At 45.3% G+C, this 230,952-nt stretch overlaps 1 protein-coding gene and 1 long non-coding RNA gene across 2 annotated transcripts; one reads left to right on the plus strand and one right to left on the minus strand.

Moving 5' to 3' along the window:
- The first annotated feature begins 359 nt into the window (after positions 1-359).
- Positions 360-195,171, plus strand: LOC137299254 (syntaxin-1A-like). The gene is made up of 11 exons (XM_067967917.1): positions 360-514; positions 18,052-18,129; positions 39,764-39,863; positions 98,539-98,613; positions 101,128-101,201; positions 132,888-132,996; positions 179,208-179,281; positions 181,941-182,078; positions 185,631-185,741; positions 185,819-185,929; positions 194,773-195,171. The coding sequence occupies exons 1-11, from the start codon at positions 485-487 to the stop codon at positions 194,848-194,850; spliced, it is 978 nt and encodes a 325-aa protein (XP_067824018.1). The 5' UTR covers positions 360-484; the 3' UTR covers positions 194,851-195,171.
- Positions 139,772-140,605, minus strand: LOC137299255 (uncharacterized). The gene is made up of 2 exons (XR_010957856.1): positions 140,256-140,605; positions 139,772-139,973 (listed from the first exon to the last, which is right to left on the minus strand). It is a non-coding gene; the product is annotated as an uncharacterized lncRNA (long non-coding RNA).
- Positions 195,172-230,952: the final 35,781 nt, after the last annotated feature.

Genomic DNA, 230,952 nt, shown 5'->3' on the forward strand with positions numbered 1-230,952 from the left:
TGTGTTGTTAATTTCACTGTTAATTTCATCGTGTGTTGTGTTAATTTCATTGTTAATTTCACCGTGTGTTGTTAATTTAATTGTGTTGTGTTAATTTTACTGTTAATTCCACCGTGTGTTGTTAACTTCACTGTTAATGTCACCATGTGTGTTGTTAATTTCACTATTAATTTCTGCGTGCAGTTGCTAGGTGCGATGTTTCGCTTTGTAAGTTGCAGACTCCCGTGGCAGTTTTTGATGTCAGTGGTGTTGTCATTTTTTTTTCCCCTGTGTGCAAAGTGAGCCGAGCTGGGCTCCGCCCCGACATGCGCTCTGCCGGCAACTGGCAGTCCTTGGAGCCGCCTCCCTCGCCCGGTGAGTGGGGGAGAGAAGCCGCAGAGCTCGGCATCGCCATCCTCCTCCTCTTGCTGTAGAGTGTGTGGACAGTGCGCGCAGAGCCGCTCCGAGTCGAGGCGTCAGCCGAACCCCCAGGACATCGGAGAAGATGAAGGATCGCACCCAGGAGTTGCGGGCTGTGAGTATTCAGAAACTGCGGGGGGGTTGCTGGATGTGTGTGTGTGTGTGTGTGCACCGTGTCCCCCGGCCGGAGGTACAGTAGCCCGGTCGGGGTAACGGGCCGGGGAGGTGTCGTGACTGCAGTTGGCTCTTGAGATTTATCAGCTGCTGCTATCGGGTTATTTCGCCTCTAAATGTTGGTTGCAAACGTGCCCAGCGGTGCGGAGCCTGGCGTCAGTGCGGAGCCTGTGCTCAGCCCCAGAGACAGTGACAGGACGGCTCCTAACTTCAGCCGCATCCCTGCGGAACACAGGCTGAGACCGAACTGCCCCTGGGGGGGGGGGGGGCAGTGAGCCGGGCCATCCCGGCTACACCTGAGATCAGTGTGTGCCCTGGAGCCGAGTGTAGAACCGGTATCCGCAGCTTCACTCACCCCGAGGGGTCCCTGAGCGCTGGGGTGGGGAGCGGTCCGGTCCCTGGGAATGATCACAGGGCTGCAGGTAAAGGATGTACAGGTTTGATTGATCTTTCTAGTTCCTGAACCGAGTCACCGGATGAATACTGAACAGCCTTTCTTTCTCTCTTTCTCTCTCTCTCTCACACACCCTCCTCTTGCTCCTCGCAGCCGGAACCTGCTCGGCGGTGCTGCATTTTAATCAGATTTTCTTCGAGCTCAGCAATCCGTCCAAACCCACACCCAGGCAGTGAAAGCAGCCGTTCCACCTCTATTGGTGACAGCGAGCTGGCCCCGCTTTTATTCCTGGGTTTGGAGCAGTTAATTCAAGACAGTATTCTCATTCCAGAGAACAGAATCCCATCTCCCCGACACACACACTCACACTCACTCACACTCCCATCTCCTTTCACCTCGTAGTTTTATCTTTGCTGTCAATCAGCTTTTGTGACCTGATAATTCTCATTTGTTGTAATTATTTGGGACAACCAGTCACACGAACAGAGCTTGTGGTGACTATCGTGTCATTATTTTGATGCATCGCTCTTTTTGCTTCTGATTCTCTCTTTTCTTGTTTTGTTTTCACTCCCCCTCCCCCCCCCCTCCTTTATCACTGTTTGTACCCCACGCTCCTGTTCATTTCTGCAATACCTTTTCCCTGTCTTGATCGTGCTGCTATTCATGAGCGTGGATGGGGAGAGGGCTGGGGAGAGGGCGGATGTTGTGGATGGGGAGGTATTTAAAGAAGCCCAGATAGTGGGCTGGTGGAAGAGGTGGAAACTGCCAGTGGAGATCTGAAAGAAGAATTAGCTTCACTCACTTGGAACAGAAGGAGCATCTGATCAGCCCTCTGACCTGGAACAATCTCTAACTGTGTGGCGTGTATGGTTTAAAATAAAACCAGGAGTAAATCAAGTACCCACATGGTGCTACCGAGGGAAGGGGCTTGGCAAGATTGGATGAAGTTGATGTCAATCAGGAGCAACCAGTGCAGTACCAGAAGAGGTTATGGGATTTTGTAGAGAGGCCCCTTGTTCTACGCTCTGATGGATCAGTGGGTGTCAGGAGGAGATGGTCTCCAGCCGTGGCATGTGGGGAGAAGCACAGGAGACACATGTGCCATTAACACCAGCACCAGTTCTGGGTCACCACAGTGTCCTACACAGGTGGCTGCAGAAACCTGTGCAGAAAGCAATGTGCTACAGCACAGGGCATTCCTGGTACTGTTTGAGGTGCATGAGAGTTAGTCACGGATGCAGTTGGCCTCTGTATCACCGGCTGTGTTGGTTGGGTCAGCAGTCGCCCACCACTGCTGCCTCGGTAAGGGGAGCAGTTCAGAGTAGGACACGTGAACAAGTAAAACACACGCGGGTAAACACAACACGAAAGGTTGGAGGCTCGTACCCCGCAAGCCCTACCACCCGATGGATTCTCACTAAATAAAATTCTGTCACTTGGAATATATCGTCTAGTCTGTCATTCTTTTATTTTGCAAAAAAGGAACTGACATTTTTTTTCCGAAGTAGATCAAATCAGATATAGTTCTTAGGCAAATCTAAACCGGTAAAGGAATCAGCAGGTCCCAGATTGTAAATCTGTCCAATGGAAAGGTAGACTGCCGGATTCGAAGTCCTGGGCGATGAGTCGTCCTGCACCTGTCTCCCTGGCAGCAGTGATTCATCAACTGCTGATGGCTCCTGTGCACTATTGACCTCCTGTTCTTCTATACCCATGACTACTGTGCAGCATACTGTTCAATTTGGCCCACTTGTGTAAGGACATATTTTATGGCTATCATTAACAAATACAAACATGTAGACTGTTGTTTTTGCACACCAAATGCTCACTCAGTAGTGAGGGCCTTGTTTATTCATGTGCATTGTTGCATCTGATATTTGCTGGGGCATAGGATTCTGTGGTGGTGTCATCAGCCATGGTTGATAATATCTTTGAGGAATCAGCCATCCAGCCTTCCCTCTCTTTGAAAGAGCGGTGTGATGTTTGATAGTTTCATTCTGATGCAATTGTGTGTAATCCCCAGGAAACGTGCAACAATGTGTATCATTTTCTGGTCACGATCGCGCACCATTTGTATGTTGTTGAAATACTATCCCTTCCTATTTAGGGGTGCCATATAGATGTTGCTGGGAACATGACTGGTTACTTGTGTACAATCAATGTGCCTTGGGGAAGCCAGCAGTGTGGTAAAGCTGTAGCTACCTCTGCTGAAGTGATTATGGGTGGGTGTGTGAAGAAACAGTGCTTCAGTTACTGACTGAATGCAGATGAGAATGGAATAGTGACTAATTCCTGTGATTCAGGGTCATCAAAGCTCCTTGTAGTATAATAGTTGGAGCCAGTGATGACCTTCACTGCTGCTGGTAAAGCAGTGTTTTTGGTCGACTGTCCTGGCAAGTCATGGACCAAATGTAACACCTCATTCACAGTCTCCCCTGCTGAGCCTGAACCTCCTTTTGCATTGCTCCTCTGTGAGAATCAGGTAAATGTATCTGTTGTGATAGATCCGATCCAAGGGGCAGCATGTTCTGTGAGTGCTGCACCTCTTGTAGGAACATATGAACAGGAGTAGGTCATTCCATCCCTCGAGCCTGATCCGCCTTTCAATTAGATCATGGCTGATCTGCACCTCAACTTCATTTAGCCGCCTTTGCTCCATATCCCTTGATACCCTTACCTAACAAAAATGTATCTATCTTGGACTTGAAAGCTCCAATTGTGCCTTCTGCTCTCCTGAGCAGCTCTTTCCTTGAACTGATGCTGTACCTGAACAGTGGGTCGGGAAATAGTGCAGTGCTGTCAATTCTGTCAATGCAGTGCTGAAGCTTACAAACGTTGTCCATCCTTTGAATAGTGGGTGTGAATATTGAACTGCAGTTATCCCCCCGTGCAATTTTGTATAACTGATGACATACCAAGCTCGGTATGTTTTCCCTTCAAGAGTGACCCTAGACAGTGAGACAGTCAATGTTGGCGGGGTATTCAACTCTGGGACATCAGCGGCAAGCCCAATTCTGTCCTTTCCCAAAGTCTGCATGTGCACTTTGCACTTGAGGTCCCTCGATAATAATTCACAGGATTCCTGGTTGATTTTCACCCCTCTGCCCACCCAAGGTTACTAAAGCCAATTGTAATCTCCTAATGCCCTGCAGATCAGCTGCCTCATCACTGATCGGGGATGGAACCCAACACCTTCCTGGGCTGTAAACCTATAACTGACTATTGCGTGGTCAGTATGAAAACTAAAGGCTGCGTCATAGTCTTTGAAGATGACCCTGTATAACTGATTATATCTGCCACTGCAAATTCAGAAACTTTTAAAACTGACCACAACCTCACTATCCATCCTTCAGGTGTATAACCCGCCTCAACTTATAAACTTGTTCAGGTATATAACCCACCTCCACTTATAAACCCCTTCAGGTATATAATCCACTACAATTTATAAACCCCTTCGGGTATATAACCCACCTCAACTTATAAACCCCTTCAGGTATATAATCCACTACAATTTATAAACCCCTTCGGGTATATAACCCACCTCAACTTATAAACCCCTTCAGTAACAAGCACCCCATAGTATATAACCTCTGCTGATATAAACCCACCGTGCTATATTCCACCTCCCCCCCCCCCCCACCCCCCCACCACCCCCACACCTTGTGTATACCTCTGCACCATCCCCTCACCCACCTCCCAGGTATGTACACCCCTGGTATATAAACCACCAATCTATGTTCTTGTCCCCAGTCTGGTATGTAATCCTGCCTGGTGTAAACCCCTCTGTTATATAACCCTACCTGATATATATTCCTTCTAGTTTATGCCTCTCCCTTACTGGTATACAACCTCACTAATTTATATTCCTTGGCCATTACCCCTTTTCCAAGTGTATGCCCCCAACCTGGTTATAAAGTATTCCACTCTCGGTCTATAACCCACCTAGTATATTGCCACCACCTAGTGTATACTTCCTTGGTATATATCTCCTACCTCTGGTGTTAACCTCAAGTTGCGATGTCAGCAGATTTTATTGCCAGAGGAGATGGTGTGGGCATATTTAGTGCTGGCAGACTCTATTTGTAGTCCATATCTATCCTGTTAGTCAGGCTGCCTGCTTTTGGCAGAGTTTTTAAGTAGGATATTAGATATAACCAATCGGTAAACTACCCGCACTGGGCACAGTAGGATCCAGGGGCAGCTGCAGATCTCCTTACCTCGTCCACTGCTACCAGAACCCTAAACTGCAAATGCAGTGCAGTTACTGTCCAGCACCAAACATGATGCAGTTAACACAAACAGGATGCAATACAGAATGGTTCCAGTATCATCTGACCTTTCAAGCTGCAGTAGTCTAGTGGTATAGTACTGGAGCAGCAAACCATAGGCTGTAAGTTCAAACCCCACCCTGTCAAGTTGTAAAACTAAATGGTAATTTGTGTGCTAGCACCAGAAAATAACCATGAAAGCAACTGGTTCACTAATGTCCTTCTGGGAAGGGAACCTGCCACCCCTACCTGCTCTAGCCTACATGTGACTCCAGTCCCACACTACAGGCTTGACTCTTAATGCCATCAGGGCAACTAAGGAAGGGCCACAATTACTGGCTTGCAAGTATCATCCTTTAAATAGTCAGAGGGTCAGATCGTATAACACCAGTGGCGGCAATATTAAAATGGTTATCGTGTAACACCAGTGACAAACGCACTTAAATGTATTACATCAGGACCTTGTTCTCTTCATACAGTAGGGAAAAATGTCAACAATCATTTAAAAACCATTGGCAGAAAATAACAAACATGAAGTAATTGGTTCTACAGTCAGATGATAATGCTGCAGGTTGGGATGCTGCCAGCCTGTGTGAAGCTGCAGGTTTTGCAGTTATTATTGGGTAGTTTATGTAATGTATTTTATTGTTTAGCTTTCTAAATGTGTTTTCATCATAAGAGTTGTGTTTCAGAGTGAGCAGAGTGATGGTGATAGTAAAACTGGGCGTGTAGCTGAAATGATCCTGTGTAAATCTGGAGTCACTTTGAGAGTACAGCTATTGAATAAAATGAAGCCAAAGCAGTAACTGACATGCTTTGGGCTGTTCTGACATGCGATGCTAGGACAATGATCTGAACCTGTGTAGCGTCTTACCAATTCGGCAGAAAAGGGAATGAGATTCGGGAGCAGCCTTTTTGTGGCACACACTGCGGAGAGAGCACGCTCTCCCCTTTTATCTAGGGGTTCTTGTTAACAAAATGCTGTCTAATGGCGTGGCACTGTGAATCTGTAGCACAGCAATACTCCCACTGTGAATGGGGAGGGAGATGGCATTTTATCATGGGTTATAGAATGTGCCCCAGACAAAGGAATTTAATGTGCCCACTCCCTGCCAGCTTCACTTACTATGGATAATGACCTGTTCAGTTACAGCAGATAAGTACTCAAACACCCAGTGATTCTCTGGGATTTAACTCTGCATCTGCTGGGTTTTTATTTAACAGATAACTCCACTTAGATTCTCAATTAGTTATGGGCTGGAGTAAGAAACAGACTGGAGGGAGGATGTCAGTTGATGTCAAGGTTTGATAAATGACAGAACGATAGGAGTCATTAGGCCAGCTCTTTGAACAGTGCAGTGAAGGATACCCAGCCTTTTCTTCATTCCTTTAATGGCTGCAGAGGTGATTTGCTGCACATTCCTGCTGCTTGGTGTCTGAATGAAATGCTATACATTCAGTGATTTCCAAATGAATAGCATTTGGTCATGTGCAATATTTCACTGTACCATTATCCAAAGGTCCACTGGTGGAGCTTAAACCCACCAGACTCAGCTCACGTATTCTGGGGTAAGCAGTGGCATGTTTTTTTTAAAAAAACAGTTTTACAATGTCAAACACTAATCCAATTGAAGAAGTAAATTAATGATTCTAAGCCCACTTGCCTCCTCAAGGCTACTAATTGCCCCAGCTATTCAATATTCTCCGTGCAGTGTTAGATTCTTTGAAATTGCCTCCAAGCTGCTGCTGCAGTTCTTAAACAGTTAATGGAGACATTCCAGTAACAATTCCTGCCTCCACACAGAGGCTGCAACTGGACATCATTCACCTTCTAGGATTACAAAAATCTGTAGCTTGATGTTAACCCTTCAAGGATTGAATTTGATTTTGGAAATCCACTGCTGTTAATTCCATCATATTACATCCAGGAGCAAATGTATAGATGAATGTTCATTGTTTGAAGAAGTGAATTATCCTGAGAAGGTAGGGAGAGGCATTAAAGGCTTCTGTTCTGTCAGGATATGGTCCAAAGCATTTAATTGAAATATGAGGTCACACAAGGTTGGCATCCATGATTACCCATATGATGAGTTTACAATCCCATCCATGCCACCATGTGGAGGCCCCAAAAGGCAGCTGGGCACAGCTCCAAAGGGAGGCATGGAAAACTGCTCCAGCATTGCACTTGGACACCTCCTACCAGTTGTTAGAGTAACATTGGCACAGGATGAAGAACGTAGTCCCTGCCCGTCCTACTAGACAATAGTGCAAAGCATAGCAGCATTCTTTTGTGCTGAGACTGTTGATCAGACAGGCTCAATTCAAATGGAGGACCACTCTAAAGCCACTAGGATTCTCCTCCCTTACATAAATGGTGTGTGCATGGCATTGTCAAGATTTTGTGGGAAATGAGAAAATCTTTCTTTTTGGCACGTTAATGATGTGCAGCTTCCTGCACCAACCACAGGATCCCACTCCTAGTGATGGTAAACTTGGAACCTATTCCACCACTGCCACTATGGTGAGACTCACTGTCCCCTGCAGATGCAATGTACTGAGAACAATGGCGTGATTTTGAAAAATAAGATTTTCAGCCCATCAGCTCTTGTCGCTCCTGCAGTTGAGGAAGATAATGAGACAAATTTCAATGCAGCCAAATTGACTGTTCCTGCTCAGTATGTCACCCATTGTACTATGCTTGGTTCCTTCTATTACTCTTCCCCCGACCTCCCTCCTTCCACCCGCCCCCCCCCCCCCCGCCGTTCAATATTTGACACAGTCGAGTTTGCTTTGCTTATTACAACTCTACCTGATCTTTTCTCTTCCCTTCCTGACTCTTTCACTCATTGCCCGTTGTCAACTTGCTTATTTTCTTGTCTCCAATCCGTTTCCCCTGGTGCCCATTGTTGGCTGCCTGGAGGCTGAGGGATTTCTTAGCATGTCCCACCCACCCACCTCCTGGGGCGGGCCACACTACGTGCAGTGTTGGCAGTGTGAGGCCACCGCTGTGATAATAAGACATTGAAATGGAAATTGCTTTTTAGTTTATTAGAACAGCAATTGACATATGTATAGGCTGAGGGTAATCTGACTGAGCTGCTATTCAGGGAGCCTGACGTTAATACATCATCCTGCCAGTACATTTTAGCAAATTAGCTGCAGCATTTTGGAACGACCTCATGCGATGCAGCATCTTATTGTTGCTGTGATCAGTCAGTTCAATTAGAGACTTATTCATTGTGTACATCGTCTGTACCCTGCACTAGATCTCTTTATTGCCCCTATCATAACCCAGTTCTGGGTAAATCCTGGATTAGGGTTTATCCGGATTTAACTCGATAAGCCTCTTGCTTTCTATTAGCTGTAATCACAAGTGTGATTTGACTCAGCTCCACAGGGATGAGAAAAGCAGACACCCTCCTGAACAAACACCCCCAACATAGGTGCAGCATTGGTTAAATACTTAGAAAAGCTCTCTACTATCCCTTCAATCAATCTCAGATCAGGTACTTAATTGGCTGTAAAGCACTTTGGGACATCCTGAGGTCATGAAAGGTGCTATATAAATGTAAATCTTTTTTACACTACTCAAACGTGCCTTAACTCCAACTTCAGAAAGTCCCCTCTAGTGTACCAGTGTGATTGTCCAGTATCCCACATTAGCCCCATCCTTGTGCCATTCTGAATGAGATTGCCAAATTAATCCCAAGTGCTGCCAAATATTAAGCAGTTTTGTCCTCTGAACTGGTCACTAGAAACGTGGGACTGCCCACACAATCTTCCCTTCCCCCATTATCTTGTCTTCCCATATGTATAGCAGTTAGATAACTCTTTTGTTCTCCGTCATGGTTCAGAACTCTTAGGCATACAATGGAAGGGCTTCCTCAAGCTGATATGTGAAATCCAGGACCATGTTGTTGAGGGGTCCTGGATTGTAAGCTTGGGTTTATGAACCGTTTCACATTCGAAAGTGGGGATAATGTTGAGAGTCTCCCACGTTACACATAGTTGATTATATCGATTGTTCCATCTGGACTCAACCTTACAATGTTGCTTGGCTTTACAACAATAATTTGCCTTTATATAGCACCTTTAACGTAGACAAATGTCCCAAGTCACTTCACAGAGGTGTAAGGAAAAATGGACGCTTGGCCAAAGAGGGAAAGTTTAGGAGAAGTGACCCAAATCTTAGTCAAAAAGATGGCTTTTAGGGCAGGTAGGCAGAGCGAGAGATAGAGGGGCTTAGGGAGGGAATTCCAGAGAATAGGGCCTAGACAGATGAATGGTAGGGCAATAGCAGGAGGAATTACAAGAGGCTGGAGTTGTAGTAATGGGGTGTGTGGGGGGAGAGTGTTGTAGGGCTGGAGGAGGTTGCAGAGATAGGGCAGGGTGAGGCCATGGAAGGAATTAAGCACAAAGATTGGAATTTTAAGTTTCAGGTGTTGGGGCACTGGGAGTCAATGTAGGTCAGTGGGAATGAGTATGATGGGAGAGTGGGATTTAGTGTGGGATTGGATACGGGCAGCAGAACTTTAGATGAGCTGAAGTTTATGGAGGGTGGGAGGCCGGTCAGGAGAGTTTTGGAGTAATTGAGTCTGGAAGTGACAAAGGCATAGTTGAGGGTTTCAGTGGCAGACCGGTTTTGGAGGGGCATAGGCAGGCGATGTTACAGTGGTGGAATTAGGCAGTCTTTGAGATGGAGAGGATTATGAAGTCGGAAATTGAGTTTGGGGTTGAACAAAACACTGAGGTGGTGAACAGTGTTGTTCAACCTTTAACATTGAGGGTTGTGAGGCCACACAGCTGCAAGTTTACAGCAGGGAGCCAGACACAGACAGTGGTAACATAAGCATGAGCTGCAGATTATCATTACTCACAAGGTATCAAATGTTTGGTTTATTATCAAAACATAAAACCCACAATGTTCCAAAGCTCCACCTGAGAAGTTATTTCCATCTTTGATTATTGTTGCAGGAGGAAGGACCTGAGAACTCCACACAGCTCCTTGAGAGGGGCAAAGTTACTTCCTGGGATTGTTGAGTCTGGGAAAACAAAACAAAAAGCAACTCCTGAATTTGTGAACATCAGTGCCCCTCACCTACTGGTCTTGAGTCTCTTGTGCTTGCTCTCGTGTTCTCCTTCTTCCCCCCCCCCCCCACCCCCCACCATCTCTTCTTCTTTCCCCCCCCCCCCCACCCCATCCCCTGCAAACTGTGGATTATCACTGCTTTTCTCATTCTCTGTGACTGTCCCCTCTCCCCCCAGTCCCTCTCTGCCTCTCTTTCTCTACTGTCTCCAGACTGGTCACCTCTGTTGTTCACTGATGTGTCATGGTTTATTTCTTTCCCTGTTGTGGAGCCTTCAGCCCTGGTCATAACCCCCTTATTACTGGCCCTCTATTGATTTTCTTACAAATTGGTTTCCACTGGTTAAACTTCATGGAATATTTTTCAAGTGACCAGTTAATTTAGTTCCATTCAGAACGCACTGTACCTGGCAAGTGGTGATTGGGTGTTAGAACCAGGTCTAGTTGTTATTGACCCTATAATCGTTTGATTCTGCACACACCTTCATTATGTGAAGGCTGCTTCTTGTGCGTCTATTATTTTCTGCATTGTTATTCAGACCTGCACATGGCACTTTCCATCAATGCAGCCATGTTTCTGTGAGCAAAGTTACATTCATTATACATATCTCCTAAATGTATTAGGCACAGTAATTGGAGCAAATTCTTGCTGCTTGTTTAATTGTACAGAATAAGTAGAAGTCCTGTAATGGTATCATGAGGGGGAATGCTTGCTATAGAGTTGAATAATTGAGATGTAAGAGAACAATTTGCATTCAATCCAGATACTCCAGACGCCTTGCTCTGCTGTTCAGTTCAATGGGATTCCCCTTGCATGGTTCCATTTCTACCTATTTGAACACAGTGCACCTCCTAACAATGACTTCTTCTCCCCCACACCATTGTTTCCGGGATCCCCTAGGATCCATCCTTGGCCTTCTCCTCTTCCTTATCTGCTTGCTGTCCATTGGCAACTTCACAGACTTGAGGGTCAGTGTCCACATGAATGCTGATAATACCGAGCTGTACTTCTCTCAACCCTCGACTGCTTCTGTGCTGTCAAACTGCCTGTCTGACATCCAGTCTTGGATGAGTCACAACTTTTTCCAGCTCATTGTCTTCACTCCCCACCATGAACTTCACTCCCTTTCCATGGATTCCATCCCCTTCCACAGCCAGTGGCTCAGGCTAAAGCAGACTGTCTGTAATCTTGTCATCCTGCTCAACTCTGAGCTGAGCTTTAAACCCCTCCATAGCATATCCATCACCAAGACCAATTACTTCCATTTGCCTGCCTCTGCTTCTGTCTCTGCACATCTGCTGCTTTTGTCACATCCAAACTCAACTAACCTAATGCTGGCCTCCCATCCTCCATAAACTCCCAACAAGAGAACTGAAAAATAGGTTATATCTTTCTCCCTCTTCCCTTTGATATTGAGGTGAAAGAAAGGAAGATCAAAAGACATCCTCCACAATTGAACAAAACTATTAGACTAGGGCTCGAAGACTCACACACTGCCTGACAGTTTTCCTTAGTCAATTTCTGTACCTGTGGAACAAAGCAGCACTGCCAACATGGAAGGGAGTCTACCACATCTCTCCAGAACAAAGGGGCACAATCTTAAAATTAGAGCTAGGCCATGCAGGAGTGAAATCAGGAAGCACTTTTTCACACAAAGGGTAGTGGAAATCTCTTCCCAAAAGGCTGTGGATGCTGGGTCAGTTGAAATTTTCAGGGCTGAGATTGATCGATTTTTTTTTAGGTAAGGGTATCCAGGGATATGGATCAAAGGCGGGTAAATTAAGTTGAGGTACAGATCAGCGATGATCTAATTGAATGGCGGAATGGGCTAGAGGGGCTGAATGGCCTGGTCCTGTTCCTATGTTCCTCTTTCTCCCTCCTCTCCCCCAATGAATAGCCCAGGAAATAACATCTGTCATCTGCAAAACATGTTAAACAAGCCACAAAAACAGCTTATAAAGAACCCTTTTGAAGTGACATTTACAAACCAGCCAGGAACATGGATTTCAACCATATTGTAGAGGACTTATTTAACATCAGCCCCCCCCATCGCATCACACTTGATTGTCAAACTATAATTTTGCACATTGACCTGCAGGGAATTACTGGGAATCCATTAAAAAGAAACAAGGCATTGATTGACCCAGTTAAATTTCACTTTAAAATATATAATGCAGAGATTTTTTTATCATGCAAAACAAGTTAGATCTCTGTGAATAAATGAATATTCTGCAGTTTTAAAAAAATTCCCTCTGGCGATCAGGGAGTATTTCTACAGAACATTCCCACAGACACTGAAATGGGTGGGGTGGAGCCTTCACAGGATGGATTTCTGGAAGCAGCAGGTTGCTGGGACAATTCTCTTTGCTCTATTCCTTCTTTCCTAATCATGAAACTTGGCCAAGCACAGATAAAACTGATCAGATGCTGGAGGCGGCCTTAAGTGTCAGGCAGGGATTCCAAGAAACCAAAGTAATTGAAACAAGTGGCATCACAATAAATGCTTCATCGACTAAAGTTGGTCAGCAAAAATGTGCAAATGATGGAAAAATACTTCCTTGTAATTAAGTAAACATTTTTTTATGAGAAGCTGTGGGGAAAAGTCACGGTTACATTGGCCCTTGGTGAGAGGCCTGTCAATTCAGATGCGAGAGTGGTAGATGGAAATGATTCCGTGCGTATTAACTATGAAGGTACCTTGTAGACTCAATGCCATGCAGCAGAAATTGGGTGTGTGAGGTTCATTAATGTGACCTGGATTAAAGCAGGAGGAGTCTCGGCTCCCACACTGCAGTAGGGACAGGCTGCAATGAATCTAGTCCATTGCACTTACATTAAGCTTGTAGCATTGGGTCAGTTTCAGTGGCTGAAATGTGCACTCAGGTGACTGTTACTCAGCTCAGCCCCTTCAGGATAGGGACCAGGACAATCCAACGGGCCAACTTGAGCTTGGTGAGTGGATCCACTCCAGCCAGCGCACACAGGGCTTGCTGAGTCCACTGATTGGACGGGGGGTGTATTGTTCACTGATTGGAGGGGAGAGTTGCTGTTGAGAGAAAATCTGCAGTTAAAAATATAAAACATTGGTCAAACAAATCAGGACAATTAAGCAGATGAGCTATACCCAGGGTGAGGTGGATTTCAGCAGTAAGTAGCTGAGCTATACAGACTAGAGAGGTCCCAGTCTGCTGAGCTAGTTTATCTTAGTGAGGATGACTGTAGGTCATATAATTGTCCTGGGTATGCCTGGATTAGTGAGGGGAAAATTGCTTTGGACCCCACTCCTGATCATTATTCAGTTACTCTTGGAAGTAAGAATGTGCATGTGCATGTTTACAGATGTTGGGTAACAGCAGCAGCACGTTTGGCTGTAATACCCTCCCCTCATGCGGTTGACTTGCCTGTCCACACTCAACTGACAACACCAACAGTATTGACTTGATCAGTTTGCGGGTTGGTTGATATGTATCTACAAGTTTTTTTTTCTAAAGGTTAGATTATTTGGCTAATGAGAACAAAGTATTCAGCTGATGATGGTGCCTGAGACTCTCAATGCCTGTCGTTTCAAGCTCAGTAATGGTGCCTGAGACTCTCAATCCCTGGTGTTTGAATGCTCAGTAATATTTAATAGGATGTCAGCAAAGTTTAGCATTAGAGCCAACATAGATTTGAAACCATAGGCCATCCTTCACCAGTCTCTGGGAATTTTATGAGGAGGTAGCTAAACATTTTGCAGAGAACAAAGTGGTTGTTATATTCTTTATCTTGCAGGAATTACCCTATTGCTTTAACTCCTAATCTGGAAATGTTTGTTCTCAAAATGAACCTTAGTTCAGCAAATAATTAAGTGCATTGAACTGTCGGAGGGACAGAGCCCCAGACAGTGGCATGGAGTCAAGAATGTCCAGTGTCCAAAGCCCACAGTGTGTGTATCTTCAGCACTGGCGGTGTGTATGTGGACATTTTGTTCAGGAATATTGATGTGAAGCAGCATCCACATCTAGTGCTGGAAAAGTGTGTTCCACTCTGACATGAAGTACATGATCCACATGAAGCCTTGCACTGCAGAGTCCAGGAGCAAGAGACTGATTTTCTCTGTTGTCTGCCAGACAGAGATATTTTTAACACTGAATGGATAAGGAACAGAGTAGAACACTGACAAGTGACAAGTTGGAACAGTTTTTGAGGTGGTTGATTTCAGTTTGTAACAGTGGTTGAATTTAATTGGAAACCGTGTGTGTATTGCTGATTTCATAGAATCATAGAATCATAGAAGTTTACAACATGAAAACAGGCCCTTTGGCCCAACATGTCCATGTCGCCCAGTTTATACCACTAAGCTAGTCCCAATTGCCTGCACTTGGCCCATATCCCTCTATACCCATCTTGCCCATTTCAGTCAGTAACTTAGTGTATTGATGGTTCATTTCGGTCAATAACTCTATTGGTGGTTGATTTCAGTTGGTAACTGTGTGTGTGTTGGTGATTGATTTCAGTGGGTTTGTAATGTGCCCAATTCTGAGGTATGTTTGCTGCATCAAGTTTAACAGTGACAGTTTGAGGGAGGTAGAGGCCAACAGCAGCCATGATGTGATCTGTGAACACTGATATTAACGTGCCTGCGACGTTCTCTATCAGCCTTTCAATATCTGTACTCCGACTAATCCTGTGCCTCCAAAAGCAAGCTTCTCACACTAGCCGACTTGATCCTACTCCAACCTGCCCTAAATCAGAGTGACTGATAACAATTTGATGGATGACGCAATTAACCTCTGTCCTCTAATCGAGTGTGCCATTTCTGCTCCTATTGGCTGCTTACTGCAGACAGTGTGATGCAGAGAGACCAAGGGCTGCAGTCAGTTTGCAGCAATATATTCATCACCCTGACTGGATGGTTCCCAGATTTATTGGTTGGGAAAGTAGTGTTATCTTTACCTTCCTAAGATTTCTGTCATAAACTAATTTCATTATTTCCGATAACCTTTGCAACGGTTCCAACATAATTACACAACCCTCATTACAACTCTGCTGAGTCCTGTCTGCAATCTGCGTGTAGTTAAGGCACAGGCAGTCTGGGGACGAGACATAGAGGCACAGCGGGATTCTGGGATAGGGATGGAGACTGTTTCCTACAAACAATCCACCTAAATATCTTCACAAAGCAGACGTTTTAAGTGCTGAAAATAAAACACTGGGTCTAATGCTAAATGTGATTTTGGATATTGTAAAATTAACATTTTTACATGTAACTTGCTACTGGTTGGTTGACAGATTTAATGCATAAACTTTGTAAAATATGATGTTACCATGGTCTGTAATCTGGACTATAGACAGAGTTGTGAGAGGCTGTCTAATGCTCCAGGGCAGAGCAAAGAGGTAGTGTACAGTGCCCCAAGGCGGAGCAGGGAGCTATTGTACAGTGCCCCAGGGCAAAGAAGAAAGCTGGTGTACAATGCCCCACAGCGGAGAGGAAAGGAGAATTGGTGCACAATGCCCCAGGGTGGAGCGGAGAGATGGTGCATAGTACTCCAGGTTCTAATAGCAGCACTGACCAATTAAGAAGCCATTGCCATTGCAATAACTGATAATGGGTACAATTTCCCTTTTGTTTATCTCCAGAAAAATTTCAGTAACATCATGACGTGAAGTTGTTGATGAGAACAGATCCTCACAAGGATGCCTGAGGGCTTCAGAACTGAGCATTGTTAGCCACCGATTCATGGCGTGATCCTTGGTTCATGCCATCACCATGAAAATAGTTGTCTTCTACTGATGTCGGGCTCAGTAACTCCTGCCCGCCAGCATCCTGCATTAGTGACTGTCTCTATTGATAATCAAGGTCCTTCACACAGGTTCCATAACTCCTCCCAGCTAGTGCTCTATGTTACTGATTGCATCTCTAGTACATTAGTGATTGGGGCCCCGAATTTTCTTGGGGCCTCCAATGCACCTATGCTGTTTCTCCAGCAGGCAAAGTATGGCAGGGGTGGGGCCCAGTAATGCTGGGTGTCTGCCTTGAAGAACAGGCCGTGGGGCTTTCCTGTGGGGCAGGGATGGGTGTGTGGAAGTTCCTTCTATCCCCTGAAAGCACTTCTCACTGCTCCCATTTTTAGAGTCTCAAACGAACTAGATGCTAGAAAGATACCGCCATCTAGTTCAATGAAGCGGAATAAGTGGGGCCCACGGGGTGTTCCAGACTGGGATCATGATCTGGAACATTCCAGAAGCTAGAATCCTGCCACCTTGAAATCAACAACAGCAGCAACCTTGAAATCAACCTTCGTATAAAGAGAGCCGATTTGAAAATTTGCAGCACTATCAACCTGCTTCCACTCACTTTGCACAATATCTTCAAGAGTGCATTTTGCTTCCCCCTTCCAAAAGCAGGTACCCAAGATACACTGATACTGACATGGATGCCCACCTGACTTATGTAAATGATCTGACCTTGGACACTCCAATGGAATCAGGTGGGATGTGATTTCTGCTCCACCGTAGGTACAGAAGCGGAGCGGGATTACAGATATTCAGTGCCCATATGTTCACTGCATTAGTGACTGTATCTCCACTGATAATCCAGGCCCTCCATCCTGTCTGAGTCAGTAAGTCCAATTCAGCATCCTGGGTTTGACTGTTGGTTGAGCAGCAGTGCTGGCAAGTGTGTACATCTCCAGATCTATGCACTAAACTTCATTGCTGTGACGATTTCCAGAGACCTCAAGCATTCTATCAATATCTAGCTCTCATGCCTATTAATGTGGCATTGATTAACAATGCAGTCCTCAAAATTGAATCATTGCACCAAGAGCTAGAGAACTAACCAAGTGCATTAGCGTCTGAAGCTAATAGGGAGGACCCTGCACTCATCTTTGTAACCCCACTGCTGTATTTTATTAGTAATAGCGAGTAAAGTAGTCAATCTGACTGTATTCTTTCCCAGTAATTAACCTTTGATTATTATGACTGTGCATTTTGTTATGATCCTATGGAATTCTTTAAGATTTAATGACATGAAGCAGAATCGCGGTCTCATGTCAGACATTGCCAGTGCTGGTGTCAAAGCTGCGACTAAAACCATAGTAATACATTTACAGGAGCTCCTCAGTATGTCTATATTAATAAATGGAGAACTGGGAGGGATTATAGCTGCAATCTCACTTCTGGCTTCAACAGGGAAAATTCAACCAGTGTTTAAATTCCTTAATGAGACCTCACTCTTGTAATCTGTCCAGACATTTTTTATTCTCCGTTTATGGAAATGCATGCTTCAAAGACTGGAATGTGTGCCAGCTCAGACACCGTGGAAAGATAATCCTTCCAAGCTAGCACCCTGTGTTACTGACTGTATCCCTACTGATGTAAATCCATCTCCCTGACACTGTCGGACTTAGCCAGTCAACTCCTAATAGAAAACCCTAGAAAGACGGAATTAAACAATTAATAATTAATTCACAGCAATTAATAATACTATGTAAAGATCAAGATGGTGATGCTCAGATCTTTAGGACTTGTGTGGATGGTGCTGTCCCGTTCAGTGAGTATACTTCTGATCTGGGCTATGGATGGTGCTGTCCTGTTCAGTGAGTATACTTCTGATCTGGGCTATGGATGGTGCTGTCCTGTTCAGTGAGTATACTTCTGATCTGGGCTATGGATGGTGCTGCTCTTGTTCAGTCGGTATACTCCTGACGTGGGCTGTGTGTAACCGTTATTCTTTATTCTTTCACAGGCAAAGGACAGCGATGATGATGATGAAGTCAGTGTTAACGTGGACAGGGATCACTTCATGGATGAATTCTTCGAGCAGGTGAGATTGTTGTGATGGGAAGCAGAGGGAAGGACAGTTGGAAACGACCGTAGTAACAGCGGGATTTCATCAGGGCTCAAGGTACATCCGAAGCAGACTGTAAACGAAGCAAGGAAAAATGGCCATGGACTGTGAACCCATTACATTCAGTGTTAAGTGTCAGTACAGTCAGATCATCAGATTGGAGCTGCCCTTTGGAGAAGTCCTATATAAACGTTCAGATCTATTGGACTCAAAAGAATGCAGTGAGTTGCAGATGGGTCAAACCAGCACCTTTGTACAGCAACAATACCACTTTCGTAGAGTCCCTCAGCTAATGCAGACCAGGACCTAGCTGACTTTCTTCTTTCTGAGGAGAAGCTTGATGAGCTTGAGGTGCAAGCACAGAATTTAGGAGGTGGCCATGTCCAAGGGAGTACCTGTATAGGCCAATAGAACATTGACGTTTACAGCACAGGAGAAGGCCATTGTGTCTGATTGCTCTATGCTAGAGCAATCCAAAACTAATCCCACAGCTCTGTCTCTCCATTGTCCTGTATCTTCCTCTGCTTCAAATGTCTATGCAGTTTTCCCTTAAAAGGTGCTGTGGTCTCTGCCTCAACTACTCTTTGTGGCAAAGCATTCCATGCTCCAACAAGCCTCTTGAGTAAAGAACTTTCTCCTAATCCCTTGTTGCTCTCTCCCTATTCATTCCATCAAAGCTATTCATAATTTTAAAAACCTCTATTAAATTTCCTCTTAACATTCTCTGCCCTAGTGGAAAGAGTTCCAATACCTCACATCTCGCCTCATAGTTTCCTATCCCTGACATCATCTACACTGCACGCAGTTTATGCTTTTAATGCCCTTTTGTAGAATGGGGACTTCTTCAAAAAGAAAACTCTTACATTTTTCAAACACAACTTTCTTTTAGTTTGTGTTGGCTGACCTAGATGAACCCATATATTTCTAAATGCTCAGTAAATTTATCTCGTATTCTCGAAGAATTTAACCACAACTGACGTTACATTAACTGGTCTATAGTTACCTGCTTTATTTTTCTTTCTCTCTCTCTCTCCTTGAACAAAGGTGTCACACTAGCTACTCTCCAGTTCAATGGCACAATTTGCTTATTTAACAAGGAATTAAAAAATGTGGCCAGAGCGCCTCTGATTTCTTTCAACAGTCTAGGCTGCATGTCATGATGGCTCAGAATCTTGCACAGATTGAAATATTTCCCATAGGCGCTTCAGCCATTTTTTTTTGCTTTGAGGAAGACTAAACTCCATAGAATCTTCGAATGTTCCAGCACAGAAACAATCCATTTGACCCATTGAGTCTGAGCAGATGTTTTTCTTACATGAGTCACCTAGTCTAATCCTACTCTCCTGCTCACTCCCATATCTTTTTAAGAATCCTCTTTTCAAGTGACTATCTAATTCCATTTCTTTTAAATTATGGACTTTGCTTTAGCAATGGTTTATGGCAGAGAATTCCACAATCTAACCGCCCTCTGTATAGAGAAATTTTTTCCACCTAATTTTTCAAAGTTAGCTCAATATCACAATTATGTTTAGCTTTGCGTACAGATATGTGAAGGCGATACATGAGTGCTGCATGTAGGTGAAATTTAAGGGATGCAGATAATTAAGGATAAGTGTCAGAGTGGGTGGGCAAAAAAATTCTTACAGCCTTAGGAAAGGCTCGGAGGCACTTCAACTCATTGGCAGGCTTTGATTCAAGGCTGAAGGGGCTGAGGACTAAGAAGAGACAGGCAAGAATGAAAGGAGAGGAAACCCAAGGTGAAAGCATGAGTCTTCAGGCAAATGATGAAGCAGCCAACGCCCGACCACCTGTTTATTGAATGTTGACGTGGTGGTGCTGTTGCATGAGGAGGTTGTGAGGAGGGTTAGTCAGGCATTCACATCTTAGTGGTGCCATTGTGTCTACTGGCTTAGCTTCCCTTGGGAATAGGACCCTCCACATGCACTATTTATTTGCCAAAGTGATGTTTACCTTGGTCTGAAGATGCAGAAGTGCCAGTAATAGCAGCTAGGCACAGAGTACTTTTCATGCTTGGCATTCCTTCACTGTTGCTCCTCCCTCTTCTCTCAAAAACCTCAATTAAGGTGATTTCCATTGGGAAGCCCATTGGTGGCAGTAATAGTAAGGGAGGCAAAATAGTGCACCAACTGGCATAAAGAGCCTTATTGACAGTAAGAAAGAAATATGAATAAAAACTGTTAAGAAATAATTTTAAAGCTGCAGGACCAACTTATTTACTGGGTCCATTAAAATAGCTGACACTCAGCTAATTCCTAGCAACCATTTCTCATGGGAATCATTTGGAACAGATGTCCTGTCCACCAGAACATCCCACCTCCAAATTAATAATTTAAATTAAGCTCCTACCTTTCTGTGTTCAATACCAGCATTCCCCAATCACTGTAGCTGTGTATAATGCAAAGTGAATGGAGATCTGGCATGATGGAACTCTACACAATTTTTTAGTCGAGTCCACCCGATTTACTCCAATTAATTGGGTGTACCTGATCAGAAAATCAAGCCTGGGGCAATTGTTTTTCTCTGACTTCCTGTCTTACCGCATTCTGATAATGTTTTGGTTGGTCTGAGCTGATCTGAGATTGTCTGTCCCAATTGAAGTGAACTCCAAGGCAAAACTGTCATGATTTATACCCCACAGTCAAAGTGTTCTAAAGGAATTCAATTTTCCTGATCCTTTCATTAAGATTGAAATGGTTTCTTTTTTCATTTACATCTCTTTTTAATGAGGAGTTGTTAGTGCCGAAAAGCCAAGCCAAATGCAGATACATGCCTACCATTGAGATCATCTCCAAACTCATTAAAAGGTGACCATTTGTCTTCAAGAGGTTTTCACAAGAAATATTTTCTTGAAAGGAAAGTAGTTCTGTTGTGAATAGTTGTGGTGAAGAGAACCAACCTGTCAGCTTTTTGATCACTCCTGTCCCCTCTAAATCCTTGAAAATGACAACATCTGTTATTAAAAAGATGTTGTCGGGAACTGACTTCAATTTACATTTATTAATGAGAAAATGCAATGTTTACTCCAGTGTAAATGGTTGTAAAGCGCAGCAAGGCTGGCCCATTTGGCCTTATTCCTTGGCCAATTAAGTCTATTGCTTTGTTCACTGGCTAGATTCCACAAGGCATTTTTCATTCTCTTTTTAATGTCAGATTCCAATTCCACTAATATCAAAATAGAATTATCCCTAATCTATTTGATTCACTCATCAAAATTGCATTGCCTCTATGGTGCTGAATTTGTTAAGGATTCACAGTGCCTCCATAATGAAATGGGTGCAGCCAATCTGAATTCCAGCACACCGTATATCTCGGTCATGGAATGTTCAATATTCTCCAGCCCATGTGTGACAGATCAGACATTGGTCTTGTTTCATTTCATAGAAGACTCTATTTTTATTATTTGTTGGAGCTTGTGATCATGGCTATTTTAATTTGTTACTTGTTGGGAACAGTTCATCTAAGCATGTCTGGTATCTTAATGTCATTTCCAAAGGGGATGAATCACCTTTGCCTAGGTAGAGGAGTATTATTGCCAAATCCACATAGATGACAGAACCACTTAAAGTTGTTGATTTAAAGTTGCAAGAAGGAGGCAGAGTTAATCGGTTGTGATTGTTTGCCCCATCATTAAGTCCTACAAGGAACACCATCACAGCTTGATGTTGTCCTGAAGGGAATAAATAACTGCAAACTGATTTGTGAGAAAACAGCCTGATGCTTTGAGCATTAGTGTGATTGTATTTAATATGAAAGATATCTTCTGGATATTCCATTGTCTCAGAATGGGCTTCAATGTACAAAGGAGTTAGTATAACTGTTACCATCTATGTAGTATGTAGAGTGACTCTCCACTTACCAGGCAGTTGAATGAGTTGGGGATGTGGAAAACCCACTGTAAATGTCGGATTTCACATAGCAGCTTGCCACACACCTGTTTCCAAGTTACAGGGACTATTAAAGTGGTGATGTGGAGATGCCGGTGATGGACTGGGGTTGACAATTGTAAACAATTTTACAACACCAAGTTATAGTCCAGCAATTTTATTTTAAATTCACAAGCTTTCGGAGGCTTCCTCCTTCCTCAAGATTTCCACAACATTCACCTGAGGAAAGAGGAAGCCTCCGAAAGCTTGTGAATTTAAAATAAAATTGCTGGACTATAACTTGGTGTTGTAAAATTGTTTACAATTATTAAAGTGGTGCCTGCAGTGTTGGTGGTTGTGGCAAGGAGAGTTCCAGTGATTGGAACTGCGAGGTAGAGTGGCTGTAGTATGTAGTGCAGGTGAAGGTCATGGAGATTTTAGATGGCCTTGGCTCATCTGTAGAATGATAAATATTAAAAAGAATCAGAATGTTACATTACAGAAATAGACCATTTAGCCCATTATGTTTGTATTAGTGTTTTGCTCCACATCACTCACCTTGGCTGATCCCACTCTCCTCACTTTTCAAGTATCAAATTTCCTTTTAAAGAATTAATTGATGCTGCTTCAACAACAGTTTGCGGGAAACAATTCCACATTCTAACCGCCCTCTGTGTAAAGAATTTTTTTCTAACCTCCCCTTTTAATTTATTTTCTGATTATTTTAAATTTGTGCCCCTTCGTTACAGCCTCATTAACCAGTGGAAACAATTTACCTTAATCGTAACACTTAATAATCTTGAAAACCTCTATCAGATTACCTCTTAAACTTCTCCAGTGAAAAAAGCCCCAACTTCTCAAGTCTCTCTTCATAAATGTAACCCCTCATCCCTGGTAATATCCCAGTGAATCTATGCTGCATCTTTCCGTTACTTTTTAAAAAATCCTTCTTATAATGGGGTGCCCAAAAATCTGCACACTAGAATCATAGAATGATACAGCACGGAAGGAAGCCATTCGGCCCATCGTGCCTGTGCCGGCTCTTTCGTAGAACTATCCAATTAGTCTCATTTCCCTGCTCTTTCCCCATAGCCCTGTAAATTTTTCCCCTTCAAGTATTTATCCAATTGTCTTTTGAAAGTTACAATTGACTCTGCTTCCACCACCCTTTCAGGCAGCACATTCCAGATCACAACAACTTGCTGCGTAATTTTTTTTTCTCATGTCGCCTCTGGTTCTTTTTCCAATCACCTTAAATCTGTGTCCTCTGATTACCCACCCTTCTGCCATTGGAAACATTTTCTCCTTAATTACTCTATCAAAACCGTTCATGATTTTGAACACCTATAATCAAATCTCCTCTTTACCTTCTCTGCTCTAAGGAGAACAACCCCAGCTTCTCCAGTCTCTCCACATAACTGAAGTCCCTCATCCCTGGTACTATTCTAATAAATCTCTTCTGCACCCTCTCTTAAGGCCTTAACATCCTTCCTAAAGTGTGGTGCCCAGAATTGAACACAATACTCCAACTGCAGCCTAACTATAGTCTTGTACAAGTTCAACATTACCTGCTTGTTTTTGTACATGTGCCTCTAGATACAAAACCAAGGATTCTGTTAGCCTTTTTTTTAATGGCCTTATCTTCTTGTGCTGCCACCTTTAATAACCTGTGTATCTGAACACCATCGTCCTTTTGTTCCACACCATTTAAAATTTTATCAGTTAAAGTATATTTCCTTTCCTTCTAATCTCCCACATGTATTACTTCACATTTTTCTACATGTGTTCTGTGCTGTATTAACTTTGTTAAAAGTTCAGGTGGTATAATTTTGGCCATCCTCTCATGAATGGATGACAACTCATACTCTGCCTGGATTCTCCTCAGGTTGTATTCCTAGCTTTGTGTTTTAATTCAGTCCTTTCTCTTGGAGGTTTTTCTAACATTCTTAAATCATTTGTGGACCTGCACCCAACTGTTGTTTTGCTAAGGTTGCATTCAGTTGCCTCAACGAGTGAGAATTTGTTAGGTTGATCGATGTCCCAAAGACGGAAGCCCTCTTGAGCATTTCCTTTTGCATAGATGTTCCATATCTTTCACTGTAAACCTGGGCTTCCTCCTGCTTTAAGCTGTACTCACCATTTTCCATCAGCTTTATGGTGAGTTTTACTACACAAAGCCATACAGGAGGTCAAAGACCTAGTTTCTGGCCAATTCTGGCACTTAATTATGATTGTTAAGATCTTGTGGGTTGGATGATGTAACTAGCTGCTGGCAGTAAGCCAAGATATATCAGAAAGCAGCAATTAAGCTCGGCATTAACTGAACAGGCTTAGCAACCTGATCATTTTAATCATCATCCATTCTGGAATCTTGGAGTTAATGCATTTTAATGACCTCTGACCCTTTTCTGTAAGCCCACCATGAATTTGCTTTCAAGGAGCAGACTCACTTTAAGTATAACACTGCGCCTTTTATGCTTAGTCTGCTTTGATATCACAGCTACAGTGGAAATCGCATTCAGTTGGGATCACGTTGATATGGCTGCAATGAATGTTATCTTCCAGCAATTCCCATTCAGTGCTTTCAGAGATGTACATGCTTTGGATTGGACCGGATCAGCTCAGGAAAGAAGTTGACTGAACTTATAGGGCTCTATTTTAGCACCCGCTATCGGTTGCGTTTCCCGCGGGGGGGGGCTCCGAAAATCGGAGAATCCCGGCGCGGTACCGGAGCCCGCCCCGAACCCGCACACTTCCGGGTTCCCCGCTGACGCGCCAGCGTGTGCGCGCAGCCCCCGCTGGTGGGAATCCCGCAGGCAATTAAAGCCAGCGGGATGCCACTTGACAGTATTTATTTAGGTATTTCAGGTCATTAACTGACCTGATTAAGGGACTATGTGGGATTTTGGAACAAAATGGGACTGTTTCCCACACTGGGGGAAACACTCCCAGGTCGAATGGACGTGTTGCAGCTGTCAGCCTGTGGCAGCTGCAAAGGTCCATTTGACAGGTGTAGTGGGGGAGACCCTCACCCATTGCAGGAGGCCACTCCGTCACTTGGGACAAAGTTTGGCCTCCACCACCCGCCTCCTGACAGTCAAAGTCACCAACCTGCACACTTACCCCGGGGTCTGGAGACATGTACCTACCTTGCGGACCCCCTCAGATGTATATCTTGCGGATGGGGGCCGCCGTAGCTGCAGTCATGACCTCCTCGGAGGGCGAACAGCATCACCAGCCTTGCCATCCACGCCGTCCACCTCTGACACGTGGAGCTCCACAACAGAGTGCTGTGACACATCCACCTGTACAGCAGGAGGGAGGGCTACCGCAGAGAGAGATGCGTCGCAGAGGGCACTACCCTCACCACAGGGTCCATAGACCGAGGCTGAGCCACCTGGACCTCTCTGAGCAGCAGTGCACACGGAGGCTCAGAGTCACTCGACATGTAATCATGGACATCTGCAGCCTCTTTCATGCCGAGCTGCTCCTGGCTGGCCCGAGCACCATCTTCTTACCTGTCGCTGTCAAAGTCACCACTGCCCTCCACAACTTCTCCTCCGCATCCTTCCAGGGTGCAACCGGGGACATCGCCGATGTCTCTCAGTCGTCTGCGCAGAAGAGCCCTGCAAATACACCTACACCCACTCTGCAGTGACACAATGGGTGGCATCAGTGGTGGGTCCTCATAGTGATCCTCAGGAGCGGGCATTATTGCACAAACCAGACAGGATTGGCGAAGACATGGCAGTAGTGGTGCCAATATAATGTGTTATGTGAGTTGTTCTGAAATTCAATATAAGTAACACCCATGACAAACCCTCAAACACCCTTGTGCATCCCCTTCATGCTCACGACACGTTTGCAATATGCTGCCTACTGCACATATGTGATGCATGCCCTGTGGCTGCAGCACAGGTAGTGGCAGGTTGAGTGAGTGAGGCTGGCTGTGAAAGAGATGCATGAGAGGGTGAGTATGAGATAGAGCCATGAGATTGTATGAGGATTGGGTTGAGTGGTAGTGGCGGGATGAGTACTGGCGAGGTGAGCAAGTGCAGGTAAGATGAGGATGAGGTTTGAGTGGGTATGAGGGGTGATGTGACAGAGTAGTGTTGCCAGTGCCGAAGGAGATGTGGGGTGGGGGCAGTGCTGTGGCAGACGGAGTGTCGGGGAAAGACTACGTGTACTCACTTTGGCTGACCTACTGAGGTCATTGGAGCGCCTCCTGCACTGTATGCAGGTGGGCGATATGTTGGTGGCACTGGTGAACTCCTCTGCCACCTCGAGCCAGGCCTTCCTGGTGGCAGAGGCAGGCCGCTTCCTCCCGCCCACCGGGTGGAAGATCTCTGTCCTCCCCCTCCTCCTCACCCCATGTATTGATACCTGGAGTGAGGCATCATTAAACTGGGAGCAGCCTTCCCCCTGGGCTGCTCCATGCTGTAATTTTTGCTATTTGTTGCAGCATCTGTCAGTGGAGGACTGCCCCTTTAAATAGAGCGCCTCCAGCTGACAGATCTTACTGCGCATGCGCAGCCCGCCCGACGCGCAGATCAGCAGCGGGGAACCCGGAGGAGCAGGTAAGTGGATCCAATTAGTGGTTTGTCTGCTACGATCGCACAGGAAACTCACTAATTTCACCGGGCGCGTTACCCACGCGCCCGATAGCCCCCCCACCAAGAACCTGCAGCCCTGCTAACATCGGGCCCATAATGTCTGACTTGAATAGCTTCAAAAATGGCCCTGTCCCGCTAAAGTTCTGAGATTACATTTCAGCATGAAAGACTAAAATACTGCAAAACTATGCACAAAAGCACTTTGCTCTAATTAGAATGAAGTTTAATGAAGCTTGTCAGAAATATGAATGATATTGCAGCAAGGGCCTGTCTTGCAAAGGCATTGCTTAAAGATGAGAACTCCCTGTCCTTGGTAACATCATCTGCACTTGACAAAATATGATTCTGACATCTCAGTACAACATTTTTTTTTAAATGATACAGCACAGAAGCAAGCCTTTCAACCCATCGTGCCTGTGCTGGCTCTTTGAAAGAGCTAGCCAATTAGTCCCACACCCCTGCTCTTTCCCCATAGCCCTGTAAATTTTTCCCCTTCAGGTATTTATCCAATTCCCTTTTGAAAGTTTCTATTGAATCTGCTTTCACCACCCTTTCAGGCAGTGCATTCCAAATCATAATAATCTGCTGCGTAATTTTTTTAAATCATGTTGGCCCCTGGTTCTTTTGCCAATTACCTTAAATCTGTGTCCTCTGGTTACTAACCCTTCTGCCACTGGAAACTGTTTCCTATTTACTCTATCAAAACCCTTCATGATTTTGAACACCTCTATCAAATCTCCTCTTAACCTTCACTGCTCGAAGGAGAACAACCCCAGCTTCTCGACTCTCTCCATGTAACTGAAGTCCCTCTTCCCTGGCATCATTCTAGTGAATCTCTTCTGCATCCTCTCTGAGGCCTTGACATCCTTCCTAAAGTGTGGTGGCCAGAATTGAATGCAATACTTCAGCTGAGGCCTAACCAGTGTTTTATAAAGGTTTAGTATAACTTCCTTGCTTTTGTACTCTATGCCTTTATTAATAAAGCCAAAGATCCCATATGCTTTTTTAGCAGCCTTCTCAACTTGTTGTGCCACCTTCAAAGATTTGTGTACGTACACCCCCAGGTCTCTCTGGTCCTGCACCCCCTTTAAAATTGTATAATTTAGCTTATACTGCCTGTCCTCATTCTTCCTACCAAACATCACAATCTCCATCAAATTTCATCTGCCATGTGTCTGCCCATTTCACCAGTCTGTCTATGTCCTCCTCAAGTCCATTACCATCCTTCTCATTGTTTACTACATTTCCGATTTTCATGTCAGCTGCAAACTTTGAAATTATATCCTGAATACCCAAGTCCAGATCATTAATCTACATCAAAAAGAGCAGTGATCCTAATACTGACCTCTGGGGAACACCACTGTATGCCTCCCTCCAGTCTGGAAAAACAACCGGTCACCACTACCCTCTGTTTTCTGTCCCTTAGCCAATTTTGTATCCACACTGACACTGCCCCTTCAATCCCATGGGCTTCAATTTTGATAATATGTCTATTATGTGGTACTTTATCAAACGCCTTTTCAAAGTCCATATACATAACATCGACCCACTACTCTCATCAACCCTCTCCATTATTTCATCAAAGAACTCAATCAAGTTCGTCAAACATGATTTGCCTTCAACAAATCTGTGCTGGCTTTCATTTATTAAGCCGTACTTTTCCAAGTGCCAATTAATTTTGTCCCGGCTTATTGTCCCTAAATGTTTCCCCACCACTGACGTTAGACTGACTGGCTTTTAGTTGCTGGTTTTATCGCTCTCCCCTTTTTTAAACGGGGGTGTAACATTTGCAACCTTCCAGTCCTCTGGCACCACTACCATATCGAGTGAGGATTGGAAGATTGTGGCCAGAGCCTCCATAATTTCCACTGTTACTTCTGTCAGCAACCTAGGATGCATCCCATCCGGATTGGATGACTTTCCTACTTTGAGCACTGCCAACCTTTTAAGTACCTCCTCTTTATCTATTTTTATCCTATCCAATATCTCCACTAACACCTCCTTTACTGTGACATTGACAGCATCCTTTTCTTTAGTGAAGACAGACGCAAAATAATAATTTAGTACCTCTGCCTCAACAAGAAGATCTCCTTTTTGGTCCCTAATCGCCCTCATCCTTCCTCTGACTACCCTTACACTATTTATATGTTTAAGAACCTGAATTATGAACCTGACATTTATCATACACCTCCTTTTCCTGTTTCATTTTAATCTCAATATCTTTAGGACTCGATTTTTCTGGGAAATTGTGGCTGCATTGGGGGCAGGGGGGCTCTGAAAATCAGGGAAATCCCATTCTGGTTCGGAGCCCGGCTCCAACCCGTCGACTTCCAAGTTCCCCATGGATGCACCTGTGTGCGCGCAGGCGTCCTGAATCCGGAAGTCCCGCCGGCAATTAAAGCCGGTGGGATGATAGTTGAAGAGCCAAATGTACCTCATTGAGGTACTTAAGGCACTTTACTGGTGACATATTAGGTAGTTAGAACGATTTTTAACATACCTGGGCGGCTTTCCCACAGCTTCTGATTCAGGGCTGGATCAGGCAAAAAGAAACACATAAATTAATTAAAAAACAATTGCACGAAGTTAAAACACAAAATAAACCTACCTTTCCACCCTGCTCCAATGTCTGATATCTCCCTCCCCGATCTTCCTTTCTTTACCCCCCTGATGTCCCTCTGATGTGCCCGTCCCTCGGATCTCCTCCTCTTTCCCCCCCCCCCCCCCCCCTCGGATCTTCTCCTCCTCTCCCCCCCCCCCCCCCCCCCTCGGATCTTCTCCTCCTCTCCCCCCCCCCCCCCCCCCCCTCGGATCTTCTCCTCCTCTCCCCCCCCCCCCCCCCCCCCTCGGATCTTCTCCTCCTCTCCCCCCCCCCCCCCCCCCCCCTCGGATCTTCTCCTCCTCTCCCCCCCCCCCCTCGGATCTTCTCCTCCTCTCCCCCCCCCCCCCCCCTCGGATCTTCTCCTCCTCTCCCCCCCCCCCCCCCCCCCCCCCCTCGGATCTTCTCCTCCTCTCCCCCCCCCCCCCCCCCCCCCCCCCCTCGGATCTTCTCCTCCTCTCCCCCCCCCCCCCCCCTCGGATCTTCTCCTCCTCTCCCCCCCCCCCCCCCCCCCTCGGATCTTCTCCTCCTCTCCCCCCCCCCCCCTCGGATCTTTTCCTCCTCTCCCCCCCCCCCCCCCTCGGATCTTCTCCTCCTCTCCCCCCCCCCCCCCCCCTCGGATCTTCTCCTCCTCTCCCCCCCCCCCCCCCTCAGATCTTCTCCTCCTCTCCCCCCCCCCCCCCCTCGGATCTTCTCCTCCTCTTCCCCCCCCCCCCCCCCTCGGATCTTCTCCTCCTCTCCCCCCCCCCCCCCCTCGGATCTTCTCCTCCTCTCCCCCCCCCCCCCTCGGATCTTCTCCTCCTCTCCCCCCCCCCCCCCCCCCCCCCCCTCGGATCTTCTCCTCCTCTTCCCCCCCCCCCCCCTCGGATCTTCTTCTCCTCTCCCCTCCCCCTTCGGATCTTCTTCTCCTCTCTTCCCCCCCCCCCCCCCCCACCTCGGATCTTCTCCTCTTCTCCTCTCCCCCCTCCCCCCCCCCCCCCCCCCGGATCTTCTCCTCTCCCCCCTCCCCCCCCCCCCCTCGGATCTTCTCCTCTCCCCCCACCCCCCCCCCCTCGGATCTTCCACTTTCCCTCTCTCTCTTTCTCATTCCCCCCCCCCCCCGTGTTGCAGCTACTGACGGCAGCCAGCCTATCAATCAGGCTAGCTGCCGGACACAAATTCTGGAGAGGATGTTAATCACCATCAATTACGATGCGATCATGTCAGAAACAGTAAGGTTTGTTTATTCGGGTTTGCTCATGCACCTTCAACCACCGCCCCCCCCCCCCACCTGCTGCCAACCCGCCACCATTTCAAAATTGAGCCATTAGTCATCCAGGGAGCTCTAGTTTTGGATGCCCTTCCTTTCGTCCTCGTGGGAATGTGTCTAGTCTGTACCTGAACTATCTGCTCTTTCATATCTCCCATTGCATAATTTCTGTTTTGACTGCCAATCTTTGATTCCAATTTGACTTGCTGAAATTAGCCCTCCTCTAGTTAAGTATTTTCACATTTGAGTGTTCTTTGTCCTTTTCCATAACTAATCTAAATCTGATGATATTATGATCACTGTTCCCTAAATACTCCCCCAATGAAACATGCTCGACTTGCCCCACTTCATTCCCCAGATCAAGGCCCAGCACTGCATCCTTCCTTGTTGGACTGAAAACATACTGATCAAGAAAGTTCTCTTGTACACGTTTCCGGAATTTCTCCCCCTCTTTGCCCTTTACACTGTTACTATCCCAGTTTATATTAAGATTATTGAAGTCCCCCCTTATTACTTCTATAGTTCTTGCATCTTTCTGCAATTTGCCTGCAAATTTGCTCCTCTATGTCCTTCCTACTATTTGGTGGCCTATAGTATACACCCAATAGTATAATAGCTCCTCTATGTATAAAATTTGTGGTCGAGTCCAGCATAGCCTGCAGGACACAAACAAAAACCAAATGTAACACTAGTACAAATGTAAAACTCTGCACGTATCCTAACTCACACCAAGCCCCATTCATTCATCGTTCCCGTGCTCACTATCCGAAAATTGGCTCCCGGTCCAGCAATGCCTCGATTTTAAAATTTTAATTGTTGTGTTCAAATCCCTCCATGGCCTCGCCCTCCCTATCTCTGTAACCTCCTCTAGCTCTACAACCCACCAAGATCTCTGCACTCCTCCTCTCTACCTCTCCTCCTTTTAAGACTCTTCTTAAAACCTACCTCTTTGACCAAGCTGGCAAAAGGTGGGAAGTGGCATTCCACAAAGATCGGTGCTGGCACCACAATTATTCACAATTTAAATTATCGATTTGGACTCCGGAATCGGAAGTACAATTTCAAAATTTGAGGACCACATCAAACTGGGGGGGTATAGTTAATACTGCTAAAGAATGCAGCAAATTACAAGAGGACATTAATAAACTTGCAGATGGAGTGTGCAATTGACAAACGAATTTCAATATAGATAAGTGTGAGGTGGTGCATTTTGGTAGGAAGAATAAGGAGGCCAGATACTGCTTGGGTAATAAGAGTCTAAATGGAATAGAGGAGTAAAGGGATCAAGGGGTACAGATACACAAATCGCTAAGAGTATCAATGCAGGTTAATAAGGCCATAAAAAAAGCAAATCAGCCACTGGGGTTCATTGCTAGAAGGATTGAATTGAAAAGCAGAGAAGTTATGTTAAACTTGTATAGAACCTTGGTAGACCACACTTGGAGTATTGTGCACAGTTCTGGACTCCATATTTTGGAAAGGATATAGAGGCACTGGAGAAGGTGCAGAAAAGATTCACAAGGATGATACCAGAACTGAGAGGATATATTTATCAGGAAAGACTAAACAGGCTGGGGCTCTTTTCTCTAGAAAAGAGGAGGCTGAGGGGTTACCTGATAGAGATCTTTAGGTAATAAAAGGGTTTGATAGAGTAGACGTAGAGAAAATGTTTCCACTTGTAGGGGAGTCCAAAAGTAGAGATCATAAATATAAGATAGTCACTAATAAATCGAATACGGAATTCAGGAGAAACTTCTTTACCCAATGAGTGGTAAGAATGTGGAACTCGTTATCACAAGGAGTGGTTGAAGCAACTAGCATAGATGCATTTCAGGGGAAGCTGGATAAACACATGAGGGAGAAAGGAATGGAAGGAGATGCTGTTAGGGTTAGATGAAGAGAGGTGGGAGGAAGCTCGTGTGGAACATAAACAGTTGGGTCAAATGGCCTGTTTCTGTGCTATAGATTCAGTGTAACGCGATGTAACTCTTACAAGCTTTTGGTCACCTATCCTAATACCTCCTTATATGGCTCCGTGTCAAATTTTGTTTGATAACGCTCCTTGGAACGTTTTACTATGTTAAAGGGGCTATATAAATGCAAGTTGTTGTTGTGGTGCTCATTGTCAGCTAATGTTAAACGTAATCTTACTGTGGTCACTCGTCCCTCTTACTTCTACTTACTTGATTTGTAAGAACCAGGTATGAGTTACCCCAAGTATGATCTGTAGCACATTTGGTGTCAAAGCACTGGATCTGATTTTGTTGCCTCAATGATATTGGGTGGATTGAAGTGACCTGTAACTTTATTATTATCTGTACATAATATACTTACCTCATCATATATGTTATCATCATCCTGCACACTGTGGCTGCAGTGTGTACTCTCTGCAGGATGCACTGCAGCAACTCGTCAAGGTGGCCTCAGCAGCTCCTCCCAAAACCCCGACCTCTGCCACCTAGAAGGACAATGGCAGCTGGTGCATGGGAATACCATCACCTCCAAGTTCCCCTGCAAGTCACACACCACCCTGACCAGATATATATCGCCGTTCCTTCATGGTCACTGGATCAAAATCCTAAAACTCCCTACCTAACATCATTGTAGGAGTACCTTCACGACACGGACTGCAGTGGTTCAAGAAGAAGGCCCACCACCACCTTCTGAGGGAAACTAGGGATCGGCAATAAATGCTGGCCTTGCCAGCGACAGCCACATTCCAAGAAGGAATTTTTTTAAAATTCTGACTATGCCTAGGTGTTGTGTATAAGACCCCCCTATAATTAGCCCTGTCCTCCTGCTTGTTAAATTGAGCAGGACTATTTCTTTTTTTGGCCTTCCTCCAGGACAGCAAATCCATTTCCATGATTTGCAAATTCTCCTGAACATATAAAGCTGCTTCCCTCTCCCATTTTTTCTATTCTTGAACTCTCTATCTCCCTGAATAATGAATTGATTTCTATCTTCTGAAGTGAGCTATAAAAATAGTTAATTTTTAATTTCCTGCTATTACAAACACCTTGACCTCCAGAATCTTGTTCTGAATGCTTCTAGGATTCAGGTAAAGGCACTCATTTGTAGCTTATATTTTTCTTAGATTGTTTTTTTTATGTTTGTTTACTTTCTGCATTCTGTTTTCTCTCCCACCTCTTGATCAGCCTTCAAACTGCTCATCAATAATTAAAGTCTGATCCCCTCTCACCCATCTCTAATTTAAAGGAATCTCAGTTCCTTCCTTTATATTAATAGCTCCTGTTTATGATCTGGCTGTTTAGGTGTGGTCCATCTTACCTGATTTATTTTTTAGAAAACAAGTCCTAGTTATTTATAAAATTGCACCAAGTGGCCATTGATTTACCCACAATTCTGTCTGGCAGCTCTCTGCCTTTACTGAAGAGCAGCAATATCCCAGAAAATGCTGATTTGTAGCATTTCATTTGTCTTCACTTTCCAAGAATCTGTCTAAACCTACTTTTAAGCTCCTCTGCTTCCCTTTGATATAAATTCACATTGCTCACCATTGGCTCCTCTCTTGGAGCCCATTCTCTCCTCAATATCTGCAACCTTAGCCCCCAACAGACAAAACTTCACTTGTTGACTTTTTACTTTTACAACAACAGGAACCGTCCACCATTCGCAACATTGAATCTCTAAATATTAGAATCTCCTCACCACAGCTTTTTTCCTTGGACTAAACTTCTCTCACTGGTCCAGGGCTGTTGTGTTTGAACACACCATTAATAAAACCAGTAGCTGGAGCTTTAAGTAGATCTCTGCTTCCTTTCCCTTTCCTCTTTATCCTTGTCGCTGTTTACCAAGATATAATGAGGCACATCAGAGTAGAGCCAAAATATTAAAGGGATGCTGATGTGTTTTTACATTTCACATTGCAAATGGTACAAAGTTTATTAAACACTTGTTTGGTGTGCTTAATTAATCGCTTCAGCTCTTCAGGGAGGACATTCCATTGGGAACAGGCACACTATCTGGGCTTCCAAACTATCAGACAGAGGTTCTGGAGATTCTGAACTATCTCTGTCTTCTGGGGGCCATGCGATATACGAATGTTCCCTCCACCTCTACCAATTCAGAGTGCAGGACATACTCAAGGGTGAGACTGGAAGTTAAAATTTCGTCTTTGCGACTGGTAACAATCTGATGTGTCTGGGAAGATGAATGCAGGAAACTTACTGAAATCATTAGGCTGTTCTCCAACACTTGAGTCCTTCGGTGTTTCAGAAATTTTAGATGAGCATGTGTACATTTGGACAGGTTTCCTGACAGTAGATGACTCCATTTTGCTTTCATGTCCTGCATTCCTTCGTGTGGTGTCTGTGTGTGATGTGTATGTGGTGGGTGTGCGTATGTGCACGCGTGTTCCTTCATGTTTTATACTTGCGGTCTCCATAGGTGACCAGCAACATTTCTGGAAGAACACCAGCACTAACCCACTTTGGATTAGTGTTTTTTAAAAATAAACTATTGTATTATGTAGATATATATGGACATATAGATGGCAGATCATCATTAGTAAATTTTGGGAATTGGCACATGTCCTTTAGTAAAACCAGTGAAGATACAGTTCATGTGCTTTGTGTGTAAACCACCCCAATGACATGTCTGTGGAACAGTGGTAACAGAATATTGATTGTAAGAGAGGTTGTGACTGTGTAGAGCAGAGACGGTTAATGTTTACACACATTGATCCATGACCGAATCAAAGACACAAATCTATGATCTTGCAAAACTCAGCCTGTTAGGAATCTGATGGAACTCGCTCTGAACTGCACACAGGTTTAAAGGGTTCGATACCTGTGCACTAGTTATTATGTTATGTCCATACATGTCAACCTATAAGAGTAGCAAAAGGTGACACAACCCCCAAAAAACTGACACTCAAAAATATCCTTGAATATAAGCCCAATGCTGTAAAGGTGAGGAGTTGCAGTGACACTGCAGTGGGACATGGCCAGTTAATAACTTAAGTTGTGAGCATACTTAACATTTAATCACTTTTATTGTAGGAGAACAATCCTAAAGTAGACAAAAGCACATTTTGCAGCAATGACTGAAGAGGGATGTGAGTATTGAAGGTCACAAAGGGATCTCACGCATGTATGTGTAAACAAACTGAAAACGGCCAAATTACAGAACATAAATGAACACTGACTTTCGCACAAACAAGACAACCATCTGCACCACACGCCATAGCAGTACGCTGCAATAAAATCCTAAATATGGGGTTGTTAATGTAATTTAGTTATATTAAGTAAAGCCCAGGACCATCTCTACCCGACTGTATTTCCAAACCCTGGTAACTCGACCTTTGCAGTCCATAGATTCACACCACAAAACATTCTCCCAGCCTTGAAGAAAATGAACTTCACATAAGGCAACATAGCCTAGAAAGTTTTTTTGTGGAAAATTAAAAGTTTTAAAAGCTACATTTTAGTGGCTTAATTGTTATATATACAAACTAAACTCTTAAAAACAACTGTAACTGTAACTCCAGGAAAACATCAGCTCCTCTTGAAACTTTTCTGCCCCACATTTATGCACAACCAATAGTAGGAGCAAAACTTAGTTCTATTAGCCTTCAATTCTTCTACCAACTGCTCTCATTAGTTCTTACAGACTCCAGTTATGCTTTTTCACTGATCTGAGACAACCTCCATATTTTCTTATGAAACTTGGAAGCTGTCACAAGGGTTAAGCTGATGGTTGACATGTATGGACAATCTTGATTCAGAGCCAGTGCAACAAGAAAATAACAAAACCTGCAATATAGAAAGTCAACAAGAAATTTATTCAGGGTTAAAGGAAATATAGTACCTTTGCTCAGTGATTAAATAATATTGCTCAAATACCAGCCTGACTGCAAACAAAATAATCTAATCAGTGTACTGTCAGGTCAGTATACTATACTGAACTGCCGTAGGTCAGTGAACTGCCCTAGACTAATGAGATACTGTGTATTATACTGAACTGCACTAGATCAGTATGATATTGTGTATGTGTGTTATACTGAACTGCACTAGATCAGTGTGGTACTGTGTATTATACTGAACTGCGCTAGATCAGTATGATATTGTGTATGTGTGTTATACTGAACTGCGCTAGATCAGTGTGGTACTGTGTATTATACTGAACTGCCCTCAATGGTATAGTATGTATTATAATAAGCTGAACTAGATCAGCATAATATCATATTCAGCTGTCCTAGGTCAATGTGATACTGGATATTGTATTGAGCTGTCCTAGATCAGTGTGATACTGGGTATAGTATTGAGCTGTCCTAGGTCACTGTGATACTGGGTATAGTATTGAGCTGTCCTAGGTCACTGTGATACTGGATATTGTATTGAGCTGTCCTAGGTCACTGTGATACTGGATGTAGTATTGAGCTGTCCTAGGTCACTGTGATACTGGGTATAGTATTGAGCTGTCCTAGGTCACTGTGATACTGGGTATAGTATTGAGCTGTCCGAGGTCACTGTGATACTGGGTATAGTATTGAGCTGTCCTAGGTCAGTGTGATACTGGGTATAGTATTGAGCTGTCCTAGGTCAGTGTGATACTGGGTATAGTATTGAGCTGTCCTAGGACACTGATACTGGGTATAGTATTGAGCTGTCTTAGGTTAGTGTGATATGTTTGGATAAGGGAGATAGATGTCAGAAAACAGAGATATGGGAAGCACCAACTCTCCGAGTTATGTCAGTGGCAACACGAGTGGTTTATTTCCTTAAGTGTCAGCTTGCCTCAGTTGGTAACACACTCCCCTCTACACCCGCATGTTGTCTAGGCTGTGCTTTAGTGCAATACTGAGGCAGTCCTCCATTGTCAGAGTTGCTGACTTTCAGATGAGATCTTAAACCAAGGCTCTGTCTCTATTCAAGTGTGCATAATGGATTCCTTGGCACTATTTGACGAAGAGCAGAATGTTCTCCTGGTGTCCTGGCCAATATTCCTCCCTCAACCAAACACCACCAAAAATAGATTATCTAGTCATTCATTCATTTGCTGTTTGTGGGACCTTGTTATGCACAAATTGGCTGCCACATTTGCCGATATTGACTGCACTTCTAAAATAATCCATTGGTTATTAAGTGTTTTGCCTCATCCTGCAGACAAGTAAGGTATAAATGCAAGCTCTTTCTGTTTTCTTTCATTTCCATAAATCAGGGCCCTTGGTTTTCTATTGTACGATAGTCAGAAACAATAAAACTTGACTATTCAAAGCGATGGATTGGAAATGATTTTACAATTGTGTTTTTGGGTAACTTTTATATTGAAAGGTTGGGTGAGCTCATGTACCACGTCACCAAGTTCATGTTGTGACTGATAGCACATTTGTATGTGTTCTACCTGTAGTCAATTTGACTTTCTTCAATCGTTCGAGACTGACACCATAATGGTTAATAGCCATTTGTCTTTATTTAGGACAAGCAAGAATCGATACCTTACAGTATTTAAGCAGTAGTTTACAAAGCAAAATTGAGAATTATATTACCCCGTTTTCCTTTGGGTAGAAACCTCGTTCCCCATTCCTTCATGCACATACTCTCGTCGTCATTTACCTGCTTGGTGGTACTCTTTTTTTTGTCCTCTACACTTAGCAAAGGTTCACACTCCCCAGTTATACCCAAAAAACGGAACTGTGGCAAAATACATTCAATCAGGTATTTTCCAAAATACTCCCTTTAATTTACCCAATCATATAGACAACACGTACTGGTCCAGAAGAGGCAGTGCCTTGTGGCCCCCCCTTATCTCTCCTTATCCTTAGCACAATATTCCTCAATCTCTGCAGTTGATAAATCACCCTATAGGCCTTGGAGGTGACAGGAGTACTGGCTAGCTTCAGCATTCCAGTATGTCTGAAGGAGTGAGGGTGCTGTTATGTTCCTCCCTTAGTTTGGAATAACAAGATTCTCATGGCTGTTAGTGCCTGCAGCTCCAGTAAGTTATTTTAAAACCAGTCTATGTCATAGTACAGTAGTTTCAGCTAAAGCCTTGACTGATTAACCCTTTTGAGCCTGGTTCCCATAAGTACCTTAACTTCTATTTCCTTCCCCGCTACCCCGCCTAACCAAAAGTGCTGACTCTTGCTGGTACATTTCCATAGGGACACTTGTGGGAATTCACTAAAGTGACCTTTCTTCATGTGCGGGCATGATTGCTGAGCCCGATCCTGTCCCCACCTGATGTCCATATGCACACTTTCCAGCAGGTGTCACTGGATAATGATAGAGGAGGGAGTGGGTTGGGGGGAGCCCTGGTTGATTTTTTTTCCCCCCTTCCCCAGTGTTCCTTTTCCCAAGACTGATTCCCTTATCTTGAGGAGAACAAGATCCAAACAAGAATTGAATAAAAAAGTAGAATGTCTTGAGTTGGCAAAGGATGCCAAGTTATCTGGAAAACAGGACGTTAGACGACAAGGATTAAATTCAGAGTGTTCAGAAAGACTTAACAACTGGGCTGATAAATCAATGCTTGAATATTGAGAAATGTACATTTATATGTTTTGGAACTAAAATGGGAAATATAACAGTAAAAGTTATATGCGAAGAATCTAGTAAAAGTCATAATTGAAGTCATAGTTACAGTGAGCACAACAATCGCAAAAGCATTTAGCATGTGTAAGCAGATGTGAAGAGTATAAATCTATGGGAACATTAGTGATATTCCACCAAGAATCACAGAGTACTCGGGCAGTGTTATTTAACTGTGTGGATTATACTTCGGAAAATATATCAAAGTGGTGGAAAGGATTCAGAAAAGGACAGCAGAGATCGTTGCACTGTGTGTAGAGTTTGAAGAGGTAACTCAAATCTGGTTGGATATGAGAACGTAAAGGAAGTGCTTTGATCCATGTTTTTAAAATAATAAAGGCAATAGTGAGGTGGAATCAAAGAATCAGAGTGGATTGTTATAGGTTTGGGTTGGAAAAGATGAGAAATAGACTGTGTTCTAAAAGAGGAGCAGGAGGGGGAGCTGCATGGGTGAAACAACCTATCCCATTCAGGTTTTATGAGCATGTCTCACAGCTTGGGATCCTACATTTGGTGCTACGGCTTTGAGTAATTGATGACACTGCATAGTCGCTGGCAGGGTCTGCATGCTTTACCATAGTGTCCCTGCTTTACTGCATTGCGTAACGGGTAATGTTCTAAATACAGTTCTGATTTCTCTTTTGCTCTGGTCTCAAGTGAGTTGTGAAGGGAATGTTTCTCTAAATGCTTTGCTCTCCTATAACTATCAGGTTGAAGAAATCCGAGGATTCATAGACAAGATCTCTGAGAACGTGGAGGAGGTTAAACGGAAACACAGTGCAATCCTCGCTGCACCAAACCCGGATGAAAGTAAGAATTTGATTTTTCAGAGTTTCTGAGCGAGTCACCTGGGGGCGGTCTCGCTGGGTCTCTGGGGGCGGTCTCGCTGGATCTCTGAGAGCTGAGTAGCTGGTGATATTTGTGCTGTTAACCTACACTGTAGACTCTGATATCCAGGGAAGCAAACGTCAGTTTGCAGCCCAAATATATTCACTGTCTAGAAATACTAAGTAAATGGTGCTGAAACTTGTCAAAGATTTACAATTGTTGTTAGTGCAATAAAATAGTTTTCAGGACAATGCTAATATGGGACATCAGCAAAAATTAATATTAGTGAAACTGTCGCTGTTTGTTCAGCAGGGTAAGGGTTATTCTGTAAAATTCTGTACTTAGCGATCAGACCATTCAGTGGTCTACAATTCCTTATATAATCCATGCAATGTCCCGAAAAGATGCCAGTGTGAGTAGTGTTTTCCCTGCCAAAAAATATGTTGAAATGGTTACATTGTATTCAAACCGGGTAAATTTGAAATCTAGAAGTTTTGTGTGCCACCGTGAAACAGATTTGAGGGGAGGATTTTCTGACTCTAAGTGTGTCGTTATGTTATCATATCACCAATCACATCTGCCTTAATATTTTTTTGCTTCTTCCAGTTTTTGAAAAAAAATTTGCTAATTTCCTCCACAGGAGCTGAGGTGTCGGCCTGGTGACTGGTTCCCAGCCCTCTGAGCACCCGAAGCCATGAGGTGGAGCTCAGCCTCCATTCACTCTGTCCACCACCACCCCCTTCTCCCCCCTCCCCAGTTAAATAGTAGAAACTTGGCAGCAAGAGGATGGTTACCACACCTCTCTGAGGCTGCATGTTGGCACCCATGCCATCTTACTGCCCCAACTAAATTTGGTACGTTGTCTCAATGCTAACTAGCAGTCCCCAGTGTGGCAGACCTGCCATCTGTCGCAGCTGGCTTTCCATGCTGGCTGTTCTTGGATTTGGGGCTCTGACAGGCCATTTGCCTTAGTCTACTTTTTTAACATAATTCAAAATTGGACAGGCCAAGGGGCACGGCTCAAAATGATTGACAGTAGTGGCAGACAAAAAATAAACTGGAGCAGTCAATAGACATTTTGTAGGAAATTTAAAAATATCCAATCTCGCTACTTGTCCTCATTAAACATATATGTTTCACACTGACATTCATGGCTTCGGGGACAGATTCCACATGTCAGTGTTTGCTGACACAAGTCAGCACAAGCAGGTTCCCCCTCCACCCAAGTCCAGCAGCCAATGTACTGGACAAGTCCCTTTTCTCCTCTTTGCACTGCTCGCAGCGCTAAAGGGTCCGAGTCCTGTGCACTGTAAATAGGAATTCTTGCGATAATGGGAGTCCTGACCTTCAGTATACAGAGGCAGCAACCCTGGCCACTGGCACCAGGAGATAGCAAAAAGAGAAGTGGGACCTATCCAGTGTATTAACACCAGACTCGGGTAGGAGCAGGTGGAAGGAAATGGATGCCAAGGGGAGGAGCGAGAGACAGAATGCATGGAGGAGAAATGAGAGGGCAGAGGGCATGACAAAGGGGAATGGATGGGGCGAGTGGACGACTGCGAAAGGGAGGGGGGAGTGGACGGCAGCGAAAGGGAGGGGGGAGTGGACGGCAGCAAAAGGGAGGGGGGAGTGGACGGCAGCGAAAGGGAGGGGGGAGTGGACGGCAGCGAAAGGGAGGGGGGAGTGGACGGCAGCGAAAGGGAGGGGGGAGTGGACGGCAGCGAAAGGGAGGGGGGAGTGGACGGCAGCGAAAGGGAGGGGGGAGTGGACGGCAGCGAAAGGGAGGGGGGAGTGGACGGCAGCGAAAGGGAGGGGGGAGTGGACGGCAGCGAAAGGGAGGGGGGAGTGGACGGCAGCGAAAGGGAGGGGGGAGTGGACGGCAGCGAAAGGGAGGGGGGAGTGGACGGCAGCGAAAGGGAGGGGGGAGTGGATGGCAGCGAAGAGGGCAGAAGCTGGGAGCATTGCTTTGATTAGAAGAAGGGAGCCACGATTTGGGGTGGGGGAGGAAGGAGTGCGCCAGTATGGGCTGCTGAATGAGGGGAAGTGAAAGAAGAGCACCAGCTTAATTGGGTTGGAGGGGGAGGAGTTCCAGTACAAACTGGGAAGGTTAGAGAAAGGACTGCCTCAATGAAAGGGTTGGATGAAGTGCAGTATCTCTAGAGGGGGTAGAGTGCCTTTGTAATGTGGGGGGACTGTTTGGCAGTCTGGTTAGTTTGTTGAAAATCCAAAAGTCCTTTTATTGTCTTAACAATCTATTAATTGTAAAATATAAAAGTGCTTAAAACTAACCAGAGGACATAATTTTAATGTAAATATTCAAAATTTCCCAGGGGCGCATGCCCCAAAACCATCCTAGAAATGTACGAACAATTTTATGCCTTGGATTTCCACTTCCAGTTTTCATGTATTTATGTTTTTGCTCCAGTACAAAAGAAATAATATTGTGTGTATCTGCAACTTCAGATACAAAACCTGTGTAATTACTTGATTTCACATGCCATGCCTGGCCATGAGTTGTCAGTTTTTTGGGGGCTTGTTGGTCAGCTTTAGTCAGTTTCCTCGGTCGTCCTGTATAATCTGGACAGGGCATCATCGGTAGTGCTTTAAATTTAAAAGCATCGTGTAAAGATCAATGTCTGAGAAAATGTTCCTAGAAAGAAATGACTCCGTTAGCTGTGTCTCTGGTTATCTGTTAGAAACCATTAAATAGAACAGAAAAGCAGAGTGTGGCAGAGGAGCAGTTATAGTAAAGTAGTAAATGCCGGGCCTGACTCACCCAAGGTGCAGGCTCTACCCAACTGCATGCGCTGAGACTGGAATGTGGGAAGGGTTGCCAACACTCCAGGATTGGCCTGGAGTCTCCAGGAATTGAAGATTAATTTCCCAGGACACTGCTGGGAGCAACCAGCAGAAAAATCACAGGGGAAGTTACAAAAAAAATTCTTTCAACACTTTTGTTTGTTATAAAAATGTTGGAGTTGGGAAAGAAAAGGCTGTTTGACAGACAGTCAAGAATCATCCATTCGGCTAATGAAGAGTCTTTTTGTTTTCCAATTGGTGTGGGTATGGACATGTTGGCCGACCAATGGGAGGAAGCGTGGGGTCAGGGCAGTTAGAGGGTGGAGCTCATGATGAAACCTTCAGGAATACAGCCAGCCAGAGTTGGCAACCGTAAATGTGAGGTCACTGGACGTGTAGGCTGAAAATCTTTCTTGTCTGTGGCGGCTCACAGCAGCAGCCTGTGCTCCTCAATCTCTACTCACCCCCTCTGTCACGTGCCTGTTGATTCACCCAGATTGACTGAATGGCTGTTCATGTCTGGCTTGGACAGTTGCTCCAACCTGGCGCTGAAACATTGTATGCCTGAAAAACCAGACCAAAACTGGTCACAACTACAAAAGGAGGACTTTTTGCTGCTTGGTCTACATTTTGGGGAAAAAAAAGCCATCTTCAAAAAAATATATACACACACATTGTCTAGCTGAAAACTGGATACCTGGCAGCCCAAGTAAAGTCAGCACTCGTGAAGTTTGCTGCAGTGATGTTGCATCAGGCATAAAAACCTTTTAAGTTCTGTTTACAGTTGGTGAGATATCATTATCACTGGCACAAATATTTCTAGGGTGGGAAGGATCAAGAAGATGTGCTATAATCACCACCTGCTGATTTACTGCAGTTGCTGTGAGAGAGCTGAAAAAGATGTGGTGTTCAGCTATAAGAACAAAGCAGGGCAGCTGCTGCAGTCCTAGTTCTCCTGCAGTGAGAGAGCACAGACTGCACACAAGGGGAGAATGGTTAACAACACGTACGAGGACCGGACTACTGGTGTGAATGGAGAATGCGGCATGAGAGTGGGGGATGGGCGGCCAGCCGCCTTGCTTCATTCATATTTTCTGCACAGAAAATATGTGCACTGTGTTCAGTGATTTGAAGCCTGTAGACTGCAACAGCAGCCTATCCTCTGCAATGTCCAGTTGATGAGGTGCCTATGAGCTCGGGCTGTTGGAGTATTTCTGACTGCAATAATATTGTAATCTGTAATTAATGCCTTTTGATTGTTTTCTTGATGTCAATCACAGTACCCATCTGCAGTTCCCCGCTGCAGTGATGTAGATTCCTGAAAATCGGAGCATCATTTGCCAAGAAATGTTTGGCTCCATCGAGATTTCGTACACAAAGCAAAGTGTAGTTTGGAGACCACGGGTGTGGTTTACAGAGCAGTGACTGAATGAGGACAGCTCTAGGCTTGTGCACTATTACAAATGCATGGAAAGTGCAGGGAGAGGAAAATTCGCTCCCCACACTTGCCCACCACACTTTGTTCAGACATGTCGTATGGCAGCTGGTGTGCAGCCATCACTGATGTCATGAAGCAGAAGTGCTGGCAGTAGATGCACTGTTGTTGGCTCAGGTTTTATGTGACAGGAAATATCAAAACTGATCATGAAATGTGGCATTGCAGCTCGCGATTACTGTTTCTGCGTAACACATGAGAGAGAGAGAGAGAGAGGGTTTAAAAACAAATGATTTGTTCTCTGGATGTAAGCAACACTGGCAAAGTCACTTATTTTATTGCCTATTCCGAACTGCCCTACCGAGGAACTGGTGGTCCTACCTGCTTGAACTACTGCGGTTCTAGTGCTGATGGTGCTCCCAAGACAGTGTTAGGTAGGAGATTCCAGAATTTTGTCCCATTGCCGATGATGAAACAGCCTCATAAATCCCAGTCAAGATGGTGTGTGATTTATTGGACACAAGTTGCAGGTGATAGTATTCCCAAAATCTTGCTGCTCTTGTCCTTTTCTGTGTTAGAGATCACAGGGCTGGGAAGTGCTGCCAAAATAAGCTTGGTTAGTTGCAGCAGTTCATCCTATAGATAGTACACACTGCAGCTATAGTTTGATGGTGATGGAGGGGTGGATATTGAAATCAGTGGCAGGGGTGAGCTTCTCCAGTGCTATTGCAGCTGTACCCATCCAGGTGAGTGTTCCATCACATTCCTGACTTGAGTCTTGTAGATGGTGGAGAGGCTTTGAGAGGTCATGAGTTGCGCCATTTGTCACGGAGTACCCAGCCTCTGCCCTATTCTTGTAGCAACATTGTTGATATGACAGGTCCAGTTAAGCTTATGGTCAGTGGTGTTGATGGTGGGGAATTTGGTGATGGCACTGCCATTGAAGGTCAGGGGAAGGTGTTTGAGGAGTATTTTCTTGTTTGACAAGGTCAACACCTGGTACTTATCTGGTGTGAATGTTATCTACCACTTGTCAGCCCAAGCCTGGATGTTGCCCAAGTCCTTGACCCCCATTAACCTCAGTTTTGCTAGAGCTCTTTGGTGTCATAATTGATCAAATGTTGCCTTGATGTCTCGAGCAGCTAGTCTTTCCTCTTCCCTGGTATTCAGCTTTTGCACCCAAGTCTGGATCAAGGCTGTGATGAGCTCTGGAGCCAAGTGGTTCTGGTGAAACCTAAGCTGAGCATCAGCGAGCGGGTTAACGGTGAGCACTGTTGCTGATGATTGGGAGGAAGTTGATAGGGCTGTAAATTGGCTGGATTTTAATTGTCTTCCTTTTTGTGGACAGGACATGCCTGGGTAATTTTCCATATTGGCAGATGCCAATGTCATAACTGCACTAGGATGGCTTGGCTCGTTGGAGGGGAGCTACTGCACTACAACCAGGAAGTTGTCGGGCCATATAGTCTTCTCTGTCGTGTACTCAGCCACTTCGTAATGTCTGGAGTGAACTAAATTGGCTGGGTGACTGGCATATATGATGGTGGGAGCCAAATGGAATTTTCCACTAGTAATTTTAGCTGAAGACATTGGCAAACATTAGTCTTGTCTCTTGCACTCACGTTGGAACTCGACCTGACTTGAGGACAGAGGTGCTCATGAAACCTCCCCCTCCTCCTGTTAGTTGCCTGATTTACTAACAGTCTAATGGCTTCAGGACAAACAAGGTAAAGGAAACCTCCTACTGATCACCACCTGCCATCTTCCTTGAATACCACTTGAAGGAAAGTAAGGGCACAGACCATCAACTACAAAGACCGGCTCAATAATATCAACACTGACCAAACTAGCAGGCTGGGCTTGCATCAGATGGTGAAGGAACCAACATAAGGGAGTCACCTACTTGACCTTGTCCTCACCAAGTTAACTGTTGTGGACAAATTTGCCCAGACATGGCAGGGCTGCAAAGCTTTGCTCTGATCTGTTGGTTGTGGGACTGTTTATCTCTGTTAGAGGATGCTGCTTTTTGTGTTTAGCGTGCAGGTAGCCCAGTATTGTAGTTTCACTAGGTTAGTGCCTCAGTATAAGGAATGCCTGCTGCTGCTCCTGAAAAGTCCTCCTACACCATCAAACCAGGGTTGGTCTCCCAGCCAGCTTGCTGGTGATGGAGGAATGTGGGTTGTACCAGGCCATGAGATTGCAGATTGTGGTGGTATGCAATTCGGCTGCTGTCAGTGATTTTTAGGCTGCTAGATCTGTCCTTAGTCTAACTCACTTAGCACAGTGGTAATGCCACACTACAGGATGGAGGGTATCCTCATTGTGAAGATGAGAGAGTGTCGTCACAAGAACCGTGCAGTGTTCACTCCTAACAAAGCTATCGTGGGCACATGTGTCCACAACAGTTAACTTGGTGAGGACAAGGTCAAGTAGGTGACTCCCTTATGTTGGTTCCTTCACCATCTGATGCAAGCCCAGCCTGCTAGTTTGGTCAGTGTTGATATTATTGAGCCGGTCTTTGTAGTTGATAGTCTGTGCCCTTACTTTCCTCCAAGTGGTGTCCAAGGAAGATGGCAGGTGGTGATCAGTAGGAGGTTTCCTTTACCTTGTTTGTCCTGAAGCCATTAGACTTCATGGGAGTCCAGAGTTAATGATGAGATCTCCCAGTGTCAAGCCCACTGAACTCCATACCATTGTGGCCTCCTCTGGTGGATCTTGCTGGTGGGAGATACCCAGGGATGGTAATGGAGGAGCCTGGGATATTGACTGATGGATATAATTCTGTGAGTACGATTGCTTGACTCGACTATGGGTCAGCTCCCCCAATATGGACCCCAGTCTGCAGATAGGAAGACGTTTCAGAGTCAATTGGCCTGGGATTGCTAGGCCTGTCCTGACATGATGCCTACATTTCTCTTATGATTGTGCTCTACTGGGGCTCTTTTCTCTAGAAAAGAGAAGACTGAGGGATGATCTGATATGAAGGGTTTTGATGGGGTAGACATAGATGTTTCCACTTGTGGGGGAGTCAAAAACTAGGGGCATAGATATAAGATAGTCAGTAATAAATCCAATAACGAATTCATGAGAAACTTCTTTACCCAGAGTGGTTAGAATGTGGAACTTGCTACCGCATGGAACAGTTGAGGCGAATAGCACTGAAGCATTTAAGGGGAATCTCGAAGTACATGAGGGAGAAAGGAATAGAAGGATATGCTGATGGGGTTAGATGGAGCATAAACCAGTTGGGCCGAATGGCCTGTTTCTGTGCTATAAATTCTATGTAATTCTAAGTAGCAAATGTTTACAACTGAGTGGTTTGCTAGGCCACATCAGAGGGAACTGAGTCAACCATATAGCCATGTATAGGTTAGGTCCCCTTTCCTGAAGGACATTGGTGAACAGTTGGGTTTTTATGACAATCCAGCAATTCTCGTGGTCATTTTTTTTGGTGCCGGCCCACAAACTAACAGATTTATTGAATTCAATTTCAACTTGCCGTGGTGGGATTTGAAGTTATGACCACTGGGTTACTCGTACAGTACGATAACCACTACACTACCATACCTGGAATGGGAGATGCTTAATAGAAAGACAGAAGCAAATGCTGAATGGAGAGATTGGGAACCAGCAACAAATGGAGAATGGAAAATTAGAATAAATGAACAGAGCTTGAGAGAATGCTGTAGTCCAGGAACAAGGAGACAGAAATTAACAAACAGGAAAAGTGACCACACATCAGAGACCAGGAGAGATTAAATCATCCAGAAATAAATGAAAGAAATATTGGAGCGAAATAAAACTGGAGGAGAAGCATCAAGAATGAGAGAATAACCCAGGTCTAACAGATTTAGATTTCATTTTTTCCAAGATTCTGTGCAAAAAATCAATGGAAAGATGTTCTTTGTAGAATAAATTTGTTCAGTGAAAGGTGAGGCAAAAGAGTCATGTTTCTTGTGAAAATGATCAGAATTACTTTGTAAATTAGATTTTCAACTGAACAAAAGTTATTTTTGTGTCAAAATAATGCAAAATCTGTCAGTTATTTGATGAACACTATCACTGATTTATATGGGTATGTGTATTTTATGTCACTGGTAATGACGTTGTTGGCACTCTGATTGCAGCTGCCATCCATCATCAGACCTAGCTGGGCCACAGCAAGCACTATCAGGTCTCGCTCTTCTCTGGCAAAACTGCACACTACTGCAGGATCATCCTGGAGAGCAAAGATAACCCCTAGCTTCTTTTCTGCACTACCAACCATCTCTCCAAACTCTTCTCCTCTGCCCCCTCCACCCTCACCTCCAACAGCACGTGCAAGCATCTCATGAACCTCTTTGACACTAAGATCAAAACCATCCATTCAGCTGTCTCCACTGCATCGTCCTTTCCCCTTGCCCACCAATCCCAAAATCCCCTTCCCTAGCCCAGAAACCGCATCTTTATCTAGTTTCTCTCCCATATCGTCACATGCCCTCGCCCAACTTATCCTGTCCATGGGACCCACCTCCTGTTCCCTTGACTCCATTCGCACTAAACTCCTAACCACCTAAGTTCCCTTTCTGACCCCCATGCTAGCTGCTATTGTAAATGGTTCCCTCTCCTCAGGTACTGTCCCTCTCTCTTTAAGGGGAAGCTAGAAAAGTAAATGAGGGAGATAAGAATAGAAGGATACGTTGTTAGGGTGAGATGAAGTAAACAGAGTGAGAGGAGGCTCTTGTGGAGCATAAACACCTGCCGAATGGCCTGTTTGTGTGCTGTAAATTTTACGTAATAATAAATCATGCAGCCCTTCTTTTAGTCCATCTTAGCTTTGAAAGAGATCATAACTTACACAGATTTGGTTAGCACTTGGTTAGCACTTGTCTTACAATAAGCTGTGTGGGACATTCGTGCCTTTCTCTCCGCACACATCCCAAATGACTGACATTGAACATGGGCTTTTCTCTTTTTTTTGCTTCTGACCAAAGGAAGTGGGGGGACTGTCCCTCCAACTTCTTCCCCATTCAGTGATTTGCTGTTGGTCTATCAATAAAACATGTGTCCCCCCCCCCACCACCACCGGCAGCCCTGAGAGTGGATTCTCTGCAGGCATCCCATGCTGAGCACAAATGAAAGTATCATCGCAACGTTCATAGGCAATGTTTGTAGGAAGCCTATAACAAGATAACAAATTAATTATTACCCCTGATCATTTTGTGAACACACCTTCGATGCCTAGCTCACTAACACATAATAAACTCTTCTTTCTCCCAATGACAGCAGCTTATGGCTGTAAGGAGCATTTTAATGAACTCACTTTAATTTAAAACACACCACTTAAATGTTGCAAATCCTTTCTGTGAAAAAAATGGTCAAAAGCCCCTGAAATGTGTCACTCCCATAGTGAGCAGGCACATATCAGAACAAGGGCCTCTGTGGGACAGATACCAGGTGGCTGGATCAGTCAGGAGCACTTTACAATGCACCCCCGATTGTGTCGGAAAGATCACTGTCGTCAATTGCAAAGAAGGGAGGTATTCACTTCCTATTGAGGCCTAGATGTGGCCAGCTGCAAATCGGGAGCTCTGACAAGAACACGAGAAAGTCCAAATTTTGGGCACTCTTCAACAACAAAACAACAACAACTTGCATTTAATGTAGTAAAATGTCCCCAGGCACTTCACAGGAGCATAATCAGAAAAAAAACCTGACATCAAGCTAAAGAAGGAGCTGTTACGATAGGTGACTAAAAGCTTGGTCAAAGAGGCAGGAGTATTTTAAGGAGGAGAGAGAGGTTTAGGAAGGGACGAATGATCTGCTTTAAATTGGAATAATGGAGTATATTCTGTCTAAGTACGCAGCATCATTTATGACTGATACCTAGATTGTAAAATAAGTGGGGTTCATGTTGCAGCAGTGCAGTATATTCCATCTCTGGATGCGCCATTCTTTATGAGCTATGACGGGACTGTATGATGCAGGGCTGCTAATGTTGCTGACATGCCGCAGCCACAGCTATTTTAACATTGTCAGTGATGATTTTCTGTCTCGTCCACGCATTCACTTGCTGAGCGATGCTCCATGCCTGGCCGGCCATGTATGATGTTTTAACTATACTATTATTATACTCCTTACCGTGGAATGTTTTTTCAGGTTAGAAAAATTCTACTCTATCTTGCAGGTGGGAGGGGGCAGTGGCCCCCGAACACATTTTCCTCCTCTGTTGTGCCATATCATGCTGTGCCTGGCAGATCTTTGGGATTCCACTTAGACACACAGTCTACATTTCAGCGCTGCTGTACACTGTTAATTAATGCCTGTCTTTGAAGTCCACCTTTTCTGAACTTCCACCCTCTTCTCAGGTTTGGTAAATGCCCACTCCACGACTCCCTGCTACACATATAATTTCCAGTTACACTGCTGAAGTAGCCTGATATAGAAAAGTGCCCAGCAGCAGCTATTGACTGCTTGGATCTGCATTACTTTAAATGGGAAAACATTACATCTTCCTGATAGCAGGCAAAAACAAAATATGTTCTTTATATCAGGTTTGTACACTAAAAAGGCTTCTGAGTCCTGTTAGTACATCTAGATATCAGTAACTCTGTCTGGATTGGTATAACTGGGTATCGGGGAGTGGACAATGGTGAATTTTAGTGGCTCATTAGATAGTGTCTGTGGGTTCATATGACTGAGTTAATATGACTCGGTATCAGCTAGTGTCTGAGTTAATATTACTGGGTAGTGTCTGTGGGTTAATATGACTGGGTATCAGCTGAAGTCTATGGGTTAATATGACAGGATATCAGCTAGTGTCTGAGTTAATATTACTGGGTAGAGTCTGTGGGTTAATATGACTGGGTATCAGTGAGTGTCTGTAGATGAATATAATTGGATGTCGGGCAGTGTTGATGTTAATATAACTGGATATTGGGAGCATCAGTGAAAGTGTAACTGGATATCGGGGAGTGTCTAAGGGTTAATATAATTGGGTATCAGAAACATCAAGTTATCGGGGAGTGCCGGTGATTATAACTGGGTGTCGGGGAGTGCCGGTGATTATAACTGGGTGTCGGGGAGTGCCGGTGATTATAACTGGGTGTCGGGGAGTGCCGGTGATTATAACTGGGTGTCGGGGAGTGCCGGTGATTATAACTGGGTGTCGGGGAGTGCCGGTGATTATAACTGGGTGTCGGGGAGTGCCGGTGATTATAACTGGGTGTCGGGGAGTGCCGGTGATTATAACTGGGTGTCGGGGAGTGCCGGTGATTATAACTGGGTGTCGGGGAGTGCCGGTGATTATAACTGGGTGTCGGGGAGTGCCGGTGATTATAACTGGGTGTCGGGGAGTGCCGGTGATTATAACTGGGTGTCGGGGAGTGCCGGTGATTATAACTGGGTGTCGGGGAGTGCCGGTGATTATAACTGGGTGTCGGGGAGTGCCGGTGATTATAACTGGGTGTCGGGGAGTGCCGGTGATTATAACTGGGTGTCGGGGAGTGCCGGTGATTATAACTGGGTGTCGGGGAGTGCCGGTGATTATAACTGGGTGTCGGGGAGTGCCGGTGATTATAACTGGGTGTCGGGGAGTGCCGGTGATTATAACTGGGTGTCGGGGAGTGCCGGTGATTATAACTGGGTGTCGGGGAGTGCCGGTGATTATAACTGGGTGTCGGGGAGTGCCGGTGATTATAACTGGGTGTCGGGGAGTGCCGGTGATTATAACTGGGTGTCGGGGAGTGCCGGTGATTATAACTGGGTGTCGGGGAGTGCCGGTGATTAAAACTGGGTGTCGGGGAGTGCCGGTGATTAAAACTGGGTATCAGGGGTGCCAGTGATTATAATTGGGTATGGGGGATTGTCGGTGGAATAACATAACTGAGTAGCAGTGCATGTATGTTAATATTACTGGGTATCAGTATGTCTGTGGATTAATATAATTGAATATCAGGGTAGTATATATGAGTTAGCGTATTGATATTGGGGATTGTCGGTGTTAATATAACTGGATAATGGAGTGTGCCTGTGCTAGCTGCACAGATGGTTTTGATCTTCAAGACAAAGAAATCCATGAGCTCCTTGTACAAGGGGATGAAGGAAGTCTGAGTGAAGTTTGTCTGAGGGTGAAGTCACCAAAAGGATAGGTTTACAACAGTTTGGAATTTGCCTGTTTTAGTGCAGCAGGTTTTCTGCTTCGTTTTAATTTCCTGGCCTGGCAGGGTGCCCAGTCTAAGTTGGCAAATGCCACTTTCATCTTTTAATGTATTACTGGTAACGCTGACTGGGAGCTGTTAATGTGGATGTTTGAGTACAATTGTGGATGTATATTTTTGTTTCCACTAGAGTTAATGCTTTATTAACATTCATTAGTGTACTGGCACACATCCTGCAACTCGTTCATACAGCAGGTAATACATTCCGATTACAGCTGGGACAGCACAATAGCCCCAGGCACTAAAAATGCTTTTGCATAATGTTGAGAGTTAGTCACAAGAGGCCTGCTCGCCTGCATTGGTACTGCTGCAGCACGGAGGTGCTGTGTGTCATTGTTCCTGGGGATCTCTGCCAGAGCTGCTGGTTTTCTTTGGTGAGGAGGCATTGCAGAAGCCAAAGCTGCCCTGAACTCATTGATCTCCACACTGAGGGTTATTTTCATAAATTCTGTCAACAGAAAATATTTTCAGTATTTTAGATTTCTGTTCAAATTAATTTCCACTTAATCCCAGCATATAGGATCCTGCTAACTCAGCCCAGTTCTCTTTCACTCCCAGTGTACAGGATCTTGGTAGCCCAGCCAGTTTCAGTTACTCCAGTGTTTATGATTAGCACATTCCAGTCCCCGCTCACTCAACAAAAACAGTTTGCATTTATACTGTACTTTAATGTAAAAATATTCCAAGGTACCTGTTACAAGTTTGAGGACTGCCTTAAATAAGGCAACTAGGGATAGGCAATAAATGCTGGCCTTGCCAGCGACGCCAAGAATGAATTTTTTAAAAATGTATTCTTTCAAGTACAGCAGTACAGATCACTACCGTAACCAATCCTAGCATCTTATGTTCAGGAGTGTGCCCATACTGCCCAATATCTCATTATGATAGTGTAACCTGGGGTATAACCATAAATCCCCCCCCCTGTGATCTGAACTGGATATCATGTCATTCATACATGCCCTCATGTACTTCTCCAGTCTTTCTGAAGGCGAAACAAAAACACGTTAAATGAGAAGAGGCCAGATACAAATCATTAATCTGTTTTATTTAACTGACAGCAAGTGAACATACAGAGTAATAGTTCTGATCAAATCTCACCTTGATCCAACTAACTACAGAACTTTCCTTGACAACAAGAAAAATAAATTTAAAAACGCCACACTATTAGATTAACTTTAGTCGGTCAGCCTTCTGATCCTGACTGCTCTGGACTTGAGATGAATGAGTTTCCCCTCGCTTGGTCAATCTTCCTCCCTGGACCTAGCTGGCTGGCTGACTGGCCTTGTGTCCCCTTGTCCTTTTCTCTCTCTGTTCCCAGCTATTCGTTACTAGGTTTGTCAATAAAATGGTTACCTCTCCTCGCCTCTCTTTAAAGAAAACATCTGCTATTCTCAAAATAATTAGGGTCCATCCTGGCTAATTGGACCTGGGATGAGACAATTGACCCTCATTGTCTCAATTTGAAGTAGACTATGAGCCATGACATTCCACAGCTGGCTCATCTGGCTTTAATGCACATCTTCAATGACTGGTCCATTAACAAATAAACCCTTTGCCTAATTGCCATCAGCCTGTGGCTTTTCATACCTGTGAAAAGCATTTTTAAAACAACACATTTAAACATAATTCATTCCCAAATCCTATCCATGGAAAAAAAAATCAAAAATCCTGACACATGACAACACTTCATAGGTAGGCCTGAGGATAACTGATGTCCAGCCAGGATGGGAGTGTTTAGGAAGGGTGACTAAAGGTGGATTTTGAGAAGGATTTTAACGGAGGAGGGAGATGCGGAGAGGTTTGGGGAGGGAACTAGAGAATCGGACCCAGGCAGCCGAAGGCTTTGTCACCTATAGTGGTGTGAAGAGAGTGGGAAACGCACAAAAGACCCTCGTCGGGGGAGTGGAGTGTTTTGGGTGGGGGGGTGGATATAGGGTTTCAGGAGGTTGTGGAGGTAGACTGAAGCAAGGCCTTAGAAGGATTTGAAGACAAGGACAAGGATATTAACTTTAATATCATAGTATCGTAGTAGGTACAGAATAGGAGGAGGCCATTCAGCCCATCATGCCTGTGCCGGCTCCTTGAAAGAGCTATCCAATAGAGTATCATAGTAATAGGTAATGTGTTGAGGTACAGGACATCAATATAGGAAAGTGAGGACAGGAATGATGGGCAAGAAAGACTTAGGCCCTGATTTTCAAAGGAATTGCGGAGGCGGGGGGGCTGCGAAAATCAGGAAAATCCCAAGCGGGTGAGGAAGCCGGCCCCAACCCGCCGACTTCCGGGTTTCCCACAGATGTGCCTGTGTGCACGCGCGCTTCCCGAATGCAGAAGTCCTGCCGGCAATTAAAGCCGGCAGAATGATCGTTAAAGAACCAAATGTACCTGAGGTACTTAAGGTACTTTATTTCTGACATAGTAGATCGTTAAACCGATTTTAAACTTACCTGGGCTGCTTTCCCACGGCTTCCAATGCACACCTGGGAGGGGCCGGATCAGGGCAATAATAAAGTAAATAAATTAAATAAAAAACCATTGCACAAGGTTAAAAAACAAGATAAACCTACCTTTCCACCGATGTCACCTCCACCCCCCTGCTCCAATGTCCGATGTCTCCCACTCAGCCCCCGATGTCTCCCTCTCCCTCCCCCCCGATCTCCCCCTCTCTCCCCCCACCCCCCCAGCCAATCTTCAGCGCCCTCCACTCTCTGTTCCAGCACTGGATGACATCCGTCTGTCCGTCTCTCTCTCTTTCTCTCTCTTTCTCTCTCTTTCTCTCTCTTTCTCTCTCTTTCTCTCTCTTTCTCTCTCTTTCTCTCTCTTTCTCTCTCTTTCTCTCTCTTTCTCTCTCTTTCTCTCTCTTCCTCTCTCTTCCCACCGACTGGCGTTGGAACTCCTGTCGGCAGCCTGCCTGTCAATCAGGCTAGCTGCCGGGCGCGAAACCCGGAAACAACTTTAATCACCATCAATTACATCACGATCGTGTCGGAAAAGGTAATTTTTTTAAAATTCGGGTTTGCTGCGTGCAGCTTCACCCCCGCTGCTGCCATCCCGCCACTATTTCAAAATTGAGCCCTTAGTGTGGGACAGGATCCAAACAGCAGAGAATGGAGGAGAGGCTGCTAATGGTGGTTTTAAAGGAGAGGAAACCGCTACTAATGTCATCCATCATGGGGGCCAGGAAGAGAAGTTGGATGGATAGGAATTAAGTGGAGAGGGGATCAAAGGAGCTGGAAGTGGGCCTCAGGATGAGATTAACTTGGGAGAATTTGGTGGAAAAACTGCAGAAACCCAGGTATGAAGGGCAGAAGGGTGGAAGACTGGGGAGGACCTGGGGCAAGAAGTCAGGACACAGCAGTGATAGCCACCCAGATAGTGTCAGTCTTGGTGATGAAAAAATACATGAACTCCTTGCAGTTGGTGATTCAGGTGAGAGTGGAGGGGGCAGGAGAGAGGGGTTTAAGCAAACAGCTAGTTGGTCTTGGAAAAAAGCCTGTGGTTATCCTTGCCTCTCGGGATGATCCTGGAATAATAGGCAGTTTTGGCTGAGGAGAGCGAAGGGCAGTAATGTTTGATGTGGTCAGACTAGATGTGGCAATGCACGGTTTGGCTAGTTGTGGGCCAGGTATGTTTGAGTTTGCGCCCCCCCGACACGAGAGAGTGAAGATGGAACGATACCGAGTAACTGGCAGGTGTGGGTGTCAGTGATTTTTTTTTCTGGGGTTAAAAGGCATCAAAGATAGAGGTGAGGGAGTGAATGTGTAAGTTGACAACAATAAGTGGAAGGCCAAAGGCAAGAGTTTGAGAGTGAGGTAATGGAGCAATGGGAGAGTTTTTTCCATCGGCAGATAATGACGTTAATGGGATTGGAGGAGGGAAGGGGGTGTGGTTGGTAAGGGATCTTAAACTGAGAGCAGTGAATATGATCAGCCCAAAATTATAGTTGGAGAGCTAAGAGATAGCAGTGGAGTCACCCAATTATAGATGAGGTGGGTGGGTGGAGGCGGGGGTGGCGCTTGGAGCAGCTACCAACCAGAGACGGAGAGTGGTCCAGTTGGAGCTGGTAGAGAAGAGGCGGATCCAGGAGCAGAGTAACGGCCAAGGTTCTGGCAGAGGTTGAACCAGAAAATCCAGTGGATTCATGGAACCAAAGTAGGAGTGGAGAGTAGATCAAGAGATAGCAAAGGTTGACACAGGGATCCAGCCAAGATGCAGAGTAGCTTCAGGAACTAACAGTGGAGACTAGCATATCCCAGTAGAGAGGTTTAAAACAGTGGAGGAATGACCGTGAAGCCCAGGTGCAGCAAAGACCAGGGAACCTAAGGAAGTTGAGGAGGACACAGAGTCTACAAAGGGATATCGACAGGTTAAGTGAGTGGGCAAGAAGGTGGCAGATGGAGTATAATGTGAGGTTATTCACTTTGGTAGGAAGAATAGAAAAACAGAATATTTTTTAAATGGTGAGAAACTATTAAATGTTGGTGTTCAGAGTGACTTGGGTGTCCTCACACAAGAGACACAAAAAGTTAGCATGCAGGTACAGCAAGCAATTAGGAAAGCAAATGGAATGTTGGCATTTATTGCAAGGGGGTTGGAGCATAAGAGTAAGGAAGTCTTACTACAATTGTACAGAGCTTTGGTGAGACCTCACCTGGAGTACTGTGGACAGTTTTGGTCTCCTTCCCAAAGGAAGGATATACTTGCCTTAGAGGCGGTGCAGCGAAGGTTCACTAGATTAATTCCTGGGATGAGAGGGTTGTCCTGTAAGGCGAGGTTGAGTAGAATGGGCCTATACTCTCTGGAGTTTAGAAGAATAAGTGGTGATTTAATTGAAACATAAGATTATGAGGGGGCTTGACAGGGTAGATGCTGAGAGGTTGTTTCCCCCTGGCTGGAGAGTCTAGAACTAAGGGGCATAGTCGCAGGATAAGGGGTCGGCCATTTAAGACTGAGATAAGGAGGAATTTCTTCACTCAGAGGGTTATGAATCTTCGGAATTCTCTGCCCCAAAGGCTGAGAGAGACAGATTTCTGGACTCTAGGGGAATCAAGGGATCTGGGGATCAGGCAAGAAAGTGGAGTTGAGGTCGAAAATCAGCCATGATCTTATTGAATGGCGGAGCAGGGTCGAGGGGCCATGTCGCCCACTCCTGCTGCTATTTCTTATGTTGTAAGTGTAGTGTAGGGCTCAGTAATAAAAATTCAGAAAAAATTGTGAAGAAATCGCCATCAAACCCCAGAAATCGTAGTTACGCCGCTATCAGGTGACTTTTGGCTGTGCTGTGCTTAGATTTTTGGATGTAAGTGCACTAGCGCTTTATTTTCGTAAATCCAGGAAACTTGCGTGGAGCTGCTCTTTTGCCTTGGGGCAGAGCTATTTAAATGAGCGACAGAGGGTTTCAGCAGACTTATCTCAGAAGCAGCGCAAATGATCATGGAAATTTGTGCCTTCCGATGTTTCAATGTAAAACCAGAGTAAATCAGTTACACACGCATTTACTTGGAATAAAAATGGTGCAGCGATGCTCTTACACTGAAATTTTCCAGGAAATTGCGGGCCATCACCAACACCGCCTACTTCCACCTCTAACATCGCCCATCTCCACCCCTGCCTCAGTTCATCTGCCATTGAAACCCTCATCCATGCCTTTATTACCTCCAGACTCGACTATTCCAATGCTCTTCTGGCCAGCCTCCCATCTTCCCCCCACCCCCCCCCCCCCCCCCCCGTAAACTTGAGATCATCCAAAACTCTGCTGCCCGTATCCTAACTTGCACCAAGTCCCGTTCACCCGTCACCTCTGTGCTCGCTGACCTACATTGGCACCCAGTGCGCCAATGCATTGATTTTAAAATTCTCATCCTGTTTTCAAATCCCTCCCTATCTTTGTAACCTCCTCCAGCCCTACAATCCTCCTAGATCTCTGCACTCCTCCAACTCTGACCTCTTGCGCATCCCCAATTTTCTTTGCTCCACCATTGGCAGCCGTGCCTTCAGCTACCTAGGCCCTAAGCTCTGGAATTCCCTCCCTAAACCTCTCTACCTCTCTCTTCCTTTAAGACACTCCTTAAAACCAAGCTTTTGGTCACCTGTCCCAATATCTCCTTACGTTGCTCGGTGTCAAATTTTGTTTGTTAACGCTCCTGTGAAGCACCTGGGGACATTTTACTACCTTAAAGGCGCTATATAAATGCAAGTTGTTGTCCCCTCTTACTGCTTAATAAATGACATTAACATTAAGCATTGTTGGAATACCATCAGACATCGAGTCTGGGTGTGCTGGTTAAAAGACCTGCACTGACAGCCATTGGAGCAGCACAGATTAATAAAAAGTACCCATTGAATGTCACAGTATATGGAACAAAACACAGATATAATGCAATAATTTCAAGGCTGAGTCTAAGTACAGGTAATGGTAATAAATTCAGTTGTTTTCTCACACTGTATGATGTTATGTAAACCCCTCAATTAGATTCCAGACTGTAGTTCACACTGTGTGTGTGTGTGCATATATAATGTTTGTGTGTGTGTGTGTATATACACACATTTATAGATGTATGTACACACATAGATATTTTTATATATAAGAAAACAGCCAAATCTATTACTGCTAGTGGGCTGGGTTTGTGATATCAATGTGCTGTCTGCTTTTATCTGCTATCTATAATTATAAGAAGAAGCTACTGAGATATTTTCATATCTCGGGGAAAAAAGCCGCAGGACATGATGGACCAAATATTTCTGGCCTGTTTGCCTATATTCAGGTGCAGTGATTCCAGATTGCGGACAAGCACGAAATGTTGACCTGCTGTGATGTGACAGATTCTTCCTGCCACTTAATGAATGTGATTAATGACCCCGTGATGAGGTGTCCTGGTCTCACTGTCTCTACCGAGTTTCACTGGTCCAGCTGGAGGACACTGAATTGCTGATCTGAGACACTGTAGCAATGTATTACCAAGGGAAGGATGAATAGTGCTTATTTTTCAAGTGAATGCTTTGTAACAGTAGCAGCAGTTGATTCATTTCCATTCAACAGTGCCTTCAGCTCTTATGGATGAGACCTCCCTTGTGTCTGGCAGCGATGTCTCCCATTACCTCAGGGTATCATGGGGCTAAAGGATGGAGGAAAATGGGCTGTTAGCAGATTCTGCTGTTCACCACAACCTGACTTGGTTTCCAGAGTTCCAATTGGCAAACTCCAGGTTGATGTGGAGGGAAAGGGGCTCTGTGACTGACACCAAACAAAACATTGGTCCTGAAATTACTTCATGGGATACTAATGGAAAGAAACAGGTTAACAGAGAGAGAGATTTCAGATACTAATAATCAACAATATAATCTCAAGGCCACAAAATTTCCAGTCATCTTTCGGAATTGTCTGATTTTCTCAGTTGCGAACCAACTGTGCACTTTCTAGCGTGACTGTGACAGAATCAGAACACGAGGATTTCGTCTTGTGTTCTGCCTTGGTTGCTGACCTTTGGCCTCATGAGGCTTGACCCAGTCACAGGAGAATAAGTGAAGCTGAATCCCACTTGGAAGCACAGCTCTGTTTTGATTCAAACCTCAGTATCAATCGTATGAATGAAGTTTTGGATAGAAAACCACTGAAACTAATAAGATATCTAAGGCTGATTTGAATTTGTAATGTGGATACCAAAATTTTGAACATATTTATTATTTTTGGCTCAGTTTAAAGTATTGTGTAAGTGAAGTATTGTGTTATAGTATAATTTGCTGTATTCTTGTTTTTTCCGTGTAATTATAAATCCTGTAAATCATTTTGACTGCCAGGTTTAACCTTAACAATATGATCTGACAGTGTGGAATTTTCCTTCTTTTCGAGTGGACAGGAATGCCTGTGCTTCACACTGGTAAAGGGGTAAATGTTATTCCTGTGGCACATGATCCTACTCACAACATATTAGACTGTGAGTTTTAAATCATAGGAGACACAGGTCTGCCCATTAAAGCGGCCTTTTTGCTCTGAACATGAATGCAGAGGGCTGGGAGGAAGCCTGAATTGTAACACCCCTACCCCACAAAAAACAAACCAGCACAATTAGGGAAACTGAACATTGAAATTCCAAGTGCAAAAGCGAGTGTAATGTTAGAGTGTGGCAATTCTACAGCTATTCTGAGGAAGTGACTGGAACAAACACTGTTAAAACACAGCTGTAATTCTCTTGGGAGATGGCACTTAGAGTCAATATTCATAGAGAGCATCTTATCACAGTAAACCCCTCTTCCACCTGCATAGTCACACTGTTATCTAAACAGAAATTCCATCTGCAAAGCTTAAAGGCAAACATGGGCGGGTAACTCTCTGTGTGGTTAACTACAGCTACAGACTGGGATGGTTCCTCGAACCACATGGTACCTGAACAAACAGAATCTTGTCAGCACATAATCATCATAATCAACAAAGCACGGCCTACTTCACATTTCTTCCACATCCAGTGGGCGCAGCAGGTCGTGAACTGCATCATTGACCATGAGAATGAGATTGTGATCTAGTTTTATGTTTTTGCATCTTTCAGTTTAATTGGTCTATCTGCACGAGTGTTTTACTAATGGTGTCCTCCTCAGATTGAGAGGGCACTTGTAGTGCTGATTTCTGTCCTGGTGACACTGGGTTACCCAGCCCCACCATTTTGGTCCAATCAAAATAGTCCTATTTCACACCTCAGTGACTGAAAGGGAGCGCCTGAGTCACTAATTCACTTCTCTAGCACACAATACACATCTTGTCTTTCACTTAATGCGTAAACAATAATGTGCAGAAGCCAATCAGTCAGGGACATCGGCCAATCAAGCTCTCTACAGCGCATGGCAGTGAGCAGCTCTCTGAAGAACCTGAGGGCTCACTAAGTGTTTTTATGTTGGATAAAAGCACAGGAAAGCTCTGCCAACCCCTTTTTCATTTGGCAGTGCACTACCGGTCCTTATTAGTTGAATGAGCAATAGGATTGACTGCTGCCTTTTGCACTACCTTTGAGCCAGCTTTTAAAACCCACAAAAGGTTGGGCCCTGAACACTGTCAGAGGCAACAAGTTCACCTCTTGAGGTGTCAGTGGCAAAGAGAGCATGGTCCAGCTGTGACAGCACGTCATCGGTGTTGATGCTCAGTATTGATGCTCCAGTCCTGCTGGATTATAAAAGATACTTGTGCTTCAAAGCCAGAAGCTTTAGTTCACAAGTTTGGACAACTTTGTAGTGACAGAAGTTGTAGTGTATTCATTCAGATATTGGAGAGGGACTAGGAATTTTACTATTGGAACAAAGTTCTGCAACTACCGACATGAGTCTCGCATGGTGTGTTGCCTCCCTGGTTCCAGGGTAAAATATATTACGGAATGTGTGCAGATCATTCTGCAGAAGAAAAGGGAACAGCCAGAGGTCATGGTCCATGCTGGAGCCAACATCATGAGAAGGGAAAGGGTTGAGATCCTGCAGTCAGAGTTTCAGGAGATCGGGAGTAAGTTAAAGAACAAGACCTCAAAGGTTGTAATGTCTGGATTACTTCCAGTGCTGGTGAGTATAGGAGCAGTAAGATAAAGCAAGTTAATGCATGGCTGGAGAAATGGTGCAGGAGAGAAGGCTTCAGATTCCTGGGGCATTGGGACCAGATCTGGGGCAGGAGGAACCTGTACAAGATGGACGGGGCACTCCTCAACAGGACTGGGGCCAATGTCCTTGCGGGAAGGTTAACTAGTGCTGCGGGGGAGGTTTAAACTAATTTGGCAGGGGAAGGGGCACCAGGATGAAGCATTAGAGAGGAGAAACAAGGTGCAGAGAGGACTGGAAGAGAAAAAAGCATTAGAATAATGACTCGTTCAGAAATAAGAAGGATATGACGGGGGGTAAATGCACTGCAGACCAGAATGGGTTTGGAGTGCATGTGTGTAAGCGCAAGGAGCATGGGAAATAAGGTTGGTGAGCTGCAGGCACAAATTATCATGTGGGATTATGATATAGTGGCAATAACAAAGACCTGGCTCAAACGAGGGGAGGATGGGAACTTAATACTCCTGGCTTCAAGGTATTCAGGAAAGATATGGAAGGAAATAAAGGAGGGGGGGTGGTAGTATTGATCAAAGATAATGGGGTTGATTTTCGGATGTCCGAGCGGGTGCGTTCGTGGTAGGGGGGCTGCTAAAATTTGTTTTCCCGGGGCGGGTCTAGAGCCCGGCTCCAACCCGCCCACTTCCAGGTTCCCCAATGACACGCTTAGATGCGCGTGCAGCCCCCGCATGCAGGACTCCCACCGGCAATTAAAGCCAGCGGGATCCCACTTAAAGCAATTAATTATATAGTTCAGGTCGTTTGCAGACCTGATTGAGAGGATATTTTAGGAGGGGTGGGATTTTCATCTCAACTGAGCGTGTCCCCCATACTGGGGGAAACATTCCCAGTTGAAACAGACGTGTTGCAGCCACCAGCCTGTGGGAGCTGCAAAGGTCCATTTGACAGGTGTGGGGGGGGAGACCCTCACTCATTGCAGGAGGCCACTCTGTCACTTTGGACAATGTTTGGCCTCCACCACCCTCCTCCTAAAACAAAAATTCCCAAACTTGGAATCTCAACTCCGGTGTGCAGACACATTTACCTACCTTGTGGATCCCCTCAGACGTACATCTTGCGTATGGGGACCGCCATAGCTGCAGTCATGACCTCATCGGAGGACGAACAGCATCACCAGCCTCGCCGGCCACGCCGTCCACCTCTGACACGTGGAGCTCCACAACACAGTGCTGTGACACATCCACCTGCACAGCAGGAGGGAGGGCAACCGCAGAGAGAGATGCATTGCAGAAGGCACTACCCTCGCCACAGGCTCTACAGACCGAGGCTCAGCTTCCTGGACCTCTCTGAGGAGCAGTGCACACGGAGGCTCAAAGTCACTCGACATGTAGTCGTGGACATCTGCAGCCTCCTTCATGCCGAGCTGCTCCCGGCTGGCCCAAGCACCATCTTCTTACCTGTCGCTGTCAAAGTCACCACTGCCCTCAACAACTTCTCCTCTGGATCCTTCCAGGGTGCCACCGGGGACATGGCTGGCATCTCTGTCATCTGCACAAAAGAGCCCTGCAAATACACCTACACCCATTCTGCAGTGACACAATGGGTGGCATCAGTTGTGGGTCTTCATTGTGATCCTCAGGAAAGGGAATTATTGCACAAACCAGACAAGATTTGCAAAGATGTGGCAGTAATAGCGATAACAAATTTTAATGTGCTTGGCAAAACAAACAAAACTAAATGAAAAACATGACATTCTGTCATACACCCTTGTGCATCCCCTTTGTGCTCACAAAACCTTAGCCTTACGTTTACAGGAACCCCTACGTGGTGCTACCCCTGTGCCTTCAGCAGAGGTAGTGGCAGGTTGCTCTTGTCCATGCCCTGACCGATGAGATGCTTTGCGCAGACGCCCTCTGGGTTTCGGTGCCCGTGAGGGCACCTGCACCTGTGCAGGGGCAGACTCGGCCACCTGGAGAGCAGGCAGCATTGCAGGTACTGGTTGAGAGGGGGGCAATGGGTGAGACATGGGAGCGCTTTGAGTGGCGTCCCCACTTCCATGTCCCCTTTCGCCATCATCCCCCTCCTGGGCCTTCTGGCATCTCTTCTCCTATCAAGGCAAAACACAGAGAGGCGTGATTGAGTGATGGTTGCATAATGACCCGCTGCATGCATTGGTGTGGGCGGGGGTGACTGTGAGGGAGATGCATGGGAGGGTGCGAGTGAGGCATAGCTATGAGATTATATGAGGATTGGGTTGCGTGGTAGTATTTGAATGGGAACTGAGGCGGTGAGTAAGTGCAGGCAAGGTGAGGATGATGGTTGAGTGGATGTGAGGAGTGATGCGAGAACGTTGTGGTGGCAGTGCAGAAGGAGTTGTGTGGTGGTGGAGGTGATGTGGAAGATGGAGCGTGGGAGAATGCATAAGTATACTCATTTTGGCTGACCTGGTTAGGTCATTAAAGTGCTTCCTGCACTGAACCCAGGTTCGGGAGATGTTGCTGCTGATGCTGACCTCTTCTTCCACCACGAGCCAGACCTTCTTGGTGGCAGAGGCAGGCCACTTCCTCCTGTCCGCTGGGAAAAACGTTTCCCTCCTCCTCCTGACCCCATCGAGCAGCACCTGGAGTGGAGTCTGAGAACCTTGGAGCAGCTTTGCCTCTGGGCTGCTTCATGCTGCCAATTAGGTTCTTTGCTGCAGGAGCAGCAATGGAGGACTGCCCTTTAAATAGGGCTCCTCCTGTGCTGGTCTGGAACGGGAAACCTGGAAGCAGGCGTAAGTACATTCAATTAGGCTGCGATCACATGCGGAGGCCCGATTTCACTGGGCGCGTTACCCACACGCCCAGTCAACCCCCCGCTGCCAACCCGCCTCCCTCCTAATATCGGGCCCCATGTTACAGCACTGGAAAGGGATGATGTACTTGAGGGTTCAAAGACAGAATCTATTTGGTTAGAATTAAGGAACAGTAGAGGAGCCATTACGCTGCTAAGTGTATACTATAGGCCATCAAATAATGGGAAAGAGATGGAGGAGCAAATTTGCAGGTAAATTTCAGAAATGTGCAAGAACTATAAAGTAGTGATAATGGGGGACTTCAATTATCCTAAAATAGCCTGGGAGAATAAGTGTTAAGGGCAAAGAGGGGGAGGATTTCCTGAAATGTGTACAAGGGAACTTCCTTGATCAGTATGTTTCCAGCCCAACGAGGAAGGAAGCAATGCTGGATCAGGTTCTGGGGAATCAAGTGGAGCATGTTTCAGTTGGGGGGGCATTTGGGAAACAGTGTTCACAATATCATTAGATTAAGAGTAGTTATGGAAAAGGACAGAGAACAATCAAATGAGAAAATACTCAACTGGAGGAGAGCTAATTTCAGTGAGTTGAAAGGGGATCTAGCCCAGGTGGAGTGGAATCAAGGATTGGCAGGTAAAACAGTAAATGAGTAATGGGAGGCCATCAAAGAGGAGATAGTTCGGGTACAGAGTAGACGCATTCCCACAAAGGGCAAAGGAAGAGCATCCAAAGCTAGAGCTCCTTGGATGACTAAAGATGTTGAGATTAAAATGAAACAGAAAAAGGAGGCTTATGATAAATGTAAGGCTCATAATAGAGAACCAAGCTGAATACAGAAAGTACAGAGGAGAACTGAAAAAAGAAGTAAGAGGGGCAAAGAGAATATATGACAATAGATTAGCGGGTAACATAAAAGGGCACCCAAAAGTCTTTTGTAAACGTATAAATAGTAAAAGGGTAATCAAACAGAACAGAATTAATTAATGATCTCAAAGTAAAGGATCCCTTGGGAAGCAGTGATCATAACATGATAGAATTTCACATCCAGTTTGAGAGCGAGGATCTTGGGTCTGAAACTAATGTATTAAACTTAAATAAGGGCAATTATAAAGGAACGAGAACGGAATTGGCTAAAGTGGACTGGGTAAACAGATTAGATGGTATGATGGTGGATAAGCAGTGGCAAACATTTAAAAAGATATTTTATGAATCGCAACAAAAATATATCCCTATCACTATCACTAGAGAAAAAGTACTGGGTAAACGAATGGGTCTGAAGGCTGACAAGTCCCCTGGACCTGATGGCTTGCATCCAATGGTCTTAAAGGACATGGCTACAGAGATAGTGGATGCATTGGTTGTAATCTTCCAGAATTCACTAGATTCTGGAAAGGTCCCAGCAGATTGGAAAACCGCAAACGTAACACCCCTATTCAAGAAGGGAGTGAGACAGAAAGCACGTAACTATAGACCAGTTAGCCTAACATCTGTCATTGGGAAAATGCTAGAATCCATTATTAAGGAAGTAGTAGCAAGACATTTGGAGACTCATAATACAATCAAAGAGAGTCAACATGGTTTTATGAAGGGGAAATCATGTCTGACAAATTTATTAGAGTTCTTTGAGGAAGTAACGGGCAGGGTGGATAAAGGGGAACCAATGGATGCAATATATTTGGATTTCCAAAAGACATTCGATAAGGTGCCACATAAAAGATTACTGCACAAGATAAGAGCTCGTGGTGTTGGGGGTAATATACTGGCATGGATAGAGGATTGGCTAACTAACAGAAAACAAAGAGTCGGGATAAAAGGGTCATTTTCAAAATGGCAATCTGTAACTAGTGGGGTGCCGCAGGGATCAGTGCTATTTACAATATATATCTATGACTTGGATGAAGGAACAGAGTGTCTTGTGGCCAAATTTGCTGATGATACAAAGATAGGTGGAAAAGCAAGTTGCGATGAGGACACAAAGTGTCTGCAAAGGGATATTGACAGGTTAAGCGAATGGGCAAAAATTTGGCAGATGGAATATAATGTGGGAAAATGTGAAGTCATCCACTTTGGGAGGAAAAATAAAAAAGCAAAATATTATTTGAATGGAGAAATACTACAAAATGCTGCGGTCCAGAGGGATCTGGGTGTCCTCGTACATGAAACACAAAAAGTCAACACACAGGTGCAGCAGGTAATCCGGAAGGCAAACGAAATATTGGCCTTTATTTCTAGGGGGATGGAGTATAAAAGCAGCGAAGTCGTGCAACAACTGTACAGGGTGTTGGTGAGACCACACCTGGAGTACTGCGCACAGTTCTGGTGCCCTTATTTAAGGAAGGACATACTTGGAGGCAGTTCAGAGAAGGTTCACTAGGTTGATTCCGGGTATGGAAGGGTTGTCTTATGAGGAAAGATTGTACAGATTGGGTCTATACGCATTGGAGTTTAGAAGAATGAGAGGAGATCTTATTGAAACATACAAGATTCTGAGGGGACTCGACAGGGTAGATGCTGAGAGGATGTTACCCCTCATGGGGGAATCTGGAACTAGGGGGCATAGTCTCAGAATAAGGGGTCGCCTGTTTAAGACGGAAATGAGGAGGAATTTCTTCTCCCAGAGGGTCGTGAATCTTTGGAATTCTTTACCCCATAAAGCTGTGGAGGCTGAGTCATTGAATACATTCAAGGCTGAGTTAGACAAATTTTTGATCAGCAAGAGAGTCAAAGGATATGGGGAAAGGGTGGGAAAGTGGAGTTGAGGTAAAAATCAGATCAGCCATGATCTCATTAAATGGCGGAGCAGGCTCGAAGGGCCAAATGGCCTACACCTGCTCCTATCTCTTATGGCCTTATGGGACGAATTGGGACCAAAAAGGAGATCTTGTGGAGGCAGAGAGCATGGCTGATATACAAAATGAGTACTTTGCATCTGTCTTCACTAAAGAAGAGGATGTTGCCAGTGTCACAGTAAAGGAGGAGGTAGTAGAGAAATTGGATAGGATAAAAGTAGATAAGAGGAGGTATTTAAAAGGTTGGCAGCGCTGAAAGTGGAAAAGTCACCCGGTCTAGATGGGATACATCCTAGGTTGCTGAGGGAAGTAAAGGTGGAGATAAGAGGCTCTGGCCACAATCTTCCAATCCTCCTTAGGTATGGGAGCGGTGCCAGAGGACTGGAGGATTGCAAATGTTATATCCCTGTTCAAAAAAGGGGAGAGGGATCAACCCAGTAACTACAGGCCAGTCAGCCTAAGGTCAGTGGGGTGGGGAAACTTTTAGAGACAATAATCCGAGACAAACTTAATTGTCACTTGGAAAAATATGGGTTGATAAATGACAGCCAGCACAGATTTATTAAAGGCAAATCATGTTTGACCAACTTGAAAGTTCTTTGATGAAGTAACAGAGAGGGTTGATGAAGGTAGTGTGGTTGATGTCTATATGGACTTTCCAAAGGCGTTTGATAAAGTACCACAATATAGACTTAGCAAAATTGGGATTAAAGGGGTATTGGCAGCGTAGAAACAAAATTGGCTAAGAGTCAAAAAGCAGAGAGTAATGGTGAATGGTTATTTTTCAGGCTGGAGGGAAGTATACAGTGGAGTCCCCTAGGGTTCAGTATATTTCTTTTTGATATATATTATTAATGACCTGGGTATACAAGGCATAATTTCAAAGTTTGCAGATGACACAAAACTCGGAAATGTAATAAACAATGAGGAGGTTGGTAACAGACTTCAGGAGAACATAAACAGACTGGTGAAATGGGCAGATACACGGCGGATGCCATTTAACGCAGAGAAGTGTGAAGTGATGCATTTTGGTAGGAAGAATGAGAAGAGGCAATACAAATTAAATGGTATAATTTTAAAAGGGGTGCATGAACAGAGAAACTTGGGGATGTACGCACACAAATCTTTGAAGCTGGTAGGACAAGCTGAGAAGGCTGTTTTTCAAAAAAGCATACAGGATCCTTGGCTTTATAAACAGATGCATAGAGTACAAAAGCAAGGAAGTTATGCTAAACCTTTCTAAATCACTGTTTAGGCCCCAGCTGGAGTATTGTGTCCATCTCTGGGCATCACACGTTAGGAAGGATGTAAAGGCCTTAGGGTGCAGAGGAGATTTACTAGAATGGTACCATGGATGACGGATGAGGGACTTCAGTTATGTGGAGAAACTGTCGAAAGCTGGAGTTGTTCTTCTTGGAGCAGAGAAGTTTAAAGGCAAATTTAATTGAGGTGTTCAAAATCATAGGTTTTCATAGTTTCTCCTTATTTACTCTGTTTCCAGTGGCAGAAGTGTCAGTAATCAGAGGACATAATTTTAAGGTAATTGGCAAAAGAATCAGAGGTGCAATGAGGAGAATTTTTTTTACGCAGTGCGTTATAATCTGGTATACATTGCCTGAAAGGGCGGTGAAAGCAGATTCAATAATAACTTTCAAAAGGGAATTGGATAAATACTTGAAGGGGAAACATTTGCAGGGCTGTGGGGAAAGAGCTGGGGAATGGGATTATTGGATATCTCTTTCAAATAGCAGGCACGGTGGGCCAAATGGCGGCCTCCTATGCTGTATCATTCTGTGATTCTATGAAGACCATTCCTCCATTTGTATCACTTGTAATACCCACGTACTTTCCCTCCAATAATCAATCCCTGTTTTTACAGACAAGCACAACATTTTGGTGGTTATACCCTTGCTACCGACTCTACCTCCCTCCCTGGTCACACTCTTGGGCTGAACCAGGACCCAAGCTGAGCTTCTGACCCCATATCCTCTTCATCGGCCACTTCCATCCTATCTGCTGCTGAAACCCTCATCCATGCCTTTGTCACCTCCCAGATCTAATTATTTCAATGCTCTCTCAGCTGGCCTCCACCTCTCTAAACATCAGCTCATCCAAAACATTCCTGCCCATGTCTTATCCCACACCATGTCCTGCTCATCCATCACCCCTTCAGCCCAAATTTAAAATACTCATTCTTGTGTTTAAATTCCTCAATGAACTTGCCCCTCCCTATCTCTGTAACCACCTCCAGCGCTACAACCCTCCCGAACTCTCTGTTCCTCTGATTCTAGTCTTTTGTGCATTCTCTCTGTCCCTTTCATCCTAGCATTGAGGTCGTGCCTTCAGCCACCTAGGCCCCACACTCTGGGATTCCTTCCCCAAACCCCGCTGTCTCTCCATGTCCCACTCCTTTGTCCCGCCTTAAAACTGACCTCTTTGACAAGATTTTGGTCACCCCTCCTAATATCTTCTTCTTTGGCTCGGAGTCCATTTTTGTTTTCCCCCTTACACCTCTGTGAAGCGCCTTCGAAAGTTTTTCTATGTTAAAGGTACTATATAAATGCCAGCTGTTGATAATGGTTCATGAATATTAATGAGAGGTTCGTGGATAATTTCAGGGAATTAAGGATAAGTTCAGGAGGTATGACTATTATTAATTCCTGTACCCTATGCAAAAATTACTTACGAATGAATCATAATCAAAGATGAAGTATATCCCATGTATCTGTACCTGTCTGAGTAATACTTCAGTTTTAATCATGATACAGCCTCAGGATAGCCTCGTATACTCCATTTGACCTCCATAATGACCCAACATCAGTCCCGTCAAGGTGAGTGAAATTCATCAACTGTGCCATAATGGGTTTGAAATGGTTCGAGTGTGTCCTGTTGGGTTTGAAATGGTTCGAGTGTGTCTTGTTGGGTTTGAAATGGTTCGAGTGTGTCCTGTTGGGTTTGAAATGGTTCGAGTGTGTCCTGTTGGGTTTGAAATGGTTCGAGTGTGTCCTGTTGGGTTTGAAATGGTTTGAGTGCACTGTGACGTGGTTGAAATGGTTCGAATGTGTCTTGATGGGTTTGAATGCTTCCTAATGTGTTTGAAATGGTTCAAGTGTGTCCTGATGGTTTGAAATGGTTCAAATTTGCTGTATCAGGTTTTGAGATCACTGAAAAGAGCGCTGCTTTTACATTATAGGGAAGAATATTAGCAAGATCCATTCAACACCGTCTGATACTGGAAGTGTTCCAGGCTACGACAAAGCTGAGAAAACTCTAAATGATCATTTCACCCCCAAGCCCCAATGTATGAATCAATCATATTTCGGCAGGCTGAACAGCACAAGAATGATTCTATAGATGCCTTTTTGCACGTGCTTATGTCGACAAACAGAAAATTGTAATTTGACTGATGCAGATTGTGAAATCAAAACCCAGATCATAGAGACGTGTTAGTGTAGAATTTTCAGTGCCAGACCCTGGAGAAAAGGCGCACCTTCGTTGAGCTGTTAGCATTAGGAACGCACTTGATCTAGCCAATTATCGTGCAATGGATGTGGAAAACCCAGCAATAAGTCTCTGACGAGTGCAAACCACGGTCAAGCCAGATCAATTGCAATCATACGTGTTTTAGTGAGGTGGGAATTGTCCCCATATTGGCGATTGTACAGCAAAAGGCAAAGAATGTTGTGCACGTGGGAAACAAGATCACTTTTCCCAACCCTGTCAGGCATCCAAAAATAGACCTCAACAGAAACATACAATGAAACATGGTGCCTGAGGTACAAACCCACAGAAGTACAGCTGGTCAAAACAGCACAATGTGCAGCACGTTACTGAAACAGAACCTTCTGTCTGTAGCTGTCTCAGAAAAGTGCACCATCAATGCAATGATCAGCAATGAGCTGACAACAATAATATATTCTCAAGGGGAGCCAATTCAATTCAGTGTTCCGGGTGTCTACAGAATATTATTGATGAACCCAATTTCCAATCTACAGTTGCTGGTTCTGAATCTCGAATGACGCTCCACCACACGTAGGTCCAATTAGTTCTATTTCCTACAAATTTCACTTCTTTCAATGTTTGAATGACTTTTCCTCGCATTGAGTCTGGCAAGCAAGCAGTCTCAGCTGATGTGTTTGTCATGAAGGGAAAGCCTAGTTGTCTACTTGGCCGAGACAAACATCGACCACTGTAGCTCATTAGTCTACCTTCAGCAATATGTCGCATCAAGATACAGCACTAAAATTGGAGGATACTATTTACAGTGATTTCTCTTAATTAATTCACGATGTAAGTAGGCTGAAGGGCATGCAGCTGTCATGTTTTTGGATTTGTGATTTTTTTTTTCTTAATGGAAAGGAGTTTGAGATTGACTTATGTTTAAGGGTTGTGGTTTAAAACAAAGTGAATATGCACCGGTTTAAAAACAAGGAATTGAAGTATTAAAGCCAGGCAAGATGGTTTGAGGGATGTGACAACTCCATGTATTCTAAACTGCTCTTTTCTCTAGATAATAGGGTTTGATAGGGTAGACGTAGAGAAAATATTTCCACTTGTGGGGGAGTCCAAAACTAGAGGTCATAAATATAAAATAGTCGCTAATAAATCCTATAGGGAATTAAGGAGAAGCTTCTTTACCCAAAGAGTGGTAAGAACGTGGAACATGCCACCACAAGGAATAGTTGAGACAAATAGCATAGCTGCATTTAAGGGGAAGCCAGATAAACACATGAGGAAGAAAGGAATAGAAGGGTGATAGGGTTAGATGAGGTAGGGAGGGAGGAGGCTCGTGTGGAGCATAAATGCAGGCATAGACCAGCTGGGCTGAATGGCCTGTTCCTGTGCTGTAGTTTCGATGCAACTCGATATACAACGAAGATCCACCATCTCATCCCAGGCCCATGATCCAAGGTGACCCGGCATCTTAAGAAATTCAACATCTTGTCGTGGGTGGCCAACAAATATTCACACCCATTGCGGTGAAGATGAAAAAAGAGAAGCCAGGAACAGTGCTGGGAAGGGAGCAGAGAGAGACGAGAGACAGTGCTGGGAAGAGAGGAAGAGAAAAAGCCAACAGCAGCATTTGTTTGGGGGAAGCTGGATGCAACATCTTCGGGTCTTTGGGAGAGAGAGAAGAGAAACTAAGGAGTGCTTTTGGGGAATCTGAGTCTGGTTGGTCTGTTAAAAAGCCAAATGTCTTTTGTGACATATAGAAGTGTTTAAAATGAACTAGAATGCACAATTTGTGAAGTAAAAATCCCAAATGCACCATTTGATTGTTCCAGTTCTTTTTTTTGAGCCAGAAAATTTATTTATGGTAGCAAAATGATGCCATGAACTCATATGGGATTGGTTTGAGCAACTGTGGTTTGTTAGCCTGGGTAGGTGCAAAGTGTGCTTTTCTGGGCTCAGCAGGCTGGCGCTTCAGCTCATGCCAGGTCCCCTTCTCCTTAGTCTCTCGCTTTGCCAGTTCATTCGCTTTTATGTACTGCAGGAAGCCGTCCCTGCCAAGTTCACTGACTAAGCCAGGGGTGTCAAACTCATTGTATATGGTGGGCCTGATCTGCCATCCTGCCACTTGGCATAGGCCCATTCAATAAAAGTTATTTGGACACACTGGGGTAGAAATTGGTATGCATTTCGCCCATTTTTTTGCCAATTTCCATCAATTTCTGGGTACACGGTCCTGCAGCTAATCTGTGCCGGGCATGGCTGCCACCATATTGGTCCTCACTGTTTTTAGGCACCCCTTGGATCAATTTAAATATGCAAAGAAGGGTTCTGTGCCTATTTCATGACCCTTCTGCAAAAGCGTGAAAAACTAGGTGGAGCATGCACCGTGCAAGTTCTGACTGGTTTTTCCAGTTCTACAGCGGCCTCAACAGCAGTCCTTAAAGGGACCGCTGGAGGCCGCGGAAGAAATGGTAGGTTAAGTTTTTTTTTTTACTTCCCCTTCTGTAGAGTGTGGAGAAAAAGGAGTGATCCTCCCAACTCCACAGCACTACTGTGGCTCGCTGCCTGCTCACACTTGACCCTCCTGCATTTCCCTCCGCTCCATCTCGTAGGATTTTTAAGCTGCCGAGGTCGCGCAAACTACCTCTGGAGGCTCGACAGGTGCTGGCAGCTCGATCTCTCTCTCTCTATTTAAACTGAGGCCTGAAGCGCTCTGTGCCGGTGGGAGGGGGGACATCATGGGGCTGGGGGAGCGCTGCTGCAGTGGGAGATTTAAATGACGCAGTTCTCCTGGGTGATTCATGTACCATACCAGGAGACTCGGCAATAAGAAAACTGCTCTGCGGTCCTTGCGTTTGACACCCCTGGACTAAGACCCTGGCTTGAAAAATCCGATGGTGAACGCAACTGGGTTTGAATCCCCTGATGGTCAGCAATTCTTCAAAATAAATAAAATTAAAACCTTTTGCCCCCAGTAATATATTATCTGATGCTGTTAAGAGAGAAAGCTTAAAATATGAAGAAAAATAATTTATTCCTAAGTCGTAAATAGAAAATAGATTAAAATAAAATTGAGTAACAGCCTCTTCCTATTTAGATGAAGAGTACAGTGCCTGCATTCTTTGGATATTTCAAAATACTGGAAAATGCACAGCACAAACGTGGGCCCTGATTTTAGAATGGAGGTGGGATGGCAGCAGGAGTGGGGGGTGGTTGAATGGGCGCGTAGGTAACCCGACTAATAAAATATGTCCATTTCGCACGCGATCGCAAGTGAATTGCTGGCCCCTAACGTGGCTTCCGGGTTTGCCGTCCGAAAGCTGTGCAGTGGGCGGACTGCGCACCCGCATCACAGGCTGTCAGCTGAAGCGGCTCTATTTATAGGGCCATTGCTCCAAAGGCTTTTGCTGCAGGGAAGACCAGAAAACACACAATATGGAGCATCATAGGGGCAAGGCTGCTCCAAGATTCAGCGATGCCTCACTGCAGCAGCTACTGGACAGGGTGAGGAGGAGGAGGAAAGTCTTTTATTCCGCGAACGGGAGGAAGTGCCCTGCCTCTGCCACCAAGAAGGCCTGGCTCGAGGTGGCAGAGGAGGTCACCAGCAGTAGCAACTTCTCCTGCACCTGGATCCAGTGCGAGAAGCATTTCAATGACCTAACTAGGTCAGCAAAAGTGAGTACACGTATCGATTCTCCTACAATCCGTGTTCCACATCACCCCCCTCCCCCCAGCTCATTCTGCACTGCCAAGACTACTCCATCAGATCACTCCTCACACCCACTTAGGAACATAGGAACAGGAGTAGGCCATTCAGCCCCTCGTGCCTGCTCCGCCATTTGATAAGATCATGGCTGATCTGTGATCTAGCTCCATATACCTGCCTTTGGCCCATATCCCTTAATACCTTTGGTTGCCAAAAAGCTATATATCTCACATTTAAATTTAGCAATTGAGCTAGCATCAATTGCCGTTTGCGGAAGAGAGTTCCAAACTTCTACCACCCTTTGTGTACAGAAATGTTTTCTAATCTCACTCCTGAAAGGTCTGGCTCTAATTTTTAGACTGTGCCCCCTACTCCTGGAATCCCCAACCAGCAAAAATAGTTTCTCTCTATCCACCCTATCTGTTCCCCTTAATATCTTATAAACTTCGATCAGATCACCCCTTAACCTCCTAAACTCCAATTTGTGTAATCTCTCCTCGTAACTTAATCCTTGAAGTCCAGGTATCATTCTAGTAAACCTACGCTGAACTCCCTCCAAGGCCAATATATCCTTCCAAAGGTGCGGTGCCAAGAACTGCTCACAGTACTCCAGGTGCGGTCTAACCAGGGTTTTGTATAGCTGCAGCATAACTTCTGCCCCTTTGTACTCCAGTCCTCTAGATATAAAAGCCAGCATTCCATTAGCCTTATTGATTATTTTCTGCACCTGTTCATGACACTTCAATGATCTATGTACCTGAACCCCTAAGTCCCTTTGGACATCCACTGTTTTTAACTTTTTACCATTTAGAAAGTACTCTGTTCTATCCTTTTTTGATCCAAAGTGGATGACCTCACATTTGTCTCATTCTCAACTTACCTGCACTTCCTCAGCACTTCCTCACCTCCCCTTAATGGGTGAGTGGTAGTGGTCAGGAGAACCGTTCACATAGAAGTGACTCCCTGGCCTCACGAGCAGCCAGGTGAGCCGCTGCTCTGCCCATGGGTTCCTCCGCCTCCGCCGCCGCCTCCCCCTCCTCCTCATCCTCACTGTGGATGGAAGATGTGGATGGGGCCTCCTCAAGCGATATCCCTCTCTGTTGTGCCATGTTGTGCAGGACACAACACACTACTATAATGCATCCCACTCTGTCTGGTGTGTATTGAGTCGCTCCCCCAGAACGATCAAGGCACCTAAATCGCATCTTGAGCAGCCCTATAGCATGTTTAATTGTAGTCCTGGTGGCGATGTGGCTGTCGTTATATCGACGCTATTGCTCAGTGATGGGATTCCTCAGAGGTGTCATGAGCCACGTGTGCAGGGGGTATCCATGGTCCCCGAGGAGCCAGCCCTTAAGGGTGTTCAGTGCATGGAAGAGAGGCGGGATGTTGGATTCCCTCAGAATGAAGGAATCGTGGCAGCTGCCAGGGAATCTGGCGCACACGTGAAGGAATCTTTTGCAGTGGTCACAAATGAGCTGAGCGTTGATGGAGTGATACCCCTTTCTGGCTCATGTGGAGGTGCTCATATTGCTATATGGGTGCAATCGATTACACCCTGCACCTGTGGGAAGCCAGCCACAGAGTGGAATCCCACTGCCTTCTTCGTCTGGCTGAGGTCGTCCATGGGGAAGTTGACATACTGCAAGGCTCTGCGAAACAAGCCGTCGCTGACCTGCCTTATGCACTTGTGCGCAGATGACTGAGAGACCCCGGCGATGTCCCTGGTGGCAACCTGGAATGATCCGGAGGTGAAGAAGTTGAGGGCAGTGGTGACTTTAACTGCGACGAGTAATGAGATGTTGCTCGGCCCAGCCGGGAGCAGCTTGTCATGAAGGAGGCTGCAGATGTCTGTGACCACCTGGCGACTCACTCTGACCCTCTGTATGCACTGCTCCTCAGAGAGGTCCAGGAAGCTGAGCCTTGGTCTGTAGACCCTGTGGCGAGGGTAGTGCCTCCTGCGATGTCGCTCTCTCTCTCTGTGTTGCCCTCTGTGCTCTTGTGCAGGTGCCTGTGGTGCAGCACTGTGTTGTGGAGCTCCAAGTGGCAGAAGTGCACGCCGTGCCTGGCGAGACTGGTGATGTTGCTCGTCCTCGGATGTAGTGGTGAATGCAGCCATGGCACCCCCCATCCTGATGATGTCAGTTTGATGGAGTCTGAAAAGTTGTTAAATATGTGTGAACAGAAGAATTATGAGTGGAAAGTAAGAATTTTCAGTAAAAACACAAAGATCTCCCAGCCAAAAGTTTGTCTGAAAGACCAGAGTGCCCTGCTGCAATAATTCACCTTTTATCCCCATCTGTCAAACGAGTATTTCAATGTCCAACTGGCTGCTGGCTGAAACACTTCTCTTGCAACATGGAGTGTTTCCCACAGCACAGGAAACATGCTGAGGATGTTTGAAAATCAGACCCCTGCCTCAGTGTGCACAAAATTAAGTACTTCAACTCTCTAAATAACTCTAAGTATCATCCCGCCAGCTTTAATTGCCGGTGGGATTTCCGCATTCGTGAGGCGCGGACGCACACAGACGTGTGTGTGGGGAACCCAGAAATCTGCGGATTGGAGCCGGCTTCCTCACCCGCTCAGGATTTCCCCGATTTTCGGAGCCCCAATGCACCCGCTACTTCATTCTCAAATCGGGGCCATGGTGTCAAAAATCAAAATCAATTCAATCTTGTAGCTTCAACGCTTGTATCTCCTTTCATGTATTTAAAGTGAATGAATGTAGAGTTTACCCACAGCAGTTACAAGCCCGCGTCCCACTGCACTTCTAGTGTAATTATTTGCTTTCATATGTCATAGACATTTATTCATGACCATTTTTGAATTGTCAGCTTTTTCAAGGTGTTGGGCAGCATTTGCTGGTTTTCTAGACCAACTGGTCGGAGAGTGTGGTCAATATTTGTTCTACTAGGGGAGTGACTGTCACAACCGGTCATGCGTGTGGCTTGGTGCCAGCAGGAAAGCAGAGAGGCTCATCACTCAAATCTGCGCGCGGAATTCAGGGCCGGTCTGACACCATTTTAATTTAATTTTATGTAAGTGGATGTATTTGGTCAGTTCCCATGTAAGACTCCGTGAGGATAGCAAGTGGAGAAGAACCAGTATGGATGGCTCAGGGGAGTGGAGGAGATTGAGATTGCATTTTAATGAAAGGAAGAGGCTGATTAACAGGAACTAATGTGAAATGCTTTGGGCAACACCTTGTAGAGCATTCACTGCACAGTCATTAGCAGCAATCACATCCCAATCTGTCCTTTGGGATTGTATTTGTTGCACTGATTTCCTATCTGATCTCTGCATGATAAATGATCATAAGACAGGTTCTTCATCCCAAGCTATCTTGTGATCAGTATTTATATGCTATCATGTAAATACTTCACCCTAAGTTAAGTCAGAAAAAAAATTAAAATTATAAAGAAAGAAAAAGAAAGACTTGCATTTATATTGCGCCTTTCACGACCTCAGGACATCCCAAAGCGCTTTAAAGCCAATGAAGTACTTTTGAAGTGTAGTCACTGTTGTGATGTAGGAAACACGGCAGCTAATTTGCACACAGCAAGGTCCCACAAACAGAAATGTGATAATGATCAGATAATCTGTTTTAGTGTTGGTTGAGGACTAAATATTGACCAGGATTAGGAGGAAGAACTCCCCTGCTCTTCTTCGAATAGTGCCATGGGATCTTTTACATCCACCTGAGAGGGCAGACGGGGCATTAGTTTAATGACCCATTCTAAAGATGGCAGCTCTGACATTGCAGCACTCCCTAGGTACTGCACAGAGCGTCAGATTAGATTTTGTGCTCAAGTCTCTGGAATGAGACTTGATCCCACGATCTTCTGACACAGAGACAAGATTGCTACCAACTGAGCCATGACTGACACTTTTATGCTCACCATTGCAAAGGCTTGCAATACTGGGGAATGGAACAGTTTAATTTATTACCCTGTTCCATCAGGCACTCCCGTGTCAGGTACAGTATGGATTAGATAACGAGTAAAGCACCCTTTATACTGTTCCATCCAGTACTCGTCACGTATAGGCTGGGCTAGATGCAGAGTAAAGCTCCCTCTTTGTGAAACAAGTTTCGGTGCTTTCTACCAGTTCTTAATGGACATGAATCACTGGCAAAAGTCTGCTCCCAATTTAGCACTAATTGTCATTAAATTGGAAATTTCACTCCGAGGGCTACACGGATGGCCGGAATTCATTGATGTAATATGGGCATTTCTTCTGAGGCTACAGCAAAGGGATGTTGAAGCATAGTAGAGAGTTAGGGGGTCATTTTAACCTAACCCGCCCAGCAGAAACAGGACGAGGTCGGGTCAACGCTCGTTTGCACCCCGCCCAATGTTACTCTCCATTGACTTCATTGATTCCCACCTGATGGGTTGGGTTAAAATCGGGGCTTTACTCTTCAGCTAATCAGATAGTACTTGATCCTTACATTGGGTGCCTGAAGTGGAAAAGTGTTCCATTCCCCAACAGTAACACCTCTCAGCTTGATAACAAAAATTCACTGTGAAGCATTCTCAGATTAGACAAGATTTACAAATCTCAGAGCCAATTGCAGGTTACACATGATGTACAAGGCTCAGCACCTTCTGTGGATTAGACCTGATGTATCCGTATTTGTGTGTGTGTGTGTGTGTGTGTGTGTGCGCGCGTGTGTTTGAGTGTAACTGTTTGTGTCACTATCGATGTGACAGTGTATGTGAGTGAGAGACTATCTGCGTGATTGTGTGGGTATGCATGCATGTGTGTCTGTGTGCTGTGTATTTATGGGGGTGTGCATATGTTTATGTGTGTGGGGTGTGTGTGTAGGTTTGAGTGTGTGTGTCTGATTTTGTTGTCACTCATTAATAAAGATTATCCTGGCTATTGCTCACTTTGAGACCCGCTAAAAGTGCTCTATTAAAGTCACTGGCAGTTGTGCATTGACTCAGTGACTGTTATTGGAGATACTGTAATTTTCCTTGTCAAAACCATTGCGGCTGATGTTAATTTCTAGTAATTACAGTGATGCCTTTTGTTCAGTCTTTGTAGATTTGGAATTTTTTTCTTAAAAAACACAAAGTTTGATGTTAATTCATTTTTAAAAGGAATGTACTTGTACTTGGTGAAATAATAGACACAGAGAAGCACATATCAATCTGGTCTATTGAAAATGAAAGGAATAGAATGTTCCCAAACACTTCACCAAAAATGCAGTGGTTTCTGGTGAAGAGGGAGGACTGGAAATATTTGTCTTTCAAAAAAATCAAATCGCATCCTTGTAAATCCATTATTTATAAAATGGACAAGTGTTGGTAACAAGTTCCCAGGAACCCTCGCTGTTGTTTCCCAGCAGTCTTTGGTCATGGTTTCCTATTGCCCCTTGTAAAGATGGGGGTTGTTAATTGGACTTGAGAAGGACATGAAGAAACCATGTATTCGAATAATTGAAGGAAACAAGGGGGTAAATTTTAACCCTGAGGTACGGGTGGGTTGGGGGCAGGGGAGCAGTAAAACTTTTTAAAGTTTGGAGTGGGAACGAAACCTGGCTCCAACTCGTTGACTTCTGCATTTCATCCAGGTGTATCTGGGTGCGCCCATGGTTCAGAATCTCAGAAATCCCAATAGCACTTAAAGCCGGCGGGATGACATTTAAAGGGGCAATTAAGGTATTTGAAGTAGTTAAGGGAATTAAATTATAGTGTATTGAGGCAGACAAATGAGTTTAACTCTACCTGAATGTGTCTCCCTTGGCCTCTCAAATATGCCATGGAAATGGAGGCGAGTTGCAGCGGCAGTCATTTGGAACTTTAAACCAGTGATTGACACGTGTGAAGAAAAGGTGAGTTTTTACATCCGGGCAATCAGTTCTCTCAGATAAACCTTTGGCTGGGAGTTCTTTGTGTTTAGACTGAGATTTCTTTGTTCACACTCAGAATTCTTGTGTTCACACATATTTACCTACATTTTGGACCCCCTCGAACTGACACCATCAGGATGGGTGGGGGGGGGGGGCGCAATGGATGTATTCAGCAGTACATCTGAGGAGGAGGCACACCACCATCTGAGGCAGGCACAGCGTGCAGTTGTGGGAGTTGCAGCTCCACAAGAAGGTGCGTCACAAGGACCTGCAGAAGATCAAAGAGGGGACCAATGAAGGGGCCGAGGTCACAGGAGGCACTACCCACGTGAGAGGATCTACAGGCAGAGGCTGAGTTTCCTGGATCTGTCTGGGGAGCAGTGCCTACAAAGGCTCAGATTGAGTTGCCAGGTGGTCGCAGGTTCCTTCATGCAGAGCTGCTCCCGGCTGGGCCTGGTGGCCACGCATTGCCCATCTCAGTTAAAGTCACCACTGCCCTCAATTTCTGCCTCCAGATCCTCCCAGGGCGCCACTGGTGACATCACCAGGACCTCTCAGTCGTCTGCACATAAATGTATACGACAGGTCACAGATGGCTTGTTTGTCAGGGCATCCCACTGCGTTAACTTCCCCATCGACGATATCACCCAGACTGAGAGGGTAGTGGGTTTCCACTCTCTGGCAGGCTTTCCACAGGCATGGGGCTCAATTGATTGCACACATATGGCAATCCGAGCACCTCCACATGAGCCAGGACTGGAAAAGGATATTACTCTCTTAATGCGCAGCTGGTTTGCGATCACCGGAAGAGGTTTCTGCAGGTGTGAACCAAATTCCCTGGCAGCTCCATGATTCCTTCATTCTGTGCAAATCCAAGATCCTGGCCCTCTTTGCCGCACAAGGCAGACTTTAGGACTGACTCCATGGAGACAAGGGATACCCACTGCAGACATGGCTCATGACATCTCTGAGAAACCCCACCATCGAGGCACAGCAGTACAACGACAGTCACATCACCACCAGGTCTGTCATTGAACAAGCCATAGGAATGCTGAAGATGCGCATCAGATGCCTGGATCAATCTGGGGGAGACCTTCAGTACTCACCAACAAGGGTATGTAGAATAATAGTCGTGTGTTGCATCCTGCACATCGCTCAACAGAGAGGGTTACTGGTGGATGAGACCCACGAATTCGTGAAGCATCCGCACCTGCTATCAACATTGGAGAAGGAGGAGGAAATGGAGGGGGATGATGGGTGAACCATCGGCAGAGCAGCGTCTCACCTGGCTGCTCGTGATGCCAGGGAGTCACTCATAGATTCTCATAGGGAGATCTGCAAAGTGACGATAGTCAAGTACTCAGACCACCTGGAACGACCACCACCACCACCAGCTCCCCCCGCACCAGTCCCCCCCCCCACCCCCCCACCCCCCCCCCACCCCCCCCCCCCAAGGTTACACAACACAGTCCTCCAACCACACATACACCCACTGTAACTGCATGATGAAACATATGAAAGGGTGCTTTCCCAAAAGGGACTCAAGAATGGGCAAGACCTGGCATTGGTGGTGAGAATTATAACATTTAATGTGCATTTAACCAAAACCAAATATAAATGAAAAACGTGACATTCTGTTAGACACTCTTGTGCATTCCCTTGGTGATTACAAAACCTTCGCCTTCCTCTTCCTAGCGCTTCTACGTAGTGCATCCCCTGTGGCTTCAGCAGAGGTAGTGGCAGGTTGCTCAGATTCATGCCCGGACTGCTGAGATGCTCTCGGCCTACGACCTCTGTGTTGTGGAGCCCGTGAGGGCCCCGCCAAAGATTGCTCCACCTACACCTGTGCAGGGGCAGACTCGCCCATCTGGAGAGGAGACAGCATTGCGGGTACCAGTTGGTGGGGGGGGGGGGGCACTGAGTGAGACGTGGGGGCACTTTGAGTGGAGTCCCCACTTCCATGTCCCCTTTGGCCATCATCCCTCTCCTGAGCCAGGGCCACATCACCTCTACCGCTCTGCTGGACAACAGTTTGGAGGACATGCGTGATGCCTTGTTAGGCCAGTGCTAATGTTTCTGTCACGGCCGTTGTCAGGGCCTGAATGGACTCATTTGTGAGCCATGCATGAATACAATGGAGGCTGCTATTCCCTCCATTGCAAACATTCCCGCACTTACCTGCGCCACCAGTCCACTCATGCTGGAGGTGGACTCCTGCATCCTCTGCGTCAATTTGGAGACTGAGGGTGGCAAGTCTTCCAGTACCTCACAAACGTGCGTATGTTCCTCTATCATTCTCCTTTTCAAGGATGGACCCCGGGATTCAGCAACTGTGCCAAGCTGAGCAGGTCTTGGAGAGGAGTGTACCCACCGACGCAAACTCTCCGCCACTGCCCTTGCCACCAGTGTCTTGTCTTGCTCACTTTTGTGTGGTGACTCACCAGGTGACAACCCAACTACCTCTCTAATAGGACCCACCGAGATGTGAGTATCTGCGCTGGTGCATGGCTCATTAAGATGTGACGGTGCGCCCTCAGAGGCCGGGAGCTTCTCTGAGGAATCGCCCTTGTCCACGTCTTCACTCCTTGACCCTGGAAGAGAACATACAGCAATATTAAGATTCATCGCAGAAGTAATGTTGCGATGAGCATCCTGAGGTGTGCAACAGGTCAATCATTGATCATATCAACTCAAGTTGTGTGTGAGGGATGTTCAAGTCCTGTCACCAGAACGTTTGCAGCATCTCTGACGGCCAGGCACTCCACCGTTCGGCTAATTTCCAAGGCCTCCTCCTCCGCCACTGTAAGGGCCACAATGTGTGGAGGCCCCCCCTCCAGTCCGACAACTCTTCCTTGCATTTTGCGCTCTCTTCCTCTACAAGAGTAGAAAGTATAGACGCATGTGAGTGAGGGTGACGGGGTCACACGATGGATGCATTGCTCTCGGTCAGGCTGACAATGAATGCGATGCATCAGAGGGTGACTATCAGACAGATTGATCACATTGTATCAGGATTGGGGTGAGTGGGAGAGGTGGGTGCACAAAATCGGGGGTGAAATTGTTCACAGAAAGTGAAGGTAACCTCACAGGGCAGTGTGAGGGGGGTAATGTTCACCACAGAATGTAGGTGGATCAGTAACTGCATTCACTTTTCCTGACCTGGTTAGGTCAGTAAATCGCTTCCTGCATTGCAACCAAGACCGGGGCACCGTGCTCCTGCTGCTGACCTGTTCTGCCACCTCCAGCAACGCCGCCTTGGTGGCAGAACCAGGTTTTTTTCCTCCTTTCAGGTGGGTATAACACCTCCCTCCTGCTTCTCACAGCAGTCAGTAGTATCTCCGGGACAGCGTCCAAGAACTTGGATGCTGCCTTTCCTCCATGATGTTCCATGCTGCTTCTTATTCCTTTAAAATGCATTGTTGCACTGGCCCTTTAAGTTGTGGGCTTTAAATCGTGTCATGTGGGTGTGCAGTATGCCCGCTGCGCAGCTTGAGGATGCAAAACCCGGAGGTTGTATTAAGTGGCTTCAATTGAGTCGCAATCTCTTGGGAACGTGCTTGAAAATTTTTTCCAGGTTTCCCACCCGCTTATTGACCCCACCCCGCTGAGATCCCGCCTCATTGTTAAAATTTAGGCCAAGATGTTTGTTGCACAGGGTGATTGATTCACTGTGAGAGGGCTAGAGGTTGTGGGCTTTCGAAGTGTATCATTTAAGGAAAGTTAATGAATGTAAGTTGGAATCATTGGCCAAAGAATGGATAAGGCTGCATGATAAGTGGAGATCATTGATGCAAAGAAAGAAAGAACTTGCATTTATACCGCATCTGTCATGTCCTCGGGATATCCCAAAATGCTTTACAACTAATGAATTACTTTTGAAGTGTAGTCTCAGTTGTTTTGTTGGCAGACACGCAGCCACAAACAGCAATTATATAAATGACGAGGTAATCTGTTTTTGTTGGTTAAGGGATAAATGTTAGCCAGGACACTGGGAGAACTCCTTTGCTCTTCTTCAAATAGTGCCATAGAATCATTTACATCCATCTGAACAGGAAGTTATCTCATCCCAAAGACAGCACCTCCAATAATGCAGCACTCCCTCAGTACTGCACTGAAGTGTTGGCTTATATTATGCGTTCAAGTCCTAGAGTGGGGCTTGAACCCACAACCTTCTGACCCAGAGGGAAGTGTTACTGAGCAAAGGCTGATACAAAAAAAGGAATAGAGTGGAAGTGAGGATAGAACCCTGGGTTACTGGGGAAAGAGAGGAAGAGCCATCATATACAGCAAATATATAGAGTGAATGGAGAGTCATGAAAATAGAGATGGTGGAATCCCACATTATGGTAACTTCTTTAAGAAATGCACAGTGCTGCTCTCTGTCCAAGGCTTTGAAGGATGGCTTGGGTCCTAATGTGGCAATGTTGTCTTTTCTATCTGCTGTCACCAAAAGTAGGACATTTTAATTGAATCCAGTGCAACTCATTGCAAAGCTCTCAGACTGGAATATGAATACTGATAGTAGGTAATTCTTCCCAGTGGGTGATGGACACTACTGAGGTTCACCCAAAGGAACAAACTTCTGAAACACTAAATGAAGCAGTAAATGGATTAATGACCGTCGCGAATAATGCCAGTTGAAATTTTAGGAGATAAAGATTGTTCTGATTCGGTGCTAGTTGTCAGATTCTTAACAGCAGATTATGAGATGACAGAGTGCATCAGTGATAGTTACAGTTACCAATGAATGGCTCAGACCTGCCTGTGTTCTGAACTGCACAAACCCCCCCAATGCTAGTCCCAGAGTATTGCTAAGCAACCCCAGTTACCCATGAGAAATTGGTTTATTCTGTGCTAACACACTACTAACTCTGTCTTACGCTGTCTTTGCACGTTGTACTAAAAGTATATGTAATATTTCTCTCTTACTGGGAGCTATGTTAGAGGCTGTTTATCAGTTAGTGAGGTGCTGTATTGGTTTCTAGCCAACCTATATGAACAGCTGCAGTAGATAATGCATGTGGCTGGATCTGCTCTAATTACCATGACTGTAGTTTGCTGTTTATAGTGAATCGTTGAGTTTGTTGTGTTGAAGTGTGGAGGCTGACACAATTGTAGAACTGTTGGTTGACTCAGCCGTGAACCCTGGTAATTTAGCTTTCAGCCTCCTGCCGTGTGTCTTCATTCTGTTGGCTGGATCTAGCGGCTGAATCTGCCTTATTGCTTTTCCTGTCACCTCAATAGCTGCTGAATTTGGTGCAAAGATTTCTGTACGTAGCTATTTTTGGCTTTTGGATACTGGCAATATTCTCAGGGCTGTCAGTCTTGGATTGTGTGTTAATTCAAGGCTGCTGCAGAGGGGTCTCCTCTTTTAGGACGTGGACTGAGCATAAATTCAACACACGTAGCACAGCGCTATGGAAGGACAGTAAGTTTTTATAATGAGATGAAACCAGTATATTGGATGGGTTGTTAATATTATTGGGCTGCTTCTGTATGTCTAGCTAATGTTTTTTCACCTGTGTATGTTATGTAGGATCATAACCTTTGGTCAAAGGGATTTTGATCCTTGTCACTGTTGTAAGATGAGAAACTTTGATAAGATGAGAAACCATGATACCAGCCACAAACTGCTGGAGTGTCTAACCTGCCTCTGGAGCACGGAATATCAGTCCCAGATGGGATTGGGAATAACTGGAGGGCAGTGAATTTGAGCCACACTTCATAAGCTTGAGGTGTCGGGTTCAGTGATCCTCTGTGACCACCACCCCTGGGTCTTCCAGCAGTGTTCAGAATGAAACCCAGCCCACTTCAGAAATAGTGTCCACAAGGGAAGGGGCTTAGTTCCATATGAGCCTCTGTCCCTCGTGGAGCTAATATGGCTATTGGCATGTCATGTATTCATTGGATTAGGCGTGTTGGCTCCTGGTTAGTATCTTGTATCAATGGAGCATCCTCTGCTCTTTGTGTGTCATTTAGAATGGGTGATATGTAGGAACTGCCTCTCCATACCATTACCCAGCTGCCCTCTCCCTCTCCCTTCCACTTTCCCCAAAAACATACATGTCCTAGCTCCTGATGGCAGAATCTAAAGGAGAAGCTGTGGCCATGAGGGTAAAAAGAAGGAAATGAAGAGAAACCCCCTGACTGAAGCACTAAGTAGATTAATGGCTTTCTTCCCTGATAATGCTAGCTGCAATTTAGAGGTGAAGATGATTATTTTGCCAATTGGTATGATTTGGTGCCCAGTTGACCGACTCTGAGCAGATTATGAGATAACCGCGTGTTTGTTTCAGTGATAGCTATAGTTACTGATGAGTGACTCAGACTTGTGTTCCGAATTGCGCACACCTCCCAATGCTAATCCCAGAGTACTGCCAAGATGCCCCAATTACCCATGGGAAATCAGCTAATCTTGCAGCAGCTCTAATACAGTTAAAACATTCCAGTAATAAAGTGTTCTCTTGTATCTGGAAGTCTCCTGTTTCTAGTTAATGCTCTCAGAACAGGGTCAGCTTTCACATGTACACTGGCGATCCTCATCCATATCTCTTCAGCACTTTCCTAAACCCTCACTGATTGTGTGCTGTCAGACTACTTATCTGACGTCAAGCCCTGGATGAATCATTGAACCATAGAATGGTTACAGCACAGAAGAAGGCCATTCAGCCATCGAGCCCATGCCGGCTCTTTGTAAAAGCAATCCAATTAGTCCTATTCCCCCACTCTTTCCCCATAGCCCTGCACATTTTTTCCCTGCAAGCATTTATCCAATTCCTTTTTGAAAGCCATGATTGAATCTGCTTCCACCACCCTTTCAGGCTTTCAGGCAGCGCATTCCATATCATAACTACTTGCTGTGTAAAAAAAGTTTTCCTCATGTCACCTTTGGTTCTTTTGCCAATCACCTTAAATCTGTGTCCTCTTGTTCTAGATCCTTCCGCCAATAGGAACAGTTTCTCTTTATTTACTTTATCTGAATCCATCATGATTTTGAACACGTCTATCAAATCTCCTCTCAATCTTCTCTGCTCTAAGGAGAACAACCCCAACTTCTCCAGTCTATCCACGTAACTGAATTCCTTCATCCCTGGAACCATTCCAGTAAATCTTTTCTGCACCCTCTCGAAGGCCTTCACATCCTTCCTAAAGTGCGGTGCCCAGAATTGGACACAGTACTCCAGTTGTGGCCGAACCTGTGTTTTATGAAGGTTCAACATAACTTCCGTGCTTTTGTTCTCTTTGCCTCTATTTATAAAGCCCAGGATGCCGCATGCTTTTTTAACCACTTTCTGAACCTGTCCTGCCACCTTCAAAGATTTGTGTACATATAGCCCCAGATCTCTCTGTTCCTGCACCGTCTTTAGAATTGTACCATTTAGTTTATATTGCCTCTCCTCATTCTTCCTGCCAAAATGTATCACTTCGTACTTTTCTGCGTTAAATTTCGTCTGCCACGTGACCGTCCATTCCACAAAACTGTCTATATCCTCATGAAGTCGATCACTATCCTCCTCACTGTTTACTTCACTTCCAAGTTTTGTGTCATCTGCAAATTTTGAAATTGTGCCCTGTACACCGAAGTCCAAGTCATTAATATATATCAGAAAAAGCAGTGGTCCTAATACCAACCCCTGGGGAACACCACTGTACACCTTCCTCCAATCCAAAAAACAACTGTTCACCACTACTCTCCATTTCCTGTCACTTCGCCAAATTCATATTCATGCTGCCACTGCCCCTTTTATTTCTTGGGCTTCAATTTTACTGACAAACTTATTATGTGGCACTTTATCAAATGCCTTTTGAAACTCCATATACACCACATCAACCGAATTGCCCTCATCAACGCTCTCCATTACCTCATCAAAATACTCAGTCAAGTTAGTTAAACCCTATTTGCTTTCAACAAATACATGCTGGCTTAATCCACACTTGTCCAAGTGACTTTTAATTTTGTTCCGGATTATCATTTCTAAAAATTTCTCCACCACCAAGGTTAAACTGACTGGCCTGTAGCTGCCGGGTTTATCCCTGCACCCTTTTTTGAACAAGGGTGTAACAATTGCAATTCTCCAGTCCTCTGGCACCATCCCCATATCTAAGGAGGATTGGATGATTATGGCCAGCACCTCTGCAATTTCCACCCTTACTTTCTTCAGCAAGCTAGGATGCATCCCATCCAGACCGGGTGTCTTATCTACTTTAAGTACAGCCAGCGTTTCTAGTGCCTCCTCTTTATCAATTTTTAGCCCATCCAGTATCTCAACTACCCCCTCTTTTATGTGACTTTGGCAGCCTTGGTAAAGACAGTCAATGGGAATCAGGGGGAAAACTCTCCAGTGGCTGGAGTCATACCTAGCGCAAAGGAAGATGGTAGTGGTTGTTGGAGGCCAATCATCTCAGCCCCAGGACATTGCTGCAGGAGTTCCTCAAGGCAGTGTCCTAGGCCCAACCATCTTCAGCTGCTTCATCAATGACCTTCCCCCCATCATAAGGTCAGAAATGGGGATGTTCACTGATGATTGCACAGTGTTCAGTTCCATTCGCAACCCCTCAAATAATGAAGCAGTCCGAGCCCGCATGCAGCAAGACCTGGACAACATCCAGGCTTGGGCTCATAAGTGGCAAGTAACATTCGTGCCAGATAAGTGCCAGGCAATGACCATCTCCAACAAGAGAGAGTCTAACCACCTCCCCTTGACATTCAACGGCATTACCATCGCCGAATCCCCCACCATCAACATCCTGGGGGTCACCATTGACCAGAAACTTAACTGGACCAGCCATATAAATACTGTGGCTACGAGAGCAGGTCAGAGGCTGGGTATTCTGCGGTGAGTGACTCGCCTCCTGACTCCCCAAAGCCTTTCCACCATCTACAAGGCACAAGTCAGGAGTGTGATGGAATACTCTCCACTTGAATGGATGAGTGCAGCTCCAACAACACTCAAGAAGCTCGACACCATCCAAGATAAAGCAGCCCGCTTGATTGGCACCTCATCCACCACCCTAAACATTCACTCCCTTCACCACCGGCGCACTGTGGCTGCAGTGTGTACCATCCACAGGATGCACTGCAGCAACTCGCCAAGGCTTCTTCGACAGCACCTCCCAAACCCGTGACCTCTGCCACCTAGAAGGACAAGAGCAGCAGGCACATGGGAACAACACCACCTGCATGTTCCCCTCCAAGTCACACACCATCCCGACTTGGAAATATATCGCCATTCCTTCATTGTCGCTGGGTCAAAATCCTGGAATTCCCTTCCTTCCTAACAGCACTGTGGGAGAACCGTCACCACACGGACTGCAGCGGTTCAAGAAGGCGGCTCACCACCACCTTCTCAAGGGAAATTAGGGATGGGCAATAAATGCCGGCCTCGCCAGCGACGCCCACACCCCATGAACGAATAAAAAAAAAGATGCAAAATATTCATTTAATACCTCAGCCATGCCCTCTGTCTCCATGCATAGATCTCCTTTTTGGTCCCTAATCGGCCCCACCTGTCTACTATTTATATGCCCATAGAAGCTATGTTAGCCACCGGTCTATTCTCATACTCTCTCTGCTCCTCTTATTTACTTTTTCACTTCTCAGTGCTTTCTATATGCAGCCTGGTTCTCACTTGTATTATCAACCTGACATCTGTCATATGCCCTCTTTTTCTGCCTCATCTTACTCTCCATCTCTTTCTCATTCCAGATTTTGGTGCCCTACCTTTCCCCCTCGTGAGAATGTACCTAGACTGTACCCAAACCATCTCCTCTTTAAAGGCCTGCCATTGTTCGATTACAGTTTTGCCTGCCCATCTTTGATTCCAATTTACCTGGGCCAGATCCGTTCTCAACCCACTGAAATTGGCCTCCAATTGCTCCTTGCCCTTTTCCATGATTAATCTAAACCCTATGATCACTGTTCCCTAAATGTTCCCCCATTGACACTTGCTCCACTTGATCCACCTCATTCCCCAGAACCAGACCCAGCAATGCCTCTTTCCTCATTGGGCCGGAAACATACTGATCAAGAAAGTTCTCCTGAACACACTTCAGAAATTCCTCCCCTTCTTTGCCTTTTACACTATTACTATCCCAGTCCATATTAGGATTGTTGAAGTCCCCCATTATTACTACTCTATAGTTCTTGCACCTCTCTGCAATTTCCCTGCAAATTTCTCCTCTATATCCTTCCCACTGGTTGGTGGCCTATAGAATGCTCCCAGTAGTGTAATGGCACCTCTATTGTTTCTTAACTCTAACCAAATAGATTCTGTCCTTGACTTCTCAAGGACATGCTCTCTCTCCAGCACTGCAATATTCTCCTTAATCATTGCTGCCAACACCCCCCCTCCTTTTTTTTTCATTCCATATCTTTCCTGAACACCTTGTATCGAGGAATATTTAGTACCCAATCCTGCCCTATTTTGAGCCAGGTCTCTGTTATCACCACTGGATCATATTCCCATGTGGTTATTTGCGCCTGCAGCTCATCAACCTTATTTATCATGCTACATGCATTTACACACATGCACTCTAAACCTATCTTAGACCTTCTTGTATTCTGTCTTAGTCTGATCCCACCTAATATTGTACTATTTCTTACTCTAGTGCTATCTGTCTCTCCCAATCCTTTGTGCACTTTGTTTCTCCTTTCTAATGCTACATCCTAGTGCCCATCTCCCTGTGAAGGAATCACAACTTCCTTCAGCTCAGTGTCGAGAAGACGGAAGGCATCGTCTCCGATTCCCCAGCCACATGATTTTATCCACCTCCCTTGGGCTGAAGCAGACCACACGCAGTCTTAGTTTTCTGTTCAACCTGAACTTGAAACCCAACATTTTATCCATCACCAAGAATGCTTGGGTATGATTTTTACTCTGAGCCGGGTTCCCCACACATGGGGAACCCGGAAGCAAATTGAGTGCGTCACAATCTGTGATCGCAACTCAATTGAAGGTGAATATTTGTGCTTCCAGGTTTCCCACGTGCCAGGCAGCCAGATTGTCAGCCTGGCTGCCTGTGGGCAGTGAATGGAGCTGCAAATCAGAGAGGGGAGGGTGGGAGGATTATCAGGAATAAACTTGAGGTTTACTTGGATAATAATCTAATAAACAGCAGTAAACATGGATTCAGAAGGGGAAAGCCCTTTTAAATATCGGCCCGCCGGCTTTAAGTGGGGGCGGGACTTCCTGGTGTTTGCTGTCTACATACATACAAACCTAGAATCATAGAAGTTTACAACATGGAAACAGGCCCTTTGGCCCAACATGTCCATGTCGCCCAGTTTATACCACTAAGCTAGTCCCTGCCTGGGTTTAACCCAGAAGTGGGCGAGTTGGAGCCGGGACACGATCTCGCGCCAAAAACCTGTTATTTTGACCTCCCACCGGGCCGAACCCACCCATTCTTGGGGGTTAAAATTTACCCCCTATTTCCACCTCTGCAACATTGCCCGCTTCATCCTACCTGAGCCCCTCCGCTGCTGAAACCCTCATAGATGCCTTTGTCACTTCCAGTGCAGATTACCCTAATGTTCTCCTTGCTGGGTTCCCATCTTCTGCCTGCCATAAACTCCAACTTTTCCAAAACTTTGCCACCTGTATCCCATCCTACACGGTCCTTCTTTAGCATCACCACCATCCTACACTGGCTCCCCATCCCTGACACATCACATCACTTATCCTCCACTATAAATCCCTCCATGGCTTGCCCGACGCTATCTCTGCAATATCCTACAGCCCTCTATCCCCTTCCAAGTACTCTGTTTCTCTAATTCCATGCTCCTGTGCACCCCGCTCCATTCCTCGCATGATTGGTGGCAAAGCTTTTAATTGCCTTAGTCCTACTCTTTGGATTTCCCTCCCTGAAACTCTCCTCCAGAAAATCAATCTTTTTGACTAAACTTGTGGACACACCTCTGAATCTCTTCTACCTGAAAGCATCTACTTTCCTTAAATCTATCTGTGAATCACCTTGGGATTTTTTTTACATTAAAGACACCTTATAATTGCAAGTTGTTGTTGTCTTCCTGCCACACTTGGTCAGAGAACATTCAGCGCCAAAGCAAGAGTCAGTTTTTTCTTCAGGAAGCTATTCTGTCATCGTTTCTCCAACTCGTTCCTCATAGCATTAAAATATTCTTACAGGATTGATCAGTTGAGGGACACTTCTTTCTCAAAATGCATGTAGATTAGGAAGGCCATCCAGCCTGTTTTAGGTTATCCATCCAGGGGAAAAAAAACTACAGTTTCTCCCCTGAAATCAGCACATTTGCTGTTTCTTAAATGTTTGCTTTGACTACTCCACTTAGCGATCCACTCCAAATGTTGAGTGCAGTGAAGAACTTCTTCATATCTGTCCTAAATTTGCTTTTCACTAGTTTGAACTTTTATTCCTTTGTCCTACTGTTATGGTTTAATTTGAAATAACATTACAGGTGTACTTTTTCTGTACGATTGACTATCTTGTATACCTATATGAGATCCCTTCTCAGTGATGTCTTTCCAAGGCTGTATATCCTAAATTTCTCCAGGAGCAACTTTTGATGCGGGACTTCAGTAAGTGCTTTCTGGAAGTCTAGGACCACAAAATCATGCAGCTTCCCTTTGTATATTTGGAATGTTGCTTCCTCAAAAAAAAAAATTGAGGAGATTGGTTAGGCAGGATCTTTCCCCTTCTGAATCCATGTTTACTGCTGTTTATTAAATTATTATCCATGTAAACCTCAAATTTATTCCTGATAATCCAATTCCATTATTTTACCAGGTATTGATGTGAGGTTGATGGGTTTGTAGTTGCTTGATCTGTTTTGTCAATTTCCACAGGATAGTATAGGAGAGAGTCCAGGACTGAAACCAGACACTGGGTGAATGGCGAAGGGAGAAATTGAGAGGTTGTGGCTGGGGGAAAGTGAGAGAAAAAAGACCGTCAAAATCAGGCAATCGGGGGAATGCTGGAGAGAGCTTGGGGGTAGGACAGAGTCCAGGATTCAAACTAATTGCTGGAGATCTAGGAAAGAGCAGTATCCTCTCATTGTGTGGCTTGAAGCAAATGTAGATTTCAAAGGTTCAGGACTGTCTTCAACTTATCTATTATCTATTATCCATGAATCTATCAATGCATCATCTATTTCAGTAATGTCTTTCTTTCTTCCTTTCTCTCTCTCTCTCTCTCTCTCTCTCTCTCTCTCTCTCTCTCACATATCTATCTATCAATCCATCTGTCAGTTGATTTTGAATGTTTGTGCTGATCAAAATGAAATATATATCAGAGTGGAAAGTTTTCCACACCCAGTGTTAGCATCAAGCACTCTCAGATCTAGTACAGTATGGGTTAAATGCAAGTTAAAGGGACTCAAATGGTTTACATAAAAAATAACAGATCTGCAGCAGTGAGTTACAGGCTGGAATTTAGTCAAGGGGTACAGATAGTTTATATATGAAATAACAGATGCCCAGGAATGAGTTACAGGCTGAAGTTTAATAGAGGCATTTGGATGGTTTATATACTGAATAATGGATATGAATATATGAAAAGAGGGGTAAGAAAAGACCATCTGGCCCATTATGCCCATCCCATCCCATTGACAATGCAACCTCGCACACAATGCACTCACTACCATCCATACTATCTCCTGGGAGAGGCAAATATCTGAGGGAAAAGAACCTGTGGCCAATTCAGAGAAATTGCTCTGACTCCCTAAGGCAATCAAGCAAACTCCAAGAGACCTCAGCTTCTTTTCCCCACTACCAACTATCTCCATAACCCCTCTCCCCTGCCCCCTCCACCCTCACCTCCAACAAGTGTGAGAAGTATATGGACTTCACTAAGATTGAGATCTTACCTTCAGCTGCCTCTCTTATATCCCTGCCTTCCCCTTGCCCATCAAGCCACACCCCCCCCAAGACACCCCCTGCCCTAGCCCTGAACCCTAATTCTACTCTAATTTTTCTCCTGTCTCTTCTCACGCCCTCTCCAAGTTTGTTTTGTCCATGAAAGCCATTTCCTGCCTTCCTTGATCCCATTCTCACTAAACTGCTGAGCACCAAACTTCCCTTCCTGCCCCCAATGCAAGCTGACATTCTAAATGGTTCCATCTCCTTAGGTATTGTCCCCCTCCTTTTCAAAACTACCTTCATCATTCCCTCCTTAAAAACTGACGCTTGCGCCCTCTGTCCTTGCAAATTACCGCCCCATCACCCATCTCCCTCTCCTCTCTAAAGTCCTTGAACATGTTGTCACCTCCCAAATCCATGCCCATCCTTCTGGCAACTCCATGATTGAATCTCTCCAATCAGGTTTCTGCCTGTGCCACAGCACTGAAAGTCACAAATTCCTCTCTGTGACTGGAATCACGATGCACTATCCCTCCTCGCCCTTCTCAACCTCTTTGTAGCCTTTGACACAGTCAATCGTACCATCCTCTTCCACCAGTTCACCTCTGCTGTCCAGCTCAGTGGGCCTGCCCTCGTTTGGTTCCACTCTTACCTATCCAATCATAGCCAGAGCATCTCCAGCAAGGGATTCTCTTCCCAACTCCACACTGTTATTTCTGGAGACTCCCAAGGACCTATCCTTGATCCCCTCCTCGTCCTTATCCACATGCTTCCCCTTGGTGAGATCATCTGAAAGCATGGGGTCAGATTCCGCTTGTACGTTGATGAAACCCAGTGCTACCTCTCCACTACCTCCCTCCATCCCTTTTACTACCTCTGTGTTGTCAGGCAACCTGTCTGACATCCAATTCCGGATGAGCGTTAATTTCCTCCAGCTAAACATTGGGAAGACTGAAGCCATCATCTTCGTCCCCTGCCACAAACTCTGTACCCTCGCCACTGATTCCATCCCCCTCACCAGCCATTGTTTCGGGTTGAACCAGACTGTTTGCAACTTTGGTGTCCTACTTGACCCCCAAGCTTTGTCACCTCCAGACTTGACTATTCCGATGCTCTCCTGGTAGACCTCCCATCCTTCATCCTCTATAAACTGCAGCTCATCCTAAACATTGCTGCCTGTATGCTATCACATGCCAATTCCCATTCACCCATCATCCCTGTGCTCACTGACCTACAGTGGCTCCCAGTCTCCCATACCTAAAATTTAAAATTCTCATCCTCATCCCTTCCTGGCCTCACCCCTATCTCTGTTATCTTTTCCAGCCCTACAACCCTCCAAGGACTCTGCGTTCCTCCAACTCAGGCCTCTTGTGCTTTCCCCACTCCCTTCATTCCACCATTGGCCGCATGCCTTCAGCCAGCAGGGGTCAGTATTAGTATCTTTGCTATTTACCATTTTCTTTAATGATCTCATAGGTGTTGAGGGAATGATCCGCAAGTTTTTGGACAATACTAAGATACGCACAAGTGTTAGGACTATAGAGGATGCTCAACTGCTGCAAGTAGATCTCGATGTATTGGGGGAATGGAGTGGTTTTTGGCAAATGATGTTTAATTTAGAAAAGCGCAGTGTTATGCACATCGGCAGGTCTAATGCTTAATATACATACACCTTGCAGGGAACAGAATTGCATCCAGTGCTGAAAGAAAGAAATCTGAGTTTTATAATGCAGCACTCACTAAAGGTTCATCACTAACCCGTGAAGTTATTGCTAAAGCAAACGGGGTTCTAGGTTGTTAACACAGGACAATTTACTCCAAAAATGTACACCATTTTGTCCTTGCACAAGACCTTGATTAGGCCTCAGTTAGAATAATGTGTCCAGTTTTTGTCTCCTCACATCGTCGTGGATATCAAGGCTTTGGAAAGGGTGCAGAGCTTAATTCCCAGTCTAAAACACCTTAGTTACTGAGATAGGTTCAAAGAGCTAGGTCTGTATACATTAGAAAAGCGTATACTTGGGCGATTTGATCCAGGTTTATAAAATAATGAAGGGACTAGATTGTGTTTATGTGGACCAATTATTTTAGCTGGATAGATTAGGGAGGACCAGAGGTTACAAGTTATGTAAGGGCAGAAATAGGTGGAATTGAGCATCCTCTATAGCCCTAACACTCGCCGTATCTTAGTACTGTCCAAAAACCTGTGGATCATTCCCCCAACACCTACGAGGTCATTAATGAAAATAATAAATAACAAAGGTGCTAATACTGATCCCTGCTGGCTGAAGACACACGGCCAATGATGGAATGAAGGGAGTGGGGGAAGCACAAGAGGCCTGAGTTGGAGGAGCGCAGAGTTCTCGGAAGGTTGTACAACTGTGGAACAGGTTGCTGGCTCGTGTGGTGAAAGTTGATTCACTGTATTCCTTCCAGACAGAGCTGGATCTGTTTCTGGTTGGGTCAGAGATCATCTATGAACATAGAAACAGGAGTAGGCCATTCAGCCCCTCGTGCCTGCTCCACCATTTGATAAGATCATGGCTGATCTGTGATCTAACTCCATTTACCTGCCTTTGGCCCATATCCCTTAATACCTTTGATTGCCAAAAAGCTATCTGTCTCAGATTTAAATTTAGCAATTGAGCTAGTATCAATTGCCGTTTGCAGAAGAGAGTTCCAAACTTCTACCACCCTTTGTGTGTAGAAATGTTTTTTAATCTCACTCCTGAAAGGTCTGGCTCTAATTTTTAGACTGTGCCCCCTACTCCTAGAATCTCCAACCAGCGGAAATAGTTTCTCTCTAGGTAAGTTACCCTGTAATGTAAATCAGAGTCAATGTGATCTGGACTAGCTTCAATCAGCTAAAGGGCCGAGAGGAATTTTCCCATTTTTTTTTCCATTAATATGCTTGAGTTTTATCCATTTCTTTCATCTCTCCTAGTAGATTACATGGATCCAGGTGGATAGGGAATGTCTGAATCGTGATGCATAATTTGTATGTTTGTACGTCTAGGACTTACGCTCTGGAATTCCCTCCCTAAACCTCTCTGCCTCTCCACCTCCCTCTCCTCCTTTAAGACTTTCTTGCAAACCCATTTCTTTGACCAAGCTTTGGTCACCCGTTCTAATATGCCCTTCTTTAGATTACACCTCTGTGAAGAGCCTTGGGACGTTTTTCTACGTTAAAGGCACTATATATGTGTAAGTTATTGTATCCTTCATCATTATAAAAACTTCAGTCATATCCCATCTAAGCCTGCGTTTCTCCAAAGTAACTAACCCTTACTCTTGGAGCCTACCCTATAGGATTTGGTGTTATGAGTCACCATCCTCTGCATCACTCTAGCACCTTGATATCCATCACCATGTTTGGGGACCAAAACTGGAAACAGCACTCTGAATGTAAACGTACCAGAACCTAATACATCTTAAGATCGCTGTGAGTGAGTTACAAGCAAGAATCTAATTGAGAGATCGGTTGCCTGTGATTAAATTGTGGTCTGATCTGACAGCTTCTTTTGTTTTGATTTGCTGTGCTGGGTTTGTTCTGGTTTTGGTCAGTTATGCTTGGACTGGCTGATAATGTGGATGGTGACTTTTATTGTGCCATCTCCATCAGACAAGAGAATTTTCAACTGTGGGCCTTCACTGCTACCTATTGGGAAAGGACAGTCTGCCAGTTCCCAGGAAATTCTATCCAGGGTAGCTGATAGAATAGTAAAGAGATGAAGCATGATACAAGATTCTGAGGTGACTTGATAGGGTAGATGCTGAGAGGATGTTACCCCTCCTGGGGGAATCTAAAACTAGGGGTCATAGTCTCAGAATAAGGGGTTGCCCGTTTAAGACGGAAATGAGGAGGAATTTCTTTTCCCAGAGGGTCGTGAATCTTTGGAATTCTTAACCCCAGAGGGCTGTGGAGGCTGAGTCATTGAATACATTCAAGGCTGAGTTAGACAAATTTTTGATCAGCAGGGGAGTCAAAGGATATAGGGAAAAGGCGGGAAAGTGGAGTTGAGGTAAAAATCAGATCAGCCATGATCTCATTGAATGGTGGAGCAGGCTCAAGGGGCCGAATGGCCTACACCTGTTCCTATCTCTTATGGTCTTATAAGCACCTCAGTAATGATACTCCTTTCCATCCTAACAATTTATCATTCTTCTTGAGTCTGTGCTATGGAAGGGTTGGGTCAATAAGGGCTCATTGCATTATCCAGCACCATCAGGCACTCATGGTTAATGTTCTCTGTCTTTCAGAAACAAAGGAGGAATTAGAAGAACTGATGGCGGATATCAAGAAGACAGCAAATAAGGTCCGCTCCAAGTTAAAGAGTAAGTGAATGGTTCTAACAGGATCCAGCATCCAAACAGGTTAAATTATTCATGGTTCAGCACTTCAGATTCTGCCACATTAGCTCCTCTGTCAGTGCTGAAATGTGTGTCTCGCTCGACTCCCCTTTCACATCTCTGATTGTTTCTGTTTTACTCATTTATTCTGTGTTTTTGTGTGATAACTTTTTTTTTCCGTTAAACATTATTTTCTTCAGTTCCTGTCACTCCACAAAGTCTCATTCTTGCTGTTTTTCTTCACTCATGGGCAGGATGGTCTAACCTGTAGATATCTACGGGGACCTCCGACCTGTGAATATCGCATGGATGTTACTGATTGGTTGACTGCCTTGAACTGTATTCAAGGGGCTGAGCAATCAGTCTCCCTAGGGCTCTTGTTCTTCTCTCTCCTTCCCTCCCAATCTCCCCCCTCCCCCTCTCTTTCCCCCCCCGCACTCCAGCTGGTGGGATTCCCATGTGAAACTATCCGACTAATATTAGTGCGATTCCCATATGCTGTAGGGTCAAGTGGGAGTGGGAAAACCAATTGTAGGAAATGTAGAAATTAAAAAATTAGTTGAATTAAACTATCTTACGATTTTAAGTTAAATAGCAGTTTGTTAATTTAAAAGACTTGTAAATTTGATTCAGTTTAATTTGTTTTTCATTACATCTTTTAAATGTCTATATAAAATGATCTTTCAGATTCCAATTACATGGCATTATTAAATGGTTAATAATTATCATATTTAAGTACCTTATTAAATGGTACTTAAACTTTTAATTTAATTATTTTATTCAAAATGAGAAATCATTTTCTGGCTGAGCTGCTTTAAAATCTAAAATCCAGGGGATTCAATCTGCCACTCGAGGGGATTGCTGCTGAGTTCAGCAAAGCAATGTTATTGGTGAACTGCACACTGTCAACTCAGCCGTTCTTTTATGTAGTGCCTTTGGTGTAATAAAACATCCTGATACATCCCTATAATAGCCTATACACTATTACCTAGTGTAATAAAACGCACCCCCCCACCCCACCCCAGGTGCTTCACAGAGGTAAAAACAGCTGCCAAGCCGGAGTAACAGGCTTCAGCAGTGACTGAAGGCAAGTTCAGAGAAGTAGGTTTTTGAAGAGGGACAAAGAGGTGGGGATTTAGGGAAAGAGCTCCAGGATTTGGGTTGAAATGGTTCTGCCAGTAAAGGAGGGGGGAGGGGTAGGGGGAGGGATCCAGAATCGGAAGTGTGGAGGGTGTACACCAGTACATAGGACTGAAAAAGGTTACAGAGTTAGAGAGGGGAGCCAGCTTGTAGATGAGGAGAAGGGTTTTGAATTCACTGCGTGGGGAAAAAAACAGGGATCCAATGGAGTTTGAAGAGGGCAAGGTTTATTAAAGGAAGGTTCAGACCATGGATTATTTACATCTTCTTGACATTCACTGAATCTTGCCTGGTGTTTTTCCTGCTACCCTGTGTTGGCCTCAGTTTTGCGACAGGCAAGGCTCTCGCATCATTGAGTGTTATCTGAAATTATACAGGCTGTGGTTAACTCTCGAGGCATCCATCACCTTGAAAGTTCTGTCCTGTCCTAATCATGATCCCTAGTATGATTTTCAGCATGGCTGCTCCACTGCTGATCTTGCTGCCTGTCTTACTCACCTCTGGCACTCTGCCCTTGAACACTGTGGTGATGTATTACCTTGGACATCTTCAGAGCCTTTGGCAGGGTCTGGCATTTTGCACTTCTAAATCAGACGGCCTCTCACTAAACCTATGTTCAAATTGCATTGATGGCTCAATCTTTGCCTCTTTCCATTAACTCAGGGCTCTCCCAGTGCTCCTTCTAATCGTTCGTATCAACTCTTGCTGATGATTCCATTCTATGTTCATCAACTGCCTGCAGATCACACACTCTCAGTACACACAACCTCCACTCTTCTTACCTTGCAATGGTCGAATTGTTATATCTTGGTCTCTTACATGCCCCTTGGAGCAATAAAAGTATTCTGTTTTTGAACTGTTCCAAGATGTAGTTTCTTCATATCCCACTCCTCACCCATTGCAACTGCAACTGCAAGTAGCATTAACAGTGAGGTGCCATTGTTCTGTCAATTTCCATGCACTGCTTTACAGAGAGATCACATCACATTATTAACAGTCATTGTAATTACACATGCAAGAACTGTACTGGAGCTTCACACTCTGTGTGCATTGCCATGGGAGATCAACTAGTTGTACATTATGTGCTATATATTGTATGTAGTGTATTTTAATGTGTACTGATATTGTGAAGTGTATGGTGTGTACTGTAGATTAATGGATAGTGTACTTTTTATAATGTATACTGTTCATGGTATATTATGCACTGGTATTGTGTACTGAATGTTAAAAATTTATATTATACATCAATATTATGTACTAATTGTAAGACCTGTACTGGGCCTTTTACTGGCCTTTGGAGAAGGTCTTTACTATAAACCCAATGACATATCTTAGAGTCTTTCCATTTTATTTCCCCAGGTATTGAACAGAGCATAGAACAAGAAGAGGGTCAGAACAGATCCTCGGCTGACTTAAGAATACGCAAGACACAGGTCAGTGAATTTAACCTTCTGGTGTTTCCAATAAATTATATTACACAAAGTAGACAGTGTATGAGCCAGCCTGAGCATTCAACAACAGTGCATAGTTTCCACAAAGGATATCACCATTCTCTGATCCCATTTTCTTTTAGACATAGAGCACATTCCAAATGTATCAGCATCCCACCATCCATTGCAATTTTTAATCGGTATTCGATGATGGGATTGCTGGGTGCAGTTTGCAGAGGTCAACATCAAGCAGCAAGAAGGAGAGCAATGGGCCTGTCCCACAAATATTTTGGGCCTTGGTCACCTTTGCTACTAAAGCCAGTTACTCCAGGGGATTACTTAGCAGCGTTGTGACATACATGTCAACCTACAAATCACAGGAAAGATGACCAACTCCTTTTTTAAAAAAAACCTGACGCAGCCCCAAAAAAGCAGACAACTAAAAAAGAAACAATGTACAGCTGTAAAATAGCATTTAATAAAGGCCCTTGAGCAAGACCACTGCTTCAAGGCAACTGAATAAGTGTTTTGGGATCATGTTCCACAATTCAATTTATTTTCTGTGTAAACTGAATCCAATGGCCTCACATAACAAACAAAAAGTACTAGTTACAGTGGGAGTGCAGCAGGATATGAACTTGCCATGACCTAAGCTGCAGATATACCCAATATTCCATCATTTGTATTATCGAGAAAAAGCAAGTACAAAAAGTACAGTTTGTGCAGTGGCAAACTTGGAAATGTTCCTTGTTTGTGGGGAGAGGGGAGGAGGGAGGGCTAGGGGTAGGCACAAGCCCCATCAGGAAATTTTGATTTTTGACACTTCTTGATGTATTCTGATTATATTCACACTGGCAGGCTACTCCCATCCCTGTATTCGTGCTGGCACTCTTCAATAATCTCCACTATTTACGTTGGCGCTGTTGTTTCCCACCCCACCCACACCACCACTCACACTGGCACACTCCTCTCCCCTCCCCCACCACTCACACTGGCACACTCCTCTCCCCTCCCCCACCACTCACACTGGCACACTCCTCTCCCCTCCCCCACCACTCACACTGGCACACTCCTCTCCCCTCCCCCACCACTCACACTGGCACACTCCCCACCCCTCCCCCACCACTCACACTGGCACACTCCTCCCCCCTCCCCCACCACTCACACTGGCACACTCCCCACCCCTCCCCCACCACTCACACTGGCACACTCCTCTCCCCTCCCCCACCACTCACACTGGCACACTCCTCTCCCCTCCCCCACCACTCACACTGGCACACTCCCCACCCCTCCCCCACCACTCACACTGGCACACTCCTCTCCCCTCCCCCACCACTCACACTGGCACACTCCTCTCCCCTCCCCCACCACTCACACTGGCACACTCCTCTCCCCTCCCCCACCACTCACACTGGCACACTCCTCTCCCCTCCCCCACCACTCACACTGGCACACTCCTCTCCCCTCCCCCACCACTCACACTGGCACACTCCTCTCCCCTCCCCCACCACTCACACTGGCACACTCCTCACCCCACCCACACCACTCACACTGGCACACTCCCCACCCCTCCCCCACCACTCACACTGGCACACTCCTCACCCCACCCACACCACTCACACTGGCACACTCCCCACCCCTCCCCCACCACTCACACTGGCACACTCCTCACCCCACCCACACCACTCACACTGGCACACTCCCCTCCCCTCCCCCACCACTCACACTGGCACAGTCCTCTCCCCTCCCCCACCACTCACACTGGCACACTCCTCTCCCCTCCCCCACCACTCACACTGGCACACTCCTCACCCCTCCCCCACCACTCACACTGGCACACTCCTCTCCCCTCCCCCACCACTCACACTGGCACACTCCTCTCCCCTCCCCCACCACTCACACTGGCACACTCCTCTCCCCTCCCCCACCACTCACACTGGCACACTCCTCTCCCCTCCCCCACCACTCACACTGGCACACTCCTCACCCCTCCCCCACCACTCACGCTGGCACACTCCTCTCCCCTCCCCCACCACTCACGCTGGCACACTCCTCTCCCCTCCCCCACCACTCACGCTGGCACACTCCTCTCCCCTCCCCCACCACTCTCGCTGGCACACTCCTCTCCCCTCCCCCACCACTCACACTGGCACACTCCTCTCCCCTCCCCCACCACTCACACTGGCACACTCCTCTCCCCTCCCCCACCACTCACGCTGGCACACTCCTCTCCCCTCCCCCACCACTCTCGCTGGCACACTCCTCTCCCCTCCCCCACCACTCTCGCTGGCACACTCCTCACCCCTCCCCCACCACTCACACTGGCACACTCCTCTCCCCTCCCCCACCACTCACACTGGCACACTCCTCTCCCCTCCCCCACCCCTCACGCTGGCACACTCCTCTCCCCTCCCCCACCCCTCACGCTGGCACACTCCTCTCCCCTCCCCCACCCCTCACGCTGGCACACTCCTCTCCCCTCCCCCACCCCTCACGCTGGCACACTCCTCTCCCCTCCCCCACCACTCACACTGGCACACTCCTCTCCCCTCCCCCACCACTCACACTGGCACACTCCTCTCCCCTCCCCCACCACTCACACTGGCACACTCCTCTCCCCTCCCCCACCACTCACACTGGCACACTCCTCTCCCCTCCCCCACCACTCACGCTGGCACACTCCTCTCCCCTCCCCCACCCCTCACGCTGGCACACTCCTCTCCCCTCCCCCACCACTCACGCTGGCACACTCCTCTCCCCTCCCCCACCCCTCACGCTGGCACACTCCTCTCCCCTCCCCCACCCCTCACGCTGGCACACTCCTCTCCCCTCCCCCACCCCTCACGCTGGCACACTCCTCACCCCTCCCCCACCACTCACGCTGGCACACTCCTCACCCCTCCCCCACCACTCACACTGGCACACTCCTCTCCCCTCCCCCACCCCTCACGCTGGCACACTCCTCTCCCCTCCCCCACCACTCACGCTGGCACACTCCTCACCCCTCCCCCACCACTCACGCTGGCACACTCCTCACCCCTCCCCCACCACTCACGCTGGCACACTCCTCACCCCTCCCCCACCACTCACGCTGGCACACTCCTCTCCCCTCCCCCACCCCTCACGCTGGCACACTCCTCTCCCCTCCCCCACCCCTCACGCTGGCACACTCCTCTCCCCTCCCCCACCCCTCACGCTGGCACACTCCTCTCCCCTCCCCCACCCCTCACGCTGGCACACTCCTCTCCCCTCCCCCACCACTCTCGCTGGCACACTCCTCTCCCCTCCCCCACCACTCTCGCTGGCACACTCCTCTCCCCTCCCCCACCACTCACAGTGGCACACTCCTCTCCCCTCCCCCACCACTCTCGCTGGCACACTCCTCTCCCCTCCCCCACCATTCACACTGGCATTCTTCTCTTCCCCACCCCCACCCAACCACTGCTCCTGATCCACCCGAGGCTACTATTCCGTCAGGGTTGAACATTGCTACTTGCTATAGGTGGGAATTCTGATCCCACACAAACTATGGCAAAAATTCCTGCCCCCAGCTTGCAGCACAGTTCAGTCTCCAGAACAGAAGCAGCATAAGGTCAGAGCCAAGATAGGCAGTGAGGGATGAAATGGGGAGCGGCCCTGATTTCAGCCTGTGGTAATTTGTGAGCTGGCACCAGAAAAAGATGACCATGAAAGCTACTGTTTTGTCATAAAAACTCAACCAGTTCACTAATGCTTTTGGGGAAGGGCATCGACCATCCCTACCTAGTCTGGCTTAAATTTGGATCCAGCCTCAGTTCATGGTTGACTCTTAATGTCCTCTGAAGTTGATTAGTAGTTATAAAAACAATTGCTACAAAAGACAGACCCATCAACACCTTCTCAAAGCTACTAGTGATGGGCAATAAATACATACCAAGAACCAATTTGAAAAAATTGCAAATATCTAAATTTCTTGACCACAAATTAAACTCTATCTATAAACTCGGGCCAATTAGTCGTTATTTTGAAAACTGCAAAAATATCCAGATTTAATTACTCAAGGCCTTTATCGAGTGTTTGTGTTAATAAGTAGATGGATACTCTGAAGGGCCATGATCCAAGCAGCAGAATAATGAGTCAATCTCCCAATTAGAGGCTCAAGAGATTGAATCCTGGTTTCACTGGCACTTGGGTCCTTTGGCACCACTTGTTCAGTTTCATCAGGTTATAACCAGGCGACTAGGTTAGGCAGCATGCACTTAATCAGAGTGTAATATCAGAATACATCCTACCACAGTAAGCAAGCTTAAACCTGTAAGATAGTGAGACCCAGCAAAGGACATTTTGTAATTTAACCACTCCAACTTCACTCTACTTTGCACCAAGGTCCACAGAGTATTGAAATCATAGAATCATAGAAGTTTACAACATGGAAACAGGCCCTTCGGCCCAACATGTCCATGTCGCCCAGTTTATACCACTAAGCTAGTCCCAATTGCCTGCACTTGTCCCATATCCCTCTATACCCATCTTACCCATGTAACTGTCCAAATGCTTCTTAAAAGACAAAATTGTACCCACCTCTACTACTGCCTCTGGCAGCTCGTTCCAGACACTCACCACCCTTTGAGTGAAAAAATTGCCCCTCTGGACCCTTTTGTATCTCTCCCCTCTCACCTTCAATCTATACCCCCTCGTTATAGACTCCCCTACCTTTGGGAAAAGATTTTGACTATCTACCTTATCTATGCCCCTCATTATTTTATAGACTTCTATAAGATCACCCCTTAACCTCCTACTCTCCAGGGAAAAAAGTCTCAGTCTATCCAACCTCTCCCTATAAGTCAAACCATCAAGTCCCGGTAGCATCCTAGTAAATCTTTTCTGCACTCTTTCTAGTTTAATAATATCCTTTCTATAATAGGGTGACCAGAACTGTACACAGTATTCCAAGTGTGGCCTTACTAATGTCTTGTACAACTTCAACAAGACATCCCAACTCCTGTATTCAATGTTCTGACCAATGAAACCAAGCATGCCGAATGCTTTCTTCACCACCCTATCCACCTGTGACTCCACTTTCAAGGCGCTATGAACCTGTGCTCCTAGATCTCTTTGTTCTATAACTCTCCCCAACGCCCTACCATTAACGGAGTAGGTCCTGGCCCGATTCGATCTACCAAAATGCATCACCTCACATTTATCTAAATTAAACTCCATCTGCCATTAATTGGCCCACTGGCCCAATCTATCAAGATCCCGTTGCAATCCTAGATAACCTTCTTCACTGTCCACAATGCCACCAATCTTGGTGTCATCTGCAAACTTACTAACCATGCCTCCTAAATTCTCATCCAAATCATTAATATAAATAACAAATAACAGCGGACCCAGCACCGATCCCTGAGGCACACCGCTGGTCACAGGCCTCCAGTTTGAAAAACAACCCTCTACAACCACCCTCTGTCTTATTGATTTGGCTGAGAGTTCTAAAAGGTTCAGACACAATGTCAGGCAGCTGCAGCCAGAGTAACCAGGGTCTTGGGCTGTATTGCCCGGATTGTTCAGTTTAAAATTAGGGCACAATAATAGGGCTATACAAGGCTTTGGGTGAGACCTCAAAGCCATGGGGCCATCTATTTAAATTGGGAAAGTAAAGCATGTGGTTGGATGTGCGGAAGTTGTATATTTCTCAGGGGTGATTGACCTGTGGAACAGCAGTCGACCTGTGGAACAGCAGTCAACATGTGGTAGTGAGGACTGATTCCTTGCAGTCCTTCAGGAAGGCATTCGATGCACTTTCGGAAAACCATGAGGTCACAGCACCAGGAAGATAAGGTTTAGGGTAATAACCAACAGATTGGAATCTCCTGGGGCTTATCTGATTGCTTTTCAGAGGTCAGAAAGGAATTTTTGACAGAGGTTTCCTGGATTGGTTACAGGTCTCTTCTTGCCCAAGAGTTGGGAGAGCAAAACAAGAGTGGGGGCATGCAGATATGTCCAGTGAGAAGTGGAGCGTGAATGTAAGAGCCTGATGGCCTCCTCTTGATCTGAGGACATAACAATAATTGAACTTTGTCCAAAGGGATCTGCAACATAAAAGGTCGTTCCTTATTGCTATGACCCCTCCACAACCATAGAATTGTGGCCCCTACCATGCCATCAAGTAGCAAAATGGAGAAGTTCTCTGGCAACGCTGTCCCACTACCCAAGAATCTTGGTGGTTAGAGAGAGTTGGGAAAATACCAAGCAAGAAAGATATCTAAACATGAGGTGAAATAAGGCACAATCGTATTAGTACAGCAACTACCACTTGAATTGTGAGAGACCCAGCCTAGCAATGCCATTGGCTCATTCCTGCTCACACAATTTCTAACAATCTCAAAATGGAGCAAAATTAAAACTATATAAATTAATGTGATCAGCAACTCTGTACAGTTACATTTTATTCAGCATGGTAAGGGTTACTAACTATATAACTGTATTGCATTGCTGTTTATTCAGGGTAAGGGTTACTTGCTGTGTAATCTAACAAAGTTGCTGTTTATTTAGCAGGGTTAAGGTTTAACTGCATGGTGCTCTTGTTGAGTGTTGCATTACATTTGAGACTCCACAATGGTACTCAATTTTCAGCCCTAAGTAGTGCCTTCTCTCATTCATTATTTATGGGAGTCACATCATTTCAGCCGGGAGAGTCTGAAGAGGTTTTTAAAGCTTGATTAAATATTTCACTGAAGGATTGTCATTTCCCTGTCTCACCCCATGCTTAATGCTGAAACTGCGAATCATTATTGAGCTTATTAGTAAAATGTATAATACAGTGATGGTGGCTTAATGCTGCATTTACACAGGAACAGTTGTCGGATACCAACTGCCACTGTTTCGGACACTTCTGTTTCTGTTGTGGGGCTGCTCCTACGGGAGATGGATACATTTTAAAACAGCACAAACAGCAACAACTGTGCTGAGCACTGCGGTGCCTGTCCCAATGTCTGGGTAAGGTCTGTACAGTGCAGCAGTTGCAAAGTCTGTCTGCTGCCCTCTACAGTGTAGGAGTGCTTCAGTGGCTTTGCCCCGAGCAGCCAAAGAGACCATGGTTGCCAGCCATTTTGCATATAAGCTGCGCGGTCTGTCCTTGAAGAAATGGCTGAAGCCTCCCTGCTCTGTGGTGCTGTACCTGATGGCATGGAGTCACCCTCTTAATATTCACAGCCGACACTTCCAAACTGAATATAAATGAGCCGTTAGGAAGACTTGAAAAGGAGCTGTGAAGCATGTAATTTACAACAGTTGACTTAGACTGGGGTTAGCACAACAGAACTGGCATCAGATTTATGGTTCCTGTTGTTTTGACAATGTGTCATTTGGATTTCTCTCCTCCGATTCCTATATGATGTTTGAAAATAGTTACGAACCGATTTTAAAAACAGGGTATTAAATTTAGCTTTATTTTTGTTCTCACTGTTGACTCTATTGTTCAGTAATATTATTGCTTGCTTCACTGCTGCAATGCCAGGTAGTGCATTTTCAGGTCCATTGGCAGCGCGTATGTGTTACTTAAATATAAGTGGGTAATAACACTGTGATTGAGACACTTATTTTCCATCTGAGCTTTCGGGGCTCCGTGATGATGTCAGTTTTAATGTGCTGTTGACTCGGCCTGCCGTGAACGGAGATCTACTTCGTACCCGCATCTTCACAGCCGCATTAAGCACTGATCAGTGGGCACTGGTTTATCGTTTTGCCAATGTCCTTGCACTTAGTAATTGCCCTCCCTTGGACACCAACAATGAGAAATAGAATTCAAACATTGACAAGGAACACAATATACACTGAGGAGCAGATTCTGAATAATCCATGGTGATCTATTACCAGACACAGCCGCCAGCCTGCAAGCTTCTTCTGCAGTGCGGTGACATGAAGCAGGCTGCTCGGTTACATTGTCAAAGCTGTAATATTACAATCATAAATCAAATTCTGGCATTTGCTAAAATGCGTGTATTTTTGTGTTTGTTTTTTAGTCCCACATTTGTGCCGTACAGCTGCCGTCACGTTTGTAATAATACAGCCCATTCTTCCTCAGAGCTGTCCAGTATCTCATATCTTCACAGTCGATATTATTGCTGCTTGGTTGACCTGGCACAAGATCCATGCGGACCATGGGCAAGATTTGCCTCGCTTTCCCTGATGATTGTGCAGCAACTGTCAAAAACTCTCCTATGGGGGAAATCCAGAACATAATCAGTGCAGGAATTGCATTATCCTCGTTGAGGATTCAGTGTTCTACTATTTAGGTAGAGACGCCGCAGAAAACTGCAGCCAATCTTTTGCCATAGCAACGCTGCCTCTGTAGCATTGGCTACGTGCAGCTAATGTCAACAGCTCTTCTTATAAACTTTCAATTTAGATACAGTATTCAATCTAGAAGGAAAAAAGCATAATTTAGCTTGGCGGGTAAAGGAGAACTGACGACATCTGAGGTGCACAGAGTAACATAAGGCTGGTGTCAAGCATGTCTTCAAAACCCTGTGTATGTGACCATTGACATCTCTGATGCCCAATCAAGCTGGTCAAATCCAGCAATGCAGAATTAGGAAATTAATGGCCTCTTTATTGTGCATATATCAGAATTAAATCTGCCAGGTTTCCTTTGTAGTGGGGGGGTAGCGGCAGGAAAATGCACGAGGCCGGAGTCAAAGGAGCGGAGAATCCCGGGGGAAGGGGGAGTTGTAGTACTGGAGGAAGTTACAATGATAGAGAGGCCAAGGCATTGAGAGATTTAAACAAGAGGATGAGAATTTTAAATTTGAGCTGTTGGAAGGCCGGGAGCCAATGTAGGTCTTAATGGACAGTTCTGCTGGGTGAGTGGGACTTGGTGTGGGATAGAATACAAGCAGCAGAGGTTTGGGTGAGCAGAAGTTTATGGAGGATGTGAAGCTGGATAGGAGAGCATTGGAATAGTCAAGTCTGGAGGAGTCAATAGCATGGATGAGGGTTTCAGTGGAAGAAGGGCTGAGGTAGGGCTGCAGGCAGATGATAACAGAGGTGGAAATAGGTTGTCTTGGTGATGGAGAGAATTATGGGGTCCAACAAAATGCCAAAGTTGCGTACATTCTGGTTCAATCTGAGACAATGACCACGGAGAAGAATGGATTCATTGACAAGGGTATGGAGTTTGTGGTGGGGGCCACAGATGATGGCTTCATCTTCCCAATGTTTAACGGGAAGAAATTGCGGTTCATCCAAGACTGGATGTTGGACAATCAATCTGAGCACAGAGGCAGTGGAGGAGTTGAGCTGGGTGTTATCAGCACTCATGTGAAAGCTGACCTAATTTCTGTGGATGATGTGGCCATAGGGCAGCATGTAGATGAGGAAGAGAAGAGGTCAAGGATAGATCCTCGGGGGACTCCAGAGGTAATGGTGCAAGGGCTGGAAGAGAATCTTTGGCTATGATTGGATAGATATGAGCGAGGCCTGTCTCTTCGATGATTTCACAATTTTTGCTTCCACTACCCATTCCAGGTATTGATCACTGTTTGTATGGAGAAGTACTCGCTAACATGATCCTAAACTTGTCTTTCACCAGTTTGTATCTATGTCCCCTTATCCTGCAATCACAGTTTAACTTGACGTAGCATTCAAGATTAACATTTCCTATTCTGCTTAGTGAGTTTGTGTCTCTATGAAGTCCCCTCCCATATACCACTTTTCAAGACTGAAGAGTCTTAGTTTTATAACCATTCCTCATAACTCAACCCTCTGACACTAGAGATCAGCTTTGTGGCCCTTGCACCACTTCAGGGCCTGATTGATGAGAACTGAATATAATATTCAAGGTGAGGCCTGATCAGGGCACTATACAGCTTCAGCATGACTCCCTCAGACTTGTATTCCACTGATTTGGTGATATAGCTACACTATCTGTTTGTAATGTCTGGACGTGGTCAGTGTAGATTTTGGTGGTAATCTTGCTTAATACCCTTGGACATATTGGGCTGTGTAGTGCCCATTTTTCAGGTGCGATGCGGCCTCCTAAGATCCCAAAATGGCGTCCGGAATGCACATGTATGCTTCTAATGTGACGTGCGCCAGACGCCATCTTGGTAAAGGCGTTTGTGCATTCTCAGATAACGAATGCCGGCATCATATAAAGTAAGGAGAATATGCTTTAACTCAGTGTGCAATGCTGATGTAAAGGCATAGATGCCATTTTAGCACTCAACGCTCCAGCCAACGCATTGTCTTAAACAAGAACAGCGGAACACATCTTAGACAGCCTGGAGGATCCCCCACCAGCGCTATTTAAAGGGATCATGCAGGTGTTGCAGGTTAGTGGCCGGATTGTTGATTCTGGCTCCTGGTACAATTCTATGTGTTTGTTGAAGCTTCCTGTACTTGGAGAGAGTTGTTATAGAGAGTGGTTTGGCAGGTCCTGCATTACTGTTGGTGTCGTTTTCAACAGTGTGCTGAACAAGATTCCTGGCAACCATGGGTGGCCTACTAGGGCTCCCACTGGGCATAGAACATGACTGGGAGCATGCAGAGATGCCGTGCAGAACAGGTCAAGCTGCGAGGAGAGGGAGGAAGAGGAGGCGCAGGGTAGTGAGCCGGAGGCCATATCCTATGAGGGCCTTCAGGGAACACAACTCTTACCTCAACATGAGCGAAGATCAACTGCGGATCACAAAGGAGTCGTGACGGAGATATGTCAACTGCTGCAGCCACAACTGCAGCCTCAGACCAGGGCAAGGACAGCATCGCCTGTGGCTGTCAAGGTAACCGTGGCGCTGAACTTTTACGGGCTCTGGATACTTTCAGGCCTCTGCTGGCGATATGTGGAACATCTCACAGTGTGCAGTGCACTGCTGCATAAGGAAGGTCACAGAGGCTCTGTACATGCTGTGCAACAGGTTCATCACGTTCCCACTTGACAGAGAGAAGCAGAATGAGCGAGCACATGGGTTTGCTCACATTGCAGGCTTCCCCATGGTGCAGGGTGCCATTGACTGTACGCACATTGCCATGCGTGCCCAACATCTCAATGCGGCCATCTTCATGAACAGAAAGGGGTTCCACTCCCTCAATGTGCAGCTGATGCGTGACCACACGCAGCGCATCATACAGGTCAATGCACACTACCCTGGCAGCAGTCATGACGCCTTCATTCTGCAGCAATCCAATGTCCCAACTGTCTTTGAACCGGCTCGGCAAGTCAAAGGCTGGCTATTGGGTGACAAGGGCAATCCCCTCACGAGGTGGCTCATGGCTCCAGTCAGGCACATATGCATAAGTGCAGAGCGGGCATACAATGAGCGCCATATGGTCACATGGAAACGTCATCGAGCACACCATAGGCGTCCTAAAGCAATGTTTCCACTACCTGGACCGTTCTGTTGGAGCCGTGCAGTACTCAGCTGAGCAGGTGTCAAAATTCGTTGTAGTATGCTGCATGCTGCACAACCTCGCCCTTATGAAGGAACAGCCCTTGCCACCGCATATCCGGCAAGACCCTGAGCCAGAGCCAGAGGCGGAGGACGAAGAGGAAGAGGCTGAGGAGGAGGTGGAGAAAGAAGAGGCTGAAGAGGAGGAGGAAGAGATGGATGAGGAAGTGGAGGAAGATGCAAGGAGGCAACAAGGTGCACAGGCCCTGTCTGCCAGGACTCTGTGTGTTCACCTTATTCATGTAGTATCAGTAACCTCAATGACACCTCCCTAGTCACCAACAGTCCTACACTCTTCACCTGTCCTCTCCCACATGACCATCAAATCACCCTCCATAGGATTACATATTGCTCCCTCCCGCAGCTCATCACACACATAAAAACCACCACCAACAGCGACTTCAAATACAAATTTATAAACTTCCACTATTCACCCTTGTGCATTCTCTCAGTGCCCATTGTTCGTGTGCTTTCCATTTCTCAGTGCTCCTACGAGGTGCATCCCCAGCGGTTGGAGCATGGGTGGTGGAGGGCTGCTGACCGTCAAATGAGGAGTATGCAGATGGCCTTGGAGGATGACCAAGAGCAGCTCTGGGCCGGGACGGCCCAGCTTCAGACTGCACCATCTCTGCATAGGCTGCAGCAGTCCAGCCTGGCTGGCTGACAGGCAACAGCAAGGGCACTGGCGGAGTGACAGGGGTGGGTGCAGGAATGCTGTCGTTCGGAGAGAGGACAGCGGGTTCAACTACCATGATGCCACTGCTATTCTCATGGGACGGCGCCTCAGTAATCCTGGTGATCAGTTGGAGAACGGATTGCTGGAATGCTGTGATGCTCTGGAAGCCCCATTCCACAGTGGTACCCAAAGCCACGATAGCAGCACTCTGAGCTTCCATTGCAGCAGTCTGAGCTTCAACTGAAAAAGGAAATAAGAGGGGCAAAGAGAAAGTATGAGACTAGACTGGCGGTCAACATAAAAGGGAATCCAAAAGTCTTCTACAGGCATGTAAACAGTAAACGGGTAGTACAAGGAGGCGTGGGACTGATTAGGGAACCATAAAGGAGGTCTACTCGTGGAGGCAGAGGGGATGGCCATGGTACTAAATGAGTACTTTGCATCTGTCTTTACCAAGGAAGAAAATGCTGCCAGAGTCTCAGTAAAGAAAGATATAGTTGAGATACTGGATGGGCTAAAAATTGATAAAGAAGAGGTACTTGAAAGGCTAGCTGTATTTAAAGTAGATAAGCCATCCGGTCCAAATGGGATACATCCTAGGTTGCTGAGAGAAGTAAGGGTCGAAATTGTGGGAGGTACTGGCCATAATCTTCCAAACATCCATAGATAAGGGAGTGGTGCCAGAGGACTGGAGAATTGCAAATGTTACACCCTTGTTCAAAAAAGGGTGTGAGGATAAACCCAGCAACTATAGGCCAGTGAGTTTAACCTCAGTGATGGGGAAACTTTTAGAAACGATAATCCGGGACAGAATTAACAGTCACTTGGACAAGTGTGGATTGATTAGGGAAAGCCAGCACAGATTTGTTAAAGGCAAATCGTGTTTAACTAACCTGATAGAGTTTTTTGATGAGGAAACAGAGAGGGTCGATGAGGGCATTGCATTTGATGTGGTGTATATGAACTTCCAAAAGCCGTTTGATAAAGTGCCGCATGGTAGGCTTATCATCAAGATTGCGGCCCATAGAATAAAGGGGGCAGTAGCAACATGGATACAGAATTGGCTAAGGGACAGGAAACGGAGAGCAGTCGTGAATGGTTGTTTTTCGGACTGGAGGGAGGTGTACAGTGGTGTTCCCCAGAGGTCGATGCTGGGACCACTGCTTTTCTTGATACATATTAATGACTTGGACTTGGGTGTACAGGGCACAATTTCAAAACTTGCTGATGACACAGAACTTGGAAGTGTAGAGAACAGTGAGGAGGATAGTGATAGACTTCAAGAGGATATAGACAAGCTGGCAGCATGGGCGGACACGTGGCAGATGAAATTTAATGCAGAAAAATGCAAAGTGATACATTTCGGTAGGAAGAACGAGGAGAGGCAATATGATCTAGAGGGTACAACTCTAAAAGGGGTATAGGAACAGAGAGACCTGGGGGTATATGTGCACAAATTGTTGAAGGTGGCAAGGCAGGTTGAGAAAGCAGTTAAAAAAGTATACGGGATCCTGGGCTTTATAAATCGAGGCATAGAGTACAAAAGTATGGAAGTCATGATGAACCTTTATAAAACACTGGATCGACCGCAACTGGAGGATTGTGTCTAGTTCTGGGCACCGCACATTAGGAAAGATGTGAAGGCCTTAGAGAAGGTGCAGAATAGATTTACCAGAATGATTCCAGGGATGAGAGACTTTAGTTATGTGGATAGACTGGAGAAGCTGGGGTTGTTCTCCTTGGAACAGAGACGGTTGCGAAGAGATTTGATAGAGGTATTCAATATCATGAAAGGTCTAGACAGAGTAGATAGAGAGAAGCTGTTCCCGTTGGCAGAAGGGTCAAGGACCAGAGGACATAGATTTAAGGTGATTGGCAAAAGAACCAAAGATGACATGAGGAAAAACTTTTTTACACAGCGAGTGGTTAGGATCTGGAATGCACTGCCCCAGGGGGTGGTGGAGGCAGATTCAATAATGGCCTTCAAAAGAGAACTGGATAAGTACTTGAAAGGAAAAAATTTATAGGGCTATGGGATTTGGGCAGTGGAGTTTGACTAGCTGGATTGCTCTTGCCTAGAGCCGGCATGGACTCAATGGACCGAATGGCCTCCTTCTGTGCTGTAACCTTTCTATGAAGGATGCAGACCTTTGATGGAAGCTGTTTGTGCTACAATGGAAGCCGCGACATCGGTCATCATGGTGGGTTCCACAGGAGGTGACCGCATGTGGGTAAGGAGATGGGTCCAAGCTCTTCGCAAAGCCCTGTGTCAAGTTCGATGTGGACTCCTCCATGCCCCTTGATGTTGTATGAAGGCTTTCTGGCAGGCTTTACAGTGCACCAAGCATTTAGTGAAGTACGTCCATCAGCCTTCTTCTGTAGCCTGGCCCATCAAAGCAACTGAACCATTGTACAACCTCACCCTCCAGCGAGCTGGCACCTATTGTATCCGCTCCCCCCGCCCCGGCTCCTGAGCACTTGTGTCCGGTGTCTCACCACGTGTAGATCCCTCCTCTAACCTAACCTCTAAAGGATGCACAGTGTCAGTATCTGAGCTGGTGACTGAGTGTCAAATCAAGCGACAGTGTGGCTTCATTGTCACTGTCTTCCTCCTCCTCCACCTTGGATGGTGCTGGCTCAAGTTCTTGGGTATCTGCAATGATAAAGGGAGGCAGGTTGACTTGTGGAGTGGGGAGAGGAGCAAGTAAGACGTGCGTGCTAACACCATCTGCAGCACGTGAGTCAGAATAGATTGTGGGATGAGGGAGATATGGAAAACGAGAAGGAGGATTAGGTATGCAGAGACCCCCATTGTTGGGACCTCCAGCACCGCCAGTGACCACGGCTGCAGCGACAGCCCACCCAATGATCTATAGCACGGACTCCTCCACTAGGGTGAGGACGTGTAGGCGTGCCTTTGCTCCCTCAGGTCTTTCGTGCTGCCGGCTGTTATGCACCACCTTCTCCTGCGTGACAGAAAGAAGTGTGTCATTGAGTGTCCTGCAAGATGTTTGGGTGGATGTGCCTGTCAGGATCGAATAGCTGCCAGTGTGTGTGACCTGAGTGGCGGGTGTGTGGATTGCAAGTGTGGTACTATGTGAGGGTGCGATGCAGCATACGACGTGCAGCGTTGCGTACGGATGGGCAGGGTTTGTTGGTGGGTGGGTGACGGGGGGTGTCGTGCATGGAGCAGTGTTGGGGTTGGTAGGATGTGCCACATAACACTTGCATTCACTCACCTTGACCACTCGTGTCAAATCATTGAGCTTTTTCCGACACTTCACCCACATGCATGGTGCAATGCTCCTGGCATTCACCTCCAGGGCCATTTCCCCCCACTGCCTCCGCATGATCTCCTGCCACCCTGTGGGTACAGGATGGCTGTCCGTTCGTCCACTCCCTCCACCAAGGCTTCCATTGAGTTGTCGGAGAATCTCTGTGCACGGTCTCTTGCCGGTCCAGCCATTCTGCTTGTCATCCTGTAATGCTTTCATTGGTGGCAGGCTACCTTTAAGTAGTGCTGGCCACTCCCCATATACAAACATACGAATTAAGAGTAGGAGTAGGTCAGTCGCCCCCTCGAGCCTGCTCTGCCATTTGATAAGATCACGGCTGATCTGATTGTGACCTCAACCCTACTTTCCCGTTTACCTACTAAAACCTTTGATACCCTTGTTAATCAGGAATCTATCTAACTCCGCCTTAAAAATATTCAATGACCCAGCCTCCACCGCCCTCTGGAGAAGGGAGTGCCACAGACTCACGACCCTCTGAGAGAAAAAAATTCTCCTCATTTCCATCTTTAATGGGAGACCCCTTATTTTTAAACTGTGTCCCCTAGTTCTAGTCTCTCCCGTAAGGGGAAACATCCTCTCAGCATCTACCCCTTCATGTCCCCTCAGGATCTTTTATGTTTCAGTAAGATCGTTCTTCTAAACTCCAATGTATACAGGCCCAACTTGTCCAACCTTTCCTCATAAGATAACCCTCTCATCCCAGGAACTAGCCGAGTGAACCTTCTCTGAACTGCCTCTAAAGCAATTATGTCCTTTCTTAAATAAGGAGACCAAAACTGCACACAGTATTCCAGATGTGATCTCACCAATGCCCTGTACAACTGTAGCAAAACATTTCTACTTTTATATTCCATTCCCCTTGCAATCGGGCCTCCTGTTGTTGCATGCAGGCACTCAATGGCATGGGTAGCGCTGGCTGCACGTACAAATCATGGAAATGAGACAGCAGCACAAATCTCACGAGCTGCCTGCATCGGAAACACCAAGCGCGGGTTAGTCGTGCACTGCGACCCCCGCGCCCGGATTCTGGGGTTATCGAATTTAACCCCGATAGTATCTGCTGCTTGGTTTTCAGCTCTTTAAGTCTACCTGGCACCTCTTTGCAAGTGATATCAAACTCATTGATTTTAGTCATAGAACATCCTATTTTGGGTGTCATGTTACCAGGGGAATCCCCTGGGGTTAAGTGTCAGGACAGCTCATCTTTCTAATCTATTGGTTGTTAATTGGGCATTTGTCCGACCATTAGTCTGTTGACCCTGCTTAGTTTTGCAGGGTCAACTTTATTTATATAGCGTCGGCAGGCTCCTGGCATCTTGGGCCTGAATGCGCCGTGGGTGGAGGAGCAGGAAGTGTGGAAATCGCCTTTGAAGGCTGATTCGAAGGGAAGAAGTGTAAATGTAAAGGAATGAGGTCACTTAAAAGTAGTTAGCTGCATATGGGGATAAAAGTTACAAAGGCTGCTAATTTTAATGTAAATTTCAGCCTTGGCGAAGGTTGTTCTGGGTACAAACATACCCAATGGTTGGCACAGTAAATGTGGAAATAGAAAACAGACTCTGTGACCAAGTGATGGAGCTGCAAAACATTCCAACCTCCTGTCTGATGGTGAAATGGAGGTGAGGTGGTGCAGATTGAGGTGGTACGGAGGAGCTTGGCCCTACTTGTCCTTCTAGGGCACCCAAAGACAGCATTTGCTGCAAGCTTGGCTGGAGACTTGAGGGTTCACTTGGCTGTTACAACCATTGGCATTACCAGGCCAATGGTACATGCTAGCTGATGGTGTCCTTGAAGCAGGTGGCACAGTTCATCTGGCCGTTTGCTGACCTGGAGCCTCTGTCGCCAGTTCTGCAAAGTAGGTGTGTATCTGCCTTGTAACAATGGGTGGGAGGTACTGGCAGGTGAGGGCAGTCTGCCTCTGGTGTAGCCTGATCTGCCTGGCATCCCTCTATTGCTCCTTCTCCTTCGTCCCAAAAAAAGGTAAATGGGGAACCCATTGTCCCAATACTGTGGACATACCTAAAATGAGCAGTGCCACACCATTTAGTGCAACGCTTCCTAACTAACTAAATGGAAACAGGGAAGAAACAAGAAAAAAGGTGCAGAAATAGCCTCAAAATGCTGCTACAAATCTTACTATAGAATACTTTAAATGTACTTCCCAGCTGCATTGGCCTCCTGTTTGTTACTGGTAGGTAGGTGGCTCAGCACTATACTGGCATAAGTACTGGGAAATTGAGTAGATCATAGAATTATAGAAAGGTTACTGCACGGAAGGAGACCATTCAGCCCATCGAGTCCACGCCGGCTCTATGCAAGAGCAATCCAGTTAGTCCCACTTCCCTGCCCTATCCCTGTAGCCCTGCAATTTTTTTTCCTTTCAAGTACTTATCCAGTTCCTTTTTGAAGGCCATGATTGAATTTACCTCCACCACCCCCTCAGGCAGTCCATTCCAGATCCTAACCACTCGCTGTGTGAAAAAAGTTTTTCCTCATGTCACCAAATTAGACCCTGATGCTTAAATGACATCATCAGGGTCTATCGTTAATGTAATTAACTGTAAACTGGCAGGCACATCTGATGCCAGTACAAAACCCAACCTGACTGGGAAATTGGATGGAGTGCTAAATGGATCTCTGCCTATTTTTCCAAACAGTTACACCCATTTTAGATTGAATAATGGGGCTTAACCAATTAGAAAATCTACACTTTTACCTCTTAAATTTCCCATGCTGCCTGATCCCTAACAAATGACTTTCCTCTGTTATGTAGCTCCTTGGGAATGCCCTTACTTTATTTCCACTCTTACATATCTGATCGTAGCCAGAGCATCTCTAGCAATGGCTTCTCCTCCCATCACCTCTGGAGTCCCACAATGATCCATTATGGGCCCGCTCCAGTTCCTCATCTACATACTGCCCTTTGGTGACATCATCCATAGGCATGGGGTTGGCGTCCACGTGAATGCTGATGGCACTTGGCTCTACCTCCTCTTAACCCTTCCACTGTCTCCATGCTGTTAGACTAAACATAGGGAAGACCAAAGCCATCACCTTTGGTCCCCATCGTGAATTCCATACCCTTACCACCAACTCCATCCCTCTTCCCAGCTTATCAGGCTGAAACAGACCTTTCGCAACCTTGGTGTGCTGTTTGATCTTAAGCTGAGCTTCCAACACTCTTAATCACAAAGACTGTCCATGTCCACCTCTATAACATTGCCCACCTCTGTTCTTACCTCAGCCCATCTGCCACTGAAACACTTATGCATGTTTTTGTCACCTCCAGGCTCGACTATTCCAAAGCTCTTCTGTCCGGCTTAGCATCTTCCCCCCCTCCGTTAACTTCTGCTCACCCAAAACCCTGCTGGTTGTATTCTATCCTGCACTAATTACTCCAATGCTCTCCTGGCAAGTCTCCTATCCTCTACCCTCCATAAATTTCAACTCATCCAAAACTCTGCTATCCTATCCTGCATCAAATCCTACTTACCCTTCACTACTGCCCTTCTGACCTACAATGACTCTCGGTCCCCTAATTCCTCAAATTTAAAGTTATTATCCTTGTGTATAAGTGCCCTTTCCCATCACTGTAACGTCCTTCAGTGCTACAACTCTGTTCCTCTGATTCATCGCACATTCCCACCTCCTTTCATCTCACCATTGGTGGCCATGCTTGCAGATACCCAGATCCTAATCTCTGGAATTGGGGGTATGGTGTTGAAATTTGCAGATGATACCGAATTGGGGGTTATTGCTAATAATGTGGAAGAATGCACCAAAATACAGGAAGACACAAACAGGCTTGCAGAGTGGGCGGATAAATGGCAAATGAAATTCAATATAGCAAAGTGTGAGGTAGTTCATTTTGGCATTTTGGTAGGAGGAATATAGAGACCACTTATTCCTTAGAAGGTAAGAAACTAAATTTGGAGAGGAGCAATGAGATCTGGGAATAGAGATACATAAATCACTAAAAGTAGCAAGACGAGTTGATAAGGCCATAAAGAGTGCAAGCAAAGTACTGGGGTTCATTTCTAGAGGAGCAGAATATAAAAGCAGGGAGGTAATGTTAAATATATATAAATCCGTGGTTAGACCACATTTGGAGTACTTTGTGCAGTTCTGGTCTCCATACTACAAAAAGGATATTGAAGCAGTGGACAAAATGTAGAAAATATTTGCAAGGATTTTAAACAGAATTAAGAGGATGTAGCTATCAGGAAAGGTTGAGCAGACTGGGGCACTTTTCTTTGGAAAAGAGAATACTGAGAGGAACTCTGATAGAGGTCTTTAAAATTGTGAAAGGGTTCGTTGGGGTGGGAGTGGAGCAACTGTTTCCACCTGTAGGTGAGACCAGAGCAAGGGGACACAAATATAATATAGCTACTCACAGATCAAATGAAGAACTCAAGAGGAGTTTCTTTACACAGAGAGCAGTGACAATGTGGAACTCACCGCCACATGGAGTGATTGAAGCGAATAGCATAGATGCATTTAAGGGGAGGCTTGATGCATACATGAGGAAAAGGGAATAGAGGAATATGTGTTCAAGGTGGGAAGAGGTAAATAGAGTGGGATGAGGCTTGTGTGGAGTATGAAAACCTGCACAGACCAGTTGGGTTGAATGACCTGTTTCTTTGCTGTGGATTCTATATAACATGCAGTGCTGCACAAGTAAAAGTTAGAGGTTGTGCAGTGTTAACCAGCTGTAGAGAAGACGACATGCTTTGGGTAGATGTTTTCTCGTGTGTAGCAGGCTCCTTTCATTACTCTGACCATGTGACCACTACATTGATATTCCTATCACAGTCACATGATTACATAAATTATGCAGTGTTAGAGTAGGAGGATGCTTTCATATTGCAGACTGACGAAGATTAACTAGGTTAGAAGCCGTAGGACAGATTCAGCAGATGCATCAAATTCTCATATGAGGACATTCATCTTCGTATTGACAGCAGCTTTGCAGGAATCTCTCAAGGAAGCATGCTCTCTTCCACTCAACTGCTGCAACAATCATTAGGATGGCATGATGTCTTTTGCTCGTGACACCACCATCCGAAAGACAGGCAGACACCAAATCACTGTTGGCAGAAACGGACAGCAGGTGATAAGATCAAGCCAGCAGTTCTGTAGAGAAGGATTGACCACCCATCTGTACTCAGGAAGAGTCACAAACTCTGCAGTTGCAAATGTTCATCTCCTTGCCTGATAAGCACATCTGCTGTATGTCGGTGAAACAAGTGGCAAAGCTGATCGGAAAAAGTGGTCTAATGCTGGAAATCTTCAAAAAAAAATTCAGTCTTAGTTGGTCTTAACTTTGTCACTGTGTATATAGCTTGTGTCTGCCTAGTGATGACCTGCTATAATCCTGATTGCTAACCCATTTCTCACTCTTGCACAGTCATTCTGACCTCTGCAGAGGTGCTAACTTATTGAAAAGGCAAACAGTGAATGAATCACTGAGGTTGACATAGAGAATTGGACAGTGGATGGATATTTGGGAGTTTAATATCCTTTAGTAGTGCACTGGTTAATACGTTTGTGTAAAATTCCTTTGTGCCATTTTAACAAAGTTGATGTGGTACCTTGAGTTTTGAGAGACTAGATGAGTAATTTTACTCAGGAAGGTGGTTCATGATATTCCAAACCCACCTGGTCTCTGTAAGGAAGTGTCTTCAGTCACAACCGTTCAGCTGCTTGATAATCAAATGAAGTGGTGAAGATGGATGGAAGTGATAGTAGCAGAGTGAAAATCCTAAAGAAAGCTTGCTGTGTTTGTCAACATTGGCAGCTTTCATGTTATACAAAGCCTGTAGCTACCCAGTGATGAAACATTGTAGCCTTTCTTGTCAAGCGGCAGAGAAACTCTACACTTAATCAGAGCCTTAGACCTGTAGACGATGCTGATAGCGGGCCTAATGAAGATGACCATTCCACACCTGTGGACCCCATCGTCAAGGTCAGTGATGTGGCCGGGTTTCCAGTCAGCGAAAAGAACATGAACGTCCAAGAGCTGGCGGTGCTTGAGCCAGGCTGCACAATGGTGCTTGGGACAAGCTACTTAGGATGTGCCTCAACACTCTATATTGCACAGAATGGTGGCGCAAAGCTCCACTCACTGCTTCTCCTGCTGGTGAAACACTCTCTCTGATAGTATGGTCCCCAGCAAGTGTTCAAACAGAACTTCCCATTGCTGTTGAACCAGAGTTTGTTGGTATGTGCATTAGGCTGTGGATAATGTCTGGCTTTCTTCTTGGTATCCATCTCTTTCTGTGCTCCCACAATCTCACAGGGTCACAGATCTGTCCATGTTACAGGTGCCTGTAGCTGCATCCTGGTCTGTCTAATATACAAAAAAAAAATGCTGTGTTAGGAGGAATAAAAAATGTCAGGTTTGGGGGCGTGAGATTCAGTTATACAGAAAGAAAATGATGACAAATTCCAATACTTGAAAAAATTGAATAACTACAATTAGAACAGCAGACCCAATGCAGTTTTCCTGACTGACAATTGATCTAAAGGAAGTAATACCAGAACATTATCCAAATAATCTCCAACACTTAATTTGGATAATGGAGAATTTAGATAAGTGGAAAGGGAGCACTGAAAGGGTTGAATTGTAGGGCAGGAGAGATCAGGATTCTACATGCATTCCCAGCTCAGGTACAGCACGACTTACATACAGAGTAAAGCTCAATCTACACTGTCCCATCATAAATTCCTAGGTCGGGGTAGCACGTGTTGAATACAGAGCAAAGCTGTGTTTACATTGTGTCATCAAATACTTCGAGCTCAGATACAGTAAGGATTAGGTACAAAATAAAGGTTCCTATACAGATGTACAGCATTTTGTTCCACACCGGTGTGACATTTTCATTTATCTCACCGTTATCCTTGCAATCTGTCTGAGTGCAACTACTAATCTAGCACCAATTGGAAAAACAAAAAATACCAGAAACATTCAGCAAGTTAGGCAGCATCTGTGGAGAACACAAGTGGACATTGCACTAGAGAGGGTACAGAGGCGATTTACAAGGATGCTGCCAGGGCTGGAGAATTTTAGCTATGAGAAAAGATTGGATAGGCTGGGGTTGTTTTCTTTGGAACAGAGGAGGCTGAGGGGAGATTTAATTGAGGTATATAAAATTATGACTGGACTAGATAGAGTGGATAGGGAGGACCTATTTCTCTTAGCAGAGGGTCAGTAACCGGGGGCATAGATTTAAAGTAATTGGTAGAAGGATTAGAGGAGAGCTGAGGAGAATTTTTTTCACCCAGAGGATGGTGGGAGTCTGGAACTCATTGCTGAAAGGGTGATAGAGGCAGAAACCCTTAATTCATTTTAAAAAGTATTTGGATGTGCACTTGAAGTGCCGTAACCTACAGGGCTATGGACCAAGTGCTGGAAAGTGGGATTAAGCTAATAGCTCTTTATCGGCCAGCACGGACACGATGGGCCGAATGGCCTCCTTCTGTGCCGTAACTTTCCATAATTCTATGACATTTTATACCTGGAACCCCTTCTGTTCTGAGGCAGGATCCCTTACCTGTACTCTCTTGACAGATGTTGCCTGACCCGCTGAGTGTTTCCAGCGTTTACCGTTTTTGTTTCAGATTTCCAGCACGCGCAGTGTTCTGCTTTTTGACCAATTTGTGGACAATTGCATGTTATGGATTCGCTCACACTAGGAACTGGGTTTAAATTGTCCCATCTATAACTGAGAGGGAGAAGCTTTTTATCACAATAGGCTGTGCTGGATTCAATTCCAGGCACCAGATATGAAGGGCCAGTGTCTGAACCTCCCTGAAGGTGAAAGCCGGTGCATGACCCTCTCTGATGGAAGTGAAAGGTCAATATCTGACCCTCCAGTGCCACTGCGATTCCGTCACATTCAAGAAAACATTGGCACATTTAGTGTTGTGTTGCAGACTGATGTAAGAGGTTCGTGCTGCTAGATCTGTCAATTATGTTGCAAAGGTTGGTGATAAAATCATAGTGCCATTGCCCTACATAAATCAGTATTTTCCTGGTAATTATTTTGTCATTCCCATGGCTGCACTGTCCTTCAGTAACAGATGGTCTTATTTCTGTGCATTGGTCTTCAGTGCTGAGCACAGTCACAGCAGACGTCAAAGCTGCAGGTTGCAACACACACAATGCAGATCCGTGCAGTGACTGAGTAATAATGCAGCACCCAAACTGACTGACAGTGTCGAGAGACTCCACACCTAATAGGGACGAAGCTCTCTCTCCATTGCTGAAAAAAATCAAGATAAACTTTTAAAATTATTAAATTAATAGAACAAAAATTCACAGCATGGCTCAGTAGCTTTTGGTGCCGTATGGAGACATAGACCTGGGGTTGGATTTTCCTCTTTACGATGAGGTTCCGGAGCGGTGGGAGGGATATGAAGGTCAGGGCAGGAGAGATGGCGGTGGACCTCACTGCCCCATTTTCCTGCTATCTCATCTGATTTAGAGCTGGATAGCAGCAGACAATGTAGCCCCTGGTACCTTCAAGATTCACCAAATGACTGCTTAATTGCATCACGAGTGAGCGGAAAGCTCATGTTTTGGGATCTTTGACCATTTTTCCGCAGAAAGGAATTGGAAAAGAGTTACACCAAGCAATTCGTTAGTCTGTCCAGGCAATTGATTGTGATGAGAGGTTCCTGTTCCTGGGCACTTGACACAGGCTCTGTGGCGTAGCCCCTCTTCTTGGCCTGTGAACACAGGAAGATAAAATCAGACAGAAAAACCCGCTGACAGTCAGGTTTTTAAATAAAAAGCTGCAAGATCAAGGTTTCACCAGACTCAGAAGGCTAAAATTCAGGAAGGTAGTTAGAAGTTATTTTGTTTAAATCAAGATGTGGAGATGCCGGTGATGGACTGGGGTTGACAATTGTAAACAATTTTACAACACCAAGTTATAGTCCAGCAATTTTATTTTAAATTCACAAGCTTTCGGAGATTTTCTCCTTCCTCAGGCAAATGTTTCAAGAGCTCCTTGAAGCCTACGCATTTATACATATTGAACAATACATGGTGTTTACAGACTGCCCCTGCAACTGCCCGTTGCCAAGGCAATCACCGTGTTCAGACAGAGAGGTGTTACCTGCAGAACCCCCGAATACACATTCAACAAAAAAACAAACAGGGAAAAAAAACAGAGAAAAAAAAACACAGAGAGAGGCAGAAACATCCGGAAGGCAGAGAGAGCCAGCAAATGACCCATTATATTAAAAACAGATAACATTTGTTCGCTGGTGGGGTAACGTGTAGCGTGACATGAACCCAAGATCCCGGTTGAGGCCGTCCTCATGGGTGCGGAACTTGGCTATCAATTTCTGCTCGACGATTTTGCGTTGTCGTGTGTCTCGAAGGCCGCTACACGTTACCCCACCAGCGAACAAATGTTATCTGTTTTTAATATAATGGGTCATTTGCTGGCTCTCTCTGCCTTCCGGATGTTTCTGCCTCTCTCTGTGTTTTTTTTTCTCTGTTTTTTTTCCCTGTTTGTTTTTTTGTTGAATGTGTATTCGGGGGTTCTGCAGGTAACACCTCTCTGTCTGAACACGGTGATTGCCTTGGCAACAGGCAGTTGCAGGGGCAGTCTGTAAACACCATGTATTGTTCAATATGTATAAATGCGTAGGCTTCAAGGAGCTCTTGAAACATTTGCCTGAGGAAGGAGAAAATCTCCGAAAGCTTGTGAATTTAAAATAAAATTGCTGGACTATAACTTGGTGTTGTAAAATTGTTTACAATTGTTTAAATCAAGCAAGAGGACCCACTGGTGTGGGGAAGTGTAACATGTTATTATCTTATTTGAACATGCGAATACAAGTTGTACTGATTGAATTGAGTGAGTCCGTTCAATGTATTTTCAACCTTACACAGTGTAATTGGAAAAACAAATTTATAAATGAACTGAAATAAAACTGCAAGATTTTTGCCTCCCTGAGGAATCCATCACAATGGGATCTTCCTGTCCTCGGTGATATCATCACCAAGAAGGGAGCAGAATGGAAGCAATCTACGCCAGGTAGTAATGTTCTATTTAATGGAAACTGTTAACCTATAGATGCTCCAAACTGCGACTGCTTTCTGTTAGGGAGTCGACCACATGATCCCAGAGTGGTCATTGTTGTAAACCTGGTAAAAGCACTGGAGACTACAAAACCTGATGAATAACCATCCCCTGCTCCCACCAAACCAAGCTATTATTAACAGTGGCTGTGTGACTGGTATAACTTGACTTTTCATGCCTGCCACAGTTATAGTTCAAGTCTACTTATTGTTTAAAGGCACAATAACACCACAGATTTTCATGTTAGCGCAATAAAAGCTCAAACACGGAAACATGAGGCCAAAGACAGTCCTCTCAAATAGCAGCAACGGAAGCTGCTGCTTTTATTTTCCAAGGGGACTGAAACTTTGTCAATATTGTGCTCTGAAAATTAGGGCAAGTTTTCAGTCTGCTTTGATCTGTCTATTTCTAAACCAAGAGCCAGTATGATGGAACGATATCTGACAAAATGGTTGCCCCATGACACAAATTAATTCACAGAGAGCAGTTGGATTTCTTCTAAAGCAGGGCACACTTATGAATTCACATTTATAATGAGAATTTATCAGTAAAGTTCTGGATGGTGTAGTGGTCTATCTCTGCGATTTACTGGATGACTCATCTCTTCAATTTTACTCGGGCAGGTTCCATCGTGAACATTGGTGATGTTTCTGTAAATATGGACAGATGGAGATAAATAGCCTCACAATCACTAATTACGTCACTGCATCAGCTGCCAAAGGGACCTGCTCAGACTCAATAACTGTTTCTATTACATCTACACAGGCTGTTTAGTTTCTGTGGGCAGGAAAGCTTTTGCTTGAGATCTTCTTTCACAATTTTAGCATGGTTCAGTTCTTGCAGTTTCCAATGCTCCAGCTTCTCCTCAACTCCTGCACTGTCCTCCTGCAGTTCCACTTTTGGTTTCAGTCTCTCTCTCTCTCTCACACACCTCTCCTTATTCAAATCATTGTTTCTGACTCTCTGGTGCTTTGCTGTCAATTTCCTCAGCCCTCTTGATCAACGCTCAGTGCCCAATTTGCTCCTTTTGGACCACAAGTCTCTGTCCTCTGTGAGTTGTTGTTGGGCCCCAAAACTTTGCAGGTCTGTTGCAAGCCTCCTATCAGCCTTCCAAATCTCCCTCAGTCATATGCAGAACGATACACTCCTTAATTTACACCTCTTCTGTAACTTCTTCTAAGGATCCAACCTGCTGCTGCACTGGGCTGGTGCTGCTCCAGCTGCCCTCCCATTGTTCCATTGGGCTGATACTGTTCCAGCTGCATCCTGAGTGTTCTCCTGACGCTTCATCGGGCTGGCACTGCTCCAGCTGCACCCCGAGGGGGGGCAATCCTCTGCAGCGGCCCTATGCACTGTACCTCACTAAGTCCTTGACTCATTTTTAAGGGGGTATCTTGATTCCTTCAGTAAGCTGTCTGCCCTGTGGATGAGGGAATGATCACAGGCAGTGCCCACTTCTCTTCACTTTGCCAGAAGCACTGATTTACACACTCCAAGAGATTCCATGTTAACCACTTCACTCTCATCGGTTTTAGGTTGAATTGTCACAGATATTGGAATGAACACTCCATTGAAGCACTGTCACGTATCACACATCAATCATCAATAAATGGTGTGAGCCGAAAGCACAGGTAATGTCTGTTAATAATCTGTTCCACGCTACACTGTCTCTTCAATGAGAACTACCCGAGGGAGAGCCTCCTGCAACTCCTCAACCACAGGGTTATTAAAGAACAATTAGAGCAATTAAAACCTCTGCTGCATGCACTTCCAAACACTAATTTTCCGAGTGGGTGTAATTAAGCACTAAGTTTGAAAGCTCGACAAGAGTTATTTTCAGTTCTACATTTGACCTAATTTGATGAACTCATGTTCAGTTTGTGGGAAAAAAAGGGTTAATGGCAAAAGAGGCCTGTGTTACCATAACAAACCTACATTAGCCAGTGCTGGGGGACAACCTGCCCATGTATCTGTCAGGTAGGAAACAATGACATAGGAAAGATTAGGATAGACGCCTTGCACAGGGACTCTTGAAGAGTTAGGTTTCCCCATTAAAGTGCGAAGACCTCAAGGATTACTTCAGGTGCTGTGCACTGGACCAGTTAGGGATTAACTAACTGGTTAGACCTGTAGTTAGAAAGATGAGAGGGAAGATTTCTGCTTCCTAGAACATTGGGACAAGTTCTTAGGATGGGGGAAGTTCTACAGATGGGATGGTCCTTACCTAACCCAGACTGATACTAATGTCCAGAGAGAGAGTAAATAGAGCATTGGAGCAGGATTTCAAATAGTACAGTAGGAGAGGGTAAATAACACAGACCAGAAAGAAACAAAATTAGTGACAACTGTAGCAGAAAGATCAACGAGTAGAGAAATGTTTGAGGGAAAATCCGTGATATTTTATGCAAACACAAGGAGTGTCAGGAAAAAGTGCTGGAGTTAGGGGGATCTACAATTAGCGGGAATATTGATATTATTGGCACCGCAGATACATGGCTGACAGCGGAGGATGGTCAAAAGAGTGGGCCCGGAGGCTACAAAATATTTCACAGAGAAAGGGCAACAGAAAGAGGTGGGTAGCATTTTATTAATAAGGAATGATATAGTAGCTATGGAAAGGATGGGTGTATCAGCAAAAGGGGATAAGGCTGAAATAATCTGGATAGAAATGAGTAATAATAAGGGGCCAAATTATTAATTGGTAACTGCTATAGACCAGCAGCACAAGGTGAGCAGGTGGATGGGGAGCAGCTTGGGCAGATAAGGAGGGCTGTAAAAAATATTGTAATGTATCAATCATGAGGGATTTCAACATTCCTCAGGTTAAATCGATAGATCAAGGACAACCTGTGTGGAGGGGCAGAATACAAATAAATTCACTGGCGGACCCAGACGGTTTCTGTTTTGAAGTAGGCCAGTTGAGGTGTAGGTCAGGTAAACCCAGCCTTATAGAGACACAATCAACTGCCTCTTCTAGGCAATACCTTTACCTTTGCCAGAATTTGGTTGAACCACATAAGTAATACGAAAGGGTCCTATTTTAACTAGATTGGTAGGAATTGTGAAATTGGGCTAAGCCAGCTCCATTGGGTTTGAACCAATGTCTCCCTTTAAAGGGGTAAACCCACTAAAATTTCCAGGGTGGAATTGGCCTATCCAAGTAACACAGAAGGGCCCTATTTTAAGCCAGCCAGTTTAATTGTGAGACCAGCTCAGTCTAACTCCACTCACTCATCCAAGTGTCTTCCCTTAAATGAAATTTTGCACAGGCTGGTATAAATGTGAAACCAGGTAACATGAAAAGTTCTTCACTGGCAGTAGCTGACAAGGAAACAGATTTGGGAACAATCATTGATCAGAGCAGTCAGTGTGAAACAGTGATTAGTGCGTAAATGGGATACTGAGGTGCCTCTGGATGTTTCTTTCTTAGTTCCTGTCCCTTCTCTTCTTTGGGTGAGGTTCTTCGTCAAGTATTTTACTTCCTGCTTGTCGTACATTTTCCTCCCTTGGGATGGACAAACCTCTTTCTTTTTCCTTCAAGACCTGATTCCAGGTGTTCTGCTGTCGTCCTTTGCTGCCTCTTTGCCACATGCCCTCTCTTGCTGCTCTCTCTGGCTGCCCCCTCTTGGTGCCCTCTTTTGGGCCTGTACTCCTATCTCTAATCAGGGGAAGGTTTATCCTCTTTTCCATGCTCTGTTAGTAGTTGTTCTGTTGTTTCTGTTGTGTTTACTGGTGGTATATTAACATTTGGTTTCCAGTACTTTTGATCCCATCTTGCAGTTTCATTGTTCTTTCAGTGGCCTCCAACACTATGGATTCCTCCCCATGTTTTAGTTGTTTGCTCGTGGAGTGCAGCATTATTGTCCCCTCCCCATTGTTTCATTGTCTCTCGTTCAGTGGTTACATTCTGTACCCTTGAAAATTTCCAAATGAAACAGTTTTTTCGTCAGAACCATGGGAACATGCCCCATAATTTGCAACTTCAATCTGTTTGTAAACAAGCTGTCTGGGTACCTCCAGTTAGTGTCTTCTGTGTCGTGTTCTAAATGGCCGGCAATGTAATATGTTACAAGCTATCGAATTCATCCTAGTAAGAGGACAAGAGAGAAGAGGTGAGAATGTTAATGGATGCTATCAGGGACCAAACTCAGGATGAACATAAAATAATTAATATATTCAATTATGACTTGCGTCAAGTATTCATTAGGGAAAATAATATTAACATGTCCTTAGCCCAAACATCTTCAGCTCCTTTACTCCATCGTAAGATCAGGAGTGGAGCTGTTCACTGAATATTCCAATGTTCAGTTCCATTCACAGCTCCTCCAATAATAAAACAGTCCATGCTAGCCTACAGAAGAACTTGGACAACATCCAGGCTTGGGCTGAGAAGTGGTGGGTAACATTATGTGCCTGGTAATGACCATCTCGCATAAGAGAAAACCCAACCATCGCTCCCTGATCTTCAACAGTTCTACCATCATCAAGTTCCATGCCATCAACGTCTCGGGGTTATCATTGACCAGAAGCTAAACTAGACCAGCCATATCAACAACATAGCTACAATAGCAGGGCAGAGGCTGGGTACTCTGAGGCTAGTGGCGCACCACCTGACCCCTCAAAGTCTCTCCACCATTAGGTTTATGGAATATTCACCATTCACTGGATAGAATGCAGTGGCAATAAGACTCAAGAAGCAGATGTAAAATTTCTTAATTTTCCAGGGCCACTCTAGAAATGCACCAGAACATGGCTTTAGTACCAGCCTGGTACTGGGCAGAAGGTGAGAGGAAGTGAGGGTAGTTCCTGACAGGAGGCCCGGAGAAAATGGGAAGCAAGATCTGAAAGAGTTGTTCAAATTCTAAGTTTACTGCCTAATGCTCTGACCGGATTGAAACCAGGTTTGAATCCCTTGTTCGCTGTTGAGCAAATTTTTAAAAAACTACTGAGAGAAAATTTAAAGTATAAAAATAAAGAATTTATTCCTAATTTGCAAATAGAAAATAGTTTTAAATAAAATTGAGCAACAGTCCCTTCCATTTTTGGATGAAAAATGCAAATTCTGTGTTCATTAGAGGTTTCAAAATTGGAAATTGCACAAATGAAGTCAGAAAATTTTCTGGGGGGTGTAATGTCAACCTTTCACCCCCCAACCACCCCCAACATAAAAATAAATCTTGGGCCTTCAGCATTTACATCTTCCCTTCAAGCTTTCATATACTGAAAGTAAAGGAATGTGGAGTCGACCCACAGCTTAAGTTACAAGCGCTGCACTTCCAGTGTAATTACTTGCTTTCACATGTCATAGGCTTTTCTTCAGAGTCACTTTTGTATTAATAGTTTTTTTGAGTTTTTGCTAGTTTTCTAGGTTGTCCTGAACATAATGGAGACCTTTGAGCAGTTCAGAGAGGAGCACAAAGTTGATTCCGAGTGTTAGGCGTCTGAGTTATAAAGAAAGACTGGGGAAACTTGGGCTCTTGAGCCTTAAAAGAAGGCGACTGAGAGAAGACCTTGTGGAAGTATATAAGGTAGTAAACGTTACATAAAGATTAATCTGAAACATTAGCTCAAACTAAACTGTGTTAGTGAGATAAGGGGACTGGGGAAAGCCAAATTTAGGACCAATGTCAGGAAGTTCTTCACTTTAAAAGACAGCAACACATGGATTGGACTTCTTTGTAGGATAGTGGAGGCAAGACCACTGGAATAATTTATGAACCAGTTACATGCTGTGATGGGGGGACGGTAACTTTTTATCTGGATGGATGAGTTGGGGCAGCCGGCTGACTTTCTTCACCTTCATCTATTTTCTGATCCTCATAAACGTAAGATATCGGGGATGAGGGTGAAACTCAGAAAGTTGGCATCAATAGAGAAGGGGATTTCCCGGCAGGAATTTCACTCCAAGTGGGGAGATGTGCCAGTGTACCTACACCGAGCATACAGAACGTGGCTTCAGTACCAGCCTGGTACTGGGCAGAAGGTGAGAGAAAGTGAGGGTAGTTCCTGAAGGGAGGCCCAGAGGAAAGGTCACCCTTGGTCGCACCTATGCTTCTTGCTGCAGGTGCAGGTGCTCTCCTCAGCTGGGGAGCAGTACATGGCACAGGGTGTGAATAAAAATCCACTTGCAGTGGCTGCCGTGACCGTACTTTGATTGCAGAACTCCAGTTCAAACCTTGTTTCTTTTTTGCTTGCAGCATTCTACACTGTCCCGTAAATTTGTGGAAGTGATGTCGGAGTACAACGCCACACAGACTGACTACAGGGAGCGTTGCAAAGGACGAATCCAGCGGCAGCTTGAAATCAGTAAGTGCCTGCAATTGTTCTTGGAAAAATAGAGAACCACGGTAAGATAATGGCTGTCATTGTACGGGCTGCACACAACCTGAGCTTTCTACTGATGTGGGTCTGAAACCTGAAGCACCTTTGAAATCAACCCATCACAAAAAAGAAGCCAAAGTCCATGCCGTAAGCTCTCTGTCTGACCCAAGGGTCCTGCTACATTTACCTAGATATTGGCCAGGTAAAGGCATACTCAGGTTCACAGGGAATGTGAAGTCTGCTTATGGGAGTGGTCAGTGACACTGAATCCAAAGAATTATCTACCACAAAACCCCAAAATGTAATAGCCATTAGCATGAGTGGAGCCCATTTACATTAGTGCAGGAATCTGGCCTCCTAGTGCTACCTAGGACTAAGAGTTACCACGAGGGCAGCGTCAGTGAATGACTGGATCTAAACAACAGGGGCGAATGTGACTGACAGGAGATATACGGGGGGAATGTGACTGTGACTGACAGGAGATATACAGGGGGAATGTGACTGTTACTGACAGGAGATATACAGGGGGAATGTGACTGTGACTGACGGGAGATATACAGGGGGAATGTGACTGTTACTGACGGGAGATATACAGGGGGAATGTGACTGTTACTGACGGGAGATATACAGGGGGAATGTGACTCTGACTGACTGGAGATATACAGGGGGAATGTGACTGTGACTGACTGGAGATATACAGGGGGAATGTGACTGTTACTGACGGGAGATATACAGGGGGAATGTGACTGTGACTGACTGGAGATATACAGGGGGAATGTGACTGTGACTGACTGGAGATATACAGGGGGAATGTGACTGTGACTGACGGGAGATATACAGGGGGAATGTGACTGTGACTGACGGGAGATATATGGAGGAGAATGTGACTGTGACTGACGGGAGATATACAGGGGGAATGTGACTGTTACTGACGGGAGATATACAGGGGGAATGTGACTGTTACTGACGGGAGATATACAGGGGGAATGTGACTGTGACTGACTGGAGATATATGGAGGAGAATGTGACTGTGACTGACAGGAGATATACAGGGGGAATGTGACTGTTACTGACAGGAGATATACAGGGGGAATGTGACTGTTACTGACAGGAGATATACAGGGGGAATGTGACTGTTACTGACGGGAGATATACAGGGGGAATGTGACTGTTACTGACGGGAGATATACAGGGGGAATGTGACTGTGACTGACTGGAGATATACAGGGGGAATGTGACTGTTACTGACGGGAGATATACAGGGGGAATGTGACTGTTACTGATGGGAGATATACAGGGGGAATGTGACTGTTACTGACTGGAGATATACAGGGGGAATGTGACTGTGACTGACGGGAGATACTGCTTGCTATCTCGCAATGCTCCAGGGCAGGGGCACCTCCCCGGGTGAGCCTGGGCTCTTTTTTTATTCATTCATGGGGTGTGGGCATCACTGGCGAGGCCGGCATTTATTGCCCATCGCTAATTACCCTTGAGAAGGTGGTGGTGAGCTGCCTTCTTGAACCGCTGCAATCCGTGTGGTGACGGTTCTCCCACAGTGCTGTTAGGAAGGGAGTTCCAGGATTTTGACCCAGCGACGATGAAGGAACGGCGATATATTTCCAAGTCGGGATGGTGTGTGACTTGGAGGGGAATGTACAGGTGGTGTTGTTCCCATGTGCCTGCTGCTCTCGTCCTTCTAGATGGTAGAGGCCGCGGGTTTGGGAGGTGCTGTCGAAGAAGCCTTGGCGTGTTGCTGCAGTGCATCCTGTGGATGCTACACACTGCAGCCACAGTGCGCCGGTGGTGAAGGGAGTGAATGTTTAAGTGTGGTGGATGGGGTGCCAATCAACCGGGCTGCTTTATCTTGGATGGTGTCGAGCTTCTTGAATGTTGTTGGAGCTGCACGCATCCAAGCAAGTGGAGAGTATTCCATCACACTCCTGACTTGTGCCTTGTAGATGGTGGAAAGGCTTTGGGGAGTCAGGAGGTGAGTCACTCGCCGCAGAATACCTAGCCTCTGACCTGCTCTCGTAGCCACAGTATTTAAATGGCTGGTCCAGTTAAATTTCTGGTCAATGGTGACCCCCAGGATGTTGATGGTGGGGGATTCGGCGATGGTAATGCCGCTGAATGTCAAGGGGAGGGGGTTAGACTCTCTCTTGTTGGAGATGGTCATTGTCTGGCACTTGTCTGGCATGAATGTTACTTGCCACTTATGAGCCCAAGCCTGGATGTTGTCCAGGTCTTGCTGCATGCGGGCTCGGACTGCTTCATTATCTGAGGGGTTGCGAATGGAACTGAACACTGTGCAATCATCAGCGAACATCCCCATTTCTGACCTTATAATGGAGGGAAGGTCTTGATGAAGCAGCTGAAGATGGTTGGGCCTAGGACACTGCCTTGAGGAACTCCTGCAGCAATGTCCTGGGGCTGAGATGATTGGCCTCCAACAACCACTACCATCTTCCTTTGTGCTAGGTATAACTCCAGCCACTGGAGAGTTTCCCCCGTGATTCCCATTGACTTATGTTTTACTCGGGCTCCTTGGTGCCACACTCGGTCAAATGCTGCCTTGATGTCAAGGGCAGTCACTCTCACCTCACCTCTGGAATTCAGCTCTTTTGTCCATGTTTGGACCAAGGCTGTAATGATGTCTGGAGCCGAGTGGTCCTGGCGGAACCCAAACTGAGCATCGGTGAGCAGGTTATTGGTGAGTAAGTGCCGCTTGATAGCACTGTCGAAGACACCTTCCATCACTTTGCTGATGATTGAGAGTAGACTGATGTGACGGTAATTGGCCGGATTGGATTTGTCCTGCTTTTTGTGGACAGGACATACCTGGGCAATTTTCCACATTGTCGGGTAGATGCCAGTGTTGTAGCTGCACTGGAACAGCTTGGCTAGAGGCGCAGCTAGTTCTGGAGCACAAGTCTTCAGCACTACAGCTGGGATGTTGTCGGGGCCCATAGCCTTTGCTGTATCCAGTGCACTCAGCCTTTTCTTGATATCACGTGGAGTGAATCGAATTGGCTGAAGACTGGCTTCTGTGATGGTGGGGATATCGGGAGGAGGCCGAGATGGATCATCCACTCGGCACTTCTGGCTGAAGATGGTTGCAAAAGCTTCAGCCTTGTCTTTTGTACTCACGTGCTGGATTCCACCATCATTGAGGATGTGGATGTTTGCAAAGACTCCTCCTCCCGTTAGTTGTTTAATTGTCCACCACCATTCATGACTGGATGTGGCAGGACTGCAGAGCTTTGATCTGATCCGTTGGTTGTGGAATTGCTTAGCTCAGTCTATAGCATGTTGCTTCCGCTGTTTAGCATGCATGTAGTCCTGAGTTGTAGCTTCACCAGGTTGGCACCTCATTTTTAGGTACGCCTGGTGCTGCTCCTGGCATGCTCTTCTACACTCCTCATTGAACCAGGGTTGATCCCCTGGCTTGTTGGTAATGGTAGAGTGAGGAATATGCCAGGCCATGAGGTTACAGATTGTGCTGGAATACAATTGTGCTGCTGCTAATGGCCCACAGTGCCTCATGGATGCCCAGTTTTGAGCTGCTAGATCTGTTCTGAATCTATCCCATTTAGCACGGTGGTAGTGCCACACAACACGTTGGCTGGTGCCCTCAGTGCGAAGACGGGACTTCGTCTCCACGAGGACTGTGCGGTGGTCACTCCTACCAATGCTGTCATGGACAGATGCATTTGCAACAGGTAGATTGGTGAGGACGAGGTCAAGTAAGTTTTTCCCTCGTGTTGGTTCGCTCACCACCTGCCGCAGGCCCAGTCTGGCAGCTATATCCTTCAGGACTCAGCCAGCTCGGTCAGTAGTGGTGCTACCGAGCCACTCTTGGTGATGGACATTGAAGTCTCCCACCCAGAGTACATTCTGTGCCCTTGCTACCCTCAGTGCTTCCTCCAAGGGGAATTTGACTGTGACTGATGGGAGATATACAGGGGGAATTTGACTGATGGAGCTATACGGGGGTAATGTGACTGATGGGGTATAAACAGTGAGGATGTGACTGATGGTATAAATGGTGAGGATGTGACCGACAGGAGATATACGAGGGAAATGTGACTGATGGAGTATAAACGGTGAGGATGTGACTGATGGGCTATAAATGGTGGTGCTGTGATGGACACACACACTGGTGCACAGTCATACAATCATAATGAACTGGCTTTGTGATTCTGCTGCTGAGATACGGGAGCCACGGTTAGCAGTGTGAAGGCCGAGTGAAAGCTCAAGGACATTGTCCCATTGCCACAGTGTCATGCTTGACTGCCAATGAACTATGTGTGCAGATAATCATTTTCAGTCTTCAAAAACATGACTTCATAAAGTAGAATATCATTTGGTGTCATTGAATGTTCCTCATTAATTCATTCTGCATGGAAAAGAAGAACAAGCTTACATTTATATAGCATTTTTCATGTCCTCAGGATGTCCCAAAGTGCTTTCCAAGTAATTACTTCTGAAGTGCAGTCACTGGTGTTACATAGGCAAATGCAGCAGCCAATTTGCACACAGCACAGACTGCAGTGGTTCAAGAAGGCGGCTCACCACCACCTTCTCAAGGGCAATTAGGGATGGGCAATAAATGCCGGCCTCGCCAGCGACGCCCACATCATGAACGAATTTTTAATAAAAAGGTCCCACAACCAGCAAAGCAGATAATGTCCAGCTAATTTTTTTTTGGTGGTGTTTGGTGAGGGAGTTACGTTGGCCAAGACACCTGGGGAGCTCCCTGAATAATACCATGGAATCTTTTACATCCACATAAGCAGATATGTCCTTGGTTTAGCGTTAACTAAAAGACAGTACCTCCAACAATTCAGCATTCCCCAGATACTGCACTGGAGTGTCATCTTAGATTAAGTGATCATCAATCCCGAGTAATGGTGCTGAGTAGGAAACACTAGATCATGAGTTTCCAAACTTTGTGATTACTGTACAATGTGGATCACTGACAGAAAAGATGTGCCTCTAGTATAGAAAAATAATGCTATTTAAAGAAAAATGAAATGTACACTATGGGATGTAGTGGGATCTAAAGGGAATTAGAACAAAGGAGAAGTCGAGGAGGAGAAAAGCTATTCATCCAATCAACACTCATCCCTCCAGTATCCTAAATCTCCCATTTAGCCCATCCTTCTAATACCCTAACTATTGCATTGAAGTCTGTTGCTGCATCACCCTAACTATATCTCAATAAGGCACCACATATCCTTTGAAGGTTCCGAATATTTTACCTCAACTGCCTTGCCTAGCAGATTATTTTCATTCTTTGAGGGTAGAAAGTTCTCCCTGATATCTGTTCAGTATTTCTGAATTTCTGTGCTCTGATCCTGCTTCCCTGGCTTAATTTGAAATAATATTCTGGCTTACTTTGTCACTGCCAATTAATATTTTATGCACCTCAGTGAGGTCCCAGTTTAACTGACCTTCTTCATAGAATGTGAAGCTTCAGCTTCTCTAATCTTTGCTCGTAGCTCATCCCCTTTACACTTGGGATTTGTTTTTGTTGCGGTTCTCATCAAATACTGGCCATCTCTGGCATGTCTGGTGCTCCCGTGCCCTCAAATTGCAATTGTGCCAGAACTTCATAATCTCTTGAAATAAAAGTAGTCGGGGGAATTTTAATCCCCCACGACGGGCGGGTTAGTGGTGGGTGGGTCGGTTAAAATGTCAAAAATGGGAAACCCGACCCCAACCCACCTCCAACGCGCCCATGTCCGGTTTTAACTGAGGCGAGTTTGGGTGCGGCCGAATAACCCGCTCTCCAGAGGCGGGTCCGTCATTATAATATGTTAATGAGGGTACTTTCATGAGAGTTTGTAAGTGATTTGAAATTAACGCCTCCAGCACGGACTCGGGAAACTTGGCAGTAAAACGGAGGAGAGATTGAGCGGCACTTCGTGCGGCTGGTTCAAGGTCAGGTGTCCCGATGTGAATAAAGGCTCAGTGCTCACAGCTGCTTTCTCAGTTCCCTCTGGTAAACGACTTGCTGAGAGGTCTTGTGGTGACAGATGTATTGGTAAAGCTTGGAGGTGTTCATATAGAGAACATCAGGATGGCTGGCACCATGGCTGCTATAGATTGGACCTCGGATGAGGAAGACAATCACCATCTGCAGCAGCAAGGTCGTGATGTGGTGGACAACGGAAAGGTGGCACTACCCACCTAACATGGTGTACAGCCAGAAGCTCAGCTTCCTTGACCTCTCTGAAGATCAGTGCTTCCGAAGGCTGAGATTAACACGTCAGGTGGTCACAAACATCTGCAGCCTCATAGAAGAAGAGCTACTGCCTGATGGCCACGCATTACCAGTCACTGTGAAAGTCACCACTGCCTCTGGCTCCACCAGGATGCCACCAGGGTTCAGCATCTGTGTCCAGCTGAGCACAGCTTGGAGAGGAGTGCTCCCTCTGACACAGACTCTCCACAGCTGTCTCTGTCACCACTCTCTGCTCATGCTCACTTGTGAACTATGACTCACTTGGCGAAAACCCAACTAGCTATCTAAGAGGACCCACCAAAGTGCGAGTATTTGTGCTGGTGGCTGGTAATATGTCTGGGACGGCGCACCCGCAGAAAGAATCAGGTCCTCTGAGAAATCATCAGAAAAGTCCACGGACTGCTGTTCTAAACTTGAATTAGTGTTGGCAATGTAAAAATGTTGCCACTCAGCATAATTACGCTTATTATATTTCACTCGCTGCTGAAATCAAGTCAACATGACTTAGTCTTGTATGAGATTTGGGTCAGAGATATTTAATTCTGTCAACAGCCAGCTGCTGCGAAGTCCCAGCCCCTCCATCTCCAATGATGAGGGACGCAAAGATGCCACTGATCTCCGTTACCTCTTCCTCAGAAGATGTCAGTTGCACTATCTGTGGCGGGCCATCTCCAGTTCTCTCCCTCTCCCATGCGTTTTGTGCTCGCTTCTCCTGCAACCGGAGAACAAGAGACCTATGAGTGACTGAAAGGTATATATTCACCTGATGGATTCTGTGCATTCGGTGAGGGTGACCATCAGGAAGATGCAGTACATTGCGTAAAAACTGGATGGATGGATAAATGGGGAGATGAAGAAGTGTATACAAAGTGAACGATGGATGCTTTAGAAACTTAAGTGGCTGTGAGGAGTGATGTGGTGGAATATGCTTGATAAGACAGAGTGAGAGGGGGGGTGCTCGACAGGATGTAGGTGAATCTGCAACTGTACTCACCTTTCCTGACCTGGATAGGTCATTAAAGTGTTTCCTGCATTGGATCCAGGTACGGGACACAATACTCCTGCTGCTGACCTCGGCCACCTCTAACCACGCCTTCTTGGTGACAACAGCAGGTTTCTTCTTCCTGTTGCTGGGGAAGATTATTTCCTTACTGCATCCAGCAGTTCATCAAGTGATGCGTCATTAAACTGGGGCGCAGACCTTGACAGAGCTGGGTCCAAGTTTAAACTTCGCCATCTTTTTACACAACCACCAAATTCCATCTTTGAATTGGCCCTTTAAATAGTCGAGTTGAGATTGCTTCATGCAGGTTCGCATCATGCCCGCTGTCACGCATTGGAGAAGCGAAACCTAGAAGTAAAATTATAATTAGGTAGCTATGTTGAAATTGGACATTGCGACATGCCAAAACTACTTCTGGGTTTCGCGCCCCCCTCGGATCCCACCTCTGCATTATTATCGGGCCCAGTTTCCCTCTGTATCCCTCAGATTGGTAGATCCCTGTGAAACACGTAGGCTAAATGTTCACAGAGCTCCTTGCACTGAACTTCGGAAACCCTGTAGGAACTAAGGAACTGCATAAAGGACCTGGGGTTTGACACCTTTAAACAAAGAGAAGCATTATTGGATGTCTGGGCATTCACTGCAAATAATAATGTTACCCTTCAATGACATCTGGGCAGATGTATTGTTGGGAATCAGAACATGTCACATGGAGGTTTGATGAACAGCAGCCAGGCATTTTAATACAGGGCAACAGTCTGACATAGAATGATACAGCACAGAAGGTGCCTGTGCTGGAAACCATAACTAACTGTTTATAAGCAAATTTCCAGATGTACATGCTGGCTGTTGAAGGATATAAATATACTGCTGGCAAATGGTGGATTTGAATAGGATGTCCCATGAATGTCCATTTAATTCAACACTTCAAAATTAGCTACCTGATCTAACTCACATGAGCAGCAAAACCAAGTTACGCTCTGTGAAGTAAAAGAACAATGTGGTATGTATAGTCTCTAAATTAGTAATGATTACTCTGTCCTAGCATGGAGATGAAGGATGTACATGGGAAGAAAGTTAACTCATAAGTTTCCCCCTGTCTTTATTCTCTTGTTTCCTCTTTCACTCTATGCTCATCATGCTGTCTGTACATCGCATGCTCTCTACATGTCTCTCTCTTTCACCTCTCTCTCCCTGTACACCTCACTCACAACCATTCCTACTTTCTCTATATCTTGCTCTCTCCCCTCTCCTTTGCTTTCCTCTCTTTCTCTCCTCTCCTTAATTTAGTGTCAGCACAAAGTGGTTTTGGCTTTGCACGGACTCTAAATTTGTGGAGTATAATTCTGACATGTAGGCCCAAACTGAGACTGAAGTGAAGTGGAGTGAAACTGTCTCCTTCAGGGACTCTCATTTTGCTCTAGTGTCCGATGGGGCCCTTACTCCAGACTCAGGCTGCATTTACACTATAACTGCAGTGTTAGTGCAAAGTCATACTGCTGTGCACTGACACTACAGTTGTGTGAACTACAGTCTCAGACACACATGAGCTATACAATACCAGATGGGAGGGCATTATTCCCTTTTACTCTGTGTGTTCAGTACATATTCAGGTGTTGACACTGAAGTACGCACTGGTGGACATTCTAAGCTGAGAGCTCCAGCGAATAGCCTATTCCCAGTCCCTAGCCTCTGTTGAGCCAACTGCTGCTAGACAACCTCCCTGTGCACTGTGGGAAAGTACTCGACCACTTTCAGAAGTCACTGCGTTTTTTGTCTCAACTATTTTTCACCTCTACACTGTCCATGAGGTTGGGAGAGGGGTATGCAAGTTGGAATTTAAATATTTCAGCCCAGGAGGAGTGGAGAGATGTCCTATTGTCCATTTCGCTGTACCACTCCTCCAGCACTGTGACAGCAGCCAGGATAGCAGTCAGGAAGCCCCTCTAAATCGACCAGTGGTTTCACTTCAGATTTCTTAAAGCCTCTGCAGAGTAGACACTGAATCCTTTGGCTTCTGTTCATGGGGCAACAGAATTCCAAAAGGACCACAGAGCTGTGAGAGAGGGAAAGAAAGAGGGAGGTCTGTGAAGTGTGGATGTGCACGGAACCATTTTTTTAATGCCATGTGAGCTTTCTGAAACCTGGATGGGGCTGAATTAGAAATGAGGATCATGTTTACACTGGGTGCTGTGAAATTCCTGAATTAGGTAATACCTTGAGACTAGCCAACACTGGTCAAATCTAATGGAAACTTTAATAAAACTTGGTGTGACCGGTAGCACTCAGTTTATCAGTGGGATCGACTGATAAATAATCCAGTCTATTGGCAATGCAGGTGCCATATGATCTCAAGCTCTTGTCAAGATGGAGGGAGAGGAACCTTGTTCACTGTGCATACAATCCCCCCCCACCAATGTGTTACACAGGCTCTAAGCTGAGCGCACGACTTTTCATGTTGGGGGCAACATAGAAAAACCTCTGGTTCTCCAACACTGTCATCCCTCGTATTGCTGAATGCAATGGCGGGTGGAGAGCCCTTTGAGTTAGTTAGCAGTTAAAAAAACAGCTGCTTGTGTTTAATATTAAGTACTTTCCTATTTAGCAGAAGTAGCATCTTTCAGACTTCATTTGATTAGTGGTATTTAAGAGGACCATCGAGAGTTTAATTTTCATGTTAAGTGGAAGAGTTGCGAGATGTGGTACTGGGGTCGAGAGACTGTAAACTCTGCCAGCTGCTGTTACATCAGATCCTGTGAAATCAACTGATGAATTTGAGAGTGTGACAGTGCTGGTAGCCTTCTGAGCCAGTCACTCCAGTCAGACACTGCCCCATAAATAAGCCGCTGACCAGAAACTGCGGCGGTCTGTCTGCTGCGTTCAGTACCTAGGATTTCATGGCTCAGATGCTCCTTGTGAGGTAATGCTTGGCTTTCAGAGCCTAACATTCCTTCACTTATATCGGAGAGAAAAATATAAGTACATGAGAGCTTGAAGAGGAAATGCAAAGGTGGAAAGCACAAAATGTGTGGTGCATTTCTATGGGTGTGCTCCCCACAAAATGTAAACTTTCTACATGAAAAGTGATGTTTTCTGTTCATTTTATGCACTGTTATACTTAATAATTAATAGATTGTTTAATTTAAAAGAAAGGAAAAATAAGGGGCATTTGGACTTTCAATAGATCAGCCAGACCAACACTTACCCAACAGGGCCCTCAATACTCATTCTCCCACCCAACCATCCCTGGCCCAGTTCAAAAGGCACTCCACCACTTTGGATCCAGTTCACAGAGAAACTGCACCCCAACCAACTTCCCACCCTTTCACAGGACAATCCTACACTCTGCCTGGCAGTCCACTCTCTGCTTGAGGAAGAACTTCCTGATATCAGATCTACAGATATGTTTTACTAGTCACACTACATTTATCTGTATTAAAAGACCTCTGCCAGATACGGACCCATCCTCCCATTGCATCTGGATCTGCTGGGAATCTGTTTTTTTAATCTCCTTACACTCACACATATCTTTGTATTATCCAGAAACTTACAGACAGTTCCCTTACACATCCATCCACATCATTGATAAAGATGGTGAATAGCAACGGCCCTAACACTGATCCCTGCGGGACTCCACTAGTGACTGGTCCCCATACAGAACCACTGCTATTAATAACAACCTTCCACCTATGAGAATGCAACCAATTCCTTATCCAACACAATCCCACAGGACTCAAACTTAGTAGCTTTTTTTTTTGTGCGGCACCTAGTCGAAGGCTGTTTGAAAATCAAGATATACAATGTCGACCATGTTCCCAATAGCCACCAACTTTATAACTTCCTCAATGGCCATGTAAATCACGCTGAAATCCCCCAACATTGGCAGTCAGGCCTTCAATTGTCTAGGCCCTAAAATCTGGAATTCCCTCATTAAACCTCTCCACCTCTCTCTTCTCCTTTAAGACCATCCTTAAAACCTATTTCTTTGACCAAGCTTTTGGTCACCTGTCCTAATGTCTCCTTATTTGGTTTGGAGTCAATTTTTGTCTAATTACGCTCCTGTGAAAGCACCTTGGGATGTTATACCACATTAAAGGTGCTATATAAATGCAAGTTGTTGTTGTTGTAGTTTAACTCTGTGTTCCCTCGTCCTACTCCCATAGTTTATTTTAAAGTCGTTTTCCGGATTTACTATTTCCATACCATTTGCTATCTTGCAAACCTTCATAAGATCACCTCTTAAACACCTCCTTTCCATCCTGAAGAGGACCCTTCCATCTGCCTATAACTACATCCTGAGGAATTCTTATGAAAAGTTATTAACCCAGGCAATGCTGCCTCACACTAACACATATATTGCCTGAGGTCTTTGCCTGCACCAGCTCCACTCAACATCCCCCACACATACAGCTCATGCCTGCAGGTAGTCATGGCCCCCAATGTGTCCAAATAAGTGTTCATAACGTACATCAATTTACTGAACTGTAACCGTGGGAATCAAGTATAATAACTCAACCAGCTGTGTAGACCTTCTAAATATCAATAAAATCATTAATAAAATGGAGTGCATTGATATGAAATGGACTGCACCCAGAAGCATTAAAGGATATTACTGTATAGGGAAATGTGCTGAAACTTTCACAGCCAGTTAAATACAGTGGCAACACTAGAAGATGGGAGAGTAGCTAATACAGTGACTTCAGCAGGGAAAACACTGGGTCTGTTTTAAGGAACGAACTGCAGCATTTAAAAAGAGTGAAACCAACAATTCTAAACTGAGACGGATTCACGAAATGCAAATTGATTGGCATTCTTTGAGGATGAGCTCAAAGAAGGTTTTTGGACATCTTGACTTATAAAGAAACATTTGATAAGGTGGCTCACAAGAGAATTATGGCTGGAGTGAAAGCTCCTGGGATACAGGAGTTAGCTGCAATGTGGGTATTGGAAAGGAAAGCCATCTCAGCCCGGGTTTTCCCACTGGAGTTATAGCAGCTCTCTGGCGTAACTCCAGTGAACAGGAACGAGTGGGGAGCTGTGCTGCTGGTTCCACGTGTGCACCGTCACTTCTCCAGACTTTGCACCGGACAGGAGACGTAGACTACGTCTGCCCAAATCTGGGCAGGTGTATTCAAAGGATTCTCAAATAATGGGAATGTATCATACAACAAAGAGGGCAGTGGAAGCAGATTCAATATTAACTTTCAAAAGGAAATTGGATATATATTTGAAAAGGAGAAATTTGCAGGGCTGTGGGGAAAGAGCAGAGGACGAGGACTAATTGGATAGCTCTTTCAAAGTGCCGGCACAGGCACAATGGGCCAAATGGCCTCTTTCTGTGCTGTAAGATTCTATGATTTAACAGTTTTACCGTCATCTGCATCATAGCAATGCTGGGCACTAGGAATGCAGGGCGATGGATTGCATTGATCAAAGGAGGATTTTAAAAGCTTAAGAGAAACTCTTTTTTGGCCAATCCCAGTGACCACTATGCTGCAGTAAGTGGCCTTTGGGACCTGCCACAGCCATTTTCTTTCTTCCCTACCACCCCGGGTGCTGAGCTTCCCAATGGAGGCAGAACTCCCACCAGAAAAAAATGGCGCCAGGAAATCGCTATTGGTCAGGAGCGCGGCCAAGGGGCGGGCACAAAGTGCACTCGACCGAGTTTACACTGGGATTCCATTGGAGCGGATAATCGGTGTCTTCCATCTGTGCTCCTTGTTCTGCTGCTGGGATAATAGCCCGATTGCAGTTTGAGGGAAGTATTATGTTTGTTGTTAACTGTGGGCCTGGTTGGTGTTCATTTACAAAATATGAGAGCATTTGATGGTCACTATACTGGTGCTGCCTGTAGTATCCTAGCATTTTATTGTTCATTAGTTCCTAAATTAATTGACTCCAGTGATAACAGTTCCGTTTAAAGTGAAAACCAGCAAAGTGCCTCAGGGTTCAGTAATGGGACCTTTGCCTTTCGCAGTATTTATAAGAGCCTTTGCTAGATATCTGAGCTTGAATAACAGCAGTATGTGTGTGCGTGAAGAGCTAAAAATAACATCAATGGAGATGTAGTGAGCAGCTGAGAACAATTCAGTGATTGTGTGTTAATTGATTGGCACAATAAGTTCCCCTGTTTCTAATTAATCTGTGTAACTGGGCCATTTTTAAATGTGCTGCATCTTTAACTGGTGTTTGTGCTGAAGCCACAGCAGTACATCAGAAGAACATGGCAAGAGTCCTTTTGTTGTGGAACTGGTCTCTGCATAGGGTTGCCAACTCTAGTTGTAGGTATTCCTGGAGGTTTCATCACATGACCGCTCGCCTCCCACCGCCCTGCTCAATCAAACAGCCTCTTTTTCCTCATCTCCAATATTTTTATAACTACTGAACCAAAGCGTTCAAAGAAAATGAAAAAAATTGTTTAATGACCCAATGATTTTTCTCCCGGCAGCACCAGGAGATTAATCTTTAATTTCTGGAGACTCCAGGACAATCCTGGAGGTTTGGCAACCCTAATTTCTCCAGTAGGCCTCGCCTCACCGCCCAAATATCTGATACCCTCCACTGCAATGCCACCCGATTTCCTCGTATGATATTCTGTCAAAGTTGGCAGCGAAAATAAACAGAGAATTGGGGCCCAAGTAAATCATGGAGCAGCAAAGCCAGGATACAGCTGACATATAGGCTGCAGATCAGCAACACTCTGCAGGACGCAGCCTATTACCATGTCTGTCTCACCTAATACTGGCTTCACACAGTGACAGAGGCTCTAAATAAGCTGTATCCCAGGGTGTCGGCTTCTGTGCTCGATAAATTCATCAGCTCGGGATCTTATTCGGTCCCTGTGGCCTGCCTTAATGTGTTATTCCTTGTTGTATGCACAGTATAACACAAGGAGCAGCTTACCAGTTTGTTGACAGTGTATGACAACATGGAGAGGTTTGATCACTCTCCTGTACCTTGCACCATGCCTCCTCACCTCGTCTGTTGTACTCAGCGTTGTAATTTTACAGAATACCAATTTACATAAAAATATCTCTTGGCGGAGCAGCCAGATGGCATGGTGTGATTGCGACATGGTAAAACATGGGTGTTATAATTCTGGCTTTCTCTCACCATGTTTTTCTTGCACATGACTACAGTTTCCATAATAGACTGAGTCCCCTGTGAACCAAAATCTGCATTTGTATTCAGTGGCTTGTGTGGATTAGTGTGTCCCAGCTTATTGATTTAATTTCTAAATGGGATAAATTGCTGAGTGGAGAATGAATAGGGCGGCCACTACACTCATCTGTCAGAGCACAGCAAAATACCACACCATCGACCACCGTAAACAGACTAATACTACTTGGTAATCTTTACCCACAGCTAAAGTAATACACAAGCAGCAAGACACAGCAAGATACTGATGCACTGCAATAAATAACATTACAAGTGAGATACTGATACGCTACAATAACCAGCCTTACACAGTGAGATACTGATACGCTACAATAACCAGCCTTACACAGTGAGATACTGATACGCTACAATAACCAGCCTTACACAGTGAGATACTGATACGCTACAATAACCAGCCTTACACAGTGAGATACTGATACGCTACAATAACCAGCCTTACACAGTGAGATACTGATACGCTACGATAACCAGCCTTACACAGTGAGATACTGATACGCTACGATAACCAGCCTTACACAGTGAGATACTGATACGCTACGATAACCAGCCTTACACAGCGAGCTGCTGATACACTACGATAACCAGCCTTACACAGTGAGGTACTGATACACTACGATAAGCTTCCTTACACAGCGAGATACTGATACAGATACTGATCCTCGAGGCTGTGCCCTAGGCCCAACCATCTTCAGCTGTTTCATCAATGACCTTTCCTCCATCATAAGGTCAGAAGTGGGATGTTTGCTGATGATTGCACAGTGTTCAGTTCCATTCGCAACCCCTCAGATAATGAAGCAGTCCATGCCCGCATGCAGCAAGACCTGGACAACTTGGGCTGATAAGTGGCAAGTAACATTCGCACCAGACAAGAGCCAGGCAATGACCATCTCCAACAAGAGAGAGTCTAACCACCTCCCCTTGACATTCAACAGCATTACCATTGCCGAATCCCCCACAATCAACATCCTGGGTGGGGGGGGGGGGGGGCGGTCACCATTGACCAGAAACTTAACTGGACCAGCCATATAAATACTGTGGCTACAAGAGAAGGTCAGAGGCTGGGTATTCTGCAGTGAGTGACTCACCTCCTGACTCCCCAAAGCCTTTCCACCATCAACAAGGCACAAGTCAGGAGTGTGAATGGAATACTCTCCACTTACCTGGATGAGTGCAGCTCCAACAACACTCAAGAAGCTCGACACCATCCAGGACAAAGCAGTCCGCTTGATTTGGCACCCCATCCACCACCTTTAACATTCACTCCCTCCACCACCAGCGCACCATGACTGCAGTGTGTACCATCTATAAGATGCACTGTAGCAACTCGCCAAGGCTTCTTCGACAGCCCCTCCCAAACCTACGCCCTCTAACACCTAGAAGGACAAGGGCAGCAGGCGCATGGGGACACCACCACCTGCACGTTCCCCTCCAAGTCACACACCATCCTCACTTGGAAATATATCGCCGTTCCTTCATCGTAGCTGGGTCAAAATCCAGGAACTCCCTTCCTAACAGCACTGTGGAAGTAACTTCACCACATGAACTGCAGTGGTTTAAGAAGGCGGCTCACCACCACCTTTTCAAGGGCAATTAGGGATGGGCAATAAATGCTGGCCCTGCCATCGACGCCCACATCCCATGAATGAATAAAAAAAAATTACAATATCCAGCCTTAAATAGCAAGACTCTGATAACTGCAATAACCAGGCTTACACAGTGAGACACTGATACAGTTCCATAAATAATCTTACACTGTGAGATACTGATACAATTCCATAAATAATCTTACACCACGAGATACTGACAACTGCAATAACCAAGTTTATTTAATATACATACCAGTCATCTATTTAAAAGCAAGAAAAGGCAGCGTTTGAAAGTCTTGCAGCTTTTCTTGCCAAATCCTTCGTAACATTATCTCTGATGTTTTATTTGAGAAACACTCCCCGCAGAGTTCCCTAATCCACAGTGCCTACTAATGGTATGTGAAGCAGAAGTCTGAAGACCCTGGGGGGTATCTGGGTTCTAAGGATGTTCTCTGTTTTACTTAAAAGCTATCTCTTTGAAAATTCAAGCCAGCACTACGTTCATAGTTCAGGAAGTGAGTCTTGCCTCATTCTGACTTACTGCTTTTCATCATCTCTAAAAGAGGAAATTACAGGGTTATTGTCTGCCTCTCTGCTCCAGCCACACAGGCGAGTACCAGGCACCGAGGGGGCAGAATATCGGGGCAGAGGGTTTGCGCCTGAAATGCTCTGGCCTCACCCTGCCAGGTATTTTCCGTCTGGACAATGCTGGAGGAGCAGGCGGTCTATGCAACTCCAGGACACAAGCCCCATTCCAGCCTCTGATTTTATGCATGAAGTAAAGGGCCCTCCCTATCCCCAGGGATACGGTCCATGTGCACAGAAATGTACAGCAGACGCGTGGCCAGAGAAGTTGCTTCCCGGTTTCTTTAAAGTTGTGCTGTTTGACCTTTTTCTTCAATATTTTGAGACCTAATTTCTTGGCTATTTTTGGGTTCCTTGGGTTGCATTACAGCAGTTGCGTTCCTTTTTTTGCTGCATAGGAGATTAATTTATCCCTTTTCTCTCTTTTTACCACCTACTCTTCCTAAGTTTCACTGATTTGCAACCCCATCGGGCCCCGCCCCCATATAGGATGGCCATTCCTTTTGCCTATGGTATTGGAGGCAGCCACTAAGTTAGTGGATGAGGGTAGCCTGGTAGAAATTGTCTACCTGGATTTTCAGAAAGCCTTTGATAAGGTATCTCACAATAGGTTACTCTACAAGATAGAATCTTGTGGAATTAGTGGAAAGCTGCGACAATGGATTAAGAATTGGCTGCATGCCTGTAGGCAGAAAGTTGTTATCAATGAGTGTGGATCTGTCTGAACATGGCTTACCAATAGTGTCCCACAGGGGTCAGGGCCTTTGCTTTTTAGTATCTCTCCTAATAACCTAGATGAAGGTGTTGGAGAATGATCCAATGTTTGTGGATGATATGAAAATTTGTGCAAGTGTTAGGACTGTGGAGGAGACTAACCTACTCAAGATCTCAATGTTTTGGGGAAAGGGTTTGAGTTTGGCAAATGGTGTTTAACTTAGACAATTGCAGTGTTATGGACGTGGGCCAGTGCTAAGTATACGTACACCTTATAGGGAACAGAACTAAAGCCTATGGTGAAAGAAAAAGATTGTGGTATCATAGTACATCACTCTCTAAAGGTTCACGACCAATGCTGTGAAGTTATAACTAAAGCAAATAGGGAAGTGGGCTACATTCACAGGACTATCCATTACAAAAAGAAACATGCCAATTTATCCTTGTACAAGACTTTGGTTAGGCCTCATAAGAACATAAGAAATGGGAGCAGGAGTAGGCCATGCGGCCCCTCGAGCATGCTCCGCCATTCAATAAGATCATGGCTGATCTTCGACCTCAACTCCACTTTCCTGCCCGATCCCCATATCCTTTGATTCCTTTAGAGTCCAAAAATCTATCTATCTCTGTGTTGAATATACTCAACAACTGAGTATGTACAGCCCTCTGGGATAGAGAATTCCAAATATTCACAACCATCTGAGTGAAGAAATTCCTCCTCATCTCAGTCCTAAATGTCTGACTCTTTATCCTGAGACTATGTCCCCTAGTTCCAGACTCTCCAGCCAGGGGAAACATCCTATCAACATCTACCCTGTCAAACCCTCTTAGAATCTTATATGTTTCAATGAGATCACCTCTAATTCTTCTAAACTCCAGAGTATAGGCCCATTCTGCTTAATCTTTCCACATAGGACAACCGTCTCATCCCAGGAATCAATCTAGTGAAGCTTAGTTGCACCGCCTCTAAGGCAAATATATCCTTCCTTATGTAAGGAGACCAATACTGTACACAGTACTCCAGGTGAGGTCTCACGAAAGCCCTGTACAATTGCAGCAAGACCTCTTTACTCTTGTACTCCAATCCCCTTGCCATAAAGGCCAACATACCATTTGTCTTCCAAATTGCTTGCTATGCCTGCATGTTAACGTACCGTGTTTTATGTACAAGAACACCCAAATCCCTCCAAACACCAACATTTAATAGTTTCTTGCCTTTTAAAAAAATATTCAATTTTTCTATTTTTCCGACCAAAGTGAATAACCTCACATTTCCCCACATTATACTCCATCTGCCACCTTCTTGCCCACTCACTTAACTTGTCGATATCCCTTTGCAGACTCTTTGCGTCCTCCTCACAGCTTACTTTCCCACCAGCTTTGTATCGTCAGCAAACTTGGATACATTATACTCGGTCCCTTCATCCAAGTCATTAATATAGATTGTAAATAGCTGAGGCACCCCACTAGTTACAACCTGCCAACCCGAAAATGACCCGTTTAGTCCTACTCTCTGTTTTCTGTCCATTAACCAATCCTCAATCCATGCTAATATATTATCCCCAATCCCATGAGCTCTAATCTTGTGTAACAACTTCTTGTGTGGCACCTTATTAAATGCCTTTTGAAAATCCAAACATACTACATCCACTGGTTCTCCTTTATCTACCCTGCTAGTTACACCCTCAAAAAACTATAATAGATTTGTCAAACATGATTTCTCTTTCATTAAAGCATGTTGACTCTGTCTAATCATATTATGATTTTCTAAGTACCCTGTTGCTAATCCTTAATAATAGATTCTAGCATTTTCCCTGCTACAGATGTCAGGCTAACTGTCCAATAGTTCCCTGCTTTCTCACTCCCTCCTCTCTTGAATAGCGGGGTTACATGTTACCTTCCAATCCACGGGGACCGTTCTAGAATCTAGAGAATTCTGGAAGATCAAAACCAATGCATCCACTATCTCGGCAACCACCTCTTTTAAAATCCTAGGATATAGGCCATCAGGTCCAGGGGATTTGTCAGCTTTTAGTCTCATTAATTTTTCTAATACTTTCTCATTACTAATCTTAATTACTTTAAGTTCCTCCCTCTCATTAGACCCTCGGCACCTCACTATTTCCGGTATGTTTTTTGTGTCTTCTGCTGTGAAGATAGATACAAAATATTTGTTTAACCTCTGCCATTTCCGTATTCCCCATTATAATTTCTCCTGTCTCTGCCTCCAAGAGACCCATGTTTACTTTCACTAATCTCTTCCTTTTTAAATACTTGTAGAAGCTCTTACAATCTGTTTTTATATTTCTTGCTAGTTTACGCTCATATTCAATTTTCTCCCTCTATCAATTTCTTGATTATCCTTTGCTGATTTATAAAATCCTCCCAATCTTCAGGCTTCCTACTCTTCTTGGCAACATTGTAAGCCTCTTTTAATCTAAACTTCTCTAGTTAGCGACGGTTGGAACAACGTTCCGTGGAGTTTTTATTCCTCAAGGTTATGTATCTTCATTGGGAATTATGAATTATTTCTTTAAATTTTGCCATTGCTTATCTAATCTTTTAATCTTAATTTCCCAATCTACCTGAGCCAACTCACCCCTCATACCTATGTAATTGGCTTTATTTAAATTTAAGACCCTAGTTTTGGACTTAACTATATCATTCTCAAACTCAATATGAAATTAGGAACATAGGAACAGGAGTAGGCCATTCAGCCCCTCGTGCCTGCTCCGCCATTTGATAAGATCATGGCTGATCGTGATCTAGCTCCATATACCTGCCTTTGGCCCATATCCCTTAATACCTTTGGTTGCCAAAAAGCTATCTATCTCACATTTAAATTTAGCAATTGAGCTAGTATCAATTGCCGTTTGCGGAAGAGAGTTCCAAACTTCTACCACCCTTTGTGTGTAGAAGTGTTTTCTAATCTCGCTCCTGAAAGGTCTGGCTCTAATTTTTAGACTGTGCCCCCTACTCCTAGAATCCCCAACCAGCGGAAATAGTTTCTCTCTATCCACCCTATCCGTTCCCCTTAATATCTTATAAACTTCGATCAGATCACCCCTTAACCTTTGAAACTCCAGAGAATACAACCCCAATTTGTGTAATCTCTTGTCGTAACTTAACCCTTGAAGTCCGGGTATCATTCTAGTAAACCTACGCTGCACTCCCTCCAAGGCCAATATGACCTTCCGAAGGTGCGGTACCCAGAGCTGCTCACAGTACTCTAGGTGCGGTCTAACCAGGGTTTTGTATAGCTGCAGCATAACTTCTGCCCCCTTGTACTCCAGTCCTCTAGATATAAAGGCCAGCATTCCATTAGCCTTCTTGATTATTTTCTGCACCTGTTCATGACACTTCAATGATCTATGTACCTGAACCCCTAAGTCCCTTTGGACATCCACTGTTTTTAACTTTTTACCATTTAGAAAGTACCCTGTTCTATCCTTTTTTGATCCAAAGTGGATGACCTCACATTTGTCTACAGTGAATTCCATTTGCCACAATTTTGCCCATTCACCTAATCTAGCAATATCGCTTTGTAATTTTATGTTTTCATCTACACTGCTTACAATGCCACCAATCTTTGTATCATCGGCAAAATTAGATATGAGACTTACTATGCCTTCACCTAAGTCGTTAATAAATATTGTGAATAATTGAGGCCCCAAGACAGATCCCTGCGGGACTCCACTAGTGACATCCTGCCAATGTGAGTACCTTCCCATTATCCCTACTCTCTGTTGCCTTTCGCTCAGCCAATTTCCTAACCAAGTCCGTACTTTTCCCTCGATTCCATGGGCTTCTAATTTAGCTAACAGTCTCTTATGTGGGACCTTATCAAATGCCTTCTGGAAGTCCATATAAATAACATCCATTGACATTCCCCTCTCCACTACTTTAGTCACCTCTTCAAAAAATTCAATCAGGTTTGTCAGGCACGACCTACCTTTCACAAATCCATGCTGGCTCTCTCTGATTAACTGAAAATTCTCGAGGTGTTCAGTCACCCTATCCTTAATTATAGACTCCAGCAATTTCCCTACAACAGATGTCAGGCTAACTGGTCTATAATTCCCCGGTTTCCCTCTCTCTCCTTTCTTAAAAAGCGGAGTGACATGTGCAATTTTCCAATTTAGAGGGACAGTTCCTGAATCTAGAGAACTTTGAAAGATTATACTTTGGGCATCTGCAATCTGCTCACCTACTTCCTTTAAAACCCTGGGATGGAAAGCATCTGGTCCTGGGGATTTGTCACTCTTTAGTGTTATTATTTTCTTCATTGCTGTTGCTTTACTTATGTTAATTTTATCGAGTCCCTGTCCCCGATTCAATATAAGTTTTCTTGGGATTTCCGGCCTGCTAGCCTCTTTTTCTACTGTAAATACTGACGCAAAGTAATTATTCAACATGTCCGCCATTTCCCCATTGTCAATGACAATATCCCCACTTTCAGTTTTTAAGGGGCCAACACTGCTCCTGACCACCCTCTTTTTCCTAATATAACTATAAAAGTTCTTTGTATTGGTTTTGATATCCCTTGCAAGTTCCTTTTCATACTCTCTTTTTGTAGCTCTTACTATCTGTTTTGTGACCCTTTGTTGATCTTTGTATCTTTCCCATTCGCCAGGATCTGTGCTATTTTTTGCCGTTTTGTATGCCCTTTCCTTATGTCTTATACTGTCCCTTACCTCTTTAGTTGTCCATGGCTGTTTTTTTTGGCGAGTAGAGTTCTTGCCCCTCAGGGGTATAAACCTATTCTGTATCTCGTTAAATGTTTCTTTAAACATTTCCCACTGATCATCAGTCATTTTACCCATTAACAGATTTGCCCAGTTTACTGTGGACAGTCTCTGTCTCATCCCATTGAAGTCGGCCTTGCCCAATTCTAGAATCTTAGCAGCTGATTCACTCACAAATTCTATCATATTATGATTACTCTTTCCCAGTGGATCCTTTATTATAAGATTACTAATTAATCCTGTCTTCATTACACAATAGTAGATCTAAAATAGCCTGTTCCCTAGTTGGTTCCTCGACATATTGTTCTAGAAAACTGTCTCGGATGTATTCCATGAACTTGTCTTCCAAACTACTTTTGCTAATTTGGTTTGCCCAGTCTATATGAAGATTAAAGTCCCCCATGATTATTGTATTACCCTTGTTACATGCTCCTCTAATTTCCCGATTCATACTCTGTCCAACACTATAACTACTATTAGGGGTTCTGTAAACTACTCCCACCAGTGTTTTCTGCCCCTTATTATTTCTTAGCTCCACCCATACTGACTCTACATCCTGATTTTCTGAGCTAAGATCCTTTCTCACTACTGTCTTTATCTCATCCTTTATTATCAGGGCTTACCCCCCCCCCCCCCCCATACATACAAACACACACACACACCCTCCGTTTCCATTTTGCCTATCTTTTCTAACAGTCAAGTACCCTGGAAAATTTAGTTCCTAAACTTGGTCACCCTGCAACCACGTCTCAGGCTACTAGATCAAACCCATTTATCTCTATTTGGGCCTTTAATTCATCTATCTTGTTATGAATGTTTCGTGCGTTCAGATACAGCGCCTTTAATTTTAACTTTTTACTTTTTTTCCATGATGTGACCTTAGTAACTAATGTCCTATTACCTTTGTTAAACTCTCTGTCCCTTCCTGACACACTCTGCTTGTTTTTATCCAAATCTCTAATCTGCTCTACAGCCTTGACTTTTCTTTTTAGACTGGTAAAATTACCCTTACCTGAACCCTCCCCCCGCCTTATTAATTTAAAGCTCTATCAACGGCCCTAGTTATTTGATTCGCCAGGACACTGGTCCCAGCCCGGTTTAAGTGGAGCCCGTTTCAACGGAACAGCTCCCTCTTTCCCCAGTACTGGTGCCAGTGCCCCGTGAATTGAAACCCCTGCTTCCCACACCACTCTTTCAGCCACGCATTTAACCATCTAATCTGTTTGTCCCTATGCCAATTTGTTCATGGCTCAGGTAGGAATCCAGAGATTATAACCTTTTGAGGTTCTGCTTTTTAATTTGGATCCTAGCTCCTCAAATTCCCTCAGCAGAACTTCATTCCTAGTTCTACCTGTTTCGTTGGTTTTTACGTGGATCACGACAACTGGGCCCTTCCCCTCATGCTCCAAGTTCTTTTCCAGCTGCGAGGAGATATCCTTCACCCTGGCACTGGGCAAGCAACACAGCCTTCGGGACTCCTGGTTGCGGCTGCAGAGAACAGTGTCCATCCACCTGCCTATACTATCCCCTACCACTACCACATTCCTTTTTACTCCCCCCACTTGAATGGCCTCCTGTACCACGATGCCATGGTCAGTTTGCCCATCCTCCCTGCAGTCTTTTTTCTCATCCGCACAGGTAGCAAGTACCTCGTACCTGTTGGACAAGGTCAAAGGCTGAGGCTCCTCCATCACTGCATCCTGGATCCCCTTACCTGCCTGACTCACAGTCACATCCTCCTGTCCCTGACCACTGACTGCTCCCGGGATCAAAGTGTCCAGATAACTCTCCCCCTCCCTGATGGATAGTTTGAAACACCTTCGATACCTAGATAGGTTTAAAAATCTGAGTCTATACTGTACAGAAGGATAGATTCGGGCTATTCGATTGAGGTCCATAAAATAATGAAGGAACTATATTGTGTACATATTGACAAATGATTTCAATTAGATTGATTGGGGAGGACCAGGGGTCACACTTACAAATTACGCAAGGGAAGAAATCGGTTAGAAGTTAAGCAGTTCCTTTCCCAGATAATAGTAGACTTATGGAACAAGTTGCCAACTCATGTGGTAAGTGCCAATTCCCTGGCACTTACCACATGAGTAAGTGCCAGGGAATTTCAAAGGAGAGCTGGACTGGTTCCTGGCTGGGGCGGAGATCAGGTCATTCAAGAGGTAGGTACCAATTAAATGATCAATGTGGTCGCCTGGACTAGTTTTAATCACTTTGGGGGATTGGAGAGGAATTTTCCAGATTTTTTTCCCCTAGTTGGCATTGGGCTGTTAATCTTTTTTTTAACTGTTCCCAGGAGATTACATGGCTCTTGGTGGTAGGGAGTGTCTTAATTGTGATACATAAGGCATCATGACTGTATGGAACAAGCTAGATTGACCAGCTGGTATTTTTCTCTCCGACACTTTCGTATGTTCTACAGCCATGAGCAGAGGCAGGTCCACCTGCATCGAAGGACAGTTCAGCAGACTGTGCTCCTGCTGCTGGGCACTTCTTTAGCAGGCCTGCCATCTGCGTGTGGACAGACCGCAGGATGCAGACAAATCCCCAGCATGGTAAATTTAGGCAGAACCGAATCACAGAGATTGTACCCCAAGGTCTCCTGAACATCAATTGTGCTGCTCCTGAGAGAAGTCACAGCTGTTCTTATGGCCGTGAAGGTACCACACGTTCGGGGTGCATTGCGATTATGTGAAGAGAGTCAAACATCACTGCGCAAGTGCAGCTAGTGGACTCCTCAATACTAGCCACCATACTTTGCAGGATTCTTAACACACGCTCAAATTACTCTATGAATTGATGATGCTGAATATCTCAGCATTTGACAGTGGCCTGTACCTAGCCCTCTGGCTAACTTCTTCTCATTCCTCTGCTACAGCCCGCACTTGCTCCTCATTCAAGCTGTGTTCTTCAACCAGTGCATTCTGCTCTAACACTAATTCTGTATCTTCTCCCAGGTGAATGATGCTCTGTTCTGTGAGGTGGATGGCCCACATCCTCAGGCCCTGCAAGCTGTTGTTCCTTAGCCATCCTTATGGAAATACAATGGGAAGAAGCAGATATTTCAATCTGCAAGGCACCCATTGTAACATATTTCAATAGCCAACACATGGCACGATATGATATTGTGGTGCCAGATAGGTTGTCTATTGACTGAATGCGTAAGTGAAAAACAAAGTCATTGAGGGAAGAGAAAGCTGCAAGAATGGGTAGTAGCCCATAGATGTTTGTTAGACATCTGCATGCCCCTCTCAATGGGCTTCACAGATTAGCAGTCCACTATATCCAGAGTGAGCTCCGCCAGGTGGCTTAAGGGCTTGAGATCGGGTGCGGCCCCTTCAATTGCTAGCATCTCCTTTCTGTTACGCCTTTTCCTGTAGACATGAAGAGATTGGAGACTGCTGCTTGCCCTAATGGGTCATGTCATTGCTAGGCAATTGGCCTCCTTGCCTCCCAAAGCAAAAGTGCAAGAACATGCTGCATGCAACTGGATGTTGGTGGAGTCTTCAATGGCCCTGCACAGCATCAGTGAAAGGTTTCCTGGGAATGTAAAATTTGTATTGTTCTTAAAGATGGGTTGCCTTGTGCTAGTGTTAGAGACCAAAAGGGGTCTGCAAAAAGGAGGAAGAGTCACCAGTGAGTATGCAGCTGGTTCAGGTGGGACTGTGCCATGTAATGCCAGAGCAAGTGAAGAGATAACATCAGACACTTACCTGAGCAAACTCCAAGGTATTGAAATATTTCCTCACCTGAGAAGAAGACTTCCTAACAGCTGACACAGAATTCACCTGCTCTGTCCCAGCTTCCCACCTGACAGATTCTTTTTGAGGAACTGGCAACCCCCTTTTGCATTACCTTCCCTGGCATAACTTCTCGGGCTTTGTCCGAAAATGGAGCCGCCGCCTTTTCTCCCTGTCCACCTGCAGTATCCTGGCTCCTCAGGCATGCAGCTGAAAAGGCTCGATCAAAACTATCTCCCACAGGAAGTGTGGGAGCCTCTTTCAGCAGCTGCACCTGCTCCTTCAACCTCCTGCACCTCATCTCCCACACCTCTGAACTCCAGGCTCCTCGCATCACATTTATGCAAACGAGGGCACATCAGAAAATTGTGAGATGTAATGAGAAACACTCCAGCACATTTTGAGGTGCAATGCTCATACATCCCCAAAGAAAAATCGGCACTCACATTTTCATCTGCTGTTGTCGCACCAGAACGGAGGGAAGTGCCAGATTTATCAGACACATCCGGTGCAGACAGCACCTTCAGCAGTCTGATTTGTAATAGAATTAGCTGATAGAATATTCCCTCAAAGCACCTGTAGTCCCGTAACCTGCAATTCAATAATTCTAAATCAAAACTTAATGTGGCTCTGGAAAGGACAAATCATCTCCCAAGAGATTGCTTGGATTCCATTTTGAAGGTACCACAATTTTAAAATAATATATAAACCAATGCAGAGAGAAGTGTGAAGTGATTCCCTTTGGTAGGAAGAATGAGGAGAGGCAATATAAACTAAATGGTACAATTTTAAAGGAGGTGCAGGAACAAGGAGACCTGGGGCAGTACATATCTTTGAAGGTAGCAGGACAAGTTGAGAAGGCTGTTAAAAAGGCATACGGGATCCCTGACTTTATTAATCGCATACAAAAGCAAGGAAATTATGCTAAACCTTTATAAAACATTGGTTAAACCCCAACTGGAGTATTGTGTCTAACTCTGGGTACCACACTTTAGGAAGGATGTCAAGGCCTTGGAGAGGGTGCAGAGGATATTTACTAGAATGGTACCGGGGATAAAAGACTTCAGCTACATGGAGAGGCTAGAGAAACTGTGATTGTTCTCCTTAGAGCAGAGAAGGTTAAGGAGAGATTTGATAGAGGTGTTCAAAATCATGAAGAGTTTTGATAGATTAAATAAGGAGAAACTGTTTCCAGTGGCAGAAGGGTCAGTAACGAGAGGACACAGATTTAAGGTAATTGGCAAAAGAACCAGAGGCGACATAAGGAAAATAATTTTTACGCAGCGAGTTGCTATGATCTGGAGTGCACTGCCTGAAAGGGTGGTGGAAGCAGATTCAATAATAACTTTCAAAAGGGAATTGGATAAATACTTGAATTGGAAAGATTTGGAGGGCTGTGGAGAAAGAGCAGGGAAATGGGATTAATTGGATAGCTCTTTCAAAGAACCGGCACAGACAAAATGGGCCGAATGGCCTCTTTCTGTGCTGCAGCATTCTATCATTCTAACTGAAGTGCTGTAGCGTTGCTCAAGGATAGTCTGGGACCTGGATTGGAGTGCAGTTGTGAAATCCAGATAACTGGAGCTGCTTCTCAACTCCTGAGGTCAAACAGAGGACAATTGATTGTAAATTTCCGGCTCCATTTCAGTAGGACCACAAGATGGCAGGACAAGTTGAGATGGCTGTTAAAAAGGCATACAGCAGCGTTTCCCAAACTGTGGGGTGCACCCCCCAAGGTTCCAAAGGTGGCCGCGACCCACAGTTTGGGAAACACTGCACTAACTGAAAACTCCTTCACATCACCCTTGCACCTCCTGTCAATTAATCTAAGGGCATTCCACACACGGCCTAGAAAAGGGGAGGATACCTGAGAGGTCTGCACATTCCAATTGGAACAATGGAACTCCCAATCTCGATTGTCGGGTACACAGAAGAGCTGTCAATCATACAGTGACGGGTCTGTCACCCTGCTCGTCTCGGAGCTAATGTCAATCAGAATAGGATAGGTAAGTATTTCATCTCTGTTTTAACCAAAGATAATGGCTGTTAAAAGGCTTCAAAACCCAAGGGGAGGGGCAGGGCGGATTAGTGAAAGATACTGCAATGCTTTATTATGAGGAAGGAAATGTAAAATAGTATTTCTACAAGTAGCCAGCATGTGGAATACTGAGATAGCTGCCTGTACCAATGAAGTGTGTTATTTTTATTACTAAAGTCTCCTACTTTCTTTCTGGATAAGTGCTCGAGCCATGCCAACAGGCAGCCATAATTTAAAGAAAAACTAGAATACAAACAGAAGTACAAGAGACATGCAATATCAGCGAGTCAGCTGTGGATGCTCAGAGATCAATGAGTTAAAATAGATGTACTAAACAAATATCTAATGCTTACGTTTATAGGGGGCGCGAGAGGGCTCGCCTTCACTACCGAGGGGCGGGAGCCAGAATAGTTTGGGAAATGCTGGCATAGGGGATTCTTGGCTTTATAAATAGAGGCTTCACATACAAAAGCAAGGAAGTTATGCTAAACCTTTATAAAACACTGGTTAGGCCCCAGCTGGAGTATTGTGTCCAATTCTGGGCTCCACACTTTAGGAAGGATGTCAAGGCCTTTGTTTCTTTTTATTCAGATTGTTTTCAATCTGTAACAAATGTGACATCTGGAGTATGATGGACAAACACCAGCCCAATGGACCTGAAATTTCCTGCACAGAGACACGTGCAATTGGGATGCAAAGCAAATACGCGGCCTAAAAATTCATGGAAAATTGGGTGTAAGTGATTAATGCGCATAATTATAATCCGCCCAATCGATCCCTCCACCCAAACACATCTCTGCTCATAATGATACCCACCCTCAATTTACAGAGCCTTACATGCGAGTTTCCTACAATTGCACTTGCACAGAGGCTTTCTTCAAATCACAACCAGATTTTCAGGCACACAGGCACCCGTAGTCACCTGAAGCAAGCGCAAATCACCTGCTCCAGGAGGCATTGAAGCCATTCTCATCCTGTTACTGCAGACAGCTATTGTCCAGTCCTTTTGAGAAATAAAAAGGCCTCTTTTGCTGGCTCTACCCCTACTTGCTACTATTATGGAGGAACAGGAGGAAGAAAAGCAGAGACAGGAGGCCCAGAGAGTGAATCGCCACCAGCAAAGACAGCACCCTAGATGCAAGTACCCAACCCAGATAGTGTATAGGCCTCGACTGACATTCTAGGAGATGTCTGAAGATCTGACTTGCACCGCGATGACATAAAGCCCCATGCAGCAGAACCTTAACTGTAGAAATTAAGGTTGCCACGGCCCACAACTTTTATGGGTCTGGATCCTTCCAGCCTTCCACAGGGGACCTGTACAGGATTAGTCAAGGGACAGTGAGGGCAGGTAACTAATGCCCTGTTCCATAGGGTGGGGAATTGACCAGATTTGGCATGTTCGCGATGGAGCAAAGGCAGAGGGCATGAAGTTTCTACAGGATTGCTGGCTGCCCGAGACTGCTGGGGATGATCGATAGAACACACATGGCTCTAAAGGCTCTCCATCAGAACACACAAAGCTACATGAACAGAAAGGGTTATCACTCCCACAACAAGCAGATGGTCTTCAGTGCCCAGCTGCACATCTTGCATATGAACACGCAGCATATGGGGGCCTGTCATGATGCATTCATTGTGCACAACACGATCATTGCACACATGGTGATACAACCAGGTACATGTGTATACTAGATAGTTGAGCCCTTTGGCCAGCTGCTCCCCTGCGCTGTGTCCCAGAAAGGTGGGGTGTGGTGGAAAGATGCCAGGCTGATGAGTCGTGGGCCTGAGGTTGGTCCATGTTACTTGTTCTTGGACCAGGCTAACTGCTGCCTGCACCCCAGGAGGGAGATCCTGAGCTTCCTCCTGCAGCCTGCCGTGCACAGGTGGCACCGTGCCTGTGGTTGAATTAGTAATCCAGAGGCCTGGACTAATAATCCGGAGTCATGAGTTCAAATCCCGCCACCGCAGCTGGGGAATTTAAATTCAATTAATTAAATAAAATCTGGAATTTAAAAAACTAGTATCAGTAATGATGGCCATGAAACTACCGGATTGTCGTAAAAACCGATCTGATTCACTAATGTCCTTTAGGGAAGGAAACCTGCCATCCTTACCCGGTCTGGACTATATGTGACTCCAGACCCACAGCAATGTGGTTGATGCTTAATTGCCCTCTGAAATGGCCTAGCAAGCCACTCAGTTGTAAAATCTCATGAAAAAAAGTCATAAGAATAAAACCGGACGGACCACCTGGCATTGGACCACTAGGCATCGGACACGACAAAGGCAAACCAAGCCCAGTCGACGCTGCAAGGTCCTCCTCACGAACATCTGGGGACTTGTGCCAAAATTGGGAGAGCTGTCCCACAGACTAGTCAAGCAACAGCCTGACATAGCCATACTCACAGAATCATACCTTTCAGCCGACGTCCCAGACTCTTCCATCACCATCCCCGGATATGCCCTGTCCCACCGGCAGGACAGACCGACCAGAGATGGCAGTACAGTGATATACAGCCAGGAGGGAGTGGCCCTGAGAGTCCTCAACATTGACTCCGGACCCATGAAATCTCATAGCATCAGGTCAAACGTGGACAAGGAAACCTCCTGCTGATTACCACCTACCGTCCTCCCTCAGCTGATGAATCAGTGCTCCTCCATGTTGAGCACCACTTGGAGGAAGCACTGAGGGTAGCAAGGGCACAGAATGTACTCTGGGTGGGGGACTTCAATGTCCATCACCAAGAGTGGCTCGGTAGCACCACTACTGACCGAGCTGGCCGAGTCCTGAAGGACATAACTGCCGGAATGGGCTTGCGGCAGGTGGTGAGCGAACCAACACGAGGGAAAAACCTACTTGACCTCGTCCTCACCAATCTATCTGTCGCAGATGTATCTGTCCATGACAGTATTGGTAGGAGTGACCACCGCACAGTCCTTGTGGAGATGAAGTACCGTCTTCGCACAGAGGACGCCATCCAACATGTTGTGTGGCACTATCACCGTGCTAAATGGGATAGATTCAGAACAGATCTAGCAGGTCAAAACTGGGCATCCATGAGGCGCTGTGGGCCATCAGCAGCAGCAGAATTGTATTCCAGCACAATCTGTAGCCTCATGGCCTGGCATATTCTTCACTCTACCATTATCAACATGCCAGGAGATCAACCCTGGTTCAATGAGGAGTGCAGAAGAGAATGCCAGGAGCAGCACCAGGCGTACCTAAAAATGAGGTGCCAACCTGGTGAAGCTACAACTCAGGACTTACATGCATGCTAAACAGCGGAAGCAACATGCTATAGACTGAGCTAAGCAATTCCACAACCAACGGATCAGATCAAAGCTCTGCAGTCCTGCCACATCCAGTCGTGAATGGTGGTGGACAATTAAACAACTAACGGGAGGAGGAGGCTCTGCAAACATCCCCATCCTCAATGATGGCGGAGTCCAGCACGTGAGTGCAAAAGACAAGGCTGAAGCGTTTGCAACCATCTTCAGCCAGAAGTGTCGAGTGGATGATCCATCTCGGCCTCCTCCCGATATCCCCACCATCACAAAGCCATTCTTCAGCCAATTCGATTCACTCCACGTGATATCAAGAAACAGCTGAGTGCACTGAATACAGCAAAGGCTATGGGCCCCGACAACATCCCAGCTGTAGTGCTGAAGACTTGTGCTCCAGAACTAGCCACGCCTCCAGCCAAACTTCCAGTACAGCTACAACACTGGCATCTACCCGACAATGTGGAAAATTGCCCAGGTATGTCCTGTCCACAAAAAGCAGGACAAAGCCAATCCGGCCAATTACTGGCCCATCAGTCTACTCTCAATCATCAGCAAAGTGATGGAAGGTGTCAGCGACAGTGCTATCAAGCGGCACTTACTCACCAATAACCTGCTCACTGATGCTCAGTTTGGGTTCCGCCAGGACCACTCGGCTCCAGACCTCATTACAGCCTTGGGTCAAACATGGAGAAAAGAGCTGAATTCCAGAGGTGAGGTGAGTGACTGCCCTTGACATCAAGGCAGCATTTGACCGAGTGTGGCAACAAGGAGCCCTAGTAAAATTGAAGTCAATGGGAATCAGGGGGAAAACTCTCCAGTGGCTGCAGTCATACCTAGCACAAAGGAAGATGGTAGTGGTTGTTGGAGGCCAATCATCTCAGCCCCAGGACATTGCTGCAGGAGTTCCTCAGGTCAATGTCCTAGGCCCAACCATCTTCAGCTGCTTCATCAATGACCTTCCCTCCATCATAAGGTCAGAAATGGGGATGTTCGCTGATGATTGCACAGTGTTCAATTCCATTCGCAACCCCTCAGATAATAAAGCAGTCCGTGCCCGCATGCAGCAAGACCTGGACAACATCCAGGCTTGGGCTGATAAGTGGCAAGTAGCATTCGCACCAGACAAGTGCCAGGCAATGACCATCTCCAACGAGAGAAAGTCTAACCACCTCCCCTTGACATTCAACAGCATTACCATTGCTGAATCCCCCACCATCAACATCCTGGGGGTCACCATTGACCAGAAACTTAACTGGACCAGCCATATAAATACTGTAGCTATAAGAGCAGGTCAGAGGCTGGGTATTCTGCACGAGTGATTCACCTCCTGATTCCCCAAAGCCTTTCCACCATCTACAAGGCACAAGTCAGGAGTGTGATGGAATACTCTCCACTTGCCTGGATGCAAGCGGACAGGTATTCACCGGGTTCTGGACTCTTTCTCTCCACCCCACCCCCCACCACTTCACTATCCACTGTGGCTACCATGATGCAGCAGCCTAGCAGCTCCACATTGTAGGGGGGGGGTTCTGAGAGCGTAATTTTTGGACCCTCCCCCCCCACCATGCCCTTTGCCATTTCCCGGGCACTGTGAGCCATCTTGACCTGCAAAGACGTAAAGAGAGAAATATTAGGCTTTGCTGGATTGAATGTGTGGAACAAATGAAGGTACAACTGGTCTGCATCTTTCTGGGGATTTTCACTGCAAGGCCACTGATTAATGAGTTCCACCTCAAAGATTTGAGTGTGGTGCCCACATGAGGTGAGGAAGAAAGGGAGAGCATGGTCAAGTCATTGAATTTCTTGCGACACTGCTCCGCTGTCCTGGGCACAATGGATGTGGCAATCAGTGCCTCTGCCACCTCCATCCATGCCCGCCTCCTGACCGCACGTGAGGGATAGGATGTAGGGGAGCTGGTCACGCCTTCCCTCCAACTCATCCCGGAAGACCTGGATGTCGCTCCCCGCAAAGTTGAAGGCCCTCTTCCTGGGGAACCAGTCATCTGTGAGAAAGGAAAGACTTCAGATATTGGAGACTCACTATCGAGCAATTTTAAATGAATGAATTAAAAATCTTTATGACAGAGGGCTGTGCACTACTCACCTTGCATTCCCCAGCCTCACTCTGAAGGAAACTCCACCGCCCCCCCCTCCCCAATAGTCCTCCAGCCTAACACTTTGAAGAACCATTATGTTCCAATTACATTCAAACCACGCTGGCCATTTACGCTGATTTACACCCATTTTACGTTCAGGCGTATGCAAATCAGATTTTGAGCGTACCTTGACATCTGCAGAATAGGCACAGGAACGGGTGTAATTTCAGATGCAACTTCCAGGTTGTGCCCCCGCAGGCAGTTCCAGGCCAATATTTATGCCTGATTTTATGGGACTAGCAAAATCTGTGCTCGGAATAGCTGGCTACCTGGGTCAAGTTAGCTCCCGTTGCACTGAGGTGACTGATCAATTTTGTGGGTTCGGCTCATTTAAATAGCGTACCCTCCCAGTACAACTTTGGCTTTGTGTTGTCAACTAGCCTAATGGGGAATGTGTAAAATCTGGCCAGTATCTCAAATTGAAAGGGATGTGCGCACTTAACGGTTGGATTTTTATGGCAATCCATCAATTTTCATGGGACCTTATCCATCTGCTCGGTCAAATCCCCAACCTTGGCATCTGGGTAGTAATTTACCATTCAAGACTCGATTATGCTTGCAGAGGAGTTCATCAATCCATCTTACTATGGAGTCCTTTACAGCTACAATGGTACATTTAATCGTATCCCTTCACACTGTACCATTGGCCTGCCTTTGCAGTTCTATCCTTGTCCAACTCCAGGGCTGAAAATCTGCTGGACAACTCTTAGCTCCACAGTTTCCCTCTCTAATTCAGTTCTGTCCATATTGTTTCCAGCCAGAGCTCATTCATGTGACTCTAAGGATTACTACTGTTGCCATGTGCTGGATGTGTTCAGGAGCACCAGATTAGAAACATCAATATATAGCTGCAGAGGTGGCATAGAAGTGAGGGTTTTGGTTTAAGATTCCTCGGGCATTGGGATAAGTTGTGGACAAGGGGGAGGATGCTTACTCAGCATGGGTTTCATCTAATCCAGACTGGTACCAATGTCCTCACAGAGCGGGTTAAACTAGTACAGCAAGGGAGGTGTTAAGGAAACAAACTTGCAATTATATGGCACCTTTCACGACTTCAAGATGTCCCTAAGTACTTTTGAAGAGTAGTTACTGTAGGGCAACGCAGCAGCCATTTTACACACTACAATGTCCCACAAACAGCAATGAGATAAATGACCAGATAATCTGTTTGTGATGTTGGATGAGAGATAAAAATTGGCCAGGACACTGGAAGAACTCCCCTGCTCCTCTTCAAATAGTACCATGGGAATATTTATGCCCACCTCAGAGGGCAGACGGGGCCTTTTTTTAACGTCTTATCCAAGAAAACATTCTTTGACAAGGTCCCACATGGCAAACTAGTCAAAAAAGTAAAAACCTGTGGGAGCCAAGGGAAAGTAGCTAATTGGATCCAAAATTGGCTCAGTGGCAGGAAGCAAAGGGTAATGGTTGACGGGTATTTTTGCGACTGGAAGGCTGTTTCCAGTGGGGTTCTGCAGGGCTCAGTACTAGGTCCCTTGCTTTTTGTGGTATATATTAATGATTTGGACTTGAATGCGGGGGGCTTGATCAAGAAGTTTGCAGATGATACAAAAATTGGCTGTGTGGTTGATAGTGAGAAGGAAAGCTGTAGACTGCAGGAAGATATCAATGGAGTGGTCAGGTGGGCAGAAAAGTGGCAAATCGAATTCAATCCAGAGAAGTGTGAGGTAATGAATTTGGGGAGGGCAAACAAGGCAAGTGAGTACACAATAAATGGGAGGATACTGAGAGGTGTAGAGGAACAAAGGGACCTTGGAGTGCATGTCCACCAATCCCCGAAGGTACAGGACAGGGAGATAAGGTGATTAAAAAGGCATACGGGATACTTTCTTGTATTAGCCGAGGTTAAGAATATAAGAGCAGGGAGGTTATGCTAGAACTGTGTAAAACATTGGTTAGGCCACAGCTTGAGTACTGTGTACAGTTCTGGTCACCACCTTACAGGAAAGATGTGATTGCACTAGGGGGGATACAGAGGAGATTTATGAGGCTGTTGCCAGGGCTGGAGAATTTTAGCTATGAAAAAATATTGGATAGGCTGGGTTGTTTTCTTTGGAACAAAGGAGGCTGAGGGGAGATTTAACTGAGGTATATAACATTATGATGGGACTAGATAGAGTGGATAGGGAGGACATATTTCCCTTAGCAGTGGGGTCAGTGATTGTGAAGTAATTGGTAGAAGGATTAGAGGGGAGCTGAGGAGAAATGTTTTCACCCAGAGGGTAGTGGGGGTCTGGAACTCACTGCCTGAAAGGGTGGTAGAGACAGAAACCCTCAGCTCATTTTAAAAGTATTTGGATGTGCACTTGAAGTGCCATAACCTACAGGGCTACGGACCAAGTGCAGGAAAATGGGATTAATCTGGATAGCTCTTTTTCAGTCGGCAAGGACATGATGGGCCGAATGGCTTCCTTCCATGCCGCAACTTTCTATGATTCTATGATTCAAGTCTCTGGAGAGGGGCTTGAACCCAGAACCTTCTGACTCAGAGGTAGAATGCTACAACTGAGCCAAGGCTGAAGGAGTCATGAAATGGCACGGCAGCTATAGAAAGGATGGGTGTAGCCACAGAAGGGGATAAGAAATGATGCAGTAGTGATACATGAGTAGGGATAGCAGCTGAAGGGGATAAGGACTGATATAATGGCAGTAGAAATAATATGGACAGAATTGAGTAATAATAAGGGGCCAAATTATTAATTGGTAACTGCTATAGGCCAGCAGCACAAGGTGAGCAGGTGGATGGGGAGCAGCTTGGGCAGATAAGGAGGGATGTAAAATATTGTAATGTACTAATCACGAAGGATTTCAACATTCTGCAGGTTAAATGTATTGATCAGGGACAACCTGCAGAGAGGGTTGGAATACAAATTAAGTTACGTTAGGTCACGGATGGTTTGCTCACACAACATGAGGCAGACTGATAGAGCAGAGGCTGGATTTGGTGTTTAGTAATCTACCACAGCTAGTTAGTGACCTGTTGGTGAACACCGGGATCCAGTGATTGTTGTACTCATAGATTTAATGTTGTTGTCAATGCTAAGGATGAAAACAGAAATGTGGAAGGACAGGGCTTTGGGAATGCAGATTTTGGAGCTAGAGAAGAGTCTCGGGCAATATCAATTAACAAAAAAAGAACAAGACAAAATGAGTCACTGAGGCATCAAGAGGAATCCAAAAAAAGTTTTACAACTGTGTTAACAGTAGAAAGAAGGTCAAGGAACGTGGTGAATTGGGTGAGGCTATTCTTGATGATCAGGATGTGGCAGACACTGAATGGATTCTTCACCTCAATTTTCACAAAGGAGAACTGGAGACAATTTCTCATCACAGTAAATGGGCTGAGTGATCTATAACAAATAAAGGAGTTAGCAAAGAATGTGCATCCTAAAATCCTCAAGGAATTGAAGGAGGAAATTAATGATGGTTCAGTTGATATTTTTCAGAGTTCCATAAATACTGAAGAAATCCCCGAGGATTGTGGTTCCAATATTCAAAACGAGTAAGGCACAGACCGAATGATTACAGGACAGCTAGTCTAACACCTGTAGTGGGAAAATTGCTTGAGGGCTTGCTACAAGATGCAATAAATGAATTTTCTGAAGCAATAGGTCATGCCTCACAAGTCTGCTGGCATTCTTTGAAGGGGTAACTAAACCAGTCGGCTAGGGAAATCTAATAGACGTAGTTTATTTGGATTTGCAAAAGACATTTGACAAAGTTCTTCATGCAAGACTAGTAAGGAAGCTTAAGACTCCTGGAATAGTTGACAGGTTGGATGAATTAAGAATTGGCTTGGTAACAGAAGTCAGAGGATGATGATCAATGGAAAGCATTTTCCCTTCAGGAAAAAAGTAACCAGTGAAGTGCCACAGGGATCATTCCGAGATCCCTCCTTTTTACAATATTTGGGAATGATATGGAGCAAGGTATCTGTAGTATTTTACATTTTCTCATTTGACACAAAGCTTTGTGGGCAGGTAACAAGTGGAAAGGAAATTGGTTATATTCAGACAGACCAATTATTTGGAGAGTCTGAGATATGGCAGATGAATTTTAATTTGGATAAACGTAGGGTAATGTATATAGGAAGAGGAAACAGTACATATCTGTACAACATGAAAGGGTCCTATTTTGAAGCTTCATTGGCATTTGAGAGTGATCGTTGAACTGACTCAAAAAAAACAGTTATTAATCAGGCAAATTAATGAGGGCATATTATTGCAAGTCAGAATGAGTTACACTGACATTGCACAGATCAATGGTGAGGCCAGTTGTGGAGTATGGCATGCAGTTTGGTTACCCTACCTCAAAAAGGATATCGGTGCATTAGAAAAGTTTCAGAGAATAGTAGCCATGATTATTCCAGACATCAGGGGCCCGATGTTAGCAGGGCTGTGGGTTCTCGGCGGGGGGGCTATTGGCGAAATCAGTCAGCTCCCCCCGCGATCGTAGCATAATTGGATCCACTTACCTGGTCTTCCGGGTTCCCCACTGCTGATCTGTGCGTCGGGCGGGCTGCGCATGCGCAGTAAGATCTGTCAGCTGGAGGAGCTCTATTTAAAGGGGCAGTCCTCCACTGACAGATGCTGCAACAAACAGAAAAAATCACAGCATGGAGCAGCCCAGGGGGAAGGCTGCTCCCAGTTTAATGATGCCTCACTCCAGGTACCAATACACGGGGTGAGGAGGAAGGGGAGGACAGAGATCTTCCCCCCGGCGGGCGGGAGGAAGCGGCCTGCCTCTGCCACCAGGAAGACCTGGCTCGAGGTGGCAGAGGAGGTCACCAGCACCACCAACATATCGCCCACCTGCATACAGTGCAGGAGGCGCTCCAATGACCTCAGTAGGTCAGCCAAAGTGAGTACACTTACTCTTTCCCCTACACTCCGTCTGCCACATCACCGCCCCCACCCCACATCTCCTTCTGCACAGCCAGCACTACTCTGTCACATCACCCCTCACACCCACTCAAACCTCATCCTCATCTTACCTGCACTTACTCACCTCGCCAGTACTCATCCCGCCACTACCACTCAACCCAATCCTCATACAATCTCATGGCTCTTTTCCATACTCACCCTCTCGTGCATCTCTTTCACGACCAGCCTCACTGAACCTGCCACTACCTGTGCTGCAGCCACAGGGCATGCATCACGTATGTGCAGTAGGCAGCGTAAGGCAAACGTGTCGTGAGCATGAAGGGGATGCACAAGGGTGTTTGAGGGTTTGTCATGGGTGTTACTTATATTGAATTTCTGACCAACTCACATTACATATTATATTGGCAGCACTACTGCCATGTCTTCGCGAATCCTGTCTGGTCTGTGCAATAATGCCCTTTCCTGAGGATCACTATGAAGACCCACAACTGATGCCACCCATTGTGTCACTGCAGAGTGGGTGTAGGTGTATTTGCAGGGCTCTTTTGTGCAGACGGCTGAGAGACATCGGCGATGTCCCCGGTTGCACCCTGGAAGGATGCGGAGGAGAGGTTGTTGAGGGCAGTGGTGACATTGACAGCAACAGGTAAGAAGATGGTGCTCAAGCCAGCCAGGAGTAGCTCGGCATGAAGGAGGCTGCAGATGTCCACGACTACATGTCGATTGACTCTGAGCCTCCGTATGCACTGCTGCTCAGAGAGGTGCAGGAAGCTGAGCCTCGGTCTGGGGATCCTGTGGTGAGGGTAGTGCCCTCTGCGACGCATCTCTCTCTGCGGTAGCCCTCCCTCCTGCTGTACAGGTGGATGTGTCACAGCACTCTGTTGTGGGGCTCCACATGTCAGAGGTGGACGGCGTGGATGGCGAGGCTGGTGATGCTGTTCGCCCTCCGAGGAGGTCATGACTGCAGCTACGGCGGCCCCCATCCGGAAGATGTACATCTGAGGGGGTCCGCAAGGTAGGTACATGTCTCTACACCCCGGGGTAAGTGTGCAAGTTGGTGACTTTGATTGTCTGGCAGAGGGTGGTGGAGGCCAAACTTTGTCCCAAGTGACAGAGTGGCCTCCTGCAATGAGTGAGGGTCTCCCCCACCCCCCCCCCACCTGTCAAATGGACCTTTGCAGCTGCCACAGGCTGACAGCTGCAACAGGTCCATTTGAACTGGGAGTGTTTCCCCCAGTGTGGGAAACAGTCCCAGTTTGCTCTAAAATCCCACCCCTCCTCACATAATCCCTTAATCAGGTCAGTTAATGACCTGAACAAGCAAAGTAAATAGCTTCAAGTGGCATCCCGCTGGCTTTAATTGCCTGTGGGATTCCCACCAGCGGGGGCTGCACACACACGCCGGTGCGTCAGCGGGGAACCCGGAAGTGCGCGGGTTTGAGGCGGGCTCCGGGATTTCCCAATTTTCGGGGCCCCCCCGCCAGGAATGCACCCGATAGTGGGTGCTAAAATGCTGCCCCAGGAGATTGCGTCATGAAAAAAAAACTCAAGTAACTTAATTTTTGCTGAAGAAAAGAATGAAGGGAGACGGGTCCTCCAAATAATGAAAGGTAGAAATGAGGTGGAAATAAACAAAAGTATTTAACTTGGACAATGAGCATAGGAAGAGAGAACTGTAATACAAAATTCACTAGACTTAGGTAAGGTTAGAGATTTTTTTTAAAAATGTTTTTTCCTCACAGGAGAATGGATGTAAAAACTCCCAAATAAGTAAATTGATTCAGGGTCAATGGCACCATTAAAAAGGAGCTGGAGCAATATCTGTTGAGAAACAGTTGCGAGGATTGGAGGCATTAACAGTTTCATTTTTTTTCGGGAGTGGTAGAAGGATCTTAATGCCCCTCAAAGTAGAGGATTGGCAGATGGGGGCAGGGGAGAATGTGCATGTAGAATAATCCTACGTAGTCTCTGGATGGAGAGGGCCTGATGGGCCAAGTAGCCTTGCCTGACTCTGGATTTTCATATGTTCATGTGTGTGTGTATTTTGTTTAAGTGAATGCGCTGCTGCGCTCTCCTCTTGTGCTATTTATATTAGTGTCACCACCTAAGTAATGTTCTATTGGAAGGAGAAGATGTGGAGGAATTTTAAGAGGTCTTCTCAGAACCTGCTTTCACTGAAAGCCCACCTTTATTTGTTGCAGACCCAGGCTGTCCTGCCTGTATGCTAGAGATAATCTGTCCTAATCAGTCTGTAAGGGCCTGCACACTCTGGGCGTCCCCTGTCACTGATCACTTGAGAGTCACCCACTTGGTTCTTGGCTTTTGCACACATGCCACTACTGGAATAAAATCCTGATTGTGACCACTGATGTGTGTATGCAGAGGTCATTGGATCCTGTCCTGGTGGCCGTCCCTGGTGCGTTTCCAGATGTGTTGAAACCAGCCTTAGATTTTGGACCCCAATGCATCACCATCATAACTAGAGCATTCCTGAGAGATGCTCTAATGGTGCTTGCTACATCTTACCACCTGTGTGCCTGAGGGCTCCCTGCAAATGCCACTGCTGCTGTATACTTTCGGAGCAGACAATCTTTGCTCTCGAGAGTTCCCAATTGGGGTGATATAATCCAAGTTCCACCCAGACCAGTTTACATCATCATGTGCTATGAAGCAAATGCTTTATCAGCAGTTCATTCCCATGAAGGCCCTTCATTGCATCAATGGTCCCAATAAGATCAGAATCATGCACAGCAACAGCTGGACCTTCAGCCACCCATGATCAGTGACTCACCCTGCGTTGCCTCCTCAAACTCATGTTACCCTCCCAAAATCTGTGCTTCTTTGCTGAAGTGATTTGGGTAACTTAGGAGAGTATAACGGTCTCTCAGTACCGGCTTCCTCCTCTCATGCTTGTAAGATGGCAGAGGATGAGCACATGGAATTGCCACGTGTATGGTTGTTACACAGATAGGACATGGTGGCCTGGAATTTTTGGAGGGATGTGGTCACCTCTGGAAATGTGGCTGGGTGGGATGAGACAGCTGCCTGCCCTGTGCTGTGAGCGTTGACCTCGCCGTTGTTTCCAGGGTCAGTGTGATTTCCATAAGGTGGGCAATCCCCAGGCCCACATAACGGTTATCAACGGGAGATCACCCATTTGGGCCAGGGCTTTAACTTGTTACCGTGAACAGGCCGAACTGGGGTAAAATAATGGGTAAAATGCTGGAGTCAAACTTCCTCCTCAGCCAAGACCAGGATAATGTTTAATGTTTAACAGTTAAATTGTTTGTGCCCTGCACTGAATGCTGATGCCTGGTGCTAACTTGAGACTGTGGTGCCTTGCAGGTTTGTGAGGATTTGAATGGAAAATTCAGGTCAGGTGTTCAAAATTTGGTTTTCTTCATGTCTGCATGAGAATTCCCCAGGGCTGTGTCAAATCTGGATAAACCTGCTGGATCAGCTGGTCAGGTTAAAAAAATCTACAACAGACGCAGTGGACCCAAGGAGTAAAGTGGGCCGCAATGGTCCAGTATACCATTCTACTTCTGGCCATACTGGGTACTTAATATACTACCCCTTTATGTTGGGCTGCCCTTGGCCAGTGGCAGCTTTTACTTCAGAGGGTCAGCTGGGAGAGTGGCAGAGCCGAGAGGGTCAGCTGGGAGAGTGGCAGAGCCGAGAGGGTCAGCTGGGAGAGTGGCAGAGCCGAGAGGGTCAGCTGGGAGAGTGGCAGAGCCGAGAGGGTCAGCTGGGAGAGTGGCAGAGCCGAGGGGGTCAGCTGGGAGAGTGGCAGAGCCGAGAGGGTCAGCTGGGAGAGTGGCAGAGCCGAGGGGGTCAGCTGGGAGAGTGGCAGAGCCGAGGGGGTCAGCTGGGAGAGTGGCAGAGCCGAGAGGGTCAGCTGGGAGAGTGGCAGAGCCGAGGGGGTCAGCTGGGAGAGTGGCAGAGCCGAGGGGGTCAGCTGGGAGAGTGGCAGAGCCGAGGGGGTCAGCTGGAAGAGTGGCAGAGCCGAGGGGGTCAGCTGGGAGAGTGGCAGAGCCGAGGGGGTCAGCTGGGAGAGTGGCAGAGCCGAGGGGGTCAGCTGGGAGAGTGGCAGAGCCGAGAGGGTCAGCTGGGAGAGTGGCAGAGCCGAGAGGGTCAGCTGGGAGAGTGGCAGAGCCGAGGGGGTCAGCTGGGAGAGTGGCAGAGCCGAGAGGGTCAGCTGGGAGAGTGGCAGAGCCGAGAGGGTCAGCTGGGAGAGTGGCAGAGCCGAGGGGGTCAGCTGGGAGAGTGGCAGAGCCGAGGGGGTCAGCTGGGAGAGTGGCAGAGTTGTGAGGGTCGGCTCGGTGAGTGGCAGAGTTGTGAGGGTCAGCTGGGAGAGTGGCAGAGTTGTGAGGGTCAGCTCGGTGAGTGGCCTAGATAGTCAGGATCAGGCTCATTCTTGGGCTTTTGTTGGATGTTTTTAAACCCAGCACATTTGCAATAAATTTGAATAAGTTGAGCTCCTGATTGTAACCTGACTTGCCCCCACCCTTCATCCCATCACCTGCTGCTTCATTAGAGGGAGTGGCTAAAAGGGGTGGTTCCAGATCCTCGGCTGAGAAGCAGGGCAGACTGCAAGGGGTCAGAGCTTTTCCCAACCAGGGATACCTCCACATACGGATACCAATTGGAAATGTCAGCATCCTGGATCTGTGCTCCATTTGATTGGAGACAACTCTATAGAAAAATGAAGGCAGACGTGGAGATGGGAAATGATCAGGAGATTGAATTAAAGCATTCCCAGGATCACAGCAAATTAGACAAGACCGATATAACTGAAGTGTCAGAAGAAGTTGCAGGGGGTTCCTTCCAAACCCACTCACCTGGTAGGTACTGGGATCAGTGGCACAGTTCAAGGGTGGGATAGACTGTTTGAGCATTTGTGAATCTTGTCCCCAAGCATTAATGTTCTAGGTTGAATTTACACATCTGTTTTAATCTTACTGTGTATTTACTGGACATCAAGAAAAAAGAAGCCTCCCAATCTTGAGATTGGTTCCCAGAGCAGCTTAATAGCATCAGCTGTATAGCACAGAGCTGCAGCTTAGAGGCCAGGTTCCAGTTCTAGCCCTTTGTCGGACCTCTGTAGGTGTGCAGGGAGAGTTCAGGGCTGTCTCAGCTCATGGATGGAGGAGATGAGGGATCCTCTTTGATAAGTGTGCCTCCTGCTGGATAACATGTGTTGAGATTGACAATGGAGCAGGAATCGAGACTCTCGTAGACTTCTGTTTGAAAGCAGATCACAAATGATTTCCAAAAAAATGAACAGGATTTTGAAAGAGACCAAATAGACAATTAGTGTTGATCGAGCATCTGACAGAGTCTGAAGCTCAGGCCAAACTGGGACCTGGAAAAATTGAGAGGCCATATAAGATAGTCACTAATAAATCCAATAGGGAATTCAGGAGAAATGTCTTCACCCAGAGAGTGGTAAGAATGTGGAATTCTCTACCACAAGGACTGGTTGAGGCAAATAGCATAAATGCATTTAAGGGGAAGCTCGATAAACATATGAGGGAAAAAGGAATAGAAGGATATGCTGATAGGGTTAGATGAAGTAGGGAGGGAGGAGGCTCGTGTGGAGTATAAATACCAGTATGCACCTGTTGGGCCGAATGGCCTGTTATTGTACTGGACGTTCTATGTAATTTTACGTAAAATATCAGAAAATATTAATTCACACAGGTTAAAAAAAAATGTAAGAACTCAATAGCCAACTGGGCATGTGCAGCTCCCTGAGGTATCCAAGGGGAATCAAAACTAAGGCAGCTACAGTTCAGTTAGCCTGAAACTTGAGAGTTTAGAATTTGGAATCCACCTGGACAACTTTCTGGGGCATGCCTTTGGTGTTACCACAAACAAGTACAAAATCCAGTGCTGTCATTGTGAACCTGGGTTTACACCCAATCCAATCTGTCAGTGTTATGGGATGTGTGCGTACATCAGTGTGTGTACGCATGTGTGAATTTGATTGTGTATGTGAGAGTGAGTATATGTGTGTATGTATATGTGCATGTGTTTGTGCATCAGTGTGTACGCATGCGTGAATTTGATTGTGTATGTGAGAGTGAGTATACGTGTGTATGTATATGTGCATGTGTTTGTGCATCAGTGTGTACGCATGCGTGAATTTGATTGTGTATGTGAGAGTGAGTATATGTGTGTGCGCACATACACATCTGTGGGAAGGTTAGTGTACAATGGAGGTCTGCAGCCCTTCAGTCAGTGGTGTACAGAGAGGCTGAGTGAGTGACAGTTGTATAAAGAACTGAAACCTAAAGGGGGGGCATGGGCCTGGTTTTTAAATTCCAGCGGGTTTCCAAGGGGGAACTGCGCTGGCGTGTTAATTTCCCGCCCGTCTGCAGCAGAATGAGACCCAGCCCATTCCGGGCAAAACACAGCAGAAAATCACCCGGCTCGCCGAGAGCAGGTAAGTGGTGGGATCGGCCATCGGGCCGTCCTGCGGGGTTCCCCCGATCGGAGAGAGGGGCGAAATCACGGTGTGGGGGGGGGGGAGGCCAAAGCTTTCATTGTGGGGCCAAGGAGAGAATTCCGAAAACACAGTTGGAGACTGAGACAGGAGCTCATTCCTCAACTTTCGGGAGTCGGCTACTGGATTCCCGGATTCAAACTGCAGACAGCGCTGATGATGATCAGGCCCTAGGCACAAAGTATTTTGAGATCCTGCGCCTGTGATGTGGGGCCTCTCGCAGCACTGCAGTTATCTGACAAGTGACCCTGTCCGTGGTAGTGGGACTCAGATAGTTTTGCCCCATGTGTCTCTAGCTTTCCCTGGTGACATCTGGTGGCGTAGCATTGGCACTGCACCCACTGTCCATGGATTTATTATATCGACAGCTGCCTGCTTTGGACACTGGTCCTCTCTGATGTCTAACTGGAATGTCAGCCCCTACCCGTAACAGTCACTCTTTAATAGAAGTGTTCCTCAACTGCATACCTCTCCTAGGTGGTTCTTTTTGTTTCCATTCTCTCCACTGTTCTCTTAGAGGCGCTGACTTATGCTGGGCTACAGTCTTCCAGGTGCCAATTGCCCTTGGGTACCTCAAGCAAGTGGCCATTCTTCCCATCTGAGCCTTGTCAGTGAGTGTTGGCAGGCTATTCTCCTTTGGAGGCATCACAGTTGAGTTCAGTCCTCACCTAACATTCACACACACTTTCCAATAGTGATAATGATCAGGAGCACGAACCCTGGTTGACTTCCCCCCCACCCCCACCTTTCTGTAGCCCAGAGGCACTGAGACCAATTGTATCCTCTACCCCTGGCCTGGCTGAGATTACCTAACTCAGCCCATACCAAGATTTGAACCAGGAGCTCGGTCAGTGCTCCCCAAGAACCGCTTTTACCCCCAAAGCTGTTGGCATGGCGACACGTTTTATCAACTCCTGAATGACCACAATTACCAAGGAGAAACCAATCGTTTACTCGAGGGCTGATCCCCAACCAGGAGTCCCAGGTCCTCTCTACAACTGGCATTTCTGTTTACTTTTTAATCAGAGTTTCTTTTTATCTTGCTGTCTTGTGGAAGATATTCATCCAGAGGATTATCAGGGAGCCAGAATTCTTCGAGTGTGATTATCAGGGAGCTGGAATTCTTCGAGTGTGATTATCAGGGAGCCGGAATTCTTTGAGCGTGATTAGCTGGGAGCCGGGTGCAGGGATTCCTTGATTGTGATTATCAGGGAACTCCCAATTCTCCGCAGCAAGGTTGAGCATTGATAGAATTCAGAGAGACAGAGACAAACTAGTGAAGATAACCTTGTGGTCAATAGAAAGGGGTTTGTTTTACAGTAGATATTCCCAGCACTGAGATGGGTCATACATGGTGTGTAGCATGGACATGAGAGAACAGTGATGGGTTTGAGTTTGAAGTTGTGATCTTAATGTGTTAGTGATGAATTGTGAATTAGTAATGGAGGCAAAACTCATAAGAGTGTCTTATGTGCTTTATTCCAGCTGGGAGAACGACCACAAATGAGGAGCTGGAAGACATGCTGGAGAGTGGGAATCCTGCTATCTTCACATCTGGGGTGAGTGCAGTGTGTCTTTTTCTCCCCAACAATGTGATGCTAAGTCCTTTAGTGAGACAGAATCCGTTACGCAGGACGATGATTACGCTGGAATCAGTCGCACAGAAAGTGTACTAAGCAACAACAAAGGCATTAAATTTTAAGTTACAGCAAAAAAAAGCAGTGAGTTTAAAAAAAAATTGGCATTTAAGCATCAGTTTGGCTCAGTTGGTTACACTCTTGCCTCTTAGCCAGAAGAAAACCCTACCACAAACTTGAGCTCATAATCTAGGCTGATACTTCAGTGTAATACATTGTCGGAGTCACTATCTTTCAGATGAGTTGTGAAACCGAGGCCTTCTCTATCTGTTCATGCGGAGGTTAAAGATCCCATGGTATGTATGAAAAAGAGCTAGGCGTTCTCCAACATTCTTCCCTCAACCAAAAACAAATGATCTTTTCTGTTTGTGGGATATTCCTGGGTGTAAATTGTCTGCCATTTTTACTTACATCACAACGACAGTCCTTCAAACAGTATCCATTAGTTGTAGAGCACTCTGGGGCATCGTGAGGATGTCCGAAAAGGCACTATGTATATGTAAGTTCATCCTTTCTTTCCATCTATCTATCGTGCCTCTGAGGAAAGTCCTCTTAAGTAATAACTGTACAATAACAGCCCAATTAACAGCAATCAACATGGAATCAGATGGGAAAGAACTTTCCTGATCAACTTATTTAAGTTCTTCAAGGTAGTGGCAGCCCAACTGGACTGGGAACGTCCCACTACATGGTGTACCTAGACTTCTAAAACACATTGGACAGAGTTCTACACAAAGGGTTATGAGTCATATTTAAAGCTGTGGGGATTACAGGTAAATCTTGGGAATGGATAAGAAATTGGCTCAAGGATAAAGAACAACTATTTGTTAGAATATTTGGATCAGGGACTCCTGCTGTTACAGTGCATCAGGATTGCATCCTTCCCTGGATTGCAGCTCTAATGAAGATGACAAAGGGGCTGGCTCCACCTCAGTAGTGTTAGATCTGGCATCAATATGTGTAAACATTGCCCAGAGCCTGACCCTGAATCTGAATCCTACCCTCCCTTGTTTTTACAGCATTTGGCAAAGTGTCTCTTCTCCTTTGTGCACAAACCTGATTGAGGACAGGATTTCTCCCCACTAAACGAAGCTGACCTTCATCCAATGCATTGTCCCACACCCAGCCTCGAGCCCCAGTCTGGGAGTAGCCTTGCGAAAGGTTTCCCGAGGGCTATTGTGCTGCAACTTAATGGGAAGTGATAATGGCTGGATGCACAAGCATTGGATCTGATCAATAATGAAAGCCTGATCTTATGCGTTACAGCGTTGTCAATCATAGCAGTTTATCAAAAGTAGATTAAAAAGGACAAATATTTATGATACAAAATCGATAAAACCTGCAGCTTACTCTTGGTGTGGTTTCGTAGTAAAGTTGGATCATGTGTCGTAGGCTCACAAGCTAGCTGGCTTGTACTCAGGATGTGGATGATGCCAGCTATGCTGCATTTATTGCCTATCCCTAGCTGCCCTGAGAAGGCGTGGACTGTGGGGCACCGGCCTCCTGTGGACTGTGGGGCACCGGCCTCCTGTGGACTGTGGGGCACCGGCCTCCTGTGGACTGTGGGGCACCGGCCTCCTGTGGACTGTGGGGCACCGGCCTCCTGTGGACTGTGGGGCACCGGCCTCCTGTGGACTGTGGGGCACCGGCCTCCTGTGGACTGTGGGGCACCGGCCTCCTGTGGACTGTGGGGCACCGGCCTCCTGTGGACTGTGGGGCACCGGCCTCCTGTGGACTGTGGGGCACCGGCCTCCTGTGGACTGTGGGGCACCGGCCTCCTGTGGACTGTGGGGCACCGGCCTCCTGTGGACTGTGGGGCACCGGCCTCCTGTGGACTGTGGGGCACCGGCCTCCTGTGGACTGTGGGGCACCGGCCTCCTGTGGACTGTGGGGCACCGGCCTCCTGTGGACTGTGGGGCACCGGCCTCCTGTGGACTGTGGAGCACCGGCCTCCTGTGGACTGTGGAGCACCAGAACACAGATTCACAGGCTGATCACTGTAGGGTGGCTTTGAATGAAGGCTCATACTTCCACAATGTTGTGAAGAAAACCAGAAGAGAGAAGTGTCTGTAACGATGCTTTCACATCTTAGAGTGACTTTGACAAAGGGCCCGGAACAGGGGACTTGCCTGTTGTCTCACCAGTTGATGGAATGTGATGTGGAATGTCTCCATCAACTTCAGAAAGTCTGTTGAGAATTGGTCTGGGGAGAAATCCTGCCCTCAATTGGTCTTCACATGTAGTAGAGGTGTAGTGATACCTAAGGAAGCCAGGTGTAAAGGTAATGCAGGAGTAACCACTTCACACTTAGGAACGGTTACTCTATGGAGAATTTCAGTCACCAAGCTCCATGAATGTGGACTTGGCCAAAGCATTCAAAAAGGACAGAGGGAGAAGGAGGTGCTTTGTGCAAGTGCTGAGAGGCCAAAGCATCTTTTCTTAAATGTAACTTTTTTGTTGAGAACATGCCCAGATACGGTGGGTAGAGATCCATGCCAGGCTTTGTATCTATCTGGTCAGGCCTGGAATGTTCCATCTTGACCGGGTGATCAGCTGATCCTGCGTGTGCTCTCTCCCATAGATCATAATGGACTCCAACATCACGAAGCAGGCACTGAATGAAATTGAGACACGACACCATGAGATCATCAAACTGGAGAACTGTATCCGCGAGCTCCACGATATGTTCATGGATATGGCAATGCTGGTGGAAAGCCAGGTAAGAGAAGGAATGTACAGAGAGAGAGCTCTCACCCTGAAGCTGCACCCCAAACACTAGCTGTGAACTAGTGATCAGTGATGGCAGATTGAATAAAAAACCTTTATGTCTCCATGATAATGCTGATTTTAGCTGCAGTGGCTGGCTGCACTAACGGACTGCCACAAAGTCCTGATCAGATGAGTCCCTTAGGGGTGTGTGTGTGTGAAAGAAATTTCACTTTACAGTGTGCTTGTAAAGCCATTGCTCAATGAAGAGTGTTCTACATATCGACGTTAAAGGAGAGCATTAATTTCAGGGTAGTTGCTTATGTGTCACCCACCCTGTGTCCATCCCAGACTGACCTTAATATAAAGCTGCATGTTCTTACTTTTTAGTTTTTAGACTTATTTCCTGAATCTTCCTTCCAGTTTTCTCCCCTTACCACTTTTTCCTTCCCAAGCCAACGGTGCTGAGTCCAATTGCACCGCCTTTACCATCACCCAGCGAAGATTAGCAAATTTAACACAGACTGGGGATGGAACTTCAGACCTTCTTGATCTGTATGACTTGGTAACACACCAGAAGAGGCATTTACCTCACTGCTCCATGAGAGGCACTGTCCTCTTAGTGCCAGGGTTCAGGTGGGCCCCACCCAGGAAACCCCAGTTCCACAAACCCAGGCAGAGAAGTGAATTGGAATTGCAAATATGCCCCCCCACCCCCTCCCAGTCAATGGGTAACACCTGCTATTCCTACTTCCTCCACAAGTGGCGCTGTAACCTTCCTGTCCATTAAAACAAGCACAGCTGAAAGACATTAAATTTCCTCCTTCTAAACATGAGCAATGTCACTGGAGAGTCACTAGTTATTAATAATAACTTAGGCCTGAGTGCAGTGACATCTTACCCCCTCCCCATCTGATGTGAGGCTCTGTGCTTCTATTTGTGAAAATCTCCAAATATGTTGACACTCATTTAGCGGGGCCTAGGAGCAAGCTTTTCACTTTGGGATTGAGGAATACATGTCCCATTCAGAACCTGCTTTCAGTTGATAAGGAGAAGGACTGGCAGAGTTAGCAGATTTCAGGATCCTACCAGAGCTCCAGGTAGGGAGCGGAGTGAACAATGCTCCAACACAGTAACAATAAAACCTGTTCACGATGGTGAGTCGCCCACACCACCAACAGGTTTATAGGAACAGGAGTGGACCATTCAGCCCCTCAAGCCTGTTCCGCAAAACGGCACCTCCAACAGTGCAGCACTCCCTCAGTACTGCATTGGAATGTCTGTGTATATATAGCCTCTGGGGTGGGGCTTGAACCTATGACTTCTGACTAAGAGCCACTGGCGAGACGACAGACAAGTCCCCTGTTCCGGGCTCTGTTCTGTGCTACCAATAAGCTAAGGGCAGGACAACTGCTTCACATACAGAATCTTCCTCTCTTTCCCCTCCTCCAGTTACTCATACCAATCACCTCATCTGATCAGTTCTAGTAATTGGTAGAAGGATTAGACGGGAGCTGAGGAGAAATGTTTCACCCAGAGGGTGGTGGGGATCTGGAACTCACTGCCTGAAAGAGTGATAGAGGCAGAAACTCATTTAAAAAGTACTTGGATATGCACTTGAAGTGCCGTAACCTACAGGGCTACGGACCAAGTGCTGGAAAGTGGGATTAAGCTGGACAGATCTTTTTTGGCCAGCACGGACACGATGGGCCGAATGGCCTCCTTCTGTGCCGTAACTTTCTATGATTCTATGATCACTCACAAAAAGCTCCCACTCCAGACATGCACTCTTTCCCACCCTCTGACACTCTGGGCAGGGGCTAGAAGTAGGATTTCTCCACTTTGTGTGGACTAAAGGGACAGTTAATTATGGAAAACTAAAACAAAATAGATTAAAGAGTGAACTGGCGGAGAGGGAGTAATAGAATTGTGCTGTCTGATTGTTGATCTGTGAGCTCACTGCAGCGCTGATCCACAGTGTCACTGGGAAGCTGTGCCTGTGAGCCTGTTCTTCCTATGCTGGTAACGGCCTATGTTTTCTCCTGCTGCTAATACCCTGGACTGGATGGTGGAGTCCTGCAGGTAATGGCATCTGAGTGTTTGAAGCACGCAGTGACTGTGTAGTTTGCATGATGGTATATGTAGTTTGCATGATCTCAGGTTTTTCTTTTATGTAGAAACATGTCACCAACCCTGCTGAGACTGCAGACTTGTGGCACTGCAGGATAGTTCACTTGGTTTCTCCCCCCGCCTGGTAAATACCGGCAGCAGAGCAGTTGGGTAAAGCTACCGCTTGCTACTGTTGGAACGAGCCACACCACATAGTGCCAGGCCCAGGCTCCGGAGGCAATCTCGATGCAACTGCTGCGAGTGGGTGAGAATGCCTCTGGTTGCTATATGGATAAGAAAGGGCAGATTTTCCTGCCCCCCCACCCCCCACCAACACTGGACAGGAACAGCAAGGATTTGCTGACCCTCGGCAGGGCCTAGCGCTGACGGAAGGGGCCAATCTCTCAGATCCGCAGCAGCATGTTGGGATCTTCTGGCTGCAGACGGAGACCAGTAACTGGAAGGTCCCAATTAGATCTAAACATTGGATAGCCAAGTGGTGAAAGATAGAATACATGAGCCTGGTCTTCAGTTGCTTCCAAGCCGTTATTCACAGAGATTCCCCCTTACACACACACCACACCCTAGATAAGCTCTCGTATAAAAAGGATACAAGAGAGTCCCCAGTTGGCACACACCACCTGAATACAATTAACACGAATTGATATAAATCACATGAAAAATTAACAAACATCCTGGGAGGGCGGGGGTTTCAAACTTTTTATTAAATAATCTGTAACCTCCCATCTTTGGCCCTCCAGTCAGTGGGCATTTGCGGCAGCTGGAGGAAAAATGAAAAGGGGGATACCAGGAACGTTCCTACCCACCTCAGGGGCATGGGATATTTAGTCCGGCATCTACTGGAGACCAAGCGAAACAGGCCTTTGCCCCATTTCACTGACCTTTGCATCTGGGCAAATGGGCTTTCCCTTGAGGGCGAGCCAGGAAAAATCTACAGATACATATAGTGTTCAGAGGAATTCTCATCCCAGTTTAAAAGTTCTGAACAGCAGTGATAAAGCCTGGAAACCCTCCATTAAATAAATGAAATCATCATCTGCTAGATTCAAAAACTAAATCCACCCTTTAGTGATTTCAGCAACTCTCCACAGGGGAGTGATCGAGGAACCTGATAAGCGTGTCCCGGAGAGTGTGAATGGCACACCTTGTAGTGGCGGGACGCGGCTTTAAGCTGTGTTTCTCCCCACACTGAGTTCCCATTCAGCTGAGCCATTAGTGGGACACACTGAGCAGAAGGATGGACTCTGTGCAACAGGGCAGAAGTTACTGCAGGGTTGGAGTGTGGAGCCCCCAGGAGGCTGCACGTGGGCCCCTGGCCAGGGTCTGTTGTAAGGTGTGGGCGGATGAGAAAGAAGAAGGGGTGATGCTTGCATTATGTGTGCTCGGCGGGGTTTGGAGTTCTCCGTGGATGTGAACTATTTTCCTTCTGTTTCAGGGCGACATGGTCAACAGCATCGAGCAGAATGTCATCAATGCAACGGATTATGTTGGGCAGGCGAAGGACTACACAAAAAAAGCAGTTAATTTTCAGGGTACAAGCAGACGGGTAGGTGGCCGAAGAGAGCGGCATCCTAAGTAGAGCTATTATTTTCATGTGTCTCTGCTCTTTTCCTCAATGCCCAGGGAGAGATGATAGACAGGATCGAATACAACGTTGAGCACTCAGTTGACTACGTAGAGAGGGCAGTGTCCGACACGAAAAAGGCGGTTAAGTACCAGAGTAAAGCGCGAAGGGTGAGTAGTGCAAGTGTCTCCACCCCAGCATGCAGTGTGGGCGACCCCATTTGTGAATTGTGCTTCCCCCATCCCATCACAAGAGACCACAGAAAAAAATGTTTCTCGAGCCTTGTGTTCACATGTTGCGCTCCAGGTTGTCCTGCGGCCTGTATCGGTCGCTAGCCGTCCTGCGGCCTGTATCGGTCGCTAGCCGTCCTGCGGCCTGTATCGGTCGCTAGCCGTCCTGCGGCCTGTATCGGTCGCTAGCCGTCCTGCGGCCTGTATCGGTCGCTAGCCGTCCTGCGGCCTGTATCGGTCGCTAGCCGTCCTGCGGCCTGTATCGGTCGCTAGCCGTCCTGCGGCCTTTATCGGTCGCTAGCCGTCCTGCGGCCTGTATACACATGACACAATAAATCAGAAGCAAGATAATTATAGATGCACAAACCGAAATAAAAAAGTTATACAGGAGCATTAGACTCAGTGACATGTGGTACGCTGTTATATAGTATACATGCGGAATGTTAGACCCAGTGACACATGGTATGCTGTCATATGGTATACACGCAGAGTTTTAGATCCAGTGATATGTGGTATGCTGTTATATAGTATACATGCGGAATGTTAGACCCAGTGACACATGGTATGCTGTCATATGGTATACACGCAGAGTTTTAGATCCAGTGATATGTGGTATGCTGTTATATAGTATACACACGGGAGTGTTAGACCCAGTGACACGTGGTATGCTGTCATATAGTATACACACGGCGTGTTAGATCCAGTGATATGTGGTGTGCTGTTATATAGTATACACGTGGGAGTGTTAGACCCAATAACGTGGTAAATTATAAAATATACATAGGAGCACTATACCTCTCTTTGGTATAACTTCAGAACAAGTCTTTATCAGATTCTCCGCCTCACTGGTACTGCTGAGTCAGGGTGATAACATTGTTAAGCAATGTCTGTATGTCACACAATGTAGTAACACAGAAAAATAAAGTGGCTCTTCCCTGGAAATTAAAACTCAGTGAGGAGCATGAGCTGGTGTCTCAAGCACACTCGGGGAGGTTGGATAATGGTGTAAACTGCTTGAGCTTTAATGCCACGGTACATGATGTCATCTATTCACAACATAGCCTTGTAACATACGCCCGGCCGCTGTTCATTCTCAGTGGTATATGGTGCGGAGACCAGTCGTATTGTTCCATTCTGTATTGCATGTTAAAGAATGTCAGTTAAGAATAGTATGAGAGGGAAGACAAACCCTACGTACATGGAGCCCTGGCAGAGAAACATGCACTTTGCTGCTCTGACTTAATACTTACTGCATTCTGTGGTTCTTCCATTTCTTTTTCCTGTCCATGGATGCTCTGTGAAGCAGCTTCTGGAATGCTAATCCTTTCATTCACAATTTTGCCCACACCAAGCCAGCCAGTGGTTTGCATTCCAAAGCAGCGTCCTCCACTCACCGTAAGCACCACCGATTCTAAGGTAACATCATGACAGGAAGTTCCAGTTCTATTTGCAGTGACAGTTGGTGGGATATTGGGGGCAGAGCTTCTGAATGTGGTGACTTGATGACCATTCAATGAAATAATGGGGAACAGGAAAAAACATCAAGCTTTACATTCCCCTTACAATCTATCCTGAGACTGTGCTAATGTTCACCCCAACATCCATCCCAGTATCTGACTCAATACAACCTGTCCCCTGAACATTCTTGCTAAATGCAATTTATCCTGGTCTAAGCTATTCAATATTCAAATATAATCCATGCTGCCCAATGAAGTTGATCTCCTATTCTGGCCAATATATATGACCTGATCTGTGGCAATGCAGTTTGTTCCAGTCTTATGTATCCTATTATAATGTATTCCAAAGACTCTGATCTCTCCCAACATAATCCAATCTATTCATAATATAATGTATCAGAATGCAATAGGTCCTTGTCAAATCAATACTAGTGCAATGTCTAACAAATAAACTTAGCTTGATATCATTCACCCTGTTATAATATATCTCAATACAATCATTCTTAATAAAATCTCTCCAGTGCAATCTGTTTAATTAGTCTAACTGGATGTATCCCAGCACAACGCAGCTGCCACAGTACATTCTGATGCAATTTATCCCAATGTCCCTATTTTTGTGTTCTCCTAGTTGAGTGATGTCAATGTTAGAGAATGGAACACTTTTTTTCTACTTTCTTGCCGAGCGTAAGCATCAAGCACTCCGAGCAGATATCACATGGCCTGATACAAAGCAAGGTCTCTGCTCCGCTGTAAACACATCCCTTCACATTAGCCTCAGAAGAGCGTCACTTTTGCACCACTGTGACTTTTTCTACTTCCCGCACAAACCACCCTGGGAGAGATTGCCAGTTTAGTGCCAATTGTGCCAGATTATGTGTAGTTTAATACCATGGACCAATGTCCACCAAGCCTGGGCCAAGACTGACTTCAATTTTGTAAAAATCTTACAGCCAGCAGATGGAGGAACCTTTCATCCTGCCAGTTTCACCTGAAGCAATCAGTACAATTGAATCTTTTCTAATAAAATCTGCCTGTTGCAACCTATCGCAAATTAATCTATCCCCATACATTCTGTTGTGATGCTATTAATTCCAAGCCAATTTATCTAGATGCAATCAACCCAAAGATTACATTTGGCAAGGTCTATTTCAGGACTGTCCTGATATAATAGGTCTTTGTACAATGTACCTAATACCACTTACCCCAATAAATTTAGCACCGTTTCAACTATTCCAATGCAATCTATCCCAATACATTTATCATAGTTTAATCCATTCCAATGTAGCCTACCCTAGTACATTTATTGCAGTTTAATCTATTTCAATACAAAGCATCCCAGGATATGTGCACTTTTTAGAATCATAGAAAGGCTACAGCACGGAAGGAGGCCATTCAGCCCATCAAGTCCTCTCCAGCTCTATGAAAGAGCATTCCAACTAGTCCCGCTCCCCCGCCCTTTCCCCGTAGCCCTACAATTTTTTTCCTTTCAATTACTTATCCAGTTCCCTTTTGAAGACCATGATTGAATCTGCCTCCACCAACCCCTCGGGTAGTGCATTCCAGATCCTAACCACTCACTGAGTAAAAAAGCTTTTCCTCTTGGCGCTTTTGGATCTTTTGCCAATCACCTTAAATCTATGTCCTCTGGTTCTTGACCCTTCCACCAATGGGAACAGTTTCTCTCTGTCTAGACCCTTCATGATTTTGAATACCTCTATCAAATCTCCTCGCAACCGTCTCTGTTCCAAGGAAAACAACCCCAGCTTCTCCAATCTATCCACGTAACTAAAGTCCTTCATCCCTGAATCATTCTAGTAAATCTCTTCTGCACCCCCTCTAAGGCCTTCACATCTTTCCTGAAGTGCGATTCCCAGAACGGGACATAATATTCCAGGTGTGGCCGAACCAGTGTTTTATAGAGGTTCATCATGACTTCTATACTTTTGTACTCTATGCCCCTATTTATAAAGCCCAGGATCCCGTATACTTTTTTAACCGCTTTCTCAACCTGCCCTGCCACCTTCAACGATTTGTGTACATACACCCCCAGACCTCTCTGTTCCTGTACCCCTTTTAGAGTTGTGCCCTCTAGTTTATATTGCCTCTCTTCGTTCTTCCTACTGAAATGTATCACTTTGCATTTTTCTGCGTTAAATTTCATCTGCCACGTGTCCGCCATGCCACCAGCCTGTCTATATCCTCTTAAAGTCTATCACTATCCTCTTCACTGTGTACTACCCTTCCAAGTTTTGTGTCATCTGCAAGTTTTGAAATTGTGCCCTGTACACCCAAGTCCAAGTCATTAATATATATCAAGAAATCAAAATAAACCCCAAGGACATGGATGGGAAGCAGACGTGTTGTCCATGTGAGAATGTTTAAGTGTTGCCATGTAGCCTGTACATAAACCACTGTGCCAGACTGTCGGCTGGGAGGTTTGGCAGGAGCCCAAAGAAGTGTTACCTTGTTATTTGAGAATTTATAATATTCAAGTACAATTCATGTGTCCTGGCCTGTGCTAAATTTAAAGCCAGATTCTGTTGCACTCCACAAATGTTAGAACCTAAATTCTGGATCTAGGGGTGTGTGTCTGTTTTGGGCGCGATCGGGAAATTACGCCCAAAATGTGCTCGAAGTTAGGATACAGTTCAAGTTTCCGCTAAAATTTATTTGCATGATCACAAACGTAAAATCTTCAATGAACCAGCACAATCGGGCAGCATAATAGAATGTAATTCTTCTTTTATTTTCTTTCCATTAAAAAGTATTCCTTGATGTATTTAAGAGTGGTAACCTGGTGCAGTATTATTAATACAGTTGAAAATGGGTTTATCACATTAATTATTAAATTAGGCCACAGCTTGAGTACTACGTACAGTTCTGGTCACCACATTACAGGAAAGATGTGATTGCACTAGAGAGGGTACAGAGGAGATTTACAAGGATGTTGCCAGGGCTGAAGAAGTTTAGTTATGAGGAAAGATTGGATAGGCTGGGGTTGTTTTCTTTGGAACAGAGGCGGCTGAGGGGAGATTTAATTGTGGTATATAAAATTATGAGGTGATTTTTTTTTATTCGTTCATGGGATGTGGGCGTCGCTGGCGAGGCCAGCATTTATTGCCCATCCCTAATTGCCCTTGAGAAGGTGGTGGTGAGCTGCCTTCTTGAACCGCTGCAGTCCGTGTGGTGAAGGTTCTCCCACAGTAGGAAGGGAGTTCCAGGGTTTTGACCCAGCGACGATGAAGGAACAGTGATATGTTTCCAAATTGGGATGGTGTGTGACTTGGAGGGGAACGTGCAGGTGGTGTTGTTCCCCTGTGCCTGCTGCCCTTAGATAGAGTGAATAGGAATGACATATTTCCCTCAGCAGAGAGGTCAATAACCAGGGGGCTTTAGATTTAAAGTGATTGGTAGAAGGATTAGAGGGGAGTTGAGGAGAAATTTTTTCACCCAGAGGTTGGTGGGGGTCTGGAACTCACTGCCTGAAAGGGTGGTAGAGGCAGAAACCCTCATCGCATTTAAAGGGTACTTGATTGTGCACTTGAGGAGCCGTAACTTACAAGGCTACGGACCAAGAGCTGGAAAGTGGGATTAGGCTGGATAGCTGTTTTTTGGCCAGCACAGACAAGGTGGGCCGAATGGCGGCCTCCTATACCGTAAACTTCTGATTCTATGATCACCAAAAATAAGCATTTTTAATGTGTCCAGTCCCCCACCTATGAATAACCTGATTTAAAATCACTGAAAATGACTTTAAAAAAAACTATACTGGACCATTTAATAATTTCATTGATGTACACTAGTCAGTTTCTTAGTAAATTATATATTTTTTGATATGAGAAAACTTTTCAAATGTGCCTACTAGTGCCTGCACGCCTAAGAAAATGCGCGCAATTTGAAGAGCCATCCCTAATCAGCACAATCAGTGGAATCTCGCAATTTCGACCTGGGGGCATGGCCAGTTTTGTGGGCGGGGCCTGATTCAAGCGAATTGAATCATGAACCTGCGTAAAAGATCACGGAAAACACGAACGTAAGTGGTTTTGGACGTAACTCACTTACGCTTAAAATTCTTTTGCGCTGGTTCGGCCGATTCCGCCGTGATTGCACTGATATTACTGGCATAAACAAGCAGAAACTCTACCCCCAAATCTTTACTAACAACCCAGAATTGGTACATAAGGCCATGGTAGGACCCAGTGAGCATAATATCATCACAGTCTTGCTCATGAGGATGTGACACAAATATGAGATTTTAAAACTGCGTATTTTATGAAATTCCTCTGGACAAAATTTAATGAAGGTATTATCCATAATTGGTTAAAACATTTGTTAAAATAGCAAACAGGATTTTCATGTTAATGTTATAAATATCACAGTTTCAAATGACTTGCGTTTATTTGGAAAACATCATAAATGAAAGATCGACAATGGAAAAGTATTTAAGGACGTGTTTGTGAAACTTAAATTGAAATTTATTCCAGCTGAATCAAAACAGATGACAGGGCAATGGAAGCCTATTTTCAGTAGGGATATAAAAAAAAGTAATAACGATAAGAATTAAGCTTTTAAAACGTGTAAAGAATCTAGTAGATGGGAGGTTGTGGTAAAAATAATTAGAGAAGTGAAGTGGAATACTGAATGTTAGATTGCTGAGAACATCAGAAGTAACAATAAAGGGTTTTTTCAAATATGTGCTCATTAAACAATGGGCGAAAGAGTATTGGTCTACCTAAAATGATAGTGGAAACCTGGATTCAGCAGTTATTAAATAGCTACTGCAAATCCAATCGGTACTCACGGAGATGAGGGTGAGTTGCTTGAGTCTGATATCAGATTTCCAGGGACAGCAATGGAGGAGCTAGACAGTATGTCAATAATGATGGATGTGATTATTAAAAAGGTTGAATACACTTAAATAGACAAAGTTACTGCACCAGACAACTTGAACACATAAGCTAATAAGGTTATAAAACATAAAGGTAATAGGGAATGAAATTAGTGAAGCTTCAACTGTCATTTATGAGAGAATCATAAAGATTTGAAAATAGTTGACATAACTTCATTATTTTAAAAGGGAAACTATAGGCCAGCAATTTAATGTCGGTCATAGGAAAAGCCTTTATAACCATTTTGAAGAGTCAATGGGTTAACACTTGGAAAAGCATTAACTTGTGAAAGGAGAGTCAGAATGGATTCAGGTAAAGTAGATCAGGTTTCACTCACCTGCTGGAGTTTTTCACAGACATTACCTTCCCAGTGGACAGGGCAACAGAGTCTGTATTATAAAGTTGGATTTCCACAAAGCTTTTGACTGGATTTCACACTGACAATTGATGGCTAAAGTAAGGAGTCATGGAATAGGGGGTAAAATAGGGAACTGGATAGAAAATTAGCTTAAACAGGCGCCCTGGGTGCAGTTCTGGGCATCTGGTCAATTCCCTAAAGGCTACAAACCAACTCCAGAATATTCATTCATACAGGAGGTATTGTGTCCTGTGGTCGCTCAAATTACGCTGTGGAATACTAGCACACGAATGCTTTTAATAGCCTAGATTTCCCATTGCATTCCCCCCAGTTGCTGAGTAGTAATCAGGTGGTGGGTGTGGCAGGGTGAGAAATAGCACAGGGCTCTATAATGCCCTTTCTCACCAACTTTATTCCTGCCTGCCAGGTGGATGTAAACAAGGTGGTAGTGATGTGGTGGCATCCTGTTTCCCATCATTGTCCACTCACCTATTACTGTGTCTTAATCACAGCATATGAAACTGATGTCCTTGGATACTGGGTACTACCCTGAAGGGGAAATAGATTCAAAAGGACAAACATGTCTGGCTACTGTTGTTGCTAAAACCTTCTCACTGCTCTTTGTTTTTTGCTGTTGCTGCCTATTTCGCCATTTGCTGATTGGTTGTCATTTACCTCCCCCCCCCCCACCCCCGCTTTTTCTTTTAAGACAGCGAACAATCGGTTTCCCATTTGGAATTTCCCTCCATCTTTGCTTCTTGCATAAGGAAGAGGAGCAATTGAGGGAAGCCAGGCTGATGAGTCCTGCTCAATAGGCACATGGCAACCAGCTGCTGATACCCACACACCAGAGCATCCAGACAGAGGCAGTCCTACCTGCATTTGATCGAGGAGCAGAGCCTGAGAAAGCTTCACTTTTCAAAGGAAGCTGTCAGAGTGATGCCACTTGGTGCAAGCAGATCTGCAGCCCACCTCCACCAAATCCACCACTCTGCCAGTGACTGTTAAGGTTACCATCACCTTCTATGCTGGTGTCATTTCAACCTTCCACTGTGCACATCTGTAACAGCCAAGCAGCTGTGCACAGATGCATCAAGCAAGTCACAGATGTATTGTCCTCTAGTACTAGCAATTTTATCATTTTTCCATGGATAACTGGTGCCAACGTGACAGGGCACTGCAATTTTACTGCATAGCAGATTTTCCAAGGTCCAGTGTTTGATGCTTGATCTCAAACCTAAACATTGCTTCTCCTAAATACTGTCTGTTAGGCTGTTGTGTGTCAGGAGGAGTCTCTTGGGATTGTGGTTGCCCTTGTCTGACAACAGATAAGTCCTTAGATGGGTCTTGTGTCGGCTGCAGTCTTGTGCTGCATGGGTAACTTGACCCCACCTCCTCTATGCCATGGAGAGTCCTGGGGGGATGGCACACCTGTGCTGCTATCCTGGCAGCACCATTGTCTTTGCATCTTCTGGCCATGCCACTGGTACTGGGCATTGATCTCTGTGAAAGCAGACCCAATGGTTGTAAGGAGAGCAGTGAAGTCCTGTGTGATGCTTGTCTGCAACAATCCGTCCAAACTGAAAGAGACAGCTTTCTCCAATCTGGCACTTGAGACCTCTATGGTAGCAGTCGGAGTTTCCATGGAGGAAGCAAAGGCGGCCTTAGGACCTCTGTCAGGGGTCTATACTGGAGATGTTCCTGGAGCTGCTACATGTTCCATGGTTGTCTGCAGTGCTCCAGTGTGCTGTGCACTGTCTGATATGGTCCCCATCGGGGAGATCTGCACTAAATGTGCTGCTGGCAGACTATTGGCACTGAGCCTGTCTGTAGTAATACATCACCAAGTTATCCACTGAGCAGCCTCTAACCCTATGCCGTAGAGACATGGGTGAGAGAGAGAGAAAGATGTTTAGGGCTAATGACATGCTTTTGGGACATATTATTCTACAGCATGTGAGAGACCCCCAGTGTTCAGCTGGGACTCCATCACATTCTGAATATTTTGTTTGCTGCTGCCGTTTTCTTGTGTCGTATCTTTTGCATGCTTCATCTGGTTGTTTTCTTCCCTTCCCACAGAAAATGATCTTTATAGGAATTTGCATTGCACTAGTTCTGTTGGTTATCATCATTGTTCTGGCTGTGTCTCTCAGTTAATGCTCCAAATCACCATGATCCCACAGAATCATCCTGAATGAGACTAAAGCTGGGCTTTTGTTCCATCACCACCATACAGCACTCATGTGGAAAGGAGAGACAGCAACCCATCATTACTGGGCATTTCCGTTTCATTTTGTCAAACACCTATCATTTTCCAGGAGGTGCTGTTCGTAGCCACCAAGACCATTACTCAGATTTCACTTCTACCCTCCAGTGTGGACCTTGCTTGTTTTGGCATCACAGTAAGCTGAAGAACAACATCAGGATTCAAGCTTCAGTCTCTCCTGTATTGTTTATTGGTTTAGCTTCAACACCACAATTTCATTTAAGAAACATTATCAGAAGGAACATTGCCTTAACAGACCGTGATCTCACCAACTTATTAGGCGACTCTGAATCCAGTGGAAATTCTGCTGTAATCAGGTTTTTATATTCATTTCTAAAACAATCTCCTCTTTTCTCTCTCCCCCGCTCTCTCTATCACCCCCCCACCGCACTCTCTATCTCCCCCCTGTTCTCTCTATCTCCCCCCCTTCCCTCCATCTCCCCCCCCCGTTCTCTCCATCTCCCCCCCCCCCGTTCTCTCTATCTCCCCCCACCCCGTTCTCTCTATCTCCCCCCCACCCCGTTCTCTCCATCTCCCCCCCCCCCCCGTTCTCTCCATCTCCCCCCCCCCCCCCGTTCTCTCCATCTCCCCCCCCCCCGTTCTCTCTATCTCCCCCCCCCCCCGTTCTCTCTATCTCCCCCCCCCCCCGTTCTCTCCATCTCCCCCCCCCCCCGTTCTCTCCATCTCCCCCCCCCCCGTTCTCTCCATCTCCCCCCCCCCCGTTCTCTCCATCTCCCCCCCCCCCGTTCTCTCCATCTCCCCCCCCCCGTTCTCTCCATCTCCCCCGCCCCGTTCTCTCCATCTCCCCCGCCCCGTTCTCTCCATCTCCCCCCCCCCCGTTCTCTCCATCTCCCCCCCCCCGTTCTCTCCATCTCCCCCGCCCCGTTCTCTCCATCTCCCCCGCCCCGTTCTCTCCATCACCCCGCCCCGTTCTCTCCATCTCCCCCGCCCCGTTCTCTCCATCTCCCCCCCCGTTCTCTCCATCTCCCCCCCCTCGTTCTCTCCATCTCCCCCCCCCCGTTCTCTCCATCTCCCCCCCCCCCGTTCTCTCCATCTCCCCCCCCCCCGTTCTCTCCATCTCCCCCCCCCCCCGTTCTCTCCATCTCCCCCCCCCCCCCGTTCTCTCCATCTCCCCCCCCCCCCGTTCTCTCCATCTCCCCCCCCCCCCCGTTCTCTCCATCTCCCCCCCCCCCCGTTCTCTCCATCTCCCCCCCCCCTGCTCTCTCCATCTCCCCCCCCCCCCCCGCTCTCTCCATCTCCCCCCCCCCCGCTCTCTCCATCTCCCCCCCCCCCGTTCTCTCCATCTCCCCCTCCCCCGTTCTCTCCAACTCCCCCCCCCCCCCCGTTCTCTCCATCTCCCCCCCCCGTTCTCTCCATCTCCCCCCCCCCCCCCGTTCTCTCCATCCCCCCCCCCCCCCCGTTCTCTCCATCTCCCCCCCCCCCCGTTCTCTCCATCTCCCCCCCCCCGTTCTCTCCATCTCCCCCCCCCGTTCTCTCCATCTCCCCCCCCCCGTTCTCTCCATCTCCCCCCCCCCCGTTCTCTCCATCTCCCCCCCCCCGTTCTCTCCATCTCCCCCCCCCCGTTCTCTCCATCTCCCCCCCCCCGTTCTCTCCATCTCCCCCCCCCCGTTCTCTCCATCTCCCCCCCCCCGTTCTCTCCATCTCCCCCCCCCCGTTCTCTCCATCTCCCCCCCCCCCCGTTCTCTCCATCTCCCCCCCCCCCCCCGTTCTCTCCATCTCCCCCCCACCCCGTTCTCTCCATCTCCCCCCCACCCCGTTCTCTCCATCTCCCCCCCCCCGTTCTCTCCATCTCCCCCCCCCGTTCTCTCCATCTCCCCCCCCGTTCTCTCCATCTCCCCCCCCGTTCTCTCCATCTCCCCCCCCGCTCTCTCCATCTCCTGCCCCCCGCTCTCTCCATCGCTCCCCCCCCCCCCCCCCGCTCTCTCCATCCCCCCCCCCCCGGCTCTCTCTCTCCCGCCCGCCTCCATCCCTCCTCTCTCTCCCTCCCTCCCTTCTCTCCTCCCTCCCTCCCTTCTCTCTCTCAGAATTATTCTCCAAGGGTGTTTGAAATGCTATGGGCAGGATTTACTGGAAGTGGCTTGACCTCGAGCCTCTTGCAAACACTATGCTGAGATTGCTGATGAAGCACCTCACACATTGTGTGTCCAACACATATCGGACATAAAATATAGAATGTCTCCTTCTTTGCACTTTCTCCAGTTTCTCCTCATAACTAAAGCCTCTCAATCCTGTAGAATCTTAGTGAACCTCTTTTCTGCGTTGTCTATGGACTTGAAATCCTTCCTAAAGTTAGGGCGCCTAAAATGGGACAAAATGTTCTAAATGCAGCCTAACCAATGACTTGTATAGATTTAGCATTATCTCTTTGTTCTTGTACCCTTCTAAGAAAAAGCTGTACAAAAAAAGGTTATCAATTGGTCCTTCCAATTTTAAAAATTTGTGTATCTGAATCCCCAAGTCCCTTTGCTTCTCTATTCCGTTTAAAGAGCACAAGCCCTCTATTTATTCTTTCTCCAAAAATAAATCACTTCACATTTCTCCACATTAAATTTCATCTGATACCCATCTGCCCAATCTACTCGCCTGTCTATATCCTATTCACACTCCCTATTTTGTGTTTGTGAATTTTGATACTATGCTCGAAGTTATAATGGCGGAATGGGAGCAGCTCCGAGGAAAATCCCGACCATAATCTTAATGGCAGTGAAGCTTAAAGAGATCCAGTATTTTTCACCAATTGCCCCTCCCCCAAAGGTGCTGGGGTACTCATTCTGGGGTACGGTTCCATTGGCAGCAACTGCCCTCCAATTTCCTGTCTGAATAGTCATTCTGCATGTGTGAGCCTAAATAGTGCTTCGGTCTGAGGGAGAAGGGAGGCATCGCAACCAACTGCAATTCTGTCCTTGGTTGGTAAGTACTCGTATGGACTTTCTAGCAGGAGACACTGGGTAGTGATCAGGAGTGGAAACCTTGGTGATTTTTCTCCCCTCCTAATCCAGGGCCCTGAGGCCAATTGTAGTGCCCCTCTATGGCTATGCTGGCCTGGGTGACTCAGCACTACACAGAGTAGTGCATTTATTTACTGAATCATCAGGGCACCTTAGAAAGAGTTGATTATACAAAAATATAGCCATAGTGTGGTGTAATTCCATAATGTCTGCTCCTTTTGCAGCCATTTTGAGTCATACTAAGAGGGAGGAGATAATTTATCAGAGTTTCTCAGTATGGATATATACACTGCCATGTACAGAATTACTTTAAAAAGGGAATAAAAATAACAAAAAGGGTAAAAAAAAATTTTAAAATACAATGTTTCACTGGTCTCAAAGAGAACATTGTCAGCAGAGACAAAAACTACTTGAAAGCTGTTAAATAACAGCAAAAGCGAGGCTGCTAAAACATAGCAAGTACAGTGGAAAGAATTAAATGAGCTCACTTTAGTGACAAAAGCAATACTATTTCTCCTAGAAGCTAAAAGGTATAATTGCTGCAGGAGCTAAGAACCCTGTTACTGTGTGGATCCTCTTTCCTGTCTCCATCACTGTTAATGGAGATGTCACTGGACACAGTGTATGATGTGGCTGTAAAACTACAGCACTGCTCAGTACATGCAGAGAGCGTGGTCATTCTGCAAGTGGCTCATCCCTTCTTCCTATGTGTTATTCTGTTCTTCTTACATCTACATTACAGCTCTCACTTTCTCTTCATTCATTTATGAAGAACTGTCTCACTGTTTGCATGATTGTATATTTTATGGCTGCTTTGTTACTGCTTTATAAAACTTAATATTTAGAAAAAGTTTTTTCTAAATTCATGCAATTCATTTACAAGGGGTGCAGGAGGTGGACGGTGTCTCGCACTGTGGAAGGCAGTTGAACATTTCTAACAGACTGGCAAGAGTTTAAGAACCTGATCATTGCATAAGTATCACGGGATGAAGGTAGCCCATGCTTGAAATGTAGGCTAGACCCTTACAAAAAGAGTAGGCAGACTTAACAGCGAGCCTATTATTTGTCACAATACTGTGCAGTGCCTGATAGAGGATCTGGCTGAAGGTAAGTACCACACACCAACACACACACACACACACACACACACCCCCCAACACACACACACACACACACACACACACACACAGTGATAGTGATATGGTATCAGCAACTCAGAATTGAGTCCATCTAGGCTGTGAATGCCAGTTTCAGTATTCCCAAACCAGCTCCGCTGTCCAAGTCTCCACATCATAATGTAACTGGACAGCACCAAGCAGTTGGGTCTATGGGTTACCAGCAAGTCAGCATATCAGTCAGGAATCAGTTAACTAAAATCAAAGGTTTACAAATATTGTACATTGAGGTTAAAAGTCAAAATATAATAAAGCAACAAACTTCCTGCCTTCCCCACTGCTTCCGGTTAATATATAAGGAGGGGTCTGTTAATGTAAAGAGTTTGTTAATGTGAGAGGGGTTTTACAATGTGAGGGATTTGGAGTGTGATGGTTGGAATTTGAGATGTGTCGATAATAGGATGCTTATAATGAGAGGGTTTGTAGTGTGAGGAAGGTTTGTAATATGACGGGACTTGTGTTGTAAGGTGGGTTTATAATGTGACGGGTTTGTTAAAGTGAGGGAGGTTTGTAACTTGAGGGGATAGTAAGTTATGTTAAGACAATTTGTTAATGTAAAGGGAAGATTTTAATCTGTGCTGGAATTGTTCATCTTCCATTCTGTAAAGATCCTGAATTCATTAAATGTAAAATAAAAGCTCCAGAACTAACCCTTTCTCCTCTTCTTCCTGTCATGCTGCTTGGATTTGGGGACTGCAGAAGAAGATTATGATCATTATATGCTGTGTGGTGCTGGGGGTCGTCATCGCCTCCACAGTTGGGGGAGTATTTGGATTTTGAAAAACACAAAATAGGAGAGAATCTACCAATGTGATGTGGGCAGTTCAGCCTCTTTGTGAGATGAAGTGACTTTCACTCGGTAACACTGAGAAAGGTTTCTCTGCATGACTATCTAGCATTACTTCCTTTACTGGTCCTGCTCTTTCTGGCTGTTAAGGTATGGTAACATTTCTTTTCTCTTTATTTTTTTTCAATGATGCGCTGTTTGCCATAAACACATGAAAATTTGGCCCTGGGAAAAAAAAACTCTTCACATTTAAAGGGATTGATCTTAACCCATTGATTGCCAAAGCCAAAGAAAGCCCAGTTAACACCAACAAACGCAGCGGCTGGAGTCGACATTTTATAATACGATACTGATCACAAAAAGGCAATATCTTTTTTAGAAACTCAATTAGTGTGCACAAGCTTTCAAATCTTGTCAAGGTTGGAAGAATGCAGTGATCCAACATCTCATCAGCACAATGATACCCACTGGACTAGGCTGAAGGTCATTATCCCAACAGCATGTGTTCTGTGGAAATTCTTATCTTCTTAATAATACTTACATAGATGGAGGAGTGATCTGATCTGAGAAAGTTCTGCTCTAAGTTTAAGACTCGATGTTTGTTGCTGTGGGTGAGGACCTGCCAAGACTGTCTTTGAAGCCTCTCTTCTGATCTCAGCCTTACTCCTTTGCTAATTACTGTATTTTTCATTCGCTGTCATTTCTTCACGTGAAGAAGAATCGCTGATGAAGATTCTCTCAAGTGGTGCTATCGCTCCCTGTGATGTTAGAGAAAAGGCTGGCAAGATCTGAAGAGGATCTTTAAAGGATTCAGCTTATTTTTTTTTTAAAGTGAAATGAGGTTGGAACAATTCAAATAAGTTTTCATCATCAATTTTTTTATGTATTCTGGTCTGACAAAAAAAGTCAGGAACCGGACAGGTGAACCATCATCAGTTCTACCGGTCAAAAATAAATTCTTCCAGCCTTACTCCGAGTGGAAGCAGAAACCTCTAGAAAGCGTGTGCTTCACATCCATCTCTATTGTAATGAAAGGTACCCTCAGTGAGGAGCAGGTTCCTTCTCCTATTTAACATATGTCCTAAACAGATGAAACTTTCATTTTTACATCTATAAAGGGCTTGTGTTGGGAGATTTTGTACCTTGTCTATAATCAGTTCTCCTGCTTTCGGGTTCTAATTTATTTTAATTCCATGTGACATGAGGCTTTCGTTCTTGCTGGTTTACAAATGTTTTTCACTTGTGCAGTTTTACCAAGAATATGCGAGTCCTCGCCAGCCGCCAGCACAGCCGGTGTGCAGTCCTGTGCAACTATGTATCAAAGGGCTTTAAAGAGCAGTTAGTCAAGAAGCAGAATGGCGACTTGCCAGTTACCATCAAACTGCACTCTGGTTTGGCAGCTCCTTTGGGTTGTTGAGGTGATATCAGTCTGCATGTGGTGCAGAAAGTTCTGTTGCCAAGTTTCTTCCAGTCTTACTAAGAAATAAATTTTATTTATGCAATTTATGTATGAACAAAAATGTAACCGGATTTTTAAAATTCCAGCTTTTTGTTGTCTATTCCAGCAGTGGTGATGCAAGAAGGCTTCCTACGCAGGGCGCTGATACGGTGCCATTAACCAAATCACTAAATGTCCCAGATCACTTACTTGTACTTTCCAGCTTTTATGTTTTCAACTTTATATTTTTAGCTGTCCAGTTCCATCAGCTTCTGTTGATATCCAAGATATTTCCAATTCTGCAAATCTGTTTTCTATATTCTTACCATTAGTATAAAAATACTGTTTTAATATCACTTTGCCCTATTTTTACCCCTTTTTTTCCATAACATTTACTTGTAAGCACTTTCCCTTGGGGTTCAGATATTAACTGAAGACGGGTGGGAGGGGCAGACCTGTATAATGGGGCTGTTGCTTTCATCTTGACATCAATTGTAGTTCGCACACTCCCAGCACAGTCACACACTGGGTGGCTATTCTGGGCAGGAAACCTAGTTGATTTTCCTTTTTTAGCCCAGTGGTGCTGAGGACAGTTACAGTGACTCTGTCACCAACTGACTGAGGTCTGCTAACTCAGCACAGAACAGTATTTGAAACTGGGGACCTTCCTTGTGTGGCTGGCTTAGCTATTCACTGTATTAACCGACTGATCCAGTAAGTAACTATAAATAGGAAGAAGTCAGTAAAAACTTTTAAGAAACCAGGACAGTAACTGGAACATACTAATCAGACAAGAGACTATGAAGATTAAACAAAAATTCCCCTGTTTCTAACTGTGGATAAATTGAAAGGTCACACACTAAAACCATCAGACTTGAGTTGCCTTGTGTTCAATTTGTAAAGCTATAAATATCAGGAATAGTCTGGCTGACACATGCAATGTACACTCCTTAAAACAAAACCAGCATTATCTGCATAAGCACAGTTTGCATTACCAACGTAAGGACTAAAGCCAAGACTTTGCACAGTAAGGACTGAGATCCCTCAGCTGCACAACCATTATTGAAGTTGCTGGTTCTTCCCTTTAGGTACTTTTATATCACCAATGTGATGACAGCTGACTGCTGATGTGCAGGTATTGCAGAGGCTATTCTAGATCTAATTTTAGTTATTACACACTTGAACTCCCAAGTGTAAACGGCCTGGCTTACCTTGTTCTGGCAGCAGCAAAACTTACTATTTAGTGGGTCTCCCGATCTGTCAGAAGTCCAACCTCTTCTGGTAAACGCGTTGAGTCAGTTCAGTGCATCAGTGTGCTTCCATGATGGTGCAAAATAATCTAATGATGTGGGCACACTGATGTATGGGGGCAGTTCAGTGACAAAATAGGTCATTGCCAATTAGATGTGAGCCATTAAATATAGTTAGCAAGTCCAGTGCCAAAACAGTTGGGAAAAAATATCTATTCGGAGCACCGCCCAAAAATGTGCGGCACTGGTCTCCATGCAGGCAATCCACCTCCAACAGCCAAGTGGGAGATGGAAACCAGACTCAAATATGTCAAGAGAGAGGTGAGGGGAGGTGATTTTATATTACTACCTCAGATCTCAGACTGCTCAGGTAGAAGGGCCTCTTGACCTCTTATTTTCTAGATACTGCTGAAATCTCTCGGGTCAAAAATTTACCAACTAAAAGTTGTGGGGGAAAATAAAGGTGAAAAATAAAAGCAGGGAAATAGTAAAACAGAAAAGGAAAAGCTCAGTGTGTTTATATTAATGGTTGGAGCACAGGAAAGACAGCTGCAGCCTGGATAACAAAATGGGTCATAATCTAGAAAGGGCAGAGACCTGGTTAAATCAAACATTGACTACGTGCCTAAAGTACCAGGGTAAAGAGTATAGAGAAGGGGCAGGCACTCCAACAAAGTGTCTGGGGGGGAGGGGGAGGTTGTGCCAATATGGGTAAGTGAGGCATGTAAAAAGGTCAGAACATTAATTGACTTTCAGATTATCCAGATATTATCTGGAAAACAACCGAAGAAAAGTGAAGATGAGCATGTTTCTAGAAGTGGTGCAGGATTGTCTCTTACAACATTTGTTTTGCAGGCAATACCGGCTATTCTGGATCTAACCTTTAGTAATTACCCAGGAATGATATATGAAGCAGATGTAGGAAAACAACTAGGATCCAATTATTATAATATTACGGGGAGGGTGTCTGCTTCATCCAGAAGGAAACTGCGGAGCTAAAGAAAATATTGGAAAAAAATGAAACAAATCACCAAGACAACAATAGGGACACAAAAAAAAACATGTTAATAGCAGAAGAAAGGTCAAAGAACAAGAAGGTCCATTAAAGGATAAATTGCATTGAACTATTCATGATAGGTCAGGATATAGCAGAAACATTGAATGGATTCTTCACATCAGTTTTCACAAAGAACAGTATACAAAATTCCAGTAAATGAGGCTAAATGGTGCAATGCAAATCTAACAGTTAGTAAAGAATGTGTTATAGAGAAATGGAAGGATTAAATATCCACAAAACTCCTGATGGGATACATTCGCAAGCACTCAAGGAATTAAAGAAGGAAATTACTGATGATTAAGTTGATATTTTTCAGATTTCTGTAAATACCAGGAAATACTGAATTCTTCAGGAAGGCAAATGTAGTTCCAATATTCCAAAAAGGAGTAAGGCATAAACCTGGTAATCACAGGCCAGTCACCCTAACATCCATAGTGGATGAGGACATTCTACAGGATTTAATAAATGAACATTTAAAGAACACAAGTATCACAAGGTACAGTACATTCAGCATGGTTTCAGAAGTAATAGGTCACGCCTTAAAAACGTACCGGTATTCTGCAGGGGATAAATAAGCTAGTGAATGAGGATTTTCAAAAGATATTTGATAAAAGTTCCACATGTGAGACTAGAAAGGAAGCTGAAGACTCATAAAATAGTTAACAGATGGTCTAAGTGGATTGAGAACTGGTTTTGCACCAGAAGATGGAGGGTTGATAAATGGAAAGCATTCTGCCAGGGAAAAAAGCAACTAGCGTAGTTCTATGGGGATCTGTTCTCGGATCCCTGTGATTGCCAATGTTTGTGAATGATGCAACACTCTGTTGGCAAGCAACGGATAGAAAGGAGATAGGTTATCTTCGAGAGACCTGGACAAATTATGTAAATGGATGAGATATGCCAGAAGGATTTTATTCTGGTTAAATGTAAAGTATTGCATCTAGGAAGAGGTGACGGTGGCCATATTTATAACGTGACAGGATTTCTGCTACAGCATATCAAACTCCAGACTTTCAGTAGGTCTTAGTAAAGGGTGGGAAAGTTCAAGAAGCGATGAATGGCAGTCCAGTGGCAGAAGCCAAAAAGGGAAAGGGAAAAGGATTTGGGAGTGATCATTGATCATACTCTGAAAGCATTTAGTCTGTGTGAGGTGGTTATTAATCAGGCCAACCAGGCATTGGGCCTCATCTGGAGGTCATTGGAGCACAAGTCAGAAGTTTTGGACAGATGAATGGGGAGGCCAATTCTGGAGCATGGATACAGTTTGGATAACCCTACATCAAAAAGGATATATATGAGAAACGGTTCAGAGAAGAGTGACCGGAATGATTCTATGCCTTAGAGGACTAAGTTATGAAATAACGTTCAAGCAACTAAACTTATTGTCACTGGAGAATACTGGGGGAAGTCAAGATTCAAGTCTTCAAAATAATGAAGGGCATAGATAAAGTTGAAATAAACAATATATTTAAATTGGACAAAGAACACAGAACCAGCAGGGACGCAAAAGAAAATTAACAAACCTTGAGCAAGGTTAAAGAATAAAAAAACCACCCCCCCCCCCCACCCCCACCCAGCCCAGGATAATGAAGAAGAGAGTCAATTCAAGATCGATTGGCTTCTTTGAAAAGGAGCCAGATCATTATCTGGGATTAAAGATTATATTGATACTTAACAACACATGATTTTGTCAGAGAAGGAATGTACTTAAAATAAAGGTCAAGGTCAACAGGTAGTGTGGGAGGCAAGTCCATGATAGAATAATCTGATATAGGCTCTGGATGAAGAGGGTCAATGGCTGAATGACCTTTTCTTGCTTTGGGTTTTCTTATGCTTTTACTTCTAATTCCCTAATCTTTAATTTATGTCCCTTTGTATTTGAACTCTTCATCAAAGTGAACAATTTGCCTGGGTTAATTCCTTTCCTAATCTTGAAAACTTTAAGAAGTTCACCTCAAAGTCTCTATTTTTCTAAAGGAAACAACCTCTACTTATTAAACTCTCCTCAAAACTTAAATTCCTGATACCCAGAATCATATTTGTTGCTTATCTCTGTACTCTCTCTCAGGCAGTAACATTCATCCTATGATCACATGGCCAGTACTCTGGGAGGAAGGTTTTCTTGATCTTTGCCACTTGCACCTGTATCTTTATGCACACTTACAAATTCATTACAAATAGCAAAAACAGGAAATCTTCCCAAGATGTGGCGGCAGGGTTGGGGGTCAGGAGTCAGACCAGATCAAACTTAGGCCAACATGTTCAGCTCTGCTCAACACACCACAAAAAAGACAGATTTACATTACAAAGGATAAAGAAAACAATATGACTAATCCCAGTGTGAAGGGAATGAGCTACCAGGAAAAAATGGAGAAATTGAAGCTTTATAGCCTGGAAAAAAGGTGGTTAAGGAGGAATATTACTACAAAGTCAGAAAAGTAGGACATAAATGGAAATTAGGGAAAAGTAACTATAGAACAGACAGCAGCAAAAAAAAATTTCAGTAGTATGTGCAAACAAAATTGGAAACATTAAAATATAGTCAGATGCTATGATGGGAGAGTGAATTCACTAGAGGGATGGGCTTTGATAGAAAAGTTCATGTATTAGAAGGATGGCTTTTGATGAGAGATTTACTGCACTAGGGAGATAGGCTTCAATGGGAAATTTTATGTACTAGAGAGATGAGCTACGAGAGATTTAATGTAGTACAAGAATGGGCTTCAGTGAGACAGTGTGCCAAGAGATGGGCTTCAAGTGTACCAGAGGGATGGACTACAATGGAAGAGTTAACGTACTAGAGGGATGGATCAAATTATCTTTTCTCAGGTTCTTCTTATACAGCAACAACACAGCCTCTTTACATTTTATAGTATCTTGTTTTGCTAATATAACCCAGTACCTCATTAGTCTTTCTAATCGAACTAGAAATAAGCACTATGTTGACAGTTTCCTAGATTTACCCACTATAATTCCTAGATCTTTCTCCTGATCAGGCAAAAGAACCACTATTCCATTCGATGCATACTCTCCCTTCTTATTCCTTTCTCCCACAGTAATTATTTTCTGCTTTTCCTCATTGAACTATATTTTTACCATCTATATGCCCAGTTCCTAAGAGATTTAAATCCTTCTAAACCTGGTTCTAATGTTCCTCATTATTTATTCTGCATCCCATTTTGGTATTGCCTGCAAACCTATAGATTTTTCTAACAATGCACTTATCTAAATTGTTAATGTAGATTACTAATAGCAAAAGCCCCAGTACTGATCATATTTAAGAGCTCTACTATTTCTTTATCCCTGGATTCCAGTTTCTCACTAATATTTGGAAGTGGACTAATATTTTTTCACCCATTGTTTATTTATATTCAAATAACCCTTAATTGTTACTCGAGATGTTCTCAGAAGGCTAACGCTCAGTGTTTCTTTTGGTTTCTCTTGTTACTAACTAAAACCATCTATTTATGCCCAATACTATTATTTTCATCCCTACTTAACCATGTTCTCCTCCATTATTGTTTAATGTATTTTGATTTGGCTGTAACGAATTTCAATTGTTTCCTTACAAATAGTTCTTCAAATACTTATACTTTTCTACGGTAGATTTCTAAATTATTAATATTTTTCAGTTAACCTTTAAGTCCTTGTGTATTCCCTCAGTCTGCTCTTTAAAAGACTAGTATTTTCTGTCAGTGACCTTTCTTCCAAGATATGTTATGAATATGGAGTTGCTATAGTCCTTTAACAGGGAACCTGAAAAGATCCTGAGAGAAGAGATTGTTTTCAGTTACAAGGAGTAACTTATTAGTTTGTTGTGATTATGATGAGTCATGGCCAGCCACAATCTCCTGGAGCTTACTCAGTTGCCTTAGGGAATCAGAGAAGAATCTCTTAAAGAGTTTTTCCTGATTTGCCTGCAGTTATTTTTTATCTGTCCTAGGAAATAGCATGGTATTGCTGGGATGGGGTGGGGGTAAACGATGTCCAAGGTTGTACCATTGTCTGGATGGGGTGGGCTTAATGGGGCTGATAGTCTTTTCTTGCCCTTCTTTTCATACATTCTTGTATCCTCATAAATATTTCAGTGTAATTACATTATGACAACTGGATCTTGGATGCTTCCCTATGTATGATTGATGTACCATAACTTTGTCATTGTTAAAGATCAGATAGCCTCTGCCTGTTTTGGCTGCATGACAAACTGAGTAAGAGACAATCCTGCACCACTTTTAGAAACACATGCTCCTCTTTTCCAGACAATATCTGGATAATTTAAAAGTCAATTAATGTTATGACCTTTTTACGTGCCTCACTTACCCATATTAGCACTGCGCCACCAGCTTTGTTGCAGTATCTGTCCATTCCCTATACTCTTTGCCCTGGCATTTTAGTCTCTCAAGTCAATGTCACTTAACCAGGTCTGCTCTTAATATTACATCGCACATTTTTTCCAGTCTGCAAACTTGTTTCCTGTGCTCCTATTATTAGTATAAACACACTGCACTTTTCCCCTTATTATTTTTCTGCTTTCTTTTTGCCCTTTCTTCTTCCTCTTAAGCTTTACCTGTCAACACTTTCTACGCACATGTAAACACAGTAAACAGTAACCATCCCCATAGTATTACTGAACCCCTATACGCTATTATTAAAACTGATTCAGTCGTTTTCTATATTGGCTGCCATACAAAATAACTGATAATCAATATGATATAGAACCATATCTGAATTCAGAGTGCTTGTCTCTGCCTTGTTCACTGGTTTGAAGCAGATCCTACTGCCCCTCATGTTCTCGTCATGCACAATGGGCAGGAACCCTAAAATCAACAGGCTGTGAACTGATAGCCAGGTAGTTGGTTGTCTCAATTCATCTTCCTATTCACACTTCATTTCATTTATTTATTCAGTTTTTCTCTCAGAATTCTTAAGTAAGCTTTCAGCAAGTCGACATTCACTAAACCTCACAGTTAACTCTCTGGGGTGTGGAAGAGGAAACAGCACACACCAAATAAGAGTCCTTTCTCTTGAATGGAACACATACCCCGACTACTGCCTCCAGAATCGGTCATTATCTATCGGTGGAGCCTGAAACTGTCACAAAGGACATCTGACTTTTCATAATTAAGTTTATTCATCAAATGACCCAAGCACAGACAGATGCACTGGAACTCTGTTGAAGCTAACCAGGTGTCCAGCACAGAGCCCATTATACTTGTAACTTCAAAAGCTGCAATTTCAAATGCACCTGAATACTTGCTAGAGATATCTAGGGGTAGTAAAAGGCCACGTCAATTAGCTTTCACTGTGGCCTCGTCTGCAGGTTAAGAAATATGTCTGTGACATACATCTATAAAGTGTTAGCTCTTTTATTCTCACTGACTCATAAGCCAGTCCAGCCAACATTAAACAGACACTGCGGGCTGACTGCAGTCCTGCTGATGCTGGGAATGGTCTGATTCTGAATAAATGAGGACAAATAAAAAGAAACTGCAAATCAAATAAAACCCCCAAAACCTGGGCAGTGCACAGCATGCCCATCAGCATCTGTAAGAAAAGTCAGGTTAGTGTTTCAGCCGTGGACCCTTCAGAACCAGAAACTGGAAGATAAGCGAGCTCTTTAATAGAACTGGACAAAGCAAAAGGGGTGGAGGAAGAGAGAGAATTAAATGCAAAGAAAGGCTGGAGAGAGGCGTACAGAGAGCAGACCCTTACAGGCAGTGGATCGCAGTTAACAACAGACAAGTAGGCCTGAGCACTGCACTAGATGGTTTTTGAGCAGTGTGCGTGGTCTTCATTATTGCCCTGAGTTGATGGTAATGGGTCCCACAATGAATTCCCTGTGTTTTCTCACATCTATGGTCTTTGAATGCTGCTCACCCATTTCAAATGTGTATTTGGCAATGTTCATGTGTTCACTTCTGAATGCCCTTTCTTAAAACTGGGACTGACTGGTTCTGGGAGAGTTGGTTTTTGCCACATTTTTTGACTTGCCACACTGCCATTTCCATATTATTGATTTTTCAGTTGCCTGCTGCTAAATGTTTGCAATACTGGACTCCTTTGGCATAGACCTGTAGCCACAGCATTGTTGCTGTCCCCAGCTACAAGCTTCAGCTCCAATGAGACTACTCACCATAGGCATTCCATTGGGCCAACTAATGGCCTGGATTTAGAGGAGAAAGGGAAGTTTCGGCTGGGGGAAGAAAGGCAGGTGTGCTTGAACCTCAGGTGTTTGGCACCAAGCTGGAATTGACCTCGAAATATTTTACGACTCAGGTACATCTACTTGGTTATGTCTGAGGAGACCTGTCATCGCTGTCTTCATTCACGAGGGGGGTTGTGACAGAATTATGCCAGATACTGGAATGCGATCTGCAGAGAAGATCTAATGCAATGAGTGCCCTGCTTACTGCAGTGAAGCTCACCACATCAACAACAACTTGCATTTATATAGCGCCTTTAACCTAGTAAAACGCCCCAAGGTACTTTGCAGGAGTGTAATCAGACAAAAAATGATACCAAGCCAAAGGAGGAGATATTAGGACAGATAACTAAAAGCTTGGTCAGTTTTTAAGGACGGTCTTAAAGAAGGAGAGAGAGAGAGGTGGCGAGACGGAAAGGTTTAGGGAAGGAATTCCAAAGCTTAGGGCCTAGACGGCTGAAGGCACCACCACCAATGGTGGGACGAAGGGGGTGGGGGATGGACAAGAGGCCATAGTGGGAGGAATACAGAGTTCTTGGAGGGTTATAGGGCTGGAGGAGGTTACAGAGGTAAGGAGGGGTAAGGTCAGTGAGGGATTTGAATGCAGGAATTGAATTTTTATGTAGTTGGATCCTTTCAAGCCATCACTTGTGCCATTTGCCACATTATTCAGATTTCAGTTCACCATTGCATCAAGTATGTCACAGAACCCTTGTTTCCCAGCGGAAATACTTTTGTCCATTTCCCAATGAAAAGGAGGCGAGAGGGTGAAGCACCTTAGCAGGTGGCAGGTTTCCCTGAAGTGCAAGACCTCAATTGACGGCACACATTCAGCCATCAAGATCCACACCTTCCAGCTTTATGCAGGTGAATGCGTGATACCCGGCAACAGCTAGGATGGCTTAACTTTGCCTCAGTCCACTTTGCGAGCACTATTTCAAGCAGCAGACAGACTGGGAAAATGGCTACGATGGTACTAGAGCTACCCACTGGAGCTCTGGTTATTAACACCACTGAGAAGCCGAGGCCAACCAAAAGTACAGTGATGTTAATGCCTCCACCTGAATTGTGGTGAAATATACAGTCAGCATGTTGACGTGCATTGGGATGCTTTGTATGTTAAAGGCACAATATAAATCAGGTGGGATTCTACTTTAAAGTCCTGAGAAGGTCCTGAAAATTACCTGCATCTGCTGTGCCCTGCAATAATTTGGCAATTCATTCAGCAGAGGATCAGCAAAGTTGGCTTGGGCTCTTGGCAGAGGAGGATTGTGAAATGACAGAGGTTGATGTACAGCCAGGGAGACTGGTGTAGCAATCATTGATTGACAGGACTTTCCAGTAAAAACTGCACTTGTGGCCCTGAACCAACAATTCTGACATCCTCTCTATACTATAGGAGCCCTATTAACAACATGCTGGGCCTAATCACTTTTACTACTATCTCTGGCTGTTTCTCCCCACCTGCAACATTCATATGTCCCTTCTGACAAATCTATCCAGTATAATCCAAAGGAAGTACAACCAGTATACTTCCCTACTCAAGTTTTGTGTCCTTCAATATTTATTTCCCTGGTGCTTGTCCTTGGTGAGAATGTCGGGTGTGTGATATTTTCAACCTAATCTTAAGCTCTAAGTGCCATGTCAGTGAGAGGAGTAAGTATGGTGACAGCCTGCTCCCAATGGGGACTTCATGACTCAGGGGTAGCCATTCCCTCTTTCTGTTAGATCACAAGATAACCTGCAAAAGTTGCCAGCACTTTAGTGTTTACCCTGGCTGGGTGTTTCTGTCCATGTCTTCTGTGGTCCTCTGAGGAGGCCAGCTGGGCTAGGCAGATGGAGCATCACCCGGAGAGGTAAATGCCTTACGTGTTTCTTATTGGTAAAGCCCCAGCTATTAGGTGCCCCTTGCAAATGATCATGGATCTGTGTGGGAACAGATCCTTGGCACCACTCAGAAGTGTAAAGTCCACCAACAAGGGCCTCTCAAGCTGATCCCCCAGAACTGAGAACCTCCAGCAAAATGAACCAAAAGTCTCAACAGCAGTAGACACAATGTTGCCCAGCAACACTACATCAGCGGTTGGGCCTTCTGTCCTCAGGACTCTCTGCAGATCACCCACCTAGAGTGACAATTCATTCTATGATAGTCTGCAGGTTTCTAAAATCCCCTCATTTTTCTGTATAGATGTCAGAATACCATTGTCATTCTCCACTATTCCATGTAGGGGGTGCTGAAGATTCTCAAACGACTACATGAAGCACTTATGCTGATTAAGTTCAGCTTTATTTGCAGCCCCTGTAAGGTACAAATCTGTGGATCCCACAGCAGATGCTGGTGTAGGTTTAGTCCTCCCTTCCTCTTGTTGCTGCTCATCTGCTGCCTTTAAATGTTAGCCTTGGCTCAGTGGTTACACTCTCACCTCTTAGTCAGAAGGTTGTGGGTTTGAACCCCACCCAAGGACTTGAGCATATAATCTAGGCTGACACTTAAGTGCAATACTGAGGGATAGCTCTGGTAGATGTAAAAGATCCCATGGCACTATTTGTCTCTCAACTAATATCATCAAAAACAGATTAACTAGTTATTCATTTTATCGCTGTTCGTTGCACCTTGTGCAAGTTGACTGCCTTGTTTGCCTACAAAACAATAATGACACACTTCAAAAGTAATTTATTGACCACAAAGCACTTTAGGATGTTCTGAGGACATGAAAGGCGCTTATATAAATGCAAATTTGTTCTCTCTTCGTCCACTTGCTCCTCCTCACTGGTGCTAGTTACTCCTTGATGTGCTCCCTCCAGACTCTATCTGACTTCCTTGAAGTGGATGTTTCTGAGCTGGTGCCTGTGTGTTGGAATGCTTGACAGGTACTCATGTTTGGGCTAGCTCCCTGGTATAAATTGTATCATCTTAAAAGCCCTCTACAGAAAGAAAAAATGAATATATATTTGCATGAGGCGTGCAGCAAAAGGCTGGGCACACAATGCCGTGCTGCTCAGGTGGTAGGTGTCGATCTGTGTGATTTGCTGAGTGAGTTTGAAGAGTTTGTTGGGCTACCACAAAGTCACCAAGCTGTCATTCTGTGGGCTCCACCCCCAATAATTTGGAGGGCAGGTTTCTCGTGGTGAGTGAGGCAGCGCTGGTGGATAGTCAGTCACCAGAGCAGATTCTGTCTCGAATCATGGACAACCATCTTCTTTAAAAACAGATGGTTTCAGCATAAGGATGTAACATGAGAGACATCCCAAAGATCTACCTACATTCACTTAGTATGAAAGGACAACTCTAGAGCACCCAAGTAGTTTTAGGGACTATAGAGCTGCTGGACTCCTCATTGCCTGCCCACCTGCTGCTATAGTATTCCTTGTGACCTCTGTGAATCCAACAAGGCTGCAGATCATCCGATCGGCATGAGAGTGCACGCTATTTCCACGAGCACAGCCGCATTTTCTCTGCAATCACAGAATTGGCTTGGAGGTGAAAGCTGCTATGAAGAACATCACAGAGAGCCAGGAGTGAGCCTTTGGTTCAGTGGTAGCATTCCCACCTCTGAGTCAGAAGATGCAGGGTTTGAACCCCACTCCAGACTGTCCCACTGAGTAGAGACCGGAGCTGTGGCTGTGAATTCTTAGTTGACACCATGGTGGATACTCGTGTCTGGTGGGTGTCCCCTCCATCGCATAACTATCTTTACACCACCCTATCGGCTGGTGTAAAGATAGTTATGGCCATGGAAGGAGTGTTCACGTCACGGCCTGTCGGACTGTTAATCAGCCTGTGAATCTTTCATTGTTTGAGCAAAGGAAGGGGTAGTAACCTATTGCTGACGCTTCTTTATTCAGTACTGATGGGCTTACTAACTGTTTCCAACATTTTCTATATTTATTTTCACTTCTTTCCAGTTTTCAAAAAACCTCCTTAGCAATTCAACTCTTTTCCTTCCAGCTTCCCTCTGTCCCATTCCATTAAATAGCTTATCTTTCAGTATCTAATCCTGATCGAGTCCCAGTCCCACAGGTCTACAGAAGGACCTGTTGTGTAATTGCAGCATTTTCTGCTTTTCTGTCTGAATAAATTTTGTTGCATTTTTATGGCGTCACACACCAGTAATTCAATGTAATTTTAGCAAGCTAATGTCGTCACATCACAAACCCTCTCCTAACCTTTTACTGCAGATCCCTTTAAACCAGAACACAGCACAAAGTCTCCTGGGGCAATGCAAGACAGTGAAATGTATTCAAGAGCCTCTTAAACTCTTAATACATATTAGAGCTAATTCTGTACTCCCAGGACTCGAAGGGAGTGCAGGTTGAAATTAGGACAATACTGTAGTCCCAAATCTCTGATCTGCATTTCCTGAGGGTGGCTGCTGAGAGCATGGAATTAGCCCTGTTGTGTGAAGTCAAGACCAAACCAATTGTTTTTTAGGCTTTAGCTCCTCAGCTGCTTGCAGATTAAAAGTATTTGTCAGTAAGGTGATGCAGACACAGTGGCCTCCTCTGAACAGCCCTTGTGTAAAAGTGTTTTGGAAAGTACACTGCCATTCTATTCACTTTATCAATCGGTTTAACTGTCCCTGCAGTGTTTCACCCAGCAGAAAGCTCATTGTCTACCAACCTGCTTCAATGGTAAAGCAGTAGCACAATCTCTTGGACCAAAGCAAATTAGCTTCTGTATAGTAATCTCCAGCAATTAGCACCATCAATGAACAAGTCAGGGAGCTGCACACTTACCCCTGTCTGGCAGTTGCTCCTTTGCTGGGACAACTAAGCCAAGACCAATCCTGTCCTCATCCCAAAACCAATGTGCACTTTTTACAAAGGATTCAGTGGACTGTGACCAGGTCCAGGGACCTTGGCTAATCTTCCACCTCTAACTCAGGAGCTCAGATCCATCCCTACCACCACCTCCTCCCCACTGCTATGCACTTCAAACATTCTGTTGGAAATTTAGTACTTCATTTCTGAGAACCAAGCCTCCCATTGGACTCCTGTATGCTCTTCCTGGCAGCTGCAGGGTTAAACAACACATTGGGTAGGGATGACAATAAAGGGACAATTTCCTATGTATCATCATAAACTCACTGATTTGATTGTACAAAGCACACAGAACAACTCAAAATGAGGTCAAGCAAATGGGTGGAGTTTCAGATCAGAGTGCTGGTTTCAGTTAAAGGTGAATAAGGTCTTCAGTCTGGAGCAGGATCCATGTGGAGTCTGGAAAGCTACTCCATATCACATTAACAGATCCTGTCTCAATGAGCTTCTGACAAACAGGCTGGTGATTGAACGTGTTTCTATGAACTATTCAGGATGTCTCCTAGCAGAGTATATAGAGTAGCAGGTGATGGAGCTGATATGAAGGTGTATATGTCCCAGTTTCTTTCCACCTCCCCCTACTGCAGGGTAACAATACACAAAGAAAACCACAGAGGGAAAGTGAGAATCCAAGACTTCCGATTAAAAATTTTTGATCAGGGAGCCGTTGGATTCTGCCATTTCACCCACATCGCCCAATGCTCAGCGAGCAGATCTGGCTCACTCTTTGGTTAATCTCGTGATTAAAAAAAAAGCAAAATTGCCTGTTGCCCTGACTTAGCACCCTGCGTTGCTTGAAGACTTTATTGTATGTCTAAAGCCAATGTTCTGTGCCAGTTATCTGGTGTTTGGTATTTTAGCTGCTTTTGAATGTACATGAGAAAGTCACTAGACTGTGACTGTGCAGACATGAAGCCTAGCTCAGCTCAGCTCTAGTCTGCCCCCCATGTACAGCACAAACTGTAGCCAGGCACAGCTCAGCTCCAGTCTGCCCCCCATGTACAGCACAAACTGTAGCCAGGCACAGCTCAGCTCCAGTCTGCCCCCCATGTACAGCACAAACTGAAGCCTGGGCTTGTGAACCTGCTGCGACCTCCAATTAACAAATTGTTTGCACGTTAGCCTGAGAAAAGCACTGTTTTGTCTTGTGTCTGTGATTAGTTTGGTTTTGGCTTATCTGTCTCAAAATAAATGTGATGTCCAAACTCTGTACTTTAAAAGTAAAAGCCTGGATGAGAATGTTCCTTAGAAATTGGGAGTTTCAATCTGCACCCATTACACTGTCTAAACACGTCTCTGGTTCTGTAAATTTGGTAAAATGTGCACTGGAGAAGCCCTTAAACATTCTTTCATTTGCGCCAATATCAGAGCTGAAGATAAAAGCACCTCCGCACTTGCAACATTTGCAGCCTTTCCATTTTTTTTATCAAAATGATAAATTGGCATAAGCACAGGATGGGCTGAACTGGAGCCTGCCCCCACCACAACCCCACCCCAACAATGAAAAGCACAAGTGTGGAGAATGTCACAGGGCAGTCTGTGGAAGCAAAATACTCAAGATTGAATCAGTGAATAAAATCAGCTGGCAGGGCAGGGCAGGATGCCAGTCTTACTGCTCTGACCCTCAGTGCTCCGCTGTTCTCAGTTACTCTTTCCTCCATTGCTCCACTCCTCTCTGACCCCTGTTATTCCACTCTCCTCTGTTGCTCTTCCCCTCATAGCTTCCCTTATTACTCCCTCTGGTTACTTCCCCCTTTTATTCTTCTCTGCCACCTCTGTGACTTTTCTCTTCTGTTAACAGTTGTGGTTTCTGCTGTCGTTTAAGAAGCTGGCAACGATGGTTAAGCGTCACAGTAAATCCCACTTTCTCACTGACTACACTCCAATGAAACCACCTGGCTAGTAATGCTGTGACTAACAGTCTGTTCCTTAAAATCTATCAATTGAAAGCAATATTTAAAGAAAAACAGCTAAGAGTCACGCTCCAATTCACTGCCAGATGTGGATAGGTTTAGACAAGAACAGATGTGTAAGCATCCCATCCCCTGCTGCTGCTTTGGGCTGTGCAATGTGCCAATGGCTGGGACAGAACCCAAGGACTCAAGGTAGCTGCATTAAGGGTAGGGATAGAGCGGTCAGTTAGGAGCTCACTGCTGGGAGGGAGCGGTAGGGTTAGGAGCTCACTGCTGGGAGAGAGCGGTAGGGTTAGGAGCTCACTGCTGGGAGGGAGCGGTAGGGTTAGGAGCTCACTGCTGGGAGGGAGCGGTAGGGTTAGGAGCTCACTGCTGGGAGGGAGCGGTAGGGTTAGGAGCTCACTGCTGGGAGGGAGCGGTAGGGTTAGGAGCTCACTGCTGGGAGAGAGCGGTAGGATTAGGAGCTCACTGCTGGGAGGGAGCGGTAGGATTAGGAGCTCACTGCTGGGAGGGAGCGGTTGGATTAGGAGCTCACTGCTGGGAGGGAGCGGTTGGATTAGGAGCTCACTGCTGGGAGAGAGCGGTAGGATTAGGAGCCCACTGCTGGGAGAGAGCGGTAGGATTAGGAGCTCACTGCTGGGAGGGAGCGGTTGGATTAGGAGCTCACTGCTGGGAGGGAGCGGTTGGATTAGGAGCTCACTGCTGGGAGAGAGCGGTAGGATTAGGAGCCCACTGCTGGGAGAGAGCGGTAGGATTAGGAGCTCACTGCTGGGAGGGAGCGGTTGGATTAGGAGCTCACTGCTGGGAGGGAGCGGTTGGATTAGGAGCTCACTGCTGGGAGAGAGCGGTAGGGTTAGGAGCTCACTGCTGGGAGGGAGCGGTAGGGTTAGGAGCTCACTGCTGGGAGAGAGCGGTAGGGTTAGGAGCTCACTGCTGGGAGAGAGCGGTAGGGTTAGGAGCTCACTGCTGGGAGAGAGCGGTAGGGTTAGGAGCTCACTGCTGGGAGAGAGCGGTAGGGTTAGGAGCTCACTGCTGGGAGAGAGCGGTAGGGTTAGGAGCTCACTGCTGGGAGGGAGCGGTAGGGTTAGGAGCTCACTGCTGGGAGAGAGCGGTAGGGTTAGGAGCTCACTGCTGGGAGGGAGCGGTAGGGTTAGGAGCTCACTGCTGGGAGGGAGCGGTAGGGTTAGGAGCTCGCTGTTATTTGGGAGCGGTAGGGTTAGGAGCTCGCTGCGGGGAGGGAGTGGCCAGGTTAGGAGCATTCAAAAATTAATTTTAAAAATTTACTTCTCTTATTTAAAATTCCATGACTGAAACAATCAGATTTACCCTGTCTTTTGTGCTCCAGCACGTGAAAGAGCGGAGAGTAAACTGCAGTCACACATGGCTAATAGACTGGAGCTGTACAGTCCAATATCTTGCTTGCAAGCGTGGAACTGAACAGCAAGTCACCCCGTTCAGAATGGGATCCTAGTATTTTATGTAAAAGTATAAAAACCTCTAGTTTTCAAGGAGCTGAACTCAGCTGCATTTACCCTTCCCCCTCCAAGGGTGCTGACTTGAACGGGGGTACAGGTTCCATGGGGCCCGGCTGCCCTCTCGTACCTCACTCAAGTGGCCATTCTTCACGTGAGCCTAAACGGTGGGTGTTAACAGGCTATTTAACGGTGAAAAGCATCAGAGGCAAGCCAATTTCTCTCCTCAGTTCTTCTTCAGAGATCAGCTAACTTAGCACAGACCAGGGGTGAAACCTCAGACTTTCCTGGGGTACCATTTATCCACTAGGTCGGATGGGAACTTTAGTTCACTTTTAAATGAGTGTCACCCAGAGGTAATATCCAAGTGTTCAATCTCATTCGTGTTGCGTATTAAATTAATGACTAGTTTTCATCAGTTGTCATTCTGTTTCAGTGTTCTCCAAGCTGCACAACTAGTGTCATTTAATTGTAAAAGTAGATTGAAGATGATTATTGCTCGTTGGGGTGTTTGAGTTAGTCACTTGCTGTGTAATGGAGAATCCTGCATGAGATCCAATCTGTCCCTGCGACTTTCTCCTTAAATGGACAATGATCAGAAGCGCAGACTTCAAAACTCTTTTACCTACTTAAAAAAAGTCTTCCTTCTCATTTTAAAACAAATGCTAAATCTTTTGGTGCATAAGGACAGTGTCCCCATTGCCTACCTGCAGGGGCAGTGCCACGGAGTTCCACATAGTGCAGACATCCACAGACAAAGGGCCAAAGATGGAAGGACAGTGCTGCTGGATGAAACATACCTCGTCCTCTAAGCTATAACTTATATCAAGAAAATGGAGCTGTGCTCAGCTCATAATAGGTTAGCAAAATCAGGAGAGTACACCACAGCCCTCGTCAAGACTTCTCCATACAGTTTACACAGTACGCAGCTTACAGTGACCGACTAAGTCTCTCTTAAAAACTGGTAATGCTGCACTCCTGCAACACGAAGCTCGGCGACCTCAAGGGGTGTTTTATAAAAAAAAAGCTCACTTCCAATTGGATAAATTAGCAAAAAGCTTTCAGAAATTTAATAAAATGCTCAAATCACAATATTCAGATGTCAGCTAATGACCCTTCATTATTCCTGCCTCACTGCCTATTTGGCAGGGGCTCAGGGCGGAGCACAAATTCTGGGCTGAGTTTGTCGCCATGAAACTCACTCCAGCCCGTTTAGATTTTCTTGAATTGAACCTTACGGTAGAAGATAAATAATCAACGGCCAAAATTTGCTGCCACATTGAGACAGAGCAGTACGGAGAAAGGAGTGAGCTAGGAGCACATGGCTGATACCCATGTTGCAATGAACAGCAAGCACAACATGTTTGATTTTTTTTTAAAACAAGAATTGTGTTTAATCACCACAAGATCAGGCAAGCAGCCATTATATAGGTCAACAGTTTAGAGAGAAGAAAGAGATTACTTACCCTTGGTTAAGTTTTCATCTTTCTACTAAGGAAGTATCCTGAAAATAGTTCTGGAATGAGCCAGCACTAGAACATGAGAAAAAAAATCATGAGGGAGGTCTTCCCAGTAGAAATTTTGTGATGTTATGGCATTATAATATCTGAGGGGACCAGTATGTGACCTCTTCCCCTCCACGCTCTATATAAGGTAAGCTCTTCTCCTTTCACATTTATTATTAAGGCTAGCCCCGCCCGCAACTTCAGTTTGCGATTTCTCAAAAGAGGAAAGATGAAATAAGACGACCTGCAAAGACTGAGGGAAAGGTTGGATGGGAGCACTGTGTGTGGAGAATGCTCTCATGGAAGAAAGATAAAGATTCTACCAGAGGTAGATAATCTGTCTTCAGTATGCACCCTCCACACGCCGCTGGAGAACAGCCAATGAAGACTCTTGCAGGCAGAATGGAAGTGCCACTTTGAGGACAGAACATCCAAATAAACCAGTGTCCATAGCAAGATCTGTGCCGTTGTGTCTGATAAATATGTACTGGTTGCACCATGTGGCCACCACAGGCAAACACCTTTAATGTCAGTTTGCTTCAGAGGCCTAAGACGTAGCCTTGCACCATATTGAGTAAGTCTTTATTGGCCTCAGTGGGCAACAGTGAAGGACACATTCTACCACCAAGGAGGCAATCTGGTAACAGGTTTAATAGTGTTTTAGAGATGTAAGAAACAAAAAACTGGCTCAACTTCCTGTTCAATGGACAAAATGATGAACATCAAATGGGTTAGAACAAAATTCAAGTCCCAGTTAGGAATTAACTGAGGGCAGTCTGGATGCAAGTATCCGCTATGCCTCATAAAATGAGAAATTAATGGATGTTATCCTAACAAACCCAAGGCAAGTGATCAAAACGCTGTTATGCACACATGAAGACCCTGCTTTCACCTGAAGGTCAATTAAAAATCTACGGTACTCCAGAAATAGAGTCACTTCACAGGAGGGGGAAGAGTGGGTTCCAGAGCTCCCCAAAACAGTATCACTTAAGGTTATAAGTAATATAGGTGTATGGTTTGCAATGAATCCAGAAGTGCATCGACCACTAAAGAATGAAGGCCTTGCTCTGGGAACCATTCCCCTCTCAACGGAAAGATATGCCCTGATATTTGAGTCAGGAGATCTCTCCTGCCAGGCAGCAAGATAAATGGATGCCATTCAATGTCTGGCTGTCTGAGAACAAATTAACAGATAATTAGACTCGATAAAAAAACCAACAAACAGCAAATTTGAGAGGTAAATTAAAAAAATGAAATGGTGCTGAAGTATCCGTTTGGTGAGAGCATGAACTGGAATATTTGACCCAAGGCTGAGAGAAATTAATTTGTGGAGGAGCTGGCCTTGTATAGTGTTTGACAAATGTAAACAATCTGACACCACCAGGTTATAGTCCAACAATTTTATTTGAAAATCACAAGCTTTTCAAATAAAATTGTTGGACTATAACCTGGTGTTGTAAGATTGTTTACATTTGTCAACCCCAGTCCATCACCGGCATCTCCACATCATAGTGTTTGAGAGGAAGAGCTTGTCTTGCATAGCATGTGTGAGGGATCACATGAGGGTCCCCTCTGTTGTCTTATTGCCATCACAAACCCAAGGAAATGGCCTAGTGCCAGCAGTATGTAGAGAATGAACATCAAGAATTATGGATAGTCTGGGGCATTAGGCTCTTTAATCATTGTGTAACTGTCAGACAACCACGTGATGTGGATGCTTACTGAGAACATACCTGAAACTACTCTCCTCCCTCTGATATAAACATCAAGATCTGACCTGTAGGTCAATTATATACAGCTCTCAGGGAAATCTTAGGATTTACAGTCTACTCCTGATAATTCAAAATTTATTGCACTACAAAAATTTGAATTATCCAATCATTCAAATTAAGCAGCACAGCAAAGTGGGAATTTAGTATTCAAAAGGTTGAATTATCAGATAATTCAAATTAAGTGACTGGCATTGAGAGGAACAGACTATACACCTGATCAAAAAGAGTGATACAGGTTCAAACTGATTTAAACACGGAGTTCTCTTTATTGTTAGGGCTGCGATACACTAACCTAGGATTTTAATCTAGAATAAGTAAGAAGTGAAAGTCTGACTCCATCACTGAGAATGGGGCATCACTCCAGAGGGTCCCATCCCATGGTTTTTTTGCGTTCTTTTGATCTGGCAGCGTCAACACTGATGATGAGCTTTGTAATTTCTCAATCAAAACATTGACAAGTGAATCACCCCATGTAGAAAGCAGGATCCAGCAGCACTGCCCATTCGTTTAGAGCCCCAACATGTCCCCTCTCCCAGTTTGGTGAGAGCACCAGATAAGGGAAGTTCAACCGGGGAAAAATTAACCAATTTTTGTAATAAGGGGCAGCTCGTGTAGGTCAAACAAAAGGGACACTGTAACCTGGGCAAACAAAAAGGGGATCAGAGGCTGCGCCCGAGATCAGTGTTGCCTCATTTAAAGAACTCTCTGGGGGTAAGCATTTCTATTACTGTGCAATAAAGTGGACAAAATACCCCTGGTCCTTCTTACTCATTGAATTTATGCTGCATGTTACAGGATTTTTTAAAATGTGAAACGTTTCCTTTCTGTGTCTGAAACTCTCATTGAACCTGTCGTTTAATGCATTGCTCCTCACCAGCAGTGCTTGATATTGTAAAGATGTGGATGGCTGTCAGTGTTGTCAGTTCTGCCCTCTCTGCGAGGATTGCCCTGATTTGTAACTGTGCTGTAGAGCTGATTGTGCTGGTTTATGTGTCGCAGTTTGTTGCAGAAGTGAGGGACAGTGCTGTCTCTCGTCTGCTCTCACAGCCACTGCCTTCTCGTAAAGTATGTTCAAGCTTTGGTTGCAAATGGCTTCCTGCGTTGTGAATTCTTATACAAAATAAACAATTCTGATCAATGACATGGTGTGGTCTCATTTATTGAATGGCACGTGGCTTGTTCTTGTTTGGTCCAATCTTTGTACATTCAGCTGCTGGTGAAGGTGTTGATCCCTCTGCATCAGGTTTATTTCAAGCAGATTTTATACGGCAGCCTTCAAGTAAATACAGCATCTCTCTGATGGGACAGAAAATAGCACATTGGACAGCAGGATTGCTACCCAGGCTATATTCTCCCTGGAATGTTTTATAATGCATAATCACTTCTTATCTATAAAGGAACAATTAAGCTAATTAGCAGTGGTGGAGTTCCTTACCATCAGCCAGACTGAGGTTTGAACCAAATGACTCTATTGCACTTCAGAGCAGATGTATTGTAATCATAACAGCAAAAGATGCAGCATCACAACCTGTCGCCACAGTGCTACAGGAAGACAATCCAGCATCTCACTGCTACAGCGTCACAACTGGATGCATCACTGCTGAGTGGTGATGGGTAATTTTAGAGTTAACAGCAACTTCCACAGCTTTAGAATGGAAGGGGATTGTAACAACTTGGATTCATATGGCATCGTTAGTGTAATAAAATGTCCCAAAAAGCTTCACAGAGGCAAAATGAACCAAACACTAAGCAATGGTGAGAGAAGGATCAGGGTGGCATGAACAAAGAGGTAAGGATTTGAGGAGATTTTTAAAGTGGGGGTGGGGGGCCGGGTCAGGCAGCAAGGCAGAGGGATTTAAGCCAGAGACAGCATGTGTTGGAACACAGGACTAGGGTAGGAAGGGGCGAGACCAGGCAATGGGAGAGACTTGTAGATGAAGACAAGGATTTTCAAATCTATGCTTTGGGAGATAGAGACCAATGAAGGTTGGTAAGGACAGGGTTATAAGGGAAGAAAATTCAGTGTAGAACGGAGGTAAGCAGCACAGTAGTTTAATGGGTAGGAGGGAACATATTTCTAGGGATACAATCAACACAAGCAAATTGCCAAGGAGAAATGCAGAACATTGGGAAGATGGACTGAATACTCAAATACCTGCAAAGAAACAAAGAACTTGCATTTATATAGCATCTCTTACAACCTCAGGATGTCCCAAAACACTTCAGAGTTAATGAAGTACTTTTCTGAAGTGTTGTAGTACTGTTGTAATGTAGGGAAGCACAGCAACCAATGTGCCAGCTGCAAGGTCCCACAAAGAGCAAGGAGATAAATGACCAGATAGTCTGTGATGTTAGTTGAGGATAATCACTGCTCAGGGCAACAGAATTCCCCTGCTCTTCTTCCAATAATGCTGTGGGATTTTTTTATGTCAACCTGAACAGGCAGACAGGTGGCTAAGTGAACATTTCATACAAAAGATAGCACCTCCAACAGTGCAGCACTCCCTCAGCACTGCACAGAAGTGTCATCTTAGATTATGTGCTCAAGTCTCTGAAGCGGGCTTAAACCCACAATCTCTTGACTCAGAGACAAGAGAGCTGCCATTGAGCGAAAGCTGACACTTGTTCCCATCATTTCACATCACACACAGTGCTGAAAACTCACTGCTGGCCTGAATTTAGGCAGAAAATAGAGAAATTAAATTGTAGTCAGATCACCAAGACTGTAGTAAGGCTAGGGCTCAACAGAACATTCATTTTAAATCTGGGTGCTACAGACTGGACAGTCTGCTTCTGACAAAAATTAAATGTCTTTTTAACTTTACTCATTGCCTGTGAATTAAAAGAACAGCGACCCGATTAAAACAAGACAGAAATGCTTCACCTACACACGCGAGGGTTCTGATGCCCTCTGCCATTGTAACAAATTCCAGTTTTCTGGCCCCAACTGTCTCCTTTTCACAAAGGATGTACAGTCGCTCTACACCTCCATTCCTTATTGGGACATCCAGCTGGCCTTCCGGTTCTTCCTCAACAAGTTAGCCCATTCAGTCCCCATCCACCGCCCTCTCCTCTGCCTGGCTGAACTTGTTCTCATACTGAACAACTTTTCCATTAACTCCACTTGCTTCCTCCTGATAAAAAGTTGGCACTATGGGAACCCACGCGAGTCCTAGCTATGCCTGTCTTTGTAGGATATGCTGAATTCTCTTTGTTCCAGTCTTACACCGGTCCCCCAACTGACCTCCCTTTCTTTTACATTGATGACTGTGTTTGTGCTGCTTCTTCCTCTCACCCTGATCTAGAGACTTTCACTAGTCAAATTTCCACCTCTCCCTTCCTTGATTTCTTTCTATCTCTGGGGATGGGCTTTCTCCTGACATCTATATCAAGCCCATCAATTCCCACAATTACCTGGAATATACTTCTTCCCACCCAGCTTCCTGTAAGGACTCCATTCCCTTCTCCCAGTTCCTCCGTCAGCTTACGATACCACCTTCCACACCAAAGCTTCTGGAATATCCTCCTTTTTCCTCAGCTAAGGATTCCGTTACACCATAGTAGACAGGGGTCTTAACTGAGTCCCTCCCATTTCCCATGTTTCTGCCCAGTCGTTCCACCCATCCCACCCCCCAGAACTATGATAGGGTTGCCCTTGTCCTCATCTTCCACCCCAGCACCCTCCACATTCAACAGATCATCTTCTGCTATATCCACCTCCAATATAATCTCACCACCAAACACATCTTCCCTTCCCCTTCTCTCAACATTCCAAAGCAACCATTCCCTCCGTGATACCCTGGTTCACTCTTCGACCACTCCTGCCACCTGCTCTCTTTCCTCTGACATCTTCCTATGCAAGAGAAGGTGCTGCAACACCTCCCCATGCACCTCCTCTGACAGCATAGTCCAGGGCCCCAAATACTCCTTCCAGGTGAGACAGTAATTTACATGTACTTTCTACAACCTAGTATACAGTATTCACTGCTCATAGTGCAGTCTTCTCCACATCAGGGAATCCAAATGCAAGTGACTGCTTTGGTGAACATCTCTGTTCTATCCGCAAGTGTGACCCCGAGCTCCCCGTCACTTCAATTCCCTGTCCCACTCTGATCTCTCAGTCATTGGCCTTCTACTCATTCTGTTGAAGCTCAATTGAAGCTCGCATAACAGTACCTTACATTTCTACTAGGTACTTTGCAGCCCTCTGTCCTTAATATTGACTTTAATAATTTCATACCTGAACTGTAGCTCCCTTTTTCTCTATGGCAGGAAGTGCTTGGTGGCAATGTGGGATGGGTGTGTCAGCATTTCTGGGGCTGGGGCGGGGGCGGTAAGGTTCAGTTAGTGCTTGAGGTGGGACCCCACTATCAGAACACTGTACTGGTGGGCTGGTCTGCACCTTGGTATCAAACTACCTTTTTCCAACTAGCAGGCTCCTGGGCCATGGCAGGCCAGATTTTCACACTTCTCTTTCCACTAGCCTATCCCTCCCACCCCCTTTAGATATCTACAAACTGTCTCATACATGTCTTTTATTTCTCTTTTATTTCTCTCATTATGCCTCCAGGTGTCACCTGTGGCTCAGTGGTAGCACTCTCGCCTCTGAATCAGCAGGTTGACCCACTCCAGAAACTTGAGCACAAAATCTAGGCTGACACTGCACTGTTGGAGGTGCCATCTTTCGGATGAGATGTTAAACTGAAGCCCCATCTGCCCTTTCGGGTGGACGTAAAGATCCCATGGCACTATTCGAAGAGCAGGGGAATTAGCCCCGGTGTCCTGGCCAACATTTATCCCTCAACCAACACCTATAAACAGATGATCTGGTCATTATTTCATTGCTGTTTGTGGGACCTTGCTGTGCGCGAATTGGCTGCCGCCTTTCCTGCATTACAACAGTGACTACACATCAAAAGTATTTCATTGGCTGTAAAGCGATTTGGGTCGGCCTGAGGTCGTGAAAGGCATGATATAAATGCAAGTCTTTCTTTCTATTATCATTTCTACCATGTAACCATCTCCTGTTTTCCACTTAAGCACTTTACAGGGCATTCTATTTGTGTCTGTGTGTGTGTGTGTGTGTGTGTTTCCCCCTCCCCCTTGTTCTGTTCCTGTGTAATATCTCCCAGATCTGACAAAAGGTCCACACCTGAAATGTTAACTTCTCTGTTCTTTCCACAGATGCTGCCTGGCCTGTTGAAAGTTTCCAGCAATTTCTGTTTTTTATTTCAGTTCATGTTTGTCGCTTAAACTTACTTTCTGGATCTTTTCTACCCTTCTTTACTTCAGACTTTTCAGCTCTTGCACCTAGGGTTGCCAATGCTCCAGGATGGTCATGGAGTCTCCAGGAATTAAAGATTAATCTCCTGGAAACTGCTGCGAGTAGGAGAAAAATCATAGGGACATTAAAAAAATTGAATTTTTTTCATTTTCTTTGAATACCTTCGTTTATTCGTTATAACAATACTGGGGATGGGAAAAATGACAGTTTGGCACCCTGGACGCCCAAGTGAATATGGCATCCACGCAACTCGAGCACAGCAGATCACAACATGAAGCTCTGACGTCTTACGCCGGAAAAACGGGTGGCCACGAGTTGAATTTCTCCCTGTATGACTTTTAATATCACAATGGTCTAACACAGTGCCACCTACAGGCACAACAGGTATTGCTGCTAAACGTGAAAATACTCAACTGAAGGAGGGCTAATTTCAGTGAGTTAAAAGGGGATTGGAATCAAAGATTGGCAGATAAAACAGTAAATGAGCAATGGGAGGCCTTCAAAAAGGAGATCGCTTGGGTGCAAACTAAACACATTCTCATGAGGGGGGAAAAGGTAGGGCATCCAAAGCTAGAGCTCCCTGGATGACGACATAGAGATTAAAATGAAACAGAAAAAGGTTTATGATAAATGGCAGGCTCATACTACAATAGAGAACCAAGCTGAATACAGAAAGTGCAGAGAACTGAAAAAGGAAATTAGAGGGGCAAAGAGAATGCATGAGAATAGATTCGTGGGTAATATAAAAGGGAACCCAAAAGTCTTTTATAAACATATAAATATTAAAACGGTAATCAAAGGAAGGGTGAGGCCGATTAGGGACCAAAAATGAGATCTTCTTGTGGAGGCAGAGGGCATGGCTAAGGTACTAAATGAGTACTTTGCATCTTCTTGACTAAGCTGGCTTAGGTGCTGCCAATATGGGAGCACACGAGGGAAAAAGGAATAGAAAGATATGCCGATAGGGTTCGATGAAATAGGGAGGGAGGAGGCTCGTGTGGAGCATAAACGCGGGAATAGGCCAGTTGGGCTTAATGGCCTGTTTCTGTGCTGTAGTTTCGATGTACCTGGATGTAATGTCACAGTAAAGGAAGAGATGGTAGAGAAATTGGATAGGATAAAAATAATTAAAGAGGAGGTACTTAAGAGGTTGGCAAAGTACAAAATTCACCCAGTCCGGATGGGATACCTTCTAGGTTGTTGAGGGAAGTAAGGATGGAGATAGCGGAAACTCTGGCCATAATCTTCCAATCCTCCTTAGATATAGGAGCAGTACCGGAGAACTGGAGGATTGAAAATGTTACACCTCTGTTCAAAAAGGAGGGATAAACTCGCAACTACAGGCCAGTCAGCCTAATATTGATGGTGGGGAAACTTTTAGAGACAATAATCTGAAGCAAAATTAACTGTCACCTAAAAAAAATGGGTTAATAAAGAACAGCTAACACGGATTTGTTAAAGGAAAATCGTGTTTGACTAACTTGATTGAATTCTTTGACGAAGTAACGGAGAGGGTTGATGAGGGTAGTACGGTTGATGTTTTGTATATGTACTTTCAAAAGGCATTTGATAAAGTACCATATAACAGACTTATTAGCAAAATTAAAGCCCATGGGAATAAGGGGCAGTGGCAGCTTGGATACGAAATTGGCTAAGGGACAGAAAGCAGAGAGTAGTGGGGAACGGTTGTTTTTCAGACTAGAGGGAAGTATACAGTGCTGTCCCCCAGGGGTTAGTATTAGGACAACTGCTCTTTTTGATATATATTAATGACCTGGACTTGGGTATACAGGGCATAATTTTAAAGTTTGCAGATGACACGAAACTCGGAAATGTAATGAACAGTGAGGAGGATAATACAGACTTCAGGAGGACATAGACAGACTGGTGAAATCTGCAGACACATGGCAGATTAAATTTAACACAGAGAAGTGTGAAGTGATGTATGTTGGTAGGAAGAATGAGAAGAGGTAAAGGTACAATTTTAAAGGGGGTACAGAAACAGAGAGATCTAGGGGTGTACGTACACAAATCATTGAAGATGGCAGGACAAGTTGAGAAGGGTGTTAAAAAAGCATATGGGATCCTTGGCTTTATAAACAGAGGCATAGAGTACGAAAGCAAGGAAGTTATGCTAAACCTTTATAAAATCACTGATTAGGCCCCAACTGGAGTATTGTTTCCAATTCTGGGCCTCACGCTTTAGGAAGGATGTCAAGGGCTTAGAGACGGTGCAGAGATTTACTAGAATGGTACCAGGGATGCGGGTTCAGTTATGCAGAGAGACTAGAGAAGCTGGTTTGTTCTCCTTACAGCAGAAGGTTAATGGGAGATTTAATAGAAGTGTTCAAAATTATGAAGGGTTTTGATAAAGTAAATAAGGAGAAACGGTTTCCAGTGGCAGAAGGGTTGGTAACCAGAGGACACAGATTTAAGGTAATTGGCAAAAGAACCAGAGACGAAATGAGGAGAAATGTTTTTACGCAGCGAGTATTTATGATCTGGCACTGCCTGAAAGGGTGGTGGAAGCAGAGTCAATAACTTTTGAAAGGGAATTGGATAAATACTTGAAGGGGAAAGATATGCAGAGCTATGGGAAAAGGGCAGGGAAGTGGACTAATTGGATAGCTCTTTCAAAGAGCCAGCACAGGCACGATGGACTGAATGGCCTTCTATTTCATTCTATGTGGTCAATTTAAATTGAAAAAGCCTATGGGAGAGGATGACATACGAGATTTCCATATATTTTGAAATGGAATGCTATCGTGCAGCAAAGGTACAATTTCTATGAGCGCTGGCCCAGATAATTCACTCCATGGTAAGGGGAACTTGTGACCTACAAGTCCAACATTGCAACTTGTGAGTTAAGTTGGCCACAAGACTGCATCTAAGGAACACAGCCAGCCCAGTAGGATTAGAACAATGTGTCTAGTGTGGGCAAAGTTACTGATTTGGGGAGGAGTAAATGGTCTACTAATGATCAGCAAGCAGGGTGCAAACTGGCCTAGGATCAAAGGTTGACATTGCAGGTCAGATTCAGAGTCACTGAGTTGGATGGGTTACACTGTACTGTCCAATAAGTTTGGTTACAAAAATGAGTGTTTCAGAAGGGAGGGGGGGTGGGGGGGGGAGAATGCTGTTAAAATGGAGAAGGGGGTGTGAAGGGAACTTTTAGCACAGGTTGTTGCTGGAGTCTGAGGGAGGATTTCCAGACAGACAGTGGAATCAAGACTTTGTCAGGATGCATGCAAGTTTAGAAAGGTTGCATTAAAAAGGTGTCTGTATAATTCATCCTGGAGGGAAGGAAACAGTTTTAACAAATATATTCACACTGACATTGGTTTATTGCAAAGAATCATTACCCTTCAACGTTACGCACCTTCCGTCCTTAATTCAGAATCTGTAATACACTTTGTAATGGAACTGCATCCTTACTTTAAGAGCCAAAATACAGTTTCAGTGCTGGGTTTGTAACTAACATTGCCATGACAACATTTTACACTGTAAATGCCTATCACAGTGCCACATACGGGCATAAGAGGTACTGCAGGTATTGGTCGACACTTTTGAAATCAAATTTGCCATAGACAGAGCCTGATATAGGATTTTTCAATTCATTTTGAAATAGAATGTTGCAATCTTCTCATCAATTTTAATATATTCACATAGGCTGGAACAGTGCAGGTGTCTTTTTAAACTCTCTGTATTGTCACTGAATTAAAGGGACAGCTACCTTAAAGCAGAGCAGAACTGCCTCATTTTTGTCACACTACTTACAAAGTCCCAAGCACCACTTACAAGGGGTGATTTATATGTTGAAACTAGTCTGATTGACAATCCTAACTGCTTACAAACCTCTCTTAGAATCGACTGCAAGCCCACCAGAGTTGATCCAATGTCTGATACAGCTGCAGTCAGAGTAATTTTTAACACTTCCCGTGTTACTTACCTCATATGTCACATGATGCTATTCCAACAACTGCAGGTTGAAATTCCACCCATAATGAATTGTACTGCAGCCAATCTGGAGTGCAGTATTATAAAAGTCAGTGATGAGAAAGGCCATTCCTCTAGTACACCATTTCTACTATGACATCTAAATGTATTCTGAATAACCTCAATGTTTCTGTCTCAATTACCTCGCTTGGTAGATTATATCAAATTCTTATCACTGAGTGAAGAAGTTTTTCATGGTGTCTGTTCTAAAATTATGTCACTAATTTAAATTTAGCTCTTCTAGGTGTCAGCCTTGGCTCAGTGGTATCACTTTTGCCTCTGAGTCAGAAGGTTGTGGTACAGTACTGAGGGAGAGCTGCAACGTCGGAGCTGCTGTCTTTCAGATGAATCA

Source organism: Heptranchias perlo, chromosome 28, assembly GCF_035084215.1.
Source record: "Heptranchias perlo isolate sHepPer1 chromosome 28, sHepPer1.hap1, whole genome shotgun sequence".
Lineage (NCBI taxonomy): Eukaryota > Metazoa > Chordata > Chondrichthyes > Hexanchiformes > Hexanchidae > Heptranchias > Heptranchias perlo.

Excerpts from the sequence above, each read along its gene's own strand:
- LOC137299254 (XM_067967917.1), top strand. The coding sequence starts at position 485 with ATGAAGGATCGCACCCAGGAGTTGCGGGCT. Across the intron at positions 101,202-132,887 it reads TAAGAATACGCAAGACACAG|CATTCTACACTGTCCCGTAA; the intron begins GTCAGTGAATTT and ends TTTTGCTTGCAG. Across the intron at positions 182,079-185,630 it reads CAATGCTGGTGGAAAGCCAG|GGCGACATGGTCAACAGCAT; the intron begins GTAAGAGAAGGA and ends CTTCTGTTTCAG.